General features: G+C 43.2%; 15 protein-coding genes and 3 long non-coding RNA genes across 34 annotated transcripts; 8 read left to right on the plus strand and 10 right to left on the minus strand.

The window, feature by feature from the left end:
• Positions 1–1,317: 1,317 nt before the first annotated feature.
• LOC139422108 (tumor necrosis factor receptor superfamily member 14-like) lies at positions 1,318–12,953 on the plus strand. Of its 2 annotated transcripts, XM_071173267.1 has the most exons (11): positions 1,318–1,558; positions 1,813–1,882; positions 2,011–2,065; positions 3,056–3,166; positions 10,036–10,197; positions 10,355–10,439; positions 10,738–10,796; positions 10,917–11,033; positions 11,405–11,424; positions 11,580–11,703; positions 11,963–12,953. In XM_071173267.1, exons 2-11 carry the CDS (start codon positions 1,814–1,816, stop codon positions 12,208–12,210), a joined length of 1,050 nt encoding a protein of 349 aa, XP_071029368.1. In that variant the 5' UTR covers positions 1,318–1,558; position 1,813; the 3' UTR covers positions 12,211–12,953. The 2 variants fall into 2 exon arrangements, with proteins under 2 accessions (XP_071029368.1, XP_071029361.1); XM_071173260.1 differs by having other exon boundaries at positions 1,318–1,882.
• A 371-nt stretch (positions 12,954–13,324) lies between these two features.
• On the minus strand, positions 13,325–14,268 carry LOC139379654 (uncharacterized). Its single transcript, XR_011628404.1, has 3 exons — positions 14,048–14,268; positions 13,755–13,871; positions 13,325–13,657 (listed from the first exon to the last, which is right to left on the minus strand). It is a non-coding gene; the product is annotated as an uncharacterized lncRNA (long non-coding RNA).
• A 924-nt stretch (positions 14,269–15,192) lies between these two features.
• Positions 15,193–16,523, minus strand: LOC139379648 (uncharacterized). The gene is made up of 3 exons (XR_011628403.1): positions 16,449–16,523; positions 15,380–15,524; positions 15,193–15,302 (listed from the first exon to the last, which is right to left on the minus strand). It is a non-coding gene; the product is annotated as an uncharacterized lncRNA (long non-coding RNA).
• Positions 16,524–26,361: 9,838 nt separating this feature from the next.
• LOC139422338 (tumor necrosis factor receptor superfamily member 1A-like) lies at positions 26,362–39,570 on the plus strand. The gene is made up of 10 exons (XM_071173540.1): positions 26,362–26,519; positions 27,193–27,306; positions 27,582–27,702; positions 29,263–29,391; positions 29,579–29,728; positions 29,921–30,008; positions 35,143–35,216; positions 35,390–35,559; positions 35,866–35,989; positions 37,365–39,570. The coding sequence occupies exons 2-10, from the start codon at positions 27,241–27,243 to the stop codon at positions 37,652–37,654; spliced, it is 1,212 nt and encodes a 403-aa protein (XP_071029641.1). The 5' UTR covers positions 26,362–26,519; positions 27,193–27,240; the 3' UTR covers positions 37,655–39,570.
• Positions 39,571–45,923: 6,353 nt separating this feature from the next.
• LOC139379658 (pleckstrin homology domain-containing family G member 6-like) lies at positions 45,924–54,109 on the plus strand. Its single transcript, XM_071122482.1, has 13 exons — positions 45,924–46,051; positions 46,334–46,471; positions 46,700–46,795; positions 47,004–47,054; positions 47,765–47,914; positions 48,082–48,192; positions 49,466–49,615; positions 49,883–50,020; positions 50,148–50,267; positions 50,551–50,683; positions 50,822–50,937; positions 51,119–52,545; positions 53,026–54,109. The coding sequence occupies exons 1-13, from the start codon at positions 45,953–45,955 to the stop codon at positions 53,234–53,236; spliced, it is 2,940 nt and encodes a 979-aa protein (XP_070978583.1). The 5' UTR covers positions 45,924–45,952; the 3' UTR covers positions 53,237–54,109.
• Positions 54,110–54,115: 6 nt separating this feature from the next.
• Positions 54,116–57,398, minus strand: LOC139379668 (lymphocyte activation gene 3 protein-like). Its single transcript, XM_071122488.1, has 8 exons — positions 57,242–57,398; positions 56,951–57,083; positions 56,463–56,671; positions 55,958–56,218; positions 55,503–55,808; positions 55,052–55,309; positions 54,594–54,715; positions 54,116–54,491 (listed from the first exon to the last, which is right to left on the minus strand). Exons 1-8 carry the CDS (start codon positions 57,285–57,287, stop codon positions 54,381–54,383), a joined length of 1,446 nt encoding a protein of 481 aa, XP_070978589.1. The 5' UTR covers positions 57,288–57,398; the 3' UTR covers positions 54,116–54,380.
• Positions 57,399–62,312: 4,914 nt separating this feature from the next.
• LOC139422123 (uncharacterized) lies at positions 62,313–64,418 on the plus strand. Its single transcript, XR_011635710.1, has 4 exons — positions 62,313–62,530; positions 62,786–62,855; positions 63,314–63,591; positions 63,798–64,418. It is a non-coding gene; the product is annotated as an uncharacterized lncRNA (long non-coding RNA).
• A 633-nt stretch (positions 64,419–65,051) lies between these two features.
• LOC139422140 (vesicle-associated membrane protein 1-like) lies at positions 65,052–73,286 on the plus strand. Its single transcript, XM_071173296.1, has 5 exons — positions 65,052–65,812; positions 67,534–67,684; positions 69,304–69,462; positions 70,594–70,645; positions 71,328–73,286. Coding segments are annotated over exons 1-5 (381 nt in total). The 5' UTR covers positions 65,052–65,810; the 3' UTR covers positions 71,345–73,286.
• LOC139422130 (tapasin-related protein-like) lies at positions 73,216–78,467 on the minus strand. The gene is made up of 9 exons (XM_071173285.1): positions 77,989–78,467; positions 77,597–77,809; positions 77,197–77,472; positions 76,778–76,978; positions 76,344–76,511; positions 74,427–74,530; positions 73,996–74,224; positions 73,669–73,736; positions 73,216–73,525 (listed from the first exon to the last, which is right to left on the minus strand). Exons 1-8 carry the CDS (start codon positions 78,032–78,034, stop codon positions 73,669–73,671), a joined length of 1,305 nt encoding a protein of 434 aa, XP_071029386.1. The 5' UTR covers positions 78,035–78,467; the 3' UTR covers positions 73,216–73,525.
• Positions 78,468–85,807: 7,340 nt separating this feature from the next.
• On the minus strand, positions 85,808–130,389 carry LOC139422171 (ovochymase-like). The gene is made up of 23 exons (XM_071173329.1): positions 130,300–130,389; positions 128,501–128,699; positions 127,722–127,902; positions 127,456–127,581; positions 126,726–126,919; positions 126,086–126,236; positions 125,095–125,210; positions 124,843–124,909; positions 121,387–121,518; positions 121,110–121,184; positions 119,842–120,539; positions 91,506–91,637; positions 91,207–91,390; positions 90,271–90,411; positions 89,902–90,107; positions 88,646–88,793; positions 88,283–88,401; positions 87,933–88,011; positions 87,670–87,804; positions 87,426–87,500; positions 87,123–87,328; positions 86,653–86,870; positions 85,808–86,280 (listed from the first exon to the last, which is right to left on the minus strand). Exons 1-23 carry the CDS (start codon positions 130,311–130,313, stop codon positions 85,908–85,910), a joined length of 3,969 nt encoding a protein of 1,322 aa, XP_071029430.1. The 5' UTR covers positions 130,314–130,389; the 3' UTR covers positions 85,808–85,907.
• On the minus strand, positions 99,044–108,022 carry LOC139422151 (complement C1r subcomponent-like). Of its 3 annotated transcripts, XR_011635712.1 has the most exons (10): positions 107,867–108,022; positions 107,426–107,610; positions 107,206–107,280; positions 106,891–107,081; positions 106,529–106,746; positions 106,004–106,365; positions 105,619–105,830; positions 105,137–105,354; positions 104,445–104,528; positions 103,186–104,354 (listed from the first exon to the last, which is right to left on the minus strand). XR_011635712.1 is itself a non-coding variant. In XM_071173308.1 (9 exons), exons 1-9 carry the CDS (start codon positions 107,890–107,892, stop codon positions 101,899–101,901), a joined length of 1,851 nt encoding a protein of 616 aa, XP_071029409.1. In that variant the 5' UTR covers positions 107,893–108,022; the 3' UTR covers positions 99,044–101,898. The 3 variants fall into 3 exon arrangements, 2 of the variants coding, with proteins under 2 accessions (XP_071029409.1, XP_071029420.1); XM_071173308.1 differs by lacking the exons at positions 103,186–104,354; positions 104,445–104,528 and adding an exon at positions 99,044–102,262; XM_071173319.1 differs by lacking the exon at positions 103,186–104,354 and having other exon boundaries at positions 104,403–104,528.
• Positions 130,390–130,935: 546 nt separating the features above from the next.
• Positions 130,936–140,336, plus strand: LOC139422237 (tumor necrosis factor receptor superfamily member 5-like). The gene is made up of 8 exons (XM_071173414.1): positions 130,936–131,305; positions 133,268–133,393; positions 135,289–135,435; positions 135,846–135,939; positions 136,115–136,191; positions 136,549–136,662; positions 138,997–139,134; positions 139,909–140,336. Exons 1-8 carry the CDS (start codon positions 131,224–131,226, stop codon positions 140,088–140,090), a joined length of 960 nt encoding a protein of 319 aa, XP_071029515.1. The 5' UTR covers positions 130,936–131,223; the 3' UTR covers positions 140,091–140,336.
• Positions 140,337–141,012: 676 nt separating this feature from the next.
• Positions 141,013–144,378, minus strand: LOC139422246 (retinol-binding protein 1-like). Of its 2 annotated transcripts, XM_071173431.1 has the most exons (5): positions 143,778–143,912; positions 143,440–143,551; positions 143,089–143,273; positions 142,484–142,585; positions 141,013–141,453 (listed from the first exon to the last, which is right to left on the minus strand). In XM_071173431.1, the coding sequence occupies exons 2-5, from the start codon at positions 143,459–143,461 to the stop codon at positions 141,400–141,402; spliced, it is 363 nt and encodes a 120-aa protein (XP_071029532.1). In that variant the 5' UTR covers positions 143,462–143,551; positions 143,778–143,912; the 3' UTR covers positions 141,013–141,399. The 2 variants fall into 2 exon arrangements, with proteins under 2 accessions (XP_071029532.1, XP_071029526.1); XM_071173425.1 differs by lacking the exon at positions 143,440–143,551 and having other exon boundaries at positions 143,778–144,378.
• On the minus strand, positions 144,343–180,286 carry LOC139422179 (tyrosine-protein phosphatase non-receptor type 6-like). Of its 9 annotated transcripts, none has more exons than XM_071173379.1 (17): positions 176,982–177,047; positions 176,380–176,459; positions 175,999–176,020; positions 173,762–173,884; positions 172,252–172,446; positions 169,930–170,119; positions 165,567–165,683; positions 165,224–165,349; positions 159,740–159,836; positions 159,518–159,597; positions 159,186–159,332; positions 155,871–156,002; positions 155,260–155,414; positions 151,636–151,703; positions 151,324–151,466; positions 150,801–150,865; positions 144,468–145,174 (listed from the first exon to the last, which is right to left on the minus strand). In XM_071173379.1, exons 3-17 carry the CDS (start codon positions 176,004–176,006, stop codon positions 145,072–145,074), a joined length of 1,749 nt encoding a protein of 582 aa, XP_071029480.1. In that variant the 5' UTR covers positions 176,007–176,020; positions 176,380–176,459; positions 176,982–177,047; the 3' UTR covers positions 144,468–145,071. The 9 variants fall into 9 exon arrangements, with proteins under 9 accessions (XP_071029467.1, XP_071029474.1, XP_071029480.1 ...); XM_071173386.1 differs by having other exon boundaries at positions 175,999–176,023; positions 176,982–177,000; XM_071173366.1 differs by lacking the exon at positions 176,982–177,047 and having other exon boundaries at positions 144,343–145,174; positions 175,999–176,023; positions 176,319–176,455.
• Positions 180,287–181,351: 1,065 nt separating this feature from the next.
• On the minus strand, positions 181,352–243,113 carry LOC139422318 (chromodomain-helicase-DNA-binding protein 4-like). Of its 3 annotated transcripts, none has more exons than XM_071173522.1 (41): positions 243,017–243,113; positions 242,213–242,405; positions 241,553–241,674; positions 241,035–241,325; positions 240,750–240,868; positions 240,280–240,379; positions 239,797–240,010; positions 239,569–239,690; positions 239,325–239,451; positions 238,808–238,977; positions 238,085–238,333; positions 235,945–236,148; positions 220,112–220,323; positions 217,908–218,039; positions 217,600–217,699; positions 217,295–217,486; positions 216,619–216,819; positions 216,350–216,487; positions 205,640–205,761; positions 205,336–205,509; positions 204,940–205,081; positions 204,554–204,685; positions 204,341–204,458; positions 203,785–203,909; positions 203,596–203,688; positions 203,366–203,507; positions 202,995–203,170; positions 201,088–201,265; positions 200,412–200,501; positions 191,589–191,680; positions 191,099–191,232; positions 190,311–190,455; positions 190,073–190,229; positions 188,470–188,573; positions 188,127–188,373; positions 186,013–186,069; positions 185,751–185,924; positions 185,508–185,616; positions 183,999–184,131; positions 182,800–182,995; positions 181,352–182,630 (listed from the first exon to the last, which is right to left on the minus strand). In XM_071173522.1, the coding sequence occupies exons 2-41, from the start codon at positions 242,265–242,267 to the stop codon at positions 182,428–182,430; spliced, it is 5,991 nt and encodes a 1,996-aa protein (XP_071029623.1). In that variant the 5' UTR covers positions 242,268–242,405; positions 243,017–243,113; the 3' UTR covers positions 181,352–182,427. The 3 variants fall into 3 exon arrangements, with proteins under 3 accessions (XP_071029623.1, XP_071029615.1, XP_071029629.1); XM_071173514.1 differs by lacking the exon at positions 243,017–243,113 and adding an exon at positions 242,738–242,967 and having other exon boundaries at positions 200,412–200,498; positions 201,076–201,265; XM_071173528.1 differs by lacking the exon at positions 243,017–243,113 and adding an exon at positions 242,738–242,936 and having other exon boundaries at positions 200,412–200,498.
• Positions 243,114–250,512: 7,399 nt separating this feature from the next.
• Positions 250,513–255,785, plus strand: LOC139379684 (protein Wnt-4-like). The gene is made up of 9 exons (XM_071122489.1): positions 250,513–250,867; positions 251,079–251,312; positions 252,668–252,821; positions 253,114–253,198; positions 253,375–253,506; positions 253,676–253,818; positions 253,930–254,070; positions 254,204–254,366; positions 254,466–255,785. Exons 2-9 carry the CDS (start codon positions 251,224–251,226, stop codon positions 254,633–254,635), a joined length of 1,077 nt encoding a protein of 358 aa, XP_070978590.1. The 5' UTR covers positions 250,513–250,867; positions 251,079–251,223; the 3' UTR covers positions 254,636–255,785.
• Positions 255,786–256,393: 608 nt separating this feature from the next.
• LOC139422259 (cell division control protein 42 homolog) lies at positions 256,394–261,765 on the minus strand. Its single transcript, XM_071173441.1, has 6 exons — positions 261,707–261,765; positions 259,280–259,384; positions 258,919–258,991; positions 258,610–258,719; positions 257,495–257,692; positions 256,394–257,336 (listed from the first exon to the last, which is right to left on the minus strand). The coding sequence occupies exons 2-6, from the start codon at positions 259,382–259,384 to the stop codon at positions 257,247–257,249; spliced, it is 576 nt and encodes a 191-aa protein (XP_071029542.1). The 5' UTR covers positions 261,707–261,765; the 3' UTR covers positions 256,394–257,246.
• A 6,224-nt stretch (positions 261,766–267,989) lies between these two features.
• LOC139422267 (myeloid leukemia factor 2-like) lies at positions 267,990–271,916 on the plus strand. 3 transcript variants are annotated; one of them, XM_071173460.1, is made up of 8 exons: positions 267,990–268,672; positions 269,091–269,202; positions 269,517–269,552; positions 269,687–269,740; positions 269,984–270,112; positions 270,248–270,407; positions 270,618–270,825; positions 271,422–271,916. In XM_071173460.1, exons 1-8 carry the CDS (start codon positions 268,629–268,631, stop codon positions 271,432–271,434), a joined length of 756 nt encoding a protein of 251 aa, XP_071029561.1. In that variant the 5' UTR covers positions 267,990–268,628; the 3' UTR covers positions 271,435–271,916. The 3 variants fall into 3 exon arrangements, with proteins under 3 accessions (XP_071029561.1, XP_071029568.1, XP_071029553.1); XM_071173467.1 differs by having other exon boundaries at positions 268,008–268,672; positions 270,618–270,832; XM_071173452.1 differs by having other exon boundaries at positions 268,389–268,669.
• The last annotated feature ends 1,601 nt before the right edge of the window (positions 271,917–273,517 follow it).

The raw sequence follows: 273,517 nt of genomic DNA on the forward strand, positions 1-273,517 counted from the left end.
TGCACACTGTCTTCCAGTGTCTGTCTGACAATAGACCAATTCATATCCTCTTCACAACTGAACTGAAGGCTAACGGTATAACTGAATCATTGTAAACTAGAGTGGTAGGGACCATACAGTGATGTGTTCTGCTGACTGGATTCCCATCTCTGCAAATGTCTGTAAATCGACTTGAAATACTGTATATATGTAAATCAATGATGTACAATAATCGCTCTAATATTCCTTCAATAATCCACTTTCTTCATGAGTGTATGTGATTACAAAGTAAATTTGTTTTAGAAATGGCACCAAAGTGTAAAAAATAATAAATAAAAATAACTACTCACATGCAAATGCTTTAACATAATGATGGTATGATTGCTATGATATTGTATGCATTAAAGGAAAACGCTATGTTGGATATATTGTATGTTTAAACACTGGCAATGCAAGGAGGTCCACAGTCAAAAATACTTAGTGTCAGGTTCCCGGATTTGGCACATAGCTGAACTTTTAATGTGGATTCAGATATTTGATTGGTCCTTAATGTTTCTCGTAGACCAGGAGCCAATGCTCTTGCTCGGTGAGGACCAGTGTATTCTCTGGTCCATACATTTTACCATCAACTAATTTCATCTGGCCTGAGTAAGCTAGCATGCAGGTAAATAGACTGAGTTGTCAATGAGAAGACTGTTAGCAATCACCAGGGCCTCATTTACTAAGCATCTGCACCAGTGCCATGTTTACACCTGCTCGGTTCAAAAGGGAACGAGTCATTGAACAAAAGGTCAAGGGACAAGTAAAGTCCATTTTCTGTTTCTATCTCATCTTATAATTCCCTCCGAAAAGAGCAAGTGTAAACATTGCGCTGCTTGGTAAATCAGGCCTTGGTCTTTGTTTTGGTGAGGTGTGAGTTATTTGAAACTGGACTGGCCCCTTGAACATGTGTGCTTCAACGCAGAGCTCTGTATACTGACAGAGAGTTCAACGCAGAGCTCTGTGTACTGACAGAGAGTTCAACGCAGAGCTCTGTGTACTGACAGAGAGTTCTACGCAGAGCTCTGTGTACTGACAGAGAGATGGAATGAAGAATAAAAGATACAGCTGAGCAATATAATTGTGTGTTTTTTTTGTTGTTGTGGATTTGGTGAGTTTATGCTGGAAGCCCACTTGCATTGGCTGCTATGTGTGTCTGTACTTCCTGAACTCCACCTATCTGATAAGCTAACTTTACGAGGACAGCGAGATCAAATGTTTGTGACAAACTGTCTTTCACGTCTTAAAGTATGTGGCGAAAATGATGAGACTTTGGTTCAGAACCATTAGTCACCCTGCTGACATGCCTGTCTTGTCTGCCTGTCTGTCTCTAGCTTATAAATACATCACAACATCACTGTCAGTACACAGTGGGCGGGAGAGACAGGAAGAGAGGAAGATGTCACAGGTGAAGGAAATAATGACGCAAAGGATGGGTAGAGAAGAGAGAGACACACCTTAAAGAATAATAGTTGGGGGGAGAGTCGAAGTTATAGACAACAAATACTTGGAATTTGGTGTGGTGTCTACAGTGCAAAAGGTAAGACTAGATTATCTTATGTGTTGGTAGTTTTCAACAAATATTTCTACATTGATATCTTTTGAACTGAAATGAGGCTCAAAGCTAGAAGTTAGTGCAGTCACCATCAAATTGTGATAAACTTACACATTTTCAACATGTCATTTGTAACATCTTTTGGCATTATTTGTTGTGTGCACTTTTTAATACCTATTTAGAAATGTTACTGAATGAACTCAAATGACAGATTGTTAATGATTTAACATTGTTTACAGAATGGTGATGGAACAGTTATTTGTGGCTGTGCTAATGATGTCTGCACACCTAGCAGTCTCATATCCTCTGGTAACCATTTTGCCCTTTTAATGTCCATTCTCATTATGTGTTATGACCGCCTATGAAAGTTGTGAGAACCATTTGACATCTGTTACAACATGACAGTAGACCTCATGAAACTGTGTTCGTGTTGTCAGATTACAGAGAGATATTACACGGATGGAGGGAGACAATGCAGACTGTGTCCACCAGGTGAGAAAGAAATGCCCTCCATCATTACATTTTAATTGACTTTTTGTTCCCTTCTTTTCCTTCCCTCATCTCCACATTCTATCCCTTCATCCTACAATCAACCATTTTTTACAATAATAGCGAGGCAGATCGTTTCAGAATGTGTGTGAGTGTGTATAGGTTCTTAGGAATCATGAGGAAACTATGAGAGAGTTTCTCTCTCTCTCGTGATGAGAAGTGGAGCTCTGTGCTATGACCACATCCTTCATTAGTATGCAGACTAGGCCAACAGGCTCTCGCTCTGTGCGCTCCATCTCTTCCTGTTATTCTCTGCTCTCGTGTCACTATGCTCCCTCTCTTCTCAGTCAGCAACAGACCGTGTACTAAAACATTACCTGAATGTGTGTGTGCCTATGGGTCTAAAAGAGTTAGCATTATGTTCTGATATCCACTGCTTATGTAGTCTACTACAGGACATTTATAAAACTCCAGCGTCCATCAGTTTGTATTGTTATTGTGGTGCTCTCTTATGTCTTGACTCCCCTTGCCTCTTCACTCTCTCCTCGCTCCTCTCTTTCTACCTCGTTCTCTCTATCGCCCCATTTCCCTATACTTTTCCCAAACTTAATTTCCTTTACTCCATATCTGCTGACCCATGTCTTGCAGACGTTGAACCACTGGACACTTCCTGTTTCACACTGAGTATTTAAATCTTGTATTCCCGGCATATATTAGAATGAGCTATCTACTGCTGTGCATATCATTCTTAGTATATCTGGTGTAAATTCTTCCAGTGTACATACGCATAGATTGCATTTGGGTTGTTGATTAGATTCGCCCCGCCGTTCTTGAATTCTTACAAAAAACAACACTTAAATGATGTATACTTGTTTGACATTTTACTGTGTTAAGAGCTAGTAACACAAGCATTTCGCTGCATTTCGCAGCATTTCGCTGTGTATGCGACCAATAAACTGATTTGATATGTTTCAACTCCCCTCTCTCTCTCAGGTCATTATCAGAAGTCCTGTTCAGAGTGCTCTCCCTGTCGAGATGGTTCCTACACAGCACGATTGAACGCAGAGTCCAGTTGTCATTCCTGCTTCAAAGACTGCAAACATGGTACATAAACACGAACACAAGTCATTCACAGAGCAATGTAACATCTTTATTTAGTGGGAAATACTTCAACTGTATATTGCTTGTAAATATTTTTTGGGGTGGGGACCATCTCTTCGGAGGACCAAAATAAACTTTGTTGTTATATGTACAGGGCATTCAGAAAGTATTCAGACCCTTTGACTTTATCCACATTTTGTTACGTTACAGCCTTATTTTAAAATTTATTACATTGTTTTTTTCCCCTCATCAATCTACACACAATACCCCATAATGACAAAGCAAAAACAGGTTTTTAGAAATTTTGGCAAATTTATAAAACTAAATAAAAATGAAATATCACATTTACATAAGTATTCTGACCCTTTACTCAGTACTTTGTTGAAGCACCTTTGGCAGTGATTACTGCCTCGAGTCTTCATGGGTATGACGCTATAAGCTTGGCTTGGGGAGAGTTGCTGCACAGCTATTTTCAGGTCTCTCTAGAGATGTTCGATCGGTTTAAAAATTTTTTTTTTTAAATTTATTTCACCTTTTATTTAACCAGGTAGGCCAGTTGAGAAAAAGTTATCATTTACAGTCAATAACACAATAGAAAAATCTATATACAGTGTGTGCAAATGTAGTAAGATTAGGGAGGTAAGGCAATAAATAGGCCATAATGGCGAAATAATTACAATTTAGCATTAACACTGGAGTGATAGATGTACACATGCTGATGTGCAAATAGAGATACTGGGGTGCAAAAGAGCAAATATAAATAACAAATATGGGGATGAGGTAGTTTGGTGGGCTATTTACAGATGGGCTGTGTACAGGTGCAGTGATCAGTAAGCTGCTCTGACAGCTGATGCTTAAAGTTGGTGAGAGAGATATGTCTCCAGCTTCAGTGATTTTTGCAATTCGTACAAGTCTTTGGCAGCAGAAAAAAGGATGGAAAGGCTGCCAAATGAGGAGTTGGCATTGACCAGTTAAATATACCTGCTGGAGCGTGTGCTACGGGTGGGTGTTGCTATGGTGACCAGTGAGCTGAGATAAGACGGGGCTTTACCTAGCAAAGACTTATAGATGACCTGGAGCCAGTGGGTTTGGCGACGAATATGAAGTGAGGGCCAGTCAACGAGAGCATACAGGTTGCAGTGGTGAGTAATATATGGGGCTTTGGTGACAAAACGGGTGGCACTGTGATAGACTACATCCAATTTGCTGAGTAGAGTGTTGGAGGCTATTTTGTAAATGACATCGCCGAAGTCGAGGATCGGTAGGATAGTCAGTTTTACGAGGGTATGTTTGGCAGCATGAGTGAAGGAGGCTTTGTTGCGAAATGGAAGCCGATTCTAGACTTCATTTTGGATTGGAGATGCTTAATGTGAGTCTGGAAGGAGAGTTTACAGTCTAACCAGACACCTAGGTATTTGTAGTTGGCCACATATTCTAAGTCAGAACCATCCAGAGTAGTGATGCTAGTCAGGTGCGGGCAGTGATCGGTTGAAGAGCATGCAATTCGTTTTACTAGCATTTAAGAATTAAAGTCCAGGCTCTGGCTGGGCCATTCAAGACTTGTCCCGAAGACACTCCTACGTTGTTTTGGCTGTGTGCTTACGGTCGTTGTCCCCTTGGAAGGTGAATCTTTGCCCTAGTCTGAGATCCTGAGCTCTCTGGGTCATGTTTTCATCAATGATCTCTCTGTACTTTGCTCCGTTCATCTTTCCCTCGATACTGACTACAGTGCCTTGCGAAAGTATTAGGCCCCCTTGAACTTTGCAACCTTTTGCCACATTTCAGGCTTCAAACATAAATATATAAAACTGTCTTTTTTTGTGAAGAATCAACAACAAGTGGGACACAATCATGAAGTGGAACGACATTTATTGGATATTTCAAACTTTTTTAACAAATCAAAAACTGAAAAATTGGGCGTGCAAAATTATTCAGCCCCTTTACTTTCAGTGCAGCAAACTCTCTCCAGAAGTTCAGTGAGGATCTCTGAATGATCCAATGTTGACCTAAATGACTGATGATGATAAATACAATCCGCCTGTGTGTAATCAAGTCTCCGTATAAATGCACCTGCACTGTGATAGTCTGAGGTCCGTTAAAAGCGCAGAGAGCATCATGAAGAACAAGGAACACACCAGGCAGGTCCGAGATACTGTTGTGAAGAAGTTTAAAGCCGGATTTGGATACAAAAATATTTCCCAAGCTTTAAACATCCCAAGGAGCACTGTGCAAGCGATAATATTGAAATGGAAGGAGTATCAGACCACTGCAAATCTACCAAGACCTGGCCGTCCCTCTAAACTTTCAGCTCATACAAGGAGAAGACTGATCAGAGATGCAGCCAAGAGGCCCATGATCACTCTGGATGAACTGCAGAGATCTACAGCTGAGGTGGGAGACTCTGTCCATAGGACAACAATCAGTAGTCGTATATTGCACAAATCTGGCCTTTATGGAAGAGTGGCAAGAAGAAAGCCATTTCTTAAAGATATCCATAAAAAGTGTTGTTTAAAGTTTGCCACAAGCCACCTGGGAGACACACCAAACATGTGGAAGAAGGTGCTCTGGTCAGATGAAACCAAAATTGAACTTTTTGGCAACAATGCAAAACGTTATGTTTGGCGTAAAAGCAACACAGCTCATCACCCTGAACACACCATCACCACTGTCAAACATGGTGGTGGCAGCATCATGGTTTGGGCCTGCTTTTCTTCAGCAGGGACAGGGAAGATGGTTAAAATTGATGGGAAGATGGATGGAGCCAAATACAGGACCATTCTGGAAGAAAACCTGATGGAGTCTGCAAAAGACCTGAGACTGGGACGGAGATTTTCTTCCAACAAGACAATGATCCAAAACATAAAGCAAAATCTACAATGGAATGGTTCAAAAATAAACATATATCCAGGTGTTAGAATGGCCAAGTCAAAGTCCAGACCTGAATCCAATCGAGAATCTGTGGAAAGAACTGAAAACTGCTGTTCACAAATGCTCTCCATCCAACCTCACTGAGCTCGAGCTGTTTTGCAAGGAGGAATGGGAAAAAAATTCAGTCTCTCGATGTGCAAAACTGATAGAGACATACCCCAAGCGACTTACAGCTGTAATCGCAGCAAAAGGTGGCGCTACAAAGTATTAACTTAAGGGGGCTGAATAATTTTGCACGCCCAATTTTTCAGTTTTTGATTTGTTAAAAAAGTTTGAAATATCCAATAAATGTCGTTCCACTTCATGATTGTGTCCCACTTGTTGTTGATTCTTCACAAAAAAATACAGTTTTATATCTTTATGTTTGAAGCCTGAAATGTGGCAAAAGGTCGCAAAGTTCAAGGGGGCCGAATACTTTCGCAAGGCACTGTATTCTCCCAGTCCCTGCCGCTGAAAAATATGCCCACAACATGATGCTGCCACCACCATGCTTCACTATAGGGATGGTGGCAGGTTTCCTCCAGACGTGACGTTTAACATTCATGCCAAAGAGTTCAATCTTGGTTTCATCAGACCAGAGAATCTTCTCATGGTCTGACAGTCCTTTAGATGCCTTTTGGTAAACTCAAAGTGGGCTGTCATGTGCCTTTTACTGAGGAGTGGCTTCCATCTGGCCACTCTACCATAAAGGCCTGATTGGTGGAGTGCTTTAGAGATGGTTGTCCTTCTGGATGGTTCTCCCATCTCCACACAGGAGCTATGAAGCTCTGTCAGGGTGACCATTGGGTTCTTGGTCACTTCCCTGACCAAGGCCCTTCTCCGCCGATTGCTCAGTTGCTCAGTTGCGCCGATTGCAACTGTTGCTCAGTTGCTCAGCTCTAGGAAGAGTGTTGATGGTTCCAAACTTCTTCCATTTAAGAATGATGGAGGCCACTGTGTTCTTGGGGACCTTCAATGCTGCAGAAATGTTTTGGTACCCTTCCCCAGATCTGTGCCTCGACACAATCCTGTCACGGAGCTCTACATACAATTCCTTTGACCTCATGGCTTGGTTTTTGCTCTGACATGCACTGTCAACTGTGGGACTTTATATAGACAGGTGTGTGCCTTTCCAAATTATGTCCAATCAATTGAATTTACCACAGGTGGACTCCAAGTTGTAGAAACATCTCAAGCATGATCAATGGAAACAGGATGCACATTTCTAAAAATCTGTTTTGCTTTGTCATTGTGGGGTATTGTGTGGAGATTGATTTTTAAAAATTATTTAATCCATTTTAGAATAAGGCTGTGATGTAACAAAATGTGGGAAAGGTCAAGGGGCCTGAATACTTTCTGAATTCATGGTACATTCTACATGTTACATACATTGCATTTTTTATTTTTTACAGTAGTTACATAGCAAGAGTAAAGTAATTTGATATTTTGATATACATTAGATCTAGATAGATCGATAGTACTTATACATTGTGTTTTCAGTCATAACTAGAACACAAGTTTTTAAACCCACCCCTTAGCTACTCTGTCCAGCCCACCTATCTCCATAAACCCACCCCTCAGCTACTCTGTCCAGCCCACCTATCTCCATAAACCCACCCCTCAGCTACTCTGTCCAGCCCACCTATCTCCATAAACCCACCCCTCAGCTACTCTGTCCAGCCCACCTATCTCCATAAACCCACCCCTCAGCTACTCTGTCCAGCCCACCTATCTCCATAAACCCACCCCTCAGCTACTCTGTCCAGCCCACCTATCTCCATAAACCCACCCCTCAGCTACTCTGTCCAGCCCACCTATCTCCATAAACCCACCCCTCAGCTACTCTGTCCAGCCCACCTATCTCCATAAACCCACCCCTCAGCTACTCTGTCCAGCCCACCTATCTCCATAAACCCACCCCTCAGCTACTCTGTCCAGCCCACCTATCTCCATAAACCCACCCCTCAGCTACTCTATCCAGCCCACCTATCTCCATAAACCCACCCCTCAGCTACTCTGTCCATCCCACCTATCTCCATAAACCCACCCCTCAGCTACTCTGTCCAGCCCACCTATCTCCATAAACCCACCCCTCAGCGACTCTGTCCATCCCACCTATCTCCATAACCCCCCCCCCCCTCAGCTACTCAGTCCATCCCACCTATCTCCATAAACCCACCTCTCAGCTACTCTCTGTCCATCCCAACTATCTCCATAAACCCACCCCTCACCTACTCAGTCCATCCCACCTATCTCCATAAACCCACCCCTCAGCTACTCTCAGTCCATCCTATCTATCTCCATAAACCCACCCCTCAGCTACTCTGTCCATCCCACCTATCTCCATAAACCCACCCCTCAGCTACTCTGTCCAGCCCACCTATCTCCATAAACCCACCCCTCAGCGACTCTGTCCATCCCAACTATCTCCATAAACCCACCCCTCACCTACTCAGTCCATCCCACCTATCTCCATAAACCCACCCCTCAGCTACTCTCAGTCCATCCTATCTATCTCCATAAACCCACCCCTCAGCTACTCTGTCCATCCCACCTATCTCCATAAACCCACCCCTCAGCTACTCTGTCCATCCCACCTATCTCCATAAACTCACCCCTCAGCTACTCAGTCCATCCCACCTATCTCCATAACCCCCCCCCCCCCCCCCCCTCAGCTACTCAGTCCATCCCACCTATCTCCATAAACCCACCTCTCAGCTACTCTCTGTCCATCCCAACTATCTCCATAAACCCACCCCTCACCTACTCAGTCCATCCCACCTATCTCCATAAACCCACCCCTCAGCTACTCTCAGTCCATCCTATCTATCTCCATAAACCCACCCCTCAGCTACTCTGTCCATCCCAACTATCTCCATAAACCCACCCCTCAGCTACTCTGTCCATCCCACCTATCTCCATAAACTCACCCCTCAGCTACTCAGTCCATCCCACCTATCTCCATAAACCCACCTCTCAGCTACTCTCTGTCCATCCCAACTATCTCCATAAACCCACCTCTCAGCTACTCTCTGTCCATCCCAACTATCTCCATAAACCCACCCCTCACCTACTCAGTCCATCCCACCTATCTCCATAAACCCACCCCTCAGCTACTCTCAGTCCATCCTATCTATCTCCATAAACCCACCCCTCACCTACTCAGTCCATCCCACCTATCTCCATAAACCCACCCCTCAGCTACTCTCAGTCCATCCCACCTATCTCCATAAACCCACCCCTCAGCTACTCTCAGTCCATCCCACCTATCTCCATAAACCCACCCCTCACCTACTCAGTCCATCCCACCTATCTCCATAAACCCACCCCTCAGCTACTCTCAGTCCATCCTATCTATCTCCATAAACCCACCCCTCACCTACTCTGTCCATCCCACCTATCTCCATAAACCCACCCCTCAGCTACTCTCAGTCCATCCTATCTATTTCCATAAACCCACCCCTCAGCTACTCTCAGTCCATCCTATCTATTTCCATAAACCCACCCCTCAGCTACTCTCAGTCCATCCTATCTATCTCCATAAACCCACCCCTCAGCTACTCTGTCCATCCCACCTATCTCCATAAACCCACCCCTCAGCTACTCTCAGTCCATCCCACCTATCTCCATAAACCCACCCCTCAGCTACTCTGTCAATCCCACCTATCTCCATTAACCCACCCCTCAGCTACTCTCAGTCCATCCCACCTATCTCCATAAACCCACCCCTCAGCTACTCTCAGTCCATCCCACCTATCTCCATAAACCCACCCCTCAGCTACTCTCAGTCCATCCCACCTATCTCCATAAACTGCCCTCTTATGATTTCCATATGCCTACATGTCATTTCTTACCAAGAGTCAAAAAGGTATGTCTACAGTATGGACACTATTTATTACCATGTAATAGCTGTACTAAACCTTTTGTTCTGTGTGTGTGTGTGTGTGTGTGTGTGTGTGTGTCAGATTTGCACCTGGTGGAGGATGAGCCGTGTACTTCTGTATCGGACGCTAGATGTCGCTGTGAGGCTGGTTTTACCTGCACCGACAAAGACGACCAGACAGGAAACTGTAGAGACTGTGAGAAGATCCCTCAGCTGCCCCCACCTCCCCTGCCACCTAGCAATGGTACTGTACAGTGTGTGTGTTGCCCACTGGCCTTCTCTTATGCCTGTCTTCCTCCACTGTGTTGTATTCTTGCCAGGTTCTGGGTATTGAATCAGTGTGTTTGGCTGTGGATAGATGTGATGTTTTCCTGCCTGTGTGCACTCTGCTCTGATTACAGTAGTGGGCATCAGAAACAACCAGACAGGAACTTCCTCTGAACACAGCAGGACTTCCTCTTTCGCTGGACGCTGTCAACCTCCCAAGTGAGCCTTTATCCTTTTTAATCCTCCCTAAAACATACTATTACATACTGGAACCAGACAGATAAACAGGCTCTGGTTGAAGCCTTCTCCTGCCAGGATGGCCACTTCTGGCAAAGTTATTATTTTATGGTACATAACCTTCATACAACCAGAAGATCTGGTATCAAAGAATTGTCAGATATTTTAGTGGTAATGGATATGGGATATTAAATACATTTCTCAGCTCACTGGCCCCACTTCAGTGTTGACAGGCTGTGAATATGTTACATGATGAGTCCTTTACCTCTGTCTCACCCAGCTGTGACATTCCACGATCACCAGTCTCACAACCAGGCAACGCCACTCATCACACCACAGGTGAGTGTGAGTACGAGTGTGTGTGTGTGTGTCCATCAGTTATTTTAATTACAGTCAGAATATATCGAAACTGTGAGAAGGTACAGATACAGTAGTTTCTCCATCTCCTTTCCCCACCAGCTGACACCAGCAAACACTTGGCAGCCATTTTGTGTCCTATGGTGGTCATTGGAATCCTAGCCGTTATCATTCTGTTATGTATCCGTCGCCCAGGAAATGAAGCCTGTTTCAAACAAGGTAAGGAGTGTTCCTCTGTTCAGTCTCAACTGTAGTTAGATCATTGTGTTAGAGCAGACTCTCTCTCTGGACACTATAATGAGATGAGGAAGGATTAGACTGTGATGTTAAATCTCAGGATAGGTCTACACTGGGAGCCAACTGTATCTTCTTGTGAATGTAATTGAATTAAAAGATTGCAACACTCTCTCTGTGTAGACCTACTTACCAGTTTCTAGTGTCTACATGTACCCAGAAAGCATTAAACTGCAGAGTTAAGATGATAAAACATTGCCCTTTCAATCATAGATGATTAATCAATGAAGAACCCATGAGTGGCTTACCATCAGTTTGCTGGGGTCACTAATAGATTTGTGTCTGTTATTTTCCAGCTCTCAAGTTCTGTAACAAGGTATGTGTAATAACCTACGGTAACTTACTACATTGTGTGTGTAATGTTTACATTGTCATTCGTGTGTTCCTGACCTAAACCCTATATAGGAATTGTTGACAATTGTGTATTCCAATAACTCTGGATTTTTGGTGAATTTCTGTACTCTTATGAAGGGAGTAAGAGAAACGTCGCCTAACAAGACCAAAGAGCCACCTCATCAGCACAATGCCAGAGAGACACAGCCCAGTATTAAGCACCAGACAGTGGATCCACCACCTATTACAGCAGCAAATATAGGTACTATGGATACATACAAATAATTATGTTGACCCCAAGATCTTGATTTAAAAAGGAATCTAAATATGGTGGAGTTCCTCTTGTGGTTTTTCCTATAGAGGCACGTCAGTCGTTTAACTTGGAGTTTTGCATAGATTATGTTTTGAAGTCCATGGGAGATTAGCATGGGAAGTTGATCAGTTTCAAGATCCATAGTGAATAAGGCTGATGATGAATGTAGAATCTAATATCACTTTCTCTCTGTCTGTGTCTCTCTCAGGTCCGGTCCATGTCCACAATGCTGGAACAGTCATCTTCAGTTTACTCAACCAGTTCACTGGTATGGGTGGAGGGATGGAAGAGAGAGTGCAGAAAGAGAGGGATGAGGAAGGATGTCCGACCCACCCCACACCCTCCCCTAACATCCATCTATCCCAGGAGGAAAGGGATGGGGAGATGGACTGTGTATTCTTCCCTTCACAGGAACAAGGGAAGGACAGTCACGTTTCCAAAGAGGAGGTGCATTGAGGGGAGGGGGATTGAGGACAGAGGACGCACCAAGTGAAAGCTTCCCTTCTAGGATCAGTTTAGCCAACCATACATCCTAATGTTAATCATAAGGAGGATTAAGACTTACCACTGACCCTGGATCAGTGGTAAGGGACAACATCTACCTGGGGCTCTATTCAGTCTGTATCACTACAGATTGCGTGATAGGAACAGAGGTCATTTCTGATTGAGCCAACATATGCAGCGTTTAATGTGAAAGCAGTCGCTTCTGACACAGGAACATTGCCTTTCCATTTCTTTCAGGCTGTAAAGCTGCACTTCCGCAATACAGATTGAATAGAGCCCTTTTATTTAACTAGGCAAGTCAGTTAAGAACAAGTTCTCATTTTCAATGACGGCCTAGGAACAGTGGGTTAACTGCCTTGTTCGGGGCAGAACAACAGATTTTTACCTTGTCAGCTCAGGGATTCAACCTTTTGGTTACTAGTCCAATGCTCTAACCACTAGGCCACCTGCCACTCTTACTCTCAGAACACCAGTGAATCCCAAAACTCTAGAATGGTCATTATTTCCTGTTCTAGACTTAGATAGAGCTAGACATCTCACTATGGTGGTCATGTACACATCCACTTGCTCTCATTTTATTGAACTGTATAAAAAGCTTTGTCTCAACTGCTGTCTCAACTGTTTTTTTCTGTGTTCATGTGGCACCTTGAACTGTTTTTTCACAAATTAAAAGCAAAATACGAAATATAAATTTTCAGTGAATACAGGTGATGGGGCAATTGTATGACATTACAGTAGGCCTGTAACATTTGTGATTCTGTTCTTTAAAATACAGCCACTACTATGTAAGAGTAAACACTGGCATAAAGCATAGATACAGCAAAAAGCATAATAATTGTAACGAAGGTATAAAACATCTTCAACATAAACATGTACAGTACATGTATTCAGCACACAAATCTGTCTGTCTGTCTGTCTGTCTGTCTGTCTGTCTGTCTGTCTGTCTGTCTGTGTCTCTCTCTCTCTCTCTCTCTCTCTCTCTCTCTCTCTCTCTCTCTCTCTCTCTCTCTCTCACTCTTCCAGTTACTCTTTCTCGGTCACAGACTCCCACTCCCTCTCTCATCTTTAGCCTGTGTCTTCATACTTCAAAGTGTCTTTTTGTCCTATTTTCTTGTCCTTTCTGAAAGTCCTAGATACAGAAGCCACTGCATTAAACCAATACAGCAGCCTGTCTAGCCTTTAGGTTAGTTTCACTTCAATGGGAATGTGAGGTAGTCTGTTTGTCTCCTGGGTCTCCCAGCTCACTTGTGAGTTCTCATCCTCTCCTTTGACACTGACTTCCTCCATCAAACGTCTAGTAGCAGCTCTGGCTTTCCACACACTTCCTGGACCGGCATGGGCACTTCCTCCTCCGCTGTGCTCTGATTGGCTGGAGTTGTCTTTTTGGGAGACCAGAAGCCTGATGGACCAATAAGATGAGGGTTAAGTCAAATGTGCGTGCATATGTATTGTGTTCAATAGAACTGCAGGACAGATCAACAGTGACGTGGACTTACTGTTTGGTGAACCAATCCATCGCAGAAAAGGTTTGAGCTTTGAGATGGCAACAAGGCAGGTGAGCAGTAGACACACACACACTGCAGACACACACACCGGGAGCCACTTGCTATCATCTGTTTGTGTGTATGAGAGACAGAGGAGTAGAGAGAGAGGTCAGGGCCATAAAACACATTAACACCGGCATTGTATTGGGTTTTGTGAGAGAGAGAGAACTATGTAGCTCTCATGGCATTTTTACATGTCACTTTGAACACTTTCAGGCCATTTTATCATTTGTATTGTAGTTTACCTTGGTTTGGTTTTGTGCTGGGCCCAATACCAGGTTTGGTGACCGGATTAGGTCTATGATTAGGGATACCAGGCACCGAGTGGTTTGACACTGGAGCTGGCATGATGGGAGGTGTCGGTATGAGTTTGGGTGTGTTCGGGCTGGGGATCTCCTCACAGTCCAGACAGGTGCCACTTCCTCTGCAGCGGTAGCCTGGTTTACAGCTGCACACATCATTCTGCTTGGTGGAACAGTTAGATACATACTGCAGCTCTGTAACGAAACACAAGTCATAGGTGGTCTATTTGTTTGTGTGCCTTCATGTATACTGACTTTGACAGTGTTTTTGTCACATAGTCAAACACAATCTGAAATCATGCCTGAATATGAGAAAATGGCTCATCTTCAAAATGACTCATAGTACCTTGTTGAATCAGGTTTTGACTCACAACGAACTGAAGTGTATATTACCGTCTGACCCCACCCTACACACACACACACACACACACACACACACACACACACACACAGCAGCCATTTCACTAGAGTGAACATCAGTTAACGTGTTCACTGAGTCTGGCTACTCTCAAACCTCTCTCACCTCTGTGTTTACAGTCTTTAAAAATCTATATTTTTGTCCCCCGCTACACTCGATTACAACATGTAATGAAAATGTTCTGTCAGCTGCACTTTCCAATGTTTATCTTTAAAGTAAAAAGGTTATTTCCACCGGTAAGATGTTATCTGTCTACCACTAAACCCTCCCACTGCCCCCCCCCCCCCCCCCCCCCCCCCCCCCCCCCCATCACCACTGATATCCTTGACATTACTTGGTAGACATGCCATCCCTTCTGCCCTCCAGGCCTCCCAACCCTCCTCTACTCCTGGGTGGGTGAGTCAGTGTTTCTCAGTGCCCCCCTCCCCCTCTCTCTCTGACTGTGTCCCACCATGGTACAGTGAAGGGGGAAATCCCTAGCAGGCTGTGTTTTCATCTGTAAAGTCCTTTGTAACTATGACTTAGAAAAACAGGTGAGTAACAGTTTTAGACAGGCAGACAAGACAAGCATCAGTGCCAATCATAGGTTGCTGGAAATGTGTAGATACACACACACACACACACACACACACACACACACACACTTACCACTCATGCTGCAGCCGTCGCAGGATTTGCAGCCTATGTTGAAGTTGTAGCTGTCTGAGTAGTAGCCGCTGGCGCAGTCAGAACACTGGGTAGGGCTGTTCTGACCGGTGCAGCGTCCCACCATATGCTGACCTGTAAAGGGCAACACATTAAATTACACATACACACACACACACACACCTGATAAAAGTATTTTTCAAAAGACTTACCTGGTGGACACTTGTTGCAGCACCATTGGCTTACATGCAGTGGCCAAGCATACTGTTTCTCATTGTCGCACGTGAGGGATTGGACAAGAGAGAGGAGAGAAGGTAGGGATAGAAAGATGTGGGTGATCCACCAGAAGAGATGCATCTGAGAGGGATGAAGAGAAAAAGAGGAAGACAGTCAATATTTAACATATTTTACATGAACTTCAGAACATTGACATACACTGATTGTACAAAACATTAGGAACACCTCCCTAATATTGAGTTGCACCTACTTTTGCCCTCAAAACAACCTCAATTTGTCGGGGCGTGGACACTACAAGGTGTCGAAAGCGTTCCACAGGGTGCTGGCCCATGTTGAATCCAATGCTTCCCACAGTTGTCAAGATCGCTGGATGTCCCTTGGGTGGTGGACCATTTTTGATACACTCGGGAAACTGTTGAGTGTGAAAATCCCAGCAGCATCGTAGTTCTTGACACACTCAAACTGGTGCACCTACTACCGTACCCCATTTAAAGGCACTTAAATCTTTTGTCTTGCCCATTCACCCTCTGAATGGCACACACACAATCAATGTCTCAAGGCTTAACAATCCTTCTGTAACCTGTCTCCTCTTCATCTACACTGAAGTGGGTTTAACAGGTGACATCAATAAGGGATCATAGCTTTCACCTGGATTCACCTGGTCAGTCTATGTCATGGAAATAGCAGATGTTCCTAATGTTTTGTATACTCAGTGTTTACCGCATTCATAAAGATATCATCCAACAATATATTATCAAGAGATAAAGCATTGCAATGGCATGACATTATTGTAGGCCCCCAACAGCAACTATAAGGGACTGTTTCAAGGACATGAGACACAAGAGACCACCTAAAGTAGAAAACATGATACAGACTCCAGACAAAACACCAACATGCTGACATTGAAAAACGAAGCGAAAACAAAACCGATGACATAAACACGTCCAACTGTATACCATTATAGATACATCAAGCAAGCCCAGGACTCTAACGACAGACCTGAACAAAACGTGTTTCAGTAGGGAAGTGTAGAGTCTGACTTACCGTGTCTCAGAGAGGATGAGAGAATGAGATAGATGTGACTCTGGACCCTCTGACTGTGTGACTGAACTGGGGATCACAGTGTGTCAGAGTATTATTCAAAAGATGAGTCATAAGGGAAACTGCCATTTCAAAAGACTCCTATCTCTCTCTCTTTCTCTCTATGACGACCCCCCTAGTTCACTCTGAACCACTGTGCCGCTTAAAACCCTAAACTTGCCCCTCTTCCTCCCCCTTTCTTTCCACTGCCGTTTGTCCGTTGTCTGTCTTTCATAAAAAACTGTGATATTAGGTTCCAAAACAATCTTTAAGACTCTCTTATGTCCGTCTGTCTCTCTCTCTCTCTCTCGCTCAGTTGCTTTGATGACAAGGTAACTTCAGAGTGAATAGGACTACATTACACTCATCTTAGGACCAGTCATTTTCTTCACTGTAAGCAGCAGCCGTTCTTATTTAAATTCACCGTCCAGTCAAACATACTCAGATCAGACTGAGAGAAATGACATTGACAGTCTTTACGGACATGTACACAACAGGTCTTGTGGGTTAACTGAATGTCATATTTTGCCTATCATGTTTAGTGTGTACCTGCGTGTGCGAGTGCGCGTGTGTCTCATGAATGTGTCTGCGCCTGTGTGGTGAGTGTGTGGTTCAACTACATGCAGCCGTGTCTCTCAGTCAGAGGTCACGAGGTTTCATTGACTCTGGTCTGCTCCTTCTCAGCTCAACCTGGATTTTCACAGAAGCCAAGCCACATCACATGACCCTGGGTGAACTGTTACAGCCCAGGGAGCATCGGCAGGGACGACCCTCTACACATCTCCCTCCACCTTCGCCTCAGGCCTCTGGGCATTCACTACTCATACAGCGTACACAGATTACTGTAACAAACAGAAATGACTGGGCTGAGCCTCAGAGACTGCAGAAACAGAAAACCAATGACTGATTCTCATTAATGTTCCTCCAGTGTTTTCTTATGATATGTTTATCATTGGCTGAAGGATACATTTAGTTTCTTTATTATTTAATTTTTTATGTTTAACCCTCTTCGGAGGACAAATCTGTTTTTTTACAGCTTTTTTGCTACATACACTTACATTTTACACTTACATTTTACATATATGGTACTTTTATATAAAGCAGTCACATAACAGTTAGACATTACCAAACATAAGCTCTTTAATCCCACCTATCAACATAGACTGCCCTCGTTTGGTTTCCACGTGCCATATATTTTTCAATTATGCTGTGATGTTTTACAAAATGTTTGAAACTTTCTAATCATATATTATCCACAGATTGTGAGCTAAAGATGAAAACCTTTCCTATGAGTATTATTATATTATTGATTGACTGACTATAGCTTTCCAAATTGCCCAACACTGCTATTTGTAAGGTTCATTTTAATTGCATGTTGTGATTTTTTTTAACCATTCCTGAACCTGTGACCAGAAGCTACATAGGGGAAATACCAGAACAAATCATCTATTGATTGTCTCTTCGCAGCAAAATCTACAGAGCTGAGATTGTTTTATGCCCCATATATATAGCATTCTGTCGTTGGCAAAATAAATTGATCATTTAAATGTAAAAACTCAGTGTTGAATCAAGTGTAGTTTTTTGTACCAGTACATAAACCATATGCCATGGAATTGGTACATTGAAAAGCTCCTCCCGTTTATTTTGCAACCTGTATGGTGCAGCTGTCAACATTTTTGCCCTCAGATGAAACTGATATATTTTTCTATTTATGCCAGTTACTTTCAGCCAATTTGTATCTTTAATATATGTCAGGCAAACAAGTTCCCTACCTTCTCCCTTTTCCACTTGCCTCCTCCATTTTTGTGGTAGTGCTGCAATCAGTTGGTTGTAAATTTGGATTGAGCAGATATTCCCATATACAGTGGGGAAAACAAGTATTTGATACACTGCCGATTTTGCAGGTTTTCCTACTTACAAAGCATGTCTGTCATTTTTATCATAGGTACACTTCAACTGTTAGAGACGGAATCCAGAAAAAAATCCAGAAATCCAAAAAATCACATTGTATGAATCACACCATCCCAACCGTGAAGCATGGAGGTGGAAACATCCTTCTTTGGGGATGCTTTTCTGCAAAGGGGACAGGACGACTGCACCGTATTGAGGGGAGGATGGATGGGGCCATGTATCGTGAGATCTTGGCCAACAACCTCCTTCCCTCAGTAAGAGCATTGAATATGGGTCGTGGCTGGGTCTTCCATCATGACAACGACCTGAAACACACAGCCAGGGCAACTAAGGAGTGGCTCCGTAAGAAGCATCTCAAGGTCCTGGAGTGGCCTAGCCAGTCTCCAGACCTGAACCCAATAAAATATCTTTGGAGGGAGCTGAAAGTCCGTATTGCCCAGCGACAGCCCCAAAACCTGAAGGATCTGGAGAAGGTCTGTATGGAGGAGTGGGCCAAAATCCCTGCTACAGTGTGTGCAAACCTGGTCAAGAACTACGGGAAACATATGACCTCTGTAATTGCAAACAAAGGTTTCTGTACCAAATATTAAGTTCTGCTTTTCTGATGTATCAAATACTTATGTCATGCAATAAAATGCAAATTAATTACTTAAAAATCATTCAATGTGATTTTCTGGTAGGAAAACCTGCTAAATCGGCAGTGTGTCAAATACTTGTTCTCCCCACTGTATCTGTGTTTCTATTCACAATATCATTAACAAATATAATACCATTTAAAAACTTGTTTGTTAAAGACTGTTTTCTTATTAATCAGTATACTTGAGTTTAACCATTACAATTGTTGTAATATTTGTGCTCTCTTTTCTGGAGGATAAAACTGAAATTGTAACCAGCTTTGTATGGCTTTCTTAAGAAAGGGCACTACTTTAAACAAAATGTCATTTTCAATTAGTAGGAAATGTACACTGTAATCTGTATAAAGGCAAAAAGGCAATTTTTAAACAAAGGATGAGCCTTTCTTAATCATCTACTGGAGAACCATTTTGGGTTTTAATATAACTTATGTATGAGTGAAGCTTTAAGTGAGAGGTTTAAAGCTTTAATATTGAATCATTTTAGGCCCCCAAACTCATATTCATTATATAAATAGGCACGTTTAATTTTGTCTGGTTTAGCATTACAAATAAAATGTTATATTTTTTGCTCATATGATTTAAAAAACAACTCGTCTGCAGTAGGCAGTGCCATTAGTAAGTAAGTAAGCTGTGATAGGACCAAATAGTTAATCGATGTGATTTTTTCCATAAATAGACAAGTATTTACCTCTCCATGGATGCAGAATCTTATCTATTTTTGGTAACTTTCTATTGAAATTAATTGTGGTAAGTTCATTTATATTTTTGGAGATGTGAATACCAAGTATGTCTTCTTCACCATCCGCCCATTTTATTGGTAAACTACAAGGAAGTGAAAACACTATTTTTTTAATGATCCAATACGTAATATGGTACACTTGTCATAATTAAGTTTTAATCAAGAGAGGCTAGAAAAGTGATCAAGATCTTCAATGAGACTTTGCAGGGATCCAGATTGCGGACTTTAGATAAAACTAGAATCATCGTCATACATTGACACTTTCGTTTTTATCCCCTGGATTTCTAACCCCTTGATGTTCTTGTTGGATCTCATTTTAATAGCTAGCATTTCAATGGCCATGTCACGACTCCTACCGAAGGTAGTTCCCCTTCCTGTTCGGGTGGCGCTTGGCGGTCGTCGTCACTGGCCTACTAGCTGCCACTGATCCCCTTTCCCCCTTTCTGTTTATTGGTTTCACCTGTGTTTGTTTTAGGCTGATTGGTCAGGCTTTATTTACGGGCCTGCTGGTTGTGCGGGATTGTTTGGTGTATGTGTGTACACGTCTATGTGTCTCGGTTTGCCCATGTTCTTGGGTTTTGCTGGACTGTTTAAGTCCCCCGTGTTTGGGGCATTTGTTTTGGTGTGCGCCCCGTGTTTCGTGGGGTTGGCGTATGTTCACCGTTTTTGTGCATTAAAAGGTATTAGCACCACCCTGAACTCTCTGCTTCCTGCGCCTGACTTCTCACCCACTACAACCCGGGCGTTACAGGCCATAATAAATAGATATAGAGACAATGGACAGCCTTGTTCTACTTCTCTTAAAAGCTCAATACTTTCTGAGAAGTAACCATTGTTTACTATTTTACGCCCGGGGCTGCTGTACATCACTTTAACCCATTGCATAAGAGATTCACAACAATTAAAGAAATCCAGGCATTTATATATAAATTCTAGTCGTACTTTATCAAACGCCTTTGATAAGGTCTGGTATATGGTCAAGCCCTGGTGTTTTTCCAGACTGAAAATATTTGATTGCCTCAAAGTTCCTCTTCTGTAAGTTGGCCTTCACACAGGTCTTTCTGTAAATTAGTTAATTTCACATTATTATTAGGAAAGAAATCCTTACAGTTAACATCATTCAGTGGGAATGGAGGAGACTGAAGAGACAACATATTTTGAAAGAGGAAGCTAAATATTTAAAGCATATCATTTGGTGAATCATGGATAACTCCATCATTTGTAACGAGTTTCTGTAAATTATTTTTGGTAGAATTTCTATGTTGAAGATTCAAGAAAAATTTGCATTTTCACCATTTTCCATCCAATTCGCTTTATTTTTGTAAAACATTACACTTGATGGTTCTTGAATAAGTACCTCCAATTATTTTTGTTTTTCCTCTAATCTATTTTGTGCCTCTATAGTAGTTTCCATTACCACCTACCTGCGCTGTTACTTCCTCCATTTCCTGTATTAGTCTAATCTCTTTTGACCAAACCTCCTTTTGTTTTAATGATGAGTATTGTATAGAATGGCCTCTAAAAGTACATTTGAAAGTGTCCCATACAATAAGGGAATCTGCTGTTGTACAAAAAAAAAGTCAATTATTAATTATTTTGTCTTAGTTAAGAACAAATTGTCATCGAACAGGCTTTGATTCAATTTCCAATATCCACGTGGAAATTCTGTAAGAGTTATAGAGTTTCACCAATTAGATGGTGGTCCAATCGCATTCTGTCTCCTATTAATACTTTTAAACTTTTGATGCCAGCAAGAACAAGACTAGGAAGTAATGAAGACGGCTAGCTTGATGAAGCCTCCTCCATGTATATCTCACTAGGTCAGGGTTTTTCAGCCTCCATATATCCACTAGTTCTAATGTATCCATGATCTTTGTGATCTCCGTAAGTGTTTGAGGGTGATAGTTTGTAGAGTGATTTCCTTTACAATCCATTGAGGTACTTAAAACCGGATTATATTCTCCCACTATAATAATAGATTATTACATTGCTTGTGAGCTCAATAGATTATTATATATATTTTCGAAAAAGTGTGGATCATCATTATTTGTCCCATATAGATTAATTAGCCAGATCTGTTTTGGTCCAGTAGCATATTTAAAATAATCCATCATCCTTGCGGATCTGGTTGCACAATTGGATCAATATTTGTATTAATTAGTATAATCACCTCTTTTGAGTTTCTTTGCCCATGACAAAAATACATTTTGTTTCTTGATGATGTACTGTAGTTGGATGACATCTAGTACACAGAACAGAAGAGACTCTAGACGGGCATACATACACATGTTGCAATTACACTCAGAAGTCTTTACTGTTGGTTGGTGCATCTCTCAATAGTAATTAATTAAATTAACACTAAGTCATTTTAGATTATTTAGTTTAACTCTTAAAGTGTTGTAACTAGACCGAACAAAAAGATAAACACAACATATAAAGTGTTGGTCCCATGTTTCATGAGTTGAAATAAAAGATCCCAGAAATGTTTCATCTGCACAAAACGTGTATTTCTCTCAAATTTTGCGCACAAATTTGTTTACATCCCTGTTAGTGAGCATTTCCACATCCTTCTTCTTCACCTGCGGGATCGTCTGAGACCAGCCACCTGCACAAACTGTCAGAAACCGTCTCAGGGAAGCTCATCTGCGTGCTCGTTGTCTTCACCAGGGTCTTGACCAGACTGCAGTTCGGCGTCGTAACCGACTGGAAAAAGTGTGCTCTTCACGGATTAATCCTGGTTTCAACTGTACTGGGCAATTTATTTATTTTTATTTTACCTTTATTTAACCAGGTAGGCAAGTTGAGAACAAGTTCTCATTTACAATTGCGACCTGGCCAAGATAAAGCAAAGCAGTTCGACACATACAGAGTTACACATGGAGTAAAACAAACATACAGTCAATAATAAAGTATAAACAAGTCTATATACAATGTGAGCAAATGAGGTGAGAAGGGAGGTAAAGGCAAAAAAGGCCTTGGTGGCAAGGTAAATACAATATAGCAAGTAAAACACTGGAATGGTAGTTTTGCAATGGAAGAATGTGCAAAGTAGAAATAAAAATAATGGGGTGCAAAGGAGCAAAATAAATAAATAAATTAAAACAGTTGGGAAAGAGGTAGTTGATAGGGCTAAATTATAGGTGGGCTATGTACAGGTGCAGTAATCTGTGAGCTGCTCTGACAGTTGGTGCTTAAAGCTAGTGAGGGAGATAAGTGTTTCCAGTTTCAGAGATTTTTGTAGTTCGTTCCAGTCATTGGCAGCAGAGAACTGGAAAGAGAGGCGGCCAAAGAAAGAATTGGTTTTGGGGGTGACTAGAGAGATATACCTGCTGGAGCGTGTGCTACAGGTGGGAGATGCTATGGTGACCAGCGAGCTGAGATAAGGGGGGACTTTACCTAGCAGGGTCTTGTAGATGACATGGAGCCAGTGGGTTTGGCGACAAGTATGAAGCGAGGGCCAGCCAACGAGAGCGTACAGGTCGCAATGGTGGGTAGTATATGGGGCTTTGGTGACAAAACGGATTGCACTGTGATAGACTGCATCCAATTTGTTGAGTAGGGTATTGGAGGCTATTTTGTAAATTACATCGCCAAAGTCGAGGATTGGTAGGATGGTCAGTTTTACAAGGGTATGTTTGGCAGCATGAGTGAAGGATGCTTTGTTGCAAAATAGGAAGCCAATTCTAGATTTAACTTTGGATTGGAGATGTTTGATATGGGTCTGGAAGGAGAGTTTACAGTCTAACCAGACACCTAAGTATTTGTAGTTGTCCACGTATTCTAAGTCAGAGCCGTCCAGAGTAGTGATGTTGGACAGGCGGGTAGGTGCAGGTAGCGATCGGTTGAAGAGCATGCATTTAGTTTTACTTGTATTTAAGAGCAATTGGAGGCCACGGAAGGAGAGTTGTATGGCATTGAAGCTTGCCTGGAGGGTTGTTAACACAGTGTCCAAAGAAGGGCCGGAAGTATACAGAATGGTGTCGTCTGCGTAGAGGTGGATCAGAGACTCACCAGCAGCAAGAGCGACCTCATTGATGTATACAGAGAAGAGAGTCGGTCTAAGAATTGAACCCTGTGGCACCCCCATAGAGACTGCCAGAGGTCCGGACAACAGACCCTCCGATTTGACACACTGAACTCTATCAGAGAAGTAGTTGGTGAACCAGGCGAGACAATCATTTGAGAAGGGAAGAGGCAAGTGGCAGAACAGGTGTATGACGTCGTGTGAGAGAACGGTTTGCAGATGTCAACGTTGTGAACAGAGTGCCCCATAGTGGAGTTACGGGAAGGCATAAACTACGGACAATAAACACACCTGCATTTTATCGATGCCCATTTGAATGCACAGAGATACCGTGATGAGATCCTGAGGTCCATTGTCGTGCCATTCATCCGCAGCCATCACTTCATGTTTCAGCATGATAATGCAAGGGCCCCATGTCGCAAGGATCTGTACACAATTCCTGGAAGCTAAAAATGACCGAGTTCTTCCATTGCCTGTATACTCACCAGACATGTCACCCATTGAGCATGTGTGGGATACTCTGGATTGACGTGTATAACAGTGTGTTCCAGTTCCCGCCAATATCCAGCAACTTCGCACAGCCATTGAAGAGGAGTGGGACAACATTCCACAGACCACAATCAACAGCCTGATCAACTCTATGGGAAGGAGATGTGTCGCGCTGCATGAGGCAAATGGTGGTCACACCAGACTGGTTTTCTGATCCACAACCCTACTTTGTTTTAAAGGTATCTGTGACCAACAGATGCATATCTGTATTCCCAGTCATGTGAAATCCATAGATCAGGGCCTAATGTATTTATTTTAATTGATTTCCTTATGAACTGTAATGAATTGAATAGTTGTATGTTGCGTTTATATTTTTGTTCAGTGTAGAACAGCCAGCAGAGGATTGGGGTGGGGAGCACTTTGAGAAGGAAGTGGGTTCTGAAGAAAGGAAGTACTTCTCACTGCACTGCTGAGCAATCAGATAAACACAGGTAACAGAAAGATAAGGCATATTTATAATCTCTCTCTCTCTCTCTCTCTCTCTCTCTCTCTCTCTCTCTCTCTCTCTCTCTCTCTCTCTCTCTCTCTCTCTCTCTCTCTCTCTCTCTCTATATATATATATATATATATATATATATATGGGAGAGTGGGGTAAGTTGAGCCAAATTGTTAGTTGTTTCTAGGAAACCATACACAAAATGAATCATGTGACCAAATATTTAGGAAGAGGTCATCATTTCAGAGTCTGTGAAGGAAGAAACCACATGGAAAAAGCAGCAAGCAAGTTAGGTCCAAAAAATGAATTTTCACAAAGTCAAATACATTTATTGTGATATAGGTTTCTTGATGCTAGTTATAGGTTAGTTTTAAAGTAGATAGTTTTAACACTTTTATACACAGGAGGTTGGTGGCATCTTATTTGCGGAGGATGGGCTCGTGGTAACAGCTGGACTGGAATGAGTGGAATGGTATCAAGTACATCAAACACATGGTTTCCATTTTTTTTATTCCATTCGTTCCAGCCATTTTTATGAGCCGTCCGCCCCTCAGCAGCCTCCACTGGTTTTATACATCAGTTGGGGTCTCTATAAGCTACAATAGGAGGTCCTAAACCTAGCATGAAAGTGCACCCTTGTAGCTGTGTGGGCAAATATAGTCAAATGGTTTCTTTGGGGTAAATTGTACCATATTGTGTATATGTAATGTATGTAACTTTGTTTAAACTCTGCTGTCTGTCTCTAAATGTTGTCCATCACTAGCAGCACCATATCACCAAGTCACATTCTGAGTATGTGTAAATGTACTTGGCGAATAACAGTGATTCTGATTGGGCGATTGGCAAGTTGAGCCAATGTCTAATCAACACATCCCATACAAAGGATTACATTTAGTGTGTTTTATGCATAATATGAATAGTATTTTGAAGACACCTCACATTTGAGTGATTAGTCAAGTTTAAAAGATGAAAAATGCCTTCCTCAGTTGAGTTTGTGACCCTCTTGGCCACAATTGGTGTTTTCTTCCGTAATACAATACATTATCGCTGGGATATGAGGTAATGTAAATGTTTTAAAATGTACAGTTAGAAATGTTTCACTATGCTTAGGCTCCCCTGTTCTCATACTCAATTTACTCCATACTCGGGGTCAATTGTGCCAAGAGACAAGCTATGTTTTCAAAAGGGTTGTTTACACGAATTCTGATTATGTCCAAGGACACACAACTCCTGAAATATACGTAGATATCTTCGTTAGATACTATATTTCCTTGACGTAGTGATACTGAATGTAACAAATCGCTCAACATACCCCCCTCTCCCCTGTTACTCCGATAGGCAGAGGGGGAATGCGTATTTAGCATTACGCTACATCCCGATAAAATAAACAATTCCCCTAGCACCCTGCAGGTGTTTCAATTGTTGTTTTTATATACACTTGGGAAATGTCTCTTGTGACCCATAGGCGCACAGCCTGCTATTGCTCAATCGAGTATTATAAACCTTTATCATACTACCTATGGCGTAACCTGTAGTACGCCCTGCAAGTCAGACTTCCTTGAAACAATGACGTTTCCATTTTCCCGTTTGAGTCCGCCCTCTCACTAGAGCTCGCGATTTAATACCCTGGCGTATCTTTTGAGATTGGAATGCGTTTCTTAAAGTCTTACTACAAATTAGATTTTAATTTTGGAGACTCTACTGCATCGCCATTTGTCATGTAGGAGCGGTTTTGATAAAGGTAAGTGACGGTAACTCCGCCTGTAGTTTTGGGAAAAGAGATTGATAATATCGGACTTCTGCGGCTAAAAACAGTGGGTGTACGCTACAGTGAAATCGAAACTAAATACGTTTTCTCGGTTTTTATTGTGGCTTAAGTGAAGTTTTTATTCTTGAACTAGATATGAACTTTCTATTAATTAAGTCCAGGATAATAATGTACCGCGCCATAAGTGGGTTCCCAAGTGGCGTAGCGTTCTGAGGCATCTCGGCCCTAGAGGCATCATATCTACCTACCTACACTATGGTTCGAATCCAGGCTGTATCACAACTGGCCGTGATTGGGAGTCCCATAGGGCGGCCGGGTTTGGCCGTCGTAAATAAGAATTTGTTCTTAACTGACTTGCCTAGATAAACAAAGGTTACATTCTAAAATAAATAAATGCATGTATGTAAATAATCTTCCGAGACGTACGTTATAACGCTAGCTAGGCTATACGTTTTAAATCAAACAAAGTTCATATCTATATAGCCTTGACATGGTAGTAAACAAGTTATTTTTGCACAGCGAAATACTGATTCATATTGACAACATTTTCTTTGCACTAGAAAAAAGGTAAGTCAAGTAGGCCTAATGTGTGAAAGCATTATGAAGAGTTTTGTCACACGTTTTACCCCATCTCTCCTTTCTGCAGGTGTTGTTCTTTTAAAGATGGTGTTAGTGAGAAGAGTGGTGTGAAAGAATGGACGTCTTGAGAGGGAAATGGAAGGAAAAATGCATTCTGAACGTTTGCGCTCTGCTCATATTGGTAAGAAACTTTAACATGAACAGATTCATAATGCCGAGTCCTCTACCAATAACATAATGCCCCATCTAGTCATACTTATTTCTCAGCAATACATCAATCAACCCCCACCAATCCATCAAATGTGTGAATTATTCACACCAATCAATTAGTCAATCATTTCAGGAATAGGCCTATACAGTAGCCTGTCAATCAGTTATAAAATATTTTCAGTAATTACATATGACTGGTATTTGATTGGATCTGTTCTATAACAACAATGTAATGTAATGTTGCAGTGCTGGTCAGTAGACCCCTCCCCCTTGGTACCACCACTTCCTACGACCCAGGAGTTTCAATGCCTTGAGGGGAGTCATTACCACACTGCTAACGGGACATGCTGTCGAAAGTGCCATGAAGGTAGGCCTTCTGTACTGTACTAGATTACACTGCACTTATACAACTGGGCCTTTCAATTCCCGAGTGTAACGTGGGTGTAACTTATACTTTTCCATACACTATGCATTGAGTTAAAGATCAAATCCGCTTCAAAGGGAACAGTGCCACTGTTCGCCCCAGAACTAGAGTAACTATATGTCCCAGATTGTGTGGGACAGTCCCTCATTTTTGCCCTTTGTCCCACGTCCCGCAACCAAACAATCATGTCCCTCATTTTATCAACAAATTGAAACACTACTAATTTAGAAAAAGGTAGATTTTTATTTGATTTGATTGACTTCCTATTGATTTGATGAGAATTGACATTCCAACCTGTCTCTTTTGCAGTCAAGTTGCCCTTATGACAATATACTATAGCATAAGGATGTGGTGCTGACTGATGTGGAATGGGAAATATGCAGTAACTACATCCATTTTTGAATTTAATGAATGATATGTACCCATTGATTTTTGAAGAATATAACTTAGAAATGCCCATGAGCTTAGTTCAACTGTCACACCCCATCAGAACCCAAGATATAAGCTTGTTTTACTCCAATGTTTGTAAACAAAGTAAATGTTAACAAATATTGTATAGTCTCAAAACACGATTAAAACTATAATTTTGATATCATGGATGGTCAGTCCTTGCATAGCTCTGTCTATGAATTTGAGAGTACTTACGTTTCTCCAGCCCCATCCCTCAACTTTTTACTCTTTCTTATTGTTTCAACTGCTGATTGAAGTTTTTAACACTTCTCCAATGTTGTTGAGATCTGATATTCTGCGCAGCGCAAGAAGAAACATAGGCCAATGTCATATCGTCAACCAATCACATTATCCAAATATTTTCGGGGCTAAATTCCAGCTAAACTTGGAGAGGACAGTTACCTACCGGTGTTTACAAAAAGTGTGTGTCTGACAAAGAGCTACAAAAGTAAGTAAACAGCTGTATTGGACTGAAAGATACCAGGTCATTTCGTCAAACTCTCCATGCTCATTAGTTGCTCAATCAACATATTTGATGCTACTTCACTCAATCCTGTTTTAAAAGTCTATTTTCTTTTCCCCTGAGAGGAACCAAAAATGTTTAATTGTCCAAATATTCCCAGATCCCCGTACAAAACAGCCACACAAGTGGTCTCTTGTTTCTGGATCACCAAATGTTGCGCAAGGCAAAAGAGAAGGCTACGTGTGCTTCAATTGGCTCGTGCGGTGCAGCGTCGGAGATGTGTGCCTGTGCATTGATGTCAGAGGGGGAAAACCAATGTTTGCAGTAACTTCTTTGTTGTTGTAATATCCTAAATGGATGTGGCAGTTTCACCAGTTAAGGATTCCAGCTTTAAACAAAAACCTTATTTCAAGATTCTACCCTTATTGTGTATAAAAGACAGTCGTCTGTCACACGGTAGGCCCTACATACTGTTTACTATATTTGTCTCTAGCCTAGTTTTAGCTCTGACGTATCACCAGGTTTTACAGTAAATAAATATGCTGGATTGTATTGCCTCCCCCTTAGTATGTATGTATTGTCTTCTCCAGGGTTTATGCTGAAGGAGCACTGCACTAAGAACGGCGACAATAGCCTATGTGTCCACTGTGAAGAGGGCAGGACGTACCTAGAGAAGAGTAACTATGCCAAGAACTGCCTCCGTTGTACACTCTGTGTTGGTACAGTACAATTATTTAAAAACATTTTCAATGATTTACAATAATGTGCAAGTATTTACAAAATACATTGAAAAAAATGGCATCACTATAAATCGTCTCAATATGGTATGATAGCAAATGTCTCTTGTCTTCTCTCTATTTCTCTCTATTCTGTTCTCCTTGGCTGTGTTGTTCCATACACCTGTAGACAATGAGGAAGTGTTTTCACCATGCAAGAAGAGTAAGAACACAGTGTGTCGCTGCAAAAAAGGCTTCTACCAAAACAGAATAAACTCGGGAACACGGGAGTGCCTCACTTGCAAGACATGTGGACCTGGAGAGAGAGAAACGCAACCATGTGAGTTTGTCTTGCTAGTGTGGTTCATAATGTTTCACGTTTTTCCACCCAACCTGGTATTTACTTATGGATTACACAGTATAATGGTTATTACATAATAATGACAACCCTTTGTTTTGTAGTACTAGTAGTATTATTTGTGTGTATGACAAAGTTTGTGTGTGTACTGAGTGTACATACTCTTGTTGACAGGTAAGGAAGAGAGTGACACTGTGTGTGAATGTAAGGACTTCTACTTCCGAGACAAGAAAAGCAACAAGACCTGTCTTTCATGCAAATTGTGAGTACTGGCTTGTGAACAAGCTGACACTTTTGTCCGTTAAAACTCTTTGTGTTCAGCCCTAGTATATAATTATACCCCACAGGAAGAGCTGTAGAGTAAGTATACCTCTTCATCCATTAAATATCTTGGAGTATATCAAACAAAAGATACACCCAAACTTCATGACAGGAATTACAATCACATCAACAAGAAAGTATATGATGACCTGGACAGGCGGAATTCACTTCCCTTGGGTCTTAGTGGTAGAATTGAAACAAGCAAACTGCCGAGGTTACTGTATTTGTTCCAATCACTGCCCATAGATATCCCACCTAAACAGTTTAGTGAACGGGATAAAAGATATCAAGGTTTATCTGGAACAGTAAGAGACCAAGAATTAGATATACAATATTACAATTACCAACAAATAGTGGGGGAATGGCCTTACCAAACCTAAAATATTATTTTGTTTCAGCCCAATTGAGACCTCTGGTGTGTTGGTGCAATTCAGAATATGAATCCAAATGGAAAGACATTGAGACTACTATGACAGAGATACCCATACAGTCCGAGACTACTATGACAGAGATGCCCATACAGTCCGAGACTACTATGACAGAGATACCCATACAGTCCGAGACTACTATGACAGAGATACCCATACAGTCCGAGACTACTATGACAGAGATACCCATACAGTCCGAGACTACTATGACAGAGATACCCATACAGTCCGAGACTACTATGACAGAGATACCCATACAGTCCGAGACTACTATGACAGAGATGCCCATACAGTCCGAGAGTACTATGACAGAGATACCCATACAGTCCGAGACTACTATGACAGAGTAACCCATACAGTCCGAGACTACTATGACAGAGATACCCATACAGTCCGAGACTACTATGACAGAGATACCCATACAGTCCGAGACTACTATGACAGAGATACCCATACAGTCCGAGACTACTATGACAGAGATACCCATACAGTCCGAGACTACTATGACAGAGATACCCATACAGTCCGAGACTACTATGACAGAGATACCCATACAGTCCGAGACTACTATGACAGAGATACCCATACAGTCCGAGACTACTATGACAGAGATACCCATACAGTCCGAGACTACTATGACAGAGATACCCATACAGTCCGAGACTACTATGACAGAGATACCCATACAGTCCGAGACTACTATGACAGAGATACCCATACAGTCCGAGACTACTATGACAGAGATACCCATACAGTCCGAGACTACTATGACAGAGATACCCATACAGTCCGAGACTACTATGACAGAGATGCCCATACAGTCCGAGACTACTATGACAGAGATACCCATACAGTCCGAGACTACTATGACAGAGATACCCATACAGTCCGAGACTACTATGACAGAGATGCCCATACAGTCCGAGACTACTATGACAGAGATACCCATACAGTCCGAGACTACTATGACAGAGATACCCATACAATAGACAAAATCAGTAGATTCATTTCTCTCTTAAGACATGGTTATGGGTTGTTAAGCAAATGAATTTAGACAGAGAGTTCAAACTGCTGAGTTGGCCCACATACGACCCCAGCTTCATCCCTGCAATTCAGGACAGCAGATTTAAACAGTGGACGTAGAAAGGCATCACATGATTTTGTACAATTTTAAGGAATGAGATCCTGGAGAATTTCCAGGACCTAAGTCAAAAAACATGGCTTAGATAAACAACATTTTTACAGATACATATAAGTTCAACACTATTTTTGAATGGAGATAAATGTGGTTGACCCTCAAGCACCTCAAAATGTATCCAAGTATTCACTAACGCATACATCTTGGGGAGTAACAAAAAAACGATTTCAAATCTCTACTTGGGTATTCTATCCTCAAAGAAACATTGTACAAACTGTATTAAACAGAAATGGGAGGAGGAACTTAACATTGAAATAACTGATGAAACATGGTTGAACATATTTGAGTCTCAACTAAGCTCCACCAACTGAAGGACATGGAGAGAATTCTGTTGGATGAATGTTATACGTTTCTTCATAACACCTAAACTGAAATCAAAACAGACTGGCTCCCTAAACCCTTGTTGGAGAGAATGTGGGCTATCCAGGGGGACCACCCTCATGTACTTTGGTCCTTCCCCGCAATTAAAATTTACTAGGGAGAAATAAGATCTAACATTGAAAAAATAATTGGATTTGACATAGAACAAAAATAATTTCTTTGTATTTGGATGAAATGCCTGATTATTTACACAATAGAGAAAAGTACCTCTTGAAGGTCCTACTGGCAGCCAGTAAAAAGGCTATCACTAGGAAATGGTTACAAAAAGACCCTCCCACCGTGACACAATGGATAGACATTGTTAAAGAAATATGACCTTTGCTTTAAGAACTCAAGAGGAGAGAGGGACAATGGGTTTCATACTGTAACATTGTATGGTGGGTGCTGTACCTGCCAGACCTTTTTGTTATTTTACTTGATTTGTATTATCATTGTGTTGTTCAATAAAAACAAAGTAACAAAAAATGATCATTCTGCTTGTAAATGGGAAGTTTAATAGAAACTGTCTGCAACGTTGTGCAACAAACTTCTTTCCGTGGGTGAGTTAAAAGACAGAAGTATTTTCACATGTCAGCTGTTTTGTGGTCACACCAACCCTGGTCCTGGAGACACACAGTCTGTTGCTATGTAAGGTTGGAGAAGGTCATCATGTCCAGGCTTTAGTTCCAGCCCAGCACTAACACACCTGATTCACCATAATCTACTGCTTATCAATCAATCTATCAATTAAATGTATTTATAAAGCCCTTTTTACATCAGCCGATGTCACAAAGTGCTGTACAGAAACCCAGCCTAAAACCCCAAACAGCAAGCAATGCAGATGTAGAAGCACGGTGGCTAGGAAAAACTCCCTGGAAAGGCAGGAACATAGGAAGAAACCTAGAGAGGAACCAGGCTATGAGGGGTGACCAGTCCTCTTCTGGGTGTGCCGGGTGGAGATTATAACAGAACATGGCCAAGATGTTCAAACGTTCATAGATGACCAGCAGTCAAATAATAATAATCACAGTAGTTGTAGAGGGTGCAACAGGTCAGCACACATATATACAGTGCCTTGCGAAAGTATTCGGCCCCCTTGAACTTTGCGACCTTTTGCCACATTTCAGGCTTCAAACATAAAGATATAAAACTGTATTTTTTTTGTGAAGAATCAACAACAAGTAGGACACAATCATGAAGTGGAACGACATTTATTGGATATTTCAAACTTTTTTAACAAATCAAAAACTGAAAAATTGGGCGTGCAAAATTATTCAGCCCCCTTAAGTTAATACTTTGTAGCGCCACCTTTTGCTGCGATTACAGCTGTAAGTCGCTTGGGGTATGTCTATCAGTTTTGCACATCGAGAGACTGAATTTTTTTCCCATTCCTCCTTGCAAAACAGCTCGAGCTCAGTGAGGTTGGATGGAGAGCATTTGTGAACAGCAGTTTTCAGTTCTTTCCACAGATTCTCGATTGGATTCAGGTCTGGACTTTGACTTGGCCATTCTAACACCTGGATATGTTTATTTTTGAGCCATTCCATTGTAGATTTTGCTTTATGTTTTGGATCATTGTCTTGTTGGAAGACAAATCTCCATCCCAGTCTCAGGTCTTTTGCAGACTCCATCAGGTTTTCTTCCAGAATGGTCCTGTATTTGGCTCCATCCATCTTCCCATCAATTTTAACCATCTTCCCTGTCCCTGCTGAAGAAAAGCAGGCCCAAACCATGATGCTGCCACCACCATGTTTGACAGTGGGGATGGTGTGTTCAGCTGTGTTGCTTTTACGCCAAACATAACGTCTTGCAATGTTGCCAAAAAGTTCAATTTTGGTTTCATCTGACCAGAGCACCTTCTTCCACATGTTTGGTGTGTCTCCCAGGTGGCTTGTGGCAAACTTTAAACAACACTTTTTATGGACATCTTTAAGAAATGGCTTTCTTCTTGCCACTCTTCCATAAAGGCCAGATTTGTGCAATATACGACTGATTGTTGTCCTATGGACAGAGTCTCCCACCTCAGCTGTAGATCTCTGCAGTTCATCCAGAGTGATCATGGGCCTCTTGGCTGCATCTCTGATCAGTCTTCTCCTTGTATGAGCTGAAAGTTTAGAGGGACGGCCAGGTCTTGGTAGATTTGCAGTGGTCTGATACTCCTTCCATTTCAATATTATCGCTTGCACAGTGCTCCTTGGGATGTTTAAAGCTTGGGAAATATTTTTGTATCCAAATCCGGCTTTAAACTTCTTCACAACAGTATCTCGGACCTGCCTGGTGTGTTCCTTGTTCTTCATGATGCTCTCTGCGCTTTTAACGGACCTCTGAGACTATCACAGTGCAGGTGCATTTATACGGAGACTTGATTACACACAGGTGGATTGTATTTATCATCATTAGTCATTTAGGTCAACATTGGATCATTCAGAGATCCTCACTGAACTTCTGGAGAGAGTTTGCTACACTGAAAGTAAAGGGGCTGAATAATTTTGCACGCCCAATTTTTTAGTTTTTGATTTGTTAAAAAAGTTTGAAATATCCAATAAATGTCGTTCCACTTCATGATTGTGTCCCACTTGTTGTTGATTCTTCACAAAAAATACAGTTTTATATCTTTATGTTTGAAGCCTGAAATGTGGCAAAAGGTCGCAAAGTTCAAGGGGGCCGAATACTTTCGCAAGGCACTGTATATATGAGCGAGAGAGACTTAAATTCACACAGGACACTGGATAAGACAGGAGAAATACTCCAGATATAACAGACTGACCCTAGCCCCCCGACACATAAACTATTGCAGCATAATTACTGAAGGCTGCGACAGTAGGGGTCTATACCCCCGGACAGGGCCAACCAGGCAGGATATGTCCATACATCAAGACTATAGGCAGTGGTGACCACTGATAAAGCGCTGGTAACTGTCTCTTTCAGTGTTCTGTCTTTCCGGAGGGGGGTATGCTGCAACAGGATGGCCTGGATGGTTCTTCTGTAGAGCTGTTCTTCACATGACTCAACATTAATCATTTCCTCTTCACAAACGGGCCACTTCCTCTTCAATAATATACCATTTCCTGTGTGCATTTTCTCTCCAGATGTGAGCTGACTGCTGACTGCCAGCAGGAGTGTTCTTCAGGCACACATCCCACTCCCAATGGCGATGGCAAATGTGAGTTTCTGATACTTCGTGGCTGGGTCAGGCTAGAAACATAGTTTGTTTATTTGGTGGGTCAAAATATACTTTTAAACTTTTTTTTGTTTTGCTTAAATATATTGGAACTAGACTGTTTCTGCCGTAAGGGTTGCAGAATGTATTCATTCTCTGCATGTTTCTCTTTCCAGACGAAGATACTGGGTCTCCCTACCTGTTGGCTGCGTTCAGCTGTGTTTGTCTGTTATTACTGGTGGTGGTGGGGATCATGGGCGTACTAGTGGTCCGACGGAAGCGCAAGGGGTCTAACTCCTTTCCCTCTGCTGAGATCACCTCTCAGGTGTCTGAGACATCTACTCGGGTGAGATACATCTCTGACCTCTCACTTTTGACCCCTGACATCTCACATTTCACCTCTGACCTGACTGGACAAACCCAATCTGATAAAAAACCTCTAAAAGGGTTGTATGGAGAAAAAATAGATACCATTTCAACTACTGTTTTGAATACCCAAGTGCATTTTGCTGTTTGCACCATAGTGCCAAGGAGGAAACCAATAGAATTTCCTTTATTGATTGTGCTGTGGTCCCCGGGTTTAGGATGTACTGGTAGTGGATGCAGTTCTATATAGTAGAATTCTGATGTTTTCCATTTTCTGTGATTATAGAGGCTGATCCAAGAGGACCCAGATACTGTTCTCAACCAGTGTATCCCTTCATGTAGCCCAGTGTGTGAGTGTGAACAGGAGCCCCTCAGAAAGCTACCGGACTGTGTCCCCAAGGAGATCAAGAGTAAGTGTGTGTGTGTGTGTGCATGTGCGTGCATGCGAACGTGTGTTGGTGCACATGTTTCCCTATCTTAAAAGGACTAGAATGTCCTGACGAGTCATCAGAATGTCCTGACAAGGTAGGACAACAAGAACAATTCTGGAAAGTGAGGACATTTTTAAAGGTTAGGGTTTGGTTAGGTTAGGTTAAGGGTTAGGATTTTGAAAGGAAATATGTTTTTACTCTCCAAAAAGTCCTGAGAATTCATGAAAACCAAGCTGTTTGTGTGTGTGTTGGAATGTGAATTTCTTTTTATATACACTACATGGCCAAAAGTATGTGGACACCTGCTCGTCGAACATCTCATTCCAAAATCATGTGCATTAATATGGAGCTGGTCCCCCCTTTGCTGCTATAACATCCTCTACTCTTCTGGAAAGGCTTTTCACTAGATGTTGGAACGTTGCTTGCGGGGACTTGCTTCCATTCAGCCACGAGCATTAGTGAGGTGGGAACTAATGTTGGGCGATTAGGCCTGGCGCGCAGTCAGCATTCCAATTCCTCCCAAAGGTGTTTGATGGGGTTGAGGTCAGGGCTCTGTGCAGGCCAGTCAAGTTCTTCCACACCGATCTCGACAAACCATTTCTGTATGGACCTCGCTTTGTGCACGGGGGAAACAGGAAAGGGCTTCCCCAAACTATTGCCACAAAGTTGGAAGCACAGAATCGTCTAGAATGTAATTATATGCTGTCGAGTTAAGATTTCCCTTCACTGGAACTAAGGGGCCAAGCCCGAACCATGAAACAGCCCCAGACCATTATTCTTCCTCCACCAAACTTTACAGTTGGCACTATGCATTTGGGCATGTAGCGTTCTCCAGGCATCCACCAAAACCAGATTCGTCCATCGGACTGCCAGATAGTGAAGCGTGATTCATTTCTCCTTAGAACGCGTTTCCAGAATCCAATGGCGGCAACCGACGCTTGGCATTGCGCATTGTGATCTTAGGCTTGTGTGCGGCTGATCGTCCATGGAAACCCATTTCATGAAGCTCCCGATGAACAGTTCTTGTGCTGACGTTGCTTCCAGAGACAGTTCGGAACTGGGTAGTGAGTGTTGCAACTGAGGACAGACTATTTTTGCGCATTTCAGCACTCAGCGGTCCCGTTTTGTGAGCTTGTGTGGCCTATCACTTTGCGGCTGAGCCGTTGTTGCTCCTAGATGTTTCCACTTCACAATAACAGCACTTACTGTTGACCTCGGTATCTCTAGCAGGGCAGAAAGTTTGACGAACTGACTTGTTGGAAAGGTGGCATCCATATTTTTGGCCATGTAGTCTATATTGAACTCTATTTTATTCTCGCTACCCTATCACCACTCTGTTCCTCTCTCCCTCCAGTTTCTGAGTTGATCTACTCGGTGTTGGACCAAGTCCCCACGCGCCATATGAAGGAGCTGGTGCGTTCGCTGGGTGTGAGTGACATCGTTATAGAGAGGGCTGAGAATGACCACCTCCGTGACACTAAGGAAGCCCAGTACCAGATGCTGAGGGTCTGGGCTAAGGGAAGTGCTCAGGGAGGGGGAGAGGTGCTAGCACGCCCTCTACTGTACCACCTGCTGGATAAGCTGAGAGACATGGACCTGGGAGGGACTGCAGAGGAGCTGGAGACCAAGTATGGAGATCAGTAGAGGGAGAGAGATGCAGACTGTATAGACCATGTATGGAGATCAGTAGAGGGAGAGTGATGCAGACTGTATAGACCATGTATGGAGATCAGTAGAGGGAGAGAGATGCAGACTGTATAGACCATGTATGGAGAGCAGTAGAGGGAGAGAGATGCAGACTGTATAGACCATGTATGGAGAGCAGTAGAGGGAGAGTGATGCAGACTGTATAGACCATGTATGGAGAGCAGTAGAGGGAGAGTGATGCAGACTGTATAGATCAAGTAGGGGACCCAGGTTTCTCTTCTCTATGTCGAATCAAAAGAGAAACCGAGAGAGACCAAGACTATTCATCATATGTATAGGATAATTAGGGGAGGGAGAGAGAGATAGGGGAGGTGCTAATGGGGAGAGAGAGAAGATCAGCCACATCCCTTTGTCCCTGACCTTATTTGTGTAGACCTGAGAGAATAGGATTGGCAATATGGAATATGGTAGTTGTTCAATATAAGCAATATGGTAGTTGTTCCACCTGGTCCAGATCTGATAGACTAGGTGGAAGTGTTGCCATGCTTTCACAATATGTCATAATGTATTATATAACCTTTTGGCAATGAGGCTGATTATTGATTACCAACCGTACTGTTCTTGTATGTTTTTCAAATATATATATATATATATATTCTTTGCACATTCGAACCAATGAGGAATCATATGTTTATAAAAAGCAGTTTTAGACAGTGCTGTTTGTAAAACAGGCAAACTTGTAATGTGTCACACACAGGTATGAGATCCACACTAAGAATTGAGTTAAACGCTGTGTTTAGGGTAATACAGATTTAACACCCATCTATAGTATTACAGTTATATATTACTGAGTATTATGTGGCGATAGGTAGCCAATAACTGAAAGGTTGCTGGTTCGAATCCCTGAGCTGATAAGGTGAAATAAATTGGTCTGTGCCATTGAGCAAGGCACTTAACCATACTTGCTCCTGTAAATCGCTCTGTATAAGGATGGCTAAAATGTAAATGTGAAATGTATTATTTACTGGTGTTGCAGTAGTACTCAAGCTAATATTTCGATAGGAACCTGTATAGCTTTAATCTTCCCTGTCTCTATCTTGCATTAATCAACCACAAACATATCAAAAAGATATTAGCATTATATGTCATATTTGAAGTCTGAAGTGGTTTTTATATGGTTATTAATGCTGCTTAGGAGGATGTTGTATATTTGAATGGTTCTTTGATAAGTTGCTGCTTGGGCGTGAAGATCAAACTACTGTAGTTTTGCTGTCTTTTACTACTGTCTTGATGTGCACATTCTTGTTTTACAAAATAAGTTAGGGATGTATCAATCTGTCATATTTCTTTACTATTCAGTGTGCAGTGCATTCCTCCTCAAACAATCACACCCATCCAGGTTGTCTCTGTGCCGTGGTTTTGGATCACCACAAGTGATTGATTCTTATCTGTACAGTAATAGTTGTGTCAGTACTGTTAGGGCACAGGCAGGTCTTCTGCAGGTGTTGTCCCTGAGTTATTGACATTCCTTAAAGCCCCATCATCATGCCGCCATTATTCAGGATCACTTAGTCAGAGGACACACCTGTCATTCTGCAGGGCTGACTGATCTCTGGGAGACTAAACATGGAAACTAGGGATGGGTCGATGGATAGATGGCACTCAAGTTTCTAGTTTTTAATGTCAGGTGCAGAAGTACAGTGAAATGCCATGTATTGGATTTTATAATATTTTACAGCACTTTTTAACATTGAATTGTTACAGGTGATTTTACTAAAGACAAACTATTTTTATTCTCAAATCACATACAGTATATGCAGACATTGATTTGTTTTGATTAAGGTGGGGGAGGCGCTCAACAAAGTTGATCAATTGTATATATTTTTTAAATAAAGAATCTCTTGTAAAAGTGACCTGGTATGCAGCTGTTATTATGACTGTAAGTGTTAGATACTGTTCTATTCAGCATACATTATGTATAGCTTTGTTTTCTTGCTCATTAATTGCATGTCTGGCTGTGTGGTCTGTGTGTGTATGACGGTGTAATGGTGTGTATAACTTCTGGTATGTAGTCTCTGCATTCCTCGACGTAGCATGAACTTATTAAACTATACTTCTCACGCTCCCTCTCTGTCTTTGGCTCTCTTTTTATCGTTACCCTGTCCCCTCTCTCCCTCCCTCTCTCTTCATCTGTCGCCACATCCCCTCTCTAACCTTTTCCACTTCCCTTCCCACGTCCTCTACATGTCTGCTGATCTGTCTGTCATTTGACAGTTATCCTGTTTTTCAATCACCTCGTTCCTCAGTCAACTACCATTCTGTGTCTCCCTCTGTTTTCTAACCCTTATAGGCGGTGCTCTTCACGTCTCTCTAGGTAGAGACTCCTCAGACAGGGTTTTAGAGGACATGATCACTTCCTGTAGAACTATTACCACCTCAGAATGATCGATATCACTGATTGACATGAAACAACACAAACCATCTAGTCAAAAGAAATGAATCAGCGCCACCCTCATAACAAACACCACTGCTACACATTAACTAGGCCGTAGTGCAGATGAGTTATTTTAGGAATCCAGTTGTTCTCGTAAGGCCAGTTAGAGGGCAGGGGTGCTAGAGAAAGGGAGGGAAGGAGGCAGGATAGGGAGGGACTGAATCAAAGAGTGAGAGAGCCAACAGAAAAAAAAGATGACTGTCTGAATCAAGATGGATCCAACCGAAGCCAGGTAATTAATTGACTTTATTTTATTACCGTAGAAGTAGACTTGTGAAGGCACTATCTGGGACATTGTATCTTTGATTATTACACTCAATCAATGCCTTGACAATCTGACGCTTCTTCTTTGTATAATAATCAGTATACTTATACTGTGTTGTAATGTGTTCGTTTAATGTGCTGTGTTGATTTGCGGTTCCACTCAGAACTAACACAGACCAACAGGTGTCAACCCAAAAATACAATTGTGTTTCAATGATACTTGAAGTCACCAGCATTAATGGATTGAGATATAGTGGATGTAAACAGGTGGTAACGTAGTTTAAAATTGTTTTTTTATTTCACCTTTATTTAACCAGGAAGGCCAGTTGAGAACAAGTTCTCATTTACAACCTGGCCAAGATAAAGCAAATCAGTGCGACAAAAACAACAACAGAGTTACATGGGATAAACAAACGTACAGTCAATAACACAATAGAAATATCTATATACAGTGTGTGCAAATGTAGTAAGATTAGGGAGGTAAGGCAATAAATAGGCCATAGTAGCGAAGTAATTACAGTTTAGCAAATTAACACTGGAGCGATAGATGAGCAGATGATGATGTGCAGGTTGAAATACTGGTGTGCAAAAGAGCAGAAAGTAAATAAAAACAATATGGGGATGAGGTAGGTAGATTGGGTGGGCTATTTACAGATGGGCTATGTACAGCTGCAGCGATCCCGTCATTGGCAACTGAGAACTGGAAGGAAAGGCGGCCAAAGGGAGAGTTGGCTTTGGGGGTAACCAGTGAAATATACCTGCTGGAGCGCGTGTTGTTATCGTGACCATTGAGCTGAGATAAGGTGGAGCGTTACCTAGCATAGACTTATAGATGACCTGGAGTCAGTGGGTTTGGCGATGAATATGAAGCGAGGGCCAGCCAACGAGAGCATACAGGTCACAGTGGTGGGTGGTATAACGGGCTTTGGTGACTAAATGGATGGCACTGTGATAGACTACATCCAATTTGCTGAGTAGAGTGTTGGAGGCTATTTTGTAAATGGCATCGCCGAAGTCAAGGATCGGTAGGATAGTCAGTTTTACTAGGGTATGTTTGGCAGCATGAGTAAAGGATGCTTTGTTGCGAAATAGGAAGCCAATTCTAGATTTGATTTTGGATTGGAGATGCTCAATGTGAGTCTGGAAGGAGAGTTTACAGTCTAACCAGATTCCTAGGTATTTGTAGTTGTCCACATATACTAGGTCAGAACAGTCCAGAGTAAAATCTGGACACCTACAAATCAGCTGGGCTAGACAATCTGGACCCTCTCTTTTAAAATGATCCACCGCAATTGTTGCAACCCCTATTACTAGCCTGTTCAACCTCTCTTTCGTATCGCCTGAGATCCCTAAAGATTGGAAAGCTTCCGCGGTCATCCCCCTCTTCAAAGGGGGAGACACTCTAGACCCAAACTGTTACAGACCTATATCTATCCTACCCTGCCTTTCTAAAATCTTCGAAAGCCAAGTTAACAAACAGGTCGCTGACCATTCCGAATCCCACCATACCTTCTCCGCTATGCAATCTGGTTTCCGAGCTGGTCATGGGTGCACCTCAGCCATGCTCAAGGTCCTAAACGATATCATAATCGCCATCGATAAAATACAAAACTGTGCAGCCCTCTTCATCGACCTGGCCAAAGCTTTCGACTCTGTCAATCACTGCATTCTTATCGGCAGACTCAACAGCCTTGGTTTCTAAAATGACTGCCTCGCCTGGATCACCAACTACTTCTCTGATAGAGTTCAGTGTGTCAAATCGGAGGGCCTGTTGTCTGGACCTCTGGCAGTCTCTATGGGGGTGCCACAGGGTTTAATTATTGGGCCGACTCTTTTCTCTGTATACATCAATGATGTCGCTCAGGTGCTGCAGGTGATTCCCTGATCCACCTCTATGCAGACGACACCATTTTGTACACGTCTGGCCCTTCTTTGGTCACTGTGTTAAAAAAAAAAATATTTCACCTTTATTTAACCAGAACCTAGTTGAGAACAAGTTCTCATTTACAACTGTGACCTGGCCAAGAGAAAGCAAAGCAGTGTGACACAAACAACAACACAGTGTTGTTTGTGTTACACATGGAATTTGGGTGAAGGAGAAATGGGGAGGCTTGGGCAAGTTGCTGTGGGGGGTGCAGAGCTGTTGACCGGAGTAGGGGTAGCCAGGAGTAAAGCATGGCCAGCTGTAGAAAAATGCTTATTGAAATTCTCGATTATCGTATATTTATCGGTGGTGACAGTGTTTCCTAGCCTCAGTGCAGTGGGCAGCTGGGAGGAGGTGCTCTTATTCTCCATGGACTTTACAGTATCCCTGAACTTTTTTGTGTTTGTGCTGCAGGATGCAAATTTCTGTTTGAAAAAGCTAGCCTTTGTTTTCCTGACTGCCTGTGTATATTGGTTCCTAACTTCCCTGAAAAGTTGCATATCTCGGGGGCTATTCGATGCTAATGCAGTACGCCATAGGATGTTTTTGTGCTGGTCAAGGGCAGTCAAGTTTGGAGTGAACCAAGGGCTATATCTGTTCTCAATTAATCTGTAACAAGCGGCAACAATGAGAGACTTATTTCTGGAAAGGTGGATTTTTAAAATTAGAAGCTCAACTGTTTGGATAGCATGACAGAATAGCATGGATAGCATGACAGAACTCTGCAGGCTATCTCTGCAGTAGATTGCAACTCCTCCCCCTTTGGCAGTTCTATTTTGGTGGAAAATGTTGTAGTTGGGGATGGAAATTTCAGAATTTTTGGTGACCTTCCTAAGCCAGGATTTAGACACGGCTAGGACATCAGGGTTGGCAGAGTGTGCTAAAGCAGTGAGTAAAACAAACTTAGGGAGGAGGCTTCTGATGTTAACATGCATGTAACCAAGGCTTTTACGGTTAGAGAAGTCAACAAATGATAGCGCCTGGGGAATAGGAGTGGAACAGGAGGCTACAGGTGTTAACCTCTACATCACCAGAGGAACAGAGGAGGAGTAGGATAGTCTAGTGTAGTGTGCTGGTGGACAGGGAATAAAAGGAGCAGATTTCTGGGTGTGGTAGAATAGATTCAGGGCATAATGTACAGACAATGGTATGGTAGGATGTGAGTACAGTGGAGGTAAAGTGGAGGCACCAGTTAAGCCAGGTGAGGTGAGCCAGGTGAGGTGAGCCAGGTGAGGTGAGACAGGTGAGGTGAGCCAGGTGAGGTGAGCCAGGTGAGGTGAGACAGGTGAGGTGAGCCAGGTGAGGTGAGCCAGGTGAGGTGAGACAGGTGAGGTGAGCCAGGTGAGGTGAGCCAGGTGAGGTCTCTGCATGTGTGGGGGGTGAGACAAAAGAGCTATCTAAGGCAAGGTGAGCGGGACTGAGGGCTACAGTGAAATAAAACAATAACAACTAGCTGAGACAGCAGCAGACAAGGCATATTGACAGAGAGAGGCATAAAGCAGTCACAGGTTTTGATCAGGAGAGCTAAGACAACAATGGGTAAATGGCGATGAATGGGCAGAGTGGGTCAGTCATGAGTATCAATGATTAAATCACTGATGTCATGGAGTTTTGATGTTAGGCACTGTGGATTGTGTTTGTATATGTGAGAGAGACTAGTTACGCTCTCTGAAAGTATGCAGTGTGTGTGTATATCGTATCATGTGTATTATTCACTGCTCTAAAGCTCTAGATTGGGGTTTCCCAAACTCAGTCCTGGCCCCCCCCCCCCGATGCGCGTTTTGGTTTTTACCCACAGCTGACAATGAGTTGGTTATTTGAATCAGCTGTGTAGTGCTAAGGTAAAAAACAAAACATGCACCCAGGGAGGGCCCCAGGACCCAGTTTGGAAGCCCTGCTCTAGATTACTGTAGGTTGATGTCTTTGGTGTGATGGATGTATGGCTGGGAACTCAAGGTACATTTTTGCTATGTAGCCCAAAGCCCTTAGAGGACATACTGTAGTTGGTGTATTTGGGTGAGGGTCAGGTATGCGTGAATTTGTGTAAGGTGAAGTTGTTTTTGAGGTTTCACCTTGGTCATACTGTAACTAAAGCTGAGAGCCCTGTGACTCTACCAGTGCCAGATTGAGGCTATTCCTGGCATCTCTGTTATTTCCCCCTTACTGCTAGCCTGCGTACCTGACAATGCATTCATCATTGCATAGAGGTAATCATTGTCATCATCATTATAGATAGCCTTGTTCATTTAAGTATCTAACCTTTATTAACCAGGTCAATCATTAAGAATACGATCTCTTTTAAATGAACTACATAGTAATCCCATGTTCTGCCTAGTCTCCTTTCTACTACCGCCCTCCCTCCATCTCTCCCTCTGCATCCCTCCCTCCCTCTCACCCTCTGTCTCTCCCTCCCTCTCACCCTCTTTCTCTCCCTCCATCGCTCCCTCTGCATCTCTCCCTCCATCTCTCCCTCTGCTTCTCTCCCTCCCTCTCACCCTCTGTTTCTCCCTCCATCTCTCCCTCTGCATCTCTCCCTCCATCTCTCCCTCTGCTTCTCTCCCTCCCTCTCACCCTTTGTCTCTCCCTCCATCTCTCCCTCTGCGTCTCTCCCTCCATCTCTCCCTCTGCTTCTCTCCATCCATCTCTCCCTCTGTCTCTCCCTCCCTCTCTCCCTCTGCATCCCTCCCTCCCTCTCACCCTCTGTCTCTCCCTCTCTCCCTCTGTCTCTCCCTCCCTCTCTCCCTCTGCATCCCTCCCTCCCTCTCACCCTCTGTCTCTCCCTCCCTCTCACCCTCTTTCTCTCCCTCCATCGCTCCCTCCATCTCTCCCTCTGCTTCTCTCCCTCCCTCTCACCCTCTTTCTCTCCCTCCATTGCTCCCTCTGCATCTCTCCCTCCATCTCTCCCTCTGCTTCTCTCCCTCCCTCTCATCCTCTGTTTCTCCCTCCATCTCTCCCTCTGCATCTCTCCCTCTGCTTCTCTCCCTCCCTCTCACCCTCTGTCTCTCCCTCCATCTCTCCCTCTGCATCTCTCCCCCCCTCTCTCACTCCATCTCTCCCTCTGCTTCTCTCCATCGATCTCTCTCTCTGTAGGCCCCAAGCATTAGGCCAACATTGTGTTTATGCTCTCTTATCTCTTCAGCCTTTCCTCAAAAGCAACAACCTCTTTCAACGAAGGAAGGGGAGGTGATGTGACTCAGCCAGAGGAAGTGGTGGAGCAGTGGAGGAATGGAGGAGAGGGGGAGAGACAGAGGGAGGTGGAGAGAGAGGCGGGCGTGACAGATGGACTAAGTCTGGCTGCAGAGACAGCTACCAACCACAGGGTGTCAGCAGACAAACGCAGATTCAATACTGTGGGATACCATGTGAGGGCTATGAACTTCAGCTTCCATTTGTAGATGCAAGATCAGTTCGAAATCAATCCTAAACTTCAGGCCCCCAAGACACTTAATCTACGTCCTGAAGCCAAATGGTAGAAACTTCACCCAGCCAACCAGAAGGCTATGTGGACTTCCTAATATTTAGGATACCACAGCAGACACAAACTGTATATTTACATTATATTCTCCATCATTTTCAGAGGAAGCTGAAGCAGAAAGTGGTGGCGGACTATACAATGGTGAGTAAGGGAGCGTCTGGAAGTTTCAAACCCCGAGCAGCACTGAGACAGGTCCTGTTCAGCCAGGGAGCGACTGAAAAGAGCCCCATGCCTGAGGTACTTTCCTCCCACGCACTTAACTCGTCCTCTACACACATGAATACACCTTGACATGCACATGCACAGACATGCACAGCCAGTGCCACTGTCCACATACTTGCTGAAAATAAGAGTTCCGCAAATGCACACTACAATTGTTCACTCAAGCATATCTGCTATGGGCCCATTTCTAACTCGTTTTGATGATACGAGTTAGATGGAATATATGTATATATGTGTGTGTATATAATATATATAATATACATATTATCTCTCCCCCTCTCTCTTTCTCTCTGTCAGGGCGCAGGGCAGTTGGATGCTCTGAAGCGGACTCTGGAGGCGTTCCCAGTACCAGTATGTCTGAACTGGAGCTGGGGGGAGGAGGGGACAGGAGCCACACTGGAGAACAACTGGACTGATATAGTACACAATCACTCGGTAACCAGATTTACCTTCTGACCAATGCAAGTCATGATGGGCATATTATCTAGTTAATATGAATGATCTCTCCCTACCTTTTACAACATATCTCTCTCTCTCCCTACCTTTTACAACATATCTCTTTCTCCCACCCTCCCTCGCTCTCTCTCTTTCTTCCACCCTCCCCTTCCTCCCCACTTCCATCCCCCTTCCTTCCTTTCCCTCTCCCTCCCTCTCTCTGATCAGATGATGTGTAAGACCCAGAGGCACCAACAGGAGGCGCTGTGGGAGTTGGTCCACACTGAGCTCACCTACATCAACAAGCTCACTGTTGTCACTGATGTAAGACAGACAGACAGACACCCTGCTCTCATTACTCTCATTACTCTCATTACTGAAAACGTATCAGTGTCTTTCAGTGATGTGTCCATAACAACGAGTGACTATTCATAATAGAAATATGATAATAGTTACTGTTATCTGTATAGCATCTTTTATTGCAATGTCATTTTTCAATGTCCGTGTTTGTTTGTGTCATTATGTTTCTCAGTTGGTGATGGCAGCTCTTACCCACCTGCACCAGCATGGATTCCTCTTAGAGGTCAGTCTATATGAGCTGGGTTCTCATTCACAGGGTTTTCTGTAGGGGACATTTTCTCTAGAACTCACTCTCTGGTCTTTGGGCCTATCTGTGTTTCCCGGCTGACCACTCAAATAGATGTGTTGCAATGAACTAAGCATGTGCTTTTGAGCTGGATCTTGCATGATCTGACTGGGTTCAGGTGTGTGTGTGTTTTCATGAATGACTTTGACCTTTGGTTGAATTTAAAACCAGTATACAGTTCAAGGGCAGGCCCTTGGGCCTAGTTGAAACCGGCTGCTGTAGTACAACATACTGTACATACAGTACATACTGCTGAGCTGACATACTAACACACTGAGAACATCTGCTCTATCTGACACAGAACACACCAGGGCAGATGGAACATTCAGCTACATAACAGTATGTTAGATAATTCCTGCTGAGAATGTGGAAAGTATCTGAGAATGTGGGGGAGTGAGTTCTGCAGAGTTCTTCAGCTAGACACTGCAGCTTTGTCAAACAATTACCCTCTTCATCTTTTTTTGTCACAAAAGGTCTACAACTATCATATCTTTTTATTGACTTTAGACAAACACAAACTTCAACACATGTAGGTGTAGGTGAGCTCAGTGTGGACCAACTCCCACAAGAGGTGTGGGGTAGATTATAGGTTTAAAATCAAGAAAGCAGTATCATCACTCTCTTTTTCCTGTCCCTCTCTTCTTCAGGTGACACCTGAGAGCCTCTTCTCCAACCTTCCCTTCATCCTCAGCGCCCACCGGCTCTTCTGGCAGGAAGTGATGTATCCCATGTTACAGGAAGTCCGCAGGACGGGGAAGCCCTTTGACCCCATGGGGTTAGAGGCTGGATGCCTGCAGGTACAGTACTGACTGTCAATCAGATCTAGAATCAGGTTCACATATGGGATGAAAGTATGAGGGTCAAACGGGGGTGAAAGGAAGGAATGGAAACACGGGTCATGGGTTTAAAACATGTTTGTTTACAGCAATCTTTGTCTAATCCCATCCCCACCCTCTGTCTGTAGTTCCCTGAGCGTTTCTCCACCTATCTGCACTACTGTTGTAAGGAGGAGAGCACAGTGGACATTACGAGCAAACTGACAGACACCAACCTGCACTTCCACACCTACTTAATGGTGAGTTAAACACGCACACACAAACACCTTTTTTATACTTTATTTGAATCCACAAATCATAATTCATATAAACATCTCAGGACAAGGATACCTGGACACAGGGAAACAGATAGCACCTTCTTCAGAAAGGCTGTCCATGACTGCTGACACAGAGCAGTACCTACTGTCAGCCTGTGAACATGGCAGAGACTACCCAATATCACCGTAGCAAGCATGCACTGTTATGAGGCTGTTCAGGAGTGACATGAGGGGCTGGTATTTAAGCAGCTTGTCAGAAAAGGACTGCTCCATGTAGTAGTCCAATGAGCAGCCCACCTCCAGAATCAGCCCCTCCCTCTGGCCTCCCCCACAACAACAATATCTGGCTTATTCAGCAGACAAGAAAACACATGATCATCAACATCAAACCAGGCTCCTCTGCAAAGAGAATGTTTGTGTATGTGTTCAGTTGGTGACTCCACTTGTCTCACCTCCGTAGCCACCAGGTCAACAAGGCGGTCATGTCTAGGTCATGTCTCAGTATGAACAGAAACCATTAACAACATGTGATACAGACCTCAGACCTCAGGGTGGAAAACACAGAAGGGATCATGGTTTGCAGGGTACCAGAGAGCTAGGTTGTATTTTGTTGGTAGAACTTTCCTTAACAGTAAAGGTGAGAATGTCCTTGCCAATAGCAGCATTATGGTACATGGAATGGGAGACGGAAACAAACACACACACACACACCACTTCATACACAAGCCCCCTTCTTGTTTACATATTGCATGCACACCCTTTCACTCTCACCCAAAGTCACTCTGCGTCACACACATGGTTCTCCAAACTACCCTTCATTACGGTAACACAGTCTGGAACATCAGTGAATTGAGTCATAGCATCCACAGAACTTCTTCTGTTATTGATCATGTTCTAGTGGTTTTGATGATCACCATATCCAGGCCTTCTGTTATTAGTAATATCCTGAAGGCCAAACACTTGTTACACCAACGCTCTGACCTAATGACTCAGAGAGCCTAGCCTGCACATTGTCTTCTTAAAGATTAGAACGTGTTTTGGGCTGTTTTTTGCTGTCTAAGCACTTTTACAGCTTGTTCAAAGAATCTCCATTATGAGTTTTTCAAGCCTTTGAATTTGTCCAGTACCATGTAGCAATAATATTTCATACACAGTAACAACACTGTATTTACATGAGTTCTACCGAGGCCATAACTTTGGGTATAAGGTCTAGAGACTCTACTAGAAGATATAATGTTTTTCTCTGTGTCCATAGTGGGTGGAAGCACACCCCCAGTGTGAGCGGATGCGTCTGGGAGATATGCAGGCCAAACCCATCCAGAGGATCACCAAGTACCCCCTGCTGCTGAAGGCTGTCCTCAAGACCACCCAGGCTCCCCACACTCAGCACACACTCAGGGGCATGGTGAGTGAAGAGCTGTCCTTTTAAATCAAGGACTTTTAATTCAGTTTGTCAGGCCTGAGGCTGTTCATGTTCATTAGAAAAAGAAGTTGCGCGTTCCAGCGCCATTTTCTTACTAGCTAATCGCTAATTGCCTGTACTAGTAATAGATGAAAAGGCAAATTAAAGAAATCTCTCTGTCCCACACACTCTATCCCTCTCTCTGTTTTTCTCTCTCTCTCACTCGCTCTCTCTCTCTCTCTCCCTCTCCCCCCTCTGTCTCTCCTCCAGTTGGCCTGTGTAAATGGCTTTCTGCACAGCATCAATGACTACTTGAGGCTTAAGGATGATGAGCAGGCCCTCTCGCTTTCCGCCCAGAAGATAGAGGGATATGATGTGATGGAGGGGATGAATGAGGAAATCGAAAAGGTGAAAGAGAGAAGAAAAAGCTAGGAACAGAGTACAGGATAGGAAACTACACCAACCTTAAAAAACTATATAGATACTGTAATGTGTGACGCAGACAGTGAGTAGTCAATGTTGATGTCATCCACAGCATGTCAGAGAGTTATGCAGTTTTGATTTGACGTGCCCTGTCAGAGGGGTGGGTCCTGGGGTCATACGCAAGCTGCTATTGGAGGAGACTCTGAAGATCAGAGGAAGGAAGGATCACAAGGTAGGTTGAGTGACAGAATCTTACTCTGTTCCATTGAAACATTGACTTCCATGTAGAGGATTCTTCCTAATATTATTATCTCATTAGCACGGACTTTGATGATAACTACTTTGAGAAAAAATGTATTTACTACAACTGTGATATGTGGTTGTCTCACCTTGCTATCTTAAGCTGAATGCACTAACTGTAAATTGCTTTGAATAAGAGCATCTGCTAAATGACTAACATGTAAAATATAGATGTCATGTTTCTTTGGGCTTGTTGCGACTGTTATGTGGTGAAGCTGGAGGTGACAGCCCTGCTCTTCTCTGACGTGCTGCTGGTGACCAAGGTCCAGAAGAAGGCAGAGAGACTGAAGGTAGTTCGCCCCCCACTGGCTCTGGATAGAACACGCTGTGACACACTCAAAGATGGCTGTGAGTACAGTCATTGACCAACAGTACATATCCTAGAAGTGGAAAGAGGAAACGTTGCTCTGTCTCTTGCTACAGAGACCAGTTGTAGAGTTTTAAATGACCGTTCTCTCTTTATCTCTCCCTCTCTCCATCTCCCAGGTTCGTTTGTGGTGGTGGAGGTGAGTGTTCTGGGCTGTGCGGCGAATGTCTACACCTTCTCCACCTCCAGCCCAGAGAGCTGCTCTACATGGGTCTTCACCATCCACGAGGCACAGGTAAACAGACAGAAAATACTGACTAAAGTGGTAATGACATGATTTATTGTAGTTACATTTTAGTCTCTTTAGTATTACATCAATGAATGAATGATTAGATGTACAATGTACATAATGTGTAACATACAGTGATATCGATGCTCTCCTCTTATCCCTCTTTCTTTCTTCCATTCATTGACAGGAAACACTGCAGGGCCTGAGAGAGACAGAGGCCAGCAGACGACTGCAGACCAAACAGAAAGACCTACAGCTTCAGGAACAAGCCACACCCCCTACAGAGCCCAAGATGACCATTGAGGAATCAGTTGATCAGCCTCCTTACCAATCAGAAGCAGAGATCACTTCCTCTTTGGAGGTGAAGCCTGTTGAGGAACTCCTCATCCAATCAGTGAATGGAACATTGGTGTCCATAGCAACGGAGGCGGAACAACAAACTCAGGAACCAGTGGACTATAAAGATGCAATGTTACCAGGACAACCACGCAAGCTCAGTGACATTCATAACCAATCATTCTTCCAACCTCAACCCAAACCCAACGGACCACACAACCTGTTGCTAGGCAGATATCCTGACATAGACTATGACATAGACTACCCACGACACCAATCCAGCACTTTCCCACTTTCTCCATGCAGGGAAAACAATCGAAAAGATTCTATCGCTATTTGTCAAATGGAATCCCAAGGATTGCTCTCACAGGGAGGACGAGCCACATCCACACGGAGGAATTCTGCCCCCCAGTCAGTGGAGCAACAAGCCATGAGGAACTCGTGTCTCACCCAATCAGGAGAGGAGGAGGCTTTAGCGGAATCATGGAGGTTTTCTCGGAAGTTGAATTCACCACGGTTACGCAGGAGAAGACCAATAAACACTGAGCAGACTGCTACCCCTCAGATGTCACAAAGTGGGTCTGACAGCTCTGGGATGGCCCAGTCTGCACCACGCACAAACTCTTCCTCCAACTCTGACTCAGACTGCAAACAGAAACTCAGAGGTTCCTACCAACACAACTCAGGTTCCTCCGGACAGAGCTCTGACTCTCACCTGGTCCTCAAGCTGGGGTCCTTAAAGATGAACGGAGGGGTGTTCTGGGACATGCCTGCAGAGAGAGAGTTCTCCCCAGAGCCCCCCGCTTTCTCTGAGCACGAGCTGCCCAAAGACATCTCTAAAGAAAAGGAAAACACCCCAAAAAGGCCCAAGTTGAAGATTCAGCGGAGCGTGTCCATACCAGATATCATCCTCCAAGAAGGATATAGTTCTCTTCTGATCTCAGCCAAGCCCTCCAACACGCGAATAGCCCACTCTCCCCCTCCTGGGTTGGATCCATACTTGCACCCCTCCCCTCTGGAGAGCATTTTGAACCGGGCCAAGGAGAGAAGAAAGGACGGAGGGAGAAGAGAGGGAAAGGGAACATCTCCAACCTTCAGAACATGGGCTCTTCCTCCTTCTCCGTCTTTCTCCACCACTACGCCCCAGTCGCCCAGTGAAGGGGATAGAGAGACTGAGTGGGAAGAGGTGGAGCTGGTCAGACGGCTGGCCCCCAGTGTCAGTCAGGGATGGATAGAGGAGAGGGTGGACGGAGATGAGGAGGAGGAGAAGAAGAGCAGGTGAGTTTTACATCAAACCTCAGTTGGAAATAAAAGAAAAGAACGTCTTCAAAGTGTGCATGATCAGTTTGAAGATTCATCTATTGAAATGACTCAGTCAGGTAGGTGTGGGTGGCTGATGACCACTATGGAACAGTTTTATTCTGGGTTATTTTATCACTCTACCTACTGGGCTGATTACCATGTAGTGTAGGATCACTATGTTCAAATCGTTATTCTTGGAAGTTGCATTTACTGTCATAACCATGACATGCCACCCGTAACCATGTTTCATGCCATGACAACCACGTCATCATAACCAATCTAGCCTGATCACCAGATTGGTGTCCACTTTAGCTAACTACTTTGTTAATGTCACGCCAAACATTCCAGTGAACAACATGGAAGTAGACTAAAGCAGAAACAAATCTTGTGACTAAGCTATTTGCAATCCAACAAGTTTATCTCCATTGTAAAAGTTTTTTCCCCTCTCTCTTCTAGCCCCGCCTTCCCTGATGGCACCAGCGTTGATTGGCCAGGCTGGTGCTTTGAAGCCGACGAGGTCCTGGATCAGCTGACCCCAGAGGACAGTGGCGTTGGTGTTGATGAGGAGTGGTGGGAAGTGGCTGCGTTGGGGCTCAGCCAAACTTTGACCTTGAGAGACATCCAGCGAATCGGCACGCATGAGGACGGGACGATTAGTCAGGTGTAGTTCTGCATAGGCTACTGGGAGCCCTTCATTCTCCAAGACTTTATCTGCACTTCATGGGGAATAATATGTCATTTGAGATTTTCACTGTGCCGGAGTAGACATATAACAACGTGATACTTTTCCACAGCAAGATGTTGATTGAGTGAGCTGATTGACACCAAATGTTTGATTTCAGTTTGTTGCATGGAATGTTTGTGAGTGATTTGGAGTTTGTGATTATGAGTCTGAGTGAACATCAGAATCATTTTCTTCAACCTGCATAATATTGTTAGAGCTACAGATGTAGGATCTTCATTTGATCCCTCTTTTGTTGCTGAGGTTTTTCCTGCATCGCAGGAAATGCAGATGAGCTTTGTGATTTACATAAATGTACTGAAAACCCACACTAACACACTGTTATATTAACAGTATTGCACTTTTCATGTAGCCTACTTTTGGCCAGCTCAAGCAACATTATGAACTACATGTTCAAATCCTGTAGCTGTAGCATTATTAAGATCCTACATCTGTAGACGCCTGTACTGTCTTATACAAGCACTATGAACTACATGTTCAAATCCTGTAGCTGCAGCATTATTAAGATCCTACATCTGTAGACGCCTGTACTGTCTTATACAAGCACTATGAACTACATGTTCAAATCCTGTAGCTGCAGCATTATTAAGATCCTACATCTGTAGACGCCTGTACTGTCTTATACAAGTGTACTTTTTGATGTGGTGTCAGTTAACTGAAATGATGTGTATACATAGAATGACATGTTTCATTGAACTTCATTTGAGTTGTTAATTTATAAGAGTAACTGCATATTTGGTATTGTGACCCATTGGGGAGATTCATACTGATACATTGTAATAAAGAGACATATTTAAACCAATGAAGTGTTTAGATAATTGTATTCTCAGTGATTCATTATATTACAAAAGTCTAATAGGTGGTTAAGGTGCCGGTAGTGAAAAATAAGGCATACATATACAAAATCAGTCACATTTCAAATAAAAGATCAATCACATTTGTTTTGTGAAAGTAGGAAAGAAACTGCTACAATTGTCTGCACTGAATTAATATGTACAAATACCACATAATCTCCCAACTGATCGTAGACATGTCAAATGATTTCAAATGTCATATTGCAGAGTCTCCTCTATTTGGAGATCTCATCTTCTTTCACTCTGTTCCTCTCTCTGTCCTCTCTCTCATTAGCAATGGTGTGAACAATGGTCTCCAGGGCAGGGTACTGCAGGATCAGCTTGCGCTGTAGAGGAGATTAAATAACTATTACATAAACCTTTTAAAAACGTATTTTCCATGTCAACGTGGATTTAAGGAAAGCACACACAGCTGTAGTTGAACGTACCCTCCGATAGTTCCTGTACATCTGCACCAAGACCAACAGCAGCACCAAGAGGAAGAAACCCAGGCCGGCTACCATGGCAACATTACTGGAAGAACCTGTCTCATTATCTCCCATCAGACCACCTGATCAACCAAGACAGAACAAGGATAGATTTTAGTTTACAGTTGAGTAATTTAGCAGACGCTCTTATCCAGAGCAACTTACAGGAGCAATTAGAGCTGAGTGCCTTTCTCAAAGGCACATCGACAGATTTTTCACCTAGTCGGCTTGGGGATTCGAACAGGTGACCTTTCGGTTACTGGCACAACGCTCTTAACTGCTAGTCTACCTTCCGCCCCTGTGTCTAATTATGACAATTGTTTTACATATTGGTGATATTTGTTGCATTTGAATTGTGTCTGCATCTACCTAGATCCATGCAAATAGACAGTGAATCAAAGTAGGCAGATAGGACTTACTCATCAGATGTAGGTGGTATGTCACGCTCCCTAGAACTCCTTTTTTCCCGTGGAATCGACAAGCCCATTCGCCAGAGTTCCTGTCTGACACTTTGTTGATTCCCAGGACCCTTCCTTTCTGGACGGAGCTCTCTGATTGGGTGCCATTGAGGTCATAGGTCACTCGTACCCACTCGTATTCAGTGACCTCGCTGGCATCGCTGAGGTGACAGGTCAGTGAGACTGGGGCCTTCTGGGTAGACGGTGAGTTGCTGAGCACTGAGTAGAGCGAACACACAGGATCATCATTAGCATTGTGATTGCTAATTCTAAAGCACCATTTGCCCATCTCATCTCAAACATTTACCTTCAATGTTTGCCATTTTGCAGAACGGGGCAACTCACTTTAGGCATTCAAATGAGGAGACTGCTACAATATCATACCATCATCCATTTTCTATGCCTGGCTCACCTTGGGCAGTCACCAGCTGCATCTCCCTTGCTACCCGTTGCCCCTCCACTGTCCCTGAGCACCTGTAACTACCCCCGTCGCCCTGCCCCACTTGCCCCACACCCACAGACCTGTCCCATGGAGGGAGGGATAGCAGGGAGGACAGGTTGAAGGAGGGTGGGAGTGGGAGAACAGAGCCAGAGGTGTCCAGTCTCTCCCAGGCTGTGTCTGATGGGGTGAGTCCATTGGAGAACACACAGGGGAGGGTGACAGCAGACCCCACCTCAGCATACACCTTGGCACTGGCACTGGAGGGGTTAACGATACCTGAGCGAGAGAAGAGATGGGGGAAGGTGATGGATAGGAGAGAAGGGAGGAAGACATAGAAAACTTAATATTAAACGTCTTCAATACATCAGCTGCATTTGAATGTTTTATTCCTTCCAAACATGACATCACCGTGTCTGAGCCCTCACCTCTCACTGTCAGGGCCGTGGTGGCCTTCCCTTGTTTCCTCCCTTTATGCACTACACAGCTCCAGTTACCCATCATGCCTGCAGATGCCTTGCTCTCCAAAACACTCGCCTGGTTCTTTGAAAGGACATAATCTGCACTCTCAGGGTAAACTCGCTTCTCGTTGAGCATCCAGCTCACTGTCGCCTCCTGTGGCCATGGAGTGACACTGCAAGTGATCGTCATTTTGTTGCCCTCCACTGGAGCAGGTGGGGAGATGGATACTGTGAAAGAAAGACATGGGTAAGTAAGAGCAATGAGATGTTAAACATATTCACAGGTTTATGATATGTGTGACTGTATGATAAACAGCAGATAAATATAGTTATACCTTGTTATTACAGCATGTAAATATCACTTTAAAATAACTGTAAATATCACTTTAAAATGACTGTAAATATCACTGAAAGTTCATTTAATTGTCCACAGGGTATTTCATATAAGTTACTGTCTATTTTAGCTCCTTACCTTTGATGACCCTGAGGAGGATCCTCTTAGAGAGGATTTTCTCGTCGTCCTGCACCATGCAGGTGTAATTCCCGCTGTCCTCCTGCCTCACCTCCTTTATGTACAGGCTGTAGTCACCAGATCCAACGTCTGAATGGGGGCATCGAACACGCTGGGCAGCTCCTATTCCCCAGTGCTCCAGTCCACTCTTTCCCTTTCTCCATACTGTCCTGAGAGAGAGGAAGAGATGCTAAGTTTGAAACATGACACTTGTATTGTACAGACATACAGATCAATGGCAATGCATTGCTATGCTCTCCTATAGAACGCTTTCAATACAGAAAAATGTATTAAGAGATCAAGAGAAAGAAAGACCAGGATAGAGAAAGATGAAAAGGGGAATCTTTGAGGATATTGGAGTCACACAGGTAGACAGAGACAGAGAGGATGAGAGAGATGAATAAGGAGGAGAGCATGAAAGACATGGACCGAGAGAAAGGCAGTCGTACCCCTCAAGGTCCTTGCTCCAGAGGACGACGGCTGCAGAGGTGGAGGGAGGGCGACACACGCAGGGTAACACTGCCTGGGACCCTGCCTCTGCGAACATCTCAGTATACTCAGACAGACACTGACACCGACCCCCTGAACAAATACACATACTGTATGAATACACACACATACCTAATCCTCCATCCGTAAGTACACATCAAAGCATGTCATAACATTTCTTTAAATCAGTTTAAATTGCAACACATTTTCATTTAAAAAACAATGACTACAGATCATCTGTAAGATCTCACCTGTCACTAACAGGGATGTTCCCAAGAGGAGGAGAAACTGCCACATGGTCTCTTCTTTTCTCTTTTCTCCTTCCTTCTGACGTTTTGATCAACAGATTGTTGTTGCAAACCTAGCTTAGTATCTGTGTCCCTCTTTGATCTCTCTTCTGTTGTGTGTGTTTCTGTCAATTGGGGCTGGGTATATAAAGGCCTGTAGGTGTGAGTTGTGGGAAGAGGGAAGGGGGAGGTGTCTAAGCAGGTAGTCCCTCTCCTGGTCATGTGACATGAGCAACGAGGCGGTCTTTGATGCGGTTTGTGTCAGTCTCACTGACGCAACATGGAAACTGTCAGCCACACAAACAGGGAATCCTACATGCTCCCTCCCACGGATTCTCTTTCTCCTCCCCATCTCTCTCTCTTGCTCCCTCTGCCCCCTTCTCTTTCTCTCTCCCTCTCCCCTCTCTACCCCTCTCTTTCTCCCCTCTCTCCCCCCCCCCCCCCCCCCCGTCTCTGCTCAAGTTCTGCAAAGTTGAATTTGATCTGTTTCTACCTTTAATTACCTTACAGGTACAGAGTGGTATAAAAAAACACTGTATCACAAAACATACATCATATCATCAGAAACATGCAGTACTGTAATACAGTATTTATATATCCATTGACAGAGTGACCCATTCATTTGAACCCTGCATTTAGTGTATCTATTGTATTTCTACTCAGTGGAACTTACAGGAAGTACAGGGTTGCCGAAAGTGTGCACAATCTAACCACTGTATCCTTCCACATTGATCAACATGCAGTTCTCACTGCTGTAAGTTACCAGCTCACCAGCATACATGGGAGAACAGGGCCGGTTCCAGTAATGCAAGTCATTGAATGGTGGTTGGCTTTGTTTTGATGGAGAATACATGATGATGATAGTGATTTCCATCTCCCTTTACGTTCATTTCTTTCTCGCTCTCTGCCTCAGTCATACAGGGCTATTCTGAAGCTTAGGGACAATATTTGAGTTTATAGTATCAGGTTCCCATCATACCAACTATACTGCTCTATAGTTTCAGACAGACCGACAGACAGATGTTAGACGGACAGACAGATAGATGTTGGACGGACGGACGGACGGGCAGGCAGATAGATGAAAAATGTGTGGGTGGACACCCAAGAGTTATTTGTGTTCTTGTAGCAGCCATATTTTCCCCTGGTTCAGACAGTAGTGAATCTCTCTGTGCTGGATACATATTTTTATCTCATCTGTCAACCCCCTCCCCCACTACTCTCTTCAAAACCTCAAAACATTTCCATGTAAACCTGTTGAAATCACAGGCTGTGTGTTTTTGGCCCACATTTGGTGGCTCAGTGAGTACATTGGGACCACAACCCCCACCCCCTCCTTCTCTCTTTCTTGCTGGCTTTCGGGGTCTGTGAATCAGATTCGTGAGGTGGTCTTTCCTCCTGCTGATCTTTAAATGTACATACTGTATTTAAATATACAGTTAGGCAGTGATGAGGGAAAGTCTTAAACAGACAGATGCCCCTCACATGGAAACAATAGATAACAATGATAATGAAAAAAACCTACAGTATGCAAATCAACATGAAGTCGGAAAATATTTCAACTAGATATCTTCAGTAGAAATGTTTCAACAGGATAACTCATTTGTTCCTGTCCCTCTCTCTCATCACGTCACATCACTCAATCTCGATCTCAATCCAGCTCACTGATGTTAAAAAACTATAGGAATTAAAGTTCAAATCACTCTTAATTGTGCATAGCATTTTGATGTTGAATTTGTATTTTAATTAGCATTTTGTGTTTGAGCTGTGATATATTTCAAATCACTTCACTTCAGTTGACAGTGCACCAATGAATGAAATTGAAATTAATTAATGAAATTTGATTTCCGTGTCAAATTGTCAGTTGGCAACCCATTAATTGACACATAAACAAACATTACAATAATTCACTGATAATTCTTTGTCCGGTGTTCTCTGCAGTGTGCATCGCATAAAGAGTTTAAAAAAACCCATCATAGTAAATAAGGTAATCCAAACAATAATTATATCCCTAGAGCAATAAAAATATACATACATACATACATACATACATACAAATAAATACAGAAAAATGAAACAGAAGGCATTTGAACCCAGTCTGGCCATATCAGTAGACTGACATGGCCAGCCTTTTACTGGCAGCTGAGAGGAGGCAGATGAGTGATGAGACAAACTAGATTCTGTCTGCTGAAAGAATGTACAGAGCCTTCAGAAAGTATCACACCCCTTGATTTTTTCCACATTTTGTTGTGTTACAATGTGGGATTAAAATATATTTTATTGTCCTTTTTTTAAACTCTCATGTCAAAGTGGAAGGAAACTTCTAGCATTTATAAAAAATAAATATAAACAATAAAACACTCATACAGTACATCTTGATTAGATAAGTAACCACCTGAATCAATACATGTTAGAATCACCTTTGGCAGGATTACAGCTGTCAGTGTTTCTGGGTAAGTCTCTAGGAGCTTTCCACACCTGGATTGTGCAACATTTGGCCATTATTCTTTTCAAACTTCTTCAAGCTCTGTCAAATTGTTTGTTGATCATTGAATATGTTTACATGCACACAAATAATTCGAAATTAAACTGATTATGGCAGTAGGCCGAGTATGGCAATAGTCATGTAAACACTTTAGCCAATCAATCAAATGTATTTATAAAGCCCTTTTTACACCAGCAGATGTCACAAACTGCTATACAGAAACCCAGCCTAAAACCCCAAGCAATGCAGATGTAGAAGCATGGTGGCTAGGAAAAACTCCCTAGAAAGGCCGGAACCTAGGAAGAAACCTAGAGAGGAACCATGCTCTGAGGGATGGACAGTCCTCTTCTGGCTGTGCTGGGTAGAGAGGAACCAGGCTCTGAGGGGTGGACAGTCCTCTTCTGGCTGTGTCGGGTAGAGAGGAACCAGGCTCTGAGGGGTGGACAGTCCTTTTCTGGCTGTGCTGGGTAGAGAGGAACCAGGCTCTGAGGGGTGGACAGTCCTCTTCTGGCTGTGCCGGGTGGAGATAGTACATGACCAATAAGGCCAGAGTTTGAATATCTTGAAGAACACTTTCATGGATGACCAGCATGGTCATTCAGAGGTTGAGATAGCAGGTGTGGTAGAGAGAGAGGTAGAATGTCCGGTGAACAGGTCTTGGCAGCAGCACGACCAGGTGTACTGGGGACAGCCAGGAGTCATCAGGCCAGGTAGTCCTAAGGCATGGTCCTAGGGCTCAGATCCTCCGGGAGGGGATGGAGAGAGAGAGAATTAGAGGGAGCACACTTAAATTCACACAGGACACCAGATAAGACAGGATAATTACACCAGATATAAAAGACTGACCCTAGGCCCCGGCACATAGATTATTGCAGCATAGATACTGGAGGCTGAGGCAGGGAGGGGGTCGGGGGACACTGTTTACAGTGCATTAGAAAAGTATTCAGACCCCTTGACTTTTTTCAAATTTTGTAAATGTTTTAAACAAACTATTATATTAATCTGACTGCCCATGCAACTGTTCTCGTTGCTAGACAACCAAGTTACTCAAGTAAAAGTGAAAGTCAGACAGTAAAATACTACTTGAGTAAAAGTATAAAAGTATTTGGTTTTAAATATACTTAAGTATCAAACGTAAAAGTTGAAATAATTTAAGATTCCTTATATTCATCAAAACAAAATGTATTTGTCACATGCACCAAATAAAACAGGTGCAGACCTTACCGTGAAATGCTTACTTACAAACCCTTAACCCTCAATGCAGTTAAGAAAAATAGAGTTAAGAAAATATTTACTAAATAAACTAAAGTAACACAATAACATAACAATAATGAGGCTACAGTATATATAGGGGGTACAGGTACCTAGTCAATGTGCTGGGGAACAGGTTAGTCCAGGTAATTGAGGAAATATGTACATGAACAGAAGGGGTAAAGGGGCAAAGCAGACAGACCAATTTTCTTGTTTTAAAATGTATGGATAGCCAGAGGCACACTCTAACACTCAGACATTATTTACAAAAGATGCATTTGTGTTTAATGAGTCCGCCAGAGGCAGTAGGGACGACCACGTGTTCTCTTGATAAGTGCACGAATTTGACCATATTCCTGTCCTGCTAAGCGTTCAAAATGTAACGAGTACTTTTGGTTGTCAGGGGACATGTATGGAGTAAAAATTACAATATTTTCATTAGGAATGTAGTGGAGTAAAAGTAAAAGTTGTCAAAAATAAAAAAAATAGTAAAGTAAAGTACAGATACCCAAAAGAACGAATTAGGTAGTACTTTAAGTATTTTTACTTAAGTACTTTACACCACTGAGTACACTGTGTGTGCAGAGAATAATTCCAAAAAGCCAGTTATGTGGAACAATGATACACCGGGCTATAAAGTCTCAATAAATGCAGCTATTCTTCTCTCAAACTGTTTAGTTTGAATGTTTTGGTTTTTAAATACTTGGGCTTGGATTTTTAAATGCATTTATTTTATTCAATTTCTTATCTATCCACAAAACTAATTCATATCACAAGTTATTATTGATAGGCTATCTCCTCTGCCATATTACATGAGACATTCTTTATATAAACATTCCAAAATGGCCTTTCCTATACATTGCACTTGTGCAAATGCTTTGTAAACCCGGCCAGTAGATTTACCAAAATCATGCGGCATCCTGCAATATTTTCATAACATCTGGGCGTGCATGAGTATCAGAAGTCAATATAGGTGTAGGGCCATCAATGGAATGTTGTTATATTTTTTTGTAAAACGTGTTTTTCATTTTTATTTTCCGCTGAAGGACACTGACGTCAAAGCAGAACTGAAAATTAGACCGAATTAATTTCTGCTGCGCTTGCTTCTTTGAAACAGACGCCCCTTATTCCATTCAGCTGTTTTTGTTATAGTAAGACTGAAACAACACAGCGTGTGAATGTGTCTTCATAGTGTTTATGCGTATGTGGTGGGTGAAAATGTATGAAGTGAATGTATCCACCTAGTGGATAAAATGTAGACTACAGTAGTTCAGTTTGTAGACCTACAAAAAAAGAGAGCCCTATGAACAGATAATTGTTGATGCGGATGTTTAGGAGTTCTACGTTAAATGCGCGTTGCATCTTGGGAATCGTAGTAACATGGAGGTGCCCGTTTTTCACGCATGACTTTATACATGTCGAAGCTTTAAAACGTGAATTTCGATTGTCTTTGATTTTATTATTATATTAGATTGACGAATACAAGGTCATAAAGACGTGCAACGCTTCGGGGAAACACGGTATTGCCTGTTTGCTACGCTAGCTTGTTGAGCTAGCTTTGCTAGGTCAACTTGTAGGCAAAGAGGAACAGCATTTTATTCTAGCTAACATTACCTCTTGTTTTTGCAAATATTGTACAAAACTAGTAGCTAGGTAATGTTACTAGGCTGTAGCAATATGTTGATCGTGTAGCTGTGTAATTTCTTATTTAGTTAGCTAGCTAACGTTAGCTATTTTACCTTTCCAGAATGATTGACGACCTCTGTGTATTTCAGGTAAGCTATGTCTCTGTTGAGAGGGTTGCTGAAGGCTTGCCACTCCACACAACCAGACAGTGAAGCACTGGTAGGTAAGATTAGCACTGGTAGGTACATTGCAATTCAGATGGAATGTTTTGTAGCTGCGGTAGGTTGCCTAGTTGTTAGAGCGTTGTGCAAGTACCCGAAAGGTTGCTAGATGGAATCCCGAGCTGACAAGGTAAAAATCTGTTGTTCTGCAGTTAACCCACTAGGCTGTCATTGTAAATAAGAATTTGCTCTTAACCTGACTTCGTTAAATAAAATACAAATTTCATAATGATAGGCCTATTTTGCGTGCTCACAATTTTCCAACCAGGGCCCTGTGAATTTGATACGTCGTAACAAGAAGTTTTAATGTGTGTACTACAAACAGGACACTGATACATTAGGTGTCATACAATTGTTGTTTATACTGTAGCATTAGTCAGTATTATAGTTCTTGTCAATTGAAGTCTATTGGTACTGAATGTAGCCCAGCTAATGAGATCAAAATGTGTGTTTCAGGTGTGTGCTGTCCAGTCCATATGAATGCCATTCCTGAGCTGAAGAAGGTGGACTGAGAAAAGGAGCATATTTGGGGTTTATGACAACATAGGAATTTTGGGTAACTGGGAAGTTATCAGTTTCAAATCATAGCTCATTTGACCTGATGTCAAGACATTGAGTTGATGCATAACTTTAATATCTTTATGAAAGTGCTGCCCAGTCTCTTGGGACTCGAACCATTTCAGCAACATGACGCTGTCCTCTGGACTAACTTAAAATCTACTCTTGGTTACCAGGTAGATATGAAAATGGACACATGCTGAAAATGTCACTTTTGCCCCCCCCCCCCCCCTCCCCCCCCCCCCCTAAAAATGTAATGTAAGGCTTCTACCATATTGCCAGTTGATACAAAATGGTACAGTGATGTTTTTTGGGGGTTAACCAAAACACACACACACACACTGCTATAACAGGCTTTACATCTCCAACGTGTTGTCTGTAGGTGACTTCAAAGCCCACCCTAAGGACCTGATCGTCTGGCCGGTCTGTGTGAAGGGTTTCTGTGGCAACGAGCTGCAGTGTCTGACGAGGAAGAAGATTGTGGGGAACAGGATGATGACACAGGACAAACACGACATGGAGAAAAGGATCCGCTTCCTCTATCGACACTTCAACCGCTTTGGGAAACATCGCTGATCTGATCTGGGACTGAGCGGTCTGGCTAACAATGCTAAACGACTACTGTACTAACAACCTGCCCACTGGACCACATTCAGACTCTAAAGAGAGAAATGTGAGCTACTCAGTTATGCCACTTAGATTTATATCAGCCCCTTATACCATTTGGTAGTCACCTTTTCTTATATCCATATTGGGGTAAGAGGAAGCTGATTGCAATTTGTTTTTTTTACTTTTGACAGCTGGAAAATGTTGGATTAATTTAGTATTGTTGTGAGCACTAAATCAACACTCAACTGTAAAATACATATTTTGAACCATTATGAACCCCTAGAAGTGGAAATATACACAAATGTTTGATGCTCTATGGTCTGTAAATGTTATCACATTGGGGACTAATGTAAGTAATGTTGTGGGTATAATAATAAACAGAAGCTTGTCATTACATTTTGAGTGATTTTATTGTAAGGCCGCATTAGTATTTGACCTAAAGGTAGTTAGTCATTTTGACCTAAATTGTTGATCCATGTGACTGTGCCAATAGCAGTAATTTATAAAGTTATATATTCAATAATCAATCAGTTGACCAGATATTAATTTGACTAAGCATTCTCCATATTAAATTGCCCCACGGCCTGGCTAGCACGTTTTCAACGCAACCAATGGGGCTATATTGCTCCATACCGCAGCTCACTGCTGTGCAGTAATGTTCGCACTGCCTCCCATCTCGCTTTGTATTCGTGGACCAAAGAGGAATAACCTAGTTGTGGTCATGATGAACCTGGAATAAATCAAACATTGGGCCAGGGAGCTATTATAATATGGAGAGAGTAGTCTATAACTGGGGGGTAGTGAGAAGCCTAGTCATCCGGGTAGAGAAAGGAGCACTTACAAGCCGGAGCGCGTGAGGGGGTAGCAGAGTCAACATTCTATACCAAGCAATGTACCGCAGTATCGTCCTGCCGCCCTATCCGACACAGAGAAAACTGCAGTACTGCAAAGTGTGGAGAGAGAGAGGGGAGCACAAGAAAGAGGGGGTTGGGAAAGAGGTACCGCACCATCGTTATGAGTCCAACTGGAGAGAGAGAGAGGGGAAGGGGAGCGACGCATTATTGCAGTATAGTGCCATCACACACACACAAACGAAACTTGTGCACAAACCGACACACAGATACGCTTCCACACACTCGCCGGGAGAGGGGGAACAACGGTGGTGTTAGATAATTCTGAAACTAGACCACGGGAAAATAGTGAAATTATATAATTGGGTAATGTAAAGGAAAGTGAAATCAGTTGTGTTTAGCTTTTGAAGGGGAACGTGCAATCTAAACAATTGGTGTGATTTTGAGCATCTCGACTCAGCATCTTTGGAGTATCACGACTTCTCTTGCATAGATTTATTATTTAAAGAAATTCGCCAAGCATCCTTGGATTTATCCCTTATGGATTTTACGAACTGAAATTGAGAATCTGTGCATCACCCGTATTCACTTTCAACCTCTTATTCCGCTGCCTTTCTTCGAGCGAATTATTACCCGACGCTTGCCTGGGTATTGCGGTACTTTGGTGATGACTTGCGGTGCTAAAGCATTGCTTTGAGGTTACTGCATCAGCTTCTGCATTCGTTTGTTATTAACGCATCATTTTAATCAGTCGAGTCTCTGAGGTTCTGGATATTTTTTGGACGACAGCAGAGATTTTTCCCATTGCTTTTTTGTGATTTCGCTTTTTTATTTTTTACTTCAGACCCTTCCCCCTTTCGTCTCTCGCGTTCTCTCTCTCTCTCCCCCCCCACCGCTCACTGACAGTGAGTCAGTTCCAAGCAGCTGCATAGAAGATGTGAGTATCAATGCAGGGCTTCCTCTTTTTTACTTATTCTATTCATTTGTTCAATTCACTAAACATGTTTTATTCTAATATGTTGAGTATTTATATCATGTTGTCAGGCTCTTTCTATGCTCTATTGATTTGTTCTAGCTTAATGTATTTTGCTGACGCAAGTCTTTTTCCGTCACAGCATCTCTGAATGATGGATCTCGTCTACTGTAGTTGATTACCCTCAGTCCTTCTGGGCTTCAAAATAAATTCATTTTTTGCTTGATTATTTTAATTAAAAATTGGCTTATTTCAACTGAAATTATGTTTTCTTTCTTTATACCATGGGTTTTGTACCGTATGGTTCTAGGGACTTCCAGGTTATCAAATGTCTGTGAAGTCAAATCAATATCAATGTGAACTGATTGGTCTGAGATGTTTGTCTTCTTCTCCGGTTACAGTAGGAAATACAGTAGGGTACTACAGTAGGGTACTACGCATGACATCTGGCATGAGACTGTCCTGCACCTGCAGTATAGAACAAGTTCATGCCTTTCAAATGATGGCTATATTCTTCATATTCATATATATATGGTGGATGGAATGGTTGCCTCTACTGTATATTTGACTAATTTCAATAGTCTGAGTCAGGACCAACACCCCCAGATGAGTCCATGGAGGCTGTCTGTGTTAGAACGCTCCCCCTCTCACCCCTCCCCTTTCCCTCACCACCCCTCCTCCCCCTCGCTTTACCCTTCTGAACCAAATTAGTTGTTTGCCCCATCTTTTAACCCTTCTTAGTTTTCTCTCTATTCTCTCCTTTTATTCCCTCTCTCCTTATCCCTCTCTCTTACTCTCCCTGTTCTCTCCAATCTCTCCTGTTCACCATCTCTACAGCCCTCCTTACTTTTCTTTTGGCCTTTCCTCTCATCCTCCTCCTCTTCTTATCTCCCTCTTGCTTAATCTGATACTCTCTCTCTTTCTGACTCTCTCCCCCCTCTCGCTCTTTTTCTTTCTCTCCCTCTTTCTGTCTCTCTCCCATCTCTCTCCCATCTCTCTCTCTCTCTCTCTCTCTCTCTCTCTCTCTCTCTCTCTCTCTCTCTCTCTCTCTCTCTCTCTCAGGGAGGCATATATGTACAATTCTGACTTTATCCCCTTTATTCTCCTCACCAACAGCTCTTCTCCTTTCTGTACCTCATCATTCATCTTTCTTCCTCTCCCCCATGCGGCATCGCATTAGTGAAAACCAAGACTGTTCTCAGGGCATTCTACCAATATTCTATGAAAGTCATTTCTGTTAGTCAAAACCGGCAGACCTGCCCCGAGAACAGTCTTGATTTCTACAAATGCGATACAGCCTCTCAAATACTCTTCCTCTCCCTCTTCCCCTCTCTGGCTTCCAATTCCGAACCTTTATCTCATATCCCTTCTTTCCTCATCCTCCTCCTCTTTCCCCTCTCCTCATTATACTTGCCCTTCTGTGCTTTTGAACTTTTAATCTGAATCGCTTTTATCACTGAGTTCTGTTATCAAGGCTTTTCTTGTTTGTTTTTTTGTTTTAGTTACAACACCTCTAAAATGCAGTTGTTTCAGCTTGCTCATGACTGCTAAATTACTGTAATGTAAAAAAAGTCTTACCCTTCCTCATCTCCCCTCTTCTCTTCTCCCTCCTTCCCCCTCTCCTATCCCTCACACTTCCCATCTCTTCTCCTCTCTGTCCCTTCCTCCTTCTCTCCCCTTCCCAGGTCTGCCCCAGATGCTGCTCCCCCAGCTGGACCTCCCGGAGCCCCAGGGGCCCCAGGAGCAGACGGAGCCCCAGGTGGAGGGCCCCCACCCCCCCCTCCCAACACCTCCAGCAACCGCAGGCTACAACAGACACAAGCCCAAGTGGAGGAGGTGAGCTAGTGTGACACACACGTACAGTACCAACCAACCTGCTCCTGGCTTCGATACCATGCTCCTAACAGTACTCCCACTTGTGCCAAACCATATAGTACAACATTTTAAACTACAGCAAGTAGCTAGCTTGTCAATCTGGGATTGACGTCACAGCGTGAGACAACTAGCAGCAATTAGGCCAGATCTGGGCTGCATTTCCAGTTGCTCCCTCCTCTCTGCACTCGTTCACTCTCCTTGGTGTAAGCAACAGCGCCACCCAGTTTCCCCCATTTTGCTTTCATCTATCCAATTCAATGAAATAGGGGAAGGGGGGGAAATGAGGGCAGAAGTAAAGGACCAACCTTCTGGAATGAAATGTGATCATGAGTCAAGCTGTAGAAACAGAGCTAATAGAAAAGGAAAGGACATAGATTGTTTCTTTGTGACATTCTTTGATTGTTGGGAAATCTAAAAATAGAGTAGCATAGTCTACTCTACTCTACTCTACCATGCAGTTTGATTTGTTTTACGATTTATTTCAGTAATGCTTTGGCTATGCAGTCTTCGTCAGGGTGTGGCTTTCTGGGATCAACATGATATTCCATCGACCTGACAACATGAATTTGTTATTTTATTGATGTGTGTTTGTGGTGTGTGCATAATGAATGAAACGCTGAGAAATGTTGTAACAACTATTCCAAAATACAATACCCACGACAACAATTTGGATAGCATACTATACAACATGGCTAGCATATGATACAGCATGGCTAGCATACGATACAACATGGCTAGCATACGATACAACATGGCTAGCATGCGATACAACATGGCTAGCATACGATACAACATGGCTAGCATATGATACAACATGGCTAACATGCGATACAACATGGCTAGCATACAATTACAACATGGCTAGCATATGATACAGCATGGCTAGCATACGATACAACATGGCTAGCATACAATACAGCATGGCTAGCATACGATACAACATGGCTAGCATACGATACAACATGGCTAGCATACGATACAGCATGGCTAGCATATGATACAGCATGGCTAGCATACGATACAGCATGGCTAGCATATGATACAGCATGGCTAGCATACGATACAACATGGCTAGCATGCGATACAACATGGCTAGCATACGATACAACATGGCTAGCATACGATACAACATGGCTAGCATATGATACAGCATGGCTAGCATGTGATACAACATGGCTAGCATACGATACAACATGGCTAGCATATGATACAGCATGGCTAGCATACGATACAACATGGCTAGCATACGATACAACATGGCTAGCATGCGATACAACATGGCTAGCATACGATACAGCATGGCTAGCATATGATACAACATGGCTGTCTATGATGATGTTTAATATATTCTATTTCTATGGCCAAAGTTATGTTAGCTATTAACATATAGAAAATAACATGGGTGATCAATTTATCTTAGTAATGGACTGCACTGCAGCTTGGGAATGGTTTCATGCTGTATTAAATTGTGTGATGTGGACTTCTATGGCTTGGGCTGTCAGTAAATTCCTCCTCTCCTCTCCTCTCCTCTCCTCTCCTCTCCTCTCCTCTCCTCTCCTCTCCTCTCCTCTCCTCTCCAGGTGGTGGATATTATGCGGGTGAATGTGGACAAGGTTCTGGAGAGGGACCAGAAGCTGTCGGAGCTGGATGACAGAGCCGATGCTCTCCAGGCCGGGGCCTCCCAGTTCGAGAGCTGTGCAGCCAAACTCAAGAGCAAATACTGGTGGAAAAACGCAAAGGTAATGACAGTGATCAATGATTATATTGTCATTCACATTAGCAGACACTTTCATCCAAAAGGACTTAAAATGAACATATTCAGGAGAATTGCAAGGTAATGGTAATATTGATCATGATAATAATATGGTTATTTAGCCAACTCTTTCTATCCAAAGTGACAGTGTACTGTCATATATTCAAGTTAACATATATATCCAGTGTACTCTATGTGGCCCATGGGGTATTCATTCAGAGCCACAACTGTGGTGGTGTTGCAACGCCAGTACCATGCTACACCAACCAGTACCATGCTCCACCAACCAGTACCATACTCCACCAACCAGTACCATGCTCCACCAACTTGACCATGCTCCACCAACCAGTACCACGCTCCACCAACCAGTACCACGCTCCACCAACCAGTATCATGCTCCACCAACCAGCACCACCCTCCACCAACCAGTACCATGCTCCACCAACCAGTACCACGCTCCACCAACCAGTACCATGCTCAACCAACCAGTACCATGCTCCACCAACCAGTACCATGCTCCACCAACCAGTACCATGCTCCACCAACCAGTACCATGCTCAACCAACCAGTACCATGCTCAACCAACCAGTACCATGCTCAACCAACCAGTACCATGCTCCACCAACCAACTGAGCCATTGAGGTGCAGGGTGCTGAGGCGGACACACAGCGTCTGTCCCTGGAATGCTGTCACCCCCCTTTCCCGTGCACTAATCCCCTAATTAGCGTCTGTGAGCGAGAGGAGCGGCGCTCCGGGGAATGGGGAAATAGGGAGGCTCTCACTGCAGAGTTTTCTCTACATGCAGTTATTCTTATTAATTGCACCAAAAATACACTGACTGGACACAAGGGAGTGTGATGAAATGTTACGCTCTGCTTTTTGTGTTTGTCATCGTGCTGGGTTGGTGTGTGTGTGTGTGTGTGTGTGTGTGTGTGTGTGTGTGTGTGTGTGTGTGTGTGTGTGTGTTTTTGGTCAGCAGGACTAACGTTAATCCGCAGCGACTTCACCCCTGAATAAAAAATGTTTTATCATCCTGAGGAAAATCTATCAGGTTTATTAACTAGAAGAATAGAAGAATAAAGAAAGCCTTTAACTCTCCATTTGCTTTTCTTTCCAGATGATGATCATTATGGGTATCATTGGAGTTCTTGTGGTCGGAGTCCTTTTCTGTAAGTACCATTATTCACTTTCCCCTATTACCATTCATTGATACCCACTCGCATGTAGCAAGTTAGACGGTTTCTTCACGTCTTTTAAACTTCATTTGGACATTTCTTGGCATATGAATTCTTGTGTAGATGACTAAATGAATGTCCATACTGCTGTATTGCATTAGCGGATACTCACACTGCTCTCAGGGAAGGTCTGCCAGTTTTGACTAGCAGAAGTTACTTTTCGTAGTGGTTTAGGAGAATTAACGTAGCAGGTTAGGATAATTAGGTAAAGGTTAGGAAAATGGTTAGGGTTAGCTAAAATGCTAACACTATCTAGCTACAACCAGGCCTGTCCTGAGAACAGTCTTGGTTTCCACTAATGCAATTCTGAATCCATACTAGTCAAGTTCAGTAGATGTTAAGGCGAAGGCCACAGCTATAATCAGTGTGCACTTATAACAGGCCCAGGTCTGCCCTGCTCTGACGGTCTCCTAGTGCCTACTCTTATGTCAATAATTCATGACAACGTATTACAGTAAATGATTGAAACAGTATAAGTCCTCTGTTACCAGTCATTCAGCAGAAACAACACGTGTAGATGTAGTCCACTGAATAGAAAATATAATTATTCTCCCTATCCCCCCCTCTCTCCCTCCCCCTCTCTTTATCTTCCTCTCTCTCTCCATCTTTCTCATAGTGTACTTCTTCTATTGAGTAATCCCAGCGTGGCAGGACACAGACATGAGAGCGGAATAGGAGAGAAGAAGAAAACAAATCGACACAAATCCAAACTCCAGTCCCGCCCCCTTTTCCTCCACACCAGGTCTTCCATCTAGCACTTAAACATGACGCTAGTGTGTAGATGTTGTTGCTCTCTTTTCTCTTTGTCCTCCTGCCCTTCCCTTCTCTTTGATCCATATTTCTTCCTCTGTTTTGGCGTGCTGTCTCACTCACTCTCTCCTGCCTCTGCGTCTCATACATTATTGAAGTGTGCAGTAGGGAAAGAGAGAGAGAGATAGAGAGAGAAAGCAGGAAGAAGTGAAAGAGAGAGAGAGAGAGAGAAAGCAGGAAGAAGTGAAAGAGAGAGAGCATCGAGAAAGAGGGAGTGAGTGCAATGAAAGAGCGCAGCAGTTCTTTCTATCCGCCAAAGCTTGTTCGTGTTACCTTTTGGAGAGCATACCACATTTGTAAATTGATACTGACATACAGTACCTAACAACCCCTCCTGATCCCGTACCTCATACCACTACCATTATAAACACTACTTACTAATACAAGGTCATGTTTAAGAGTATGATCATTTTGTCATGTGTGTGTGTGTGTGTACTTGTGATCCAAATCAGTGTAGCCAGTAGCTTTTTCCAGGGTTAGTTGATGTAGGCCTTGACGGGCATTCCTGCCTTTTCCTTTACCTCCCTCTTCCTCTCACTCGCTGACTGTGGTGTTTAAGAGAGAGATAGAGAGAATAAGAAAAGCCAGGAAGGATACTGGAAAAGGCAGAAACCACTTTTGGGACACTGACTTTTAGTATATCTTTATTCTTGTACCACAGACAGACAGACGGACAGTTAGCTAGATTGACATTGACAGACAGAAACAGACCGTCTGTACCTACATAGAGTATTCTTTCAGGAGTGCAGACAAAAGTCTATACAGCATTAACTCTCGACACACCTAAAGGCAGGTCTGTGTAATAAAACTGCATAGTACATTTTTGATTGATTAGTGAGCAGCTTTACTGTGTTGTGGTTGTGTTCAGACACTCTTGTACGTTCTAGTAGAGAGGGTACAGGGTTAGGGAGGAATGGTTCAATAGACTGTCCCTTATCTGGAGAGGACATAACCAAATAACCCCCCAAATAACCCACTTCCTGCACATCAAACCAACAAAAACACACACTGTTATCTACAGTAGACTTTAGGCTGTTACCTACAGTATCCAATAAGCCCAATGGAAGTAGTGTTTGTGTCTTACTTGACTTGCATGGCAGACGATGTCCATAGTTTTGCCTATTTGTGTGACCTATGTATCTGCCATTTCTGAAACTTAACTGCCGATTGTACATTTATTTTGTTTGGTTTAGTGGTTTTCAGGACCTGTGTATAGGCTACTGTATCTATGCGCTCAATTAGTAACTCATGCGTATGCAATGCAATGAAGCTCAAGAGTTTGCCAAATTTTTGTTGCTCACATGCTTTCAAAAGAACTAATACACAACCAGAGAACAATGGTTGCTACAGTAGTATTCTGACGGGGAAAAAACGATAACCATAGTACCGTACAAGTAGTACCATAAAGTACTTCATCTTTGCCAGACTATTGCTCCTGAAAATGTGTTTTTTAGTAGGTTTATATTTTACTTTTGGTGTTGGATATTCCAGAAAATATAATTTTCCTCTCAATGGTTGATAAAGAGGGACTGTTTGACACATTGTAAAAAAAAATATGAAAAACATTAGCTATGTGTAAATTGCATTTATGAATGAAAATAGTGGTGATTCCTCAAAACAATGATCTAATAATATCGTGCAATAATATTATTAGGTAAATAAATGATACAACATGATAATACTGGGAGAGATACAACTGGATCGTGAGAATTCTTTAAACGCATGCTTACCACTTGATGCTAATAAAGAAAATCATCAACATGAATGTTTTCATCATTGACGTGAAAATGAACAGGTATAATCCCACACCGTCTCTCCAGATTCAGAGAACAACACCAATGATACTATCCAAGAAAACATTTATTTGAAGAAAATGTACAACTGTTTATAGTACAACAGTAATTCACATTACAGCAACTCTTTAAGATATTGGTTTTCAACAGCTTCAGGTGCTGTGCCTCTGCGACCCTGAAAGAATCCAGGTCTGTGAATTAGGTCGGAACTCTTTGCAAGGAAAAAAAAAGAAGAAAAATGTATTACTTGTCTGTTTGGACAGAAATTTGCTTCGCATCTCTAGGCTACTGTTGTCATACTACAAACAATAGTTAAAAATACAAGGAGGTCCATAGGGAGCATGGGGAACTTACCTATTTCATCACTTGGTAGAAGAACAGAATGGTGATAACCAGAAAACCCAGGACCATCCAGTAGGAATCTGTAACAACAGGGAACCGTTTGGACTAATATGAATGGACACCATTTTGTTTCTGCTCAGGTTCTCCCAATGACTCACAGTCAGCAGGCACCCAACAGGAGAAAACATTTAGCAAAAGAGCAGTATCTGAACCTGCCTGATAAGAACACTCATTATATTTTAGTTGTCCATTCACGCCTAATGAACGTGACCCATCAGCAATGCTGATGTTCACCTAATTTCCTATTGTCCTCTCACGCCTGTGTCTGTAGCAGCTTACCTGGCTCAGGTGTCTCTACTGTCAGGCTGAGGGAGAGGGGTGTGTCCAGGGCCGGGTGGGTCACTCTGCAGGTGACCGTGGTTCCAGGGGGGAAGGTGGAGGGGTGAAGGGTGAGGTGGGAGGAGATGGACATGGTCCTGTCGCTGTGCTGCCGATGGCTGGAGAGAGACACCTGGTCTGATAGGACGCTAGGCTCTGAGTCTGTAGAGGAGACGGAGAACCACTCCATCTGAGAGAGAAGAGAGTCTCAGTATAATGTCTGTAATATTTAGGATATTAATATTATAAGTGCTGTACGATGACCTACCAATGATCTTCTGATTTCATTAGAGGTATGATCGCTGTGTGCTTGTGTGCTAATCACTTTGTAACAGTGGTATCTGTGAATATGAATGACTGAATATTTAATTGGTGGACCGCACCAGACACACCTGGACATCCAGAGGGTAGTAGTTCTTGCAGTGGCAGCTCAGTTTCTGGGGCAACTCATCCCGAAATACCAGCTTCTCCTCAGAGAGAGAAACATGAGGAGGTTCTGAAGACAGAGAGACTTCGTATTTAGATGTGAATAGTGTGCACACTATGTCACACATGACATAGACACCTAATGTAATAAACACATGTTCATATGTGTAGAGAAATAATGTACATTTGAGTCATTCAGCAGACCCTCTTATCTAGAGCAACTTACAGGAGCAATTAGGGTTAAGTGCCTTGCTCAAGGGCACATTGACAGATTTTTCAAATTTTCGTCTCGGGCATTCAAACCAGCAAACTTTTGGTTACTGTACCAACGCCACCTGCTGCCTATGTAAAGTAGAGGTCAACCGATTAATCGGCAGGGCCGATTACAAGTTTTCATAACAATCGGTAATCGGCATTTTTGGACGCCGATTATGTTGCAATCCACGAGGAGACTGCATGGCAGGCTGACCACCTGTTACACGAGTGCAGCAAGGAGCCAAGGTAAGTTGCTAGCTAGCGTCAAACTTTTCTTACAAAAAATAATCAATCTTAACATAATCACTAATTAACTACACATGGTTGATGATATTACTAGTTTAACTAGCTTGTCCTGCGTTGCATATAATCAATGCGGTACCTGTTAATTTATCATCGAATCACAGCCTACTTCGCCAAACGGGTGATGATTTAACAAAAGCACATTCACAAAAAAAGCACAATCGTAGCACCAATGTCACAAGTTATAACCGAAACATCAATGCCTTTCTTAAAATCAATACACAATATATATTTTTAAACCTGCATATTTAGTTAAAATAAATTAACGTTAGCAGACAATATTAACTAGGGAAATTGTGTCACTTATCTTGTGTTCAGTGTAAGCAGAGTCAGGGTATACGCAGCAGTTTGGGCCGCCTGGCTCGTTGTAAACTGTGTGAACCATTTCTTCCTAACAAAGACCGGAATTAATTTTCCAGAATTGTATATAATTATGACATAACATCGAAGGTTGTGCAATGTAACAGCAATATTTAGACTTAGGGTTGACACCCGTTCGATAAAATACGGAATGGTTCCGTATTTCACTGAAAGAATAAACGTTTTTTATTTTTTATTATAGTTTCCGGATTTGACCATATTAATGACCCAAGGCTCGTATTTCTGTGTGTTTATTATATTATAATTAAATCTATGATTTGATATTTGATAGAGCAGTCTGACTGAGTGGGGGTAGGCAGCAGCAGGCTCGTAAGCATTCATTCAAACAGCACTTTCCTGCGTTTAACAGCAGCTCTTTGCAATGCTTGAAGCACAGCGCTGTTTATGACTTCAAGCCTATCAACTCCTGAGGTTAGGCTGGCAATACTATACTGCCTATAAGAACATCCAATTGTCAAAAGTACATGAAATACAAATGGTATAGAGAGAAATAGTCCTATAAATTCCTATAATAACTACAACCTAAAACTTCTTACCTGGGAATATTGAAGACTCATGTTAAAAGGAACCACCAGCTTTCATATGTTCTCATGTTCTGAGCAAGGAACTTAAACGTTAGCTTTTTTACATGGCACATATTGCACTTTTACTTTCTTCTCCAACACTTTGTTTTTGCATTATTTAAACCAAATTGAACATGTTTAATTATTTATTTGAGACGAAATGGATTTTATTAATGTTTTATATTAAGTTAAAATAAGTGTTCATTCAGTATTGTTGTAATTGTCATTATTACAAATATATATAAAAATCGGACGATTAATCGGTGTCAGCTTTTTTTGGTCCTCCAATAATCGGTATCGGTTTCGGCATTGAAAAATCATAATCGGTTGACCACTAATGTAAAGAGACAATCAGTCACAAGTGTTCTTAGAGGGACTCACGTGTGACGTGTAGCTGTATGACCTGCTGGGCCTGGTACAGTCCAGTGCTGACGGTGCAGATGTAGGTCCCCTCGTCAGATACCTTCAGTCTGGCCAGAGTCAGAGACGCATTACCCTGCCCCACCAGCAGGGCGGCATCCACGCTCGAACCCTCCCTCTCCACGTGTACTGAAGGAGGAAAAAACGATGCGAAACAGAGTATGATGAGGTGAAAAATAGGTCAAATTTTCATAGTAATCATTCAGTAAACCTCTGGGTTCCTAGCTATGACAGCAGTAACACATTCTTCGTTTCCATCTCTGGGTGGATAATAAAGTTGGAATGTTGACCATGGAGGTCCTAATGCACTTTATGTTGTGATGGTAAGTAGACCTAACTCATCCAACACTTATAGCACCATCATAACTACTTAAATAATGCCTTTATTCTCTCACCTGCTGGCCCCTCCTCTGTCTCCGTCTGCCCCGCCCTAATCTCCAGCACTTTCCTCCCACTTCCTCTGTGCTGCAGCCGCCACTCAAGCCCCAGCTCCCGCCCTGGGGGTGGGGCCTGCTGCCTGAAGCCACAGTCCAGGAGGGCCATGCCCCCTAGAGGAGCGGAGTGGGACTCTGAGCGAGAGAACACCAGGAACACCACTGGGGAAGACAAGGGAGAGAGAAAGAAGGGATTATGGAGAAAGAAGCAAGTGAAAAGTAGAGAAAGTGCAAAATACTAGAGAAAGAAAGAAGGGTGATAAGAGAAGATGCGGATGAGAGAATGAGAGAGTAACAGTGTTATACATCATTACAATATGACATGTCTGCTCTACAACAGGCATACTACCAGAAGCATTATAATAACCTCCTTGTCTCACCCTCAGTCAGCAAAGTTCCTGATTGGCTGAGGGGGAGTTCCAGTTTGCTCTGCATGAGAGCTGGACGATCTGATTGGTCCAGTGGCAGTGTCTGCAGGACCAATGTGAGGCTGAGCCCACCCCCCTCTATCTGCAAGGAGCCAATGAAATAGGCTGGTTCTGTGGAGCCCTCCTTGGCATTACGAGGGAAGTAGCGGCTGATCTCACATGTCACTTCCTGCTCGTTACAGTCAGCGTGGAGCAGCAGGTCTGCCTCTGGGATCTCAGGAGACTCAACTGTCAGAAAGCAGAGAGGGGTGGAGGGAGAGTGCAGGAGAGGGATGGTGTGAGGGAGAGAGAAGGCAAGGTAATTCCATCAGGTAACTCTGCTGTACAAAAGAGAACCTGATAATGAACCAACCTTTAGCCTCCAAGATGATGTTGTCAGGATCGGGGACAGCAGGAGGGTTGAAGGGGGTCAGAGTATCAGGTGAAAGATCAGGGGTCACGGCCAGGTCTCTGAGGACAAGTGTTGCTGGGGTGCGGCTGAAGAGAGCCCCACCTCCCATTCCCCCCATCCCACTACCCTCCTCCACCAGAGAACATGACAGCACCACGTCTGCTCCTCCCTGGCCTAAGAGAGGGAGAGAAGGGGAGGAGGAGCATGAGGAGTGAGAGGCGGGGACAGGATCGAGAGAGAGGCACGGGAAGAGGTCATAAGGAGCAGGAATGTGAGCATAGGTGACTAATGTCCAGAATATACAATCATTTCATGTTTAGAAAATGTCAGAAGTGAAGAAAAACAATTCTTACCAGAAACGCATGTAATCAAATATCCAAAAAGCAGGATTTCAAGCATCTTTCCAGTAGTTTTTTATTCAACAGTAATTACTGACCATTCATAAATATACAGAATAGACCCCTAATTTCACAATTTAATTAATGACCACGCTCGAAACCAAATACAATTTAGAGACAGTTAAAATGTTAGGCTGTTATACAGTGAAGTTACTTTCACTTTTGTTTGGAGGTAAATCAAATAAAGCTACAAATGGTTAATTAAATGTTCACGTAGAACGTTATTAGTTTGACATAATAAGAATGATCAGACCTATTGATTTATCAAACATCGATTAATAGATGCCATGTTTCCAGCGTGTATTTTTCTTATTGCGTTCTAAGTTGTTTTCAGCGTTCGAAGCAGGTGCGTCATTGCAGAATTTAGAGAAGCTTTGCTGAATGAAAGTGAAAGAGAGTTGTCCATTTTTCAGCATATCCTCCAATCACACAGCAATAACCTCATCCCTCATTGGTGGCTAAGATAAAATGTGTGTCCGTAACAGAGCACGTGAGCGTAGTTGCACCAAGCCAATAGATGGCGCTGATGTTATGTGTATTTGAGTGTTATACTATATAGTATGAGTGAGCCAAATTAGGCAATACTTACTATGCACTGAATGGAGCTGTATGCATGCTACACAATGATGCTGAAGTAAATACATTCTAATCAACATTACCTTGCTCTTGTATAGAACAAACAAAATACAAAATACGGCGCACATGTCCTTTCCAACGCTCTGCTAAAAACCGCGCCGCGCTCACAGGGGAAAACATTCGCTCCATTCATTAAAATACAATTTAACCAACACCCATCGATTTTTTTTGTGACTACCTGGACCTACCATTTGGTTTTGAACTATTAAAATCAAACTATATGTATTTGAACGAAAATTATTTGAATAAACATGAAAAGGTGATTGCAAGAAGTACACATCATTTCAAAAAGGGATCTCCTATGGTGACAGCCGAAGAACCCTTTGGGAACTTTTTTTTCTAAAAGTGTATGGGTAACTATGGGCCCTGGTCAAAAGTAGTGCGCTACATAGGGAATAGGGTGCCATTTTAGACATAGGCACTCTTTGCATAAGTTAACTAAGCCAATTTACTCCATACACACACCAGACCTCAGTTCAAATGGAATTTGAAATCATTTAAAATACTTTAGCTGGGCATGATTGAGCTTCCCTGGTGCAATGGAACCAATGAAATAGTCCCAAAAGTGCAAATCCCACTTTATACACCAACGTCTGGCTCTTGCATACGCACAAAGTATTTCAAATATTTAAACTACTATTTGAACCCAGGTCTGACACACAGTCTCCTAGCATCAGTCAGTGTGTTAAGTAGGCTACATTAGCTCCAAGGAGCGATGAGTGATGATGGTTGCTGTAGACAGATGGCCAGAATTACGGTTACACATTATTTACGACAGCCATCTCTCTCTCTCTCTCTCTCTCTCTCTCTCTCTCTCTCTCTCTCTCTCTCTCTCTCTCTCTCTCTCTCTCTCTCTCCCTCTCTCTCTCTCTCTCTCTACACCTCTCTCTCGCTCTCTCTCTCTCTCTCTCTCTCTCTCTCTCTCTGTGCAAATAGGCTGTGATTTTTGTAGGTATTTTTCTTAAAACTGCATTGTTAGTTATTAAGGGCTTGTAAGTAGTATTTCACTGTTGTATTTGGCGCATGTGACAAATACAATTTCGATTTGATTTGACTTAGAATTAAATACTAATTAAACGAAAAATGACTTATTCGTGCCTTTGAATTCATTTTTAGAAACACCAGTTTGGCCAGTCTGTGGCTTCTGTCTCATGTGATGGTGCCTGGAGAGCAGGTCAGCAGCAGTAAATATCCTCTCCATACTTGTAGAACCACTGGGGATGCTAAACACCCTGTTGGCCGCCCCAGGCTGGGCAGAGATGCAGAGTTGTTTGAAATGTTTTCTATAGGTAGGCCTAAAGGTTTTAAGGCAAAATATGCCAGGCCTATTGGGCCAAAATCATTATGGCCTATTGTATTGATAATAGAACAAAAATGTACGAAACGTTTAAGAAATCATTTTTTTTTGTTTATAAATACTTTGATACAATGACACACTTAGTTATCTATCCACCTCGTTCCTTTCTTTTAGCATGCGCACATAGTAAGTATGCCATCATGCTTTTGGGATATGTGTCTTTTCAGATTCCACAATGATTCTTAAGTTGTGGACATTAGATCACTACACTCCCTCTCTTCTTTGTTTCTGGACATTACATCACCACACTCCCTCTCTTCTTTGTTGTGATCATTACATCACCACACTCCCTCTCTTCTTTGTTGTGGTCATTACATCTCCACACTCCCTCTCTTCTTTGTTGTGATCATTACATCACCACACTTCCTCTCTTCTTTGTTGTGGTCATTACATCACCACACTCCCTCTCTTCTTTGTTGTGATCATTACATCACCACACTCCCTCTCTTCTTTGTTGTGGTCATTACATCTCCACACTCCCTCTCTTCTTTGTTGTGATCATTACATCACCACACTCCCTCTCTTCTTTGTTGTGGTCATTACATCACCACACTCCCTCTCTTCTTTGTTGTGGTCATTACATCACCACACTTCCTCTCTTCTTTAGTTGTGGTCATTACATCACCACACTCCCTCTCTTCTTTGTTGTGGTCATTACATCACCACACTCCCTCTCTTCTTTGTTGTGATCATTACATCACCACACTCCCTCTCTTCTTTGTTGTGGTCATTACATCACTACACTCCCTCTCTTCTTTGTTGTGGACATTACATCACCACACTCCCTCTCTTCTTTGTTGTGGTCATTACATCACCACACTCCCTCTCTTCTTTGTTGTGGACATTACATCACCACACTCCCTCTCTTCTTTGTTGTGGTCATTACATCACCACACTCCCTCTCTTCTTTGTTGTGGTCATTACATCACCACACTTCCTCTCTTCTTTGTTGTGGACATTACATCACCACACTCCCTCTCTTCTTTGTTGTGGTCATTACATCACCACACTCCCTCTCTTCTTTGTTGTGGTCATTACATCACCACACTCCCTCTCTTCTTTGTTGTGGTCATTACATCACCACACTTCCTCTCTTCTTTGTTGTGGTCATTACATCACCACACTCCCTCTCTTCTTTGTTGTGATCATTACATCTCCACACTCCCTCTCTTCTTTGTTGTGGTCATTACATCTCCACACTCCCTCTCTTCTTTGTTGTGGTCATTACATCACCACACTCCCTCTCTTCTTTGTTGTGGTCATTACATCACCACACTTCCTCTCTTCTTTGTTGTGGTCATTACATCACCACACTCCCTCTCTTCTTTGTTGTGGTCATTACATCACCACACTTCCTCTCTTCTTTGTTGTGGTCATTACATCACCACACTCCCTCTCTTCTTTGTTGTGGTCATTACATCACTACACTCCCTCTCTTCTTTGTTGTGGTCATTACATCACCACACTCCCTCTCTTCTTTGTTGTGATCATTACATCACCACACTCCCTCTCTTCTTTGTTGTGGTCATTACATCACCACACTCCCTCTCTTCTTTGTTGTGGTCATTACATCACCACACTCCCTCTCTTCTTTGTTGTGGTCATTACATCACCACACTCCCTCTCTTCTTTGTTGTGGTCATTACATCACCACACTCCCTCTCTTCTTTGTTGTGATCATTACATCACCACACTCCCTCTCTTCTTTGTTGTGATCATTACATCACCACACTCCCTCTCTTCTTTGTTGTGGTCATTACATCACCACACTCCCTCTCTTCTTTGTTGTGATCATTACATCACCACACTCCCTCTCTTCTTTGTTGTGGTCATTACATCACCACACTCCCTCTCTTCTTTGTTGTGATCATTACATCACCACACTCCCTCTCTTCTTTGTTGTGGTCATTACATCACTACACTCCCTCTCTTCTTTGTTGTGGACATTACATCACCACACTCCCTCTCTTCTTTGTTGTGGTCATTACATCACCACACTCCCTCTCTTCTTTGTTGTGATCATTACATCACCACACTCCCTCTCTTCTTTGTTGTGGTCATTACATCACCACACTCCCTCTCTTCTTTGTTGTGGACATTACATCACCACACTCCCTCTCTTCTTTGTTGTGGTCATTACATCACCACACTCCCTCTCTTCTTTGTTGTGGTCATTACATCACCACACTTCCTCTCTTCTTTGTTGTGGACATTACATCACCACACTCCCTCTCTTCTTTGTTGTGGTCATTACATCACCACACTCCCTCTCTTCTTTGTTGTGGTCATTACATCACCACACTCCCTCTCTTCTTTGTTGTGGTCATTACATCACCACACTTCCTCTCTTCTTTGTTGTGGTCATTACATCACCACACTCCCTCTCTTCTTTGTTGTGGTCATTACATCACCACACTTCCTCTCTTCTTTGTTGTGGTCATTACATCACCACACTCCCTCTCTTCTTTGTTGTGGTCATTACATCACTACACTCCCTCTCTTCTTTGTTGTGGTCATTACATCACCACACTCCCTCTCTTCTTTGTTGTGATCATTACATCACCACACTCCCTCTCTTCTTTGTTGTGATCATTACATCTCCACACTCCCTCTCTTCTTTGTTGTGGTCATTACATCACCACACTTCCTCTCTTCTTTGTTGTGGTCATTACATCACCACACTCCCTCTCTTCTTTGTTGTGGTCATTACATCACCACACTCCCTCTCTTCTTTGTTGTGGTCATTACATCACCACACTCCCTCTCTTCTTTGTTGTGGTCATTACATCACCACACTCCCTCTCTTCTTTGTTGTGGACATTACATCACCACACTCCCTCTCTTCTTTGTTGTGGTCATTACATCACCACACTTCCTCTCTTCTTTGTTGTGGTCATTACATCACCACACTCCCTCTCTTCTTTGTTGTGATCATTACATCACCACACTCCCTCTCTTCTTTAGTTGTGGTCATTACATCACCACACTCCCTCTCTTCTTTGTTGTGGTCATTACATCACCACACTCCCTCTCTTCTTTGTTGTGGTCATTACATCACCACACTCCCTCTCTTCTTTGTTGTGGTCATTACATCACCACACTCCCTCTCTTCTTTGTTGTGATCATTACATCACCACACTCCCTCTCTTCTTTGTTGTGATCATTACATCACCACACTCCCTCTCTTCTTTGTTGTGGTCATTACATCACCACACTCCCTCTCTTCTTTGTTGTGGTCATTACATCACCACACTCCCTCTCTTCTTTGTTGTGGTCATTACATCACCACACTCCCTCTCTTCTTTGTTGTGGTCATTACATCACCACACTCCCTCTCTTCTTTGTTGTGGTCATTACATCACCACACTCCCTCTCTTCTTTGTTGTGGTCATTACATCACCACACTCCCTCTCTTCTTTGTTGTGGTCATTACATCACCACACTTCCTCTCTTCTTTGTTGTGATCATTACATCACCACACTTCCTCTCTTCTTTGTTGTGGTCATTACATCACCACACTCCCTCTCTTCTTTGTTGTGATCATTACATCACCACACTCCCTCTCTTCTTTGTTGTGGTCATTACATCACCACACTCCCTCTCTTCTTTGTTGTGATCATTACATCACCACACTTCCTCTCTTCTTTGTTGTGGTCATTACATCACCACACTCCCTCTCTTCTTTGTTGTGGTCATTACATCACCACACTTCCTCTCTTCTTTGTTGTGGTCATTACATCACCACACTCCCTCTCTTCTTTGTTGTGGTCATTACATCACCACACTTCCTCTCTTCTTTGTTGTGGTCATTACATCTCCACACTCCCTCTCTTCTTTGTTGTGATCATTACATCACCACACTCCCTCTCTTCTTTGTTGTGGTCATTACATCACCACACTCCCTCTCTTCTTTGTTGTGGTCATTACATCACCACACTCCCTCTCTTCTTTGTTGTGGTCATTACATCACCACACTCCCTCTCTTCTTTGTTGTGGTCATTACATCTCCACACTCCCTCTCTTCTTTGTTGTGATCATTACATCTCCACACTCCCTCTCTTCTTTGTTGTGGTCATTACATCACCACACTCCCTCTCTTCTTTGTTGTGGTCATTACATCACTACACTTCCTCTCTTCTTTGTTGTGATCATTACATCACCACACTCCCTCTCTTCTTTGTTGTGGTCATTACATCACCACACTCCCTCTCTTCTTTGTTGTGGTCATTACATCACTACACTCCCTCTCTTCTTTGTTGTGGTCATTACATCACCACACTCCCTCTCTTCTTTGTTGTGGTCATTACATCACCACACTCCCTCTCTTCTTTGTTGTGATCATTACATCACCACACTCCCTCTCTTCTTTGTTGTGATCATTACATCACCACACTCCCTCTCTTCTTTGTTGTGATCATTACATCACCACACTCCCTCTCTTCTTTAGTTGTGGTCATTACATCACCACACTCCCTCTCTTCTTTAGTTGTGGTCATTACATCACCACACTCCCTCTCTTCTTTGTTGTGGTCATTACATCACCACACTCCCTCTCTTCTTTGTTGTGGTCATTACATCTCCACACTCCCTCTCTTCTTTGTTGTGATCATTACATCACCACACTCCCTCTCTTCTTTGTTGTGGTCATTACATCACCACACTCCCTCTCTTCTTTGTTGTGGTCATTACATCACCACACTCCCTCTCTTCTTTGTTGTGGTCATTACATCACCACACTTCCTCTCTTCTTTGTTGTGATCATTACATCACCACACTCCCTCTCTTCTTTGTTGTGATCATTACATCACCACACTCCCTCTCTTCTTTGTTGTGATCATTACATCACCACACTCCCTCTCTTCTTTGTTGTGATCATTACATCACCACACTCCCTCTCTTCTTTGTTGTGGTCATTACATCACCACACTCCCTCTCTTCTTTGTTGTGATCATTACATCACCACACTTCCTCTCATCTTTGTTGTGGACATTACATCACCACACTCCCTCTCTTCTTTGTTGTGGACATTACATCACCACACTCCCTCTCTTCTTTGTTGTGGTCATTACATCACCACACTCCCTCTCTTCTTTGTTGTGGTCATTACATCACTACACTCCCTCTCTTCTTTGTTGTGGTCATTACATCACCACACTCCCTCTCTTCTTTGTTGTGGTCATTACATCACCACACTCCCTCTCTTCTTTGTTGTGGACATTACATCACCACACTCCCTCTCTTCTTTGTTGTGGTCATTACATCACCACACTCCCTCTCTTCTTTGTTGTGGTCATTACATCACCACACTCCCTCTCTTCTTTGTTGTGGTCATTACATCACCACACTCCCTCTCTTCTTTGTTGTGGTCATTACATCACCACACTTCCTCTCTTGCTCTTGGTCCTCCTCTTTGTAAGTCACCTTGATTTTGCACCTGTGTGTTTTATCAGTTTCTTTATGAAAATATTTAGACAATAGCTGAAGCAAGGGGCTATAAATAGCAGCACACAAGTAGACTACAAATGCATGCTGGGCCAGGCATGCCCTTAGCTGGTGAAGTGAGTGCTACTGGAGCGCTACTTGGAGCAAAATTGGAGTGGGTGAGAAGGCCAACAATCTCGCTCCATGCTCCGGTCAAATTGGGCACGCTTACATAAACGTAAAATAGTCAACCCATGTCGAAGCTCTTTTCTTTCGTTCTACCTTTCTTCTCACACACACAGACAGGCACGCACACACACACACACACACTCACACAAATGCACATGAGAAAAGCAGAGATGAAACTTGTGGGCTTTATTTGGATTCATAGATCATGACTTGAATTGAAAATACTTTTGTAATTCTGTTCTCTTTCCCTCGTTATTTTCGCCTATATATTTTACTTATTGTCCTCCATGGTTTTGTTGATCCAGCTAATGTATTTAGCCACACGGGTATACACTCCATATCTACCAGTCTGCCCACAACCCACACCCCAACTGACAATACCTGCAGCCCAAAACAGTTTAGTGCTACCATCCCTCAAGACGTATGCCCCTCCACCGTCCCCCATACAGGAGTCCTTGCCCCCCTCAGGTACTCCGGCACAGAACATGTTGTCTGTCAGAACAGGGATCTTCTCTGTTGGCGTTGCTGCTTTTGCTCGGTTGACAGAGTCTTGGCACTTATCCTCTTTCACTACTGGTAGGAGTATGTACCTGAGATTGTTGGCAATTATATCATCTTCTTTGATGCCAAAGCCTGACACCATACTGATAAGGGATAGAGGTGAGGGAAGAGGTCAAGGAGTTACTCAGAAAACTATTGCCTTACATTCATTAGTTTACCAAAGAACATTGATGAACTATGGACTGCTAAGGACTGGTTGTGCAGTTAGGCTACTTTAGATTTGACAATTTAATTCAAGGATGTGAAAAAGAAGTCATGAAATGTGTAGGTTGCACTCTTGGCGCATTGACTACTTCCATGATAAGAATGAACACATTATGAAATGTGGGTCTATCGATCCCTTCAAAATGCACTTCCTCTTTGTGTTCTTATTGATGTCTTTAATAATATAAACATTAATATTGATGTTCAGCTTTCTCATGTTTAATAAAGAACAGGACAAGTCTGGCTCTCACCCAATCTGGCCAGTGTTGTAAGTAGCGTTCTCTGGTGGCAGACACAATGGCATGATGGCAGCGTGGAATGTGAGTGGTTGTCGGAGTTTTATCAGGGCAATGTCATGATTGTAGTTTGCACTGTCTGTGTTTTTGTATTCAGGGTGGGGGTGGAGGGAGGTGACACCAAGTGGGGTGAGCTTTGCTAGTTTTTCTGCATCATTGTCTCCCAAAAAAACCTTGAAAACAAAACATAATTCAACTTCAGTATAGATATTCAACTTCTTCAAATCTGACATCACTGAAGGACTTCTACACACATAATTTGAACGTTAGCTTGTGGTAGCTTTACCAAAGTACTGAAGACTTCTCTTTGCCTGTTGTTACTCCAGATATTTAAGTGGACTATATCTTTAAAAACATAAGCAGGAAATACTTTTGTTCTACAGTGTCCAATGAATTGATTGATGAGTGTGTCACAATCTACCCACCCAAACTTTCTCCTTTAGCACAAGTTTGCCCTGCTGCACCAGGTTATGAGCTCCAGTCATGATCCAGCGGTCCCCGATCACCATGGCCCCTCCTTTGCCTCCCTCCACACTGAGCATCACCTGCCAGGGGATGGTTTTGTCTGGGGCTTTGTCTCCCCCCATGATCCTCTGAAAGCCTGAGACGGACACCGTGGGCCGGCCACAGACTGGGGGTGGGGGGTAAAGTAGTGATGAGGGTCACACAAATACACACAGGATGGTATTTGGAGTATATGGTAAAGAAAATGATACTTAAGGAGTTACCTGGGATACATGAGGGAATGACAGGGGTGTGAAGGTTGTCTCTCCATGTTCTATCTGCTGCACAAGTGTAGCTCACTGAAGGACAGACAGACAGACAGACAGACAGACAGACATACAGACAGACAGACAGACAGACAGACAGACAGACAGACAGACAGACATATATATATATATATATATATGTATATATTATTGTTTAGTGAGCAAATGTGTGTGACTGATGAAGGATAGTTAAACATCTCACCAGTTGCTCCTCCAAGGAGTGAGTAGAAAGGTTCATTGCAGTGGTACTGAATGACGGAGAGGTGCTGGTTCTGAGAGCCAGATATGAACTTTACCCCTCCATTCAGCAATGCTTCGGGTTCCCCACAGTCAATTACTGCACAGGAGAGAGGGAGAGAGAGAGAGAAACCAAAATACATCTGTGTTTAATATGGAACTTGACTCATGGGAATGTATTAGGTTGTGATCATAGAAATATAATCCATTTCTATGGTTGTGACTCACTGTGGCACTCAGGGAGGGAGAGATGCCACTGCCCATTCTTTTGACACATGGAGGCATAGCTCTTGATCTCTCTGCCATCCTGAGAGAGAGGGGGAGTGAGAGAGAGAGAGAGAGAGAGAGAGACAGACAGACAGACAGACAGACAGACAGACAGACAGACAGACAAAGAGAGAGAGAGAGGGAGAGGCGATACACTGATAGTTTAGTTGCTCTTCACAGGGGATATTTCCTGGAAAAGAGCCCTTGTAGAAAATGAAAGACTGTGAGTATAAACAAGAGAAAGAGGGTGAAGGAAGTATGAGGTAAGAGAATGATAAGAGGCAGGGTAAAAAGGGATTGTTTAATCTCACCATCATTAGTTTGTAGCCAGGGTCACAGCTGATTTGGATGTAGTCTCTGTAGTAGTACTGGGGAACGTTTGGGGTGACTCTTCCATTGGTGATAGAACTGGGTGAAGCACACTGCACCCCTATGAACAACAACACACATATCAGGATTTCAGGCCAGGGCCTTTTTAGTTAGGTTTCAACTTTGACCTGCATTCTCTGCTTTATTTCCAGGAGGTTTTACCTTCTCACCTGTTCTGCCCTTCACCAGTTTGCATCTGCCCTTCCTTCATACTCTCCCTTGCTCTGTCTTTCTCCCTCTCCTCTTTCATTATTTCCCTCTACCTCTGTTCTCCCTCTCTATGCATTTCTTCCTCCCTCTCTCACTCTGAGTAGTGTAGTGCAGGCTCCAGCCCTGGCTCAGACCAGCCCAGTCAGTGTGGTAGTCTAGCTGGACAGTGTAAGAGTTAGTGGGCATTAGTCCAGGACTCTTCCCTCCACACAGCTTCTGGGGTTCCTTGTCAGGGATGGACACCTGGGCGAGGCAGAGGAGAGATCAAACATTGTAAACAAACACAAAGCATGCTGTCCTGAACACACACACACAAATGCATGAACACACACATTCAATACTTAATTCATGTACTCTATCTAGTGGTGAGGACATTAAACACATTTAACCAGTGGTCAGGGCATTGTACAGTGTTACCTGTAACCAGTGGTCGGGGCATTGTACAGTGTTACCTGTAACCAGTGGTCAGGGCAGTGTACAGTGCTACCTGTAACCAGTGGTCAGGGCAGTGTACAGTGTTACCTGTGACCAGTGGTCAGGGCATTGTACAGTGTTACCTGTAACCAGTGGTCAGGGCATTGTACAGTGTCACCTGTAACCAGTGGTCAGGGCAGTGTACAGTGTTAACTGTAACCAGTGGTCAGGGCAGTGTACAGTGTTACCTGTAGCCAGTGGTCAGGGCATTGTACAGTGTTACCTGTAACCAGTGGTCAGGGCATTGTACAGTGTTACCTGTAGCCAGTGGTCAGGGCAGTGTACAATGTTACCTGTAACCAGTGGTCAGGGCAGTGTACAGTGTGACCTGTAGCCAGTGGTAAGGGCATTGTACAGTGTGACCTGTAACCAGTGGTCAGGGCATTGTACAGTGTTACCTGTAACCAGTGGTCAGGGCAGTGTACAGTGTTACCTGTAACCAGTGGTCAGGGCAGTGTACAGTGTTGCCTGTGACCAGTGGTCAGGGCAGTGTACAGTGTTACCTGTAACCAGTGGTCAGGGCAGTGTACAGTGTTACCTGTAACCAGTGGTCAGGGCATACCTGTAACCAGTGGTCAGGGCAGTGTACAGTATTACCTGTAACCAGTGGTCAGGGCAGTGTACAGTGTTACCTGTAACCAGTGGTCGTGGCATTGTGCAGTGTTACCTGTAACCAGTGGTCAGGGCATTGTATAGTGTTACCTGTAGCCAGTGGTCAGGGCAGTGTACAGTGTTACCTGTAACCAGTGGTCAGGGCAGTGTACAGTGTTACCTGTAACCAGTGGTCAGGGCAGTGTACAGTGTTACCTGTAACCAGTGGTCAGGGCATTGTACAGTGTGACCTGTAGCCAGTGGTCGGGGCAGTGTACAGTGTTACCTGTAACCAGTGGTAGAGGCAGCTGGGTCCATTCTGGGTGCCTATGTGCTCTATGTGGAAGCTGTCAGTGAAGTTGAGGTTGACGATGAACCCAGGCTCCACAGAGATGACGTACTGACAGGCCAGGCCGTGGGGTGATGGGTCAGGGTACCCTGGGCTGGACAGTGTCCCCCCTGGTTCATCAAATATACCCCTGCCACAGGACACTGGGCAGGGAGAGAGAGATGTTCACAAGATGAATAGAACTACAGTACACACACACACACACACACACACACACACACACACACACACACACACACACACACACACACACACACACACACACACACACACACACAGAGATAGATAGAGAGTAGGTGTACTCACAGACACAGGTGCGCTGGTCAGGGCGGAGCTCGTAGCCATGGCGACAGGAGCACATGTAGGAGCCCAGGGTGTTGTGGCAGATCTGGGAGCAGAGTGGACCAGAACCATCCACAGGGTCTGGAGCTGAGCACTCATCTATGTCTGGGATAGGGATGGAGAGAAGAGAGATGGAGGGATGGCGAGAGGGATGGAGAAGAGAGGTGGAGGGATGGAGAAGAGAGGTGGAGGGATAGAGAGAGAGAGGGATGGAGAAGAGAGGTAGAGGGATGGAGCGAGGGATGGAGAAGAGAGGTGGGGGGATGGAGAGAGAGGTGGAGGGAAGGAGAGAGGTGGAGGGATGGAGAAGAGAGGTGGAGGGTTGGAGAGAGGGATAGAGAGAGAGGTGGAGGGAAGGAGAGAGGTGGAGGGATGGAGAAGAGAGGTGGAGGGTTGGAGAAGAGAGGTGGGGGGATGGAGAAGAGAGGTGGGGGGATGGAGAAGAGAGGTGGGGGGATGGAGAAGAGAGGTGGGGGGATGGAGAAGAGAGGTGGAGGGAAGGAGAGAGGTGGAGGGATGGAGAAGAGAGGTGGAGGGTTGGAGAAGAGAGGTGGGGGGATGGAGAAGAGAGGTGGAGGGAAGGAGAGAGGTGGGGGGATGGAGAAGAGAGGTGGAGGGATGGAGAGAGGGATAGAGAGAGAGGTGGAGGGAAGGAGAGAGGTGGAGGGATGGAGAAGAGAGGTGGAGGGTTGGAGAGAGGGATGGAGAGAGATGAAGGAGAGAGGGATGCAGAAGAGAGGTGGAGGGAAGGAGAGAGGTGGAGGGTGTAGCTTAGCATTACACCGTGATATCACCTTCACTGAGATTTGCCTGGTGTTTCTGGTTTAACAGTGTTGCCTTGGATTATGTACGTAGTACTGTTGTGAGCATCTCCAGTCAGGTTGGTTCGGGCTGCACTACCTTTGGCCTGATAATGGGCGGAGAAGCCGAGGTGATGGTATGGCTCAGGGTTCGCGTCGTCTGTCTGAAGGACCAGGGTGAGCCTGTTGCCTGGAGACAAGAGTGGCCGGTTGCCTGGGTGATGTCCATCAGCAGAATTCTCCTGACCACAGAACTTTGCAAGGACCTTCTTGTCATATACAACCTGGAATGACGGAGTGAAGAAGGTTCTTGGACATATTCCAATATCGGTAAGAAACATTTAATACATCCTACGTTTTATAATAAGGTATCGAAGTGTTCTTTTGAAGTCCACTGACCGTGAGGGAGTCGTAGTAGCAGTCGGCTGACGGCCTGATGTCCAGGTGAGTGAAGCTGAGCTGGAGCTGGTAGCCCTCAGGTACACTGAGGTCCCACTGTTGTGACAGGGCAGCTGGGTACGGCTGGGGGAACTGGGGGGACTGGACCACCCCATGTAGGGCTGGCAGGGACCGGGCCAACCGCCAACACTCACACACAGACACACACAGCAGCCTGGAGCAGACCAACACAGGGAGAGAGGGCTGAGATGGGAGGTATAGGAGGAGTTGTGTGTCACAACGAGGTAAATACAGCCCCTTGAAACATGTCTGTATGATGACTGATCAGATAGAGAGCTATTTTCTGATCTGGGACCAGGAAGCAGAAGAAAACATATTATAATGATGCTGTAGGAATCATATGTTCTCATCATCCTTCAAGATGAAGACTCAATAAAGGTTAAAACCACTGGCGTGCTGCGTAATGTAAACAAATAGGTTATACTTCATTTGAACTCTTTCTCACACGTGCTAGTCACATGACACAATGTACTAGTAATGGACTAAACGGCATACACCTTCACGGCAGCTGGTCTGATTATGACAACTGACTTTACACACTCACGTAAGCACATGTTGTTTACGTTCACTTACAGTGGGGAGAACAAGTATTTGATACACTGCCGATTTTGCAGGTTTTCCTACCTACAAAGCATGTAGAGGTCTGTAATTTGTATCATAGGTACACTTCAACTGTGAGAGACGGAATCTAAAAGGTGAGAGGTGAGATCTTGCATGGAGCCCCAGACCGAGGATGATTGACCGTCATCTTGAACTTCTTCCATTTTTTAATAATTGCGCTAACAGTTGTTGCCTTCTCACCAAGCTGCTTGTCTATTGTCCTGTAGCACATCCCAGCCTTGTGCAGGTCTACAATTGTATCCCTGATGTCCTTACACCCTCTCTGGTCTTGGACATTGTGGAGAGGTTGGAGTCTGTTTGATTGAGTGTGTGGACAGGTGTCTTTTATACAGGTGACAAGTTCAAACAGGTGCAGTTAATACAGGTAATGAGGGGAGAACAGTAAATTCTTACTGGTTGGTAGGTGATCAAATACTTATGTCATGCAATAAAATGCTAATTAATTACTTAAAAATCATACAATGTGATTTTCTGTTTTTTTGTTTTAGATTCCGTCTCTCACAGTTGAAGTGTACCTATGATAAAAATTACAGGCCTCTACATGCTTTGTAAGTTGGAAAACCTGCAAAATCGGCAGTGTATCAAATACTTGTTCTCCCCACTGTAGCTATAGCCAATGGGTTCAAGTACAGTGAAACCACACAAACTCACCAGATGAACGGATGGGTCCAGTCCATGTTGAAGGTCCTGGCTACAAATGTTTCTGTTGTTATTGTTTTACTGTTGTGTGGCTATTGCTCACATGTATTAAACTTGAATTCCTTGCAGTCTGTGTGTCCCAATAGAGACCTATGGTGAGGTATTATGCTAGACTACGAGTCTAAAAGTCATGTTAAAACCTGCTCTGTTTGACTTGGCTGAAATAGACGAATGAGAAGGGGGGAAGAGGGAGAGAGTGAAAGGGCCCGAGAGACAGAGTAGTGGTGGTGGTGGAGTTAAAAGACTACAATTGACCAGTTCTTAAAGGTAAAACCTTTTTTACGTTAATGTCGAAAATGAGAGAGAGAGAGAGAATGGGAGGAAAGTGTTGTGTGTTCAGTGCTCTTCCCGTAAATTATGTTTGAATAGTTTGTGTTGACACATAGGGACAAACTCCATGCTGGTCTGGGTATGTCAGTTCAGGTCACATGATGCAGGGATGTACTGTAGTGCTGCTAAGAACACACTGTACACAACACTATCCACTATAGCATTCAGATGATCTACCTTTTTTAAACTACATCCTTGGTCGTGTGTAGTTATGGGACAAGACAGCCTACATGTATGTTAGATAGATGAGACCCTGATGAAGGCAGCTTAGCTGTGGAAACGTTGGTATTTCGAGTTGTTATGGGATATGAGAGCCAGTATGTTAGATGAGACCCGGATGAAGGCAGCTTAGCTGTGGAAACGTTGGTATTTCGAGTTGTTATGGGATATGACAGCCAGTATGTTAGATGAGACCCTGATGAAGGCAGCTTAGCTGTGGAAACGTTGGTATTTCGAGTTGTTATGGGATATGACAGCCAGTATGTTAGATGAGACCCGGATGAAGACAGCTTAGCTGTGGAAACGTTGGTATTTCGAGTTGTTATGGGATATGACAGCCAGTATGTTAGATGAGACCCGGATGAAGGCAGCTTAGCTGTGGAAACGTTGGTATTTCGAGTTGTTATGGGATATGACAGCCAGTATGTTAGATGAGACCCTGATGAAAGCAGCTTAGCTGTGGAAACGTTGGTATTTTGAGTTGTTATGGGATATGACAGCCAGTATGTTAGATGAGACCCTGATGAAGGCAGCTTAGCTGTGGAAACGTTGGTATTTCGAGTTGTTATGGGATATGACAGCCAGTATGTTAGATGAGACCCTGATGAAGGCAGCTTAGCTGTGGAAACGTTGGTATTTCGAGTTGTTATGGGATATGACAGCCAGTATGTTAGATGAGACCCGGATGAAGGCAGCTTAGCTGTGGAAACGTTGGTATTTCGAGTTGTTATGGGATATGACAGCCAGTATGTTAGATGAGACCCGGATGAAGGCAGCTTAGCTGTGGAAACGTTGGTATTTCGAGTTGTTATGGGATATGACAGCCAGTATGTTAGATGAGACCCGGATGAAGGCAGCTTAGCTGTGGAAACGTTGGTATTTCGAGTTGTTATGGGATATGACAGCCAGTATGTTAGATGAGACCCGGATGAAGGCAGCTTAGCTGTGGAAACGTTGGTATTTCGAGTTGTTATGGGATATGACAGCCAGTATGTTAGATGAGACCCGGATGAAGGCAGCTTAGCTGTGGAAACGTTGGTATTTAGTGCATTCGTTGCATCAGAGCCTCAGAAATGTGTCCAGCGTTTCTTTTCTAAGTCTACAGTGTGTTGACATCATAAATTAAACATTATTCATGTATTGTGAGATTCATTTGAAAGTGTGCAAAATAAATCAAGATTTCATGTTTAATGACACGGAAAGACAGACGTTGAGAGAACAGAAGTCATTGATTGCCACTACAACTCATAATAGTCTATTGTTCAGGGCAACAGCAGCTCTGCACCTTTGCTGATCCACCACAGAAAGCTGGACATATTGGAGCTTCCTGGAGATTGTCACAACTCCTACACCAAACCCTAGAGAGAGAGAGAGAGAGAGAGATGAATTCTGAATGAAATGAACATCCGAGGAATGAAATGAACCTCAAAACCAGTGGTTGGTGGTCGGTATGTCATGCTCTTGCAACGTCATCAGGATGTAAGTGTCATGTATTGATGTGACATACTGAGATAGGACGTCACCTCGTCAGTAAAGGAATGTGAGGGTTTACCGGGACAGTGATGGAGTAAAGACGTGTTGAAGTTGACCTCTGAGTCTGGTTGATTTAACTCATTATAATATCTTAACTTAGCACGAGTTGTGAGTATAATATTGAACAATGGCGACGAGGATAACGTCTGAAAACGATAGTTAAATCTGAAAAGTGAGTTAGTGTCGTCGAAATGGAAAACACTGCAAAAGTTGTACTACTACAGTGAGCCTGCTACGCTAGGTCCATGCTGGACCAGGTGGTTGATGGCGTTTGAGCTGTTCGCGGAGGGTAAAGGATTAATACTGTCCGGTGACGTTGACGCGGTTACAAAACAACGGTGGAGAGCTTTGCTTCTACATCGTGCTGGGACAGATGTGCAGGACATTTTCTCCACACTCGCAGACACCGGAGAACCAACGGACTACGTCAGGTCTGTGGCTGCGTTAAACGCATACTTCGTGCCACAGGTGAACACAGCGTTCACAAGACAGACATTTTATCAACTGACACAGAAAACTGGTGAGACAGTTCAGCAATTTGTTACTCGTCTTAGACAAGCAGCTAAAGACTGACTTTGCTGGAGATAAGGACAATCAGATTAGTGATGCCATACAGCAGGTGTAGTACTGAATATGCACGCCAAAAACTATTGGAGGAGGGCCCTGGACCAACATTAGCGGGGTCACTTGAGCTAGCCGCACAATGTGAAAGAATTGAAGTCCAATTGGCCTCCATGCATGTGAGTACAGATGCTAAAGATGAGACCGTGCATCATGTTTTCAAAAAGGAGAGGAAATATGCAGAAGGGAAAGACCAATCAGAGAAGGTGTGCTATCGTTGTGGACATGCAGATCATTTTGCAAAGGACCCTGCTTGTCCAGCACGTGGGCAGACCTGCAAGGAATGTAATGGGAAGGGCCATTTTGCTAACATGTGCAAGACCAAAGGCTACTCAAAACAGACTCTGAACTATGTTAATTCAGAGGAACAAAACAGAGACTATGCATTTGTGGTAAATGAGAACTGTAACTCAGGATCACGTTCTCAGTGGGAGGGGTCAGTTTATTAATGTTAATTGTCTCTGGGGCTGGTAGTAATATATTAGATGAAAGTGTAAAGGATGTGAAACTGCTAGCTAGTTAGCGGTGGTGCGCGCTAAAATAGCGTTTCAATCGGTGACGTCACTTGGAGCGATGGGTAACGATGCTTTGTGGGTGACTGTTGGGTGACTGTTGTTGATGTGTGCAGAGGGTCCCTGGTTCGCGCCCGGGTATGGGCGAGGGGACGGTCTAAAGTTATACTGTTACAAGAGCACATGGGAAATGTTTAAAGCCAAGGAAATAAGGTGCCGTTCATCACTGACTGATAAAAAGCTATATGCATTCTCATCTAGTGAGCCATTACCAGTAAAAGGGGTTTTCACATGCCAAATAAAGACCGGCAAGCACAACACATAGGCGGAGTTGTACTGTGATATGTGGACGCAGAGTACCGTTGCTAGGAAAAGAGACTGCCATTTAATTGGGTGTGCTAAAAGTGGGTGTTGACGTAGCAGCAGTGACAGAGATAAAAACTCAGATTAAACAGCAATACCCCAGGTTGTTTGAAGGGGTGGGTAAACTAAACACAAAACCTATCAGCCTACATGTTGATAAAAACATGACACCATTTGTGTGCCCTCAATTTGTGTAGAGGAAATTTGGAGACCCAAGTTTCGAGGCTTCTGTAGATTTGAACCTGCCGAGTTGAGGTCTTTACAATGTTATGATTAAAGGCCCGGGCTTTTCTACATTTATTATATTTTTTTCAGCCACCGTCAGTAATACCCATAAATGAATTTTTGCATCATTCCATTCCATTTATGTCACATGTACTCCCTCTCCAGCCTCTAGGTCTCCAGGCTGCTCGTTATGGAGCACACCTGTCACCTTCATTACACGCACCTGCGCGTCATCAGACTCACCTGGACTCCATCACCTCCCTGATTACCTTCCCTATATATGTCACTTCCTTTGGTTCCTTCCCCAGGCGTAATTGTTTCTGTTCGTGTTTCTTATTTTTGTATTATGTTGTGTTTATTTATTAAAACACTCACACCCTGAACTTGCTACCCGACTCTCAGCATATATCGGGAAGCATCAGTTTTTTTGTGTCAGGAGGAATGACGTTGGGTTTTTGTGCCTCCGTTGGATCGCCGGGCTCCCCTGCCTCAGCCGGTCTGTCAGGTTCCCACGTCCAGCCGGCGACAGGTTCCTGCGCATCAGCAGAGGTGACCGATCCACTCCTGATCCCCGGGATCGTCCCTTGGGTTGGCGTCCTCCAGCTGGAGCCAAACGCGCCGAGGAGGGGGTACGCGCCGACTCCATCACCTCCCTGATTACCTTCCCTGTATATGTCACTTCCTTTGGTTCCTTCCCCAGGTGTTTCTGTTCCTGTGTCACTTCTGAGCATTGTTCGTGTTTCTTATTTTTCTATTATGTTGTGTTATTTTCTTAACACTCACTCCCTGAACTTGCTTCCCGACTCAGCGCACATCGTTAGTTTAACTTTCTTCTCTCGATCACATTCTTGTCAATTTCTCCTGAGGGTTGCTAGCATTCATGGATAATATTATGCTAACATTGATCAATAATTTAGGACATTTGAATCATTATGGAACTAGCAGGGTCATTCATATTGTGCGGTGCCTTTCTGTCCCCAGGAAAAACAAGTTATTTAGTGTAAAATGTGGATTCCAAAAGGCTTTAAATATAAGATCAGGTGTCCTTTACCTTAACACCAAAATATGGACCCTGAAAGGGAATTTTCTGCATTTGAAACACTTTGTCAGTGAATGTAGGCGTTTTTGCCATGTCCCCAGGTGTTTTTTTTATCAACTTCCACAAGAAATATAAGCCATAAAATAATACCTCTTCATTTTAGTCCTAGTTAGTCTCTTACAGGGTTTTATTCATGGTTAAGGGGCTAGCGGCCAGGGGCCCTAAGCGACCGCTTAGGAAGTTTTTGTCTAAAGCAATTCACCTGTGCTGAAGAGTTAGATCTTCTCTTTGTCTGAGTTCTACTATAAGATATGAGCATTTGTGGTCTACATGTGGAGTAATGGTCTGATGTTTCCTTTTGCTTTCGCTTCCTCAACGGTGTTGCTTCTCCTGGTCCACTAGGGAGAGTCAAACATACCTGAGCTCATCTGAATAACTGCCACTAGAATAACTGAGTTCCAAAAGTCCTTCCATAACAAGATATACAGACACATTCTGTCAAATATTGTCTGAAGATCCTTCTCCCAGGACACTATGGGGCTCAGTTGGTAGAGCATGGTGCTTACAATGCCAAGGATAGTGGGTTTGATTCCAGCTTGGGCCACCCATAGTAAAAATGTATGCACACATGACTGTAAGTCGCTTTGGATAAAAGCATCTGCTAAATTCGATATACTGTATTATGTTATTCTTAACTAACTCGTCCAAAGGATTATTCAGCATCCTTTGCAGGCAGACACACTCGCATGATGGAACTACTAAATGTGAGTGGGTGTTGGAGCTTGATCAAGGCAATGTGGTGATGATGAAATAGGCAATTTCCAAATGAGGGGAACGGAGGATGTGGTTGCCTCCTGCATATACTCTGCCTCTTAATAAGAGACAGGAAAACAACAGGATTGCATCTTCTTACTGTAGCTAATAGGAATCTAGGATTTTCTGTTACTCAGACAAGGTCTTCTGAAAGGGATACATGAAGTGAAGTGAATATGGCCCTAAGCTCTTTAGCTCCCCCCCTTTCCTCTTCTGTTACCATGACACTCTTTCTTTTCCCTCTTTTTCAGACAGCGAATTATACCTTCAGGGGGTCTCAATTCTTTTCACAGGAACTGCACACGTTTTTTAATGGGCCTAATAGTCATTTAACACAATTTTTTGTATTACCTATTAATTTGGCATGAACACAACCTGTCATGATGTTTTCATCTTATTGTCAAAAGACAAATCACTTCACTGTGCGTGTTCGTACACTCCAAAATAACTACAGGATAGTAACAGTGCAATTAGATGAATGGACAAATCAAGAAAATAAGATATTGGTTGAGTATATCTATTTTGTAGATAGTATCACAGGTGTAGCGAAATGCCTATATTCCTAGCTCCAACAGGGAAGCAATACAAAACAATACAAAACACAACACCCAAATCCCCCTCACCCCTAAAAGATAATTAAGGAATATAGAAATATTATAAGGAGCATTGTCAGAGTCTGGTATGATGGAGTGTGTAGACATAGTGGACAGTATATTAATAGAAAAGGTGTATACAGCAGTAGTTATATACAGTTGAAGTCAAAAGTTTACATACATTTATGTTGGTGTCATTAAAACTTTTCAACCACTCCACACATTTCTTGAGAACAAACTATAGATTTGTCAAGTCGGTTAGGACATCTACTTTGTGCATGACACAAGTCATTTTTCCAACAATTATTTACAGACAGATTAATTCACTGTATCACAATTCCAGTGGGTCAGAAGTTAGGGGGCAGTATTTTCACGTCCGGATGAAAAGCGTGCCCAAAGTAAACTGCCTGTTACTCAGGCCCAGAAGCTAGGATATGCAGATAATTGGTAGATTCTTATAGAAAATACAGTTTCTAAAACTGTTAAAATAATGTCTGTGAGTATAACAGAATTGATTTGGCAGGCGAAACCCAGAGGACAAGCCACCCCCCCCCCAAAACAAAATTCAGCCTAGCACTGTTTTCAATGGCTGTCAATTTTATTATAAGGTGAAAACCTCCCAGATTGCAGTTCCTATGTCTTCCACTAGATGTCAGCCGTCTTTAGAAAGAGTTTCAGGCTGATTTTTGTAAAAATGAGCTAGAAGTTGTAGTTTTTCTAAGTGGCTCCCATTTTGGCTGTAGTGTTTCCATGCGCGTGGAGGAAAGCGCATTCTTTGGTATTTATCTCCGGTAATGAACATACTATTCTCCGTCTTAAATGTTATCGTTTATTTACGTATTAGGGTACCTAGGGTTTGATTATAAACGTTGTTTGACTTGTTTGGATAAGTTTATTGGTAACGTTTGGGATTCATTTTGTATGCATTTTGAAGGAGGGAAACTGGTGGATTATTGACTGAATCACGCCAGCCAAACTGAGTTTTTATGGATATAAAGAAGGACTTTATCGAACAAAAGAACCATTTGTGATGTAACTGGGACCTTTTGGAGTGTCAACAGAAGAAGATCTTCAAAGGTAAGGCATTTATTATATCGCTATTTCTGACTTTCGTGTCGCACCTGCCTGGTTGAAAAATGTTTTTCATGGTTTTGTATGCAGGGCGCTGTCCTCAGATAATCGCATGGTATGGTTTGCTTTCGCCGTAAAGCCTTTTTGAAACCTGACACAGCAGCTGGATTAACAAGAAGTGAAGCTTTATTTTGATGTATTACACATGTATTTTCATGAATGTAAAAATATTTATATTTCTGTAGTTTGAATTTCGTGCTCTGCAATTTCACCGGATGTTGTCGAGGTGGGTCGCTAGCGGAACGCCTGCACTAGAAAGGTTAACAAACAATAGTTTGTGCATGACAATCTACTTTGTGCATGACACAAGTAATTTTTCCAACAATTGTTTACAGACAGATTATTTCACTTTTAATTCACTGTATCACAATTCCAGATGGTCAGAAGTTTACATATACTAAGTTGACTGTGCCTTTAAACAGCTTGGAAAATTCCAGAAAATGATGTCATGGCTTTAGAAGCTTCTGATAGGCTAATTAACACAATTTTAGTCAATTGGAGGTGTACCTGTGAATGTATTTCAAGGCCTACCTTCAAACTCAGTGCCTCTGCTTGACATCATGGGAAAATCAAAATAAATCAGTCAAGACCTCAGAAAAAAGATTGTAGACTTCCACAAGTCTGGTTCATCCTTGGGAGCAATTCCCAAATGCCTGAAGGTACCACGTTCATCTGTACAAGCAATAGTATGCAAGTATAAACACCATGGGACCATGCAGCCATCATACCGCTCAGGAATGAGACGCGTTCTGTCTCCTAGAGATGAACGTACTTTGGTGCAAATGGGTCTTCCAAATGGACAATGACCCCAAGCATACTTCCAAAGTTGTAGAAAATGGCTTAAGGACAACAAAGTCAAGCTATTGGAGTGGCCATCACAAAGCCCTGACCTCACTCCTATTGAAAATGTGTATGCAGAATTGAAAAGGTGTGTGAGCGTAAGGAGGCCTACAAACCTGACTCAGTTACACCAGCTCTGTCAGGAGGAATGGGCCAAAATTCACCCAACCTATTGTGGGAAGCTTGTGGAAGGCTACCCAAAACGTTTGACCCAAGTTAATCAATTTAAAGGCAATGCTACCAAATACTAATTGAGTGTATGTAAACTTCTGGCCCACTGGGAATGTGTTGAAAGAGATAAAAGCTGAAATAAATCCTTCGGTCTACTATTTTTCGGACATTTCACATTCTTAAAATAAAGTGGTGATCCTAACGGACCTAAAACAGGGATTTTTTACTATGATTAAATGTCAGGAATTGTGAAAAACTGAGTTTAAATGTATTTGGCTAAGGTGTACTGTATGTAAACCTCCGACTTCAACTGTATTATATTTTATACATTTTAGAATAAGGCTGTAACGTAATAACATTTTGAAAAGTCAACGGGTCTAAATACTTTCCGAATGCACTGTATGTCATGGAAAGAGCTAATGTTTTGTACACTCAATGTATTAAAATGACCTATACAGTTGATAATAACAATTGTAATAATAAAAAACAGACTTAACATGTATTTAATATGCTCCAGTTACAGAAAACCCTTAATTCAATAAAAAAACATATCTTGTGTTTATATTGTATATTTGCTGCTATCCTCGACAAACTCAAACATTTCTTGCATAATTTATACAGCCCTAATTTCGATTCTCCTCCATAGTCTTCTTGATCCATTCTACATAGTTAGCTACACGGGTGTAGACCCCATATTGGCCTGGTTCTCCACAGTCAATTCCCCAGCTGGCGATCCCTGCTGCCCAGAAAACACCCCCATACTTCAGGACATACGGCCCTCCACCATCCCCTGCACAGGTGTCCTTTCCACCCTCTGGTAACCCGGCACAGAACATGCCGTCTGTCAAATCAGGGGCTTCTCTCTTCTTCTTCCTCACCTCATCAATAGAGCTTCTGCACTTCGCCTGGTCCACCAGGGGAATCCGGACATATCTGAGGTTACTGGGCTTTTCATCATCATCTTTGAGGCCAAACCCTGAAACCCAGCTGAGAGAGGGAGGGCAGGAGAGAGAGACCGAGAGAGAAGCCCCGTTTATACCTGGTCCTAACATGGGTCCTTTGTCCTGATCTTGTCTACATTCAGATTGTGCCCACATTTCCAGGGGCTGCTCAGGGGAGGACGGCTCATAATAATAGCTGGAACGTAGCGAATGGAATTGGATCAAAGACATGGAAACCATGTGTTTGATGTTGTTCATACCTTTCCACTGATTCCGCTCCAGCCATTACCACATGCCCATCCTCACCAATTCAATTCAAATCAAATCCAAATCCATTTTTATTTGTCACATGCCCTGCACACAAACCTTACAGTGAAATGCTTACTTACAAGCCCTTAAACAACAATGCAAAACACCAGTCTCAACGTCAACAGTGAAGAGGCGACTCTGGAATACTGGCCTTCTAGGCAGAGTTCCCTCTGTCCAGTGTTTGTGTTATTTTGCCCAACTCAATCTTTTCATTTTATTGGCCAGTCTGAGATAAGGCTTTTTCTTTGCAACTCTGCCTAGTAGGCCAGCATCCCGGAGTCGCCTCTTCGCTGTTGACGTTGAAACTGGTGTTTTACGGGTACTATTTAATGAAGCTGCCAGTTGAGGACTTGTGAGGCATCTGTTTCTCAAACTAGACACTCTAATGTACTTGTCCTCTTGCTCAGTTGTGCACCGGTGCCTCCCACTACTCTTTCTAGTCTGGTTAGTGCCCGTTTGCGCTGTTCTGTGAAGGGAGTAGTACACAGCGTTGTACGAGATCCTCAGTTTCTTGGCAATTTCTCACATGGAATAGCCTTCCTTTCTCAAAACAAGAATAGACTGATGCGTTTCAGAAGAAAGTTCTTTGTTTCTGGTCATTTTGAGCATCTAATCAAATCCACATGCTGATGCTCCAGATACTCAACTAGTCAAATGAAGGCCAGTTTTGTTGCTTTTTTAATCGGCACAACCGTTTTCAGCTGTGCTAACATAATTGCAAAATTATTTTCTAATGATCAATTAGCATATCCAAGTTTATCATTTCAAAAGGCTAACACAACATGCCATTGGAACACAGGAGTGATGGTTGCTGATAATTGGCAGCTGTACGCCTATGTAGATATTCCATAAAAAATCTGCCATTTTCAGTTACAATAGTCATTTACAACATTAACAATGTCTACACTGTATTCTGATCAATTTGATTATATTTTAATGGACAAAAAATGTGCTTTTCTTTCAAAAAGAAGAATATTTCTAAGTGACCCCAAACTTTTGAACGGTAGTGTAGGTAGAGTTATTCAAGTGACTATGCATAGATAATAACAGAGTAGCAGCAGTGTAAAAGAGGGGGCGGGGCAATGCAAATAGTCTGGGTAGCCAATTGATCAGATGTTCAGGAGTCTTGTGGCTTGGGGATAGAAGCTGTTTAGAAGCCTCTTGGACCTAGACTTGGCGCTCCGGTACTGCTTGCCGTTCGGTAGCAGAGATTACAGTGTATGACTAGGGTGGCTGGAGTCTTTGACAATTTTTAGGGCCTTCATCTGACACCGCCTGGTACAGAGGTCCTGAATGGCAGGAAGCTTGGCCCCAGTGATGTACTGGGCTGTACGCACTACCCTCTATAGTGGGTTGCGGTCGGAGGCTGAGCAGCTGCCATACCAGGCAGTGATGCAACCCATCAGGATGCTCTCGATGGTGCAGCTGTAAAACCTTTTGAGGATCTGAGGACCCATGCCAAATCTTTTCAGTCTCCTGAGGGGGAATAGGTTTTGTCGTGCCCTCTTCACGACTGTCTTGGTATGCATGGATCATGTTCATTTGTTGGGGATATGGACACCAAGGAGCTTGAAGCTCTCAACCTGCTCTACTATAGCCCTGTCGATGAGAATGGGGGCGTGCTTGGTAATTATTTTCCTATAGTCCACAATCATCTTGTTTGTCTTGATCACGTTGAGGGAGAGGTTGTTGTCCTGGCACCACATGGCCAGGTCTCTGACCTACTCCCTATAGGCTGTCTCGTTGTTCTCGGTGATCAGGCCTGCTGTGTCATCGGCAAACTTCATGATGGTGTTGGAGTCGTGCCTGGCCATGCAGTCATGAGTGACCTGGGAGCACAGGAGGGGACTGAGCACGCATCCCTGAGGGGCCCCTGTGTTGAGGATCAGTGTTGCGGATTTGTTGTTACGTACACTTACCACCTGGGGGCGGTCCATCAGAAAGTCCTGGATCCAGTTGCAGAGGGAGGTGTTTAGTCCCAGGGTCCTTAGCTTAGTGATGAGCTTTGAGGGCAATTAAGGTGTCGTCAAACTCCTGTGCTACACATGCTATTAAAATGTGTCTGTTATCCATCGACTGTGTCTGCATTGTGACCAAATTTCCTGGTCCCTTCATTTGTTCAAATTATTAAACAGCTTTTCCTACAAAATAATATTAATTTATTCTAAGACACATTGTGACGTAATCGGTCAATGTCTGTCAATGATTTTAGAAGGCGGAATAATGATGATGATTTAAATGATTTCTCTGTCCAGATCTGTCTACAAATGTAAGATTTCCAAACACAATGTATGTCTGACTACCTCCGGAGGTGGGCAGGATGATCTGATCACAATCAGATCACAATGTGTCTTTTGATTGTCTACACCTGTGTAATAATTTGGGGACAATCAGAATGTGGATAAGATCAGGACAAAGGATGCAAGTTAGAACCAAGTATAAACAGGACTAGAGAAAGATAAATGACAAATGCAGTATCATAGCTTCCGTTTCCATTGCATTGAGGTAGTTTTAGGAAGAAAAAAAATACAATGGAAACAGAAATAGAGAATGCCCAATAACTATACTGTCAAATATCAAACATTTACTGCACAGGAGAGCAAACTCTTACCCAACTCTTCCAGTGGAGTATTCAGCACCCTTTGCAGGCAGACACACTTGCATGATGGAACTACTGAATGTGAGTGGGTGTTGAAGCTTGATCAAGGCAATGTCGTGGTTGAAGGATAAACCGTCTGTGTTACTGTACCCAGGGTGAGGATGGAGAGAGGCCACTTCAAGAGGTGGAGACTGAAGGAGGTTTTCCACATTGTTGTCGCCAACGTATGCCTGTTATGAAGTGAAGGAAAATGTGCGTGAATTTCAGTCAGTTACTGCATTTAACTACTGGGTGGAAATAGTAGTTTCTTCAACTATGAGCACCCATAAGCATGTTTATTGTCTCTCCACTCCTTCCTCAATCTTTGTCATCATCTCAGATGTAGGGCCAGGAGTTTTTCTATGATAAGCCTATAATTCTCGACCAGAGTTAATCAGATAAAACTCCAGGCCCAAGTCATTATCTAATCACTGCCATAATCATTATTGCACTACCATAACTTCACTCTTCTTGATGACTTGGTTGTTATGTTGATGCACCAGGCCATGAGCAGCAGTCAGGATCCACCTGTCCCCGATGACCATCCCTCCTGATCGGCCTCCTTCCACACTGAGAAGCATCTGCCAGGGAAATGTTCCTTTTGGAGCTACCTCTCCTCCCAGAATCCTTTGGTGTATTTCTATGGACACCATGGGTCTTCCACAGACTGGTGGATCAGGAAAATAACAAAATGTAATTTCTTCTCTCAGCAGTGGTTCAGATTCCACATTGGGTCCATTATTACTGTAGAAAAGCATACAGCCAAAGCACATGCACATGCACAAAACAACAAAACACACAAACACATCCATAATAGTTCTATTTTAGAATGTTTCTCACTTGTTTTTTGCTCTTCCTCCTCTATGGTCTTCTTGATCCAGTCTATGTAGTTAGCCACACGGGTGTAGACCCCATATTGTCCAGGCTCTCCACAGTTAATCCCCCAGCTGACGATCCCTGCTGCCCAGAAATAATCACCCTCCTTCAGGATGTACGCTCCTCCACTGTCTCCCGTACAGGAGTCCTTGCCTCCCTCAGAATTCCCAGCACAGAGCATGTTGTCTGTTAGACTGAGATTTCTTTCATTTTTCACATTCTCAATAGATTTTCTACAGATTGTCTGGTTCACCACAGGTAGAGGAACATACATGAGGTTATTGGTAGCCATATCAGGCTCTTTGTTGCCAAATCCTGAAATTAAGCTGAAGCAGAGAGAAAGAGAGAAGAACGGAATAGACATAAGCTGTTGTGCGACTCAACAATTTTAACAATCAATACAAAAATCTGCAAATATGCACAAATTGAGTAAAAGATTACATGCAGATATTTACAGCTGACTGTTTTAGACATAAAACCTACGCTTACCCATTCCGCCCAGTCGGATATTTAGCGTCCTTTGCTGGCAGACACAGTGGCATGATATGAGCATTGAATGTGATTGGATGTTTGAGATGGATCAGGGCGATGTCATGGTCGTAGTTTACATCACCTATATTGTTGTATTCAGGGTGAATATGGAGAGAGGCGACCTCAAGAGGTGGAGAGTGGATGAGCTTTTCCACATTGTTGTGTCCAACATATACCTTTGGACAGGGTAAATTAGTCACACTTGATGTACACTTAATCAGCAGTCAGACAGTCCATTTTTCCATTGTATCATATCACATATCTAGCACAGAGACAGATGAGTCAAGTCATGTTTCTATTCATTAACACACACAACTCACCTTAGGAAACTCCCAGGGATATCGATCTAGGACATGTGCTGCAGTCATGATCCAGCGGTCCCCGATAACTATCCCTCCTCCTCTACCATTACCTGTCAACAACACCTGCCAGGGGAAGGATCCAGCTGGAGCTGGCTTTCCCCCAAAAATCCTTCCAAATCCTGAAAGTTTCACTGTAGGACAACCACACACTATGGACAGACAGAGACCCCTACTGGTCATCCAGAGACAGACTGACTGTAGATACACACAGGGAGAGAAAACATACAATACACAGTACACAAACACACACTCAAGGGTGAAACTGTGAGTTACCTGGGATACATTGAGGAATCAGTGAGCTGTTCAGGCGGTCTTTCCACTTTCCGTCTGATGAACATGTGAAGTTTCCTGGTAAACATGCGTGACAGAGATGTCATTACACGATACATGCATTAGGCAGTGAATAGTTGTAGTTGTTTAATTTACAAAAGGTTTTGTAGGTTAAAAACAGATGTCACTCTAGTGAAGAATATAAGGATGATTTTAGTATCACCATTATGTCCTTCAGGAAGACTGTAGAACTGCTCATTGCATTGGTACTGAATGACTGAGAGGTGCTGGTTCTGAGAGCCAGATATGAACGTCACCCTCCCATTCGGCAACGGTTCAGGTTCCCCACAGCCAATCACTGCAGAAGAGACTGGAACCCAAAACTCACACACAGACACACCCAGCAGCCTGGACACACAGTCAGTATATGGGAAGGGGAGATTTGAAACTAAGTGTGTTGGATCATAAAATAATCATGTTGAGACATACCATACAAAAAGTGATTAGTCATGATCTCATAATTCATACTTAATATGGGTGTAAATCACTGCAACTGAACGTCTGTTTAGTAATATTATGACATCTTGAATCCAAGCAGGGGAGACATGGAAAATTAGCCAGAAACAGCAATAGAAACAAATAGAAACAACAACAGTAGACTCACCAGAGTGTTGAATAGACCCAGTCCATGACTGTGATTGGACAGGAGAGACTATGGTGAATGAACCTGCTGTGTAAGACCTGAAGACCTCGCTCTGTATTTCACAGCCTCTCAGCCTTCCAGGTACTGTAGCTGACTGTTTGTTTTAGTGGGGAGTTTGACTAAAGAGTCTAAAAGTCATGTTAAAAAACGTCTCTGTTTGACTTGGCCCAGAAAGATATCGACAAACTAAGTAGATTGACAGAGTGGCGGAAACAAGATTAAAGACAACAGAAACGTGCAGATGAGATGAGAAAAATGAACAATCAAATGTATCTATAGAGCAGCAGTTGTCACAAAGTGTCATATCTTCAATTTAAGCCTACTAGAAAGTGTGTGCCCTCAGGCCTGGAGGATGCAAAAGTCATTCCGCTACTTAAGAATAGTAAAGCCCCATTTACTGGCTCAAATAGCCGAACAATCAGCCTGTTGCCAAGTTAGTAAACTTTTGGGATTTTTTTTGTTGTTGACCAGATACAATGCTATTTTACAGTAATCAAATTGACAGACATTCAGCGCGCATATAGGGAAGGACATTCAACTAGCACAGCACTCCAAGATGGCATAGCAGTGCAGACGTGGTTTATCGTCCTCTCCTCTACTTTTTGTATTTTTTGTCTTTTTTGTATATATTTAAATTTATTTTAAGTCTCTTTTCTATTTTTAAATTAAATATACCTTCCGGTAACCCTGCTCACTCAATGTGACACGGATCCGCTATTTTTTTTAGAACTTAATGCCAGAACCAACATAAGAAGCTAGTCATCAGAAGCTAACCAGCTAATTAGCTACTAGCTATTTAGTCATTGTTAGCCACTGCTAGCGGCCTTTACTTTCTGCACAGGCACCAACTGTTTTTATTAGCCTTTATTAGCCTGCATAATAATTACTTCTGATCATCACAGCTAGCTAGCTGCCACCGAGTGACCCAGCCCCGAAGCTAGCCCTGAGCCAGGCCCACCTCCCGGACTACTCTGTGATCACCCGGTTACCCAGCCGATGCCTTCCGGACACGGCTAGAATCCACTACTCCACCGGATACTTGCCGTAAGCTCTGGACCTTTGAAGCGGATCATCGCTGCTAACTAGCTGCTACCGAGTGGCTATAGTGGCTAACGCCCCTGCCCTGAAGCTAGCACCAGTTAGCCGCGAGCCAGGCGCATCTCCCGGCTAGCAAACTAAATTACTACAACTACAATACCTCTCTCGCCATATGGCCCGGACCCTTTGTCGACACGGCGCCCCCGCCGTACCACCACGACTGGTCCGCAGGCGTAATTCCATCCGCTGTGGCCTCAACCGGCCATGGCCGGACGTCGGAGCAGACACTTCTACTGACCCCGGCCTGCTAACTTTAAACGCTGTGTCTCCCACATGCTAGTGTAGTAATGACTACCCCGCGGCTTCCCTGTTCCATCTATTGCTGTTCACTGGACCCTATGATCACTTGGCTACATAGCTGATGCCTGCTGGACTGTTCATTTATCACGGTACTCCATAAAAAATAAAAAATAACTATCTGTCGGCCCTAGACCCAAAACTCAGGGTCGGTTAACTACACACAGGACCTATCTGCCCATTCATCGTCATTTTTCCTGTTGTTGTTGTCTTAGCTGATTAGCTGTTGTTGTCTTAGCTAGCTCTCCCAATCAACACCTGTGATTGCTCTATGCCTCGCTTTATGTCTCTCAAATGTCAATATGCCTTGTATACTGTTGTTTAGGATAGTTATCATTGTTTTAGTTTACAGTGGAGCCCCTAGTCCCACTCTACATGCCTCAGATTCCTCCTTTGTCCCACCCCCAACACATGACCTCACCCAGTATAACCAGCACGTCCAGAGATGCAACCTCTCTTATCATCACTCAGTGCCTGGGCTTACCTCCACTGTACCTGCACCATACCATACCCCTGTCTGCATATTATGCCCTGAATCTATTCTACCATGCCCAGAAATCTGCTCCTTTTATTCTCTGTCCCCAACGCACTAGACGACCAGTTTTGATAGCCTTAAGCCGTACCCTCATCCTACTCCTCCTCTGTTCCTCAGGTGATGTAGAGGTTAACGCAGGCCCTGCTTGTCCCCAGGCACTCTCATTTGTTCACTTCTGTAATCGAAAAAGCCTTGGATACATGCATGTTAACATCAGAAGCCTCCTCCTGTTTTACTCACTGCTTTAGCACACTCAGCCAACCCTGATGTCCTTGCCGTGTCTGAATCCTGATTAGGAAGGCCACCAAAAATGTGGAGATTTCCATACCCAACTACAACATTTTCCATCAAGATAGAACTGCCAAAGGGGGAGGAGTTGCAATCTACTGCAGAGATAGCTTGCAAAGTTCTGTCATACTTTCCAGGTCTATGCCCAAACAGTTTGAGCTTCTAATTTTAAAAATGAATCTCTCCAGAAATAAGTCTCTCACTGTTGCCGCCTGTTATAGACCCCCCTCAGCTCCCAGCTGTGCCCTGGACACCATATGTGAATTGATTGCCCCTCATCTATCTTCAGAGTTCGTTCTGTTAGGTGACCTAAACTGGGATATGCTTAACACCCCAGCAGTCCTACAATCTAAGATAGATGCCCTCAATCTCACACAAATCATAAAGGAACCCACCAGGTACAACCCTAAATCTGTAAACATTGGCACCCGTCATAGATACAGTGCCTTGCGAAAGTATTCGGCCCCCTTGAACTTTGCGACCTTTTGCCACATTTCAGGCTTCAAACATAAAGATATAAAACTGTATTTTTTTTGTGAAGAATCAACAACAAGTGGGACACAATCATGAAGTAGAACGACATTTATTGGATATTTCAAACTTTTTTAACAACTGAAAACTGCTGTTCACAAATGCTCTCCATCCAACCTCACTGAGCTCGAGCTGTTTTGCAAGGAGGAATGTGAAAAAATGTCAGTCTCTCGATGTGCAAAACTGATAGAGACATACCCCAAGCGACTTACAGCTGTAATCGCAGCAAAAGGTGGCGCTACAAAGTATTAACTTAAGGGGGCTGAATAATTTTGCATGCCCAATTTTTCAGTTTTTGATTTGTTAAAAAAGTTTGAAATATCCAATAAATGTCGTTCCACTTCATGATTGTGTCCCACTTGTTGTTGATTCTTCACAAAAAAATACAGTTTTATATCTTTATGTTTGAAGCCTGAAATGTGGCAAAAGGTTGCAAAGTTCAAGGGGGCCGAATACTTTCGCAAGGCACTGTATTATCCTGACCAACTTGCCCTGCAAATACACCTCTGCTGTTTTCAACCAAGATCTTAGCAATCACTGCCTCATTGCCTGCATCCGCTATGGGTCCACGGTCAAATGACCACCCCTCATCACTGTCAAACGCTCCTTAAAACACTTCTGCGAGCAGGCCTTTCTAATCGACCTGGCACGAGTATCCTGAAAGGATTTTGACCTCATCCCGTCAGTTGAGGATGCCTGGTCATTCTTTAAAAGTAATTTCCTCACCATCTTAAATAAGCATGCCACTTTTAAAAAAATGTACAACTTAGAACAGATATAGCCTTTGGTTCACTCCAGACATGACTGCCCTTGACCAGCACAAAAGCATCCTGTGGCGGACTGCAATTGCATCAAATAGCCCCCGCAACATGCAACTGTTCAGTGAAGTCAAGAACCAATACACGCAGTCAGTCAGGAAATCAAAGGCTACACTGTAAAGTCCATGGAGAACAAGAGCACCTCCTCCCAGCTGCCCACTGCACTGAGGCTAGGTTACATGGTCACCACCGATAAATCCATGATAATCGAAAATGTCAATAAACATTTTTCTACGGCTGGCCATGCTTTCCTCCTGGCTAGCAACTTACCTTGGCTTACTGCATTCGCGTAACAGGCAGTCTCCTTGTGGAGTGCAATGAGAGAGAGACAGGTCGTTATTGCGTTGGACTAGTTAACTGTACGGTTGCAAGATTGGATCCCCCGAGCTGACAAGGTGAAAATCTGACGTTCTGCCCCTGAACAAGGCAGTTAACCCACTGTTCCTAGTCCGTCATTGAAAATAAGAATGTGTTCTTAACTGACTTGCCTAGTTAAATATATATTAAATAAGTTATGAAAACTTGAAATCGGCCCTAATTAATCGGACATTCCGATTAATCGGTCGACCTCTAGTCCTGAGCGCTCTGGAACAGGTTTTCATCAAGGATCTCTCTGTACTTTGCTCCATTAATCTTTCCATTGATCCTGACTAGTCTCCCAGTCTCTGCTGCTGAAAAACATCCCTACAGCATGATGCTTCTTGCTCCATCATGCTTCACCGTAGGGATGATGCCAGGTTTCCTCCAGACGTGACGCTTGGCATTCAGGCCAAAAAGTTCAATCTTGGTTTCAACAGACTAGAGAATCTTGTTTCTCATGGTCTGCAAGTCTTTAGGTGCCTTTTGGCAAACTCCAAGCGGGCTGTATAAGTATAAAGGCCTAATTGGTGGAGTGCGGCCAGCTCTAGGAAGAGTCTTGGTGGTTCCAAACTTCTTCCATTTTTGAATGATGGAGACCACTGTGTTCTTGGGGACCGTCAATGCTGCAGATTTTTTTTGGTACTGATTGACAATGTGGGCAATGTATTCAACCTTTTCCGGCCCATGATGTTGAATGTTTATCCTTTTATACTTGGAAAAGAGACCTTTAACCTCTTAGCGCAAGGATCCCGCTATCGAGTCAAAATCGACAACATTCGGTGAAGCTGGAGCGTGCCAAATTCAACTGACAAAATTGTAATATTAAACATTCATGAACATACATAATTTAAAAGCTAACTTCTTTTTAATCCAACCGTGTTGTGTTGCTAACATTTACAATCGCACATTTCAATTTACTAAAGAAAAAATGACTGTGTTTTTGTCTTTTGAGTTTCTACTCATGAAATCTATGCAGCCTACTCAATCACTTTTTGTAGCTACTGTTTACAGGCCTCCTGGGCCATATACAACGTTTCTCACTGAGTTCCCTGAATTCCTATTGGACCTTGTAGTCATGGCAGATAATATTCACATTTTTGGTGACTAACGTTGACATGGAAAAGTCCACAGACCCACTCAAAAAGTATTTCAGAGCCATCATCGACTCAGTGGGTTTTGTCCAACATGTCTCCGGACCTACACACTGCCAGAGTCATACTCAGGACCTAGTTTTGTCCCATGGAATAAATATTGTGGATCTTAATGTTTTTCCTCATAATCCTGGACTATCGGACCACCAATCTATTACGTTTGCAATCGCAACAAATAATCTGCTCAGACCTTGGCCTTGAAGCAAGCTTCCAAAAAATGTAAACGGAAATGGCGCTCCACCAAACTGGAAGTCTTCCGCCTAGCTTGGAAAGACTGTACAGTGCAACATCGAAGAGCCCTCACACTTCTTGATCATCCTATTTTTCCAACTTAATTAGGAGAATAAGAACAATCCTACATTTATTTTTGATACTGTCGCAAAGCTAACTAACAAGCATTCCCCAAGAGAGGATGGCTTTTACTTCAGCAATGATAAATTCATGAACTTCTTTGACGAAAAGATCGTGATCATTAGAAAGCAAATTACGGACTCCTCTTTAAATATGCGTATTTCTCCAAAGCTCAGTTGTCCCGAGTCTGCACAACACTGCCAGGACCTAGGATCAAGGGAGACACTCAAGTTTTTTAAATCCTATATCTCTTGACACATTCATGAAAATAGTAATGGCCTCTAAACCTTCAAGCTGCGTACTGGACCCTATTCCAACTTGGCCCTCCTATGTTGAACATAATAAACGTCTCCCTATCCACCAGGTGTGTATCAAACTCACTAAAAATGGCAGTAATAAAGCCTCTCTTGAAAAAGCCAAACCTTGACCCAGAAAATAAAAAAACTATCGGCCTATATCGAATCTCCCATTCCTCTCCAAAATTTGGGAAAAAGCTGTTGCGCAGCAACTCACTGTCTTCCTGAAGACAAACAACGTATATGAAATGCTTCTGTCTGGTTTTAGACCCCATCATAGCACTGAGACTGCACTCGTGAAGGTGGTAAATTACTTTTTAATGGCGTCAGACCAAGGCTCTGCATCTGTCCTCGTGCTCCTAGACCTTAGTGCTGCTTTTGACACCATCGATCACCACATTCTTTTGGAGAGATCGGAAACCTAAATTGGTCTATCGGAAAGATATCAGTTTGTCTCTGTGGATGGTTTGTCCTCTGACAAATCAACTGTACATTTCGGTGTTCCACAAGGTTCCGTTTTAGGACCACTATTGTTTTCGCTATATATTTGACCTCTTGTTGATGTCATTCGGGAAACACAATGTTAACTTTCACTGCATTGCAGACAATACACAGCTGTCCATTTCGATGAAACACGGTGCAGCCCCAAAATTGTCCTCATTGGAAGCCTGTGTTTCAGACATAAGGAAGTGGATGGCGGCAAATCTTTTTGTTTAAACTCAGACAAAACAGAGATGGTAGTTCTAGGTCCCAAGAAACAATTCATCTTGATGGTTGTAAAGTCGTCTCAAAATAAAACTGTAGGACCTTGGCGTTACTCTGGACCCTGATCTCTATTTTGACGAACATATCAAGACTATTTCAAGTACAGCTTTTTTCCATCTTCGTATCATTGCAAAAATCAGAAACTTTCTGTCCAAAAATTATGCAGAAAAGTTAACCCATGCTTTTGTCAATTCCAGATTAGACTGCTCTACTTTCCGGCTACCTGGACAAAGCACTAAATAAACTTCAGTTAGTGCTAAACACGGCTGCTAGAATCTTGACTAGAACCAAAAAATTTGATTATATTACTCCAGTCCTAGCCTCTCTACACTGGCTTCCTGTTAAGCCTAGGGCTGATTTCAAGATTTACTGCTTACTTACAAAGCATTACATGGACTTGCTCCTACCTATCTCTCCAATTTGGTCCTGCTATACATACCTACACATACGCTACGGTCACAAGACATAGGCCTCCTTATTGTCCCTATAATTTCTAAGCAAACAGCTGGGGACAAGTCTATCTCCTATTGAGCTCCATTTTTATGGAATGGTCTGCCTATCCATGTGAGAGATGCAGACTCAGTCTCAACCTTTAAGTCTTTATTGAAAACTGATCTCTTCAGTAGGTCATATGATTGAGTGTAGTCTGGCCCAACGGAAAGGCACTGGAGCAACGAGTTGCCCTTGCTGTCTCTGCCTGGCCGGTTCCCCTCTCTCCACCGGGATTCTCTGCCTCTAACCCTATTATGGGGGATGAGTCACTGGCTTACTGGTGCTCTTCCATCCCGTCCCTAGGGTGAGTCTGTTATGTCTGGAGTATTTCTCATGTCTTATCCGGTGTCCTGTGTGAATTTAAGTATGCTCTCTATAATTCTCTCCCTCTCCCCTCCTGGAGAACCTGAGCCCTGGGACCACGCCTCAGGACTACCTGGCCTGATGACTCCTTGCTTTCCCCAGTCCACCTTGTCGTGCTGCTGCTCCAGTTTCAACCTGTTGCTCAATCTACAAACACTGTGATTATTATTATTATTATTTGACCCTGCTGGTCATCTATGAACATCTTGGTCATGTACTGTTATAATCTCAACCCGGCACAGCCAGAAGAGGACTGGCCACCCCTCAGAGCCTGGTTCCTCTCTAGATTTCTTCCTAGGTTCCTGCCTTTCCAGGGAGTTTTTCCTAGCCACCGTGCTTCTACATCTGCATTGCTTGCTGTTAGGTGTTTTAGGCTGGGTTTCTGTACAGCACTTTGTGATATCAGCTGATGTAAAAAGGGCTTTATAAATACATTTGATTGATTGATGAAATTGCAATTTTCAACTTATTGTGTAATGTTTATGTCCAATGGCCGATGATACATTTTATCTGTAATTTATCTTCATATGACAAGGATTGAAAAGGATTTGCCAGTAATTTGTCGACATGATTCATGATGATGACTGCTTGTCTAGCTTGCAAGTTAAGATTTTGAAAGTATGATGTTGACATCATCAGTCCAATCAAAGCTATGGTAGATATAACTTGATTTGATGTAATTTTATCTTTGGCCAATGACCTTGAGCCTTCTTGGCTGTGCACTTCTAATGTACAGTGACTCTATGGCAGCACCCAAGGGGCTTGAATTTTCAAGCTCTCCACGTAGATTTTTCGGTTACGTAGTTCCCCATGAGTGACACAACACTGAGCCAATCACAGGGGCGAACTAGAGAACATTACCAACCCCTCGTATTTTCTGCTGGATGCCCCACCACCACAGAAAGCTGTGGCTGAGCTAGGCTGAAACACCTGCATTTTGGAGCTTCCTTACTCAAGAAAGCAAAAAAGAGACCATGTTTGTATGCAGCTTTATTAACGCAATTATTCTTATTTTTACATTGTTTAGAAACTGATATGTTTCACGTCTTAATGCCAAAACAATAAAATGGCGGCAGAGCAGAAGGTAGACGTTTTACGCGCCCCAACCGATTGTGTTTTTTTGTTAGTTTATCTGCGTTGTTTGTAACATGTTTTTTACTCTTTTTGTACATAATGTTGCCGTTACCGTCTCTAATGATCGAAAATAACTTCTAGACATCAGGACTGCGATTACTCACCACGGACTAGCAGAGTTATTTTTCTTCTTTTACGACTCTGACGAGCCCGAGGTGGAGGATATACGGCTCCCTTGGGAACAGGCCCAACCCCAGTGATCTGCATGAAGAGGAGGCGGAGAAAGAGAGGCTGGAGAGCAGGCTGCTTTCTGAGAAGTCGGAGGCTATCGAATGAACCCCCACTTCTCTCAATTCTGCCAGCAAACATGCAATCGTTAGACAATAAAATGTACTGGGAAGATTGCATTGAATGAGCTGTATTCTGCCATAAGAAAACAAGAAAACGCTCACCCAGAGGCGGCGCTCCTAGTAGCCGGGGACTTGAATGCAGAGAAACTTAAATTGGTTTTACCAAGTTTCTATCAGCATGTTAAATGTGCAACCAGAAGGAAAATAACTCAAGACCACCTATACTTCACACACAGAGATGCATACAAAGCTCTCCCTCACCATTTGGCAAATCTGATCATTTTCCCATCCTCCTGATTCCTGCTTACAAGCAAAAATGTAAGCAAGAAGCACCATTGACTAGATCAATTAAAAAGTGGTGAGATGAAGCACAGACTGGAATATGTTCCGGGATTCCTCCGATGGCATTGAGGAGTACACCACATCTGTCATTGGCTTCATCAATAAGTGCATCCATGATGTCGTCCCCACAATGACCATACGTACATACCCCAACCAGAAGCCATGGATTACAGGAAGCATCCGCACTGAGATAAAGGCTAGAGCTGTCACCTTCAAGGAGCGGGAATATAACCCGGAAGCTTATAAGAAATCCTGCTATGACCTCCGACGAATCATCAAACAGGTAAAGCGTCAATACAGGGTGTAGATCGAGTCGTACTACACCGGCTCTGACGCTTGTTGGATGTGGCAGGGCCTGCAAACCATTACAGACTACAAAGGCAAGCACAGCCGAGAGCTGCCATGTGACACGAGCCTACCAGACGAGCTAAACTACTTCTATGCTCGCTTTGAGGCAAATAACACTGAAACATGCATGAGAGCACCAGCTATACCGGAAGACTGTGTGATCACGCTCTATGCAACCGATGTGAGTAAGACCTTTAGATAGGTCAACATTCACAAGGCCGCAGGGCCAAACGGATTACCAGGACGTGTACTGTGAGCATGCGCTGACCAACTAGAAAGTGTCTCCACTGACATTTTCAACCTCTCCCTGTCTGAGTCTGTAATGCCAACATGTTTTAAGCAGACCAAATGCCTAAGCCTAAATGACTACCGACCTGTAGCACTCACGTCTGTAGCCATGAAGTGCTTTGAAATGCTGGTCATGGCTCACATCAACATCATCATCCCAGAAACCCGAGACCCACTCCAATTTGCATACCGCCCCAACAAATCCACAGATGATGCAGTCTCTATTGCACTCAACACTGCCCTTTCCTACCTGGACAAAATGAACACCTATGTGAAAATGCTATTCATTGACTACAGCAGAGCGTTCAACACCAAAGTGCCCTCAAAGCTCATCAAAGCTAAGGACCCTGGGAATAAACACCCCCCTCTGCAACTGGATCCTGGACATCCTGACGGGCCGCCCCCAGGTGGTAATGGTAGGTAACAACACATCCGCCACGCTGATCCTCAACACAGGGGGCCCCTCAGGGGTGCGTGCTCAGCCCCCTCCTGAACTCCCTGTTCACTCATGACTGCATGGCCAGGCATGACTCCAACACCATCATTAAATTTGCAGATGACACAACAGTGGTAGGCCTGATCACTGACAACAATGAGACAGCCTATAGGGAGGAGGTCAGAGACCTGGCCGTGTCGTGCCAGGACAACAACCTCTCCCACAATGTGATCAAGACAATGGAGATGATTGTGGACTACAGGAAAAAGAGGACCGAGAACACCCCCATTCTCATTGATGGGGCTGCAGTGGAGCATGTTGAGGGCTTCAAGTTCCTTGGTGTCCACGTTACCAACAAACTAACATGGTCCAAGCACATCATGACAGTCGTGAAGTGGGCACGACAAAACCTATTCCCCTTTAGGAGACTGAAAAGATTTGGCATGGGTCCTCAGACCCTCATAAGGTTCTACAGCTGCACCATCGAGAGCATCACCGCTTGGTATGGTAACTGCTCTGCCTCCTCTGCAAGGCACTACAGAGGGTAGTGCGAATGTCCCAGTACATCACTGGGGCCAAGCTTCCTGCCATCCGGGACCTCTATACCAGGCGGTGTCAGAGGAAGGCCCTAAAAATGGTCAAAAACTCCAGCCACCCTAGTCGTTCTCTCTGCTACCACACAGCAAGCGGTACCGGAGCGCCAAGTCTAGGTCCAAGAGGCTTCTAAACAGCTTCTACCCCAAGCCATAAGACTCCTGAACATGAACCCAGACTATTTGCATTGCCCCCCCCTCCCCTCTCCAAACCACTGCCACTCTCTGATGTCATCTATACATAGTCACTTTAATTAACTCTACCTACATGTACATACTACCTCAACTAACCGGTGCCCCCACACAATGACTCTGTACCGGCACCCCCCAGTATATTGTTATTTTTTACTGCTGCTCTTTAATTACTTGTTACTTTTATCTCTTATTCTTATCCATATTTTTTTAAACTGCACTGTTGGTTAGGGTCTCGTAAGTAAGTATTTCACTGTAAGGTCTACACCTGTTTTATTTGGTGCATGTGATAATACAATTTGATTTGATTTGAAAACAGGCTATAAAAAAAAGCTAGACAGGAAGGGCTCAAAACAGCCCTGAATGATGGGTCGCCACTGCAAATAGAAATACAGAAACCGAGCCTAAAACCACAGGGAGCGAGCAATGCAGACGTAGAGGTACAGTAGAAATGGGGGAGGAGGAGGAGGAGTGAAAATAGGGTATCAACATTTAATTGAGAGTTTGATTGAAGACAAACATTCAGACGAGTTTTATGAATTATATTTTTATTTGGGTTTGTCAATCAGGGTTACATTGTGAAGCATTATTCACAACAATGAATAAAAGGCACAGCAATATGTTTGGTGATTTTGCCACAGAGTAGAGATTTTACTCAGACATGACAGGATGGTATTGCCTGCATACTGAAGTTACATTTAACACTGAACTAAAACAACACAAGTAATTTATAGAACCAGACTGGTTTTATAAAAAGTAAAAGTACTGGAAATAATTAGCACAACAATTATGATTATGGAGGTTCAGAGTTGACTAGTATGTTTTACTCTTCTTAGTCTTCTTTACTGTTTTTACCCCTGCTCTTCTCTCTCTATTGTCATCTTGATCCAGTCTAAGTAATTCTCCACTTTGGTGTAGTAACCCTTTTTAGATTCCTTTCCCAGTTCACAAAGGGAACCCCAGGACACAATGCCTCTCAGATGATATGGCCCTCTGTTGTCCTTGTTCCCTGATCCCAGCTTAGGGAGAAATAATGGACCCCCACTATCCCCCTTGCAGCTATCTAACCCATCACCCCCTGCACAGAACATGTTCTCAGTGAAAACCATTGGCTTGTTAATAGACAACAAAGGTGTTTCCTCACAATTAATTTGGGGGTGTCTTCCCACAGATGCGTAAAGCAAGAATCTGCTTTTATCTTTATTCTCAGTCCCACCCCACCCTGAAACAGTGCCGTGCTGAAACTCTTTGAATCCTCCATCAGCCTCAGGCAGGCATATGGGTAGAACATTGGGCCCTAACTTCACCCTGGAAGACATTCTGATGAGAGCTATATCGCTGTCGTAGTTAGTGCGTTCATTACCAGGTATGCCCTTTATGTAGTCAGGGTGAATGATAATCTTCTCCGTTGCCATGACAACCACATCAGGATCAGTTTCTTGTGCTTTTTTCCCATCTATCAGCCCCCCGAAAAATGTAAGCGTGCTTTCTTCGTAGCCATCCACTACATGAGCTGCTGTGATGGCCCACCGGTCATTGATCAGGGATGCTCCTCCTCTTTTGGGCTGTTTAGTGAGAAGCTGCCAGGGTATCTCTCCCATGTTCGCCGGTTTGCCCCCCAAAATTCTTTCAAAGCTGGAAATATCTGTTTCTGTCTTCCCACACACTAGAAGATAGACAATCCAGAACAGTACACTGGATCATTAATAGTGTAACAGCAGTTATACTGTACTGTCATCCACCCAGTGTTAGGGAAGCTACTGTGAAAATATAGTTTACCAAGTTACGAATTACTTCTCACTGGAAGAAGGTAAGCTACACTAAAGTTACCCTTAGTTTACTTAACTAAAGTTACTTTGAAAAGTAATTCACTACATAAAAACAACTTAGTGGAAAATGATCATAACTAAATGTGAAATGTCATAAACTACAAATTGCAAGAAAAGCTTACTCTGGAGTCATGTTAACAGAATGTGTAATTAAGCCCAAGTTTCAAGTGAGAATTAGGCAGGTATAAAAATGTTTTTTACTAAAAAAGTAGTGTGTATTTCCAGTAGTTAGCTACACAGCTACATGGTAAAAATAAGTAATTAACTACTGTAAACACTATCAAGATTTGAATTTAGTTAAACTACCACCAAGCTACTGCAAAATGTAGTTAAAATACTAGTTGAACTACATATAGTTCATTACTTCACAACACTGCGTACACCTGATAAATGATAGTGAGGCATACCTTCGATGCACTTTGGTAACTTTTCTTGGCCCTTGACCGATGTCCACGTACCACTGGCATCACAGATGTACTTCTCTGAAGGAACAGAAGGGAGGTAAGAGCACAGGTAGGGTAGATAGTGATGGCACGTGGAGCGGACTCAGAAAGCATAGGGCAGGTATACTGAAGATACTGTATAGAAATGATCAGGGATGGAAGAAAGGAGGAGATTTACATAAAAAGTTCAAGAAAAAGATAACAGCTGCAGTTGTAGGTAAATAAGAATGTATGGACTAACCGTCTCCCTCCAGTGTGTAGTATTTAGATTCACACTTGAACCGGACCTCATCATGAAACAGAGTGCTTGGATCCTTGTCCACCAGTTGAAGGGCCTCATCACTAGAAGTGTCTGGTTCTCCACAATCCACAGCTAGAGTGAACCAGACATACAGAGCAAACCAACGTTTCTGACACAAACTCCAAAACAAATAGCTTTAAAAGATAAAATAGCGTTATGAAAATGCAAAGGTCCTAGACCTCGTTTCCCAGAGCCTTCATAGCGTTAAGATCATTGTTAGAACCATCGTAAGATGAATCTGTAGTAGCTGATCTGTTTCTCAGAACTTTCATTAGTAACGTTGTTCTTAAAAACCATTGCACATCTGCAAGGGATCCAGACCACTGGTAGAGCAGCCAAAGTGCATCGTTAGATGTTTTTTGACCTTCCGAGTCAATTTATTCACAGAACATCTCCGCTACACATAGAATCAAGATGTTTAGGCTAGATACTGTATGTATATATAGGTACAACATGACATGCATGCATTAATGTCAGATGGTTACTGTGTCTGCTATACACATATAGACGTACAGATGAAGGGTAATTCGATCATTTTCGATCCAAATATTTTGTAAAGATAAGCATTATATTGTTAGATTATAGGAGTAACTCTGGTAGACCTGAGACAGTCTTCCTCACCTCAAGTTCAACTGTAGGAGCCAGTTGAAACCCCGGGGTGCACTGCCTTCAAATCATAGGCCTGCAGTAGCTAAAGCTTAATGATAGCCACACCATACCAAACCACAAACGTTTCTAAACTTTGTTAGGGTAATATCAAGCCATTGTTTATATGGAAACTACAAGTAGAGGAGCGAATGTAAACCAAGGGGAAAATTGCATCACCCTCCCCATATTTTGGACCACCCCTCCCCCAAGTAAATTTTGACCTGTCCCTTAGCGAACGTGTATGGAAACACTCTTAAAAAGTTGGCTCGTAAATAATGATGCAACTGGTACGATCATCGTAATGCTTACTTTACATCGCAACTGGGAAACGAGGCCCAGGGTATTATTACTCAAAGCAAGATCTGCAAGAATGTTCCTACATATTCTGAGTTCTTAGGGATGATCAACATGGATGCTATTTATTCATTCTTGAATTGTAGAGGTAAATGCTGTCCCTTGACTTTGTTATTTAAAAAAAAAGTCCTTATACTACAAAATATGTGTATGCATTTTAGAAACTACTGTGGGCTAACGAATTGGCTCGTCTCACTGGTGATGTAGAGGTGTAGTGACATGTTTTGGTGATTCAGAGATATCTATCTATTCTTTTTTTTATGCTAAACAGTGAACAAAAGTATTTTCCTATATTGTATAGATAAATTAAACAAAGAAGGCAAGTCAAATATGTTTATTTTACTAGTGTAATGTGTGTTTTAGCACCTTGAAAATCACTATACTAAAAATGCTGGGTTGTTTGGATGACCCAACTGCTGGGTTGCAAGCATTGGGTCACCTAGTTTGGTTGTTTTCATTCAAAAGAGCTAGGTTTGATTGTTAATGCTGGCTTATTGATGCTGGGTTATTGAGATATGATATGACTCAGTGGGTGGGTTAATCAAAGTGATCCGGCAAGCTCGTGAATGAGGATTGTTGCAGCTGTGTAACAAGTTTACCAGACAGACGTTGCTCAGTGGAATTACGGTGAGTAAAAAGCTAGCTAGCTAACATGACTTAATTATCGATTCAGGTTAAATAGACCTGTTTATCATAATTACGTATTATCTCAGTCATTGACAATTTTAGATAATCTTATTTAGAATGAGTCTAACGGGTTTGGTAGGTATTGTGGCTTTGAGGTCACGGTTTGGTTTCTCTACAGCAGAATAATTCAATGACAACAGTTACCGTAGTAAATTATTGTTTATTTAAGGAAATACAAAGTGTTAGTATTCCTGATTCCATATATGACCATGAGTCATATAATGCCTGATGAGAGCACCATTAACAATGTCAACACTTTGTATTTTCTTAAATGAAATCGCAATTGCTCATCAACAACAACGCTAAAATAAGGTGCAATATGCATGTGAAACCAATATGAAAATCCCTGGTCATCCATGCTGCATCTGATCTGGCAGACTAACTAAGCAAAAATGCTTTGTTTGTAAATTATGTCTGATTGTTGGAGTGTGCCTCTGGCTATCCGTGAATTTAAAAAACAAGAAAATCGTGGTTTGCTTAATATAAGGAATTTAAAATTATTTATATTTTTACTTTTACTTTTGATACTAAATATATTTGAGCAATTATATTTACTTTTGATACTTAAAAGTATTTGGTTTTAAATATACTTAAGACGTTTGGTGACTTTGACTTATACTTGAGTCATTTTCTATTTAAGGTATCTTTACTTTTGCTCAAGTATGACAATTGGGTACTTTTTCCACCACTGTAGGCCTATGCTATAATGCTTTCTTATGCACACTTGTGTGACTCTCAGAAAGGGGCGTGTCTGTATTACTTCTCATGTCCCACTCCGGGATAATGTGAAGGGCTCTCGCCATTAAGTAACTCTCTTGGTGCTTTCAAGACAACTGGAGAAAAAAACGAGGTCAAATCATGACGTCACTGAACTTCAGGTTGGATTTATCTCAGTCGGAGCTTGTTTTTTTTCGAGTTCCCAGTTATCTTGAACACACTGAAGTTGGAAGTCGGAGATTTCCCACTTCCCCGTTGTTTTGAACATGTCATAAGTAGCCCTGGTGGTCCATCCATCTGTAGTAGGTGCAACACAGGATGCATTGGCCAATTCATTGCCAACTTCAGCTTTAGCTTGCTTATATAGAGCGGGTACCACCTGTTTGCTGAAATGGGTATGAGAGGGCAAAGTTTGTTACGAGGCTTGAGCACTTTCTCAAGGTGATGAAACCCACTATTCTTCTCAACCCCGGAGAGTGGCTGCATATCCACGGCTTTAAATGTATCACAGGAGGTTGGTGGCACCTTAATTGGGGAGGACAGGCTAGTGGTAATGGCTGAAGCGGAATAAATGGAATTGTATGAAATACATCAAACACATGATTTCCATTTGCTCCGTTCCAGCCATTATTATGAGCCGTCCTCCCCTCAGCAGCCTCCACTGAAACATACCTATCGCTTTGTAATTTCTTTGGCCCAGGTCAGAATCAGCTGTGAAGGGCTGCTTAAATGCAGAGTGGAGACGAAGTTCAACATAACTAGTTCCTGGCTGCCCTTCACAAAAGGAAAGCTTGAAATGCGGCAAGTTCATTTTTTCTAAAAATCCCATGTCCAAATGTCCCCTTAATTCAAGAATGACCCTCATACCTATATCCAATCTTAACTTTTCCTATTTTTCTACACCAGAACATCTCATCTATCAAGAGTGTTAATCGCTGGCTATGTTAATCCTGTGAAATACAATTGTAGAGATGGTCTCATCTCACTCACGTTCACAGCGGTACACAGGACTCCACTCGCCTGTCCTCTGGCATGTCGACTCATACTCTTTGTCACCCTTTGAAGAGAGAACACACGTATCTAGTAGTGTACAATCTATTGTGTCATGTCTTTGAGAACATTCAAATTGTCCAAATTTCTTCAGTTCGTCTACAGCACCAAACTAAGCTCTTGGTTGAGTATGAAAGCTAACTGAACCCTTTTACTGCCACTTGTGAACTTACAATACCGTAGCCTACTCACTGTGTTCAGAACACTCCCTAGGTCACAGGTCACCGTGACTGTGTCACCTTGGTGATATTCAGGTTGCTGTGGGGCCAGGGTGGAGTTGGAGGTCACAATCCCTCGGCAGGTCTTTGCTGCAATGAAACAAGTCCTGAGGCATCACTTTATTTTGGTCCATTATACAGTACCTTCAGAAAGGATTCAACCCCCTTGACTTTTTCCACATTTTGTTGTGTTACAGCAAGAATTTAAAACGGATTACATTTAGATTTCGTGTCACTAATCTACACACAATATTCCATAATGTGGAATTTTGTTTTTAGAAAATACAAATAAAAAAATAAAAATGAAAAGCTGAAATGTCTTCAGTCAATAAGTATTAAACCTCTTTGTTATGGCAAGCCCAAATAAGTTCAGGATTTAAACGTGTGCTTACAAATACACATAATACGTTGCCTGGACTCACTTTGTGTGCAGTAATAGCGGTCGACTGCCCCATCTCTGTACCCCACACATACAATTCAATTGGCTGTAAAATATATGGCAACACTTGAAAATGGCTGTCTAACAATGATCAACAACCAACTTGACAGAGATTGGAGAATTTAATAAAGAACGATTGGCAAATATTGTTTAATCCAGGTATGCAAAGCTCTTAGAGATGTACCCACATTTTTCTTCAAATTACAATTAAATCCATTTTAATTTCACTTTGTAACAAAATTATAAATGTTTTAAGTCAAGGGGGTTGAATACTTTCCGAAGGCACTGTACAGGGTGGTCCCTTGTAACTCAGTTGGTAGGGCTTGGCGCTTCCATACATGAAATGTGTGCATGACTGTAGGTCACTTAGAATAAAAGCGTCTGCTAAAGGGTATGTATGTTACATGATTTAATCCAGGAATGTGCTTTTTTTATGTATAAAAGTTGTCCTTTTTCAGTTATCGTGTGCATATTATTTCAAGGATTCATATAATGAGTAGTTTCCTGAAAGCGTACATGACCCTACTTGTGGTTCTGTAGTGGATAGTGAAGCCATTGTTGGAGCCCTGTCCGTCAGAGTTGAAGAGAATGCGGGCGTGGTGTGACCCAGTGCGGATGGGAGTGGGGGGAGGCACACGGCCACAGAATGGCCCCTGAGTCCCAGAGGAAGTCTCAACCTGAAAACAACAGAATATGATGTATGAAGAAAATATGTTGTCCCAGGAAAACAGGATATGTACTGTATCAGGAATACTGTAAGACTACAAGGTGAGAGGGGGACATTGTTGTTGAAGCATATTCAGTGACATTGAAATGTAGTTGATTGGTTTAATGTTCTCCTATTCGCTGTGAAGGTGATGGCCACGTCCTCTACCAGATGCCTTTTATGAAGTTTTTACTCTAGACCATTGCGCTACGTTTGTGTGCATTGAAAACGTTTTAAAAACTACAAGGCTGAGGGGGTAGTCACTTCCGGGTTACTCTCACAGCGTATGTCAGGTGCAAATCTTGTTAGAGGGATTGGTCACCTTCATGGGAGGGTGCACAGCATAATGTAGGAATTTCACAGAACTTACACATTGTAATAGTGAGAATCAGCAGAGTTTTTCTTGACCACATGACCTAAGAAAAACTCTAGGCCCTATTTACAGGCTACAGCTACTCACCATGATTGTGTCCACACACTGCCCGTCTGGCCCCTGCTCAACATCAAACTCCCCAGTGAAGTGTAGAAGCAGCTCCAGGTTGTCCTCTACTGACAGGATGTAGGAGCAGTGGGCATGCTCAGCATATGGGCCGGGCCGAGAGGGACTGGATATCACACCACGCAGCGAGCCGGACAGGTCCTCAGTGCAACTCACTGTGGTAGAGACGTATGATCAATAACATGACCCTCAAGGTCATCATCATCATTATTATCAAAGAGGGATGGTGTTGTGTCATGAAGTCGGTAGCTGTACGAGCAACAAGTAGTAACGCCATCGCATCGTTGTCGTTATTAACACAATTTGCAACATCGCCATCATAATACTTAATTCTTCATCATTCTCTCTTTGCTTTCATTCCCCTTAGTGCTCCTCCTTCTTGCTCTCCTCTGTTCATTCTGTCTTTCACTTCCTCTTTCCCTGTCCCTTCCCATCTCTCTGTCTCGCTCTCTCAATTCAAGGGGCTTTATTGCCAAAGCAAGTGAAGTAGATAATAAACAAAAAGTGAAATAAATAATCAAAATGAACAGTAAACATTACACTCATAGAAGTTCCAAAAGAATAAAGACATTACAAATGTCATGTTATGTATATATACAGTGTTCTCTCGCTCTCTTGTCTGTCTCTCCTTTTCTTTCTCTCTCTCACCTGGTCTCTCTCTCCCTCTCTCCCTCGTCTGTCTCCTCCATACCTGTGCAGGTGTGTCCGTCTGTGTCCAGGTGGTAACCAAGGCGACAGGAGCAGAGGTATCCTCCAATGTAGTTGTGGCAGAACTGGGTACACCCGTTATCAGGGTCCTCCTCACACTCATCAAAGTCTGTTAGAAGACAACATATGTCTGACTAAGGTTCATTGGTCACATGAGGTAATGCAACAACAACAACAACAACAACAACAAAAATACAATTTCATCATAGTCTAAGAGAAATACAACAATGCTCCCTTTCTCCTCCTCACCTTGCAGCATGTAGAACCCTCTGAAGCCAGTGTGTCTCTTGGTGTTGGAGTAATCAGAGCGGAACGAGAGAGAGAGGCAGCCTTCCACGGAGGAAAGGAGTGAGGGATTGACGGTAGAATCAAGGTCCTCAAATGACATTTCACCACATTGAAGGGCTATCTGCTTTCCATCTGCAAAGATCTAACAGAAGGATGAGAGGAGAGAACTTTTGTCCCATCTTTAACACATGGACAACTTAGGATTTCTAATTGTGACATCTAATATCCCTCCCATTCCCACCCCAATAACAGTAATAATAGACAACATTTTTCCATATCTCAAAAGTATGTTAGATTACAGTAAAAGTGTCATCCTTGAGACAGTGACACCTGACTTTAACCAATGGATTGTTCATGCTATGTATTGGCCAATGAGAGAATTTGAAGCTACCAGTCGGCCATAATTGCACTCCCCAGAAGAAGCAGTCCTCCATATGAATGAATAGAATTCTACGGTGTTTCAAGGACAAAATGTATTTAATGTATTTAAGTATGCTTTAAGGAAAATGTTTTATTTTTATGCTTAGTTCACATAATATAATTTAAAAGCATGCATTAAGTTGACTGCAATAGAATAAGCATGGCAAAAACAATTGTAGAAAATAATAAATGCATTTCTATAGCTTCCAAAACATGTTTTACACTGGTGGGGGAGTGCCAAGATGGAGGCTTCAAAACAGCACCTCCTATCAATCATATAGTGTATATATAAATAATTACTTTTAACCCCTCACACTGACCTCCAGGGCGTCGTTCTCGCAGCCGTGACTGTCCTCCATGTCCAGGTGTGTCAGCCTGAGGGCGAGGGTGTGGCCGTGAGGGGCACACCTGCTCCAGTTCAGACTGGCATCAGGTGGGTAACCACGGGGATAGCTTGGAGACTCCACCCACCCCGAGAGCATCGACATGGCACAGAGGGGCAAGAGGAACAGACCGAGGCTGGGGGAGGACGAAAACAGAAAGAGAGAGGGTTGGATGAAGACAGAAAGAGAGAGGGGGGAGAGGACAAAGACAGAGAGAGAGAGGGGGGAGAGGACAAAGACAGAGAGAGAGAGGGGGAGAGGACAAAGACAGAGAGAGAGGGGAGAGAGGACGAAGACAGAGAGAGGGAGAGGACAAAGACAGAGAGAGAGAGGAGGGAGAGGACAAAGACAGAGAGAGAGAGGGGGGAGAGGACAAAGAGAGAGAGAGAGGGGGGAGAGGACAAAGACAGAGAGAGAGAGGGGGAGAGGACAAAGAGAGAGAGAGAGGGGGGAGAGGACAAAGACAGAGAGAGAGAGGGGGAGAGGACAAAGACAGAGAGAGGGAGAGGACAAAGACAGAGAGGGAAAGGACAAAGACAGAGAGAGAGGGGGGAGAGGACAAAGAGAGAGAGAGGGGGAGAGGACAAAGACAGAGAGCGAGAGGGGGGGATGAAGAGAGAGAGAGAGAGAGAGAGGGGGGAGAGGACAAAGACAGAGAGAGAGAGGGGGGGGATGAAGACAGAGAGAGAGAGGGGGGGGAGAGGACAAAGACAGAGAGAGAGAGGGGGGAGAGGACAAAGACAGAGAGAGAAGGGGGAGAGGACAAAGACAGAGAGAGAGAAGGGGGAGAGGACAAAGACAGAGAGAGAGAAGGGGGAGAGGACAAAGACAGAGAGAGAGAGAGAAGGGGGAGAGGACAAAGACAGAGAGAGAGAGGGGGGAGAAGACAAAGACAGAGAGAGAGAGGGGGGAGAAGACAAAGACAGAGAGAGAGAGAAGGGGGAGAGGACAAAGACAGAGAGAGAGAGGGGGGAGAAGACAAAGACAGAGAGAGAGAGGGGGGAGAAGACAAAGACAGAGAGAGAGGGGGGAGAGGACGAAGACAGAGAGAGAGAGAGAGAGGGGGGAGAGGACAAAGACAGAGAGAGAGAGGGGGGATGAAGACAGATAGAGAGGGGGGGGAGAGGACGAAGACAGAGAGAGAGAGAGAGGGGGGAGAGGACAAAGACAGAGAGAGAGAAGGGGGAATAAAGACAGATAGAGAGGGGGGGATGAAGACAGACGGGGAGAAGAGAGAAAAGAGAAAGCAAGAGAGTGAGAGAAAGAGACGGGGGTCAGAAAGGGGGAGAGATACAGAGAGAAAGATGGGACAAAGTCAAAGAGGAGAACAAGAAGATTAACAAAGAGACACCGGGAGAGAAGGAAAGTATGAAGAAAAAGAGAGAATCAATAATGTAAACAAATAGAGAGAAACAATCAGACAAACAGAAATAATAAGGGTGAGAGATGCATGTGAACATCAGTTCAGACTTACAGTACATATATTATAATATTAGCCCTCATTAACAAATGCAGGGTTCATTTCACACAATCACATCCATTGAGGAAGAAGAAAAGTACACCACATATCCCAAGAAGGAAACTGTAAATCACGATCGTTGCATAAGGTCGTCACTTAAAATGTGTTGCTTGTTTAAATAAATATCAGTGCTGTATAAATGCAGGAAGATGAGCTTACATATTATATTTGTGTTAATAATCTGTTTGATAAGAAATTATGAAAAATCATTACATACCTCACTCCTAGCATGGTGAGGAAGTGATCACTTCTGCCTCAGCAAATAAACACTCACTGTCTTTCTCTTTCCTTGCTATTTCACTTTAACTCTCTCCCTCTAACCCCTCCCACTGGGCACAGACGTCAATTCAACATCTATTCAACGTTGAGAGAGAGAACTCTACTGTTAATTTTTGATTGTTTATTTCACTTTTGTTTATTATCTTTTCCACTTGCTTTGGCAATGTAAACATGTTTTCCATGCCAAAAAAATGTTGAATTGAATTGACAGAGAAAGGGAGAGTGCATAGAGAGTGAGGGAGAGAGAGAGAGAAGAAGGAAGAAAGAGAGAGTCAGGGATATATATTTCTGTCTTCATCTACTCATCATATAAACACATCTCTCAGATCAGCAGCATTACAACACTATCAGGACAAAGGTTCAGCAAATGAATAAAGGGAGAGACTGGAAGGGCTGGAGTGGTCAGGAGAAGTATCTTATTGTGTTGGTGTGTATTGTGTGCCATATCTGGACATGCTGATCTGGAGACAGTGCCAAAAGCAGCCTCTAGAATCCTCCTCTCTGCAGCTAGTTTACACGGTCCAGAACAGTGCACCTCGTGCCAGAGAGGGAGGGCAGGAAGGAAAGGGGGGAGAGAGAGAGAAGCACAGAGCAGATGAGGGGCATCGGGGCTTTCCGCTGTGGAGGACAAGCGAGGGGGAAAGAGGTGGGTGAGAGAGGAGAGGAAGCAGCTCTATATTTTCACTGAGAGGACGAAGGACACAGCAGAGGAGAAGACAAAGAGCGAGTGATACTTCAGCGGAAGAAAGAAGTCAAAGTCAGAAATAGTGATAGAGAACAAGGAGAGAGAGCTAGAGGCGGAGTGTGAAAGGATATACATTCAACTGAGACCACAAAGAGACTATCATCAAATGTACTAGAGATGACTGGATTGGGATGCAAAACTGAGGAATACCTTCATGATGCTTCTGGGGTGGAAATGTGCTGTGAGCGTTGTCGTAAAGGTCAGTGACTACTGGTGTGTTTCTGTTGTCATAAAGGTCTGTGACTACTGGTGTGTTTCTGTTGTCATAAAGGTCAGTGAATACTGGTGTGTTTCTGTTGTCGTAAAGGTCAGTGACTACTGGTGTGTTTCTGTTGTCATAAAGGTCAGTGACTACTGGTGTGTTTCTGTTGTCGTTAAGGTCTGTGACTACTGGTGTGTTTCTGTTGTCGTTAAGGTCTGTGACTACTGGTGTGTTTCTGTTGTCATAAAGGTCAGTGACTACTGGTGTGTTTCTGTTGTCATAAAGGTCTGTGACTACTGGTGTATTTCTGTTGTCATAAAGGTCAGTGACTACTGGTGTGTTTCTGTTGTCGTAAAGGTCTGTGACTACTGGTGTGTTTCTGTTGTCGTAAAGGTCAGTGACTACTGGTGTGTTTCTGTTGTCATAAAGGTCAGTGACTACTGGTATGTTTCTGTTGTCATAAAGGTCAGTGACTACTGGTGTGTTTCTGTTGTCGTAAAGGTCAGTGACTACTGGTGTGTTTCTGTTGTCGTAAAGGTCTGTGACTACTGGTATGTTTCTGTTGTCGTAAAGGTCAGTGACTACTGGTGTGTTTCTGTTGTCGTAAAGGTCAGTGACTACTGGTGTGTTTCTGTTGTTGTAAAGGTCAGTGACTACTGGTGTGTTTCTGTTGTTGTTAAGGTCAGTGACTACTGGTGTGTTTCTATTGTCGTAAAGGTCTGTGACTACTGGTGTGTTTCTGTTGTCGTAAAGGTCAGTGACTACTGGTGTGTTTCTGTTGTCGTAAAGGTCAGTGACTACTGGTGTGTTTCTGTTGTCATAAAGGTCTGTGACTACTGGTGTGTTTCTGTTGTCATAAAGGTCAGTGACTACTGGTGTGTTTCTGTTGTTGTAAAGGTCAGTGACTACTGGTGTGTTTCTATTGTCATAAAGGTCTGTGACTACTGGTGTGTTTCTGTTGTCGTAAAGGTCAGTGACTACTGGTGTGTTTCTGTTGTCGTTAAGGTCTGTGACTACTGGTGTGTTTCTGTTGTCGTAAAGGTCAGTGACTACTGGTGTGTTTCTGTTGTCATAAAGGTCAGTGACTACTGGTGTGTTTCTGTTGTCATAAAGGTCAGTGACTACTGGTGTGTTTCTGTTGTCATAAAGGTCAGTGACTACTGGTGTGTTTCTGTTGTCGTAAAGGTCAGTGACTACTGGTGTGTTTCTGTTGTCATAAAGGTCAGGGACTACTGGTGTGTTTCTGTTGTCATAAAGGTCAGGGACTACTGGTGTGTTTCTGTTGTTGTAAAGGTCAGTGACTACTGGTGTGTTTCTGTTGTCGTAAAGGTCTGTGACTACTGGTGTGTTTCTGTTGTCATAAAGGTCAGTGACTACTGGTGTGTTTCTGTTGTCATAAAGGTCAGTGACTACTGGTGTGTTTCTGTTGTCGTAAAGGTCAGTGACTACTGGTGTGTTTCTGTTGTCATAAAGGTCAGTGACTACTGGTGTGTTTCTGTTGTCATAAAGGTCAGTGACTACTGGTGTGTTTCTGTTGTTCAGGTGGCTGTTGGAGCAAGATGTCTGAAAGACCAGCGTTATACATGTGCCACATATACATATTATACTATATTATCAAATGATGAAGTGCAGTATAGAGGGGAAAAAAGCAGTCCCTTTATCTCCACAACACTACATAAACACACAGGAGGCTGCTGGGGGGAGGACGGCTCATAATAACGTCTGGAGCGGCACAAATGGAATGGCATCAAACACATGGAAAACGTTTGTTTGATGTTGATAATATCATTCCACTCATTCTGCTCCAGCCATTACCACGAGCCCGTCCTCCCCAATTAAAATGACACCAACCTCCTGTGATGAACATGTTACTATGGACAGTATAATACGGTGGCCTATATGTGGGGGTATGGATGATCACATTTCTCTGTCATTCTCTCATTCCCAACCTCACTCCAGGACAGTATGTTCGCACCGACTGTGGCAAGTCTACAAAAACAGAGTGTGAAACCTGTCAACGTGAATACTACACTGCTGAATTAAACTCCTTGAAAAAATGTCTACCCTGTAGGCTCTGCCATTCCAGTAAGTCCCCTTCCTTCCTCCCTCCTCCCTCTGTCACTTCCTCCTCTTTATTCTGACAGTTCTACTCATTGTTCTCCTGTCTCCTTAAAATCATTAATTTTTGATCTGACTCATCCTCTCTCTCTCTCTCTCTCTCTCTCTCTCTCTCTCCCCCACCCTGCTCTATCACTACCTCTCTCTCTCTCCCCCACCCTGCTCTCTCTCCCCCACCCTGCTCTCTCTCTCTCTCTCTCATTCTCATTCTCTCTCTCTCTCTCTCACTCTCTCTCTCTCTCTCTCATTCTCTCTCATTCTCTCTCTTTCATTCTCTCTCTTTCATTCTCTCTCTCTCTCCCCCATCCCTGCTATCGCTCTCTCTCTCTCTCATTCTCTCTTTCTCTCGCTCGCTCCCCCCGACCCGCCTATCTTTCTCTCTCTATCACTTTCCATCCCCTCTCTCTATCCCACCTCTTTATCCCATCTCTCTCCCCATCTTTCCATTCCCTCTCTCTATCCCACCTCTCTCCTCATCTTTCCATCCCCTCTCTATCCCACCTCTCTCCTCATCTTTCCATCCCCTCTCTCTATCCCACCTCTCTCCTCATCTTTCCATCCCCTCTCTCTATCCCACCTCTCTCTCTCCTCATCTTTCCATCCCCTCTCTCTATCCCACCTCTCTCCTCATCTTTCCATCCCCTCTCTCTATCCCACCTCTCTCCTCATCTTTCCATCCCCTCTCTCTATCCCACCTCTCTCCTCATCTTTCCATCCCCTCTCTCTATCCCACCTCTCTCCTCATCTTTCCATCCCCTCTCTCTATCCCACCTCTCTCTCTCCTCATCTTTCCATTCCCTCTCTCTATCCCACCTCTCTCCTCATCTTTCCATCCCCTCTCTATCCCACCTCTCTCCTCATCTTTCCATCCCCTCTCTTTATCCCACCTCTCTCCTCATCTTTCCATCCCCTCTCTCTATCCCACCTCTCTCCTCATCTTTCCATCCCCTCTCTCTATCCCACCTCTCTCCTCATCTTTACATCCCCTCTCTCTATCCCACCTCTCTCCTCATCTTTCCATCCCCTCTCTCTATCCCACCTCTCTCCTCATCTTTACATCCCCTCTCTCTATCCCACCTCTCTCCTCATCTTTCCATCCCCTCTCTCTATCCCACCTCTCTCCTCATCTTTCCATCCCCTCTCTCTATCCCACCTCTCTCCTCATCTTTCCATCCCCTCTCTCTATCCCACCTCTCTCCTCATCTTTCCATCCCCTCTCTCTATCCCACCTCTCTCCTCATCTTTCCATCCCCTCTCTCTATCCCACCTCTCTCCTCATCTTTCCATCCCCTCTCTCTATCCCACCTCTCTCCTCATCTTTACATCCCCTCTCTCTATCCCACCTCTCCTCATCTCTCTTGAAATTTTCATTATTTTCACCTCACTTCATATTTTTTTGCCTCTCCCACTCAATACCCAACTCTCCCTCTACCGTCCTCTCTCCCACTCAATACCCCAACTCTCCCTCTACCATCCTCTCTCCCACTCTTTCTCTCCCTTCTCTTCTCTCCATCTCCCTCTACCATCCTCTCTCCCACTCTTTCTCTCCCTTCTCTTCTCTCCGTCTCCCTCTCCCTCTACCGTCCTCTCTCCCACTCTTTCTCTCCCTTCTCTTCTCTCCATCTCCCTCTCCCTCTACCATCCTCTCTCACACTCTTTCTCTCCCTTCTCTTCTCTCCCTCTACCATCCTCTCTCCCACTCTTTCTCTCCCTTCTCTTCTCTCCATCTCTCTCTCCCTCTACCATCCTCTCTCCCACTCTTTCTCTCCCTTCTCTTCTCTCCGTCTCCCTCTCCCTCTACCATCCTCTCTCCCACTCTTTCTCTCCCTTCTCTTCTCTCCGTCTCCCTCTCCCTCTCTCAGGCAGTAACCAGAAGGTATTGAAGGAGTGTGAAGCCAGTAGTGACAGGCAATGTGTGTGTAAGACTGGTTTCTACTGTACAGACAATGGATGTGAACACTGCCTACCCGTGACCCTGTGCCCTCTGGGTTCAGGTGTCGTGAATCAAGGTGAGAACTGCCTCCTCACCTCTACCCCACAGGAGGTTGGTGGCACCTTAATTAGGGAGGACATGCTCGTGATAATGGCTGCAGCGGAATGAGAGGAATGATGGTTTGATGCCATTCCATTTGCTCCGTTCCAGACATTATTAAGGGCTGTTCTCCCCTCAGCAGCCTCCTCACCTCTACACCCTGTTCTAATATGACAGACCATTGCCTCTGATGAGCTGATCATGAGTTGGAGATACTAAGGCTGGTATTGAAAAGACACCTGACAAGAAATCAGAGTCTGTAGTCTAATAAGCTGCACTCAGAGTCAATGTTTAAACCACTGTTTACTGTGCTTGTATAATCTGCTGGATGTATGTACTTTACTTTGAGCAGCTGACATGTCTGACACTTGTTCCTAAACCCCCCAGCCAACCCCCAGAATGACACAGTCTGTGCCCCGTGCCAACCTGGGACCTATAACAGCGTCAACGATGCCATCACACACTGCCAATCACACACCAGGTCAGAACCCTTCACACAAAGTGGCTCTGATTTTTATCGAACGTCAACTCAGTGGGTGCATTTGGTTGGCACGAAACATTTGACATTTTTTCTACAATTGTGGGACAGTGGGGTTAACTGTGGGGTTAAACTCCTTTCTCTGTTTCACAATCACTTTCTTTCCTCTCTCTCTCAGGTGTGGGGACCTCGGGAGGGAGGTGAAAAGTGCTGGGACTGAGACTACCGATGCTGTGTGTGGTGCCTTCATATCTCGTAGGTCTAATAGCATCTCCTTTTATTGCACAGTAGTATAGAATATATAGAAAACTAGATGGTATGACATTTTACCAATATTTCTTCTTCCTCCCCTCTTTCTCTCTTCATTGAATGATTTATTGACATAAGTAATGTACATCTAATACTGTAAACAAGATTAGAGCACATTGCATTCTCCCTCAGAAATGGTTCAGATAGAGCCTCATATAGATTTGCTGGATGTTAGGATCAATCAAAACAAACCTCTCTCTCTCTTTCTGTCCCTCTCCCTCTGTCACTCACTCGCTCTCTCTCTTTATCCCACTGTCTCTCTCCCTGTCTCTCTCCGTCTCACGCTCTCCCCCTGTCCCTCAGGGTGTCACTGGATCCTACCTACCAGTCTGTGGGCGGGACTAGTGGTGACCTCACTCCTCATCATAATCTTGATCTACATCTATTGGAGGGCCAAGGATCAATCATACATGCCAGGTGTGTATATCATCACTGCCAACACCCAAATAGTGTGTATTTGTTCACTCCTCATCGTGGATTTGATGTAAGCATTGGCTAGAGGGAGTTGCCACCATATTCCAGGGACTCTCTTTGTACTGTAGAACAAGTTTTAGGTATTTACCAAGACATTACAATGAAACATTTTAATAAGACAGAAAAATAGGGTTGTTGGTCAGGAGCGATGTAGGTGTGGCAGGGTAGGCTTCTTGTGCAGGCTCACGTGAGACCCCTTGTCTGGGTACCTGGTAGGCCACGGTAGGCCCCTTGGACAGGTGCGGGTTGGCCCCTAGGATGAGCACAGCGTAGGCAGGCCCTTGAAGGGCGCGAGTTGGACCCTCCGGCGGGCGCAGGTTGGCTCCTTGGGTTAGCACAGGTTGGCCCCTTGGATGGGTGCGGGGTCATGTTGTAAACCTGTGACGTGGATTAGCCAAAGCCCAGGGCATCAGGAAAGGTGGAAACTCTTTACAGCACAGCAGGGTGTGGCGTCAATGGGGGAGCGGAAGGAGATGCCACGGCAACAGCGTCACTGAGGCTCCATTTGGGAAGCGTGTGACAACTCCAAAGCAACTGCCAGCTGATGCTTTGTGTCCAGTGCGGTTGGGAGTTAGACGAGGGTCTTGACTGGTCCACAGTGGTGACATTACAGGTTCAGTAGATATGGGTAGCTAGGGGAAGAGGTGGTGTAATGCTGCGCCATTTCCCACAATGGCGCTTGTTTATGTTGGTAGCCCAAATACGTGATGAATGGAGACGAAGTCATGCTGTCCTGTCTGGTTGATGGGTGACCAACCACTCCGACACTGCCTACAGTGGAAACACTGTCTCTGCCGTGGTGGATGGAAATCTGCTGCAGTGCACCTGGTAAACATCCTCCAACTTGAAGGATCATGACAAATAAGCTAAGGAACCCAGGTAGGTCATTGGGAAATGACTGAGAAATGGCTTGACAGGCTTTAAATACAAACAAGAAGTGTGAACGAGCCTATCAGGGCAGTTCTGATCCTTACTGACAGGTGTGGGATTGCATGAGCGAGTCTCCAGGTGAAATCAACTTGCTTGATCAAGTCCACCTCAGCTGGATGCTACTCCACTCTGAGGGCTGTTGTACATACATCATTATAACCTATTAACAACTTGTTTGTTTCTTTGGGAGTCATTCAAAAAGCACCACTCTTGGTCCCATTTGATAGTTAGGCCTACTAACTGTTAAGTAAATGCTCTTTTCGTTTCTCTGTGTGATTTCCCAGCCAGCAGATTTCAGATCATGTACAGTAGATTTTACCCGGTGACAGATGTAGAGGCTGTGAGAACTCTTAGTGTGTCTTTTCTCTCCTACACAGTGACAATATGCATCACATTGTAAAAGTATTAGGTGTCAAGGTGCTAGACGTAATTTGGATTGAATGAAGGGAAACAAGGTCATTGCTTTTCACCGTCAGACGTAGGAACTCGCCACTTCCTCTAGAGATTAATCAGATCAAAGACAATATGAGTTATAGTGAAACTCGTATGCATCGCTCATGTTTATGCTCGATCAGGGGCTGAGAGCACAGCACATCAACCAATATGAGTCCAAGTGCAGATAAAAGTCACAGGAGCTTATATAAGGGGGGACACTAGACACCACTGCTATTGGCTTCTGGTTATAACATTTATGTTTCAGCCTAATATCTCAAACAAACAGATGTTTGTTAAGAAACGACTGACCATAAAATTGGAAGTTGAGAGAACATTGTAGGCACATAGAGGATATCCGTGATCTCAAACTCATATCCTCTTTTTGAAAAATGCTGTTTGAAATTTTATTTCTAAGGGTTATTTGACATTGATATTTCGATCATATATATATATATTTAATTCAAATCAAACTAAATGTAGGTTCCACAGAATAAATAACCAGTTAGACTACCCTGTGAAGGTAGAAATAAGAACAACTGCCTCCAGATTCCATGTACATCTACTCATTATCAGTTTAGAAACTATAGTAGGTATGAAACAAGCTTCTACTGTAGCTTCTTGAGTTTCTGAGACTTGGGGACAAAACCACATCCTGTTCTATGTTGAGCTTGACACTGTTGTTGGAAAACCACATGACACGTTTCACAGCCAGCTAACTCATAGCAAGAAAGCGTTGGGTAAAGTACAGTGGCGTCACCGGTTGACACATTTGGTGACTGTCCTATTAATCAATGCTTCACCAGTGGCGGTTGGACTTACCCACAATAACAAGTCAGATAAGATACAGCAAGTATATGAATGTTGATAGTGCTACTCAGTGATCTCATGTCTGTCTTCCTGTCTTGTCTGTAGCCAACTCCAGTGGTCCTGGTATTCCTGTAGAGCCTGCACCTCCTTCCTTCGCTCCAGCTGAGCTCAAGTTCCCCTCAGAGTGCAACAGCCATTGGAGCCTGGACCAGAAAGTTACTGAGCCACTCTTCATCAACACAGGTGAAAGTCCCTCAGTGGTAGTTGGAATAGTTCACCACAATTACAAATGTACCTCTTCTAGTGCACAAGAAAGGAGGTATTTAGTACACCCAGAGAGTAGGTTGGGTTTGTTTACTGAGCTACAGGTTAGCATTAGCATCATAGAGTGCAGAACAATATGAGTGATGGGACCCTGGTTACCATGGTTTAAGGGCTCGATTCAATCTATATTGCTGAGGTTTAGCGTTATAGAGCGATTTCAATTTAAAGGCAATGTTCCCCTAAATGCTGTATATGTCGGCTCAATTGGAAATTACCTTTCAATTTCAAGCACGTAATTCAGCGCCATAGAGCTGAACTCCGGCAATATACATTTGACATTTTGATGAACTAACCCTTTAAATCATCTCCTGACAAATCGCATCACCAAAAACACACTGTTTCCATGTAGAGTAGCTATTTGTGATAAACCTTCATTAGTCTATATTACACTGTATCCATCACTCATAGTAGTTCTGCAGCTTCCCAATGATCAATAATGTGATGACTCTCCCCACTTAGAATGGATCAGATGTAATGTAATCTAAACTGAGGCTGCCCATATAATCAACCATCAGGATGAGCTATTCTCCATTTGCAAGAGCCTAAATCAAATCATTAAAATACATGTATTGTTACCTCTTTGGACATGATGATGGGGCCTGTGTAGGCTTCATGAATGATAAATGCTGTACTACGTGAGGTTGGAGGAGGGTTATTGTTGTGTGCTCATACTATTTCCCTTGTGTATCCCAGCTGTTATTCAGGTAAAGGGCTATACACCAGACTGTGAAGTTGAGGCCGATGGCGCCACCATAACAATGACAACATCAGAGCGATTCAGCCAATCGGATCACAGTAATGGAATGAGAGGAAATGACATCAGACCCTCCCGCTACCTATCAGAGCCACAGGAAGATGAGTGGCCAGGGACTTAATTCTGATTTTCAACTAAATCCTTTTTTTTGTATTACATTTTTCAATGAACAAGACCTACATGGGAAAACAGCTGAGCAGATTCCTCCTTGAAGGTTCCTGGATACAATCCCTTTTGTAAAGTCTTATCTCTGCAATGCAAATATACTGAACTATAAACATCCAATGAACATTCTTTGTTTCTTAGGTCATTGAAAAAAACCGTTGGGAGGGTTTAAATAAAGTATAACCACTGAGGTCAAATGTCATCATAGATTCTCTATTTTACATTTTTATAAGGAACTTTCAAAGCCCCCGGCGGCTGGACATTCCCTAATGACGACCTGTTGTTGTCAGTTACTTGATATGAACATCAAAGTGGTGGAAAAGAGATTGATGAAGTAGATGTATATATATAGATAGATATTCATTTTGACATCACAGCATCTGTTCAATGATGTTTTAACCACAGCATTGAAAATTCTGTCAAAACAGTTGACGCTTTAGCAAAGTGCAGAATCTAAAATGTAGACAACACCCGAGTGGACACTGATTAATTAAGTGTTTGTCGCCCCCTGTAGGATAGGAGTAGCAGCAGCTACCATACTTCAAACTGCTTTACCCTGCCCTCTAGTGTTATCAGCTAGCATTTACAGCTAAATGCGGATTGCTTTCACACAGGCAGCCAAGTCTGATATTGTTTTCCATTGGTCTTTTGACCAATAACATCAGATCTTTCCACATCAGATGTTTTTCAGAGCTGATCGGATTGGTCAAAAGACCAATTTTTTTTTTTTTTTAAAGAACAGAATTGGGCTGCCTGTGTAAACACAGCCCTTTAGGCACAGACCAAGGGTAAGCCCCAAATCCTAACCAATGGGAGTGAAAAACGCTGAACTGACTTTCGATCACAGATCACACAAAAATACACATTGAAGGGAAGAGTTAGGACAGTACCATAAAGAGGCAACATCTGTATTTGTAGTGTGGAGCATCAGGTGGTATATTTGGACACAGAACAGCCACATTCAACACAAAAGGGAACATTCAATGGCATTGTGAACTAGCGTAGTGCTATATGAGGAAACACATTGGGAATGTTTACACAGTTCACCCTGCACTGTACCATGACAACATTCAAAACTGACAATCTTTCCCACAGTGAAATAGCACACTAATTAAAAATATCTTAAATGCTGTCCATTAAGTAATGGTTTTAAAACAATGATGATCATATTTGTATAACTCTGGCACTTATATACCAAGTCCTAGACTGTTTTCTAATGAGAATCATGAATGTTGAGTTGATGAACGGGATCCTTCCCAGTGGTTTCAGTCTGCCTTCTTGAAGAGTTGCCTGGCGACCACATCTCCAACTCTCATCTCCTAGAGGGTTGAGAAGAGGGTGGAGAAAGAGAAAAGAGGGAGGGGTTTGGGTGGGTGAGTGTGAGAGTGAGTGTGTGAGAGTGAGTGTGTGCGTGTGACAGTGAGTGTCTGCTTGGGAAAAGATCATTAATGGACTCAGTCACAATAAAAACGCTGTGCTCTTTTCTCTCCGGACTCTGTAATCCTATCTCTCCTCTTCCTCTCTCTCTCTCTCCTTACCCCTCCCCCCACATACACATGTACTTCCCCACTCTCAATCCCACTCCCCCTCGCGCCCCTCCCTCCACCTCTTCTTGCGTTACTCACCAAATCCACCCTTTACTGCCTGATCCCCAGTGGTATTTATTTCCAAACTTCTCTTTCGGATTTGAACAAAATATCAATGAGGTATTGTTTTCTATTAGAAGCATTTGGGAGCTGTTTAATAAAACAATGCTGATTGTTTGAAATCGTAATCAGCATTTGCATGTAATCACAAGCAAAAACAGATTGCCCAACTAAAGTCCATCTGAAGCACAGGCCTAAACAGAAGCTTGTGATTCTCCTCCCAATCCCTTCACTATGAAGAGTCTTGTTGAAGTCTGTATTTAGCTCATTAAAATGGTAACGAACAATAACCTTTCCTTATTCTTCCTGTTCCTGCCCATTCCTTCACCCTGAAGACTTAAGTGTTTTCCTCTGTTTCTTTCTCCTTTTTCGGGCCCCACACATTTCTTTCCCATGTACAAGCAACACATAAGGAGGCTGGAGGGCCATACACCCCCTCTTTTTTTAGAAGGACCTCATTTGTTCTCACACAAACACACGCACGGACACGTGCACGCATACAACTTAAGCAGTGAATAACTTCCATTACCAAATCTGATTTGCATATCCCCCACTTTCAAAATGGTATATCAATCCCAGCATCTTCTTTCCTCCCAAATCTTTCCTGCTTTCCTCCCTTGCTCTGGCCTTGTGTTCACCTCTATTCCTATTCCCTTCCATACCTTATCCCTCTCTGTTCATCCATCCCTCCCTTCATTCTCACCAGGTGTAGCTTGTCTCCCTCGAGCCAGTGTGTCCATCCTCTTCCCTCCTTCTCTCCTCTCTGAACACACACCAGCTTATCACCCTCCCAGTCCACTGTGGTCTAAAAACAGAGAAAAACTGAGCTAACACACACCAGCTTATCACCCACCCAGCCCACTGTGGTTAACACACACACACACCCTTGTACCACTCTCAGTTTGGCGCAGTCTGAAAACAAGCAACAGGGGGTGGTTATGACAGGTGCACACACACACACACACACACACACACACACACACACACACACACACACACACACACACACACACACACACACACACACACACACACACACACACACACACACACACACACACACACACACACAGCTGGAAAATAGTCTATTCACCCAAACAAGGCAAAGTAGTATGACAAGTACACCTATATGAAGTCAATTAGAAAGAATTTGTACAAGTCTGAACAAGCCATGAAACAGACAAACATAAGGGAAAACATCAACAGATAACAGAAATACATTTAGCCACTGTCTTTACTAACAGCACATGATGAAGACCACAGAGACCACCCACCCAACCATACATGTAGAACTGTAAACACACACACCTGACAGACTCGTCCATCCACAGGTCCCAGGTCCTCCGTGAAGACCTGACCCAGTTTGAAATCCATATCAAAGTCCTTAAAGGTGGTCAATGTGCGGATCTTCATACTGCCCGTGGCCGGGTCGTGGACTATCTGTTTAGTGGGCTTCAACATACACACTATCTTCCGCAGGGCAAAATTAATATCTGACGGAGAGAGAGAATTAATCAACCAAACATAACACCTTGCCATTCTAGTAATGAGGTAGTGTATCTGAGGCAACATCTCTGACCTACAGCTGTGTCTGTCCTTTTACATGTCCTGTTAATGTTTCCAGATATCACACACGCACAGACAGAGGCACACACACACCCCTGTCTGTGTCCAGGGTCATTTACAGGCTAAGGCGCCATGATGATCTATCACTCGGCTCTGTGAATGGAGACGGCAAGCCTTTCGATGAGTCGCTACCCCTCAAATTAATCTCAAAGCAGTAGGCAAACAATGGGGGAAAAATATGTTAATTTCAGTCAAATCGAATGAATGAATCGTGATAAATTAAAATGAAAGGAGGCAAGTTGCAGAGGTACAGTAAACTCTTAAAACGTGTCATTTTACAACTACACGAATTGGACACTTTTTAACAATAACGCATTTGTAGCTAATATATGTGGTAACAGACAAAGACATTACGATTCATATAATCTTACCCAAAGCTGCTAGGTAGTTCTCGAAGTTATCTTGAGACACCATGTGAAATGTCCCTGTGTAATTTGGTTTAGACATCTTTTAGCCTTTAGTTTTGCAGAGGAACTCAACAAAGAAAACTGTAACCTACAGTGTTGCCTCTTCTCTACAGATACTCTCTTTCTCTGCTCTTTTCACTGCTCTCACCACTACCGCATTGTTTGATAATAATAAGACTTATGCAACCTGTGAGCTAACCTTCTGTCTGCTAGTGTCAGTTGGAAGGTATGCGGCTTTACGCAAAACTGCAACTCGATAAAGGAATGATTGAGCTGCTGGAATGTTTTAGAGCGGCGGTCGTATCCACAATGACTGTCCTCTGCTCCCTTCACTCCTTCAATTCCCGGGTATCGATTCCCTGATGCAAACGTTGCACAACCCTTTAAAATCCCTATTCGCTCCCTCTGCTCTCCCACGGAAAGCGTAAACTCCTCCCCACGGAGCTTTATGCAAACAGCTTTTGTTCCACTAATCCTCTTCCTAAAATGTGCCCTTTCCGCGTTAATTAAACGCTATTCTCTCCATCTCTTTATTTACAATTGCTTTATTGGCATGGGACATATGCTTACATTGCCAAAACGTGAAAAACATTCAACAAAAGTGAAATAAGCAATCAGAAATTAACAGTAAACATTACACACACAAAAGTGTTCAAAGTTTTTCTCGCTCTCCTTCACTATCGCTGTTTGGAGAGCAGACTGTGTTCTGTACCACATACGGAGAAGAGGGAGGCGGGGAAAAGTTCATTCATCTCGCTCAAAGTTTTCATCTCACTCCGGGCAGCCACTTGGGGTCGTCGGCGACTCTGAGGGAGCCCAGTGATGTTTCCAATGTTAGTCTATAAACATAATAGCTCATTATAGAGATATGTCTTATCCAAAACTTTCATTGGAATGACAGAGTGGCTGTGTGTCCCCGCTGTGCTAGATCCCGTGGTCATGGCATTTTATTATATTAATTGCAGAATATTCTATAGGCTTTGCATCCATGGATACAATACACTTGTGATGAAGAAAGAAATGAATGCTTATTACTCTGAGCTTTTATTGTCAGCAAACATTTAAATCCATTACCATTTGCATAGGTGCAGAATGGTTCCATGGTTCACGGCTATCAGTACTTTGCTTTATAATCTTAATTATATCACAGACATCAACTTTATCACTTGATATCAAAAAACACTAAGATAAATCTTTTAAAATAAAAATGTAATATCAAATTCAATATTAAATCATCAGGACACAGCTCTCTCATCCTCTATCTTTTTCTCACAGAGCCACTCTTCTTCTCCTCTGACTTCTGCTTCTTCACATCTTTCTTTCCTTTGGCTAGGTTTTCATACAATTCCTGTTCCTTGTTTCTAAAAGAGAGACGGTACAAGAGAGAGGACATAATGTTAGAAACCTGCAGCTTCAAATAGCTGAGAGATAAAAATGTAGGCTTCTTTGTGTGTAAGAAAAGGAGCACTCTTTAGATCTTCAGTTAGTAGTAGCCTACCAAACACTACCCTAACCCTACCAAACACTACCCTGACCCTACCCAACACTACCCTGACCCTATCCTAACCCTACCCAACACTACCCTGACCCTATCCTAACCCTACCAAACACTTCCCTGACCCTATCCTGACCCTACCAAACACTACCCTGACCTTATCCTAACCCTACCAAACAGTACCCTGACCCTATCCTAACCCTACCAAACACTACCCTGACCCTACCAAACACTGCCCTGACCATATCCTAACCCTACCAAACACTACCCTGAGCATATCCTATCCCTACCAAACACTACCCTGACCATATCCTAACCCTACCAAACGCTACCCTGACCCAATCCTAACCCTACCAAACACTACACTGACCCTGACCTTATCCTAACCCTACCAAACAGTACCCTGACCCTATCCTAACCCTACCAAACACTACCCTGACCCTACCAAACACTGCCCTGACCATATCCTAACCCTACCAAACACTACCCTGAGCATATCCTATCCCTACCAAACACTACCCTGACAATATCCTAACCCTACCAAACACTGCCCTGACCATATCCTAACCCTACCAAACACTACCAAACACTACCCTGACCCTATCCTAACCCTACCAAACACTACCCCGAACCTACCAAACAGTACCCTGACCCTATCAAACACTACCCTGACCCTATCCTAACCCTACCAAACACTACCCTGACCCGACCAAACAGTAAACTGACCCTATCCTATCCGTACCAAACACTACCCTGACAGTACCCTGACCCTACCAAACACTACCCTGACCTTATCCTAACCCTACCAAACAGTACCCTGACCCTACCAAACACTACCCGGACCCTACCAAACACTAGCCTGACAGTACCCTGACCGTACCCTGACCCTACCAAACACTACGCTGACACTACCCTGACACTACCCTGACCCTAACAAACAGTGCCCTGACAGTACCAAACACTAGCCTGACACTACCCTGACAGTACCCTGACCATACCAAACACTACCCTGACACTACCCTGACCGTACCAAACACTACCCTGACAGTACCCTGACCATACCAAACACTACCCTGACAGTACCCTGACCATACCATCACTACCCTGACACTACCCTGGCCGTTCCAAACAGTACCCTGACAGGTTAATAATACAAGGATAGTTCGCAAATGTACAACAGGTAAAAACAGGTATGGCCTAGCTTAGGAGATAAACACTCAGAAGTGGTGACAGTGACACATTTCATACCGTACATAGCCAGCTCAGAGCTCTCCAGTGAACTCTGGATTGTGAGCTTACCCACACCACACTGGATTGTGAGCTTACCCACACCACACTGGATTGTGAGCTTACCCACACCACACTGGATTGTGAGCTTACCCACACCATACTGGATTGTGAGCTTACCCACACCACACTGGATTGTAAACTTACCCACACCACACTGGATTGTGAGCTTACCCACACCATACTGGATTGTGAGCTTACCCACACCACACTGGATTGTAAACTTACCCACACCATACTGGATTGTAAGCTTACCCACACCACACTGGATTGTGAGCTTACCCACACCACACTGGATTGTGAGCTTACTCACACCACACTGGATTGTGAGCTTACCCACACCATACTGGATTGTGAGCTTACCCACACCACACTGGATTGTAAATTTACCCACACCATACTGGATTGTAAGCTTACCCACACCACACTGGATTGTGAGTTTACCCACATCATACTGGATTGTGAGTTTACCCACACCATACTGGATTGTGAGTTTACCCACACCATACTGGATTGTGAGCTTACCCACACCACACTGGATTGTGAGCTTACCTACACCATACTGGATTGTGAGCTTACCTACACCATACTGGATTGTGAGCTTACCCACACCATACTGGATTGTGAGTTTACCTACACCATACTGGATTGTGAGCTTACCTACATGTTTGAGTGGCCGTAGCCTTGGCCAGGCAGGCACTCGAGGCCAACGGGGAAGCCATTCTACTGTACTGTAATTAGATAAATGGATGAACCAACCAACAGTTTTTCTAACACAACTTAGGGCAGTGAGCTACCCGTGTCAAACCAGTGCCAGACTCACACTGTGGTGTACAAGAGACGTGTTACACTGTGGTGTATTATACTGTACTAGAGACAGGGGTTACATTGTGATGTATTATACTGTACTAGAGACAGGTGTTATACTGTGGTGTATTATACTGTACTAGAGACAGGTGTTACACTGTGGTGTACTATACTGTACTAGAGACAGGTGTTATACTGTGGTGTACCATACTGTACTAGAGACAGGTGTTATACTGTGGTGTACCATACTGTACTAGAGACAGGTGTTATACTGTGGTGTACCATACTGTACTAGAGACAGGTGTTACACTGTGGTGTACCATACTGTACTAGAGACAGGTGTTATACTGTGGTGTATTATACTGTACTAGAGACAGGTGTTATACTGTGGTGTATTATACTGTACTAGAGACAGGTGTTATACTGTGGTGTACCATACTGTACTAGAGACAGGTGTTATACTGTGGTGTATTATACTGTACTAGAGACAGGTGTTATAATGTAGTGTATTATACTGTACTAGAGAAAGGGGTTACACTGTGGTGTACTATACTGTACTAGAGACAGGTGTTATACTGTACTAGAGACAGGCGTTACACTGTGGTGTATTATACTGTACTAGAGAAAGGGGTTACACTGTGGTGTACCATACTGTACTAGAGACAGGTATTATACTGTGGTGTACCATACTGTACTAGAGACAGGTGTTATACTGTGGTGTATTATACTGTACTAGAGACAGGTGTTACACTGTGGTGTACTATACTGTACTAGAGACAGGTGTTACACTGTACTAGAGACAGTTGGTTACACTGTGGTGTACTCTACTGTACTAGAGACAGGGGTTTGATTATACATGAGGTGGGTGCCTCGGGGGCTCTTTCATTACTAGGGCCCAGAGTCTTTCCTGACCATGTCATCTGACCAGGAAGAACTCTGATCCCTATAGCCAACTGTATAACCAGGGTGATCCCTACAGCCAGCTGTATAACCAGGGTGAACCGTGCTGTATAACCAGGGTGATCCCTATAGCCAGCTGTATAACCAGGGTGAACCCTGCTGTATAACCAGGGTGATCCCTATAGCCAGCTGTATAACCAGGGTGATCCCTATAGCCAGCTGTATAACCAGGATGAACCGTGCTGTATATCCAGGGTGATCACTATAGGCAGCTGTATAACTAGGGTGAACTGTGCTGTATTACCAGGGTGATCCCTATGGGCAGCTGTATAACCAGGGTGATCCCTATAGCCAGCTGTATAACTAGGGTGAACTGTGCTGTATTACCAGGATGATCCCTATAGCCCGCTGTATAACCAGGGTGAACCGTGCTGTATAACCAGGGTGATCCCTATAGCCAGCTGTATAACTAGGGTGAACGGTGCTGTATTACCAGGGTGATCCCTATAGCCAGCTGTATAACTAGGGTGGACTGTGCTGTATTACCAGGGTGATCCCTATAGCCAGCTGTATAACCAGGGTGATCCCTTTAGCCAGCTGTATAACCAGGGTGATCCCTATAGCCAGCTGTATAACTAGGGTGAACTGTGCTGTATTACCAGGGTGATCCCTATGGGCAGCTGTATAACCAGGGTGATCCCTATGGCCAGCTGTATAACCAGGGTGAACTGTGATGTATAACCAGGGTGATCCCTATAGCAAGCTGTATAACTAAGGTGAACTGTGCTGTATTACCAGGGTGATCCCTATAGCCAGCTGTATAACTAGGGTGAACTGTGCTGTATTACCAGGGTGATCCCTATAGCCAGCTGTATAACTAGTGTGGACTGTGCTGTATAACCAGGGTGATCCCTATAGCCAGCTATATAACCAGGGGGAACTGTGCTGTATAACCAGGGTGATCCCTATAGGCAGCTGTATAATCAGGGTGATCCCCATAGGCAGCTGTATAACTAGGGTGAACCGTGCTGTATAACCAGGGTAATCCCTATAGACAGCTGTATAACTAGGGTGAACTGTGCTGTATTACCAGGGTAATCCCTATAGGCAGCTGTATAACTAGGGTGAACTGTGCTGTATTACCTGGGTGATCCCTATAGCCAGCTGTATAACTAGGGTGAACTATGCTGTATTACCAGGGTGATCCCTATAGCCAGCTGTATTACCAGGGTGATCCCTATAGCCAGGTGTATAACCAAGGTGAACTGTGCTGTATTACCAGGGCGATCCCTATAGCCAGCTGTATTACCAGGGTGATCCCTATAGCCAGCTGTATAACCAGGGTGAACTGTGCTGTATTACCAGGGTGATCCCTATTGCCAGCTGTATTACCAGGGTGATCCCTATAGCCAGCTGTATAACCAGGGTGAACTGTGCTGTATAACCAGGGTGATCCCTATAGCCAGCTGTATAACCAGGGTGATCCCTATAGCCAGCTGTATAACCAGGGTGAACTGTGCTGTATTACCAGGGTGATCCCTCTAACCAGCTGTATAACCAGGGTGATCCCTATAGCCAGCTGTATTACCAGGGTATCCCTATAGCCAGCTGTATTACCAGGGTGATCCCTATAGCCAGCTGAGATAACCAGGGTGATCCCTATAGCCAGCTGTATAACCAGGGTCCAAAGTGTTTCCTGGTCAAGAAGAACCCGTGTCCCTACAATCTCATAGCAGTTAACACTGCTAACATTGTCATAACAGTTTTCAGGGAATCCCTGGGAATCAGAGTGTAATTTGAACCCTGAATGGTCTGGTTGATCGAGTGGAAGTTTACAGAGTTTGGTCAGTCCGGACATTCCAAACAGGTCAAGTGATTCCTCCTCTCCTTTGTTGTCCAGTTTAGTTTTTTTTAATTGGTCCATTCTTTCCAGAGCGAGAGAGTACAGTAGGGCTACCTAGTCAAATGTATCGCCTCCAAATGTTACACAAACGTGCCCAATCAGCTAAATTGGACAACAGAAGGATGGAGAGACACGGGGGACGACGATGATAAACAATGGTCCCATTTTCAATATGGCTTATAGGAGCTAGGCTCATTAGGAGACAGAGGTGAGTAAGTCCACATCCATCCTCTCTCTCTCTCTCTCTCTCTCTCTCTCTCTCTCTCTCTCTCTCTCTCTCTCTCTCTCTCTCTCTCTCTCTCTCTCTCTCTCTCTCTCTCTCTCTCTCTCTCTCTCTCTCTCTCTCTCTCTCTCTCTCTCTCTCTCTCTCTCTCTCTCTCTCTCTCTCTCTCTCTCTCTCTCTCTTTTCCATCTCTCTCTACCTAACCTTTCTCTCTCTCTTCCGTGTCTCTCTACCTAACCTCCTCTCTGTGTGTGTCTCTTACACTGTGTAGCCTGCGCCAGAGAACTTTGACCCAATGTGGTTTTGAGGAGAGATGGGAATATGCACAGGACTCCAATGGCATGTGCACAGACACACACTGTACAAACTCACTTGGAGACCTTGCGGCTGGCAGGCTGGTGTTTGAACTGCAAATTTCCATACTCTGTCTCAGCTCCCTAGAAAGGGGAGAAGAGGACAGCGAGTGTTAGACATGATGGGTGGTATAAGGTGAGTCAATGTGCAGAGTTAAGTCATAGTCTTATTAACAATTTCCCAGAAATTTAGCAATTTCCGTTAACAATTTCAACCTCTCAATGTCAGTGTTCATATTTTACAAAGCAGTGTCTGATAAGATATCTGTCTGGAGAACAGAAGAACATGCACAACAACAGTGAAAAGTATATCTTGACACAGATCCCTCTGTGTCAGCTGATATCTGAGTCTCTATCTGCTGTCTTGTTGTTGTTATTTTCTGGAATGTTGTTTTTCAACACAGTTTGTCAATAGACATATACTGTAGCCAGTGCACTTGGGAGAGGAGAACAATATACATTTGAATCCATATTACCCATATTCCTCTCTCCCTTCTATTGCAACCCCCCCCCCCCCCCCCCCCCCCCCCCCCCTCCCTCACCTTGTTGTAGGTCTTGGAGGCCTCTATGTACTCAGAGACGGCCAGGTAGATGAACTTGTACTGGGCTTCAGTCTGCACCATGCCTGACCGCTGGTCTCTCACCATCTGGATGCTCTTCTGGATGTCTATGTCACAGTCCAGACCTATGGACAACCAGGAAGTTAGAATCACAATCCACAACAAAAACATTGTCATTCTACAGTGATGACAGGCATTACAAGGATCATGGGACAAAAGAGCCATAATAAGATGCAGTATAATATCATGAAGATCTGAAGAAATGCAGGAACTTTGGTAATGAAAGAGACTCACCTTTCGTGTCGATGGTCTCGATGATCATGTCGATCACCACAATGGTGCCAGTTCGGCCTATTCCAGCACTGCACAGAAACACAACACAAACAGAGTGGTTGTAGGGACAACTGTCAGTACAGTACAATGTGACTGGACTCAATGCAATTCACTGAAAATAATGAACTGTATTGAAACAATTTCTAGAGCAGTATTGATCATCTAAGTCATTCTGTGATCGGAGGTGTAAAGTGTTCATGGACAAACGGAGAGGGATTTGTCATGTTGTCACACTAACAGATGTCTCAGCCAGGGGATGACCACTTTACACACGCGTGACTGTGACAGTTTGGTTATATTATAAAGACCAGTGGATTGGATAAGAACTTTGTCCTTATGGATGTCTTTCAGTGTAAAGAAGCTTTTGTCATTAAACTGTACTGCAACAGCCTTGTAAACACTCTATACACTATTACGCTGTACTTATGTCTGCTTACATAACAAATAGTCACGGGACCAACAACGTACAAGAACCCTCCCTATCTTTGATATCACAAGGGGAAAATTCCTATAGGATGAACTGTCAGTTGACTTAAAATGCTGAGTACTGCAACTAAGGTTGTGGGTGGGAACTTTCTGTTGGAATTAACAGGAATATATGGGAATTAACGGAAATATATGGGAATTAACGGGAATATATGGGAATTGACGGAAATATATACAATTTAATATGAATACCATTTAAATGTAGATGTTTTTTGCATTGGATATATCTACCATATCATATGGAGACAAACATAAACCTTTTACCTTATCGTAGTAGACATAATTGCAAATTATTAAATCCTTCCAATAGAAATAAAAAAAAAACTATTTAGTTACGAATTGAACTTTAATTCAATGTGTTGGCTTTTCACATGGGATGATTTCACTGAACAACAAAAGAAAGGGAATATTGAATGATCCCCAATGATCCATCACGTCTCCCATAAACGTTTTCAACATACATCTGTAAAATGATAGTCTAGAAACTAAAGCTTTGTTTGTCTTCCTCTCAGGCTTCCATGTCTTCTCCCTGGACCTCCTCAATGTCCACCTCTTGAACATCAGACTCTGAGGCCTCATCTTCACTGTCACTTTCCAACAATGTTGAGGATGGCTCATTGTCAGGCTCAAAAAGCCTCAAATTTGCTCGGATGGCCACACATTTTTCAACCCTTGTATTGGTCAGCCTGTTGCGTACTTTGGTGTGTGTGTTCCCAAACAAGGACCAGTTGTGCTCTGAGGTGGCTGATGTTGGTGGGATCTGGAGGATGATGGAGGCAACAGGGGGAAAAGCCTCAGATCCACAAAGTCCCTTCCACCAGGTGGCTGATGAGATATGTTAGCACGACTGTCATATCTCCATCCCAAAGCCCTTGCTTGGAAGTGTACTTCGCCACTCTGCCAAGAACCTTGCCCTCATCCAGGCCAAGGTGGCGCGACACAGAAGTGATGACACCATAGGCCTCGTTGATCTCTGCACCAACATGTACGCTGTGGCGTGTATGGGCTTCAGACAGAGGTCTTGATGTATTTCAGAACTGCAGTTTCCTCTGCTTGGAGCAAAGGTGAAGTGGGCAGGGCGATACGGATTTATTTTCTTACATCTGCAAGCAGAGTCTGAACATCAGACAGGATGGCATTGTCTCCCTCAATCCGTGTAATGGCTACTGCTATAGGTTTCAGGAGATTCAAGCTGCTTACCACTCTCTCCCAAAATACATCATCCAGGAGGATCCTCTTGATGGGGCTGTCCATATCAGCAGACTATGATATGGCCATTTCTTGGAGAGACTCCTTCCCCTCCAGGAGACTGTCAAACATGATGACAACACCACCCCAACGGGAGTTGCTGGGCAACATCAATGTGGTGCTCTTATTATTCTTACTTTGGATGGTGAGGTAGATTGCTGCTATAACTTGAGCCTTCACATACCTAACCATTGCCTTTGCTCTCTTGTAGAGTGTATCCATTGTTTTCAGTGCCATGATGTCCTTGAGGAGCAGATTCAATGCATGAGCAGCACAGCCAATGGGTGTGATGTGAGGATAGGACTCCTCCACTTTAGACCAAGCAGCCTTCATGTTCGCAGCATTGTCTGTCACTAGTGCAAATACCTTCTGTGGTCCAAGGTCCTTGATGACTGCCTTCAGCTCATCTGCAATGTAGAGATCGGTGTGTCTGTTGTACTTTGTGTCTGTGCTCTTATAGAATAATGGTTGAGGGGTGGAGATGATGCAGTTAATTATTCCTTGCCCACCAACATTCGACCACCCATCAGAGATGATTGCAATACAGTCTGCTTTCTCAATGATTTGCTTGAGACCTTCACTTGAACTCTGTTGAACTCTGCATCCAGCAAATGAGTAGATAAATCATGTCTAGTTGGAGGGATGTATGCTGGACGAAGAACATTCAGAAATCTCTTCAAATACACATTACCTGTGAGCATCAGAGGTGAACCAGTTGCATACACAGCTCGAGCAAGACAGTCATCAGCATTGCTCTGACTACATTCCTCTATTGAGTAAAAAAAAACTTCTGATTCATTCCAGGAGGACCATGAGCTGTTGCTATCGATAAGGTGTCTGATTCATCATTTTCACCTCGACTAGAAGAGGGACATTTGTCAGAGGTTGCTTAATGTGAGCACTGAGGGAACTTTATGCACTTGGCCAGATGATTCTGCATCTTTGTTGCATTCTTCACATATGAAGGCACAGTATTTGGCACAGTATTTGCAAATGTACACAGCTTTTCCTTCTACATATGTCTCCACACATCAGATAGTGGCATTTTCCTGTAAAGATTTGAAAAAAAAACGTTTTTTTTTTTTTTAAACAATTCCATGTACAGATAAATATTTAAGCAGCTAGATTAAACAACTCCTTTGTAAGATAAATGTTTTAAAATGAAAACAGGTGAATTAGCAGGCTAAAGCAAGCTAAAACCCACATGGTAGCAAAAACTAACTAGCAGAAATTGTTAACAAGTTAGAAATGATTTAAACACACTTTCTGTTGGCTACTATTTACTAGTTAACAAAACAATCATGTATGTCCTATGAAATATATTCACCCCATCCAGTATTGTAATCAAAACTTACTAGAAAGCATCTAGTCCTTGGCTCAGACAGTGTGGTAGTGTGGGCTCAATAGCATCTCATTAGTGTGCAAGATCTTGAGAATCAGCTGTACATGTGATGGAAGAATGCACTGTGCATGCAGAGGGTTGCAATTCCATTGAATTGGGGATAGTTTAACCAAAATATGCCACAAAACCTAGAATTGCCTTATGGTATCCCACAAAAAAAGGTTCACTGTTATAAACCAACTTCTTTGATGAATTTAAGCAAAATTACCAGGCTAAATTTCCCATGGAAATGTCCGGAAAAATTCTGGAAATTTACCGGAAAGTTTCCGACACTTTGCAACCCTAACCGCAACTAATCTTAACAAATAATCTTAATCCTGGAAAAACAACATAATCTGACATTCTTATCATGTATTCTAGACAATGGAGAATGTATAGAACTGACACTTATCTTCCTGAACACAGCTGGAATATAGCAAGAATACAGCTGGAAGACAGCTAGAATATACCTGCAGTGGATGATCATTGGCCCGGCGTTGGCGAACTCGGCCTGTTTTGTGTTGACCTGAGTGAGGAAGCTGAGCACCCCTCCTGGCTCCTCGGGAACTCCATGGTCGGGCCAGCTCAGGTACTGGTAGTGCCAGATAGTACGGACCGAGTCCGACTGGGACAGACAAGGAGGGGAGAGGAACGAGACAAAGAGGAGAGACATGAGTAATACTTTAAACTCAGCTAAGCTGTGACTGCAGTGATGACCGAGGTAACAGTGATGACAGTGATGATAATGATAACAGTGACGACAGAGATGACAGTGACGATAATGGTAACAGTAATGCAGTGTTGACAATGGTAACAGTGATGACAGAGATGATAATTGTAACAGTGGTGATAGTGATGATATGACAGTATTAGAGATGACAGAGGTGTTAACAGTAATGACAATGATGGTAGTGATGACAGTGATGGCAGTGATAACAGAGATAAGTGATGACAGAGGTAACAATGATGACAGTGGTAACAATGATGACAAAGGTGACAATGATGACAGAGGTGACAATGATGACAGTGGTAACAGAGGTAAGAGAGGTGATGATGAGTGGAACCAGCAGGTGGTACCTACCTGATCCAGAGGGGAGATCTCCATAACCCTGATCTTGTAGTCAGTGGCATCTCTCTCAGAGACACAAGTGACCACATACGGCCCCACCTCTTTGGAGCCCTGCATTTCTGGCCAGTATGGCACGCATTTATTCTGCATAAACAAACATGGAGAAATGGTTTGAGGAAAATGAGATGGGTAGTTTATACTATGTTATAATATTAAAATCATACAATGTAAAAGAAAATGCTTTCAAATTCTCAGTAACACTCTTAAAACTTCTTATGGCTGGGGGCAGTATTGAGTAGCTTGGATGAATAAGGTGCCCAGAGTAAACTGCCTGCTCCTCAGTCCCAGTTGCTAATATATGCATATTATTAGTATTTTGGACAGAAAACACTCTGAAGTTTCTAAAACTGTTTGAATGATGTCTGTGAGTATAACATAACTCATATGGCAGGCAAAAACCTGAGAAAAAATCCAACCAGGAAGTGGGAAATCTGAGGTTGGTCGATTTTCAACTCAGCCCCTATTGAAGATACAGTGGGATATTGGTCATCTTGCACTTCCTAAGGCTTACAATAGATGTCAACCGTCTTTAGAAACTTGTTTGAGACTTCTACTGTAAAGGGGGGCTGAATGAGAGGGGAATGAGTCAGAGGTCTGCCAGCAGTCACGAGCTGGTCACGCGCATTCACATGAGAGGTAGCTCCCGTTCCATTTGCTTTTCTGAAGACAAAGGAATTCTCCGGTTGGAATATTATTGAAGTTTATGTTAAAAACATCCTAAAGATTGATTCTATACATCGTTTGACATGATTCTATGGAGTGTAACAGAACTTTTTGACTTTTTGTCTGCAACTAGTGAACGCGCTTCGTGATTTGTTTACCAAACGCGCTAACAAAAGTAGCTATTTGGACATTATCGAACAAATCAAACATTTATTGTGGAACTGGGATTCCTGGGAGTGCATTCTGATGAAGATCATCAAAGGTAAGTGAATATTTATAATGTTATTTCTGACTTCTGTTGACTGCACAATATGGAGGATATATTTTTGGCTTGATGGTTCTCTGAGCACATACTCAGATTATTGCATGGTTTGCTTTTTCCGTAAAGCATTTTTTAAATCTGACACAGCGGTTGCATTAAGGAGAAGTGTATCTATATTTCCATGTATAACACTTGTATTTTCATCAACATTTATAATGAGTATTTCTGTAAATTGATGTGGCTCTCTGCAAAATCACCGGATGTTTTTGGAACTACTGAACATAACGCGCCAATGTATACTGAGATTTAAAAAAATATAAATATGAACTTTATCAAACAAAACATACATACAGTGCCTTGCGAAAGTATTCGGCTCCCTTGAACTTTGCGACCTTTTGCCACATTTCAGGCTTCAAACATAAAGATATAAAACTGTATTTTTTTGTGAAGAATCAACAACAAGTGGGACACAATCATGAAGTGGAACGACATTTATTGGATATTTCAAACTTTTTTAACAAATCAAAAACTGAAAAATTGGGCGTGCAAAATTATTCAGCCCCCTTAAGTTAATACTTTGTAGCGCCACCTTTTGCTGCGATTACAGCTGTAAGTCGCTTGGGGTATGTCTCTATCAGTTTTGCACATCGAGAGACTGAAATGTTTTCCCATTCCTCCTTGCAAAACAGCTCGAGCTCAGTGAGGTTGGATGGAGAGCATTTGTGAACAGCAGTTTTCAGTTCTTTCCACAGATTCTTGATTGGATTCAGGTCTGGACTTTGACTTGGCCATTCTAACACCTGGATATGTTTATTTTTGAACCATTCCATTGTAGATTTTGCTTTATGTTTTGGATCATTGTCTTGTTGGAAGACAAATCTCCGTCCCAGTCTCAGGTCTTTTGCAGACTCCATCAGGTTTTCTTCCAGAATGGTCCTGTATTTGGCTCCATCCATCTTCCCATCAATTTTAACCATCCTCCCTGTCCCTGCTGAAGAAAAGCAGGCCCAAACCATGATGCTGCCACCACCATGTTTGACAGTGGGGATGGTGTGTTCAGCTGTGTTGCTTTTATGCCAAACATAATGTTTTGCATTGTTGCCAAAAAGTTCAATTTTGGTTTCATCTGACCAGAGCACCTTCTTCCACATGTTTGGTGTGTCTCCCAGGTGGCTTGTGGCAAACTTTAAACAACACTTTTTATGGATATCTTTAAGAAATGGCTTTCTTCTTGCCACTCTTCCATAAAGGCCAGATTTGTGCAATATACGACTGATTGTTGTCCTATGGACAGAGTCTCCCACCTCAGCTGTAGATCTCTGCAGTTCATCCAGAGTGATCATGGGCCTCTTGGCTGCATCTCTGATCAGTCTTCTCCTTGTATGAGCTGAAAGTTTAGAGGGACGGCCAGGTCTTGGTAGATTTGCAGTGGTCTGATACTCCTTCCATTTCAATATTATCGTTTGCACAGTGCTCCTTGGGATGTTTAAAGCTTGGGAAATCTTTTTGTATCCAAATCCGGCTTTAAACTTCTTCACAACAGTATCTCGGACCTGCCTGGTGTGTTCCTTGTTCTTCATGATGCTCTCTGCGCTTTTGACGGACCTCTGAGACTATCACAGTGCAGGTGCATTTATACGGAGACTTGATTACACACAGGTGGATTGTATTTATCATCATTAGTCATTTAGGTCAACATTGGATCATTCAGAGATCCTCACAGAACTTCTGGAGAGAGTTTGCTGCACTGAAAGTAAAGGGGCTGAATAATTTTGCACGCCCAATTTTTAAGTTTTTGATTTGTTAAAAAAGTTTGAAATATCCAATAAATGTCGTTCCACTTCATGATTGTGTCCCACTTGTTGTTGATTCTTCACAAAAAAATACAGTTTTATATCTTTATGTTTGAAGCCTGAAATGTGGCAAAAGGTCGCAAAGTTCAAGGGGGCCGAATACTTTCGCAAGGCACTGTATATTGTGTAACATGAAGTCCTATGAGTGTCATCTGATGAAGATCATCAAAGGTTAGTGATTAATTCTATCTCTATTTCTGATTTTTGTGACTACACTCTTTGGCTGGAAAAATGGCTTTCCTGTGATATGGCTCTGACCTAACATAACCGTTTGTGGAGCTTTCGCTGTAAAGCCTATTTGAAATCGGACACTTTGGTGGGATTAACAACAAGATTACCTTTAAAATGGTATAAGATAATGGTATGTTTGAGGAATTTCAATTATGAGATTTCTGTTGTTTTCAATTTGGCGCCCTGCACTTTCACTGGCTGTTGTCATATCGATCCCGTTAACGGGATCTCAGCCCTAAGAAGTTTTAAGTCACTAACCCGTCCCTTCTCGACCTCCCTGGTTGTCATGACGATGACCCTTGTCCTCTCCTGCCACACCATCTGCCAGAAATCGTTGACAGTTGTTGCAAGGCAGCCCTGACAGGCGATGTACACCTTCTGGTCACTGGGCTCCTGCAGCTTATTCTACAAAGAGATGGAGAAAGTTAGTAAAATATGTAAAATATTGTCTACATGGAGACAAAGCCCATTGCAATTATAGTTTCTGATCATATTAATTAAAACATATTCATGTTTAGACTTGTTATGGATTCATAACAGTGGTTTATCATTTGATGTTGAGGCTACAAGGAGACATAACATGTACTTACTGTCACATAGTTGCCATTGATGTAATCTGAGCCAATGATATCGGGGTCTCCAGATGACAGAATGACCCTGGTCTCATCAACTGGGAGGAGAATAGGATGAGTGTGGAGATGGAAGGATGAGAGAGAGAGAGATGAGGGGATGTATCAGACAGAGAAAATGTAAAGAAGATGGGTAAAAGATAAGAGGCTACATCACTGCAGTTTAGAAGTAGATGCTCTTACAGGGAAGGATGTTCTTATATCGGTTTTTGCTTTTGTTTTCTGGTCTCATCCCTTCTTCTCTGCTCTTCTTCACCTTCGTCTCCTGCTTTTGAAGGGCCTGAAAAGAACAAGAAAGAGAGAGAAGGATAGTCATTGTAAGCTCAATACAATTAAAAAAACATCAACAAGCATTCAATTACTTAAGCAACAGTATAGAGGGGCCTTTAAACGGGTCACTTCTTGAAAATAAAAATAACCTCTAACAGCCATGACATTTCACAACCATGACAAAAAAAATACCATAATATCTATGGTCTAAAAACACTCAATTAAAAAACATCTGGCATGGACCAGTTGATCTGGACATTTCTGACCAGTTATAAATAGCTCTCTAATGTCTGCAATGACTGACACGACAAGAGGAACTGATGATGCGCTACCCAATGTTGAAATTACACCTTGTGCATTCTAGTATTACAACTTTCAAGAGTAAGTTTAAAACTGGACTGAGTTCACTTTATATATATGTTTTTTTTAATGCCGACCCCACAGTTTGGGAACCACTGGACTAGAGGAAATAGTTTTTCCCCATGGAGCTCTTGAATGTACAGGGAATAAAGTCAGTAGAGCTCCCTCTGGTGGAGTACTAGAGGGTGTCTCTAATGTGGCTGAAATAATGCATGCAGGTATCTGGGGACAGGCTATACAGTTTAGCAGATAAGCCCCATCTTGATCTGGGTGACTTCAGTTGTTTTTACCTTGAGCCATTTCAGGCCATCAAAGTGAGAGTGATGAGCACAGGATGGGAGTTTGAGAGTAATCAGTAATCCTGACTACAGGATGGGAGTTTGAGAGTAATCAGTAATCCTGACTACAGAATGGGAGTTTGACAGGATTGTGTCGAGACACAGATCTGGGGAAGGGTACGAAAACATTTCTGCAGCATTGAACGTCCCCAAGAACACAGTGCCCTCCATAAAAGAAGAAGTTTGGAACCACCAAGACTCTTCCTAGAAATGGCCGCCCAGCAAAACTGAGCAATCAGGGGTGAAGAGCCTTGGTCAGGGAGGTGACCAAGAACCAGATAGTCACTCTGACAGAGCTCCAGAGTTCCTCTGTGGAGATGGGAGAACCTTCCAGAAGGACAACCATCTCTGCAGCACTCCACCAATCAGGCCTTTATGGTAGAGTGGGCAGACAGAAGCCACTCCTCAGTAAAAGCCACATGATAGCCCGCTTGGAGTTTTCCAAAAGGCACTTAAAGACTCTCAGACTATGAATCTGATGAAACCAAGATTGAACTCTTAGGCCTGAATGCCAAGCGTCACGTCTGAAGGAAACCTGGCACCATCCCTACGGTGAAGCATGGTGGTGGCAGCATCATGCTGTGGAGATGTTTTTCAGGGGCAGGGACTGGGAGACTAGTCAGGATCGAGGGAAAGATGAACGGAGCAAAGTACAGAGAGATTCTTGATGAAAACCTGCTCCAGAGTACTCAGGACCTCAGACTGGGGTGAAGGTTCACCTTCCAACAGGACAACGACCCCAAGCACACAGCAAAGACAACGCAGGAGTGGCTTCAGGACAAGTCTCTGAATGTCCTTGAGTAGCCAAGCCAGAGCCCAGACTTGAACCTAATCGAACATCTCTGGTGAGACTTGAAAATAGCTGTGCAGCGACGCTCCCCATCCAACCTGACAGAGCTTGAGAGGATCTACAGAGAAGAATGGGAGAAACTCCCCAAATACAGGTGTGCCAAGCTTGTAGCATCATACACAAGAAGACTCGAGGCTGTAATCGCTGCCAAAGGTACTTCAACAGTACTGAGTACTGAGGGTACTGAGTAAACAGTACTGAGTAAAGGGTCTGAATACTTATGTAAATGTGATATTTACGGGTTTTTTTTTATACATTTGCAAAAAAAAACTGTTTTTGCTTTGTCATTATGGAGTTTGTTTTGTAGATTGATGAAGTAAATAAAAATAATTTAATCAATTTTAGAATAAGGCTGTAACGTGACAAAATGTGGAAAAAGTCAAGGGGTCTGAATACTTTCCAAATGCACTGTATAGCTTGTGTTCATCTCTATGTACACATTAGGGGATAGACGTACTTCTTATAGCAATCCAGCTATACCATAGCGCCTTACAACCTGTTCTGACCCATGACCCCTGGTGGGAGCTGCTGCTAGTGCTAATCCAGTCCCCTGGTTATGAGGGGAGTTTCAGTGAAGTTCCTCATCAGCCCCTCTCATCCTGCCTTTTAGCCTGTGTCAGCTCAGGTGAACTCTAATTGGTCTGAAGGATTGGGGTTACACATACATCCAGTGTTTACTATTTCACTGGGCTAAAACAAAAGCCTGCATGTGTTATCCAGGACCAGAGTAACATAACCCCTGGCCTAACCTCACAGTCTTGAGGGAAGGGATTGACTGTAAAAATCCCAAACATAGATTCACTCAACCCAGGTGTGACAACTCAAAATCTTTGCAGGAATACCTTCAGGAAAATGAGTTCATGTTGAAAGACATGCAAATCCCCATTCCCAGTATTTGTGGAATACTGACATACTATATTACTATGAATACATTCATGAATGTTTATTATGTGATCATGGATGTGTTATGTATTCTTTATAAACATACAGATAATGTACATTCGTTACCCATATTTTTCTTTACCATTTGAAAAGTTATTTTTAATGTGCTGTTAAAGCAGTTTGGAATTAGTGTTAGACAATTTCTAATCTCTCATGGCCAGACTATGTAGCATCTGAAGCAATTGCGCAAGGTTTTAGTTGTGGGTTTCTGAGATTAGACAATTTGGGCAATTTGGCCTCAAATAGCAGTACCACCAGTACCACATGGTGGTGGTAAAAAAGTGGTCTATGGTTCTTGCAGTCTACTTCCTATGGTTGTAGTTGTGAGACCTTTAACCATTTGATTCTAGTTTTTCCTTGCAACACTCTCACTTTGACTTGTCCAACGGAACATGTTTCAGAATGTTTCACCATGTTGCACAAGAGTAAAGGCACATTACATACACCGTTTATATGACCAACCAAATGGTCAAACACAGACACACTAACATTCTGACAACACCGGGCACGCGCGTGCACCATCACCACGCATGTTGATTTTGTCACCGGAAGCAATCAGGACACTCAGGTTGAATTATCAAAACAAACTCTGAAACAACTATATTAATTTGGTGACAGGGCGAAAAGCATTAAACATTCATGGCAATTTAGCTAGCTAGCTTGCTGTTGCTAGCTAATTTGTCCGGGTACATAAACATTTGGTTGTTATTTTACCTGAAATGCACAAGGTCCTCTACTCCGACAATTAATCCACAGATAAAATGGTAAACTGAGTTAGTTTCTAGTAATCTCTCCTCCTTCAGGGTTCTTCTTCTTCTTTGGACTTTAAATGGCGGTTAACCAACTTGAAGGTGCATTACCACCACCAATGGACTGGAGTGTGGACCTCAGTTAATCTTTCTGTCACGGGCGTCCTCCTCTTCATCTGAAGAGGCGAGATGGATCGGAGGACCAAAATGCGGCGTGGTATGTGTTCAGTGTTTTCTTTATTAAAATTCATGATGAACACATATCACGCCGCATTTTGGTCCTCCGATCCATCTCGCCTCTCCTCTTCAGATGAAGAGGAGGACGACCGTGACAGAATCACCCACCAACCAAGGACCAAGCGGCATGGTAAAAGACAGCGACGACAGCAGCAGCAGCAGCAGCAACAACAGCGGCCAGCATCACAGGACTCCTGGACATTGGAGGAGATACTGAACAGAGAGGGACCCTGGGCACAGGCTGGGGAATATCGCCGCCCCAAAGCAGAGCTGGAGGCAGCGAAAGCTGAGCGGCGGCGATATGAGGAGGCAGCACAGCCCCCAAATGTTTTTTGGGGGGGGCAGACGAGGTGTGGTACTAAGCCAGGTAGCAGACCTGAGCTCACTCCTCGTGCTTATTATAAGCAGCGCGTTACTGGTCAGGCACCGTGTTATGGTGTCTCCCGCCTGTCCGGCGCTGCTGCCGGAGTCTCCCGCCTGTCCGGCGCTGCTGCCGGAGTCTCCCGCCTGTCCGGCGCTGCTGCCGGAGTCTCCTGCCTGTCCGGCGCTGCTGCCGGAGTCTCCCGCCTGTCCGGCGCTGCTGCCGGAGCCCCTCTGCCCAGAGCTGCCCCTCTGTCCCGAGCAGCTGCCCCACCTCTGTCCCGAGCAGCTGCCCCACCTCTGTCCCGAGCAGCTGCCCCACCTCTGTCCTCTGATTTTCTATGATTTGGGGATTTCTATGTTTCGGCCTAGTATGGTTCTCAATCAGAGGCAGGTGTCATTAGTTGTCTCTGATTGAGAATCATACTTAGGTAGCCTGGGTTGCACTGTTTGTTGGTGGGTGATTGTCTATGTTGATGGCTTGTTTCAGCGCAGCTCGCATTAGCTTCACGGTTGTTATTTTGTTTACTGTTTTGTATAGGGTTTCAGTGTTCAGTGTTTTCTTTATTAAAATTCATGATGAACACATATCACGCCGCATTTTGGTCCTCCGATCCTTCTCGCCTCTCCTCTTCAGATGAAGAGGAGGACGACCGTGACACTTTCAATCACCTACATGGGTATATGCTCCTAAAAACCAATGAGGAGATGAGAGAGCCGGGACTTGCAGCGCATCAAGCGTCACAAATAGAACCAAGTTCTATTTTAGCGCCTGGCTACGCAGACGCTCGTTAACTCGAGCGAGCAGTTTGGATGCAATGATGTATGTGTACATTTATTTTGCAATGCTGGTGTGGTCAGCATGTAAGAAATTAGTCCTCAGCTAACCTATAGTAGAGTATGCATCCTGGTCTCATAGACTAGAGGTAACATAGTACATTTAAATCCGAGACAACAAAATTAGTATGATATTACGTATGGTATGGTAACATAAGATAGATGGTTACTTAAGGCAAAACAAAGTAGGTTGGTTGTTCGGGGTAGATGCATGGGTGTATAACGCTAACATCTAGTAACCCAAAGGTTGCTAGTTTGAATCTCATTACGGACAACTTTAGCATTTTAGCTACTTTTCAAATACTTACTACCTTTTCGCACGTTAGCTAACCCTTCCCCTAACCTTAACCCTTTAACCTAACTCCTAAACTTTACCCTAACCTTAACCCTAACCCCTAGACTAGCTAAAATTAACCAAGTAGTTAACGTTAGCCACCTTGCTAGAATTCGTTACATATAATACTTTTTGAAAATTCATAACATGTAGTACGTTTTGCAAATTCGTAACATATAATAATAATTGTAATTCATAATATTTCATATAAAATGGGTGATGATACATACCATAAGAAACTTAGAATCTCATACTCAATGGAGTGTCTCGAATTTACATACATAATAATAGGAAATGCTCTGAGACCAGGTTGAGTAAAGAGAGGAAGAGGTTAAGAAGGGTTGTTCAAAACATCACATCTTCCTTCCATCAAAAACTTCATCGACTTACATCAAACTCCTCCCAGAATCCTGCTTTGCTCTTCTTGTCTCCCTCGTTCTCTCTCTCGGCCATCTGGTCCAGCAGCCTCACTCTGCTGTCAATGTCTGCTGCATTCACTCTGGTGGAGAAGTAGGGCTGAAGGAGAGAAGGATGGAGTAGACAGGAAAGAGAAGAAAAGGAGAAGAAGTCAAGATTTGTTCGGATATGGCTCTATCTTGTCAGTCAGGTGATCTTTAACCCATTATAAGATACAGTATCTCCGACCTGTGTAAGGTTGTAACTTGACTGCAACACTCACGGTGACTCTTGTAACCTGTATGGGGTTACAACTGTAAGTCCTGTATGTATTTACCTGTTTGAGGTGCACCCAGGTTCCAGACATCTCCTCGATGCCTTTGCGTTTGTAGTGCTCCATCAGGTCAGCCAGGGTGTCAAACATCTCTGTGCCTCCCACCGTGTACCGGTCATTCTATTTATATAAATATATGACGACATGGGTCCCATTATGCCTGGCGAAAACCAAACACTGCATTCCACAGTAAGAACCCTATACCAACGGTCAAGCATGGTGGTGGCAGTGTGATGGTTTGGGGATACTTTGCTGACTCGGGACCTGGACGACATGCCTTATTAGTAGAAGGAACCATGAATTCTGCTCTGTATCAGAGAATTATACTGGAGAATGTCAGGCCATCCGTCTGTGAGCTGAAGCACAGCTGGGTCATGCAGCAAGACAATGATCCAATACAAACAATCAAGGCATGAAAATGGCTAAAAAGCAACAAATTTGAAGTTTTGGAATGGCCTAGTCAAAGTACAGACCTAATCTCAATTGGGATGTTGTGGCAGACCTTGAAACGAGCAGTTCATCCTTGAAAACCCACAAATGTTGTTGAGTTAAAGTAGTTCTGCATGCAAGAGTGGGCCAAAATTCCTCCACAGCGATGTGAGAGACTGATCAACAACTACAGGTAGCATTTGGTTGCTGTCATTGCAGCTAAAGGTGGCACAACCAGTTATTGAGTGACTATGTCAATTAAATAAATACAATAAGTATCAATTTGTTTTCTAATTTGTAAACTTAGGTTTCTTTTATCTAATATTAGGTTTTGAGGGCCTCCCGGGTGGCGCAGTGGTTAAGGGTGCTGTACTGCAGCGCCAGCTGTGCCACCAGAGACTCTGGGTTCGCGCTCAGGCTCTGTCGTAACCGGCCGCGACGGGGAGGTCCGTGGGGCGACGCAAAATTGGCCCAGCTTTGTCCGGGTTAGGGAGGGTTTGGCCGGTAGGGATGTCCTTGTCTCATTGCTCACCAGCGACTCCTGTGGCGGGCCGGGCGCATTGCACACTAACCAAGGTTGCCAGGTGCACGGTGTTTCCTCCGACACATTGGTGCGGCTGGCTTCCGGGTTGGATGGCGCTGTGTTAAGAAGCAGTGCGGCTTGGTTGGGTTGTGTATCGGAGGACGCATGACTTTCAACCTTCGTCTCTCCCGAGCCCGTAAGGGAGTAGCGATGAGACAAGATAGTAGCTACTAAACAATTGGATCCCACGAAATTGGGGAGAAAAAAGGGGTAAAATAAAAAATAATAATAATTAAAGAAAATAATAAAATTAGGTTTTGGTTGAAAATCACACCTGTCACCATCGTCTCACAAACCTGCGCCTCCTTGATTATCTTCCCTATATCTGTCACTCCCCTTGGTTCTTTCCTCAGGTGTTATTGACTCTGTTTTCATGCCGGTGCGTTTGTGTTTCGTGGTCATAGTTTATTTTATTTATTAAAACACTCACTCCTTGAACTTGCTTCCCGACTCTCAGCACACTCGTTACATTTGTACACTCATGGCATTCTCTCATCCAGCTTCATGAGGAAGTTACCTGGAGTGCATTTCAATTAACATGTGTGCTTTGTTAAAAGTTAATTTGTGGAATTTCTTTCGCTCTTAATGTGTTTGAGCCAATGAGTTGTGTTGTGACATGGTAAGGGTGGTATACAGAAGATAGCTCTATTGGTAAAAGACCAAGTCCATATTATGACAAGAACAGCCCAAATAAACTAAAATAAATGACAGTCCATTACTTTAAGACATGAAGGTCAGTCAAGTCAGGAACATTTCAAGAACTTTGAAAGTTTCTTCAAGTGCAGACGCAAAAACCATCAAGCGCTATGTTGAAACTGCCTCACATGAGGACCGCCACAGGAAATGAAGACCCAGAGTTACCTCTGCTGCAGAGGATAAGTTCATTAGAGTTACCAGCCTCAGAAATTGCAGCCCAAAATAAATGCTTCACAGAGTTCGAGTAACAGACGCATCTCAACATCAACTGCTCAGGCCTTCATGGTTGAATTGCTGCAAAGAAACCACTACTAAAGATAATTGCTTAGGCCAAGAAAAATGAGCAATGGACATTAGTCCAAATTTGAGATGTTTGGTTCCAACCACCTTGTCTTTGTGAGACTCAGGTGAATGGATGATCTCCGCATGTGTGGTTCCCACCGTGAAGCATGGAGGAGGAGGTGGATGGTGTGGGGGTGCTTTGCTGGTGATACTGTCTGTGATTTATTTAGAATTCAAGGCACACTTAACCAGCATGACTACCACAGCATTCTGCAGCGATACGCCATCCCATCTGGTTTGTGCTTAGTGGGACTATGATTTGTTTTTCAACAGGACAATGACCCAACACACCTCCAGGCTGTGTAAGGGCTATTTGACCAAGAAAGGGAGTGATGGAGTGCTGCATCAGATGACCTGGTCTCCACAATCACCCGACCTTAACCCAATTGAGATGGTTTGGGATGAGTTGGACCGCAGAGTGAAGGAAAAGCAGCCAACAAGTGCTCAGCATCTGTGGGAACTCCTTCAAGAGTGTTGGGAAAGAATTCCAGGTGAATCTGGTTGAGAGAATGCCAAGAGTGCGCAAAGCAGTCATCAAGGCAAAGGGTGGTTACTTTGAAGAATCTAAAATATATTTTGATTTGTTCAACACTTTTTTGGTTACTACTACTACAATATTATTCTACAATGAAAATAGTAAAAATAAAGAAAAACTCTTGAATGAGTTGGTGTGTTCAAACTTTTGACTGTTACTGTATATAAACACACACACACACACACACACACACACACACACACACACACACACACACACACACACACACACACACACACACACACGCTCAAACACACATACACACCACACACACGGGACAATATACAATATAGAAACTGTCAATAATACACAGTAATAATGTTCTGTTGGTAACTGTGGTTTTGGGTCTTTGGTTATGTTTAGCACGTGAAAGCAAATTTCCACATAAGAGGGAAATAAATGTTATCTAATATGATCTAATCATGCAGCTGGATGGCCGACTCACCAGACTGAGACTCAGTCATTCATTTATTACAGTCAGTGTACTTCATGGATTTAAAAGGCATGCGCCGGTACTTTGATGACTAGTAAGTCTTTTTTAAACCTCCCGCTTTGGGCTGGATGTATCTGTAGTTCACACTGTACATGCATAATCTATGAGCAAAATTGCCGTTTTACCTCAATTGGCTACGAATTTTCTAGTTTGAAAGAGACTGTTTTCTGGAAGCTGTACTGCACCAATTTCCCTACATTTACAACTCATTTACAACTCATTTACAACTCATGTGGGCAAACCCCCTAGCAATTCAAGTTTCAGTCAATGAGCTTCAGCCCCTTGCCATTTGAGTGACAGCTAACAAGACTCACATACACATTAGAGAGAGAGAGCAATGACATGGTGCACATATCTGCCCATTTGCGACATAGTATGCAATTTTCAGGACCACTTTTGGCTCATGGGCGCTACTTTCAGAACCACTATTTAAAAAGTAAACAAAAGTACCGGAAAATATCTTTATCTATTAAGATATGCACCTGATGCTGATCCTGGTAGGGCCTGTGCCAGGACTCAATGACCTCTGTGATAATCTTCTGACCCTGAATTCTCCAGACTCTAGCCCTACAATGCCTCTCATTCAAATCCACCTCATGTCTGCACTGTATTACCACAGCTAAAAATAACCTAACCATGATGGTGCTGCTGATAATGTTGAATCTACGAAAAGTAGGTTTGGGGATGAATGCAGTTAGTTACAGTCTAGCTCTGCACTCGGAAATAACTATGCTATTTTTATTTCTAGTGGTAGTTACTGTACACGCATGAATATAAAGTATTTAATAACAATTCTCATGTATTTTATTGGAATCGTATATGCATTTTCACACATCACCTAAGGGTCCAAATAAATACGTAACTAACTAATTAAAACATAACCGCTTGGCAGACTTGTTTTTTAAGTAAAACTTTTGTAACCAGGATGTGGTCAGTGATATCTTTCAAACTCAAACCTCCATGTTCATATTGACATCACTTTGCATAACTGTTTCTGTGCTGAGACGGTAGTGGTGGTGTGTTTGATGTTTGTCAGGTTTTCTCCTAGATGTTGGAAGCAGGAAGGTCACTCGTTGCATAAGAATAAACATTTTGGGGAAACTGAAAATTGGTCTGGTTTCATAACTAGATGTACTCAGATATGAGAAAAACTAGAGCAAAGATTACAATGTGAATTGCAATAATGAATGTGAGTGAATGTGTGTTAGAGAGAGAAAAACACAAGTACTCTCACATGCTTGTACACACTTATGTGCCCACACACAGACACACACACACACACACACACCTGGCACATGATCTTGATGTGTGAGACCCTCCTCCCTCCGCTGGATGCCTTGATCTTCTCCTCAGTCAGAACAGACAGAACAAAGTCTCCAGGTTTGGACAGAGACTCCCGCACCAGGAAGGTGCCCGGCTCGTCCCGTTCCCATAGCAACTTCTCTGCGTTGGGGCCTGACAGGTGTCCATGATACCACCTGTATGGTGTATGACAGAGAAGGGGTCAATGAAGCTCTAATGGAAACATCACTATGCCCTACAACAGGGCTGGCCAACCCTCCTCCTGGAGAGCTGCTGTGAGTACAGGCTTTTGCTCCAGCCTTGCTCTAACACATTGGATTCAGCTAATCATGGTTGTAATAAGCAGCTCATAAAGCAGAAGCCAGTGTGTTAGAACAGGGCTGTATAGTACTATACTGTAAAAGTACGGTTTGCAGCTTGTTCAGTGCTACCGGATAGACAGTGAACGCAAGTGTAAATATAATGTACTGCAACTGTTTTGCGTGGGAATGGAAAGTAGTAGAGGACTTTAATAAATGGTTGAGGACATTTTGGTAACTAATGTGTATTTACGGCCTGTACAGATGCACTGTATGTGGGTTTATGCAAGGTATTTCTGTCCTGCGAGTATAGTGTATGTGAGTGTGTGTTTGCGTGCATGCGTGTGTGTGTCTGGGAGAGTTTACACTCATTAGTATGGGGATCGTCTCTGAGTGCTGCCTGCTGTTTAAATTTAGGCGCAGTTCTCGATTTCTTCATCTGAACTTCCTGCTTTGCGGTCGGAAAATTCTGATGACAAGATTTCGTGGCTCAAGACAGCATGATATTAATAGCCTGAGCTCCACACAAACTACCCCCCTACCTCACCCCACATCACCACCCCCCTTTCCTCACCCCATATCACCAATCCCTCCCATTCCTCACCCCATATCACCAACCCTCCCTTCCTCACCCCATATCACCCCCCCATTCCTCACCCCATATCACCAAATCCCCCCCATACCTCACCCCAAAGTGCAGAATTTGAGGGTACTTTCATCCATATCGGGTGAACGTTTAGAAATTGCAGCACTTCTTTGTACATAGTCCCAACCAATTTTTGGCCCCATATTCCTAGCACGCAATGGCTACATCAAGCTTGTGGCTCTACTAACTTGTTGGATGCATTTGCAGTTTGTTTTGGTTGTGTTTCAGATCAAATCAAATCAAATCAAATTTATTTATATAGCCCTTCGTACATCAGCTGATATCTCAAAGTGCTGTACAGAAACCCAGCCTAAAACCCCAAACAGCAAGCAATGCAGGTGTAGAAGCACGGTGGCTAGGAAAAACTCCCTAGAAAGGCCAAAACCTAGGAAGAAACCTAGAGAGGAACCAGGCTATGTGGGGTGGCCTCTTAGTCCTCTTCTGGCTGTGCCGGGTGGAGATTATAACAGAACATGGCCAAGATGTTCAAATGTTCATAAATGACCAGCATGGTCAAATAATATTAAGGCAGAACAGTTGAAACTGGAGCAGCAGCACAGCCAGGTGGACTGGGGACAGCAAGGAGTCATCATGTCAGGTAGTCCAGATGATTTTGTGGAGTCACTTTTATTGTAAATAAGAATATAATATGTTTCTAAACACTTCTGCATGACTGTGGATTCTACCATGATTACGGATAATCATGAATGGATTGTGAATAATGATGAGTGAGAAAGTTACAGAGGCATAAATATCATAGCATGACACCTCTGCATTAAAATGAGACCATAAAGCACACCATCACAGCAGTACCTGTGATATGGGTATCAAGAAAGAGACCAGAAAGACTGAAACAGAGCAAGAGTGAGATGGAAGTTAGGAGAGAGGAAGGTATTGAGGGTCTGGTCACTGTTTTCAAATGTGTCAAAACCTAAAGTTTCCAACCGCAGCAAGAAAGGGAAGTCAAACTGACAGAGAAAAGAGAGCGGGGAAAGGAGGGGCAGTGAGGGTAGAACATGAGGGATTTACACACACGCCACACACACGCCACACACACACAGACACGCCTCAAAGTAAAGGCCATAGAATTACCTTTCCTTCTGAAAGCTTTATGATCCTCAACATTAAGCGTTTAGATTAAGAAAGTATGAAATGACAAAATGGCTGGATGTCTCAGGAGTATTTTATATGATCTGCTTCCGTTTGATAAATAACATTTGAAATTCAGAGGAACAGTGAAAGCAGAGCACAGGCCTCTGAATGGTGAAGTTTGGGGATAGAGATTTCAGGCAAGAATACACAGACTTGACTGACTGACTCTGGTGGAATTAAGGGTTAGGGGTAAGGGTTAGAGTGCACTGACCTCTCGGTGGTGGGGTCAGAGCAGTTGAAGGGGTATTTGAGCTCGATGATGGTGCCGTCTTTGTCCTGCAGGATCCCGTTCTCTGCAGTGTAGTGCTCCACCAGCTCGGACAGCGTGGCAAACTTCTCCCCTCCATACAGGTCGTAGAAGTCCCCTGTGTTTTGGATACGGATGTGGGTCACCAGCTCACCCACCCTGGGGTCAAAGATCAGGGGAGGGGGGACATTCGTGGGCCAGTCAGTGACAGTAGACAATTCTTCCTAAGATAGTTTTAAGTAAATAAAAACAATGTAAAGTAGCGAAAGAGAGATGCAGTGTATCTGTCCCTGACAGAGGGCAAGAAAAGGAGAGAGGAAAGGATGAGTGAGGAGAGAGGATATACTATAAAACAAATTTAATAAAATCACATTTTCAAATCAAATGTTATTGGTCACATACACATCTAGCAGATGTTATTGCAGGTGTAGTGAAATTCTGTAGGTTAACATACAGTGCCTTCAGCAAGTGTTCACACCTCTTGACTTTTCCCACATTTATTATTGTTAGGTCCTGAAATTCAAATTGATAAAATGTTGATTTTTGGGTCACTGGAATGCACACAATACCCCATAACGTCAAAGTGGAATTATGTTTTTCAAATGTTTGACAAATGAATTACAAATAAATAGCTGAAATGTCTTGAGTCAATAAGTATTAAACCTTAATAAGTTCAGGAGTAAAACGTGCTTACCAAGTCACATAATAAGTTGCATGGACTCACTCTGTGTGCAGTAATAGTGTTTAACATGATTTTTTGTAACCCACACACACAATTATCTGTAAGGTCCCTCAGTTGAGCAGTGAATTTCAAACACAGATTCAACCACAAAGACCAGGGAGGGTTTCCAATGGCTCACAAAGAAGGGCACGTATTGGTAGATGGGTAAAAATAAAAAAGCAGACATTGAATATTCCTTTGAGCATGGTGAAGTTATTATTTACACTTTGGATGGTGTATCAATACCAAGAAAGATACAAGCATTCTTCCTAACTCAGTTGCCAGAGAGGAAGGAAACCGCTGATAGAGAAAGGAGGAGAAAGAAATGGAGGATGTCCTAGCTGATGGAGAGAGAGGAGGAGAAAGAGATGGAGGATGTCCTAGCTGATGGGGAGAGAGGAGGAGAAAGAGATGGAGGATGTCCTAGCTGATAGAGAGAAATGAGGAGAAAGAGATGCAGGATGTCCTAGCTGATAGAGAAAGGAGGAGAAAGAGATGGAGGATGTCCTAGCTGATGGAGGAGAAAGAGATGGAGGATGTCCTAGCTGATGGAGAGAATGGAGGAGAAAGAGATGGAGGATGTCCTAGCTGATGGAGAGAATGGAGGAGAAAGAGATGGAGGATGTCCTAGCTGATGGAGAGAGAAAGAGATGGAGGATGTCCTAGCTGATGGAGAGAGAAAGAGATGGAGGATGTCCTAGCTGATGGAGATAGAGAGATAAGGACAAAGAAAGAGATGGGGTGTATTCCTACCTGACAGAGAGAGAGAAGTCTCCCTGGTTCTTCCTGCTGGGTCGGGCCAGGAAGCTGCCATGGACGCCCCGGCTCTTCAAAACAGACTCAGCATCCAAGCCAGAGATATCCCTGTGGAACCACCTGGATGCACAGAGAGAAACACATTACATACATACACTACCGTTCAAAAGTTTGAGATCACTTAGAAATGTCCTTGTTTTTGAAAGAAAAGCACATTTTTTGTCCATTAAAATAACATCAAATTGATGAAGCTGCCAGTTGATGACTTGTGAGGCATCTGTTTCTCAAACTAGACACTCTAATGTACTTGTCCTTTTGCTCAGATGTGCACCGGGGCCTCTCACTCCTCTTTGTATTCTGGTTAGAGCAGAGTTCCTCTGTCCAGTCTCTGTGTTCTTTTGCCCATCTTAATCTTTTCTTTTTTATTGGCCAGTCTGAGATATGGCTTTTTCTTTGCAACTCTGCCTAGAAGGCCAGCATCCCGGAGTCAGCTCCTCACTGCTGACGTTGAGACTGGCGTTTTGCGGGTACTATTTAATGAAGCTGCCAGTTGAGGACTTGTGAGGTTTCTGTTTCTCAAACTAGACACTCTAATGTACTTGTCCTCTTGCTCAGTTGTGCACTGTGGCCTCCCACTCCTCTTTATATTCTGGTTAGAGCCAGTTTGCGCTGTTCTGTAAAGGGAGTAGTACACAGCGTTGTACGAGATCAGTTTCTTGGCCATTTCTAGCATTATTAGCTTTCATTTCTCAGAACAAGAATAGACAGACGAGTTTCAGAAGAAAGTTATTTGTTTCTGGCCATTTTGAGCCTGTAATCAAACTCACAAATGCTGATGCTCCAGATACTCAACTAGTCTAAAGAAGGCCACTTGTATTGCTTCTTTAACCAAACAACAGTTTGCAAAAGGGTTTTCTAATAATCAATTAGCCTTTTAAAATGATAAACTTGGATTAGCTAACACAACATGCCATTGGAACACAGGAGTGATGGTTGCTGATAATGGGCCTCTGTACGCCTATGTAGATATTCCATAAAAAATCAACCGTTTCCAGCTACAATAGTAATTTACAACATTATCAATGTCTACACTGTATGTCTGATCAATTTTATGTTATTTTAGCGGACAAAAAATGTGCTTTTCTTTTAAAAACAAAGACATTTCTAAGTGACCCCAAACTTTTGAACGGTAGTGTATACATACAGTATATACAAACCACACACACACAGATCAGACCACGCACATAAGCACATGCACACACAAATGGTTATCGTCTGGCCCTGCCGCACCTGTCCACTGAGCCACATCATCTCCTTGATACTCCGTTTCTTCCCTCGATGGGAAATTATATGAGACGTGGTAATAAAGATGAGTTAAATCACAATGTGTATGTAAATCCCATTTCAATCCCTGCATTCCATTACCAGCTCATAGATTAACACAGTACTAGGTACCATTACCAGCTCATAGATTAACACAGTACTAGGTACCATTACCAGCTCATAGATTAACACAGTACTAGGTACCATTACCAGCTCATAGATTAACACAGTACTAGGTACCATTACCAGCTCATAGATTAACACAGTACTAGGTACCATTACCAGCTCATAGATTAACACAGTACTAGGTACCATTACCAGCTCATAGATTAACACAGTACTAGGTAGAGAGCAGTCTACACAGCATTATTGCAACCTTTTTTAAGTAAACGCTAGTATACAAGTATACAAAATTGTTTCAAGAAAAATAACTGGCATAAAGTTTGAATGGAAAAGCCTGCATAAGGCCTAAGAGATGACAAACAGACCACCTACCCACAAACCCACCTCACTGCAAAGCACCAACTTTTGATTCTATGGATACTATACTAGCCTATTCTACAGAACAACCTTCTGCTAATGATATCTGTTGCCAAGTGTAAGTGTAGTTGTAGCTACACAAGACATGGTAGAGATATTGATAGTCAGAATTGGGGAACATTTCAAGAATGTGAAAAACTACTGCAAAATAGCTGGGAATTCCTACAGAGTTTGAAAACAAATCGTTACGTGTGAACTACAAACACACAAGACAGCAGAAAAGACTAAAGAACAAAGTACTGATGGTAAAGAAACAGAGAGAACAAGTAAAAGAAAGAGAGAAGTTAACATCACGCGTTAGGTAAAGGCAGATCCAGACCAGGGTTGAGCAACTGGGTGTAAGAGTCTTGAGAGGGAGGAGATCAACTCACCGAACCATTTTCACCTTCACTTCTTCTGGGCCCAAAGAGAAGGAGACGGGATAGTGAGGATACACTTACAAATCATGTTTTACTTCCATTATCATCCCTCTCTCTCTCTCTAACTGCCCTCCTCCACACATTAGTCTGCTGTATTTCTTCCTCCATTTATCTCATTCAACATCACATACGCAAAGAACACCATTCTAAACAACCTGTCTTCTCTTCCTCTTTTCCTCCCACGCTCATCTGTTCATCAAACCCTCTTTCCTCCCTTACCCTTTCTCTTTCTCAATATATCTCACATTAGGTAGATAAGTAAACAATCTTACTGTTCTCAGCTCCTTCTGAAAACAAGCGACACTCTTGCTGACAGGCTCATGTATGTCTTACCCTTCTTCCCTCCCCTCTTTTTGATTTTTCTCTCTGTCGTTCTGTGACACTCTCTCGCTCCTTCCTTCCTTTTTGTGGCTCTTTTCACAAAACAGTGAAAGCAAGAGACAGACAGGAACAAAAAAAGCTGACAGGCCGGAATCTCTTACAGAAAGATATACTTTATAAATGTCAACGCAATAAAAACGCTTAGATTTCATCTTTAAAATGTATCAATAATTTTTTCTCTCTCCTTGCCTCAATCTAATTGATCACATCTCTCTCGCTCTCTTCTCTATCCCTTCAGAAGGATCATAGCACCACTAACCACTAGTGTTTTGCAAACAGACAGTCCAGTGAGATTACTCTGAACATGTCATACCATACACTGTTCTTCAATGAGATAATGAACTAGAGAGAGCGAGAAAGAGAGAGAGAGAGAGCGAGAGAGAGGGGGGGGGGGGGGGGGGGGGGGTAAGGTAAAGGTAAACTAAGGAACTGCACATCTGCACACCATCACTATCAGGAATGAAAAACACACTAGCCCCTTCAGTATATACTGGTTAAACAAATCATACATTTTTCCCGGTCCTTCTCATTATCTATCTTTCCTTCTAACCCACCTGTCCTCCACTCCTCCCCTCTTCTTTCAGCTGTGTGTGTGCAAGTGTGTGCGTCTAACCTTTTGTGTGCCATTTGTGTTTGATGCACAAAGGTCATGCTCGTATTACACTTCCTTATTTTCAGAGTGCGACCTTCCCCCCCCGTGTGTCGCACTCAAACCATTTACAACAGTGAGGTCTTGATAACAAACTTACAATAAGCAACACACACACATAACTACAGTCAGGATAGCAACTACACAACACTGTTCATGTGAGCAGCAATACAAAATGACATGTGAGCATGCTACAAGAAGAGGTGGGCTACATGTATACTAAAGGCTTGTCCACAGAAGTCTGTTAGAGCTTGAAACTGAAACTACTCTTCCCACAATGCAACAGCCAGCTGGTGTGGCTACGAAAGACACATAGCAACAAAGCAGGGCTGTATAAGTTAACAGCTTGATGTTACAGTGTGACTGCCTGTTCAAGTTAGTGTTACACATTTCAATACAACCAACATGCAAAGCAGCAGAGTAGGTGAGAGGTGCCGTTTAAAGCTCCTGATCTGTAGTGGCTGGGGCCGAGAGCACCATGTATCTTGTGTGCCACATATGTCTGAATGCCTTTTTGTGTGTGGTGTGAGTTATATATAATATGCATTATTATCAAATAATACCACATAAAGGTTAAATAGATTTGTTTTTTGAACAGAGCCCCACCAAGAGAAGACCTGGAGGAAGTGAGAGACAGAGACAAACCCACTTTTCTGGGGTTTGGGGGGACTGATTAAATCTGAGACGTAGGAGCTGAGAGAGGAACGTCAGAACCACATTGTCTTTTTCACACTGTTAAATCTACGATCTGAACACTAGAGGTGGAGGCTGATGAACCTGTGAAGTCTGTTACACTGGAAGACAGCTGTGAAATTGTCCATCTTTCTCTCTGCTTTTCAGGCTCTGATGATACATGTACAGAGCTGAGAGCTGACGTTGAGAAGGGCTTTTCACTGTTCAGTCATGTCGCTGTTGTGTATCATTTCTAACACCCAAAAATGATGACCACCTTCCACAAAGATTCACACACACTTACTAACACACACATACCAAGTGACGACATCTCTTGATCCAGTCACTCCTTCAGGGTATGTACACATTATCACACACACTGATTAACACACATACACACGTGTGTTTTTCTCGCAGCCAAAGTCCAAGTGATAAGGATTTGCCTTCAATGAAAGAACACACTCTCACATTGACTAATAGCAACGGAGGAAAACATTGATACATTTACATATTGGGATATCATTTTTGACGATATATCGTATCGTTTTGACAAAATTGCAATACTAGATTTGCTATAGTAGGCTGTACTTGCACTAAAACTCCATTATTTTCCCCTCATATCTTGTTCTCCATCTTCTTTTTAAATAAGGAACCAATGTGTTTTCAGCACATTTATTTCCATGACTGATCAAAACACATTTTACCATGTCTCTCTCTTGTCCCTCCACAGCAAACATTTGGTGAGCAATATGTTTGGAAAATCGAATCGCAATAAAATCACAATATCGAATCTCAATACATATAGAATCGTGAGAATCATAAGAACCGCAATACTAATCATATCGGCACCTAACTATTGTGATAATGTTTTGTACCGTCAGTGTATATTGAACTGTATTTTTGTCATGTGTGGGAAAAGTGACATGTATGTAGAAATATATCTGGGGGGGAAAGTGTGTAAAACAAGGTTGCTTTTGTCCTCTGAAAGGAGGGGTGGGGGACACAGGAAGTTGGTGGCACCATAATTGGGGAGGACGGGCTCGTGGTAATGGCTGGAGCAGAATCGGTGGAATGGTATCAACAACATCAAACACATCCGTTCCAGCCATTATTATGAGCCGTCCTCCCCTCAGCAGCCTGGTGGGGGACGGGTTTGAAATAAATACTAATAAATGACACCAAGGTAAGAGCCCTGTCTGACAGTAACTATTGTCAAAACAAGAATCTTCCAGGGCGATCACTTTGGCTTGCAAATCCTATTTCTCTTGCCTGGACATCTAACAGTGAGATTTAAATGTATGTAAATACACGGAGTATAAAAAGCTTTCGGTGACATAGACTGACCAGGTGAATCCAGGTGAAGCTAGGATCCCTTATTGATGTCACCTGTTAAACCCACTTCAGTGTAGATGAAGGGAATGAGACAGGTTAATGAAGGGGTTTTAAGCCTTGAGACAAATGAGACATGGACTGTGTATGTGTGCCATTCAGGACTGTGTATGTGTGCCATTCAGGACTGTGTATGTGTGCCATTCAGGACTGTGTATGTGTGCCATTCAGGACTGTGTATGTGTGCCATTCAGGACTGTGTATGTGTGCCATTCAGGACTGTGTATGTGTGCCATTCAGGACTGTGTATGTGTGCCATTCAGTGGGGGAATGACAAGACAAAAGATTGAAGTGCCTTTGAACTCGGTATGGTAGTAGGTGTCAGGCGCACCGGTTTGTGTCAAGAACTGCTGGGTTTTTCACATTCAACAGTTTCCTGTGTGTATCAAAAATGGTCCACCACCCAAAAGCAAATCCATCCAACTTGATACAACTGTGGGAAGTCAACATGGGCCAACCTCCCTGTAGAATGCTTTCGACACCTTGTAGAGTTCAAGAGTCCAATTGAGGCTTTTCTTAGGGCAAAAGCAGGTGCAACTCAAAAATAGGAAGTTGTACACAGAATGATCAGCCGATGAGAACATAATTAGTTCTCCCACGTGTGATTTTAAATACATACATTACAGAAGGCTAGAGTGTACATACACAAGCATGCGAGCGAGCGAGCACGCACACACACACACACATGCACAGACTAACAGACGTTTGTACTGCAGGTGTTAGAACAATGGTTAACACCAGGAATTGCAGACACACAAACATACTGGTTAGTGAAACAAAACGCCTGCAGCAGTTTGAATTGGGCTCTCTTCCCCTTTCACACCTGTGAGCTTCACATGCTAACTGTGTCTATAGATAGTACTTACCCACAAGACATTGAATGGACTTTTGCTCAGGTGTTCTAGACAGCAGTTCAGTCTCATAGATCCAGTCTTTAAAACAGAACGAAGATGAGCTAGAGGTTAGTGCAGTGTGGTCTGTCCACCGTGTCGTTAACTAGAGTATACTACACTGTTCCAGCTGCTTCTCTCTTCTGTCCCTCTATCTACCTCTTCTTTCTCACTCATTTCCTGTCTCTCCCTGTTGTTCCCCCTGTTTTCCTTCTTGCGTTCTACAATTCCTCTGACTGCCCTCTCTCTATCCCTCCCTATCTCTCTATCCCTCCCTCCCTATCTCTCTATTCCTCCGTCCCTCTCTCTATCCATCCCTCCCCCTCTTACTATTCCTCCCTCCCTCTTTCTATCCCTCCCTATCTCTCTATCCCTCCCTTCCCCTCTCACTATTCCTCCATCCCTCTCTCTATCCCTCCCTATCTCTCTATTCTTCCGTCCCTCTCTCTATCCTTCCCTCCCCCTCTCACTATTCCTCCATCCCTCTCTCTATCCCTCCCTATCTCTCTATATCTCTATTCCTCCGTCCCTCTCTCTATCCCTCCCTATCTCTCTCTCTCTCTATTCCTCCGTCCCTCTCTGTATCCCTCCCTCCCTCTCTCTCTATTCCTCCTTCCCTGTCTCTGTCCTGATAAGTTATCAGCAGGCTCTATTACAACGCAGTATTTTGTCCCGCCCTGTAATTTCCCGCAATTTTCATAATTGCGCCTCTCTGTCTGTCTGAAAACAAGTCTGTCGGACTTGTCGGAAAACAAGTCTGTTCCTGTCTCTCTCTTCTTCTCTCCCTCTAACCGTCCATGTGTTCTCCTTCCCTCTCCTGCAAAATTAAATGAGCTTTCACCTTTCCCATCATACATTTACAGCCACACTCCCTCCTCTTCCCGTACCTGTGTTCTATGGTTTTTTTACTTTATAGATGCAGTTAAATCAGATGATGCCCTTCCACAGACCTTGTAGGTCAAATTATGACACGTGCCATTGGTCATTTAAGCAATAAGGTGTGGTATTTGGCCAATATACCACAGCCAACGGCTGTTTTTAAGCACTATGAAACGTGGAGTGCCTGGACACAATCATTAGTCGTGGTATATTGGCCATATACCACAAACCCCCGAGGTGCCTTATTTCTATTATAAACTGGTTACCAACGTAATTAGAGCAGTAAAAATACACCTTTTGTCAAACCCGTGGTATACGGTCTGATATACCACAGCTGTCAGCCAATCAGCATTCAGGGCTCGACCCCACCCAGTTTATAATACAATGTGATGTATCCAGATAATAATGCCCTCACATAATAAAGGGCAAAGAAACAAGCATCACAAACTGTTACCCTTTTTATTGGAGTTCTCAGAAGAAACTGTAACGATAAAAACAACAAGCTGGTAACCATAATAATATTCCAAAATGTAAAAGAACAAAACATTAGACTAAGACATTTAATTCATTTAGAGATTGCCATCATTCTCAATGCGGCCCCGTGTGTCTACACTAGTGGAGCTATTGCATGTCCTTATTTGGGCAAAAAGGGGGCGAGGCCTCCGGGAACATTTGTGATGCAATCGTTCAGGAATGTAGAGCTGCAGGACGGGGCGTGGCCGAGGAGCGGGGAGAGCCAATAACAGGCTAGTGTTATGGACCACCTGAGTTTACAGGTGAAGGGAGCAGTGAAGAGGGGGAGGGGCAGGAGTGTAACACAGAACCAATATTATTCTACTAAAGCATCCTCATCAGTTGATAGTTATTAACAGTCTCTCTGTGGGAAGTATAGAGCAATGTACCCACCTACACACACAGACACACACACATACACACACTCAGAAGAGGTACACACCCAGAAATGGGCAGAACAGACATAGTTCTAAATTCCACATGATTTCATATTTACTGAATTGAATTGTACATGTTGCATATCAAATTTAATTCTGCACACCCATAGAACAACGAGTCCACATATTATAGAACCTTTACTTGGAGTGGAAAATTCCATTTGACCCATTCTAATTCTATGGGACAGAGCCAGGTACACCGCTGTCTATTTTAGAGACAGGCTTGGGGAAAGATACAGTGAAAACAACCTCTGTGTGAAAGTTAGACTCATAACAGACAGACACAGAGACAGTGCTGCAGTTCATTAGGTAGATACTGTAGAGAAGGTGTTCCCAGTGGAGAACAGAGACTGTGTTCCTACAGGTGTCTTTGGGTGAAGAGGAAGCAGAACATTTGTAGTCTGCTGTGTCCAGAGAAGATGTGTTGGTGGGTAGAGACCTTACTCTACTGTCCAGAGTGTGAGTTTTGGTTTGGGGACAGAAGAGGTGCAGAGTGGGGGTGAGATGAGGGTCACTCTCCGATTCCAAAACACGGATGGGAGAACGCCTTGAGGAGGACTGGCGGAATTGGTCAGCGTGGCACCTGCATCTGCTGCGTGGTCTGTGATTGGCTCTGCCCTGTGACGTCGGACCCGCGGCTGGCCAATCGGCTGAGGATGTTCCTCTCCGACATCTGCAGCCTCACGGCGACGGGAGGTATACGGGCGATGGTTGCCGGGAGACGGGTGACGTCGGCCTTCATGTCACTCAGAAGCTCCTCAAGCTGTTTGAGAACTGAAGGAGAGAGACATAGTTACCACCACCAAAGTCCAACTGACAGAGTTTAGGAAACAATGACGAGAGGGAGAGAAATAAGAAAAAGAGATGATGGAAGTGGGTAAGAAAAGCAGAGACAGAAAAGAGACAATGAGAAAGAAAGAGAGCGAGTCTGTGTGTGGTCTACCTTTGTGCAGTACTGCGTTAGCAGGCTTGTTCCCTGACATGGACTCCTTGCTGAGGTGTTGGTGGGACTCAGCCAGACACTCCACCTCACTGAAGCGGGTGTTGAGGGCCATGGAGGGGTGGGCCGGGTCCTCAGACATGTTCAGGTAGGCTGCCCTGCGAAGCTGCTCCTCAATCACCAACGCCTGCTCCAACAACTAGAGTCAGAGGGGGCGGGGGGTACAGAGATGAGAGAGAGAGGGAAGAGGTAAACAGAATGATTAACAGAAAGAAAGAGACAGTGGGAGAGAGGGAAGAGGTAAACAGAATGATTAACAGAAAGAAAGAGACAGTGGGAGAGAGGGAAGAGGTAAACAGAGTGATTAACAGAAAGAAAGAGACAGTGGGAGAGAGGGAAGAGGTAAACAGAGTGATTAACAGAAAGAGACAGTGGGAGAGAGGGAAGAGGTAAACAGAGTGATTAACAGAAAGAGACAGTGGGAGAGGGAAGAGGTAAACAGAGCGATTAACAGAAAGAAAGAGACAGTGGGAGAGAGGGAAGAGGTAAACAGAGTGATTAACAGAAAGAAAGAGACAGTGGGAGAGAGGGAAGAGGTAAACAGAGTGATTAACAGAAAGAGACAGTGGGAGAGAGGGAAGAGGTAAACAGAATGATTAACAGAAAGAAAGAGACAGTGGGAGAGAGGGAAGAGGTAAACAGAGTGATTAACAGAAAGAGACAGTGGGAGAGAGGGAAGAGGTAAACAGAGTGATTAACAGAAAGAAAGAGACAGTGGGAGAGAGGGAAGAGGTAAACAGAGTGATTAACAGAAAGAAAGAGACAGTGGGAGAGAGGGAAGAGGTAAACAGAGTGATTAACAGAAAGAAAGAGACAGTGGGAGAGAGGGAAGAGGTAAACAGAGTGATTAACAGAAAGAAAGAGACAGTGGGAGAGAGGGAAGAGGTAAACAGAATGATTAACAGAAAGAAAGAGACAGTGGGAGAGAGGGGAGAGGTAAACAGAGTGATTAACAGAAAGAAAGAGACAGTGGGAGAGAGGGAAGAGGTAAACAGAGTGATTAACAGAAAGAAAGAGACAGTGGGAGAGAGGGAAGAGGTAAACAGAGTGATTAACTGAAAGAAAGAGACAGTGGGCTCAACAGAACACAGAGTGGTTCAATAGACAGAAAGAGACAGAAACATCCGGCCAGCCCAGCGCACCTTAAACCTCCTGGCCAGGAACTTGTTCTTGATCTCCAGGAAGTTTCCTCGGCTCATCTCCCCCTTGAAGGGCTCGTTGAGGATTGCATATTTCACGTCGCTCTGCACGTCCTGCCAGCGAGCGTAACCGTGTCTGAGAGGCGCCACGGTCAAAGGTCATGACATCATAATGATTCACAGTCCTCCCACCAAACCTCTGACATCCTGCTGAGTAGTGCAGTGGTCTCCAACCCTGGTCCTATAGGTTTTAGTTCCAGCCCTGCACTAATGTACCTGATCCAACTAATAACCTACTCCTCCACACTTTGATTAGCAGAGTGAGGTTGGTACAGAGTGAGGTTGGTACAGAGTGAGGTTGGTACAGAGAGAGATTGGTACAGAGTGAGATTGGTACAGAGTGAGATTGGTATAGAGTGAGATTGGTACAGAGTGACGTTGGTACAGAGAGACGTTGGTACAGAGTGAGATTGGTACAGAGTGAGATTGGTACAGAGTGACGTTGGTACAGAGAGACGTTGGTACAGAGAGACGTTGGTACAGAGAGACGTTGGTACAGAGAGAGGTTGGTACAGAGTGACGTTGGTACAGAGAGAGGTTGGTACAGAGAGATGTTGGTACAGAGAGATGTTGGTACAGAGAGACATTGGTACAGAGTGAGGTTGGTACAGAGTGAGGTTGGTACAGAGTGACGTTGGTACAGAGTGACGTTGGTACAGAGTGAGGTTGGTACAGGGTGAAGTTGGTACAGAGTGAGGTTGGTACAGAGAAACGTTGGTACAGAGTGACGTTGGTACAGAGAGACATTGGTACAGAGTGAGGTTGGTACAGAGTGACGTTGGTACAGAATGAGGTTGGTACAGAGTGACGTTGGTACAGAGTGAGGTTGGTACAGAGTGAGGTTGGTACAGAGTGAGGTTGGTACAGGGTGAAGTTGTTACAGAGTGAGGTTGGTACAGAGTGAGGTTGGTACAGAGTGAGGTTGGTACAGAGTGAGGTTGGTACAGAGTGAGGTTGGTACAGAGAGACGTTGGTACAGGGTGAAGTTGGTACAGGGTGAAGTTGGTACAGGGTGAAGTTGGTACAGAGTGAGGTTGGTACAGAGTGAGGTTGGTACAGAGTGAGGTTGGTACAGAGAGACGTTGGTACAGAGCGAGGTTGGTACAGAGTGAGGTTGGTACAGAGAGACGTTGGTACAGGGTGAAGTTGGTACAGGGTGAAGTTGGTACAGAGTGAGGTTGGTACAGAGAGACGTTGGTACAGAGTGACGTTGGTACAGAGTGACGTTGGTACAGAGAGACGTTGGTACAGAGGTTGGTACAGAGTGACGTTGGTACAGAGAGAGATTGGTACAGAGAGAGGTTGGTATAGGGTGAAGTTGGTACAGAGTGATGTTGGTACAGAGAGAGGTTGGTACAGAGAGAGGTTGGTACAGGGTTAAGTTGGTACAGGGTGAAGTTGGTACAGAGTGACGTTGGTACAGAGTGACGTTGGTACAGAGTGAAAGGATACTGTATGATGCCAGCCAGCAGCCAGTAGTCATGGCGACGATGCCAGATCTCAAATGTCTTCTTGGTTACGGTCGCCGCCCTCTCCTCGTTCTGCCACAGAGAGTGGAGCTCTGGAGAGAGAGAGAGATGTTAAGAGAGACTGAAAATGAACAAAGGACAGTTTGCATCCCCCTGCCCACCAATGGTTACTAGATAAGGTTAGGGAGTTGGGGAGGGTTAGCTGATCCTAGATCTGTGTGTGTACCTGTGAATCCTCCGTCTGCGATGTTGAACATGAACCTCTGCTTGGTAGCCTTCTTCTTCTCCTCACTCACATTCACCGCCATCCCTGCTGCTGCCACTCCTTCTTTACTGTTCTCTCCATTCTGCAGCTTGCCAGACTCCTCGGTCTTCAAACCATCTTTCTCCTCTTTTTGCTCTGAAGGGAGGAAGAATACTGGGTTAGCACCATATGTTTGTTCGTGTGTGTGTGTCCATAAATGTGTGTAAGGAACAGAAGAACCTACCTTTCTTGTCCTCTGCAAGAGGACTGGTGTCCATCTTCTCCTCTTTGCTCTCCTCCACTATAACAGAGAGAACACAGGTCAGGGGTCACAACCACAGGAGACATGACCTTCGCCCAAGCCTTCCCCATTTCTCCTTCTCCCAAATCCGTTCAGCTGATGTTCTGAAAGAGCTGCAAAATCTGGACCCCTACAAATCAGCCGGGCTAGACAATCTGGACCCTCTCTTTCTAAAATTATCTGCCGAAATTGTTGCCACCCCTATTACTAGCCTGTTCAACCTCTCTTTCGTGTCGTCTGAGATTCCCAAAGATTGGAAAGCAGCTGAGGTCATCCCCCTCTTCAAAGGGGGGGACACTCTTGACCCAAACTGCTACAGACCTATATCTATCCTACCATGCCTTTCTAAGGTCTTCGAAAGCCAAGTCAACAAACAGATTACCGACCATTTCGAATCTCACCATACCTTCTCTGCTATGCAATCTGGTTTCAGAGCTGGTCATGGGTGCACCTCAGCCACGCTCAAGGTCCTAAACGATATCTTAACTGCCATTGATAAGAAACATTACTGTGCAGCCGTATTCATTAATCTGGCCAAGGCTTTTGACTCTGTCAATCACCACATCCTCATCGGCAGACTCGACAGCCTTGGTTTCTCAAATGATTGCCTCGCCTGGTTCACCAACTACTTCTCTGATAGAGTTCAGTGTGTCAAATCGGAGGGTCTGCTGTCCGGACCTCTGGCAGTCTCTATGGGGGTGCCACAGGGTTAAATTCTTGGACCGACTCTTCTCTGTATAGATCAATGAGGTCGCTCTTGCTGCTGGTGAGTCTCTGATCCACCTACGCAGACGACACCATTCTGCATACTTCTGGCCCTTCTTTGGACACTGTGTTAACAACCCTCCAGGCAAGCTTCAATGCCATACAACTCTCCTTCCGTGGCCTCCAATTGCTCTTAAATACAAGTAAAACTAAATGCATGCTCTTCAACCGATCGCTACCTGCACCTGCCCGCCTGTCCAACATCACTACTCTGGACGGCTCTGACTAAGAATACGTGGACAACTACAAATACTTAGGTGTCTGGTTAGACTGTAAACTCTCCTTCCAGACCCATATCAAACATCTCCAATCCAAAGTTAAATCTAGAATTGGCTTCCTATTTCGCAACAAAGCATCTTTCACTCATGCTGCCAAACATACCCTTGTAAAACTGACCATCCTTCCAATCCTCGACTTTGGCGATGTCATTTACAAAATAGCCTCCAATACCCTACTCAACAAATTGGATGTAGTCTATCACAGTGCAATCCGTTTTGTCACCAAAGCCCCATATACTACCCACCATTGCGACCTGTACGCTCTCGTTGGCTGGCCCTCGCTTCATACTCGTCGCCAAACCCACTGGCTCCATGTCATCTACAAGACCCTGCTAGGTAAAGTCCCCCCTTATCTCAGCTCGCTGGTCACCATAGCATCTCCCACCTGTAGCACACGCTCCAGCAGGTATATCTCTCTAGTCACCCCCAAAACCAATTATTTCTTTGGCCGCCTCTCCTTCCAGTTCTCTGCTGCCAATGACTGGAACGAACTACAAAAATCTCTGAAACTGGAAACACTTATCTCCCTCACTAGCTTTAAGCACCAACTGTCAGAGCAGGTCACAGATTACTGCACCTGTACATAGCCCACCTATAATTTAGCCCAAACAACTACCTCTTCCCCTACTGTATTTAAATGATTTATTTATTTTGCTCCTTTACACCCCATTATTTTTATTTCTACTTTGCACATTCTTCCATTGCAAATCTACCATTCCAGTGTTTTACTTGCTATATTGTATTTACTTTGCCACCATGGCCTTTTTTTGCCTTTACCTCCCTTCTCACCTCATTTGCTCACATCATATATAGACTTGTTTATACTGTATTATTGACTGTATGTTTGTTTTAACTCTGTAACTCTGTATGTGTCGAACTGCTTTGCTTTATCTTGGCCAGGTCGCAGTTGTAAATGAGAACTTGTTCTCAACTGGCCTACCTGGTTAAATAAAGGTGAAATAAAATAAAATAAAATAAAACAGTATCTGTGTCACCCTGACTGTCCCGACTGACCTTTAGGCTTGGCCTCCTCTGACATTGCTGTGGCCTCTGACCCTTCACCTTTGACTTCAGTGGGGGAATCCTTCTCCTTGTCTGCCGTCTCCTTTTGGGTTTCCTTGGTTTCCTTCTCTTCAGTCTCTTTATCCTCCTTCTCTTCTGTGTCTTTGTTCTTTTCTTTGTCGTTCTCTGTGGTGGAGGACTCTCCCTCTGCCTCTTTCCTTTCAGAGCGTTTTTCCATCTTGTCTGGGATTTCAATAATCTGTGAGGAGGAAAAAGGGGTGAGGATTAGGGTAGTGATGGGATGACATCACAATCTGGGCGGAGGGTGCAGTATAATATAATAGAGAATGTTCACCTCTGGGTCTTCTGTCTTGCTGTGCACCCTGCCGTCCTTTTCTGCCTCTCCCTCCTTCTTTACCTCTGTCTCCTTGCCAGTGTCTTCAGACTTAGTGAGGTCCTCTGTTAGCGACAGAGAGAGTGTGAGAGAATGATTGAGTATATTTCCATCTTACTGTGTTTGTGTGTGTGTGTGTGTGTGTGTGTGTGTGTGTGTGTGTACCTGGGGCGGGGATGTTGGGCTGTCTGTGTGTGTGTGTGTGTGTGCGTGTGTGTGTGTTCGTGTGTGTGTGTGTGTGTGTTCGGGTGTACCTGGGGCGGGGATGTTGGGCTGTCTGTCTGTGTGTGTGTGTGTGTGTGTGTGTGTGTGTGTGTGTGTGTGTGTGTGTGTACCTGGGGCGGGGATGTTGGGCTGTGTGTCTGTGTGTGTGTGTGTGTGTGTGTGTGTACTTGGGGCGGGGGTGTTGGGCTGTGTGTGTGTGTGTGTGTGTGTACCTGGGGCGGGGGTGTTGGGCTGTGTGTGTGTGTGTGTGTGTGTGTGTGTGTGTGTGTGTGTGTGTGTGTGTGTGTACCTGGGGCAGGGGTGTTGGGCTGTGTATGTGTGTACCTGGGGCGGGGGTGTTGGGCTGTGTGTGTGTGTGTGTGTGTGTGTGTGTGTACCTGGGGCGGGGGTGTTGGGCTGTGTGTGTGTGTGTGTGTACCTGGGGCGGGGGTGTTGGGCTGTGTGTGTGTGTGTGTGTGTGTGTGTGTGTGTGTGTGTGTGTGTGTGTGTACCTGGGGCGGGGGTGTTGGGCTGTGTGTGTGTGTGTGTGTGCCTGGGGCGGGGGTGTTGGGCTGTGTGTGTGTGTGTGCGTGTGTGTGTGTGTACCTGGGGCGGGGGTGTTGGGCTGTGTGTTTGTGTGTGTGTGTGTGTGTGTGTGTGTACCTGGGGCGGGGATGTTGGGCTGTGTATCTGTCTGTGTCTGTGTCTGTGTGTGTGTGTGTGTGTGTGTGTGTGTGTGTGTGTGTGTGTGTGTGTGTACCTGGGGCGGGGGTGTTGGGCTGTGTGTGTGTGTGTGTGTGTGTGTGTGTACTTGGGGCAGGGGTGTTGGGCTGTGTATGTGTGTGTACCTGGGGCGGGGGTGTTGGGCTGTGTGTGTGTGTGTGTGTGTGTACCTGGGGAGGGGGTGTTGGGCTGTGTGTGTGTGTGTGTACCTGGGGCGGGGGTGTTGGGCTGTGTGTGTGTGTGTGTGTGTGTGTGTGTGTGTGTGTGTGTGTGTGTGTGTGTACCTGGGGCGGGGGTGATGGGCTGTGTGTGTGTGTGTGTGTACCTGTGGCGGGGGTGTTGGGCTGTGTGTGTGTGTGTGTGTGTGTGTGTCTGGGGCGGGGGTGTTGGGCTGTGTGTGTGTGTGTGTGCCTGGGGCGGGGGTGTTGGGCTGTGTGTGTGTGTGTGTGTGTGTGTGTGTGTGTGTGTGTGTGTGTGTGTGTGTACCTGGGGCGGGGGTGTTGGGCTGTGTGTGTGTGTGTGTGTGTCTGTGTGTACCTGGGGCGGGGGTGTTGGGCTGTGTGTGTGTGTGTGTGTGTACCTGGGGCGGGGGTTCTGGGCTGTTTGTGTGTGTGTGTGTGTGTGTGTGTGTGTGTACCTGGGGCAGGGGTGTTGGGCTGTGTGTCAGCGGGGGTTCCAGTAGAAGGTGTTTTGACATCCTCTCCAGCAGCGATGGCTGCCAGCCTCCTGTTCTCCTCCAGCTCCATCATCCAGGGCATGGACCACTGGCCGTTCACATGCTCAAACTCCTGCACCTGGACATCAATACAATCAATACATACACCAATTAGATGAAAACAAAACAACAAATGATCAATTGATAACACATTGCTTACTTTCTTCCTGATCAATGACATCACGCCGATGCGTGTAAGGACATGTTGTCGTGACAACCCCTCCCGTGGAACCCCGTCAGCGAAGGTCTCTGCTCCGTCAGCCCCCGGCTCACAGAGATGACGCATGAAGAGGGAGACATACGCCCTGAGAGGGAGAGAGAATACTGTTATACGGACCCCTGGGAACACACACACACATAAATACTGCACACACACATAAATAGATAGAACATCGACATTAACCTCTCTAGGGTATGTGGGACGCTAGTGTCCCACCTGGCCAACATCCAGTGAGATTGCAGAGCTCCAAATTCAAATACAGAAATACTCATTATAAAAATTCAGAAAAGATACAACTATTTTACATTGGTTTAAGGATTAACTTCTTGTGAATCCAACCATGGTATCAGATTTCAAAAATGCTTTACGGCAAAAGCATACCTTACAATTATTATTTCTAAAGACTGTTGATGTCTAGTGGAAGGCATAGGAACTGCAATTTGAGTCCTAAGTCAATGTATACTGTAATGGCATTGAATAGAAAACTACAAAAACAAAAATCCTACTGAATGGATTATTCTCAGGTTTTCACCTGCCAAATCAGTTATGTTATACTCACAGACACTATTTTAACAGTTTTGGAAACTTTAGAGTGTTTTCTCTCCAAATCTACTAATTATATGGATATCCTATCTTCTGGGCCTGAGTAGAGAGCTGTTTAATTTGGGCAGGCTTTTCATCCAAAATTCTAAATGCTGCCCCCTAGAGAAGTTAACACAAAGACTCACTTGAACTCTTTCTCAGACTTCCCCCTGAGGTCCCTGACCAGCCACTGGGTGGTGAAGGCATCTTGAGGAGGCATCCCATAGCGCATCACTGCATTCAGGAAAGCCTTTCTCTGGCGCGCATTGAAGCCCAACACCTGTGTGTGTGTGTGTGTGTGTGTGTGTGTGTGAGTGAGTGAGTGAGTGAGTGAGAGAGAGAGAGAGAGAGAGAGAGTGAGAGAGAGAGTGAGAGAGAGAGTGAGAGAGAGTAAGAGAGAGAGTGAGAGAGAGTGAGAGAGTGAGAGAGAGAGAGAAAGAGAGAGAGGGGGGGGGTTAGAGCAACATACACACTGAAAGAGACAAAAGACAAGTGGTAGAGAGAGGAAAATGTGCAGGCAGAAGTAGACATGGTGAAAGAAAAGACTGCTTGTTGAGGGAGATATGAAGAGTACAATGTCGATTTTTCTTTTGAGTGACAGACGGTAAGAGAGACTGATAGAAGCTGCAGTCTGACCTCAATGTTGCCTCCCACTCTGGCCAACAGGGGGGGCAGTGGTTTGTCCCTTTCGTTCCTCAGCCCCTTGCGGCTTGGCCTGCGGGTGTTGGCTGGTTGGATGGAGAAACACAGGTCATGTCATGTTAGTCTCACACACACACTTTAGTCGTGGCCAAAGGTTTTGAGAATGACACAAATATTAATTTTTACAAAGTCTGCTGCCTCAGTGTCTTTAGATATTTTTGTCAGATGTTACTATGGAATACTGAAGTATAATTACAAGCATTTCATAAGTGTCAAAGGCTTTTATTGACAATTACATGAAGTTGAGGTAAAGAGTCAATATTTGCAGTGTTGACCCTTCTTTTTCAAGACCTCTGCAATCTGCCCTGGCATGTTGTCAATTAACTTCTGGGCCCCATCCTGACTGGTGGCAGCCCATTCTTACATAATCAATGGTTGGAGTTTGTCAGAATTTGTGGGTTTTTGTTTGTCCACACGCCTCTTGAGGATTGACCACAAGTTCTCAATGGGATTAAGGTCTGGGGAGTTTCCTGGCCATGGACCCAAAATGTTGATGTTTTGTTCCCCGAGCCACTTAGTTATCACTTTTGCCTTATGGCAAGGTGCTCCATCATGCTGGAAAAGGCATTGCTCATCACCAAACTGTTCCTGGACGGTTGTGAGAAGTTGCTCTCAGAGGATGTGTTGGTACCATTCTTTATTCATGGCTGTGTTCTTAGGCAAAATTGTGAGTGAGCCCACTCCCTTGGCAGAGAAGCAACCCCACACATGAAATGTCTCAGGATTCTTTACTGTTGTCATGACACAGGACTGATGGTAGTGCTCACCTTGTCTTCTCCGGACAAGCTTTTTTCCGGATGCCCCAAACAATCGGAAAGGGGATTCATCAGAGAAAATTGATTTTAACCCAGTTCTCAGCAGTCCAATCCCTGTACCTCTTGCAGAATATCAGTCTGTCCCTGATGTTTGTCCTGGAGAGAAGTGGCTTCTTTGCTGGCCTTCTTGACACCAGACCATCCTCCAAAGGTCTTCGCTTCACTGTGCGTGCAGATGCACTCACACCTGCCTGCTGCCATTCCTGAGCAAGCTCTGTACTGGTGGTGCCCCGGTCCCGCAGCTGAATCAACTTTAGGAGACGGTCCTGGCGCTTGCTGGACTTTCTTGGGCGCCCTGAAGCCTTCTTCACAACAATTGAACCGCTCTCCTTGAAGTTCTTGATGATCCAATAAATAGTTGATTTAGATCCAATCTTACTGGCAGCAATATCCTTGCCCATGAAGCCCTTTCTGTGCAAAGCAATGATGACGGCACGTGTTTCCTTGCAGGTAACTATGGTTGACAGAGGAAGAACAATGATTCCAAGCACCACCTTCCTTTTGAAGCTTCCAGTCTGTTATTCGAACTCAATCAGCATGACAGAGTGATCTCCAGCCTTGTCAACACTCACACCTGTGTTAACGAGAGAATCACTGACATGTCAACTGGTCCTTTTGTAGCAGGGCTGAAATGCAGCGGAAATGTTTTTTGGGGGATTCAGTTAATTTGGATGACAAAGAGGGATTTTGCAATTAATTGCAATTCATCTGATTTATCTTCATAACATTCTGGAGTATATGCAAATTGCCATCATACAAACTGAGGCAGCAGACTTTGTGCAATTAATATTTTTGTCATTCTCAAAACTTTTGGCCACGACTGTACACTCACACACAGAAAATACACACATATTAATGTGTACTGACACACACACAATTCATCCTGCAATAGAGTTGGGGTAAACTCCCTACATCACTATATGAGATTTTGATTGAATGACCCCTCAAAACAGCATGGAATTGTGTGCTATTCTACCCCTCTACCGGATGTTTTTTTTTTAGCAAGCCTTTGCAATTTTTACAACCAATTGCAGATACAAGTTGCAGACAGACCTATTTGAAATAGTGTACCATAGAATACAGTGCCTTGCGAAAGTATTCGGCCCCCTTGAACTTTGCAACCTTTTGCCACATTTCAGGCTTCAAACATAAAGATATAAAACTGTATTTTTTTGTGAAGAATCAACAACAAGTGGGACACAATCATGAAGTGGAACAACATTTATTGGATATTTCAAACTTTTTTAACAAATCAAAAACTGAAATATTGGGCGTGCAAAATTATTCAGCCCCCTTAAGTTAATACTTTGTAGCGCCACCTTTTGCTGCGATTACAGCTGTAAGTCGCTTGGGGTATGTCTCTATCAGTTTTGCACATCGAGAGACTGAAATGTTTTCCGATTCCTCCTTGCAAAACAGCTCGAGCTCAGTGAGGTTGGATGGAGAGCATTTGTGAACAGCAGTTTTCAGTTCTTTCCACAGATTCTCGATTGGATTCAGGTCTGGACTTTGACTTGGCCAGTCTAACTTGAACCATTCCATTGTAGATTTTGCTTTATGTTTTGGATCATTGTCTTGTTGGAAGACAAATCTCCGTCCCAGTCTCAGGTCTTTTGCAGACTCCATCAGGTTTTCTTCCAGAATGGTCCTGTATTTGGCTCCATCCATCTTCCCATCAATTTTAACCATCTTCCCTGTCCCTGCTGAAGAAAAGCAGGCCCAAACCATGATGCTGACACCACCATGTTTGAAAGTGGGGATGGTGTGTTCAGCTGTGTTGCTTTTACGCCAAACATAACGTTTTGCATTGTTGCCAAAAAGTTCAATTTTGGTTTCATCTGATCAGAGCACCTTCTTCCACATGTTTGGTGTGTCTCCCAGGTGGCTTGTGGCAAACTTTAAACAACACTTTTTATGGATATCTTTAAGAAATGGCTTTCTTCTTGCCACTCTTCCATAAAGGCCAGATTTGTGCAATATACGACTGATTGTTGTCCTATGGACAGAGTCTCCCACCTCAGCTGTAGATCTCTGCAGTTCATCCAGAGTGATCATGGGCCTCTTGGCTGCATCTCTGATCAGTCTTCTCCTTGTATGAGCTGAAAGTTTAGAGGGACGGCCAGGTCTTGGTAGATTTGCAGTGGTCTGATACTCCTTCCATTTCAATATTATCGCTTGCACAGTGCTCCTTGGGATGTTTAAAGCTTGGGAAATCTTTTTGTATCCAAATCCGGCTTTAAACTTCTTCACAACAGTATCTCGGACCTGCCTGGTGTGTTCCTTGTTCTTCATGATGCTCTCTGCGCTTTTAACGGACCTCTGAGACTATCACAGTGCAGGTGCATTTATACAGAGACTTGATTACACACAGGTGGATTGTATTTATCATCATTAGTCATTTAGGTCAACATTGGATCATTCAGAGATCCTCACTGAACTTCTCACTGAGTTTGCTGCACTGAAAGTAAAGGGGCTGAATAATTTTGCACGCCCAATTTTTCAGTTTTTGATTTGTTAAAAAAGTTTGAAATATCCAATAAATGTCGTTCCACTTCATGATTATGTCCCACTTGTTGTTGATTCTTCACAAAAAAATACAGTTTTATATCTTTATGTTTGAAGCCTGAAATGTGGCAAAAGGTCGCAAAGTTCAAGGGGGCCGAATACTTTCGCAAGGCACTGTATGACATGATAAGGGATTCAAACCCTGTATTGTCTGAAAGACATATATTGACTGATACATTGTTGCGGCATCATCAGTGAACTTGCTGAAAAAACGAATTGCAAGGAGGCAATGGTGTGTATCATTAGTTCACATCTCAGCAAACAGTTGCAAACGGAAAACGGTTTGCAATGTAGCACAAAAAAACAGTTTATATTGAAAAAAATCAGGAAGGTACCTCCCCGTTTTGTTCCTAATGAATACATCCCTGATATTAGCGAAAGTTAGCTAATAGCTAACTTTAACGATTTGCACATCGCTACAACACAGTATGTAGCCATACTATTACATTTCAAATGTCTCTATTCATTTGGAACTTCTGGAGGTGTCATGTTTACTGTTCATTTTTTATTGTTTATTTCACTTTTGTTTATTATCTATTTCACTTGCTTTGGCAATGTTAACATATGTTTCTCATGCCAATACAGCCCTTCGAATTGAATTAGTAGCTATCGTATTCACAGACGATGCTGCTACTCCTCGATATATCTGATCTTGAAAGAGCACTCACTCACTGACTGTAGCAATCGAAACGGGCAGATGATCGAAAGGAACACCTCAATAACGAAAAACGCAACCGCGAGTAGCTACTGTATCTGTCGCGCTGTAATAAAATCCGCTCCGAATGTTCTGTGACGCGAACGTCAACCGAGGCAAGTGAACATCATCAGATTAAAATTCTGTAAACATGTTTACCGTTTAGCATGGAAATATCTATGATTATGACGATTTAGAGTCGCTCACTCATGGTGAAATCTGCTGTCATTACTGTTTTATCTACCACCATGGAGCAATCGGTAACTCATCTGCCGTTCAATCAATAGATCAATGGTTCGAACCCAGACCACAGCATGTCACATTTCTGACCAACATTGTATGAATTATTGTTTTGCCACCAAAACGCTTCTTTATATAGAGTACATATTGTCTTTATTACATAATACATACTCACATACAGTGGTGCAAAAAAGTATTTAGTCAGCCACCAATTGTGCAAGTTCTCCCACTAAAAAATATGATAGAGGCCTGTAATTGTGTATCATAGGTGCACTTCAACTATGACAGACAAAATTAGAAAAAAAAATCCAGAAAATCACATTGTAGGATTTTCTATGAATTTATTTGCAAATTATGGTGGAAAATAAGTATTTGGTCACCTACAAACAAGCAAGATTTCTGGCTCTCACAGACCTGTAACTTCTTCTTTAAGAGGCTCCTCTGTCCTCCACTCATTACCTGTATTAATGGCACCTGTTTGAACTTGTTATCAGTATAAAAGACACCTGTCCACAACATCAAACAGTCACACTCCAAACTCCACTATGACCAAGACCAAAGAGCTGTCAAAGGACACCAGAAACAAAATTGTAGGCCTGCACCAGGCTGGGAATCTGCAATAGGTAAGCAGCATGGTTTGAAGAAATCAACTGTGGGAGCAATTATTAGGAAATGGAAGACATACAAGACCACTGATAATCTCCCTCGATCTGGGGCTCCACGCAAGATCTCACCCCGTGGGGTCAAAATGATAACAAAAATCCCAGAACCACACAGGGGGGCCTAGTGAATGACCTGCAGAGAGCTGGGACCAAAGTAACAAAGCCTACCATCAGTAACACACTACGCCGCCAGGGACTCAAATCCTGCAGTGCCAGACGTGTCCCCCTGCTTAAGCCAGTACATGTCCAGGCCCATCTGAAGTTTGCTAGAGAGCATTTGGATGATCCAGAAGAAGATTGGGAGAATGTCATATGGTCAGATGAAACCAAAATATAACTTTTTGGTAAAAACTCAACTTGGAGGACAAAGAATGCTGAGATGCATCCAAAGAACACCATACCTACTGTGAAGCATGGGGGTGGAAACATCATGCTTTGGGGCGGTTTTTCTGCAAAGGGACCAGGACGCTGTGAAGCATGGGGGTGGAAACATCATGCTTTGGGGCGGTTTTTCTGCAAAGGGACCAGGACGACTGATCCCTGTAAAGGAAAGAATGAATGGGGCCATGTATCGTGAGATTTTGAGTGAAAACCTCCTTCCATCAGCAAGGGCATTGAAGATGAAACGTGGCTGGGTCTTTCAGCATGACAATGATCCCAAACACACCGCCCGGGCAACGAAGGAGTGGCTTCGTAAGAAGCATTTCAAGGTCCTGGAGTGGCCTAGCCAGTCTCCAGATCTCAACCCCATAGAAAATCTTTGGAGGGAGTTGAAAGTCCGTGTTGCCCAGCAACAGCCCCAAAACATAACTGCTCTAGAGGAGATCTGCATGGAGGAATGGGCCAAAATACCAGCAACAGTGTGTGAAAACCTTGTGAAGACTTACAGAAAATGTTTGACCTCTGTCATTGCCAACAAAGGGTATATAAGTATTGAGATAAACTTTTGTTATTGACCAAATACTTATTTTCCACCATAATTTGCAAATAAATTTGTAAAAAATCCTACAATGTGATTTTCTGGATTTTTTTTCTCATTTTGTCTGTCATAGTTGAAGTGTACCTATGATGAAAATTACAGGCCTCTCTTTTTAAGTGGGAGAACTTGCACAATTGGTGGCTGACTAAATACTTTTTTGCCCCACTGTATGTCCTGGATGATTTTTGTGTGAATTTCATCAATGGAAATGTTGTTCCAACAATGTAAATGAAAAGGTATTCTACACTTTTTACCTGCTTCCCTTCCATTCAAAACACTTGTAGTTTAACCAAATGTCATGTTGACCACAATCATATATTAACTTAACAATGATTGGATATCCATAAACTCAAAGAATGGATGTCATCACAAGTACATTCAACTGTTTCTTCGAATTTTATGTATGAGCACCACACTATAAACCTCAAAATAAGAATTTGAACAGATCCTGAAAAAGAACATGGATGATTCACTGTACAGAATTGATATATTCTGACCATGTTGCTGCCCTGTCTTACAAATCGATGCAGGAGTTAGTCTGTTTCTGTATAATCTGTAGGGGCCGTTTGAAAGACGTTAGCATGGGACACAGCTTCGTAACACTCCAGGTAGAACTGACCTTAAGCACAGATCTATAATCAGATTATTATATCCCCAATCCTAAATGAACCATTAGGGGGATGAACAAATATCTAACCCTGTATCAGTAGTTGGGGCTTACCGGCCCTTCTAACTTCCGTCGGCCATTAAGTATTAGTTTGTGCTTCTGCTTACTTAGACTTGTAGTGTGGAATAGTTTCGTACTATTATAATTTAATTGGCCTGATATAACTGGCTAACAGAATCAGTTGCTCTCTCTCGCGCTCATTCTCACACACAAATGATTACACTCTTTCACTTTCTGTCATTTGCAGGAAAACACACAAGCAAACACTAATTCGAACTGGCACATACAGAGATTAATTTATTTGCAGAAACAAACACACACTCATTCAGTGCATTTGGAAATGTTACCATTAATTTTTGTTGCAAAGCATTATCATCATTTTGTGGAAACGTCATTTTGCAACAGTACCTCTTCAACCTCAGGAGGATGAAAAAATGTGGCTTTTCACCGAAAACCCCCACAGTTGACAGTGCATGCCAGAGCAAAAACCAAGACATGAGGTCGAAGGAATTGTCCGTAGAGCTCCGAGACAGGATTGTGTCGAGCCACAGATCTGGGGAAGAGTACCAAACATTTCTGCAGCATTGAAGGTCCCCAAGAACACAGTGGCCTCCATCATTCTTAAATTGAAGAAGTTTGGAACCACCAAGACTCTTCCTAGAGCTGGCCGCCCGGCCAAACTGAGCAAGAACCCGATGGTCACTCTGACAGATCTCCAGAGTTCCTCTGTGGAGACGAGAGAACCTTCCAGAAGGTCAACCATATATCTGCAGCACTCCACCTATTTATTGCCTTACCTCCTCACGCCATTTGCACACACTGTATATAGACTTTATTTTTCTCTATTGTGTTATTGACTGTAAACTTGTTTATTCCACGTGTAACTCTGTGTTGTTGTATGTGTCAAACTGCTTTGCTTTATCTTGGCCAAGTCGCAGTTGTAAATGAGAACTTGTTCTCAACTAGCTTACCTGGTTAAATAAAGGTGAAATATATAAAAATAAATAAAAAATGAGGCAGACCAAGATTCTCTGGTCTGATGAAACCAAGATTAAACTCTTTGGCCTGAATGCCAAGCGTCACATCTGGAGGAAACCAGGTCCGCTCATCATCTGGCCAATACCATCCCTACGGTAAAGCATGGTGGTGCAACATCATGTCGTGGGGATATTTGTCAGCGGCAGGGACTGAGAGACTAGTCAGGATCGAGGGAAAGATCAACAGAGCAAAGGACAGAGATCCTTGATGAAAACCTGCTCCAGAGCACTCAGGACCCCAGACCTTCCAACAGGACAACAACACGAAGCACACAGCCAAGACAATGCAGGAGTGGCTTCAGGACAAGTCTCTGAATGTCCTTGAGTGGCACCGCCAGAGTCCGGACTTGAACCTGATCAAACATCTCTGGAGAGACCTGAAAATAGCTGAGCAGCGATACTCCCCATCCAACCTGACAGAGCTTGAGAGGATCTGCAGAGAAGAATGGGAGAAACTCCCCAAATACAGGTGCGCCAAACCTGGAGCGTCATCGAGGCTGTAATCGCTGCCAAAGGTGCTTCAACAAAGTACTGAGCAAAGGTTTGAATACTTATGTAAATGTGATATTTACGTTTTTTTTTATTTCATAAATAATTTTGCAAAAATGTCTAAAAAAACTGTTTTTGCTTTGTCAATATGGGGTATTGTGTGTAGATTGATGAGGGGGGGATACAATTGTAATCCATTTTAGAATAAGGCTGTAAGGTAACAAAATGTGAAGGGGTCTGAATACTTTCCAAATCCAAATCATGTCCAATCAAGTGAATTTACCACAGGTGGACTCCAATCAAGTTGTAAAAACATCTCAAGGATGATCAATGGAAACAGGATGCACCTGAGGACAATTTTGAGTCTCATAGCAAAGGGTCTGGATACTTATGTAAATAAGGTATTTCTGCAAAAATGTTGTTTTTAAAAAAACAGTTTTAAATTTGTCATTATGGGGTATTGTGTGTAGATTGATGAGCAAAATGTTTTATTTCATCCATTTTAGAATTAGGCTGTAACATAAAAACATGTTGGAAAAGGTGAAGGGGTCTGAATACTTTCCGAATGCAATGTATTCAATTTGAATTCATGACAATAGTGTTTGTTACCTTCTGATCGCTCATCAAAGTCCTCATCTCCCTCCTCTGAGGCCACAGAGTAATCTGAGTTGTTGTCAGACTGATCCTCCTGCCAATCTGCTTATAGAATGGAGAGAGAGGTACGGGGAAGAGACAGGATTAGCCAATCAGAGAGTTTTAGGACACAGACCACTCTGTTTTCAGGGGAGAAGGAAGAAAGAGTGAACAACAGATACAATCACAGACATATATTCACTTCAACCAACTTCACAAGAGAACTAAACTTGTCAATACCAAAGTCATTAACACGGTTGGGGTCACTTTATTGTCAATGGGAAATTGTCAAACATGAATTGAATTTCAATTCACTTCCTGAATTGGAATTGACCCCAATCTTGTTAGAGACAGATAGGAGAGAGTACTGAGGCAGTAGGAAGGAAACATCATGCCCCCCATGCTTAATCCTAGAATATTACTAGAAACACCTAAAAAACACAGAGGACAGAGATGGGACATAGACAAACATGTAGTACGAACACAAACCATTAACACACACACACACACGCTCCAATATAACACAAAATATACACACTCTTATCCCACACACCCTACCTACCACACACATAAACACACGTCCACATCCACACACACAGAGTAGGTAAAAAAGGTTGCATTGTGCAGCGCTGTTCTGTACCCCGTCTACTACCTCGTTCCTCCTGAGAGCCGTCGTTGTAGTTGACAGGCTTGCGGGTCCTCTTGCCCTTTCCCAGGTTACGGGCCAGGTCCTCCTGCTGCTGCTCATAGTGGTGTCTCAGCAGTTTCTCCCAGTAGTCTGGGTCTACTGACTCCTCCTGTTTAATCACCTCACGCTGCACCTCCTCCTCCTGGACACACACACACAGGTTAGCAATGATGGAAGAACTCGTATACTAACACACCCACACAGGTTAGCAATGATGGAAGAACTCATATACTAACTAACACACACACACAGGTTAGCAATGATGGAAGAACTCGTATACTAACACACACACACACACACAGCTTAGCCTAGATGGAAGAACTCGTATACTAACACACCCACGAAGGTTAGCAATGATGGAAGAACTCGTATACTAACACACCCACGAAGGTTAGCAATGATGGAAGAACTCGTATACTAACTAACACACACACACAGCTTAGCCTAGATGGAAGAACTCGTATACTAACACATCCACAAAGTTTAGCAATGATGGAAGAACACGTATACTAACACACCCACGAAGGTTAGCAATGATGGAAGAACTTGTATACTAACACACAGGTTAGCAATGATGGAAGAACTCGTATGCTAACACACAGGTTAGCAATGATGGAAGAACTCGTATACTAACACATCCACACAGGTTAGCAATGATGGAAGAACTCGGATACTAACACACCCACGAAGGTTAGCAATGATGGAAGATCTCGTATACTAACTAACACACACACACAGGTTAGCAATGATGGAGGAATTTGTATACTAACTAACACACACAAAGGTTAGCAATGATGGAAGAACTAGTATACTAACACACACAGGTCAGCAATGATGAAAAAACGTGTATACTAACTAACACAAACACAGGTTAGCAATGATGGAAGAACTCGTATACTAACACACATGTTGACATATGATGGAAGAACTCGTATACTAACACACACAGGTTAGCAAAGATGTAAGAACTCATATACTAACTAACACAAACACAGGTTAGCAATGATGTAAGAACTCGTATACTAACTAACACACACCGGTTAGCAATGATGGAAGAACTCGTATACTAACTAACACACACACACACAGGTTAGCAATGATGGAAGAACTTGTATACTAACACACAGGTTAGCAATGATGGAAGAACTCGTATACTAACTAACACACACACACACACAGGTTAGCAATGATGTAAGAACTCCTATACTAACTAACACACACCGGTTAGCAATGATGGAAGAACTCGTATACTAACTAACACACACAGGTTAGCAATGATGGAATAACTTATATACTAACATACACACAGGTTAGCAATGATGGAAGAACTCATATACTAACACACACACAGGTTAGCAATGGTGGAAGAACTCATATACTAACACACACACAGGTTAGCAATGATGGAAGAACTCATATACTAACACACACACAGGTTAGCAATGATGGAAGAACTCATATACTAACACACACACAGGTTAGCAATGATGGAAGAACTCATATACTAACACACACACAGGTTAGCAATGATGGAAGAACTCATATACTAACACACCCACAGGTTAGCAATGATGGAAAATCTCATATACTAACACACACACACAGGTTAGCAATGATGGAAGAACTTGTACACACACACACACACACACACACACACACACACACACACACACACACACACACACACACACACACACACACACACACACACACACACACACACACACACACACACACACACACACGATGGAAGAACTTGTACACAAACACATTCAAGTGTAATAACACAGACTCAGAAGTATGGTCATCTCTCCTGTTCATCACCTTCCACAGTATCTCTCTCACACAGACACACACACACACACACACACCTCCTCCTCCTCGTCCTTGACGACGTATTGGGCCACTTTGAAGGAGCTGAGGTACTCGTTCATGCTCTGGATCTCTGTGTCCTCAGTGGACTCTGACTCCTGGTTCCTGTCCAGCAGTCTGTCTATGGCCTTGTCATCATAATGGATGACCTGGCTGTCATCCTCCTTGTTGTCCCCTGAGACGGAAAGGGACAATGAAAGAGAGTGGCATACAATGAAAAGGTGTGTAAGAAAGACTGGAGAGGCCACACACCTAGTTTCCAGGTTGTTAGTTTGAAGGAAAACCAGCGGGCATTACGGCCCCCGACAACGGGAATGACTACCTGTTTGGAGTGGACTGACCTGGTTATGGTTAGTAGTTAGTGACTCACCCTCTCCCAGCTCGTCCTTGAACAGCTCCTCTGTTCCAAACTTGAGGATGTCATCCAGCTCCTGTTTAGACATGGAACCTGTCTTACTGCCCAGCCCAGGACGCACCACCAGGTGGGTCAACATCATCTTCTTCTTAGCCACCTGGAGGAGAGGATGAGAGGAGAATTAGTGTCTGTCTTTTACCTACCACTCTGTATGAGTCTGGTAGGCCTTGGTATACTGGGTTTACCTGAGTGATCCGCTCTTCCACAGACGCCTTGGTAACGAAGCGATAGATCATAACCTTCTTATTCTGACCAATCCTGTGAGCTCTGCTGAATGCCTGAGAGAGAGGGGAAGAGATTGGAAGAGGAGAGGTGAGCAGGAGGTGTGCTTCAAGTGTGTGTGTGTGTGTGTGTGTGTGTGTGTGTGTGTGTACCTGGATGTCATTGTGGGGGTTCCAGTCGGAGTCGTAGATGACGACGGTATCGGCGGTTGCCAGATTGATGCCCAAACCTCCCGCTCTGGTAGAGAGCAGGAAGGCAAACTGAGGGGCGCCAGGAGCTGAGGAGAGAGAGAGGAGAATGGAGAGAGAGAGAGAGAGGAGAAGAGAGAGAGAGAGAGAGAGGAGAAGGGAGAGAAAGAGAGAGGAGAGGGGAGAGAAAGAGAGAGGAGAGGGGAGAGAGAGAGAGGAGAAGGGAGAGAGAGAGAGAGGAGAAGGGAGAGAGAGAGAGGGGAGAAGGGAGAGAGAGGAGAAGGGAGAGAGAGAGAGGAGAAGGGAGAGAGAGAGAGAGGAGAAGGGAGAGAGAGAGATAGAGGAGAAGGGAGAGAGAGAGAGAGAGAGGAGAAGGGAGAGAGAGAGAGAGGAGAAGGGAGACAAAGAGGGAGGGAGGGGACAAAAGACAAATAGATACTTCCATTTCATATTTTTTCCCAGTACTGTTCCAATTGTGCTGTCGTTAGTGTATCCATGAACCCATGTGTGTGTGTCTCACCGTTGAAGCGGTCGATGGCCTCCTGTCTCATGCCCCCCGTTACACCTCCATCAATCCTCTCGTACTTATAACCCTCGTTCTCCAGGAAGTCCTCCAGCAGGTCCAACATCTTAGTCATCTACCAGGAGACAGAGACAGAGACAGTTAGTGTGTGTGTGTGTGTGTGTGTGTGTGTGTGTGTGTGTGTGTGTGTGTGCGTGCGTGCGTGCGTACCTGAGAGAAGACGAGCACCCTATGTCCTCCCTCCTTGAGTTTAACCATCATCTTTTGCAGCAGAGTCAGTTTCCCAGAAGCCCTTGTGAGAGCACTGCCCTCGTACATACCGTTTGGAATCTTTGGCGCCTCCTGCAGGAGATCAATCAATCAAACATCAGTCCTTTACTTAATTAAAGCTCATCATCAAGCAGACTGCATCCAGATCAAAAGCATCTTAACACATTCTGTTTAGTCTGTTAGGTTAAGTTTTGGAAATATAACAAACAAAATCATATACATTCAATACAATATTTACTCGTATACAAACACACAGATTGATGCCCTCCTTCAAGCACCGAATCAATGGTATGGCCCATGTCTCTGAGAATGGGTTGAGATCGTACCATTGCGGCTCCGGGAAAGAGGTAGGGGTGGTTGCAACACTTCTTGAGGTCCATGACCACGTTGAGCAGGGACACTTGGTTTCCTCCTCCGCGGGTGTTCAGGGCGTCAAAGTTACGCGTCAAGATGAACTTGTAGTACTTCCTGCATCACACAATTAAATTAATACCCGAAAACAAGAAATAGAAGCCAACATGAGACTTCTGCAACACTACAATACTGACATTCAATCCTCTATTTCCTTATTCTCTATACTTCTCCGCTCATTAGCATGTGCTAGCACTGATTGTACTGCACTGTTGAGGGAGATAGCAAGTAAGCATTTCGCGTGACGAATCCAATTTGATTTGATTGCTAGCACCATCCTCCCCACCCACCCTCCCCTTCTCATCACTTACTTCTGCATGGGGCTGAGCTCCACTCGTAGGATGAGCTCTGTCTTGGAGGGCATGTGTTTGAAGACGTCGGCCTTCAGTCTCCTGAGCATGTGTGGTCCCAGCATGTCATGCAACTTCTTGATCTGGTCTTCTTTGGCGATGTCAGCAAACTCTTCCAGGAACCCCTCTAGGTTACTGCAGAGCAGAGAGGGAGAGAAAGAGGGGGGGGGGGGGGGGGGGCTTTTGTTATTGTTTTGGTTACTGGATTTGTTCAAAAAGAAACATTAGGACTACAAAACACCCACAGTAGTGTAGGCATACTGACTTGAATCTCACTGGGGTGAGGAAATTGAGCAGGTGGAAGAGTTCCTCCAGGTTGTTCTGTAGAGGTGTACCAGTCAGCAGCAGCTTGTGCTGGAGAGGGTAGTTATTCAGAATCCTAAAGAACTACACAGAGAGAGAGATAGAGACAGCGTTTTATACTTCCGCTGTCCTCTTCACAAAACAGGGTGATCTCTCATCTTTGACAGGTTATAACCATAACTATACTAACAAACGCTGTATTCAGTATGCAAGGATATGTCATATTATAATGGTTATTGAATATAATGGTCATGGTACTGGTTATGTCTATAGTGATTATGGTACTGGTTATTGTCTCTAATGGTTATTGTACTGGTTATGTCTATAGTGATTATGGTACTGGTTATTGTCTCTAATGGTTATTGTCTCTAATGGTCATGGTACTGGTTATTGTCTCTAATGGTTATGGTACTGGTTATTGTCTCTAATGGTTATGGTACTGGTTATTGTCTCTAATGGTTATGGTACTGGTTATGTCTATAGTGATTATGGTACTGGTTATTGTCTCTAATGGTTATTGTACTGGTTATGTCTATAGTGATTATGGTACTGGTTATTGTCTCTAATGGTTATTGTCTCTAATGGTCATGGTACTGGTTATTGTCTCTAATGGTTATGGTACTGGTTATTGTCTCTAATGGTTATGGTACTGGTTATTGTCTCTAATGGTTATGGTACTGGTTATGTCTATAGTGATTATGGTACTGGTTATTGTCTCTAATGGTTATGGTACTGGTTATTGTCTCTAATGGTTATGGTACTGGTTATGTCTATAGTGATTATGGTACTGGTTATGTCTATAGTGATTATGGTACTGGTTATTGTCTCTAATGGTTATGGTACTGGTTATTGTCTCTAATGGTTATGGTACTGGTTATTGTCTCTAATGGTTATGGTACTGGTTATGTCTCTAATGGTTATGGTACTGGTTATGTCTCTAATGGTTATGGTACTGGTTATTGTCTCTAATGGTTATGGTACTGGTTATGTCTATAGTGATTATGGTACTGGTTATTGTCTCTAATGGTTATTGTCTCTAATGGTCATGGTACTGGTTATTGTCTCTAATGGTTATGGTACTGGTTATTGTCTCTAATGGTTATGGTACTGGTTATTGTCTCTAATGGTTATGGTACTGGTTATGTCTATAGTGATTATGGTACTGGTTATTGTCTCTAATGGTTATGGTACTGGTTATTGTCTCTAATGGTTATGGTACTGGTTATTGTCTCTAATGGTTATGGTACTGGTTATGTCTATAGTGATTATGGTACTGGTTATTGTCTCTAATGGTTATGGTACTGGTTATTGTCTCTAATGGTTATGGTACTGGTTATTGTCTCTAATGGTTATGGTACTGGTTATGTCTATAGTGATTATGGTACTGGTTATTGTCTCTAATGGTTATGGTACTGGTTATTGTCTCTAATGGTTATGGTACTGGTTATTGTCTCTAATGGTTATGGTACTGGTTATGTCTCTAATGGTTATGGTACTGGTTATGTCTCTAATGGTTATGGTACTGGTTATTGTCTCTAATGGTTATGGTACTGGTTATGTCTCTAATGGTTATGGTACTGGTTATGTCTCTAATGGTTATGGTACTGGTTATTGTCTCTAATGGTTATGGTACTGGTTATGTCTCTAATGGTTATGGTACTGGTTATGTCTCTAATGGTCATGGTACTGGTTATTGTCTCTAATGGTTATGGTACTGGTTATTGTCTCTAATGGTTATGGTACTGGTTATGTCTATAATGGTTATGGTACTGGTTATGTCTCTAATGGTTATGGTACTGGTTATGTCTCTAATGGTTATGGTACTGGTTATGTCTATAGTGATTATGGTACTGGTTATGACTATAATGGTTATGGTACTGGTTATTGTCTCTAATGGTTATGGTACTGGTTATGTCTATAATGGTTATGGTACTGGTTATGTCTATAGTGATTATGGTACTGGTTATTGTCTCTAATGGTTATGGTACTGGTTATTGTCTCTAATGGTTATGGTACTGGTTATGTCTATAGTGATTATGGTACTGGTTATTGTCTCTAATGGTTATGGTACTGGTTATGTCTATAGTGATCATGGTACTGGTTATTGTCTCTAATGGTTATGGTACTGGTTATGTCTATAGTGATTATGGTACTGGTTATTGTCTCTAATGGTTATGGTACTGGTTATGTCTATAGTGATCATGGTACTGGTTATTGTCTCTAATGGTTATGGTACTGGTTATGACTATAATGGTTATGGTACTGGTTATGACTATAATGGTTATGTCTATAATGGTCATGGTACTGGTTATTGTCTCTAATGGTCATGGTACTGGTTATGACTATAATGGTTATGTCTATAATGGTTATGGTACTGGTTATGACTATAATGGTTATGTCTATAATGGTTATGGTACTGGTTATGACTATAATGGTTATGTCTATAATGGTTATGGTACTGGTTATGACTATAATGGTTATGTCTATAATGGTTATGTCTATAATGGTTATGGTACTGGTTATGACTATAATGGTTATGGTACTGGTTATTGACTCTAATGGTTATGGTACTGGTTATTGACTCTAATGGTTATGGTACTGGTTATTGTCTCTAATGGTTATGGTACTGGTTATTGTCTCTAATGGTTATGGTACTGGTTATTGTCTCTAATGGTTATGGTACTGGTTATTGACTATAATGGTTATGGTACTGGTTATTGTCTCTAATGGTTATGGTACTGGTTATTGTCTCTAATGGTCATGGTACTGGTTATTGTCTCTAATGGTCATGGTACTGGTTATTGTCTCTAATGGTTATGGTACTGGTTATTGTCTCTAATGGTTATGGTACTGGTTATTGTCTCTAATGGTTATGGTACTGGTTATTGTCTCTAATGGTTATGGTACTGGTTATTGACTATAATGGTTATGGTACTGGTTATTGTCTCTAATGGTTATGGTACTGGTTATTGTCTCTAATGGTCATGGTACTGGTTATTGTCTCTAATGGTCATGGTACTGGTTATTGTCTCTAATGGTTATGGTACTGGTTATGTCTCTAATGGTTATGGTACTGGTTATGACTATAATGGTTATGTCTATAATGGTTATGGTACTGGTTATGACTATAATGGTTATGTCTATAATGGTTATGGTACTGGTTATGACTATAATGGTTATGTCTATAATGGTTATGTCTATAATGGTTATGGTACTGGTTATGACTATAATGGTTATGGTACTGGTTATTGACTCTAATGGTTATGGTACTGGTTATTGACTCTAATGGTTATGGTACTGGTTATTGTCTCTAATGGTTATGGTACTGGTTATTGTCTCTAATGGTTATGGTACTGGTTATTGTCTCTAATGGTTATGGTACTGGTTATTGACTATAATGGTTATGGTACTGGTTATTGTCTCTAATGGTTATGGTACTGGTTATTGACTATAATGGTTATGGTACTGGTTATTGTCTCTAATGGTTATGGTACTGGTTATTGTCTCTAATGGTCATGGTACTGGTTATTGTCTCTAATGGTCATGGTACTGGTTATTGTCTCTAATGGTTATGGTACTGGTTATGTCTCTAATGGTTATGGTACTGGTTATGTCTCTAATGGTTATGGTACTGGTTATGTCTCTAATGGTTATGGTACTGGTTATTGTCTCTAATGGTTATGGTACTGGTTATGTCTCTAATGGTTATGGTACTGGTTATTGTCTCTAATGGTTATGGTACTGGTTATGTCTCTAATGGTTATGGTACTGGTTATGTCTCTAATGGTCATGGTACTGGTTATTGTCTCTAATGGTTATGGTACTGGTTATTGTCTCTAATGGTTATGGTACTGGTTATGTCTATAATGGTTATGGTACTGGTTATGTCTCTAATGGTTATGGTACTGGTTATGTCTCTAATGGTTATGGTACTGGTTATGTCTATAGTGATTATGGTACTGGTTATGACTATAATGGTTATGGTACTGGTTATTGTCTCTAATGGTTATGGTACTGGTTATGTCTATAATGGTTATGGTACTGGTTATGTCTATAGTGATTATGGTACTGGTTATTGTCTCTAATGGTTATGGTACTGGTTATTGTCTCTAATGGTTATGGTACTGGTTATGTCTATAGTGATTATGGTACTGGTTATTGTCTCTAATGGTTATGGTACTGGTTATGTCTATAGTGATCATGGTACTGGTTATTGTCTCTAATGGTTATGGTACTGGTTATGTCTATAGTGATTATGGTACTGGTTATTGTCTCTAATGGTTATGGTACTGGTTATGTCTATAGTGATCATGGTACTGGTTATTGTCTCTAATGGTTATGGTACTGGTTATGACTATAATGGTTATGGTACTGGTTATGACTATAATGGTTATGTCTATAATGGTCATGGTACTGGTTATTGTCTCTAATGGTCATGGTACTGGTTATGACTATAATGGTTATGTCTATAATGGTTATGGTACTGGTTATGACTATAATGGTTATGTCTATAATGGTTATGGTACTGGTTATGACTATAATGGTTATGTCTATAATGGTTATGGTACTGGTTATGACTATAATGGTTATGTCTATAATGGTTATGTCTATAATGGTTATGGTACTGGTTATGACTATAATGGTTATGGTACTGGTTATTGACTCTAATGGTTATGGTACTGGTTATGAATATAATGGTTATGGTACTGGTTATTGACTCTAATGGTTATGGTACTGGTTATTGTCTCTAATGGTTATGGTACTGGTTATTGACTCTAATGGTTATGGTACTGGTTATTGTCTCTAATGGTTATGGTACTGGTTATTGACTATAATGGTTATGGTACTGGTTATTGTCTCTAATGGTTATGGTACTGGTTATTGTCTCTAATGGTTATGGTACTGGTTATTGTCTCTAATGGTTATGGTACTGGTTATTGTCTCTAATGGTCATGGTACTGGTTATTGTCTCTAATGGTTATGGTACTGGTTATTGTCTCTAATGGTCATGGTACTGGTTATTGTCTCTAATGGTTATGGTACTGGTTATTGTCTCTAATGGTTATGGTACTGGTTATTGTCTCTAATGGTTATGGTACTGGTTATTGTCTCTAATGGTTATGGTACTGGTTATTGTCTCTAATGGTTATGGTACTGGTTATTGTCTCTAATGGTTATGGTACTGGTTATTGTCTCTAATGGTCATGGTACTGGTTATTGACTATAATGGTTATGGTACTGGTTATTGTCTCTAATGGTTATGGTACTGGTTATTGTCTCTAATGGTTATGGTACTGGTTATTGTCTCTAATGGTTATGGTACTGGTTATTGTCTCTAATGGTCATGGTACTGGTTATTGACTATAATGGTTATGGTACTGGTTATTGTCTCTAATGGTCATGGTACTGGTTATTGTCTCTAATGGTCATTGTACTGGTTATTGGCTCTAATGGTTATGGTACTGGTTATTGTCTCTAATGGTAATGGTACTGGTTATTGACTATAATGGTTATGGTACTGGTTATTGTCTCTAATGGTTATGGTACTGGTTATTGTCTCTAATGGTTATGGTACTGGTTATTGTCTCTAATGGTTATGGTACTGGTTATTGTCTCTAATGGTCATGGTACTGGTTATTGACTATAATGGTTATGGTACTGGTTATTGTCTCTAATGGTTATGGTACTGGTTATGTCTCTAATGGTTATGGTACTGGTTATTGTCTCTAATGGTTATGGTACTGGTTATGTCTATAGTGATTATGGTACTGGTTATTGTCTCTAATGGTTATTGTCTCTAATGGTCATGGTACTGGTTATTGTCTCTAATGGTTATGGTACTGGTTATTGTCTCTAATGGTTATGGTACTGGTTATTGTCTCTAATGGTTATGGTACTGGTTATGTCTATAGTGATTATGGTACTGGTTATTGTCTCTAATGGTTATGGTACTGGTTATTGTCTCTAATGGTTATGGTACTGGTTATTGTCTCTAATGGTTATGGTACTGGTTATGTCTATAGTGATTATGGTACTGGTTATTGTCTCTAATGGTTATGGTACTGGTTATTGTCTCTAATGGTTATGGTACTGGTTATTGTCTCTAATGGTTATGGTACTGGTTATGTCTCTAATGGTTATGGTACTGGTTATGTCTCTAATGGTTATGGTACTGGTTATTGTCTCTAATGGTAATGGTACTGGTTATGTCTCTAATGGTTATGGTACTGGTTATGTCTCTAATGGTTATGGTACTGGTTATTGTCTCTAATGGTTATGGTACTGGTTATGTCTCTAATGGTTATGGTACTGGTTATGTCTCTAATGGTCATGGTACTGGTTATTGTCTCTAATGGTTATGGTACTGGTTATTGTCTCTAATGGTTATGGTACTGGTTATGTCTATAATGGTTATGGTACTGGTTATGTCTCTAATGGTTATGGTACTGGTTATGTCTCTAATGGTTATGGTACTGGTTATGTCTATAGTGATTATGGTACTGGTTATGACTATAATGGTTATGGTACTGGTTATTGTCTCTAATGGTTATGGTACTGGTTATGTCTATAATGGTTATGGTACTGGTTATGTCTATAGTGATTATGGTACTGGTTATTGTCTCTAATGGTTATGGTACTGGTTATTGTCTCTAATGGTTATGGTACTGGTTATGTCTATAGTGATTATGGTACTGGTTATTGTCTCTAATGGTTATGGTACTGGTTATGTCTATAGTGATCATGGTACTGGTTATTGTCTCTAATGGTTATGGTACTGGTTATGTCTATAGTGATTATGGTACTGGTTATTGTCTCTAATGGTTATGGTACTGGTTATGTCTATAGTGATCATGGTACTGGTTATTGTCTCTAATGGTCATGGTACTGGTTATTGACTATAATGGTTATGGTACTGGTTATTGTCTCTAATGGTTATGGTACTGGTTATGTCTCTAATGGTTATGGTACTGGTTATTGTCTCTAATGGTTATGGTACTGGTTATGTCTATAGTGATTATGGTACTGGTTATTGTCTCTAATGGTTATTGTCTCTAATGGTCATGGTACTGGTTATTGTCTCTAATGGTCATGGTACTGGTTATTGTCTCTAATGGTTATGGTACTGGTTATTGTCTCTAATGGTTATGGTACTGGTTATTGTCTCTAATGGTTATGGTACTGGTTATTGTCTCTAATGGTTATGGTACTGGTTATTGTCTCTAATGGTTATGGTACTGGTTATTGTCTCTAATGGTTATGGTACTGGTTATTGTCTCTAATGGTCATGGTACTGGTTATTGACTATAATGGTTATGGTACTGGTTATTGTCTCTAATGGTTATGGTACTGGTTATTGTCTCTAATGGTTATGGTACTGGTTATTGTCTCTAATGGTTATGGTACTGGTTATTGTCTCTAATGGTCATGGTACTGGTTATTGACTATAATGGTTATGGTACTGGTTATTGTCTCTAATGGTCATGGTACTGGTTATTGTCTCTAATGGTCATGGTACTGGTTATTGTCTCTAATGGTTATGGTACTGGTTATTGTCTCTAATGGTCATGGTACTGGTTATTGACTATAATGGTTATGGTACTGGTTATTGTCTCTAATGGTTATGGTACTGGTTATTGTCTCTAATGGTTATGGTACTGGTTATTGTCTCTAATGGTTATGGTACTGGTTATTGTCTCTAATGGTCATGGTACTGGTTATTGACTATAATGGTTATGGTACTGGTTATTGTCTCTAATGGTTATGGTACTGGTTATTGTCTCTAATGGTCATGGTACTGGTTATTGACTATAATGGTTATGGTACTGGTTATTGTCTCTAATGGTTATGGTACTGGTTATTGTCTCTAATGGTTATGGTACTGGTTATTGTCTCTAATGGTTATGGTACTGGTTATTGTCTCTAATGGTCATGGTACTGGTTATTGACTATAATGGTTATGGTACTGGTTATTGTCTCTAATGGTTATGGTACTGGTTATTGTCTCTAATGGTTATGGTACTGGTTATGACTATAATGGTTATGGTACTGGTTATTGTCTCTAATGGTTATGGTACTGGTTATGACTATAATGGTCATGGTACTGGTTATGACTATAATGGTTATGGTACTGGTTATGACTATAATGGTCATGGTACTGGTTATTGTCTCTAATGGTCATGGTACTGGTTATTGTCTCTAATGGTTATGGTACTGGTTATTGTCTCTAATGGTTATGGTACTGGTTATTGTCTCTAATGGTTATGGTACTGGTTATGAATATAATGGTCATGGTACTGGTTATTGTCTCTAATGGTTATGGTACTGGTTATTGTCTCTAATGGTTATGGTACTGGTTATTGTCTCTAATGGTCATGGTACTGGTTATTGACTATAATGGTTATGGTACTGGTTATTGTCTCTAATGGTTATGGTACTGGTTATTGTCTCTAATGGTTATGGTACTGGTTATGACTATAATGGTTATGGTACTGGTTATTGTCTCTAATGGTTATGGTACTGGTTATGACTATAATGGTCATGGTACTGGTTATGACTATAATGGTTATTGTACTGGTTATGACTATAATGGTTATGGTACTGGTTATTGTCTCTAATGGTTATGGTACTGGTTATTGTCTCTAATGGTTATGGTACTGGTTATGACTATAATGGTTATGGTACTGGTTATGTCTCTAATGGTTATGGTACTGGTTATGTCTCTAATGGTCATGGTACTGGTTATGAATATAATGGTTATGGTACTGGTTATGTCTCTAATGGTTATGGTACTGGTTATGACTATAATGGTTATGGTACTGGTTATGACTATAATGGTTATGGTACTGGTTATGAATATAATGGTTATGGTACTGGTTATGTCTATAATGGTTATGGTACTGGTTATGTCTATAATGGTTATGGTACTAGTTAAGACAATAATGGTTATGGTACTAGTTAAGACAATAATGGTTATTGTACTGGTTATGGTACTAGTTAAGACAATAATGGTTATGGTACTGGTTATGACTAAAATGGTTATGGTACTAGTTATGACTAAAATGGTTATGGTACTAGTTAAGACAATAATGGTTATGGTACTAGTTAAGACAATAATGGTTATTGTACTGGTTATTGAATATAATGGTTATGTCTATAATGGTCATGGTACTGGTTATGACTATAATGGTTATGGTACTAGTTAAGACAATAATGGTTATGGTACTGGTTATGACTATAATGGTTATTGTACTGGTTATGAATATAATGGTTATGGTACTGGTTATGACTATAATGGTCATGGTACTGGTTATGACTATAATGGTCATGGTACTGGTTATGGTACTGGTTATGTCTATAATGGTCATGGTACTGGTTATGAATATAATGGTTATGGTACTGGTTATGGCAATGATGGTTATGGTACTGGTTATGTCTCTAATGGTTATGGTACTGGTTATGACTATAATGGTTATGGTACTAGTTAAGACAATAATGATTATGGTACTAGTTAAGACAATAATGGTTATGGTACTGGTTATGGTACTAGTTAAGACAATAATGGTTATGGTACTGGTTATGTCTATAATGGTTATTGAATATAATGGTTATGTCTATAATGGTTATGGTACTGGTTATGGTACTAGTTAAGACAATAATGGTTATGGTACTGGTTATGTCTATAATGGTTATTGAATATAATGGTTATGACTATAATGGTTATGGTACTGGTTATGACTATAATGGTTATGGTACTGGTTAAGACTATAATGGTTATGTCTATAATGGTTATGGTACTGGTTATGTCTATAATGGTCATGGTACTGGTTAAGACTATAATGGTTATGTCTATAATGGTCATGGTACTGGTTAAGACTATAATGGTTATGTCTATAATGGTCATGGTACTGGTTAAGACTATAATGGTTATGTCTATAATGGTCATGGTACTGGTTATGAATATAATGGTTATGGTACTGGTTAAGACTATAATGGTTATGTCTATAATGGTTATGGTACTGGTTATGTCTATAATGGTCATGGTACTGGTTATGAATATAATGGTCATGGTACTGGTTATGACTATAATGGTTATGGTACTGGTTATGACTATAATGGTCATGGTACTGGTTATGACTATAATGGTCATGGTACTGGTTAAGACTATAATGGTTATGTCTATAATGGTCATGGTACTGGTTAAGACTATAATGGTTATGTCTATAATGGTCATGGTACTGGTTAAGACTATAATGGTTATGTCTATAATGGTCATGGTACTGGTTATGAATATAATGGTTATGGTACTGGTTAAGACTATAATGGTTATGTCTATAATGGTTATGGTACTGGTTATGTCTATAATGGTCATGGTACTGGTTATGAATATAATGGTCATGGTACTGGTTATGACTATAATGGTTATGGTACTGGTTATGACTATAATGGTCATGGTACTGGTTATGACTATAATGGTCATGGTACTGGTTATGGTACTGGTTATGTCTATAATGGTCATGGTACTGGTTATGAATATAATGGTTATGGTACTGGTTATGGCTATGATGGTTATGGTACTGGTTATGTCTCTAATGGTTATGGTACTGGTTATTGACTATAATGGTCATGGTACTGGTTATGACTATAATGGTTATTGTACTGGTGTGTGTCTGACCTTTGACTGGTTGTTCTTCAGCCTGTGTGCCTCATCCACCACCAGACAGGCCCAGTCTATGGAGCCCAGCACAGCCTGGTCTATAGTGATCAGCTCATAGGACGTCAGCAGGACATGGAACTTCACCGATGAGTCTTTCTGCAGGGGGACAGAGTGAGAGGGAGGGGGCAGAGGATTAGGAGGTAACAATAAAGATACAATGAACAACAATAACAACCATGACAGCACCTTATCAGTCTCCCCATCCTCCCATCCCACTCGTCTCTCACCCTCATCTTAGAGGCCTTCTTGCCCCCCCGGATGGCATTGCCCTCGAAGGAGAACTCGTTTTCTCTGATGACAGCTCTGCTGTCCTTGTCTCCTACGTAGGTCACCACGTACATGTCCGGGGCCCACAACTCAAACTCTCTCTCCCAGTTAATGATGGTGGACAGGGGGGCGCTCACCAGGAACGGGCCCTTTGAATGACCCTGGAGAGGTGGAAGGTCAGGGGTTAATAGGTGAGTGAGTAAAACACTTCAGGTGAATCAGAAAAGAGAAGTGCCTAAGTCTGATTTAGATGCTCTGCCCTTATCCCCTAACATTGGACTGATCATTCACGTTGCTAGGTATTTAGCAGTAGGGTAATAACTCAACCTAGCCTTCTGATAAGACTAGGTGGACTTTGCTTGTATTTGTCCCAGCCTGCCTTTAGGACAGAGTCCCTCTTTTTGGACTAGATCCCTTTAATGGGCGGTTTTATTGTTTGCCCAGGGTTTGGCAGTACCCCCACTGAAATTATTGACAAGGGAAGGCAGACTGGACGAGAGACACAAACTTACATACACACAGGATATTGCTCTCTCTCTCTCACACACACTCTGAAACACATCGCTGTGGAATCAGATGACCACATTCTTTTGCCTATCCAGCACACAGACCCCAATACAGACCCTACCAACACACCTCTTTGTAGAGTGAGTAGAGGAAGACAGCGGTCTGGACAGTCTTGCCTAGACCCATCTCATCAGCCAGTATAGTGTCAGTGGCCTGAGCCCAGGAGAAACGCAGCCAGTTGAGACCCTCCAGCTGGTAGGGGTGCAGCGTTCCCCCTGTAGTGTCCAGGTAGTCTGGCTGATGGTCAAACTTGATGGTGGGCTGGAGGGGAAGTGGAAATCTTCATTTACATTACAGAGCAGAATCATGAATCAATGTGAATGGAAGATTTGGAAGATTCACATGAAAAAGAACAAGGAAGTACCAGTACTTACATCCACCACAGGGTTAGCAGGGGGTTTCTCACTCTTCTTCACTTTAGCTATCTTCTTCAGCTTCTTACCAGGCCTGCCCTCATCTCCCAACATCAACTCTCTGAGAGAGAGAGAGAGAGAGAGAGAGAGAGTGAGAGAGAGAGAGATGGAAGAGGGGGTAGGTAGAGAAAGATGGAAGACGTGAAGAGGATTAGATTATTGCTTCAGGTTACTTACTATAGGTTGCTATAGGTTACTATAGGTTGCTATAGTTATCTGAGTTTTTTGTGCATGTATTGTTGAGTGTGTGCGTGCGTGTTTCTGTGTACCTGTGGTTCCAGTAGGTCTGCTTGTATTGGTCGTACTCTGGGATGTCCATCTCCTCACTCTCCCAGGAGGCCTGGTCGTAGGCCAGATCCCTCCACTTGATCAAGTAGTGCACGTTGTTCCTCTTATCCACACTGGAGAGAGGAGGAGAGAGGAAGGAGAATGATGATATTATGGTTTACATCTGTATTGATACTAATAGGATACAGAGGTGTTAAACAAATTATTGCCATTTTTACAACAAATAAACAGCCTTTTCCTTTACAGAACTGACTATGACATGCCTGTGTTAGGAGGTAGTATGTTTTCGTCTCTGCGTTAGACCACTCAATTTGTCTCTGCGTTATATTGGCATCGAACATGTCACCCTCCCTGGGGGAGGGGGTGACCTTGATAATTTATTGTTAAAACGAGAGGCTGCCTGGATCTTTAACTTAAAGACCCTTGCTGCCTTCGGTCTCAACGTAGACTTTGATCTAAAGCCATTCTTGTGACATTGTAATTGTTTGTAAGCTTGTGTAGACAAATTCATTTATGATCGTATGCTATCCATTTGTTGTTTGTATGCTGTTGTTTGTATGCCATTTTAATATTTGATAATTAACCAATGATATTAGGCCACTCTTGGCCATGATTACAGACACCTGTGTCTTTTGACACTATATAAACAAGTCATCCCGCAGTGTTTGTGATTATACCCTGATGAAGACAGCTTGGCTGTCGAAACGTTGGTAATTACATTTTTGCATCTGAGCTCCTAGAGTGTGCGGCTCTCTTTTATTTTCACGTTTTCTACTCCGCTAGCCAGCACCTCGCCTAAGAAGGTGTGCGTTTACCTCTAGGAGGTAGTATGTTACCTATGCTGTGTTGTGCTAGCGTGTTTATCCCAGGTGTGTGTGTGTGTGTGCTAGCGTGTTTATCCCAGGTGTGTGTGTTAGCGTGTGAATCCCAGGTGTGTGTGTGTGTGTGCTAGCGTGTTTATCCCAGGTGTGTGTGTTAGCGTGTGAATCCCAGGTGTGTGTGTGTGCTAGCGTGTTTATCCCAGGTGTGTGTGTTAGTGTGTGTACCCCAGGTGTGTGTGTGTGTTAGCGTGTGTATCCCAGGTGTGTGTGTGTTAGCGTGTGTATCCCAGGTGTGTGTGCGTGTGTGTGTATTAGCTTGTGTACCCCAGTTGTGTGTGTGTTAGCGTGTGTACCCCAGGTGTGTGTGTTAGCGTGTGTATCCCAGGTGTGTGTGTGTTAGCGTGTGTGTCTCAGGTGTGTGTGTGTGTTAGCGTGTGTATCCCAGGTGTGTGTGTGTGTGTTAGCGTGTGTATCCCAGGTGTGTGTGTGTTAGCGTGTATATCCCAGGTGTGTGTGTGTGTTAGCGTGTGTATCCCAGGTGTGTGTGTGTGTGTTAGCGTGTATATCCCAGGTGTGTGTGTGTTAGCGTGTGTATCCCAGGTGTGTGTGTGTTAGTGTGTGTACCCCAGGTGTGTGTGTGTGTTAGCATGTGTACCCCAGGTGTGTGTGTATTAGCGTGTGTACCCCAGGTGTGTGTGTGTTAGCGTGTGTACCCCAGGTGTGTGTGTTAGCGTGTGTATCCCAGGTGTGTGTGTGTTAGTGTGTGTATCTCAGGTGTGTGTGTGTGTTAGCGTGTGTATCCCAGGTGTGTGTGTGTTAGCGTGTGTATCCCAGGTGTGTGTGTGTGTTAGCGTGTGTATCCCAGGTGTGTGTGTGTGTTAGCGTGTGTATCCCAGGTGTGTGTGTGTGTTAGCGTGTGTATCCCAGGTGTGTGTGTGTTAGCGTGTGTATCCCAGGTGTGTGTGTGTTAGTGTGTGTACCCCAGGTTTGTGAGTGTGTTAGCATGTGTACCCCAGGTGTGTGTGTATTAGCGTGTGTACCCTAGTTGTGTGTGTGTTAGCGTGTGTACCCCAGGTGTGTGTGTTAGCGTGTGTATCCCAGGTGTGTGTGTGTGTTAGTGTGTGTATCTCAGGTGTGTGTGTGTGTTAGCGTGTGTATCCCAGGTGTGTGTGTGTGTTAGCGTGTGTATCCCAGGTGTGTGTGTGTTAGCGTGTGTATCCCAGGTGTGTGTGTGTGTTAGCGTGTGTATCCCAGGTGTGTGTGTGTGTTAGCGTGTGTATCCCAGGTGTGTGTGTGTGTTAGCGTGTGTATCCCAGGTGTGTGTGTGTTAGCGTGTGTATCTCAGGTGCCTGTGTGTGCGCTACCTGTGGTTGAGGATGCGGTGGATCATGAGCCACTCCATCTTGACTCCGTAACGGTAGAACTCCTCCTCCATGTGAACATACAGGGGGTCCTTGTTCTTCCTCTTAGTGCTCTTGTCATCGTCCCCCTCCCCTCCGAAGTCCACCAGCGGGGGCTCGTCCATGTCTGTCTTCCTCTGGTAGTTACGGAACATCACCTGGCAGTTCAGCTCCAACTGGGGGGAGGGAGGGAGGGAGGGAGGGAGGGAGGGAAAAGAGTGAAGAGGGTAAAAAGATGAGTCTACTCTCTATTTAGTACATAAGGATGAAGACATTGAGCCTAGGGCTGTTGCGGTGGCCGTATTACCGCCACACCAGCAGTCATGACGGCAGTAAAATTCCATGTACTCCTTTTATGCACTCTGAACATGCTTTGGTAGTACCCAACTTACTACCCAACTACCATCAGGTCCTAATGGTCTGGTACTCAGGGCTCTATTGTCCCTCCATCAGTTCCTAATGGCCTGGTACTCTGGGCTCTATTGTCCCTCCATCAGGTCCTTATGGCCGGGTATTCAGGGCTCTATTGTTCCTCCATCAGGTCCTAACGGCCTCATACTCAGGGCTCTATTGTCTCTCCATCAGTTCCTAATGGCCTGGTACTCGGTGCTCTATTGTCCCTCCATCAGGTCCTAACAGCCTGGTACTCAGGGCTCTATTGTCTCTCCATCAGTTCCTAATGGCCTGGTACTCAGGGCCCTATTGTCCCTCAATTAGGTCCTAATGGTCTGGTACTCAGGGCTCTATTGTCCCTCTAACCACTCTGACATCAAAGCAAATGCAATGGGAAATCACATTAAACACTTATCATCAAAACAGAAGGCCTATCATACCTTTAAAACACACCTCACTGTGATGATTTGAAGAAACAAGTTTAACAGCAGGTTGAAACAGTATAAAACATGGTTGTTGTGGATGTTGTTTCAAAGCCTAACATGAAAAAATTGACATTTTTTTATTTTACCTTATTTAACTGGGCAAGTCAGTTAAGAACAAATTCTTATTTTCAATGACGGCCTAGGAACAATGGGTTAACTGCCTGTTCAGGGGCAGAATGACAGATTTGTACCTTGTCAGCTCGGGGGTTTGAACTTGCAACCTTCCGGTTACTAGTCCAATGCTCTAACCACTAGGCTACCCTGGCCCAAGAGAAAAAAACATGTGTTGTGTCTTTACAATACATAGCCTAACGTATATTACACATGGCAGAAAAACATAAAACAAAACTGATTTAAGATGTCTGGTACTCATGGCTCTAGCCTAACAAATGTGAGTAATTGCCTTTGAGTGTGGACTGCATTATTATTATTATTTTTAAAAATCTATATTTTATTTAACCTTTATTTAACTAGGCAAGTCAGTTAAGAACAAATTATTATTTACAATGACAGCCTACTGGGGAACAGTGGGTTAACTGCCTTGTTCAGGGGCCCAACGACAGATTTTTACCTTGTCAGCTCAGGATTTGATCCAGCAACCTTTCGGTTACTGACCCAACACTCTTATATTTCTGTCTCAGCTGCTCATATTAAGCACGTTCCGCTATAAAACCAAAGCAGCCTGATTTCTGAGACATTCTATGGTTTGTATCACTCACAACTAAAGTTGCCAAATAACTCTCAAATCTAGCATATTTGAGAGTTATTGTTTCAAGTGATCACTTTTTCGCTCAACATAGCCACTTCATATGCTCCATAAATGGGAAAAATCTCCTTTCTATTTTATTCAGCTAATTTCAATTATATCCTTCTTACTATAAAATCATGTAAAATAAAATAATGGCACGGCACTTATAAACATATTGTCACACCTACTTCAGCTCCCTCCCTCCAGCGCGCGACATCACCGTTCTACTAACCACCGGTACTGGCTACTATATTACGCACACCTGTTCCTCATCATTACACACACGTGGCCATCATTTTCCCCTAGATTTCGCCCCCTTTATTTAGCCCTCAGTTGTCATCAGTCATTAGGTGGTATTGTTTTCTCTCATGTTCAGTACGCTTCTCATGTTTGTTATTTTGTATCGTTTCATGAAGATGGTGCTGACAGAGATGGTTGCCTCGTTTCGAGTCCTTAGGAAACTATGCAGTATCTAGTTTTTTATGTATTATTTCTTACATTGTTAGCCCAGAAAAATCTTAAGTGTTATTACATACAGTTGGGAAGAACTATTAGATATAAGAGCGACGCTAACTTACCATCATTACGACCAGGAATATGACTTTCCCGAAGTGGATCCTCTGTTCGGACCACCACCCAGGACAGTAGATCTAATCCTAGACGCCGACCAAAAACAACGTCGACGCAGAAGAGGCAGACGGAGCGGCCCCCTGGTCAGGCTCCGTAGGCGTGCACACCACCCACTGCTTCCGAGTATACTACTTGCCAATGTCCAGTCTCTTGACAACAAGGTAGACGAAATTAAAGCAATGGTTGCCTTCCAGAGAGACATCAGAGATTGTATCATTCTCTGTTTCACGGAAACATGGCTATCTCGGGATACGTTGTCGGAGCTGGTTCAGCCACCGGGCTTCTTCATGCGTCGCGCCGACAGAGATATACACCTCTCTGGGAAGAAGAAGGGCGGGGGTGTATGCTTCAGGATTAACGACTCATGGTGTAATCATAATAACATACAGGAACTCAAGTCCTTCTGCTCACCAACCTAGAATTCCTTAGAATCAAATGCCGGCCATAATATCTCCCAAGAGAATTCTCGTCAGTTATCATCACAGCTGTGTATATACCCCCTCAAGCAGACACCACGCCGGAACTTTACTGGACTCTATGTAAACTGGAAACCATATATCCCGAGGCTGCATTTATTGTATCTGGAGTTTTTAACAAAGCAAATTTGAGAACAAGGCTACCTAAATTATATCAGCATATTGATTGGAGCACTTGCGCGGGCAATACACTCGATCACTGCTACTCTAACTTCCGCGATGCATACAAGGCCCTCCTCGCCCTCCCTTCGGGCAAATCCGACCACGACTTCATCTTGTTCCGACCGTCTTATAGGCAGAAACTCAAACAGGATGTACCCGTAACTAAAGCCATTCAACACTGGTCTGACCAATCGGAATCCACGCTTCAAGATTATTTTGATCACTCGGACTGGGAAATGATCCGGGCAGACTCAAAGATTAACATCGATATATATACTGACTCTGTGAGTGAGTTTATGAGGAAGTGCATTGGAGAGGTTGTACCCACTGTGACTATTAAAACCTACCCTAACCAGAACCGTGGATGGATGGCGGCATTCGCGCAAAACTTTAAGAGCGAACCACCGCATTTAACCATGGAAAGAGGACTGAGAATATGGCCGAATACAAACAGTGTAGTTGTTCCCTCTGCAAGGCAATCAAACAAGCGAAATGTCGGTATAGGGACAAAGTGAAGTTGCAATTCAATGGCTCAGACATGAGACGTATGTGGCAGGGTCTACAGGAAATCACGGGCTACAAAAAGAAAACCAGACACGTCACGAACACCGACATCTCGCTTCCAGACAAACTAAACACCTTCTTTGCCCGCTTTGAGGATAATACAGTGCCACCCTCTCCTTATTCGTGGCCGACATTAGTAAGACATTTAAAAGTGTTAACCCTCGCAAGGCTGCTGGCCCAGATGGCATCCCTAGCCGCCTCCTCAGAGCATGCGCAAACCAGCTGGCTGGTGTGTTTACGGACATATTCAATCTCTCCCTATCCCAGTCTGCTGTCCCCACATGCTTCAAGATGGCCACCATTGTTCCTGTACCCAAGAAGGCAAAGACAACTTAACTGAATGACTATGTGCTTTGAGAGACTAGTCAAGGATCATATCACCTCCACCTTACCTGCCACCCTAGACCCATTTCATTTTGCATACTGCCCCAACAGGTCCACAGACGATGCAACCGCCATCACACTGCACACTGCCCTATCCCATCTGGACAAGAGAAATACCTATGTAAGAATGCTGTTCATTGACTATAGCTCAGCATTCAACACCAGGCCCTGGGTCCCAACCCCGACCTGTGCAATTGGGTCCTGGACTCTCTGATTGGCCGCCCCCAGGTGGTGAAGGTAGGAAACAACATCTCCACTTCGCTGACCCTCAACACTGGGGCCCCACAAGGGTGCATGCTCAGCCCCCTCCTGTACTCCCTGAGTCACTTCAACCTCAGGAGGCTGAAGAAATTTGTCTTGTCACCTAAAACCCTCACAAACTTTTACAGATGCACAATCGAGAGCATCCTGTCGGTCCGTATCACCGCTTGGTACGGCAACTGCACCGCCTACAACCGTAAGGCTCTCCAGAGGGTGATGAAGTCTGCTCAACGCATCACCGGGGGCAAACTACATGCACTCCAAGACACCTACAACACCCAAAGTCACAGGAAGGCCAAAAAGATCATCAAGGACAACAACCATCCGAGCTATTGCCTGTTCACCCCGCTACCATCCAGAAGGCGAGGTCAGTACAGGTGCATCAATGCTGGGACCGAGAGACTGAAAAACAGCTTCTATCTCAAGGCCATCAGACTGCTAAACAGCAATCACTAACTCAGAGAGGCTGCTGCGTACATAGAGACTCAAATCACGGGCCACTTTAATAAATGGATCACTAGTCAATTTAAACAATGCCACTTTAATAATGTTAACATATCTTACATTACTCATCTCATATGTACAGTGCCTTGCGAAAGTATTCGGCCCCCTTGAACTTTACGACCTTTTGCCACATTTCAGGCTTCAAACATAAAGATATAAAACTGTATTTTTTTGTGAAGAATCAACAACAAGTGGGACACAATCATGAAGTGGAACGACATTTATTGGATATTTCAAACTTTTTTAACAAATCAAAACCTGAAAAATTGGGCGTGCAAAATTATTCAGCCCCTTTACTTTCAGTGCAGCAAACTCTCTCCAGAAGTTCAGTGAGGATCTCTGAATGATCCAATGTTGACCTAAATGACTAATGATGATAAATACAATCCACCTGTGTGTAATCAAGTCTCCGTATAAATGCACCTGCACTGTGATAGTCTCAGAGGTCCGTTAAAAGCGCAGAGAGCATCATGAAGAACAAGGAACACACCAGGCAGGTCCGAGATACTGTTGTGAAGAAGTTTAAAGCCGGATTTGGATACAAAAAGATTTCCCAAGCTTTAAACATCCTAAGGAGCACTGTGCAAGCGATAATATTGAAATGGAAGGAGTATCAGACCACTGCAAATCTACCAAGACCTGGCCGTCCCTCTAAACTTTCAGCTCATACAAGGAGAAGACTGATCAGAGATGCAGCCAAGAGGCCCATGATCACTCTGGATGAACTGCAGAGATCTACAGCTGAGGTGGGAGACTCTGTCCATAGGACAACAATCAGTCATATATTGCACAAATCTGGCCTTTATGGAAGAGTGGCAAGAAGAAAGCCATTTCTTAAAGATATCCATAAAAAGTGTAGTTTAAAGTTTGCCACAAGCCACCTGGGAGACACACCAAACATGTGGAAGAAGGTGCTCTGGTCAGATGAAACCAAAATTGAACTTTTTGGCAACAATGCAAGACGTTATGTTTGGCGTAAAAGCAGCACAGCTGAACACACCATCCCCACTGTCAAACATGGTGGTGGCAGCATCATGGTTTGGGCCTGCTTTTCTTCAGCAGGGACAGGGAAGATGGTTAAAATTGATGGGAAGATGGATGGAGCCAAATACAGGACCATTCTGGAAGAAAACCTGATGGAGTCTGCAAAAGACCTGAGACTGGGACGGAGATTTGTCTTCCAACAAGACAATGATCCAAAACATAAAGCAAAATCTACAATGGAATGGTTCAAAAATAAACATATCCAGGTGTTAGAATGGCCAAGTCAAAGTCCAGACCTGAATCCAATCGAGAATCTGTGGAAAGAACTGAAAACTGCTGTTCACAAATGCTCTCCATCCAACCTCACTGAGCTCGAGCTGTTTTGCAAGGAGGAATGGGAAAAAAATTCAGTCTCTCGATGTGCAAAACTGATAGAGACATACCCCAAGCGACTTACAGCTGTAATCGCAGCAAAAGGTGGCGCTACAAAGTATTAACTTATGGGGGCTGAATAATTTTGCACGCCCAATTTTTCAGTTTTTGATTTGTTAAAAAAGTTTGAAATATCCAATAAATGTCGTTCCACTTCATGATTGTGTCCCACTTGTTGTTGATTCTTCACAAAAAAATACAGTTTTATATCTTTATGTTTGAAGCCTGAAATGTGGCAAAAGGTCGCAAAGTTCAAGGGGGCCAAATACTTTCGCAAGGCACTGTATGTAGCTTTTTGGCATTCAAGGAAAACACTATGTCTGGCGCAAACCCAACACCTCTCATCACCCCGAGAACACCATCCCCACAGTGAAGCATGGTGGTGGCAGCATCATTCTGTGGGGATGTTTTTCATTGGCAGGGACTGGGAAACTGGTAAGAGTTGAAAAATGGATGGTGCTAAATACAGGGAAATTCTTGAGTGAAACCTGTTTTAGTCTTCCAGAGATTTGAGACTGCGACGGAGCAGGACCTTCCAGAAGGACAATGAGCCGAAGCATACTGCTAAAACAACACTTGAGTGGTTTAAGGGGAAACATTTACATTTCTTGTAATGCTCTAATCAAAGCCCAGACCTCCATCCAACTGAGAATCTGTGGTATGACTTAAAGATTGCTCTACACCAGCGGAACCCATCCAACTTGAAGGAGCTGGAGCAGTTTTACCTTGAAGAATGGGCAAAGATCCCAGTGGCTAGATGTGCCAAGCTTATAGAGACATACCCCAAGAGACTTGCAGCTATAATTGCTGCAAAAGGTGGCTCTACAAAGTATTGACTTTAGGGGGGTGAATAGTTATGCATGCTCAAGTTTTCTGTTTTTTTGTCTTATGTTTGTTTCACAATAAAAAATATTTTACATCTTCAAAGTGCTAAGCATGTTGTCTGTGTTAGCTGCATGTGTAACAACTCCACCAGTCCTATTTATGATATAATTTACAAAGATTATAAAAAAAAGTTTTTTTAATCAATTAGTATATTTGAGTTCACCCACAATATTTGTCGTATTATTTGTTCTGTCTTTTCAGGTGGATTAAACTGAAATTGCAACCAACTTTCTAAGGCTTGTTTAAAAAATAAAAATATTTTGGAGATGATTTCGTTTTCAAATAACCGAAAGTAAGCAGTTGTAATCTGAATAAAGGGAAAAAAGGCCATTCTTGAACATTGGGTGAGACATTCTTACTAATTTACTAGAGAACCATTTCGGATTTTAATATAACTTTTGTATGACTGATGCCTTTAGTGAGAGGTCTAATGCTTTAATATTTAATCATTTCTGACCTCTGAACTCAAATTCATTATATCAATAATCAATTTGAATTTTGTCTGGCTTGCAATTCCAAATAAAATGTAATATTTTTTTTTCATATAATTTAAAAAGCAGGTCACTAGGTGTAGGCAAAACCATAAGCAAATAGGTAAATATGATATGACTAAAAAGTTAATCAGGGTGATTTTTCCACAAATAGACAGGTATTTTCCTTTCCATGGTAGCAATCTCATATCTATTTTTGCTAACTTTCAATAAAAATGTATTGGAGAGAGATCATTTCTTTCTTTCGGGATATGTATACCGAGTATGTCCACACCCCTATCAGACCACTTTATTGGTAAACTACACGGTAATGTAAAAGTTAAATTTTTTTGTGATCCAATATGTAAATTATTATCATAATTTGGTTTAATCCAGAGAGGTTAGGAAAAGTATCTAGATCCTTTATGAGGCTGTGGAGAGATTCTAATTGTGGATGTAAAAGAAAACATGAATCATCAGCGTACAATGACACCTTTGTTTTTAAGCCACGGATTTCTAATCCCTTAATATTACTGTTGGATCTAATTTTAACAGCTAACTTTTCTATGGCAATAATAAATAGATATGCCGATAGTGGACTTCCTCCGAAGTCGGTTCCTCTCCTTGTTCGGGCGGTGTTCGACGTCACCGGTCTTCTAGCCATTGCCGAGCCTCCAGTACATTTTAACCTACTAATAACCTATTTATTTATGGTTGCGTAACTTCGTTGTTGTGTAGTGCAAACTATTTTATTTTTGCTGGTGTAAAGATCACGGGTCCTCCTCAACTCGGCACTTCATTACTTGAAGTTTACCAAAGTAATCCTATCTCTGGCTGGCCTGAGTTCCTCCTTTGTCTGTGGAGTGTCTTGTCCAAGCTGCTCCTGTTTGCCATTCGCCTGTCTGGCCTGAGTTCCTCCTTCGTCTGCGGAGTGTCTTGTCCAAGCTGCTCCTTTTTGTTCTTCGCCTGGCTGTCAGTGGCAGCTCAACAATCTCAACGTTCTCTCTATCGACCTCAACACCCAATCTACTTACACGCGCAAACACTCACATTCAGACTCATACATACACGCTGTCTCTCTCTCCCCTTACCTTCGTTGGCCTCTAATTAAAAATTTAAAACATTGTCCGAGAAAATGACAGTTTTCGTGGTATTGACTTTACTGAACTCTGGAGAAAACAAACATTGTCGCTGGGTGTGCCGATGTATTTGTGGCATGATGTGAACAGTACGAATGTGTCACTACCAAAGTCTAATGGTTTTAAATGACTGTTTTATATTGTCTGGAAACTCACTTGAAGAATTCGCTTGCAGTAGGTCTCTTAAAAAATAGAAGCCGTGCAAGGTTTTTAAACAGAGGTGCCTAGTTATTCTTCTTTTGTTGATATCAGGTAACGGGCAACCTAACCCTGGCCCTGATATGCAATGTCTCCAAACCCCCTCTGATTTTAAATCAAGATCTGGTTTTGGTATTTTTCATTTAAATGTACGCAGCCTGTTGTCAAACATGGATGGGGTTAGGATTTGGGCTAAATCAACTGATGCTGATGTAATTGTGTTTTCTGAACCCTGGCTCAGCAAGTCTGTTTTTGATAAGGATATTTGTATAAGTGGTTACAATGTTTATCGCACTGATCGGGTTAAGAAAGGTGGGGGTGTGGCTATGGCTATATATGTAAAATCTAAATTCCCTTTAAGTGTGGCAAAGTCTGAAACTATTTGTAAACAGTTGGAATTTCTTGCTTTGAATATTGAGGTTTCAAAGGGTCTCTCTATAACTGTGATTGGCTGTTATAGACCCCCCTCTGCTCTCGGTGATGCATTTTCTTCTTTGACGCACCTTATGTCTAAGCTTCTTTACAGTGAAATGATCTTGATAGGTGATCTCAACTGGTGTTGGTTAAAGCCGGTGTCTGATGATTTAAAAATGTTTTGTAATTCTATGAATCTTACCCAGTTGATTAACTCACCCAAATCTTAAATGCCCAGATAAATCTACCCTGATTTATTTGATATTGACAAATGTTCCACATAAATATTCTGCGGTTGGTGTTTTTTGTAAGGATTTAAGTGACCATTGTGCTGTTGTTGCTGTTAGAAATACTAAGGTTCCAAAGACAAACCACTTTTTATTCGTAAGAGAAATTTGAAGTGTTTTAATGAGCAGGCTTTCTTTCATGATTTGTTTTATTTTGACTGGAGCAAGATTGAGCTTATCCCTGATGTGGAAACTGCCTGGAAATTCTTTCATGGTGGTTTTTCCCAAATAGTAAACAAACAAACCCATTCCGCAGGTTCAGGGTTAAAGGGCGGGATAATCCATGGTTTTCTTCTGAGCTGTCTTGTATTATTCACGACCGTAATCTAGCCTGGGCTAAAGCAAGGAAATCATGTTCTGATGCTGACTGGCTTATTTTTAGGCAGTTACGAAACAAGTGTTCTTTTCTTCTCAGGAAGGACAAGTCTGAATATTTTATGTCTGTTACCACTGATAACCTGAATGACCCTAGAAAGTTTTGGAAGGCTATTAAGTCTATGTCTGGTAACAGTAATGTTAATGAATTACCGTCATGTGTATTGAAGGACTCTGTTGCTGTATATGACAACTGAAATGCTGAATTGTTTCAATGAGCACTTTGTATCATCTGGTAGGCTGTTTGATTCAGTGTCCTCCGTCTCTGTACAACCCTGTGTGGATGAACCAGTGAGAGCTGGTCAAACTTTTAGCTTTTTGCCATTCTCAGTGCAGGTGGTACATAAAGTCCTGAAGTCCATAGATCAGACAAAGCCTGCAGATCCTGATCTTTTGGATCCCTGCTTTTTAAATCTGGCAGCTGATTTCATAGCTGAACCACTTACATATCTGTTCAATCTAACCCTGGAATGTAATGAAATTCCAAAGATCTGGAAATCAGCATTTGTCCAACCACTTTTAAAAGGCGGAGATCCAACTCTTTTAAATAATTATAGGGCAATCTCAAAGCTGTCGCCCCTGGTGAAAATACTTGAAACCCTTGTAAGTGAACAGCTAAAAGAGTTTTTATTTACTAACTCTATTTGATCAATGTACCAATCGGGCTTCAGGAAGAAGCATAGCACATTTACAGCAGCCATGAAGGTTTTAAATGATATCACTGAAGCCATTGACAAAAAACAGCACTGTGTCTCACTTTTTATTGATCTCTCTAAGGCTTTTGATACAGTTGATCATGCTATACTAAGGCAAAGATTGTTGAGTGTAAGTCTTTCGGAGCATGCAGTTGCATGGTTTGCTAACTATCTGTCTGATAGAACTCAATGCACTCAATTTGATGGGCTTATGTCTGTTCAATTGTCTGTCTTGAATGGTGTGCCCCAAGGCTCTGTACTTGGTCCTCTCTTATTCACTATTTATATAAATGATTTAAACAAAATGTCCAAAATGCATAACTTCATTTTTATGCTGATGATACTGTTATTTACTGTTGTGCCTCGTCTCTTACAAAAGCTTTCCAGAACATGCAAACTGCTTTTTATACTGTTCAACATACCTTGTGTCAATTGAAGCTTATCCTCAATACTGACAAAACTAAACTAATGGTGTTTTCTAAAGGAAGAAATAGACCTCTGAACCTTTCACCTATTACTACCTGTCAGGGCAAGGAGATTGAGGTTGTAACCTTGTATAAATATCTTGGAATTTTAATTGATGACGGCCTCTCTTTTAAATTGCATATTCAACAACTTACAAAAAGTTGAAGCTGAAATTGGGATTTTATTTTAGGAATAAGGCCTGTTTTTCTTTTGAAGCCAGAAGGAGGCTAGTATCAGCTACATTTCTGCCTTTACTAGACTATGGGGATATTTTATATATGAATGCTTCTGCTCAGTGTTTGAGATCAACTGACACCCTTTACCATGGAGCATTGAGACGTATTTTAAACTGCAAAACCCTTACACACCACTGCACTTTATATACCAGGGTTGGCTGGCCTTCTCTAGTCACTCGTAGGCTCAGTCACTGGTATACTTTTATTTACAAAGCCATTTTGGGTTTACTACATTTTTATTTGTGCATTTTTATTGTTCAGAAATGTGGTGGGTACTCTCTTCGTTCGCTGGACTTTATCCTGCTAACTGTTCCAAATGTCCAAACTGAAGTTGGTAAAAAGGGCTTTTATGTACTCTGCGCCATCGTCTTGGAACACCTTACAAAATACTTTAAAACTGGAAGAACTTGTCCCTATTGGTGTTTTTAAATCACTGATAAAGGATTTTGAGGCTGATTCCCTGACCTGTCAATGTTTTTAATTGCTGTTTTATACTCTTGTGAATTCAATGGTTTTTACTAGATTACTTGTAGTTTTTCATGTTGTCTGTCTATAATTTTTTTATAATGACTTGGTGCTGCCGATCTTGGCCAGGGCGCTCTTGAAAAATATATTTTAATCTCAATTTGCCCTTCCTGGTTAAATAAAGGTTAAATAAAATAAATAAAAATGTCCATTTGTTTTGTCTTGTTTTCCCACACACCTGGTTTACATTTCCCTCATTACTTGTCATGTATTTAACCCTCTGTTCCCCCCATGTCTGCGTGTGAAATTGTTTATTGTCAAGGTTGGCACGCTTCCGGTTGGTTTGCACTGGGTTTTGTTTTATTACCTGTGCTTTGTGGCAGCCGGTACTTTGTACTTGGGTTTTTGTACTTTGTGATGCCTCTCTTGTTCGTTGGGCATTTGTTTTGTGACGCGGATGCGTTCTGTGCAAATGATTGCCTTAGTAAAGTGCTTTTTCCACTCATCTCTGCTCTCCTGCGCCTGACTTCCATGCACCAGCTACACTCACCCCTTGAGAGGACAACCTTGTTTTACTCCTCTTGACAGTTTAAAACCTTCTGAGATGTAGCCATTATTTACTATTTTACACCTAGGGTTACGATACATAACTTTAACATATTTTACAAGAGATTCTCCAAAATTGAAATATTCCAGGCATCTATATATAAACTGCAGTCGTTGTTAATCAAAAGCCTTTTCAAAGTCAGCGATGAAATCCAAGCCTTGTTTCACAGATATTTCATAGTATTCTATTGTTTCCAGTACTTGTCTTATATTATCTCCAATGCATCGTCCATGTAAAAAAAACTGTCTGATTAGGATGAATAACATCTGACAAAACCTTTTTAATTCTATGCACCAGGCATTTAGCTAGAATTTTTGCATCACAACACTGAAGTGTAAGAGGCCTTCAATTACATTTTTTAAATGGACTGGATCTTTATATATACCACTTGGATCCTGTTTCAGTAATTATGATATCAGACCTTCTTGTTGCGTGTCCGATAATCTACCATTTATATAGGAGTGGTTAAAACATGCAACTAATGGTCCTCTGAGTATATCAAAAAAAGTTTGGTATACTTCCACTGGTGTAACATCCAGCCCTGGAGTTTTCACGGACTTAAAGGCTTTAATTGCATCAAGAAGTTCCTCCTCTGTAATTTGGCCTTCACATGAGTCTTTCTGTACAGATGTTAATTTAGATTATTAAAAATCTAAAAATCCATACAATTAGCTTCGGTTAGTGGAGATGGAGGAGACAAACGAAAACATATTCTTAAAGTACATTACTCCTCTTTCAAAATATAGTTCAAATCAAATCAAATTGTATTAGTCACGTGCGCCGAATACAACCTTACAGTGAAATGCTTACTTACGAGCCCCTAACCAACAATGCAGTTTAAAAAAAATACAGATAAGAATAAGAGATAAAAGTAATACGTAATTAAAGAGCAGCAGTAAAATAACAATAGTGAGACTATATACAGAGGGGTACCGATACAGACTCAATGTGCGGGGGTACCGGTTAGTTGAGGTAGTATGCACATGTAGGTAGAGTTATTAAAGTGACTACGCATAGATAACAACAGAGAGTAGCAGTGGTGTAAAGAGGGGCAGGGGTAGCAGAGAGAACAGTCGGTAGCAGAGAGCAAAGAGAACAGTCTATGACTGGAGTGGCTGGGGTCTTTGGCAATTTTTAGGGCCTTCCTCTGACACCGTCTGGTATAGAGGTCCCGGATGGCAGGAAGCTTGGCCCCAGTGATATACTGGGACGTTCGCACTACCCTCTGTAGTGCCTTGCGGTCGGAGGCTGAGCAGTTGCCATACCAGGCAGTGATGCAACCAGTCAGGATGCTCTCGATGGTGCAGCTGTAGAACCTTTTGAGGATCTGAGGACCCATGCCAAATCTTTTCAGTCTCCTGAGGGGGAATAGGTTTGTAGGTTTAGCTTATTGATGAGCTTTGAGGGTACTTTGGTGTTGAACGCTGAGCTGTAGTCAATGAATAGCATTCTCGCATAGGTGTACCTTTTGTCCAGGTGGGAACGGGCAGTGTGGAGTGCAATAGAGACTGCATCATCTGTGGAGCTGTTGGGGCGGTATGCAAATTGGAGTGGGTCTAGAGTTTCTGGGATGATGGTGTTGATGTGAGCCATGACCAGCATTTCAAAGCACTTAAATGGCTACAGAGGTGAGTGCTACGGGTTGGTAGTCATTTAGGCAGGTTACCTTAGTGTTCTTGGGAACAGGCACTATGGTGATCTGCTTAAAACATGTTGGTATTACAAACACGGATAGGGAGAGGTTGAAAATGTCAGCGAAGACACTTGCCAGTTGGTCAGCGCATGCTCGCAGTACACGTCCTGGTAATCCGTATGGCCCTGCGGCCTTGTGAATGTTGACCTTTTTAAAGGTCTTACTCACATCGGCTGCGGAGAGGGTGATCGCACAAGTCTTCCGGAACAGCTGGTGCTCTCATGCATGTTTCAGTGTTATTTGCCTCGAAGTGAGCATAGAAGTACTTTAGCTCGTCTGGTAGGCTCGTGTCACTTGGCAGCTCTCGGCTGTGCTTCCCTTTGTAGTCTGTAATGGTTTGCAGGCCCTGCCACATCCGACGAGCTTCAGAGCCGGTGTAGTACGACTTGATCTTAGTCCTGTATTGATGCTTTGCCTGTTTGATGGTTCGTCAGAGGGCATAGTGGGATTTCTTATAAGCTTCATAAGCTCCTTGAAAGCGGCAGCTCTAGCCTTTAGCTCAGTGCGGATGCTGCCTATAATCCATGGCTTCTGGTTGGAGTATGTACGTACAATCACTGTGGGGACAACATCATCGATACACTTATTGATGAAGCCAAAGACACTCCTCAATGCCATCGGAGGAATCCCGGAACATATTCCAGTCTGTGCTAGCAAAACAGTCCTGTAGCTTAGCATCTGCTTCATCTGACCACTTTTTTATTGATCCAGTCACTGGTGCTTCCTGCTTTAATTTTTGCTTGTAAGCAGGAATCAGGAGAATAGAATTATGGTCAGATTTGCCAAATGGAGGGCAAGGGAGAGCCTTGTATGTGGCTCTGTGTGTGGAGTATAGGTGTTCCAGAGTTATTTTTCCTCTGGTTGCACATTTAACATGCTGATAGAAATTTGGTAAAAACGGATTTAAGTTTCCCTGCATTAAAGTCCCCGACTACTAGGAGCGCCGCCTCTGGGTGAGCGTTTTCTTGTTTACTTATGGCGGAATACAGCTCATTCAATGCTGTCTTAGTGCCAGCCTCTGACTGGGGTGGTATGTAAACAGCTACGAAGAATACAGATGAAAACTCTCTCGGTAGGTAGTGTGGTCTACAGCTTATCATGAGATGCTCTACCTCTACCTGAAACGAGCAATTGCTCGAGACTTCCTTAGATGTCGTGCACCAGCTCATGATTTCGGTGAATCATGAGTGACTCCATCATTTGTAACACATTTTTCAAAACAAAAAAAATTAAAAACAAACTAAAAATAATTTGGTGCATTTTTCCCCATATTCCATCCAGTTTGCTTTATTTTTATAATATATTACACTGGATCTTTCTAGAATAAGTTCCTCCATTTATTTTTGTTTTTCCTCTAACTTATTCTGAGCCTTTATGTTACAGTTTTTATTGCTATCTATCTGTACTGTTAGTCCTTCAATTTCCTTTGTTAATATGTACTCTTTTGACCTAAATTGCTTTTGTTTTATCGATGAGTACTAAATTGCATGGCCTCTAAAGGCACATTTAAAAGTGTCCCATACAATAAGGGCATCTGATGTACCTATGTTATGTTGAAAAAAGTCAGTTATGAATTCTTCTGTCCTAGTTAATCATCCAGTAGGCTTTGATAAAATTTCCAATATCCTCGCCCATGTGGAAATTCTGTAACAGTAATATATATACCAATTATGTAATAGTCCGACCGCATTCTGTCCCCTAATGTGTTTATATTAATTTACGGTCAATTACCAAGAGACCGGCAGACTTTTGCATGACAATAACAGTCTGACAAAATGTAATGGCCACCACAGCCCTAAATGATCCTGCATATTACAGTGGCATATTGCTGGTTGTGCGTGTTACCTGTAGCTCTTGAACCCAGGAGCAGTGCCAGTAAGACATGTTGCACCATTTGACAAAGAACTGCCTCTCTGGTCGGCCGGCCAATGGGACAGGGTCTGGGGCCTCGGCTGGGAGGTCCAGGGGGCGGGGCACAGGTGTAGGGGAAGGAGGTTCACCCCACTTCCAGGTCAGAACCTTCTGGACTTTACCTTTCATGCCCGGGCACTAAGGGAAATTCAGGAACAATCAGATACAGTGGGGCAAAAAAAGTATTTAGTCAGCCACCAATTGTGCAAGTTCTCCCACTTAAAAAGATGAGAGAGGCCTGTAATTTTCATCATAGGTACAATTCAACTATGACAGACAAAATGAGAAAAAAAATCCAGAAAATCACATTGTAGGATTTTTTATGAATTTATTTGCAAATTATGGTGGAAAATAAGTATTTGGTCAATAACAAAACTTTATCTCAATACTTTGTTATATACCCTTTGTTGGCAATGACAGAGGTCAAACGTTTTCTGTAAGTCTTCACAAGGTTTTCACACACTGTTGCTGGTATTTTGGCCCATTCCTCTAGAGCAGTGATGTTTTGGGGCTGTTGCTGGGCAACACGGACTTTCAACTCCCTCCAAAGATTTTCTGTTGGGTTGAGATCTGGAGACTGGCTAGGCCACTCCAGGACCTTGAAATGCTTCTTACGAAGCCACTCCTTCGTTGCCCGGGCGGTGTGTTTGGGATCATTGTCATGCTGAAAGACCCAGCCACGTTTCATCTTCAATGCCCTTGCTGATGGAAGGAGGTTTTCAATCAAAATCTCACGATACATGGCCCCATTCATTCTTTCCTTTACACGGATCAGTCGTCCTGGTCCCTTTGCAGAAAAACAGCCCCAAAGCATGATGTTTCCATCCCCATGCTTCACAGTAGGTATGGTGTTCTTTGGATACAACTCAGCATTCTTTGTCCTCCAAACACGACGAGTTGAGTTTTTACCAAAAAGTTATATTTTGGTTTCATCTGACCATATGACATTCTCCCAATCTTCTTCTGGATCATCCAAATGCTCTCTAGCAAACTTCAGACGGGCCTGGACATGTACTGGCTTAAGCAGGGGGACACGTCTGGCACGGCAGGATTTGAGTCCCTGGCGGCGTAGTGTGTTACTGATGGTAGGCTTTGTTACTTTGGTCCCAGCTCTCTGCAGGTCATTCACTAGGTCCCCCCGTGTGGTTCTGGGATTTTTGTTCACCGTTCTTGCAATCATTTTGACCCCATGGGGTGAGATCTTGTGTGGAGCCCCAGATCGAGGGAGATTATCAGTGGTCTTGTATGTCTTTTATTTCCTAATAATTGCTCCCACAGTTGATTTCTTCAAACAAAGCTGCTTACCTATTGCAGATTCAGTCTTCCCAGCCTGGTGCAGGTCTACAATTTTGTTTCTGGTGTCCTTTGACAGCTCTTTGGTCTTGGCCATAGTGGAGTTTGGAGTGTGACTGTTTGAGGTTGTGGACAGGTGTATTTTATACTGATAACAAGTTCAAACAGGTGCCATTAATACAGGTAACGAATGGAGGACAGAGGAGCCTCTTAAAGAAGAAGTTACAGGTCTGTGAGAGCCAGAAATTGCTTGTTTGTAGGTGACCAAATACTTATTTTCCACCATAATTTGCAAATAAATTCATTAAAAATCCAACAATGTGATTTTCTGGATTTTTTTTCTCATTTTGTCTGCATAGTTGAAGTGTACCTATGATGAAAATTACAGGCCTCTCTCATCTTTTTAAGTGGGAGAACTTGCACAATTGGTGGCTGACTAAATACTTTTTTGCCCCACTGTATACATTCACAAATAAATATCTTGTGTAAAAAATACCTACTTTGTCAATCATGTCAACACTACATATTGCATTTCTATCTGCAATCTTTCGTCATTATAAATTTAAAAAACAACGCCAGCGTATACGAGGAGAGATCGGAAATGAGAGTGAAATGGCAGCTGTATAGCTGACTCAACTCAAATCAAGAATTCCATATGAAGCCACCAACACAAGTATAATAGAACATGTTCCCCTTAATAATAATGTACATCCAACACCCATAAGTTCAGATTCATTCTCTCTCTCTCACACACAGACATACACAGGGTGGCAGGGCTCACCATGCAGCGTGGGCAGATCCATTCCCCGTTGGGTATCTCGGGGAGGGGGGGGTTGAGACAGTGGATGTGGTAGGAGGAGGTACAGGTGTCACAGCACAGCAGCTCTCCTCCATCCTTACACACCCTGCAGAACTCTATGTGATGGTCATCCTCCTCCTCTACCCATCCCTCATCCCTCCCCACCTCCTCATCCTCCCCCTCTCCCTCAGACAGCTCCTCTCTGGCCTCCCACTGGATCCCCTCCTTCTCCTGCAGGGAGGGAGGAACAACAAGAGAGTGGGAGGAGAGAGCAGGAGGGGGAGGGGGTACAAGAATGTGGGAGGGGTGTGGCGGAGGGGGTAGTGAGAGTGCAGGAAGGGGAGTGAGGAGGGAGAGGGAAGGAAGAGGTGGGGAGGTGTTTAGAGGAAATGGGAAGAGAGGGGAGTGGAATGATGGAGGGGAAGCGAGAGTGGGTGAAAGGGGGCAGAACCAGAGAGGGGAGGTGAGAGTAGGGGAGAAAGGGGGGGTGATGAAGGACAAAGGGAAGAAGAGTGAAAGATAGGAGGAGTGAAAGAGAGAAGGACCAGGATAGGAAAAGGTCAATATCAGAAATAGGATATCACACCAATCTTTAGTCATTAAAGAGAAAATACATACAGTGTATACAAGCAATATGGTGTAAACTCTACCTAACCATGGGTTGGACTATGGGCCAACTTCAGACTGGGTACATTGTGTACTTACACAGTGGGGGCAGCTCCACTTGCCCTCGGGGGCCTTCTCCATGTCGGGGTCAAGACAGACCATGTGGTAGGCCCTGGGACAGGTGTCACACAGGATGATCTCCCCTCCCTGCTGGCACACCTCACAGTAGTCCTGGTGGTCTGTCTCATAGCCGTCACCATCCTCCTCAACTGGGATGGGAAGAGGAGGAGTTAGGGAGGGGGAGGAGTTAGGAGGGAGGGGGATGGTACATGATGATGGTCCTGTCAAAAACATTTAATATTATCAAATGATTGGCTGAGAGCCAGGTCCTTGGTTCCTCTAATCCTCTGATTCCTCTAATCACATGATCATCAACAACAAAATTAGTTAGTTAGTGCTGGAATGGAAGAAAAGCCTGAACCCACTATAGCTCTCCTGATCTAAGGTATGTGACTGACCACTAGTCTACATGCTATAGCCCCAGGCTATAGCATGTAGACACCTCCATCACATAGAATGAGAGGTCAAGAGATGACAGTTGCGTTTCCATGCCAACCTTTCTTCTTCTTCTTGGCAGTCTTGGCCTTCTTCTTGGAGCGGCTGCTGTGGCTGTTGGAGCCGTCCGACACTTCAAAGGTCCCGTCGTCAAAGTCACTCTCCACGTCAAGCTCATCCTCCTCACTCTGACAACAACACAGGGAGAGAAACAGAGACAAAGATACAATGATAGAATTGTGGGACAGAAGTATGGCAAGGCTTACTGCATATCAGTTGATTCTCAGACAAGTTAGTTTTCTTACCGAGGATCTCTTCCTCTTGCTGCTGAAGCCTCCCAGTTTGATCTTGAGCGGAGCCACCTTCTTGGCTTTGGGCTTGGGGGCAGCCTTAGGGTTGGGCTTGGACCTCCTGCGAGCATTGGGGCCTGCAGAGGGCGATGGAGTTCAATTATTCCCTTATTCTACAACGAATACCCAACAATAACATTATACATGCTCCCTCCATCAGCATTCCTTTAACTTGTTCCTCACCTTTGCCCTCTTTGGTCTTGGCCTTGCGGAGTGGGGGTGCAGGCACAGCGGGCACAGCTACAGGTACGGAAGCGAGTGCAGCTGGAGGGGACTCTTTCGCGGCACTAACCCCCGCCCCTGTATCCCCTCCTGCCTCTGTCCCTGCCACCACCATGCTTTCCACGGCCGCAGCCACGTTGGCAGCTGCCAGGGCTGCGTTGGCACTGGCACAGCCCTACAGAGGGTTAGACAAGGCAGCATGGTAATCAGAACCTTTGCTATAAAGAACATGCAATCATTGTCAAAATACATTTGTAAGGTATTGTAATGGCAATTTAATGTCATGTTATAGCAATGTAATGTTATGTTATAGCAATGTAATGTCATGTTATAGCAATGTAATGTTATGTTATAGCAATGTAATGTCATGTTATAGCAATGTAATGTTATGTTATAGCAATGTAATGTCATGTAATAGCAATGCCTTGTATTGGGTTGTGTTACCTTCAGAGGGTTGTTGGTGCTGAACTCCCTCCACTTCGCCATCATCAGAGTCATCATCCTGGACACAGCGATCTTGGGGTTCTTGGCTGCAATGAGGGGTCTGGGGAAGTGAGGGCAAAGGAGAGGCAGAGGTTAAGTTTGGGGCACTCTACGGGGAGCCGGCAGAAAGTGGATGTTTGCGGTTTTCAGGGATACAGTATTTTCAACATAACTTCCATTTGCTCTGAAAAACAGATGTGGGGACTCCTTTCAAGCGTCTTTTTACGCCTGCTATGTTAGTTTCAGTTCGGGGTAGAAGTAGGGGCAGTTACAGACTGGTCGTAGCTAGCTCAGTCACACACAGATATGAAGTAACTTTCTCCTCCGATCCACAAAAGCTGCGCTATCCAGGTGAAGTGGTACTGAAACCTGCTACAGTGGAAATAGAAGGAGAAAGTAGAAAACATGAGATGTGAGAGAGGTGTGTTAACCTGACAAACTGGCTGAAGGCCTTGTAGTTGGTGATGGTGGTGTAGTCCTTCTGAGTGAAGACATGGTCAATGTCTTTCATGCCCCAGTCCTCCAGCAGTTGAGTCGAGCTCTTGGGCTCCTGGAGAGGGGGCGGAGTTAGGTATCATTACATTCAGGGTCACTGAGCCAACAGGGTCATTAAGTGCATTGCAGGGGCTGCTTCAAATCAAAACAAAGAACAGCTCCAACGACTCCCTTGTTCACCCCACCTGCACCACCCACATCCTCGTAGCCTTCATCCTCACCTGGCTATCTTCATCATCATCCTCCTCATCATCCTCATCTTTCTCTAGTTCTGGTTCTTTGCGTTTACTCTTGGAGCTGGATGAGCCTCCTCCTCCTTTCTCCTTCTCTCCACTCGTCCCTCCTCCCTTCTTCTTGTCTTTTGAGGAGCTGGAGCGCTTCTTCTTCTTCCCCCTCGGGGCGTAATCACTTCCCTCGCTTTCTGACCTGGCTCTACCTCCTCCTCCCTCTTCCTCCTCCCTCGCTGCTTGCTCTACTGCTAAGAAGGGTTCTGGTGAGCTGACTGGCACCTCCTGAGAGGAAACAAAATGAGTCAACATATATGCAAATATGAAGAAAAAAATCTCACAAATGATGGAAATCTATACTAAGGCCAGGTCAAAAGGGTCAAAGGCTAGGGGCTATCTGTATTGTTATTATTATACTTCAAAATGCATTCTTCCCTCCCAACTTCCTTGGAGCAATCCCTGATATCAGTGACTAGGATACTTCATGTAAGGAAGGATGATGCCCATCCTACCTCTCTGACAGGTCTTGGTCTCTTGCTGATCCTGCTCTCACGGCTCTTCTTGGCTTTCTTCTTCTTCTTTGACTTGGTGGGGACCTCGACGTCAGACACAGCCTCTTCTGGTTCCCCCTCATCTGCAGATGGAAAGGGCACAGGAATTGATTGAATATAATGCATACTTGATTGAGACAATATTATATATATTATATATATATATATTAATTTAAAACAATATTCATAGAATACCGAGGGATTTGTATAAAATTCTAAAACTGTCAACTCCAGACAAGCTTTATTGACAGTGTTTTGGATACATTTTGATATAAAGATATGCACTGCACGCCAGCTGCCAGCTCAGTACCAGAGGCATGACTCGTGTGACTGCCAGCAAATGGTCGTGGACGTAACTTCTAACAACAACACGCATGCATTGACAGTGCAAATATTTACGCACTCTCTCTTGGTAACTAGCTAGCGTGCTATCAAGTTTGCCAGCTAGTGTAGAAGAAAAACATTCGGCTAGCTAGCGAACTGGGCTGCCTAATGTAAAGTGTCACTACTAGCACCAGACTAGAGTAGCTAGCAAATCAGCTAGCTAACTAGCTAACGTAACGTTAACTAACGTTACCAACCTGCAAGCTTGAAAAAAATAGATCGCTGACCATGTCTTACCATGTGCAAGTCCTGTAGGTTCCAAGTCTTCCCTCTCGTCATCGCTTCCCGACATATTTCAATAATAATGAATTTAAATTAAAAGCGAGCTAATCCCTCCACCGAACCCTGTCCGATCTGGTGAGGGAGGAGGGCAAATGACGTGTGGGTGGTGGAGAATGGAACGGGGGTGTCCTGGGGAGGGGGGGGGTCGCTGTAAGAAGAAAAAAAACCTTTGCTTGAATTAGCAATCCTATTGGTATTTCTCGAATAATAATAAGTATTTATTACAGTGACAGGTCACGGTGTGACATGTTAACTATCTTATTACATCGAAAAACATTTGTTTTATATTGGCATGCCTCTGTCCACACCGCACAGGAAGCTGTAGCAATGGACACCCGTCAATCATCGTGTATTGAATAGAAAGGTGCATTATAGTACTCTCTGCAATACTGCCCCACTCGCGATACAAACTCAATTTAGGCAAACTTACAGTTACCGTCAGGGTTCAAGTGAAACCCCTAAGACTTTTGAGAAACTTACTGTAGTCCCTGTTAGATATGGGTTTCCTTCGTGTAATAATTGTCTCTCAGCAATGGTATTAGTCTTTAATATAAATTAATGAGCAACAATATCCAGTAAAATATGTCGTTAATGACCCCGTAAAACACGTTGCACACTCCGTCCCCCTTCTCTCCCCCAGCCTCAGTGGCTAGCAGAGCTTAGCTAACATCCTCACAAACACACAAAGGGGGCAGACATCCCAGAATAATCCCCCCTCCCTCGGCGTTCTGTAACACTCACACAACTCTGCATAGTTACCTCGCAACGGACAGACCATAATACTCAGCCTTCACGCACCTCCCCCCTCTACACACACACACACACACACTCATACACATACACTTCTACTGCACACACACCCTTTCCCTTCAGTCCCAGCCCCTTAGCAACCCCGTTGTCATGGAGACACTCCTCCTCCCGCCCTCTCTCTGACAGACCATAATACTCCAGCCACCAACATCCCATAATAAACACAACTCCTAAAAAGACAGGAGAAAAAATACCAGTCACATGGTCTCCAGGGAAACTCTAGGCCACTGGTGACAGACCATAATATTCACAGACTGTCCTCCTGGCATGTCTACCACTGCACCCAGAAGACCTATGGAAGCCCACACGTAGGCTAGGCTACCACTGTGCGTACTTACAGACTGCACTCACAGTATAAGGACTGCTTTATAACACTTGCATGGGAATAACTCTAGGCCAACGGTACTGAAGTACATGGTACACATGGCATAGTCTTAAATACACACCACAACACAATAGGTTTGCCACACACATGTAATTGTTTGGGACCCACAGGGATACCAGAAACATGAAAAACTTGTGTCAATGATGGACTGCTGTGTCACATGTTAGGCACCTGTCTCTGGACTCAACAGAACAACTTATGGGATGGCACAGTACAGTTCGGGTCTATTGTCCCCAAAGCCCTCACAGCATGCAGTGCTGTGGACAGGGTAGAGGAAACTAGAATGTGAAACAGGGTCAACATTGCATTGACCGCCACAGAGAATTCAACCATATAGAAGAGCATCTAAAGCAGTGGTTCCCAACCAGGGGTACTAGGACTCCTGAGTGTACCTGGCCTATCCACAGGGGGTGCTCATCAGCCCAAGAGCTTGACTCGGCTGCTGGGGGACTCGGACATGAAAGACATTGACCATGTCTTCGCTCAGAAGATTCATCAGACCATAGGCCTACTGGAAAAATGCACATGATGGGGTACTCCGGGCAGAGCAAAATTCAGTTGGTGGTACAGTAGCTGAAACAGGTTGGATACCACAGATCTAAAGTATACACAGATGCATTCAGACTGGAATTGTGCAACAGATGGTCAGTAGATTGCATTGACCAGGGATGTTAATGTTTTGACGCCGTGTTTACAAACACACTACCTGACAGCCTCAGCATGTTTCTTTTGTATTTTATTGAACCTTTCTTTAACTAGGCAAGTCAGTTAAGAACAAATTCTTATTTACAATGACGGCCTACCCCAGCCAAACGCTAACCCGGGCTACGCTGGGCCAATTGTGTGCAGCCCTATGGGACTCCCAATCACGACCGGTTGTAATACAGCCTGGAATCTAACCAGGTTCTGTAGTGATGCCTCTAGCACTGAGATGCAGTGCCTTAGACTGCTGCGCCACTCAGGAGCCCTGTAGACAGAAACATTTAAAACACCATGTGACAACTGCAGATGTATAAAAAAAAAGGCTTTATCAATTAGATTTGATCGATTGATTGATTTATACCCTAATGTGTTAGGACTGAATCAGTGATAAGAATCAAGTAATCTGGGATATGTGTGATGGATGCATTGTGTTTACATGGAACGACTGTGGACTGTCATGCATCACTCTGAATGGTTGGACTCTGTCCTTATGGGGTGGCATTTTCTAGATGACAGACAATATAATGGTATCATGTTGTAGTGTGTGTGTGTGTGTGTGTGGGTGAATTTCTTACCTCCCTCTCTCACCATCCCCGTCAGGTTTCTGCAACTACATTTTTCCTGGCCCAGGGTTCCTGAAACCAAACACGGTTCATTTTGTGACTTTGTTACTGTATCGCTGATATTGATTTATCAGTAGTACATTATCAGTATATCAACCAGGCTTTTGCACCACTGTAAAGTTTATATCCTGCTTTTTTTCCAGAGGAAATAAGTAGACAAAGAAAATACAATTGTTGCTATTTACACTTGTATCTTTTGGTTCTACCTTTCATGTTTTATTCCCCTGATAATAACAGGTGAAAATGCGTAGGAAATCAGTTCCTAAAAGCTACTGAGCCAAACCCACAGAATAAACTCACTCTCTCACCTTCTTTCTCTCCTGTGCTCTGTCACTATGGAGATTGAGGAGGGGTGGGGGGGACCCTGTATCAACCAATCACAATTTGGTTAGTGGGGGGGGGGGTAAACCTTCCTCTGTCCTTCCCCCTCCATATTCCCCACCCCTTCTGAATCACAGCGGCACAACATCCCATAATACTATGTCTCTGTAATAGGAGCCTGCTGACCATGAAAGGGAACATGTAAATAGTCTAGTGTGCCTTCTAGTCTGTCTTCTTTCCTTGATCTGCATTGATGTGCAAGAAATGGACAGGTGAGAGAAACTCCTTAGTATGCACCTACAGTACATTGCTTTCACCTATCCTGTGTTTTCAGGTCAGTGCAGAGATTAGGAGAGGAGACCTTTTTAGACTATTGAGATGCACCTATGTATAGTAGCCCTCTGAGCCAACCCCTGGAGATGAAGGTTGGGGAGGGATTGGGGGAAAAGGAGGAGGTCTGAAGTCAGACAGGTAGACAGACAAGTGATGACAGCTGGGATAATGAAGGAACACACTGCTAGACAGGGGGGGGGGGGTTAGACACACCCACGACACACACACAAATGGCACACGCGGCACAAACACATAGGCATACAGACAAAAAAGGGACGGACGGACGGACGGACAGACGGACAGGCAGGGAAACAGACAGGCAGACAGACAGACAGATCCTTAAAAACGTAGAACAAACACCTGTCCAGTAGATATGTCTTCTGGTGCTAAATAGCCTGGGATCCTACTCCCTCTACAGGTCAAGTGCACTGACTGTGCCCTGGAAGCAAGAGGCCCTACACCAGAATGATCTCTGCCTGGGTGGGATTTAATTAGGTATGTTTCTACTGGGGTAATGGTCATTTGAAATTCACATTGTTTTTATTGTTTAGCTGTACAGTGTATGTCTTCCAGGTAGGACTGTTATTGTTCAAAAGGAGTTGCCACACCAAACCTGGAGGGAACGCAATGTCTCTCTACACCTGTCTGCCAGTGTGTCCAGCCCAGGTGTAGTGAGCCATTACTCTCTCTGTCTTTCTGACTGCACACCTCATAACATTTCCCCTCGCCATGACCCCAAGCCCCAATGTCTGTGATTGGATGTTCTGTTACCCCCCCAAAACCACACACCCCACCTTCCGTTTCATAACACCTGAATCCCATAGTATTCATAGCACCCTACACACACACACGCACACACATTCCACTCTTATCCCCCCATACCCGCACAACCCACACACTCTCCCCTAGCTTCCCCCTCTCAGGCCTCTGCCTGTCAACCTCTCTATCCCATAATACTCACAATCCCCTCCCTTTCTCTCACAGCCACCGCCACCCCACCCCACCCACACACCCACCGCCTAACAACGCATCTATCCCATAATATTCAGAGCCTCACACACTGCCCCCACCTCCACACATCTGCTGCTCACCCCCCCACCCCTCTAACACATCCATCCCATAATATTCACAGCTCCCTTCACCACCACCCATGCACAGAAACACGTTATGAGCGCAAGCACACTTTCTTATGGTAGTACATTCAGCAGTACTAATTTACTATTCAGCCCCTGTCCTTACAATGGAAATGGGTAGCTTCAGAAGAAACCTCTCTCTCCGGTGGGTGTGCCTTTACAGTAAATGGTAGCGTCTAAGTCAGATATGACTGCTTTGTTCATACTCAGGCTGAGAAAACAGCTAGCATTTCCCCTGGGGGGGGGGAGAGAGAGAGAGAGAGAGAGAGAGAGAGAGAGAGAGAGAGAGAGAGAGAGAGAGAGAGAGAGAGAGAGAGAGAGAGAGAGAGAAAGAGAGAGAGAGAGAGAGAGAGAGAAAGAGAGGGAGAGGGAGAGAGAGACAAAGACAGAAACAAAGACAGATACAGAGACACAAGGAGAAAGAGTTACCACCAGAAAGGGCCAAAAAAAGGAGGGATCACATTTCCATCCCATAATAACCTAAGAGAAGGCTTTGCGATAGAGTTCATGGTTACCAAGTGTGACCATGGGGGATTGAGGTCAGCTGGCCATCCAGTAATAATCAGCACACTATGAGATAACAATACAGTACAGATATCTGGATGGAGTGACAGCGCAGCACCTGTTATACTAGCTACATCATAATGCTATAGGGCTGAATTTATATAGCACTTTTTCAATGCTCAAAGCACTGGAACTCACGCCAATATCCACCACCAATGTGTACTCATGCCCCATCAGTTGTGTTTCTTTGTAAGATAAAAGTATCCAAGATATAGTTTTTTATACACAGAATTAATTCAAAGATATTGAATTTGGCCACAGTTGGCCCTTTGAGGTGCACCGTGCATAACACCTCTGACTGCACCACCCACCTGGATGTTAGGAAACCTCCAAGAAGTTACACAAACTACTAAATAGGCACAGGTGTTGAGGTAGTCACCTGCAACGTGACTATAGGCAATCAGAGCGTAAGTGAGGCCATCTATGATGATAAAAAGAGCTCCAACGGGAGGAAAGACAAATAAATTGAGGGGATGTTATTTACGAAAGAGGTGTGAAGGGACGGAGGGATGAGCACAACGGAGGCGCTGGACGTGACAGTGGCGAGCCCATCGCCATGGCATTGCTGAGGGATACAGAGGAAGACGTCACTGAGAGAAATGGACAGACAAAAAGGAGGAATACGACATGGAGTAGAGTTTAAAGAATGGAGGGAGGAGGGAAACAGAGAGAGGGACTGTTCAAACGGAGAGAGAGAGAGAGGTTTGAGGAGGTGGGAGGGAGGAGGTGGAGCCAACCCAGAATTAGGTTATTTATTTGTTTGTTTGGAGAGGACCTCGTGTCACTGGGTTCAGGTAGACTATGGTATGCCATGCCATCATTATAGGTCGTAGGGCAGGGGTCAGGTGGGCAACAAGGGCCTCATACACCTCTTTCAACGATTTAACCAAACACTGTTCAGCACTATTAGATTAATTAGATAGGTGTATAAGTCATGGGCATAGGCTACCAATCCCATCCCTGGACAGCCAAAGTGTGCAGGTTTTTGTTACTACCTAGCACTAAAACACCTACATCAACTACTGGAGATCTAACACAAGTAATAAATGAGTTAACTCAGGTGTTCCAGCACTGGGCCGGAATACACCCCAGCAGCAGGGGTATCCCTACGCACGCACGCACACACAGAGTGCTGTACAGGACCATAAGGGAGCACCAACCCCTCTCCCTGAACTCGAATATCAGAGTTTCCCTCTACTCTACATCCCTGAATGTTCCTTTCTGCCCCCTTTCCATTTACCCTTAACCTCAGTTTAACTCCCCAGTAGTTTCTCTTCATCCCTCACTCCATCCCTCCCTCCCCTCCACTTTCGTGATTTATTTGCCTCAGTTCCAATATTTGTCGCCAGTGTGCTTTCTTCCCCTTGTCTAAATGTCACCCCTTCTTCTAAGACAATATAGAGAGGCAGAGAAAGACCGAAGGAGAGGGCAAGTACGGGGGAGATAGAGGAGGGGTGTGGGGAACTCGTAAAAAGAGCAACAAAGTTTGGGAAGATTAAACATTAGGTAAGACACTTTCTCACATACATATATACACAAAAAACCAGTGTCACAATTCCTGGACGAGGGGTGGGTGTAGTCGTCTCTATATCAAACCAAATGTTATTTGTCACATGCGCCGAATACAACAGGTGTATTACAGTGAAATGCTTACTTACAAGCCCTTAACCAATGCAGTTTTAAGAAAATACCCCCCGAAAAGTAAGAGATAAGAATAACAAATAATTAAAGAGCAGCAGTTAATAACAATAGTGGGGCTATATACAGGGGGTACAGAGTCAATGTGTCAATGTGCGGGGGCACCGGTGTCGAGGTAACTTAGGTAATTATGTACATGTAGGTAGAGTTATTAAAATGGCTATGCATAGATAATAACAGAGAGTAGCAGCAAAGTAAGGGGGGGGGGGGGGGAGCAATGCAAATAGTCTGGGTAGCCATTTGATTAGCTGTTCAGGAGTCTTATGGCTTGGGGGTAGAAGCTGTTTAGAAGCCTCTTGGACCTAGACACGGCGCTCCGGTACCGAGAGAACAGTCTATGACTACAGTGGCTGGAGTCTTTGACAATTTTTAGGGCCTTCCTTTGACACCGCCTGGTATAGGTGTCCTGGATGGCAGGAATCTTGGCCACGGTGATGTACTTGACCATACGCACTACCCTCTGTAGTGCCTTGCGGGTCGGTGGCTGAGCAGTTGCCATACCAGGCAGTGACGCAACCCGGATCAGGATGCGCTCAATGGTGCAGCTGTAAAATCTTTTTAGTCTCCTGAGGGGGAATAAGTTTTGTCGTGCCCTCTTCACGACTGTCTTTGTTTGCTTGGACAATGCTAGTTTGTTGGTGATGTGGACGCCAAGGAACTTGAAGCTCTCAACCTGCTCCACTACAGCCCCGTTGATGAGAATGGGTGTGTGCTCGGTCCTCCCTTTCCTGTAGTCCACAATCATCTCTTTTGTCTTGATCACGTTGAGGGAGAGGTTGTTATCCTGGCACCACACGATCAGGTCTCTGACCTCCTCCATATAGGCTGTCTCATCGTTGTCGGTGATCAGGCCTACCATTGTTGTGTCATCAGCAAACTTAATGATGATGTTGGAGTCGTGCATGGCCGTGCATTCATGAGTGAACAGGGAGTTCAGGAGGGGACTGAACACGCACCCCTGAGGAGCCCCAGTGTTGAGGATCATCGTGGCGGGTGTGTTCATTCCTACGATTACCACCTGGGGGGCGGCCCGTCAGGAAGTCCAGTCGCTGAGGGAGGTGTTTAGTCCCAGGGTCCTTCATCTTCTGCTGGGTATTTCATACAGGCCACTGTAACCACTGCACGCTTCAGTCAAACACACAATGTGGCATCACTGAGAACCTGTAGCTAGGGCCACTGAATGAACAGAGACATATCCTGACAGGTGCTTTTAAAGTTCTGGGAAACTGGTGGGTACACACGGACGAACACGTGCACGAACGTACGTGCACGCGCACACACACGGTCCGGGTCACATATTATGTCTTGTGCTTAACATGCACAGTGGAGCCCATGCCATTCATCTGTGTCAATGTTAATATACTGTAGTGTAACCATTACACAGTGTCCCCTCCCTACATCTCTTCTCTCTCTCCCTCCCTGCCTCCCTCACTCTCTCCCTCCCTGCCTCCCTCACTCTCTCCCTCCTTTATAACCCATCACTGCCATCTCACCATTCTCACTCTTTCTTTCGGTCTTTTACGGGACTGGACACACATTCGTTTTCTTAAGAGGGGAAGCAACCAAGGGACAAACAGCAGAGAGGAAAAATGCTTTTTTACATATTTACCTATCGAAATCTTAGGGGCTCTTTTGGATGTTGAGTTTCCCTCACTTTTGTTCTTTGTGTTATAATATTAGTCTCTCTCTCTCAAACATTTTCTAGAGAGAGAGAGAGAGATAGAGGGGAATCAGACAAACAAAAAGTGTCATCATTTTGATCACTGTCTGCCAAATCATTCTAAAAAGTTATTTTATTTGGTCAAGCACCATACTATTTGGATATGACCTTTTTTATTTTCTAATTTAGTTGTTTTTAGACGTGTACCTGGGTAACTTTACATGACAATACCTTCCTATAGGCATGTTTCTGCTATCACAGAGGTGGAAATTGTTCATCTATAACATTGATACTGTTCACTGAGAAATTGGATTTGATTTTCAATCTGGTCAGACACATTTCCAAAGAGAAAAACTACTGGACAGTGCTGGACATGAACTGGTAAGAACCCACGTTTATTACTAAGCTGTACTCATCGAGAGAACTTGTTATGTATTATACATAGCATTTTTCAAAGAAAATGAAATAGCACCCTCATCTACAGTCTTGATCACAGACCTGATGGTTGTGAATAAGTTGTAAGAGGGAGAGATGAGCTTCTCCGACAGAACACATTACTTAACTAACCAGGTCGACCTTCTCCTATCTGCAGATATGAGGGGATCATCCCCAAGCTCGGACCAGAAAGATAGAACTAACTGACACACTGACGGACAACAAGGCATAACTGTGGAAACGGGCAGACTGCTGCCCAAGGACACTCACTGACCCGCGGAGACGGACAGACAGACAGTCTGATGCCAACTGTCTCCGCTGTCAATCTCACGGCACAACTCCTCCTGCTGTTGCTATGGGCAACCCACCCGACCATGGCAACCAACTGGCTGTAAGTCTGGCGTTCTGGGAGGGAGAGAAAGAGAGAGTTTGTTTGTCATGCTATAACTTTTAAAAGATGGTGACGTGCCTCTAAATCTCTTTCTGTCGCTCCCCTTTCTCTCTTTGTCTCTCCCTTGCTGACCTTTTCTCTCTTGTCCTCTCTCTCTTTCTCCCTCCCTTCACTGTGTCTTCTCTGTCCCTTTGGTCTACTGGTCTCTCTCTTTCTCCCTCCCTTCACTGTGTCTTCTCTGTCCCTTTGGTCTACTGGTCTCTCTCTTTCTCCCTCCCTTCACTGTGTCTTCTCTGTCCCTTTGGTCTACTGGTCTCTCTCTTTCTCCCTCCCTTCACTGTGTCTTCTCTGTCCCTTTGGTCTACTGGTCTCTCTCTTTATCCCTCCCTTCACTGTGTCTTCTCTGTCCCTTTGGTCTACTGGTCTTTCTCTTGTCCTCTCTCCCATCACTGTGTCTTCTCTGTCCCTTTTGTCTACTGGTCTCTCTCTTTCTCCCTCCCTTCACTGTGTCTTCTCTGTCCCTTTGGTCTACTGGTCTCTCTCTTTCTCCCTCCCATCACTGTGTTTTCTCTGTCCCTTTGGTCTACTGGTCTTTCTCTTGTCCTCTCTCTCCCTCCCTTCACTGTGTCTTCTCTGTCCCTTTGGTCTACTGGTCTTTCTCTTGTCCTCTCTCCCTTCACTGTGTCTTCTCTGTCCCTTTGGTCTACTGGTCTTTCTCTTGTTCTCTTTCTCTCTCCCTTCACTGTGTCTTCTCTGTCCCTTTGGTCTGCTGGTCTCTCTCTTTCTCCCTCCCTTCACTGTGTCTTCTCTGTCCCTTTGGTCTACTGGTCTTTCTCTTGTCCTCTCTCCCATCACTGTGTCTTCTCTGTCCCTTTTGTCTACTGGTCTCTCTCTTTCTCCCTCCCTTCACTGTGTCTTCTCTGTCCCTTTGGTCTACTGGTCTCTCTCTTTCTCCCTCCCTTCACTGTGTCTTCTCTGTCCCTTTGGTCTACTGGTCTTTCTCTTGTTCTCTTTCTCTCTCCCTTCACTGTGTCTTCTCTGTCCCTTTGGTCTACTGGTCTTTCTCTTGTTCTCTTTCTCCCTCCCTTCACTGTTTCTTCTCTGTCCCTTTGGTCTACTGGTCTCTCTCTTGTCCTCTCTCCCTTCACTGTGTCTTCTCTGTCCCTTTGGTCTACTGGTCTCTCTCTTTCTCCCTCCCTTCACTGTGTCTTCTCTGTCCCTTTGGTCTACTGGTCTCTCTCTTGTCCTCTCTCTCCCTCCCTTCACTGTGTCTTCTCTGTCCCTTTGGTCTACTTGTCTTTCTCTTGTCCTCTCTCTCCTGCATCTTCCCCTCTCCCTCTCATTATCTCTCTCAGCTCCCTGGCGAGGATGCCGCGCTCGCGGCCCGTGTCGGGTGCTGCCCCCTGTGGGCGGCTGAGGGGACTGTCCGTGGGGCAGGTGGGGGTGTGCAGGGCGCGGGGAGAGGTCATGGAGTCTGTGCGCAAGGCAGCCGAGATGGTCATAGAGGAGGTATGAGCCTGGGGCAGAACTGTCATCGGTTGTGTTACAAAAGTAGTAAAGTCCATGGGGAAGAGTTTTTTAAGATCAGCCATTTGTATTTATTATTATAATTATGGATCATCTTCTTCCACTTTATCCAGCATCATTAACATCTCCCTCATCTGTACTCAGTAAAGTATTAAACAGTTGCACCAGTTTGAGCAAAGTTCACTCTCCTCAGCACCTATGTAAAATGTCTATCTGCCTGTCTATTTGAACCCTGAACCCTTGGTCCCATTGGCTTGGCTGTTGGTCGGGTCAGTGCCAGCACCAGTTTCGTAATCGCCGTTGGAACTGCTCCACCACCCCACGTGGAGTCAACGTGTTCGGTAGAGTCATGAGCCAAGGTGAGGACAGCAGGGCCTCTCTAGTTACCACTGGAAATCTGTGGTTGTACCACAGTCATTAACATGCTGGTAACAGAGAAGCCGTTCATTCCACATGGCTGAAATCAGAAGGACTAAGGACAGGTGTTGACATGGTAAATTAGTCCATTGCTGTCTTGAACTCTTCTATAAACCAGGCACCCGTGAGGCAGCCTTTGTGCACGCCCTGTCCTCGGCGGCGGTGGCAGTTGCAGTGACGCGAGGCTGCAGCCGGGGGGAGCTAGAGCGGTGTGGCTGCGACAGGAAGGTCAGAGGGGTCAGTCCCGAGGGTGAGTCTGCGGTGTGGACCTCTGATCCTCTGTCTACGCTTGTGTCTAGACATCGGTCTATAGGTCTGTCTCTCTTGCTGTCTGTCAGTTAAACTTTGTCTCTATTGTCTTGAAATACATAGCTGGAAAATGTGCAGATGTTATCAACATCTTTCTGTCTGTCCTGCAGGTTTCCAGTGGTCTGGGTGCAGTGATAACCTGTCATATGGTGTGGCCTTCTCCCAGACCTTCGTGGATGAGACGGAGCGTGCCAAGGGGATGTCGGCAGGGCGACCCCTCATGAATGTCCATAACAACGAGGCTGGACGGAAGGTTGGTGGCGGTGGGGCACTCTGATGACATCATCAATCTTCACTTCTATTATCTTTTTTTCCTTGTTTCCTTTGACTTCCTGATTGTTCTTTTACATTCCTCCATCCCCAGGCTATCCTCCATAACATGCAGGTGGAGTGTAAGTGTCATGGTGTCTCGGGATCCTGTGAGCTGAGGACCTGCTGGAAAGTCATGCCCCCATTTCGGCGCGTCGGCGCCGTGCTGAAGGAACGCTTTGATGGAGCCACAGAGGTACAACCATATATTTGGGATATCATCTTCATTATTCATTTAATATGTGACAAACCATTGGAAATTAGTGTTTTTTACTGCTTCCAGTCTTTTCAAAATCTCTAACATTCAACAAATATCCCCACTCACCCAGGTGCGTCTGTCCCGTATCGGCTCCAGGACAGCCCTGCTGCCCCGGGACCCCCAGGTCAAACCTCCTGCCGCCAGGGACCTGGTGTACCTCGCTGTCTCTCCAGACTTCTGCCGTCTCGACCCCGACAATGGGATCCCCGGGACAGCCGGCCGACGCTGTAACGGTGAGATTCAGTCACATCAGCAGCACTGGGATAAAGCTGTTTTGTATGTTCACACCCTTATTTCCTTTTCTCTACCTTGTCTACATCCTCCCCTCCCAGGCACCTCCCGGCTGGCCCCAGATGGCTGTGAGCTGGTATGTTGTGGGCCAGGGTACCGGGCGGGCCGGGCTGAGATGGTGCAGCGCTGCTCCTGTAAGTTCTCCTGGTGCTGCTCGGTCCGCTGCCAGCAGTGCAAGAACACAGTGATGATCCACACCTGCCGAGAGTGAACCCAGTCTATGCAGAACCCAGTGCACTGAGAAGACACGCAAGAACCTTACACCTGTCCAGACACTCTAGAACACTACCCAGACACAACACTGTCCAGACACTCTAGAACACAACAGTAACCAGACACTCTAGAACACAACACTACCCAGACATTCTGGAACACTGCAATGACCAGACCAGTGGAGGCTGCTGAGGGGAGGACGGTTCATAATAATGGCTGGACCAAAGTAAATGGAATGGCATGTGTTTGATGTATTTGATACTAGTCCACTAATTCCGCTCCAGCCATTACCACGAGCCTGCCCTCCCCAATTCAGGTGCCACCAACCTCCTGTGGACCAGACACTCTAGAATCAGGGTTCCCAACCTAGGAGGCGCCAATGTTTCTTTGGGGGGGACAGGACCTCCCTTGACATAAGGGGTATTTTTTTATTTTATTGTTTACACCTAAAACAACACATAAATATGTGATGCTTTAGGCTAGAAACAAGGGGTAAAATTCCCAAGGAAGATGCGACTCTGGGAATATCTTTGGTTTGTCTCTATGACATTCAGAATCTGAGTTATGACCTAAAGTCAAGGATCAATTGATCTATTCACTTTCTGTAAATGAGAATAGCTATAATTAAATTGAGGTTCATATACATTTAAAAAAAAACATATTTGGTAGCGGAATAACATTTTGGGAAATCGGGTCAAGACTTTATTTTCCTTATCCATTATTATTACGGGGTGGCAGCGTAGCCTAGTTAGAGCATTGGACTAGTAACCGAAAGGTTCCAAGTTCAAACCCCCGAGCTGACAAGGTACAAATCTGTCGTTCTGCCCCTGAACAAGGCAGAACTTTGTTCCTAGGCTGTCATTGAAAAAAATTATTTGTTCTTAACTGACTTTCCTAGTTCAATTTCTAAAAATTATATAACACTGATGACATGTTCTACAAAGTTGACCTGACTGGCCGTGTGGATAGTATAAGCCAGTGCATTATGAGAGTGAGGACCTACGCATGACAGAAACCTCTGCAAGGGAAGGGTGGAATGACCTCTCCCATTACCTCTAATGCCAGAAAGTCGAGAGATACTAACAAGCATGGAGAAAGGAAACTCCCTGCATAGAGCAATATTAACACTACCACTGAACATATTACACTCATGATGTTCTCTTTCAACCTAAAAGGATGATGCAGCATTGCAAGTCAGTGTCCTACACTGTGTAGGTGATTGTCTAGATCATAATGGCACACAGCCTACAGCGAGCACACACAATTAACTTAAACTGACAAAGCATTTAAAGCCGAAATTAACCACTAACAGGGAAATTATTACAGCCCTTTTCTTAAATCAGTTTGATTTCAGTGTAGTAGGTAGTTGCAGTCTTTATACATTTACTGTATTTATGAGTCTTTTGATTTCAGTGTAGTAGGTAGCTGCAGTCTTTATATATTTACTGTATTTATGAGTCTTTTGACACTATTCTTTTATTTATTTGTGCATCAATCATCCTGTGGCCCCTCCTCCTACCCCTCAGATTCCACCAGTAAGGATACCTGTCCCTTCCACCCAGTCCATCTACATCCATGTTGCTTTAGTCCAACGCTGCTGTGAAACAATTGTGATGCATGTTGCTAGTGTTCTGCAGTCGACTTGATCAAATAAACTTGTTGTGACTACAGTTTCTTCTATGATGTGTGCTGTATAGGTCACGTGAAACATATATAGAAAAATAAGAATTACACACTAACTCAATGACCAACTGTGTCAGTTCAACTATTTTATTACAAACATTCTGCAATTACAAACATCCAGAAGTTGACTAGGAAAAGGTTATAATCTCACCATCATTGTTTTTATCAAGATTAAGTTCAGCTATTCAAAATATTACAGTTGAATTTGTTATACTATCAACCAATCACAATCAAGTTGGTAGTCAAGCAAAAAACGTTTTTTATTACGCAACAAAAAAATATAATATATGCTAAGAATTTCCCCAAAGAAAATCATAAAATGAATACATCATACATGACACAAAGAGATAAAAAATAATATCAATTCAGTTTTCTGTGTCGCCTGCAGAGTACAGTCAAATCTGAGGCGAAAATGCACTTGGTGTGTCCCAAAAGGAAAAGTGACCATTCTAGCATGCTAGCCTGGTCGGAAGTGGAAATAAATCTTGTGTTCTCTCCCTCCCTCCTCAAAGTAGCAACAAAAGAAAACAATGTCAATTAAGTGTTTCCCCAAGGTATTTATTTCATTTAAGCTAGGCACAAAGGCAACATGACAGGCAGGTAGGAGAGCCCGCCCCACCGAAGTAATGTTAGGGTAAACACTGCAGATTTCTAAAGTGTATCTGGAGAAGGAGACTAGATGAAAGCTCTGTTGATTCCTTCCCCTCTTGTATTCTTTACTTGAAAGACCAAATCGCTCTCCTCTCCATTTTTCAATACATATTAAGAAGGCACAGTGCATGAATGTATTGGAGTCTCGATGCCATTTCATCTCCTTCCTTTTCACTCTTTCTGTCCTTTTTCAAGCTGTTGATCTGCTTCTCTTATTTGTAACCAACTCGCCCATTCTTAACCCTCCCTCTACCGCTCCTTCTCTCAAACTCCCTTTATAACAGGACACAGCGTTTCTTGGATTTAGTCTCAGGAGGTTCCAAAGCTGCCAGGATAGCCTCGTCAAACACGTTCTTCAGCCCCCTCTGAGAGAGAGAGGAGAGAGGGAGAGATTGCATTGACTTTTCATGGTTTATAAATGTATTCTAACCTATTTTGTGAAGTACAGCAATGTTTCAGCCATCATGGGTCCTTATCAGCCCTTTTCCCCTCTAACCATGTAACATAATCCTTGGCCCCTTACCTGCGTGAGGGCAGAGCATTCCACATATTTGACGGCCCGGAGGTCCCGGGCCAGCTTGTCTCCGCTCTCAGGGGACAGGGGCCGCTGTTTGTTCTTGGCCAGCTTCTCCACAGTGTTGCTGTCGTCCCTCAGATCCACCTGGGTGCCCACCAACAGGAAGGGTGTACGAGGACAGTGATGGGAGATCTCTGGAACCCACTACAGGGGTCAAAGGATACACAGAGGTCAGAGTGTGTACAGAATCAGTTCATATGCTCAATTCAAAATAATTTTTACATGTTAGTCATTCAGCAGACGCTCTTATCCAGAGAGACTTACAGTTAGTGCATTCATCTTAAGATAGCAAGGTGAGACAACTACATACCCCAGTTGTAGGAAGTACATTTTTCAGCAAAGTGAGTGCTAGTAGTGCATGGTCTTTTTTTCCCCCTGAGCTAGCCCCTAGCCAATCTGTTTGCAGATATCAACAGAGATCGATGTAAGCCAGGAATGGGCAACTGGAGGGCTTTGAGATCAATTTCTCAAAATGTGTTTAAAAAAACAAAACAATTTGGAACTCATTCGGGGTCTCAACTTACTGTTGAGAGTTACAATAGTATAATACAATTTGCCATTTTTAAATGTGGTTGTGAATCAGGAGTTTCTTGTGTTATGTTAGTCACTGACAGTCACTTAATTAGCCATGTCAGCTAAGATTTTTTAGATTGGTAAGTTAGTCTAGCCATCTAAACTTGTAGTAATCATGGTCGACCAGGAGGCCCCCATTCATTTTGCAAACATTTCCCTCTACACTACGGCAGTGTGTAGAATTTAAGAACCTTTGCTGTAAAACTACACATTTCTCTACACCCTATGGCAGTAGAATGGCAGGAACTTAACTAAAACTTCAATGTTTTGCAGTCGCCACTGCGGCCCCATCAAAGTTGCCCATTCCTGATGTAAGCAATATGAGGATGACTTCACATAGCCTTCCAATGGGCTTTGGGAGATCTTCTCCCATAACAGAAGGTGAAGTGGCTAAGGAAAGGGCTCAGATCCATCATCTAGAAGTTTCTCTATGGGTAATAATACAAGGTAAAAAGTTGAGGTGTGGCGACTCAGAGACCAACACCGACCTTCTCTCGGACATTCTCAAAGGATGAGGGTGAGACGCAGGAGAAACAGACGAGGAAGACGTCCGTCTGCGGGTAGCTGAGAGGTCGCAGCCTATCGTAATCCTCCTGACCTGAGACGACCAACCAGAGGGAGAGAACGCGGTGACAATGAAACTAATGTGATATTGAACGATTCAACTGGTTGAGTTGCATTTACAAGACATCATATGTTTTCAAGAATGAACAAAGTCAGACTAGGATTTAGTTGTAGCACACAGACTGCTTAAAAGGATATACAGACAAAATAATAAATTGACAGAGACAGATTACCCGCGGTGTCGAAAAGCCCAAGTGTGTAGGGTTCCCCTCCGATCATCACCGTCACTGCATAATTATCAAACACCTGCACACGAGACACACAAAAGAATGAGTAAAAGTTCAAGGGATGTTACCCATCTAAAATTATTTGATGAAGCAAATGTAAATCAATAAGCGAAATGTAAAAAAATATATATTTTAAAAAAAAAGTTCATAAAAAGGTTCAAATGACCCCAACTGGCAGGCTGGTTATGGTGTTAAAGCCCATTCTACCCTCCCACTCAGCTCTCTGGACATCACCCCACTGACCTCCACAGTGTTTAGGGTGTGACTTGTCTGCCCCTACTTACACCCTCCCCTACCCACCTCTTACCGTAGGCACGTATTCTGAGGGGAACTTGTTGGTTGTGTAGGAGATAAGTAGACAGGTCTTTCCTACAGCTCCGTCCCCCACCACTACACACTTTATTGTCTGCATCTACTCATAGAGAGAGAAAGAAAGACATAAAGTAGAGTTTCTATCTCATGAAGGACATATTTGAGACCTTGCTTGTGACTCCACAAACTAAAAACAACATAACAACAGCACCCCGATTAGCAATAACACTGTCTGCCTGGCCTGCAGCCTATTGATGTACAGACAGGTGATGTTCATGGTGTGTTAGGCTAATGCTCAAAACAAGGGCATCTATTGATCATCAAACCACAAACGACGCTTGACCGCATTGGAAACATGTTGATTGTTACAAATGGATCCTTTATGAGGGGGAAGAACTTCTACTAGTCAACAGAGGGAGGTAGAGACAGACAGGTAAACAGACAAATCAAAATATGCCTGGACTACCCCAAAAAACGTGTCTCTGTGACACACTTGGTGTTATGTAATAAAAAAGTTATTTCCAGTTACAGCTAGACAACGTTAAGTTCCGCATACTTGCATTGCAACGACATGACAGGGAATGGGAAGCGACATGATGTACTGTCATGACTACTTGTTGCGTTTTGCCTGATTTAAGATTCTAATTTCAAATCGTTACTTCTGCTTAATAACTAGATTAACACATTAGTAAAAGCAACTCTATACTTATCTGCTTTTAGCAACGCTAGTATTCCACACTTGTGACGCTAGGAATTATCTTGCAAAAAAAAAGCGATATTCCACCGGAAGCCAGAGGTTAAATAACGTTATATTTAAATTTACTCTGCCGATTGTCCTTAGGGTTAGTCCTTATGCAGGGGGAAATTGAGAAAAAACATCCACTAGAACATAAATTAAAACATACTTTCCAAACGTGGGTCAATTGTAGGCCCACTTTCTCTCCGCTTACTTCATGTCAAAATAAGAGTCATGCACGTGTGCCATACATGCACAAAAAAAGCAAGATCTTGTTGGGGATTTTTATTTTGACATGTAAGCAGAGAGGAACTGACCTCGCTGAAGAACTACATGGGTCTACAACAGACCCACGTTTGGAAATGCTGGTTAATTATACGTTACAATATGTTTTTTCTTCTTCTCTTAATTCAACCCTGCATAAGGACCATGCCTACAGACAATCGATAGAGTAAATTGTAATTAACTGTATAACTTCTGGCGAACTAGGCGGTTTTTTTTACAAGCTAATTCCCAGCAACGCTAGTGTGTAAATGCTAGCGTTGCTAAAAGCAGCTAGTCTATACCTAAACATGTGAAAAGGAAATGGCATCTCTTATGAATAAACAATCGACTCTACCGTTATGGCTTAACTAACTTCGGCAGACAGCAGGTGAACTGGACTGCAGGGCACCGGACATAGACTGGATTACTAATTCTGATCTTTAGACCAATCAGATCAGCAATGAAAAAAATTCAATCTGATGTGATCGGTCAAATGACCAATTAGTGGAGGAAAAAGTGGACCTGCTTGTCTAAATGCACCCATAATTCCCAGAAAAGAAAATGCAAGGACCGCAAGCATGCCATTGCATAGCTACAGATTGTTACACCAAATAATGTGATTTAACCATAGACGTTGGGGATCCATTACTGGGAGTTAGTTACAGGTTAGGTACTGTTTGGCGTAGCACAGAGAATTTTCGACCAACCTTAATTTGGCAACACTAAGATGGCGCCGTACACATTCATAACTGAGCATTTTCTCAATTCAAACGCACTACCTGCAACTGGACACAGACATTTTAGAATATACATGTTTGACCGAATTGACAACCAAGTTTGTAAAGATTATATCACTAAGGTTGGTCAAATTCTCTGTGCTAACGCTACACCATAAAGTAACCTGTAACTCCCAGTAATGGATACCAACAATATTTTGTTTCACGCATTATCTGGTGTAACAATCTGTAGCTAGCCTTTAAAGCCTCAGTCAGTCTAAAAATGAAAGTTAAACCTTACAATTTGTTCTACACTGTATGAAGTGTCAGGCAAAATTGAACAATACTTTCATACCAAACGTTAGCTACCGGCTACTCGGGAGACATTAACGCATATAACTAGCCAGATAATTTGGGGTAAAGTTAGATTGTCATAAAACATTTCCGACAGTTTGTTATTTTGTACAGTCCGCATATCATGAAAGTTTTCAAAGTTATGACAATGTGGATTGGCTGGCAGGCATTGCCCCTCGGTTAGCCTGTGATTACTAATTTCCTAAAAAGTCGCTTATGGTCGTTAACAATTCAACGTTTCTTACGTGAGTAGGCACCTATATATAACGATGGCTTAATCTATACTACAACTGTCTTCACATTTATTCAACTAAAACAAATTCATTATGCCCGTTTTCAGAAAAGTACTCACCGTTTTCTCCGGCAATTAGGCGTTGGTTACATCCGGGTTTGACTAGACCCCTTCTGCGCAGCTGCGAGTGAGGATTTTTTTCTTCGTTTTTTCCCCCCCTCCTTGTGACAGTACTGCCACCTACCGACAATAAATACAATGAAATCAAATTGTATGGTCGCATACACATATTTAGTAGATGTTATTGCGGGTGTAGAGAAATGCTTGTGTTCCTAGCTCCAACAGTGCAGTAGTATCCAGCAATTCTCAACAATACACACAATCTAAAAGTAAAATAATGCAATTATATAAATATTAGGACGAGCAATGTCAGAGTGACATTGACTAGAATACAGTACAGTACAATATATACATATGAAATGAGTAGAACAATATTCTAAATATGAATAAAGTGTAATGTGTTCCATTATTACAGTGACCAGGGATTCCATGTCTCTAAGGTGCAGGATTGAGTGACCGGGCGGTAGCTGGCATCTAGCCAGTAGTATGTATGACAGTGACTTGTAAACAAAATATCAACAACAAATAAATCAACTTCATAAATGTGACTTAATCCAATGGGTGGAATGGACTGGAGTGAAAACTGAACCCCACGAGGATAGCAGTACCGTGGAAATGCACACCATCTAAAATCCTCAAAAAAAGTACTACAGCTGCACCATTGAGAGCATCTCGACTGGCTGCATCACTGCTTGGTATGGCAACACCACCACCCTCAATCACATGGCGGTTCAGTACATCACTGGGGCCGAGCTCCTTGCTATACAGGACCTCTATAACAGCCAGTGTGAAAGGAAGGGCCATGAAATTGTTAGACTTGAGCCACCTAAGCTATAGACCTTTCTCTCTGCTTCCGCCCGGTAAGTGGTACCAGTGCATCATGTCTGACCCCAACAGGCTCCTAAACAGCTTCCATCTCCGAGCCATAAGACTGCTAAATACAGTTGAAGTCGGAAGTTTACATGCACTTAGGTTGTAGTCATCAAAACTAGTTTACATACACTTAGGTTGTAGTCATTAAAACTCGCTTTTCAACCACTCCACAAATTTCTTGTTAACAAACTATAGTTTTGGCAAGTCAGTTAGGACATCTACTTTGTGCATGACACAAGTACTTTTTACAACATTTGTTTACAGATGGATTATTTCACTTATAATTCACTGTATCGCAATTCCAGTGGGTCAGAAGTTTACATACATTAAGTTGACTGTGCCTGTAAACAGCTTGGAAAATTCCAGAAAATTATGTCATGGCTTTAGAAGATTCTGAAAGGCTAATTGACATCATTTGAGTATATTGGAGGTGTGCCTGTGGATGTATTTCAAGGCCTACCTTCAAACTCAGTGCCTCTTTTGCTTGACATCATGGGAAAATCAAAAGAAATCAGCCAAGACCTCAGAAAAAAAATTGTAGACCTCCACAAGTCTGGTTCATCCTTGGGAGCAATTTCCAAACGCCTGAAGGTACCACGTTCATCTGTACAAACAATAGTACGCAAGTATAAACACCCTGGGACCACGCAGCCGTCATACCGCTCAGGAAGGAGACCCGTTCTGTCTCTTAGAGATGAACGTACTTTGGTGCAAAAAGTGCAAATCAATCCGAGAACAACAGCAAAGGACCTTGTGAAGATGCTGGAGGAAACATGTACAAAATTATCTATTTCCACAGTAAAACAAGTCCTATATCGACATAACCTGAAAGGCCGCTCAGCAAGGAAGAAGCCACTGCTCTAAAACCGCCATAAAAAAGACAGACTACGGTTTGCAACTGCACATGTGGACAAAGATTGTACTTTTTGGAGAAATGTCCTCTGGTCTGATGAAACAAAAATAGAACTGTTCGGCCATAATGACCATTGTTATGTTTGGAGGAAAAGGGGGATGCTTGCAAGCCGAAGAACACCATCCTAACCGTGAAGCATGGGGGTGGCAGCATCATGTTGTGGGGGTGCTTTGCTGTAGGAGGGACTGATGCACTTCCCAAAATAGTTGACATCATGAGGAAGGAAATGTATGTGGATATATTGAAGCAACATCTCAAATCAAATGAATTTATAAAGCCCTTCTTACATCAGCTGATATCTCAGTGCTGTACAGAAACCCAGCCTAAAACCCCAAACAGCAAGCAATGCAGGTGTAGAAGCCCGGTGGTTAGGAAAAACTCCCTGGAAAGGCCAGAACCTAGGAAGAAACCTAGAGAGGAACCAGGCTATGAGGGGTAGCCAGTCCTCTTCTGGCTGTGCCAGGTGGAGATTATAACAGAACATGGCCAAGTTGTTCAAATATTCATAGATGACCAATAGGGTCAAATAATAATAATCACAGTGGTTGTCGAGGGTGCAACAGGTCAGCACCTCAGGAGTAAATGTCAGTTGGCTTTTTGTAGCCAATCACATTCAGAGTATCTCTACTGCTCCTTCTGTCTCTAGAGAGTTGAAAACAGCAGGTCTGGGACAGGTAGCACGTCCGGTGAACAGGTCAGGGTTCCATAGCCGCAGGCAGAACAGTTGAAACTGGAGCAGCAGCACGGCCAGGTGGACTGGGGACAGCAAGGAGTCATCAGGCCAGGTAGTCCTGAGGCATGGTCCTAGGGCTCAGGTCCTCAGAGAGAGAGTGAGAAAGAAATGAGAGAATTAGAGAGAGCATACTTAAATTCACACAGGACACCAGATAAGACAGGAGAAATACTCCAGATATAACAGACTGACCCTAGCCCCCCGACACAAACTACTGCAGCATAAACTAAGACATCAGTCAGGAAGTTAAAGCTTGGTCGCAAATGGGTCTTCCAAATGGACAATGACCCCAAGCATACTTCCAAAGTTGTGGCAAAATGGCTTAAGGACAACAAAGTCAAGTTATTGGTGTGGCCATCACAAAGCCCTGACCTCAATCCTGTAGAAAATGTGTGGGCAGAAATGAAAAAGCGTGTGCGAGCAGGGAGGCCTACAAACCTGACTCAGTTACACCAGCTCTGTCAGGAGGAATGGGCCACAATTCACACAATTTATTGTGGGAAGCTTGTGGAAGGCTACACAAACCGTTTGACCCAAGTTCAACAATTTAAAGGCAATGTTACCAAATACTAATTACTAATTGAGTGTATGTAAACTTCTGACCCACTGGGAATGTGATGAAATAAATAAAAGCTGAAATAAATCATTCTCTCTACTATTATTCTGACAAAGTGGTGATCCTAACTGACCTAAAACAGGGAATTTTTACTTGGATTAAATGTCAGGAATTGTGAAAAACTGAGTTTAAATGTGTTTGGCTAAGGTGTATGTAAAATTCCGACTTCAACTGTAGCTAACAGAATGGCTTCACGGACTATCTGAGTTGACCCTTGAATTTAAAAAAAATAGTTTTGCACAGTCACAGACAGTATTCTACACACTCACTGACACTCCAACACACACATACTGTAACATGCACACACATTTATACTGACTTTAGACAGTCTTGATGCCTATTCGCCTTACCCCTATACATACAGTCCATTCTGAAAGTATTCAGACCCCTTCACTTTTCCATATTTTGTTACGTTACAGCCTTATTATAAAATGGATAAATAAAATATGTTCCTCATCAATCTACACACAATACCCCTTAATGAAAAAGCGAAAATAGGTTTTGATGAAAAATGGAAAAAAACAGAAATACATTATTTACATAAGTATTCAGACCCTTTGCTATGAGACTCAAAATTGAGCTCAGGTGCATCCTGTTTCCATTGATCATCTTTGAGATGCTTCTACAAATTGTAGTAAATTCAGTTTATTGGACATTACATTTTTTAAAGGCACACACCTGTCTATATAAGGTTGCACAGTTGACAGTGCATGTCAGAGCAAAAACCAAGCTAAGAGGTCGAAGGAATTGTCTGTAGAACTTTAAGACAGGATTGGGTCGAGGCTCAGATCTGGGGAAGGGTACCAAACCATTTCTGCAGCATCGAAGATCCCCAAGAACACGGTGGCCTCCATCATTCTTAAATGGAAGAAGTTTGGAACCACCAAGACTCATCCTAGAGGTGGCTGCCTGGCAAAACAGAGCAATCAGGGATAAGGGCCTTGGTCTTGGAGGTGACCAAGAACCCGATGGTCACTCTGACAGAGCTCCACAATTCCTCTGATGAAACCAAGATTGAACTCTTTGGCCTGAATGCCAAGCGCCACGTCTGGAGGAAACCTGGCACCATCCCTACGGTGAAGCATGATGGTGGCAGCATCATGCTGTGTGGATGTTTGTCAGCTGCAGGGACTGGGAGACTAGTCAGGTTAGAGGGAAAGATGAAAGGAGCAAAGTACAGAGATCCTTGATGAAAACCTGCTCCAGAGCACTCTGAACCTCAGGCCTTCCAACAGGACAATGATCCTAAGCACACAGCCAAGACAATGCAGGAGTGGCTATAGGACAAGTCTCTGAATGTCCTTGAGTGTCCCAGCCAGAGCCTGGACTTGAACCTGATCAAACATCTCTGGAGAGACCTGAAAATAGCTGTGCAGCGACGCTCCCCATCCAACCTAACAGAGCTTGAGAGGATCTGCAGAGAAGAATGGGAGAAACTCCTCAAATACAGGTGTGCGAAGCTTGTAACGTCATACCCAAGAAGATTCCAATCAAATCAAAGTTTATTTGTCACGTGCGCCAAATATAACAGGTATAACCTTACAGTGAAATTATTACTTACAGGCTCTAACTAATAGTGCAAAAAAGGTATTAGGTGAACAATAGGTAATTAGAAATAAAAACAACAGTTAAAAAACAGTCAAAAATAACAGTAGCGAGGCTATATACAGTAGTGAGGCTATATACAGTAGAGAGGCTATATACAGTAGTGAGGCTATATACAGTAGCGAGGCTACATACAGACACCAGTTAGTCGGGCTGATTGAGGTAGTATGTACATGTAGATATGGTTAAAGTGACTATGCATATATGGTGAACAGAAAGTAGCAGTAGAGTAAAAGAGGGGTTGGTGGGTGGTGGGACACAATGCAGATTAGCCAATGTGAGAGAGCACTGGTTGATCGGGCCAATTGGGGTAGTATGTAAATGAATGTATAGTTAAAGTGACTATGCATATATATATGATAACAGAGAGTAGCAGCAGAGGGGTTGGTGGGGGGGGGTACACAATGCAAATAGTCCGGGTAGCCATTTGATTACCTGTTCAGGAGTCTTATGGCTTGGGGGTAAAAACTGTTGAGAAAACGTTTTGTCCTAGACTTGGCACTCCGGTACCGCTTGCCATGCTGTAGTAAAGAGAACAGTCTATGACTGGGGTGGCTGGGGTCTTTGACAATTTTTAGGTCCTTTAGGTCCTACACCGCCTGGTGTAGAGGTCCTGGATGGCTCTAATCGCTGCCAAAGGTGCTTCAACATAGTACTGAGTAAAGGGTCTGAATACTTACGTAAATGTGATATTTCAGTGTTTTATTTTATAATACATTTGCAAAAATATCTTAACCTGTTTTTGCTTTGTTATTATGGTGTGTTTTGTGAAAATGTATATACATTCATATATATATATATATATATATTTAATCAATTTTAGAATAAGGCTGTAACGTCCCAAAATGTGGGAAAAATCAAGGGGTCTGAATACTTTCCGAATGCACTGTGTCTACCTCTATCACTCCAGTAACCCTGCACATTGTAAATATGGTGTTGGAACTGACCCTGTATATAGTGTATTACCTTGTGTTCTTATTTTTATTTCTCATGCGTTTTTGTTCTAGCTTGTGTTATCTTTAGTGCTACTTTGATATGGATTACTGTATTGTTGGGTTTGGAACATGCAAGAAGGCATTTCACTATACTTGTGCATGTGACATTAAAACTTAACTTCAAAAACACATTTGACAGTTGGCACAACTTTGAGCATGCATGCATGCAACAGCAGTTTAATCCTCAAAAGCAAGGCCTGTAGAGAGCAGTGTTCTCACATTTCTGTCACTTCTGGCAATATTTTGATTTCTAAAGTTGTTTCTGAGTCTTGTTTTAAAATGTTCTGTTTTTACAGTCATATCAAGACTATGCTTTAGAAAAAAAGATAGTTGATGATGATGTTAAGCTCTATATAACTTATGTCACCCAGTGACATAATGACACCCTGTCACCAGCTCTTTTACTGACATTCAATCAAATAAAATACAATGTAAATAGATACCAAAGAAGTGACATTGGTTGACAGATATTACACATTAGCAAGGGCATGTTGGGCTTTTTGCATTCTATCCTCATTGACGACGAGCCTGCGTCATTTCCGGATGTTGCCTCCCCCTTTTTTTTTATTGACATTTCGCTTAATTCTAGCTTGCGGGCTACAGGCGTTTTGCAGGGTCATTTGTTTTTTATTCGGTGACATTTAGCACCACGGCTTCTGAACGGATAGGTGCATGTTTTGCACAAAAGAGAGGCGTTTGTAGGTGTCAGGTTGTTGGAAAATTGTAGAGACAACATCTTTCTTCCTTTGGATTCCTGACGTTTTGGCTTCCTTTGTCAGCTTGACTTCCGTTTTCATGTGCAATCAACAGTGGAAAAATAGCTAGCTATCTTGCTAGGAAAACCCTAGCCAATGTATTAAGTTGTACTTAGGCATGAGCAATATACGACTTTCTATCGGCAAATAAGTCTGCTTTAAGGGGCTCCTTTCAAACGTTGGTTTGTAAGCTAGTTTTCAGGCTAGTTTCCTAACACGGATGCTAGGTGTCTAGCAAGGGTAGCTAACTTGCTAACAATACTGCTGCACATTTCTCACCATTGTCCGTCGGTACGCTGTTCTAGAAGTGTCGAAATATTTGAATGAGAGGTCGTACATTTACTGTCCTCTTACATCATTTTTTGTACTGAGGCCCGAAGAAACTACGTTTTTAGCTAGCCACAGCTAGCTTAATTAGCTAAGCAAAACACCATGTTTCGATATTTAAATGACGTGGATGACAACCCATACATGATGTGAGTATCGTATTGCCTTTTATCCAAGCGAACTGCATGTTTTGCTTTTATACCCATTTGAATGAATCAACCCAGTCGTTGTCGTTTGTTCTGAGATTTAAAGGCCTAATCTCCTGCCACCATGTGTAGGCAGGCAGCCAGAATATATTAGGTAACTACATACACCACACAGTTAACTATATCACGGCTGGGATGGATCATGGTTATGTCTAGCTTACTATTTTTTTTACATGAGAATGTGTTTACCCCTTATATTCTCATTCCATGATGAGTAACCATGGTCAAGAGTACACCTGGAAACAGGTGGATTTCTCACCTGAGTTTTCATCATTATGTCAGCAATCGCTTTCCTTATTCACTGCTGTGTTTTTTTTCATGGTCTGTATCCTCAGTGAGATAAATTGTTTCTGTTTTGAAGGGATCCATTCGCAGCCCAGAGGCAACAGATGAGGAGTCTGTTTGGGTCGTTTGGCTACGAACCTTTCCCCCTCAGCCCTCAGATTCAGCCTCCCCGTGCACCCCACCTTCAGGTGTGTGTGAGCGAGAGTGTCAATACTCTGAGTATCTCTAGTAAGTGTGTGTGATGTTGGGTTCAATTCCATTTCAAATTTAGGAAGTACACTACAATTAAAATGATCTTCAATGGGTAAACATTGGAATTTGATTTGGATAACTTTTTGAATTGACTGTAATTAAAATGGAATCGACCCAACCCTGGTAGGTATACACCATAGCTGTTTCCCCTTTGATTATATGTAGTCTAATTTTATATTACTTCATGCCACACTGCATTGCTACTGCATATTTGTTGTCTGCTGTTAAATAACCTCCTACTGCTTTTCAGGCTGGAGCCCTGCAGCCGTTTGGAATGATGGGAATGGTGAGTCCTTGTCCCTGCGCATTAAGATGTTATCTCTGCCTCTTAGAGCCCAGAATGCACCGTTCCAATATGTTAAAAACCAATTCTCAATTTCAAAATCGGATAACTGACATCCTCATGTGTTCCTTCCCCAGGGGGGAGGCTTCATGGACATGTTTGGAATGATGGGAGGAATGATGGAGAACATGGTGAGTATTTTCAGAGATTCCTGGTATTCCCTCGCCTGCTTTCCCAGATCCAGATCAGGCATGTTCCTGGGCTATAAAACACCCTCAATGGAGATTCTCTGTGTCCAGAAAAAAATCCTTTTAGAGTTAACGTTTTGTAACCCAGCAACAACTCTGTCTAAAGCAAAGACCCAACATGAGTTCAGTGGTTGAAACTTAAACATAATCCAGCTGGACAAGATGTGTTATCTTCTTTCCCTTTAGGACAGAATGTCTGGTTCGCCAAACTGTCAGACGTTCTCTTCCTCCACAGTCATCTCCTACTCCTCCTCAGACATGGGAGCCCCTAAAGTCTACCAGCAGACCAGCGAACTGAGGACTGCACCTGGGGGGGTAAGAGAGCAGGCAAAATTACATTTAGTGCTGTGATTGCATGTACATTGTTCAGTAGGTGTTTACAACGCCAGTCCTCCAGAGCTACTGGCCTCTACTACCAGCTCCCTGCTGAACACTACCTCCTGCCCTCAGATTCGTGAGACGCGCCAATCGATGCGTGACAGCGAGAGTGGCTTGGAGCGCCTGGCCATTGGCCACCACATCTGGGACCGCGGTCACGTGATGGAACGCTCCCGAAACCGCCACACGGGTGACCGCGAAGAACGGCAGGACTACATCAACCTGGAGGAGAGTAAGTCACGGAGCTACATGTGCTACTCACTATGGTTCTCCAGAGTCACGTTTCTAACCCCCAAGTAATAATAAACAATTTGCCTTGGGTAAAAAAAGCATATGGATGCTAAATGGCTGTATTTGCAACGGTTTGTTTCCATTGCTAGACTTGCCTGTTTAGAGTCTGGCCAGGTTTCTGACCCCAACCCCCCTCTCCCCTGTCTCTCAGGTGAGGCTGCTGCCTTCGATGAGGAGTGGAGGAGCACAGCCGGAAGGTACCCTCCCCCAAATGCACGGGGGATAGATTACGGCCGGGACAGGAGGGCAGGTGGGCAACAGCTGGCCCTCGCTGCCCCACCCAGCTCCTCGTCTCCGCCCGCCCCTCGCCATGAGTCTCCCAGACACCTCCCACCTGCAACTCGCCCCCGTTACGACTGGTGAGAGGTAGGAGGAGCATGACCTGTATGTCTGTGTGTGTTTGTAAAAGTGTGTGTACTGTGGACAGCACTGCACTGCACAGTCTCAAATCAATTCTTGTACCCTTTGTTGATCTTAAAGTAGTGGATAGGTATCAACCCTGATATAGGGTCTTTGCTTACGCCAATCTTGATCCAGTCCTTTCAAATCCACTAGGTGAGTCAATAAGGTCCAGGGAACATATGAGATCAGTCTGGACCTGGGCCTGTCCCAGTTGTTAGCCTGTCTGTGGTCAATGGGTATATCTTGCTGTTTGGGGTTTTAGGCTGGGTTTCTGTACAGCACTTTGTGACATCGCCTGATGTAAAAAGGGCTTTATTAATACATTTTATTGATTGATCTCAATAGTCTACAGTGGTTTATGTTACACCACTCGTCCATTTGCTCTGACATTAAACAAGTGGACAGACAAAACCTCAGTCCCATTAAGAATCCTCCATATTGCTTTTGACATAGCCAATGTTTTCAGATCAGTGTAGGAGAGGAGATAAGAAGCCACTATGACAGTTGAGATCCACATCACCCACTGATGATGTCATGTGTTTTCTCCTGCCAGGGGTCAAGGGTGAAAGGTGAGCAGAAGGATGGAGGAGAGGATACCGAGGGGATCTGCCTGATGCTGTGAACGAAGAAGGGAGGAGAGGGTCACGACTGACCGTGAAGATATTTGATATGATGGGACTGTCTATATATAAACTATACATTTAACACACACACACACACACACATCAGAACCCAAAACACTCAATACCTGCAATTATGGTTCAACCTCTCTGCTGTTACCGTTCACATACACATGTGCGGACACACATGTACACACATGATTACACACACTCAAGTTGTATATAGAGCCACCCTCCAACTTTACATGCGTTAATTGCCCACCTCACTATATAAATATATATACATTGCCACACTACATACTACACATGTGCTGTACAGTCCATATATGTTTGTGTAGACACTAGTGTGTCTGTGAATTTAATTGTATACTGTTGACTAATTAAACTAATTCATGAAAACAAACATTAAACATTGTTAGATAATTGCACACTGTGTTGTGGTTTGTCATGGAATAGTGAGTGGATAGGTTATGTTTTTAGAACAGGTTTTGACCTGACAAGGACTGACATAACTAAAGGTGGTACAGGAGCAATGGAGTTTGCTGGTGTTTTTCTGTCTTTATACAGTCTCTTGTCTGAAAATCCCATTTCCATGTAGGAAGTAAACTGACATTCCAATACACATTTTTGTTGTTGTAAACCCATGAGAATTGGAATTTCAGTTTACTTCCTGATTTGGCACAATTGAAGTGGAATTGATCCCAACCCTGGTGCATGTGAAAATGTTACTTGGTTGTATTTTATTTTCGCTGTTGAATCTGTTCAATATTCAGCATGTCTTTCCATCCCAACACTTTGTTTCTATTATAAGTGCCACGGTAAATAGTGTGTCCTATGGCACAGTCCATCCCTTCATACATACTCCCTCACAAATAAACACATTCACATCCCTACACACACTCTCTTGTGTGTGTAAACTCGTGCTCTCACTATCTAGTGTCAGAATAGCTGCAGATAGTCATATGACATCCAGCTGGAACACACCAGAGAAGAAGCCAATCAAAATCCTCCCTGCCCTCTGCCCATTCCTGTGGCACATTCCCTCTGGATATCTCCCCCCCCTCTCTCTTCCATAATTGTCACCTTCATCGCTGAGGTTCCCTCTGTATTTTATAGCTGCCTTGTGTGATTTATTGTTCGTTCTCTATCTTTCATCTCTCCATGTCTGTATTCTGTTAAGTGCTACCCATCACTAGTTACTGGCCCTCTATTACCCGCCTTCATTCACATACAGTGCCTTGCAAAATTATTCAGACCTTTTGGATTGCTTCACATTTTATTGTCACAAAGTGGAATTAGAATTGATTGATTTAATTGTATTTTTTTTTGTCAATTTACTCTGTAATGTCAAAGTGGAAGAAAAATTCAAACATTTTTTAAAGATTAATAAAAGTGTGATAACTAAAATATGTCCATTGCATAAGTATTCAGCCTATTTGTTTATGCAAGCCTAAATTAGTTCAGGAGTACAATGATGCTTAATAAATCACATAAGTTACATGGACTCACACTGTGTGAAATAGTAGGGGTTGACATTTTTTAAATGACTAACCCTTCTTCTGTCCACCATGCATAAAATATCTGTAAGGTCCCTCATTCAAATATTGAATTACAAACACAGATTTAACTACAGAGACCAGGGATCTTTTTGAAAGCCTCAAATAAGGGTCGTGATTGGTTGATGGATAACAGTAACAAATCAGACATTGAATATCTCCTTAAGCATGGTCAAGTTAATAACTATGCTGTGGATTATGTATTAAACCACCCAGATACATCAAGATAGACATCCTTCTGAACTGAGGTGAAGGACAGGAATTAAACTGCTCTCGGATGTTACCATGAGGCCATTGGTGATTTTAAAGCAGTCACAGGGTTCAATGGATGTGATGGGAGAAAACTGAGGATGGATCAACAACATTGTAGTGACTCCACAATAATGACTTTAAGTGAAAAGAAGAATACAAATATACAGAATAAAAATATTCCAAAACACCCATCTTGTATGCAACAAGGCACTAAAGTAATA

Source organism: Oncorhynchus clarkii, chromosome 2 (assembly GCF_045791955.1).
Source record: "Oncorhynchus clarkii lewisi isolate Uvic-CL-2024 chromosome 2, UVic_Ocla_1.0, whole genome shotgun sequence".
Lineage (NCBI taxonomy): Eukaryota > Metazoa > Chordata > Actinopteri > Salmoniformes > Salmonidae > Oncorhynchus > Oncorhynchus clarkii.

Coding starts and splice junctions, on each gene's coding strand:
- LOC139422108 (XM_071173260.1), top strand. CDS start 1,814: ATGGTGATGGAACAGTTATTTGTGGCTGTGCTAATGATGTCTGCACAC. Junction 1,883..2,010: donor TAGCAGTCTCATATCCTCTG/GTAACCATTTTG, acceptor TCGTGTTGTCAG/ATTACAGAGAGATATTACAC. Junction 10,198..10,354: donor TCCCCTGCCACCTAGCAATG/GTACTGTACAGT, acceptor CTCTGATTACAG/TAGTGGGCATCAGAAACAAC.
- LOC139422338 (XM_071173540.1), top strand. CDS start 27,241: ATGGACGTCTTGAGAGGGAAATGGAAGGAAAAATGCATTCTGAACGTT. Junction 29,729..29,920: donor AGAGAGAGAAACGCAACCAT/GTGAGTTTGTCT, acceptor TCTTGTTGACAG/GTAAGGAAGAGAGTGACACT. Junction 30,009..35,142: donor ACCTGTCTTTCATGCAAATT/GTGAGTACTGGC, acceptor TTTTCTCTCCAG/ATGTGAGCTGACTGCTGACT.
- LOC139379658 (XM_071122482.1), top strand. CDS start 45,953: ATGGTGAGTAAGGGAGCGTCTGGAAGTTTCAAACCCCGAGCAGCACTG. Junction 50,021..50,147: donor TGAATGAGGAAATCGAAAAG/GTGAAAGAGAGA, acceptor TGTCATCCACAG/CATGTCAGAGAGTTATGCAG. Junction 50,268..50,550: donor GAGGAAGGAAGGATCACAAG/GTAGGTTGAGTG, acceptor TATGTGGTGAAG/CTGGAGGTGACAGCCCTGCT.
- LOC139379668 (XM_071122488.1), bottom strand. CDS start 57,287: ATGTGGCAGTTTCTCCTCCTCTTGGGAACATCCCTGTTAGTGACAG. Junction 56,219..56,462: donor CCTCCTCAGGGTCATCAAAG/GTAAGGAGCTAA, acceptor TTTCTTTCACAG/TATCCATCTCCCCACCTGCT. Junction 54,716..55,051: donor ATACCACCTACATCTGATGA/GTAAGTCCTATC, acceptor TTGGTTGATCAG/GTGGTCTGATGGGAGATAAT.
- LOC139422140 (XM_071173296.1), top strand. Junction 67,685..69,303: donor CACAAGCCCAAGTGGAGGAG/GTGAGCTAGTGT, acceptor TCTCCTCTCCAG/GTGGTGGATATTATGCGGGT. Junction 69,463..70,593: donor ACTGGTGGAAAAACGCAAAG/GTAATGACAGTG, acceptor TTTTCTTTCCAG/ATGATGATCATTATGGGTAT.
- LOC139422130 (XM_071173285.1), bottom strand. CDS start 78,034: ATGCTTGAAATCCTGCTTTTTGGATATTTGATTACATGCGTTTCTG. Junction 77,810..77,988: donor TTTGATTACATGCGTTTCTG/GTAAGAATTGTT, acceptor TCCCTCTCTTAG/GCCAGGGAGGAGCAGACGTG. Junction 73,737..73,995: donor AGTAGAGACACCTGAGCCAG/GTAAGCTGCTAC, acceptor CTGTTGTTACAG/ATTCCTACTGGATGGTCCTG.
- LOC139422151 (XM_071173308.1), bottom strand. CDS start 107,892: ATGGACTGGGTCTATTCAACACTCTG. Junction 107,281..107,425: donor TCTTCCTGAAGGACATAATG/GTGATACTAAAA, acceptor CATGTTTACCAG/GAAACTTCACATGTTCATCA. Junction 105,355..105,618: donor TCAAGAAGAGTGAAGTTATG/GTAGTGCAATAA, acceptor ACTTCATAACAG/GCATACGTTGGCGACAACAA.
- LOC139422171 (XM_071173329.1), bottom strand. Junction 121,519..124,842: donor TCCTGTGTACCGCTGTGAAC/GTGAGTGAGATG, acceptor GGTTCACTCTAG/CTGTGGATTGTGGAGAACCA. Junction 87,501..87,669: donor ACTCCTTGGAGGAGCAACTG/GTGAGATGTTTA, acceptor TCTGTCCTTCAG/TGAGCTACACTTGTGCAGCA.
- LOC139422237 (XM_071173414.1), top strand. CDS start 131,224: ATGACTGGATTGGGATGCAAAACTGAGGAATACCTTCATGATGCTTCT. Junction 131,306..133,267: donor CTGTGAGCGTTGTCGTAAAG/GTCAGTGACTAC, acceptor ACCTCACTCCAG/GACAGTATGTTCGCACCGAC. Junction 136,192..136,548: donor GTGTGGTGCCTTCATATCTC/GTAGGTCTAATA, acceptor CCTGTCCCTCAG/GGTGTCACTGGATCCTACCT.
- LOC139422246 (XM_071173425.1), bottom strand. CDS start 143,853: ATGTCTAAACCAAATTACACAGGGACATTTCACATGGTGTCTCAAGAT. Junction 143,274..143,777: donor GAACTACCTAGCAGCTTTGG/GTAAGATTATAT, acceptor TCTCTCCGTCAG/ATATTAATTTTGCCCTGCGG. Junction 141,454..142,483: donor AGGGAGACAAGCTACACCTG/GTGAGAATGAAG, acceptor TCAACCCTCTAG/GAGATGAGAGTTGGAGATGT.
- LOC139422179 (XM_071173341.1), bottom strand. CDS start 177,078: ATGACCTTTGTGCATCAAACACAAATGGCACACAAAAGGTTAGACGCA. Junction 173,885..175,998: donor GTGAAGGTGAAAATGGTTCG/GTGAGTTGATCT, acceptor CTGTGCATCCAG/GTGGTTCCACAGGGATATCT. Junction 170,120..172,251: donor TCTGACCCCACCACCGAGAG/GTCAGTGCACTC, acceptor TACACCATACAG/GTGGTATCATGGACACCTGT.
- LOC139422318 (XM_071173514.1), bottom strand. CDS start 242,267: ATGTCGGGAAGCGATGACGAGAGGGAAGACTTGGAACCTACAGGACTT. Junction 205,762..216,349: donor TGAAGAACAACCAGTCAAAG/GTCAGACACACA, acceptor CTCTCTGTGTAG/TTCTTTAGGATTCTGAATAA. Junction 203,171..203,365: donor CAAGGACGAGCTGGGAGAGG/GTGAGTCACTAA, acceptor TTTCCGTCTCAG/GGGACAACAAGGAGGATGAC.
- LOC139379684 (XM_071122489.1), top strand. CDS start 251,224: ATGCCAACTGTCTCCGCTGTCAATCTCACGGCACAACTCCTCCTGCTG. Junction 253,199..253,374: donor CGGTAGAGTCATGAGCCAAG/GTGAGGACAGCA, acceptor TCTATAAACCAG/GCACCCGTGAGGCAGCCTTT. Junction 254,071..254,203: donor GCTTTGATGGAGCCACAGAG/GTACAACCATAT, acceptor CCACTCACCCAG/GTGCGTCTGTCCCGTATCGG.
- LOC139422259 (XM_071173441.1), bottom strand. CDS start 259,384: ATGCAGACAATAAAGTGTGTAGTGGTGGGGGACGGAGCTGTAGGAAAG. Junction 258,720..258,918: donor TGGGCTTTTCGACACCGCGG/GTAATCTGTCTC, acceptor TGGTCGTCTCAG/GTCAGGAGGATTACGATAGG. Junction 257,337..257,494: donor AATGCTCTGCCCTCACGCAG/GTAAGGGGCCAA, acceptor TCTCTCTCTCAG/AGGGGGCTGAAGAACGTGTT.
- LOC139422267 (XM_071173460.1), top strand. CDS start 268,629: ATGTTTCGATATTTAAATGACGTGGATGACAACCCATACATGAT. Junction 269,741..269,983: donor GAGGAATGATGGAGAACATG/GTGAGTATTTTC, acceptor CTTTCCCTTTAG/GACAGAATGTCTGGTTCGCC. Junction 270,408..270,617: donor CTACATCAACCTGGAGGAGA/GTAAGTCACGGA, acceptor CCTGTCTCTCAG/GTGAGGCTGCTGCCTTCGAT.